This window comes from Blennius ocellaris (assembly GCF_963422515.1).
Source record: "Blennius ocellaris genome assembly, chromosome: 9".
Taxonomy (NCBI): Eukaryota; Metazoa; Chordata; class Actinopteri; order Blenniiformes; family Blenniidae; genus Blennius; species Blennius ocellaris.
The window spans coordinates 12,561,730-12,842,626 of record NC_137658.1 but is presented as its reverse complement, the minus strand read 5'-3'; the positions used below and the strand labels follow the sequence as shown (position 1 = coordinate 12,842,626).

The window sequence follows — 280,897 nt, the reverse complement described above, 5'->3', positions numbered from 1 at the left end:
TTCCACAGGCAGCAACGACACCCTACACTACTGCTTTTATGATGCGGACAACTGACAATGTGGCAGATGGCAGGAGGTGACCTCACTCTGTCCACACCCCATTCAATGATGCACTAAACCATCCATGTTACACAGACACCAGACACCCGGTCTGCAGTTTAATATAGCCCCGATCATTCTTATATAATGCAAGATGAGAAAGGTCCTGCTCACTTACCATTTTCTATCAGACGTGCAGGTCCAATGTGTCAAGACTGGTCAGGAATCAATAGCTTCAGGCCGAGAGAGAGAGAGAGAGGGGAAAATACTGAGGCATGGCAGAAAAAGAGCATTGCACAGTATCCTTGCTCTGCTGGAATTGTCATACTGTCGCACAAAAATGTAACATTAATCCTTCCTTTCCTGGGTAAATTTGTGTTCACTTTACTCCCTGCTGGATGATTACAGTAATACTGGGCATGAGGAAAGCAGTACCAAAAATGGAGAGGGAAGAGTATTTTCTATAGGGCTCAACCTCATGTTCACCTAACCTGACACACTGGGGGATGGGATTTGATTTAAGTCAGCTGGCAGTGAAACTCTGGAGTCACATTTTCCATCCTACTATATGTTTAAGTTATAATGGAGTCATTCACAAACTGAAAAACCATCCATGTCTCAACATAAGCCAAGGGTTACAATGAATGCTTTCGCCACAGCTTTTACCAAGTTAAAATCCATTGAAAGTGGGGGGAAATACTTTAAATTCTGCTTTAAAAACTGAAACCTTCAAGCTGCTTGTGAAAGAAAGCTGCAACTGTTTGCTTAAGACTGGAATGAACTTTTCCCAAAATAGCATGCAAGGTTCATGTCAGAATCAAGGTCTGTCTGTGTGTGCGTGTGTGTGTGTGTGTGTGTGTGTGTGTGTGTGTGTGTGTGTGTGTGTGTGTGTGTGTGTGTGTGTTGGGGGGGGGGGGGGGGGGGGGGGCTTTGTGCGTGCAGAGCCACACCTTCATCTATACTGCACACTGTCGATCAAACTTTAAAAGCCTTTAAAAATAGTCATATTAAAAAAAAGTGCATCTCTCTTCGCAATGAAAGGACATGTGCGTCCATTTGTATCTGTGATAATGTAAATTAAAGCGCACCAGTCTTCCAGGACAGGCTGTGACTGCAGAAAACTGCAGGCACATATGGAAAGTGACGTCTCAGCAAACTTATCCAGCGGCTTTCTGTCGCAGTCCTCCCCTCGAGGCTGGAGGCTGGAGGCTGGAGGCTGGACGTGCCCAGACCATACCACCGCAGCTTACCTTCTCGGTTCGGGAGGTGTCCGTGTCGGCTGGCGCTGGTCCTGCTGGGTCTTCTCCGTCCCCGATCACCCGGTGTGTGGCTGTGTGTGCGGGAGAGTCAAGACTCGGGCCGTCCCGTTACGTGTCCTCCGTGACGCAGCGTCTGCGGCGCTTCTCCCAAATGTGTGTGCGCTCGCGCCTCAGCGTGCCAGTGCGTGAGTGCGTGTGTGTGTGTGCGCGATTGTGCGCGTGTGTGAGAGAGATTGATTGTGTTCGAGTCACGTCTTACTGTAAAAGAAATGCTATAAATACACAGACACACGCTAAAGGACAGATGATATATCGGTTTAGTGCATGTTTGGACTTTTCTTTTTACGCATCTGGAAATGATCATTTGGAGCAGCTTCCGGGGTATCACTTATCATTCAAAATCCTGGGAAAAGTGTGCGTTAACAAAACTAAATATTCATGTTTCAGATGTGATTTTATGGTGAACTTACATAAGTCACAGGAGGTAAATTGTTAACTCAATAGTTTGCTGGCACTCGTGGAAGTCGCTCTGCTCTATTTCTGTCCTGTCGGGGGTCCATTCCTGTCAGAGGGGGGAAGAAGCTACCAGGCACATGGTCATTATATCTCAACGTCTCGACTAATGAGCCCACATGATTGCTGTTATGTTGAGATGCTTTTCACAGCCAACATTTCCGTGTTTTCCCTTTCCCAGTAATTCCCCTGTTTATGTATGTTTATGTATGAGCTTCATATATAATATTTATTTATTTATGGTGATTCTCTGTTGCTATCTCAAGATCTGGACCAAGATAGATGATGGGAAACAAGGGATGACTTCCAGGAAGCACATGCAGGACCACTGCACATACCAGACTTCATGTTTCATCCTGACTGGAAGACATGGAAATTAAGGAACTGATGTCAACACAACTGGCTGACAGACCGGTCAAAAGATCAACGACTGGAAATGCATATTTTTGAATTGGATCTCGGAATATATTGCAACTTCCACATAATAACAAGGAAATGACAACACATATAAAATAGAGATATAACTAGTGATGTACTATCAAGCTGAATGGAAACACATCTATAGTTGAAGGAAAATAGAAAACTTTATATCGATGAATCAACCGGAACCTGAATAACTAATACAGGAAAGAACATGCTTTGTAAATCATCATCAGTCTGTCACAATTCGTTCTATTCACACCAGGATTAAACACTCCCCATAACTATATTAGCCAAATGCGTTGACATATTGACCATCAAATTAAATCTAGAAATGTGACTTTCATCCATGTAGGTAACATCTAATGTTTAATGGAAAGCCTGTTCTTCATGTTTTATAGAAAACGTATTAAAACACAACACGTTTAAAAAAAAAAATGTATAGGGTATTTTAGAAATATTTTGGGACTATAAATGTGATAAACTGAAATCATAAAATAATCTTAAGACCAAAACAAAGGGTGCAACTGTTTTGAGATAATACTCAGCACCTTATTTTATAACATAACATAAAATAAAATAACATAACATAACATAACATAACATAACATAACATAACATAACATAACATAACATAACATAACACTGTCAGAGATTCATATATTGCATCCTGTTTTTCGAAGGTCGGTGTATGACGCCACAAAGTTGTTTGTTCTATTTGAATAAAGCTGTGAAATACACTAGATAATTGGATTGAAGTTATCAGGGACACTGACTTTCTTCCTACGCCTGCAAAAGGACTCATACATTGCAAAATGGACTAAATTAAAGACACATTTTCAGATATGAACTCACCTCCTCGTGCTCCCTCATCCCACACATACATACATTACCTGTGTAGAATAAGAAACTCAAGTTGCTGTACAAAAAAACAACAACAACCTTTTACCAACTCCATATGAATATTCATTATGTGAAGATTTAGTGAAAAAAACAATGCTCGGCCATTGAGATGTACCTTGACACTGTTCTACTGTTTATGTTTCTTTATGTTATGTGTTTTTCTGTGTTAATGTAAAAAAACCAACAAAAAAACCCCCAATACATTTCAAGTATTTAAAAAAGTTGTGAAATACTGAAGCATTTTATTTCATTTTCATCCCACCATTGTAACAGGAGTGAAGGGATCATCTGAGGTGACGACTGATGGAGGTGGGAGGCAGTGAAGAAGAGGCGTCTTTGTAGCACACTGACCTCTCCTGCTTTGAGAATGCACTGCACACAGATCGTGAGAACTGGAATATTATTTATGCAGACTTGGGAAAGACAGTACATGTCAAAATGTATGCAACTACTAATTATATCTAAACTCAAAATTATGGGAAAAAGCTTCCAAAATATTGTAATCTCGGAAGCTACTTATTGAATGCAGATTGTTACTTTTCTGACTGAAGCAGTGCTCTGCATGTCTAACCTGTGCATTTAATAAGTGTTCATCCAGCAAGTTTTCATATTTATTTGTTTGTTTTACAAAAGAACAAATGTTGGTAGACAGGACTCAATAGTAATCTTATTGTGGGAACACATTTTGGCATATCTTGTGAAGAATTCATCCCCAGAATGTACATTGATAATAATTTGAGTGTTTATTTGAATCTGAATATTAAAATGATAAAGAAAGAAATTATTTCAGTTAGTGTTCTATTAAAAAAAAAAAAATTATTTGTGCAGATTGAACAAATCAATTATTTATGTCTTTTTTCCCCAAATGATTCCAAAATGTATTTCTTTTTATAAGTCAGATTATTTTCTCTGGCGTTCACACGTCTGTAACACAATTAGAAACTGTGGAATAAAAATTTGTGGAAACAAAACAACAAATGAAGTGAACACAAAAGCTCATTTGTCACATTGTGAATGGGATTTGCTGTTCACTGCTCTCACTTCATGTAATAATGACCACATTATGATTCAAACGGCTCCGAGTGAGAAAGGCTACTTTGTGAGTATAATTCCACTGAGTGGGAGGGTCACACGGGCCAGTGTGGTGTGTATATATATCGCCGTCAAAAGCACTTTGCCTTCTTCACGCAAGTCGTATTCTCGGATATGTTTGTTACATTGGCCTGTTCCAGTCACCAGCTACAGTACTTCTCATGGGACTGAAGACAAGGTAAAAACAAAAAACCAACAACAACAACAACAACTAAAATGTCTCTTTTGAAAAAATAAATGAACAAGAACCAACATGAAATGGGGGTCAAACCCCTGACCTCTTCTTAGAATTAAATCAGTTAAGTTCACTGTGTTTCTAGCTGCTGTTTCCTCTGAGATGTTGCTTGGACAGTAGATGTCTATCAATAGCTGATCAGTGATCATTAACCAAACTCCTTAGCGCTATGTACAATCACGTGCAGTAGTCGCAACTGTTTTTGAGTTAAGCATGAGCCCATTCTCCGAAACAAAATGATATCTTGGCTGGCGAGATGTGCCGATAGGAAGCCCGAGCTTAAGTTTGGTCAAAGGTCCTCTGGCCTCCTACTCACCTCCTGCCTACTGAGGCAGATGCCGGGAAGGATTAGGTGAGCTGCAATCGCCTGATGGGAGATGGAAACGTAAATGCTTCCTCTCAAATAACCATGAAAGCGGCTTTGTCTTCCTCAGTTATATTAACTCACTTGGACTTTGGTCCGGCTGGATCACACCTACAGAATGAGATAGATACACGGCTCCTGTGGGGCTACCAGGAAAACAAATTTGTACAATGTTTTCTGTCACTCATTGAGAAGAGGCAATACAAATAATGAAAAAAATACAAATAACAATGTGTTAAAAACAATAATACAGAATGAAAATGTTGAAATATTAGTTTTTACATCTGTTTTTTGTTTTTGTTTTTGTTTTTGTTTTTGTTTTCATGAAAGGCCCTAATCCAGCTGAAAGAAACTATTATTTCTCACATAACATGCCACTGGTGAGGTGAGAGTATACGTAACTAGAAAATTCCAGAGGACATTTTGTGTATATGCTTCCCTCTTCCTCCTCTCCCATCTCCCTCTTTTTCGCAGTTTTTTGGGGAATTTATCTGGAAGCGGTTTGCTGAATTGTTAATAAAAGTTGTAGCAATCTATTCCCATATGTTTCACACGTTTTGATGTGCTTTTCGTGTCCGTGCTCCCAGCAGAATGGGACCAGTTACTCAGAGACAAAACTGATGAAAAATGATAAGAAAATTAAATGACCGCCGAGGATAGTAATCTTTGTGCCTTTTCCCTACTCCAGGAACAAGAACTAGAAAATTCCAGAGGAAATCTTGTGTGCGTGTCTTTCGTTTGATCTCAGTGTCTCCCTGGCAACAGACTCCGATTCCTCTGATCTCCCATCCGCTTTGTATGGGACTTTATATTTCATACAGTATTTTTTTCCTCGACTTTTTTCAGCAACAGTTAGCCGAATCATTAACAAAAGCAACCTATGTTGGAGCAACCTATTCCTGAGTATTCTACACGTACAAGACTAGTTACTCGCAGAAAAAAAAAATGGCAGAAAAATGATATTAAAATTAAACGGCCACCTGGGATAGTAATCTTTGGGCCTTGCCACTAAGGCAGGCACAAAAATAAAATGTGAAAATATGTATTTCTTCAGGTGCTGGGTTAGTCATGCTTGAGGAAGTTATTGTATAAGGAAAGGCGGACTGAGTAAAGTGCAGCGTGTTGCATTCTGTACTGGCAATGAGAACTCCAGACATCAGCACTATCATATCAGGGGGAGTGATAACGAAAGGTCATGTATAAAAAAATACAGCGATAAAGTGGAGAGACAGATGTTACTCACTGCTTCTTTCAAGCACACCTGTAAGGCAGGATATTACCCAGAAGCAGGTAAGGTCAACAGATTTCCCTTGTTTGAAATTTGCGGCAAATTATTGAGACAAGGTATTTAATAATTGATACGGTTATCCTGTAAAAACAGCCGTCTTTATAAGTTATTACAATTGTGCTTGGATTTTTAATGATTTTTGGGTCTGATGTCCATTCGCTGTCCTATTGGATATGTCCATAGGTAAATGTTTCCTTTCTGTAAAATTTGAAGCGGTTGTGTCTTTCAACACAAGGTGCTCTGTGTGGGGCTGATCTGACAATTATTCACTGACATATTTGCTGATGTTCCCTTCCTTCCCTCCTCCGCTCCTCTCCCCTCACTGCTTCTTTCACCGACTCCCTCTTTCTCAACAACATCCAACTGGACTCCCACCTGCCTCTTCATATATAATACCCCTCATCTCTCCATCCTGTTCCAAACTCCCAGAAGTATGCCGTGTGGCTGGATGAAGTCCTTCCTGGTGAGCTTGTCTCGCAGGAAGCCCGTGGAACCTGATGGGGAGCAGTCTACTTTCAACCGATGCCTGACAACCCTGGACCTGGTGGCCCTGGGTGTGGGCAGCACGCTGGGAGCTGGAGTTTACGTCCTCTCTGGAGAAGTGGCAAAAAACTCAGCGGGACCCAGCATCATCATTTCCTTCTTCATTGCAGCAGTGGCTTCAGTATTTGCCGGGCTGTGCTATGCAGAGTTTGGGTCACGGGTTCCCAAAACAGGCTCAGCATACCTGTACAGCTACGTGACCATTGGAGAGCTGCTGGCTTTTATCACTGGCTGGAATCTGCTACTCTCCTATGTCATAGGTAAGTGCAACACACTCGTTTTGTTTTCCAACACAACAGACTATTATGTTTGTAATTCAAGGATTTTTACATGTAAATTAGTGTTACTGTAGCTGGCGTTGATATTCCGCAGGACGTTTATCAGGTTAAGATAATTTCATTGTATTTACTGACTGAACTGTCATAATAGACGAGCCATCGACATGAGCTTGTTTAACATTGATCTTTCACCTGCTGTGTAAGGAGAAATTAAAAAGTCATGTCGGATATTATTTGCTATCTTTTTTTTCCTTTTGTCGACAAAGCTTGATAAGCCCCTCATAGTTGTGTCATAAAACATGACTGTGTGGTTTATAATAACAGAGTCGTAAAGTATGGAGTAAATGTCCTGATCAGTATTGACATCAGTTTATGGCTGTAGTTAAAAACTGACTAAGTGATTGTTTTATTGCAATTTTCACTTGTTATCTGCTTAGGGACATCCAGCGTTGCACTGGCATGGAGCGGGACATTTGATGATCTCATCGGAGGCGTTATTTCCAATTTCTTTAATGAAAATGCCCCAATGGGCCTCCCGGGCCTGGCGCCGTACCCAGATGTCTTTGCGGCTGGTCTCATTCTGATACTTTCAAGTAAAGTCACTTAAACTGAGGAGTTTTTTTTGTTTGTTTTTGAAGGGACAGGTGCCCAAAATATGAAAATTAAACATTTATCATGTTTTCCCTGAAGGCGTGCTGGCATTTGGAGTGAAAGAGTCAACAACCATCAACAAGATCTTCACAGCAATCAACATCCTGGTGCTGCTGTTTGTGACCATCTCTGGGTTCATCAAAGGGGACATCGCCAACTGGCAACTCAGTGAGGAGGTTCTGATAAACGCCACAGCAGAGGCAAAGTAATGTCAAAGGGCAACATGACAATCTGAGCAAAAATATCCTTTCTTACAACATTCTCGGTATCAGACTGCGACACGTTACAAGGTGAAAACTTCTCTCTCCCCGCTACAGAAACCTGAGCTCCATTGTTAATGTAACAAGTATCTATGGGCAGGGTGGATTCTTCCCTTATGGGTTTGATGGGACCCTGGCTGGAGCCGCAACATGCTTTTATGCCTTTGTCGGATTTGACTGCATTGCAACAACAGGTGAGAGGAACACTAGACTAATTTGAAGATAAGAAATAAACAGTTGTTGGTTTGTTTTTGTTTTTGGTTTGGGTTTTTTTTTAAGGGGGGGGGTGTTCTTGAATTAGAAAATAATATAAACTTTTGATTTCATAAACTGTCTAATAATAAAAGCCAAATGTTTCTCTAATCAGACACTATACAGAGTTTTACACATTAGCATTAGTGACAGTGGAAAAAAAGAGTGAATCTAAACTCACGGGTAGCGACTCTGCTTGCACTGGTAGGGTTAAGAGATCATAAAGCAAAAAAGATAGGACGAGGACAGAGAGCTGTTACTCTTCATATCTTTAAAGATTTTGCTACTCGATATTCTGACCGGAAAATTGTATCTCATCTGGGCTTTTATGTCTTCAAGACAAGTGTTTCTTGTATGACAAGATGATCTGTACAATCTGGTTTCATAAAATAATAGCTATATGTGTCATCTGCACATAGTTTGGTTCCCAACACAGAACCCTGTGGGACTCCATGCTTCACTTTAATCTGAGCTGAACTCAGAGCTATGTTTGGTACCTTTAGACATGCTGGAGTCTCTTTGGTAAAATGTGAGGAGGGGGGTCGGGGGTGTAAGACAGCATTACTGTTAAGCTTTAACGGTTCACAGAAATGTGACTTTTTTCAGCCCAGCAAGAGAGCTGAAAGGAATTCACAAGTTGTTTAGAGTTTCTTCCGTTAAGAACAAATAGCAATCAGTACGAGCTTTGAAAAAAAACCCTCTTTTTATAGGTTAACAGTTTCTTTCCATGCAACGTGAACATTTTTGAAATGAGTCAGATTCTATTTCTTCTCCGGTTTTTGATTTTGAAATTGCTGCTTTCGTAATTTCAGTTCAGCATCAAATGTTAAAGTCACATATATCATAGCTGTTTTGATGTTTGTGAAAGAGATTTCATTTAATTTCAGTGAGCTGATTCATCAACACATCTCTGACTGCTTTGTTTTCTTGTCTGTAGGTGAAGAGGTCAAGAACCCCCAGAAGTCTATACCTGTGGGCATTGTGGCTTCCCTGCTCATTTGTTTCCTGGCGTACTTCGCTGTGTCTGCCGCGCTCACCTTGATGATGCCCTACTACCTTCTCGATGACAAAAGTCCACTTCCTGTGGCCTTTGACTATGTCGGATGGGGTCCTGCCAGATACGTGGTGGCTGTGGGTTCACTGTGCGCTCTCTCCACCAGGTACAAAACCCTTGAGTGAGATGTTTGTATGTAAAACCAACCCACCATTGTGCAGCAGTTTGGATTTGAATAGCTGATCACACTTTGTTTCAATTTGTAGGTACTCATAGCTTATGTATATTTTTGCATGAGACTCAACTGAATTCGAGCAAATGCTTCACTCAACTTGTAAACACCTTCCAGCTGATTCACTATATGAGGCAAATGCATCCTTTTGTCAACTTCACATTTTGTGCGATGTCCAGTTAAATCACTGGAAGTCAACCATAAATGAACAAGTGGACATCCAAAAGTGGTTTCACATGCATTAACGAAGCTGTATCGCACATCTCATTACATAATCACCATTTACAGTCTCTCGCATCGTTCTGTCAATAAAATATTCTCCACAATGTTTACCCTGGAAAAACACTGCACAGAATCTGAAAAGCAATTTGAGGCTGTAACATGATAAAAAGCAGCACTGAAACCGAGGGTAAATGTAGCTTATCCTAATAAGATACATGTTTAATTAACTTTTTGCGAGATAAGTGAAACATTGGCACCGGGTTCCCAACCATTTGGACCAGTTGTTATCTTTACAAGTAAAACTCCTTCTCGGTGTCTTTTTGCTGTAAAAAAACGAGTAAATGCTATTAAGAAAGAACGTTTTATTTCCTCTTGTGACACAAAGTTGCAGTTTAGAGAAACTCCAGAAGACCTCATATGCCATGACTGTCTGTTTTGTTTTCTTCAGCTTGCTTGGTTCCATGTTCCCGATGCCTCGGGTGCTCTTTGCCATGGCGAGAGATGGGCTGCTATTCCAACCTTTGACTAAAGTCACTGCCAAGGGAAGTCCAGCTGTAGCTACCATAGCATCTGGAACTGTGGCAGGTACAGACGAGTCCTGCTGTTTCCCTGGATCTTCGCACATGAAGTGAAACTGAAGAGCTCGAATAAACTTAGGATTTTTTTTCCCTCAGCGATCATGGCTCTCCTGTTTGATCTGGACGCCTTGGTGGATTTGATGTCCATTGGTACTCTGTTTGCCTACACCCTGGTGGCCATATGCATCCTGATACTCAGGTATACTGATTTGTTTTAATTCACTGCTTCTTCAATTTTTGAAGATCTGGATCTTTTTGATTTTGTTTAAACTTTTCTCTCTCTTCTTCTCTTTTCTTTTCAAGGTACCAGGAGCCTCCATCTGAGTACGACACAGACCTACAGGTCAAAGCATCAAAATCTAAACTTAACTTATTGAGACCTCCATCATATCCCAACTCATGCACCTCGCGGACGGTGACAATCTTGACCGTGTTTTCTGGTATGTGGAGCAAAGTATAGTGAAGCTTTCATGGCTTGCTTATAAACAGTCACAGTGCGTTTGTTTTCTGTTCATCTTGGAGTGATTTCCCTCATCTTCTCTCCCTCTGCAGTCGTATGTGTGTTGGGTTTGTGCATCACTCTGACTTTTGGCATAAATGCCCTGGCCAATCTGGAGGCGTGGAGTGTGGCTGTTGTCTGCATCATTGCAGCCATACTTTTGATCAATATTCTCCTCATCTGGAGACACCCACAGAATCCTACCAAAGCTTCCTTTATGGTAACTGTTAAATCCGATCATTCAAGTCATTATAGTTTCAGTAATTATTATAATAAATAGCCTTACACGACATTATCCTCTCTCTTGAAAGGTGCCCTTACTGCCTGCTCTGCCTGTAGTGAGTACTCTCATCAATGTGTACTTAATGGTGCAGTTGAGTGGAGACACATGGATGCGGTACGCTATCTGGATGTTAGTGGGTAAGACCATTTATTTTTAATTCACAGGTTTAAGAGCTTTTGATCAAGTAGGCTGCTGAAAGGTAATTGATCTTCTTCACACTGCAGGTTTGGTGATCTATTTTGGTTATGGAATCCGTAACAGTGTCCAGAGGAAGCGTCTCCAAACCAGCAACATCCCAATTGAAACCATCAGCGGTAAAGCAGACAAGAACATCATCAGTGAAGAACGGTTCTGAGCTCAGATGAAGTGAGGGAGTACACACACGGACATGCTACTGTGAGTTTCACAGCATAACTACTGTTTTATGTGGCCCACTGCTGAGAGGAACAGTGAGCAAACGGCACAGAATATAATAAGTGGACGAATAATAAATACATATTCCATTGTAACATTATTTTTTACACGTTAATGGAATTTTTATGTATCTAAGTATTCTTATTTCAAACAAAATGTTTTGTTGTTAACTGTTATAGGCAGTAAAAGGCTTTATTATAGGTAGTAGCTCAATGCTAAAGTGGAAGTCAGTGATAGAGAGTGTAACTGTTTCACAAATTATACCCTGCAAACACTGAAATGCTTCCTGACCAATCTGTGAAACCTTTAATATATTCAGATACAGGGACATTATTTCTATGAAAGCCAGTTGTGTAAACAGTTTGAGAAAAGAGCCAGGACATATATGAAAATGAAACATTCCTTCTGTGTTCAACATCTTCTAAATCCATTCTGTAGTGTGTAAATACCCCCAAAATGAACTCTCTGAAATTACAAGTTTACACTTTTTAACTGTTAAATATATGGACATATATTAATTGTATGTAATTTTAACTGACTGTGAAATGCTTTTTTACATTTAAATTGAGAGCATCTGACCGAGGATGCTGCAAAATGTAGATATGGAAAAACGTGTGGTGGAATATTGTTGTTGTTTACCTGTTTAAACTTTGCTGTATTAATTGTGTCCTGCTCATGTGTGTAAATATAAAACCCTGTACAAAATTTTCTTGTAATAGTGATGTATAAGTGTTCTTTGAATAAAATTTGAATTGTTCAAACTATCACAATCGGGAGCTCTTCTTTTGTATAACAAGCAACTAGCTGATACTGCAGTTTGGTATCACATATAATCTCAACAATCAGAAATGTCCCCCTCCTCAGAAATGACAGAGAACAGAAAGGCCTTTCAAGGAAGCTTATCTCTGTTATGTTCACAACCAGAGGCTTAACTGCTCAATCAGGAGAAGAAATTTGCATTGTTCCCACTGCATACGGTGTCTTGTGATCTGAACTGTATTTTGTGCTGAGAAGAAACTTCACAATGGATATGGTGTTGATGCTGTAAAGTACTTTTATTTTCTTTCTGAGACAGCTCTGCAAACTTTCCACTAAATTGTAGTTTACAAAAATAAGTAAGTTGGAATATTTCAAAATGATATCTTTTTTTCAAAATATGAGTTTTTAAGAGTATATTGAAACACATAATCATTCAGCTTTAAATCCTTTTATCAAACGTAGATTAACTATAGGTTGCATCTGAGGACTGGAGTCCATCGCAGCCTCGGACACATTAGACAAGCTATCACAGACACACACATTCAAATCTCTAGGCAATTAGGAGTTAATTTACCACCAATGCATGTTTGTGGACTGTGGGAGAAACCAGATATACATGAAACATGTACGGGGAGAACGTGCAAACTCCACACAAAAAGTCCAAAGCCGAGACTCCAACCAAGGATATTCTTGTTGTGAGACATGAACTCAAAACCACTGTCCTGTTTTTTACTGATCTAAAATCAAAACAATGTCCTCCTTCTAATTAATAGAAAGACAGGTTCAGTAGGACACATATTTTGGTAGGGTAGCACATGCTATTAATAACGTAATTTCCCTGGCTCTTCTTTGGGCAGAGTTTGTCAGGGTCAGACTCAAACTGCGAGCACACTTCCAGTCTAGCAGCTAAGCAAACAGGCTGTGTGATCCCAGGTGGAGGGGCCTCAGTCTCTGGACCCTCATTGGTGCAGACAGGCTTGAAAGCCTCCATTGAGCCACTCTGGAGGAATTTGGGGTACGAATGCCAGTCTGAGGAGGAGGAGGAGGAGGAATTTCTGTGATTTTGGTAAACAGCTGACTGCTCACTCTGCAAGTCTTCTCTCCTCCACTTCTCTCTTCTCCCTTCTCTCATTTGACTTTTTTGCAGCGTCTACCGTGGGTCAAGCTGTATGAACTCACTGCGCTTCGATAATCCACTCAATAATGCCTTTGGTGAGCTTGTCTGGATCGAGATGGACTTTGGTGTTCGGCACTCTTCTTGTATGCGCTCTAATCTTCGAGTTAGGTGAGTGGTTGTTTTTCCCTCCTTTGCGTTATTGTGAATTCAAAACATAGAACATCCATTTCGTTTAAGGTACAGTTTAGAATCAAGTGTATGTAATCAAGTGTATGTAAAACGCTGTATCATATGCTGTGCGCATTGTATCACGCTGTTAAAAAAGATGCCCAGGAACAGAGAGGAAGATCAAGGACAACACTGAAGCAAAGCAAAACCAAACCTGCGAAAGCGACAAGTAAAGGGCCCCGAGCAGCGGCGACCAAACCAAAGACCAAAGCTGCTCTTGCGCAGGCACAGGCTGTCCTCACACAGGTCACATCATATCAAGCGCACACTGGCACGTTAACACAGGAATGTTCATGATTTGACAAAGGATTGTGTGGAACACAGGTGCTGAACAGAGGTAAGTTTAAGAAGGTGGGGGAGACCATCAGTGTGCAGACTGGAGACACTCTGGAGCTGAGGTGCCGGGGCAAACCTGTGCAGTGGGCCATCCCTCCTTACCTGGAGGAGGACGATGACGGCAGGCTTAGGTAAGCGACACTATTTATAAATCTTTTTTTTTTTTAAGTGTAACAGTATTGAAATTATATTTTTTCCTTTCTTTTTTTTCTGACCCTGCAGGATTGTCCAACATGAGCGATATGGAGCTCTGACGTTGGTCAACACGACCGGAGCAGACACAGGAGAGTATACCTGTTATCCAATGTATTGCGAAGATACAGACTGCAGGAAGGAGTACAACAAAGCTGTTAAAGTCTTTGTCTTTTTCCCAGGTATGAAGCACAAGCTTTATTAATGTTTATACAGACTTTTTTTTTTCTCCCTCCAACTGCATCGCCTTGACAGATACACTTTATCGTAATCTTATCAATAACTGTCATATCTCCTCGCTGCACCGACCAGACCCACAAGAGCTATTCGTTCCATCGTCTGACTACTATGAGGTGATTCAGTTGAGGACAAACTGGCCGACGGTCCTCCCCTGTCAGGTGACGTCGCCTGAGGCCGAGGTGACCCTGCACCGTGAGTTCCCCCCGGTGGAGGTGGCCGTGGACAGGACGGAGATCTCCTTCGATGTGAAGAAGGGCTTCACCATCCACCGACCGCGGCCTTATCACGCTGGAGCTTTGTACTGCGTCGCCAGCCTGGGAGCCCTGAGGCAGAGCTCCACCAAGTACATGCTCATCTATGTCAACTGTGAGTGACACTAAACAACGTGCAACAAGACAGGGCAAAGCAGACGCTTCAGATCTCTTTGCATTCGTTTGATGCAGGATGTCCACGTTGTTTTAGAATTTGCTTTCATTACATCTTCATATACGCCCAACAAAATTTTGCAACGCTTTAGACTCTACAGGTTTTGTATTTCTATTATCAGTTAATATAAGCTTCATATACATGGATTTGGAAAACTGAGTGACAAATATAACTGACAACAGGTATTAACAGTAATGTTTTGTTGATTTAGTAATCCTTTATCTTTTCCACCAGACCCCATGTCTCCTCCTGCTCCAGTGATCCTGGCTTCATCCAGCTCGGTGACTGTCGGGGAAAACCTGCGTGTGAGCTGTACGGTGATGGGAGAGCACAACGTGGCTGTGGACTTCACCTGGGAATATCCAGGGCAGCAGGTGAGGAGTCAGGGATGATCAACACATTTCTAGACACCAGTTTACATCTTGGAGCATAGGTTAAGACAGAAGAGGATCAAAAGCTTCAGTATCTTAAACCGTTGTTACAACAACCATTCTAATTTAGAGTTTTAAATAGACACCAAAGCGTCTCTGATCCAAAAACATGAGACACTTACCCAGTTACAGAAAGACCTTAGCGCTGGCCATTCAGTCACGCTGCTTTAACCTTGGCTTTGTTAGCCAGCTAACTATTAATCAACATAAATTCAACCTATGGACCATAAAGAGTGACTATGTCCTGTTTTGCTTTTTTGTTTTCCGAAAGAATTACCCTTGAAGGAATGTTGACCTGTGAGTAATTATTAACCACTTGTGTAAGCAGAAAGCCTGAGATCTAACTGTAAACAGGGAGCTCTTCCCTCCGCTGCTTTTTGAACCGAGTCCCCGTGCCGCTTGCAGATTGGGAGGCCTCCGTACACGCAGGAGAACGTCAGTCCGGCCAGCGGAGGAGCGGCTATGCAGCACTCTCAGTCGGTCCTCCTGGTGGATGAGGTGAGAGACGTGGACCAGGGAACTTACACCTGCACCGCCCACAACCTTCAAGGAGCCAAGTCGGTGTCCACCACCATTAAAGTCATCCCAAAGGCCAAACCAAAGAAGCCATGATGGAGATGCACAGCTGGAAGACTTCACTGAGTGGAAATTAGCACCATAGTAAGCTTGATGAGAGGATTAAATAGTATCTCATCAGTCACACATGAACACCAAATATAACTTTTTTTTTGTTGCTGCTATGAATGATGAAAGAGCACTGCACCATTGCAATAACAAAACAATGGTTGTTTAGATGAATGAATGTACATTATTTAGTCTTATAAAAGTATAATAAAACGTTTATATTCACACCACTGTATTCCTTTCCCTTTATTTAGAAATGTGGGAGAGAAAGTGGACTTCCGATGAATATTTCGAGCTATTTTCACATAATTGGACGATCAGGTTTTCGGTCAACTAGTAACAAATTCCAGGTATTTTCATTAACAAACACATTAATAGAGCGAAGTGAAAACCAAACAAATCTCAGCCTCACTCTCTTTACACAGACAAACCTTGTTGGTGTTTTTGTCTAATGTGTCTGTGGCGATGGCTTTCTAGCATGTTCACTCACCCATTGACAAATGTTTTGCTTGAAAATGTGAAATATTTCAATAGGATCAAACATATATAATTTAATAAAGTTGCAGACGTGTCCCCTTAGCTCTCTGTGCTCCACTCCGCACTTTGCTTTTGCTCTTCTTTTACTCCTTATTCGTTTACCTGCAACATACATTTACAAAAGAGCTTGTACAAGAAGTTACTTCAGTTGACAGAAATATCCTTATTGGGACTGATAAGAGGAAGAAATCTTTACTTGGGGTCATGGGACAGAAACTTTAGAAATACAACATTTCTGGACAAGACCATCCGGAGATTCTTTTGATGCAAGTCAGGAAGAGACTGAATACTTACCTCTGTGGCTGACACAGCAGTGCAGGAGCTGTCAGTGATGTTACCCACTGTTTTGTCTCCACATCCCAACGATACGAACATCGTCATTTACATAGATTCCTTCAACATGAGTTCCAAGGGTCTGACATCCTGAAAAAGAGATTTTCCCTTCTTATCGAGAAACTGAATGACTCTCATGTTTTGATTTCAGGCCTTATTCCATGCTTTTCAGAAAAGGAATTCAATCGTTCTCTCACCCTTTAGCATGGCTGACTTCAACTTGCATCTGCAGTGGGATAAAGTTCAACATGCAAATCCAAATCAAACCTGGGTCTTCTAATGGGTGGTCAAAAGGGAATCTATCCAATGCATTATTTTTTATCTGACAAAAGAAGAAGGAGAAACAAGTCCGACCCACCCTTTTCAGTGTCATTACCTGACAGCTGGAACAGCGCCACCTAGCGGTGTGACTCTTTACCGCAGCACCAGTTTAAGAAAAATACACTTGATAAACTCCAACAATACAACTCATTTCAGGATATCATTTCAGTGACAATATAGGGATTTTCCCCCTTTGCACTTTAGATTATTAGAACTGTATTTTTCTTCCAATTTAACTTATAGTTTTAATCCTTCATCAAGCACTCATGACATAAAGGAAGTTATCGAACATGGCCATTCCCCTGATAAGCAACGTTCTCAAGCCGCTGTAAAGATAGTGAATGTGACACCCAGCTCAGCCATATACTGCCTATAAGTGATCTTCAATCACAAAGCCAACAGTTGGTGTAGGTCACAATGTCTTGACAGATTATTTTAATCACTAAGAAGGGTCACTCCCATCAATTGCCCAAGGTTGAAAGCACCAAAATTACACAGACAAAATTCAAGTCAGCAATAAAACATGTCGTAAACGGCAATCAGCACTGATGCTACTACAACTGTTGGACTGTTATGGCCTGAGGAAGCATGCACAGGAGTGATCTGAGGAGCACGAGTGACGTTTACACACCAGCACTTCATTCGTCTCTCACCAACTCAGATGCTCTCTTCCTGATTCACCTGAAAGCTCCTCTCCTCATTGGCTATGTGAACCTATTATAGCTATTTATGATGGACGGAATGTATAGCAGATGCGTGTCGCTCACATAAAAAAAGTATTTGTACTTCAATTCTGTATCATTATTAAAATGTCCCTGTATCTATACTCTCCCTCAATAGTTCTGAAGGCTCAAACCATCCTCTTTATGTTTCGAAGGCAACAGTTCAAAAGGTAGTTTTAAATGGAATTCATCGTGTTTTATATGAGGCATTGGTTTTGTTTGTTTGAGAAATAATGTAGTTTCTGATTTACAACTTCAAAACATGTTGAATCATGAGTAAAAGATAACCACTGGGCTACCATGATAAACATTGAAAAGATTCAGTATGCCTCATTTAAATGAAGCATACTGAACATGAGCAAGTTTGAATAGATTATTCAATGGTTTCACATGTGAAAGTAGGAAATGGGACTTTTGTCATTTCTAAGAATGTTATTCATTGTTTTTGTTCAAATCAAAACATGAACAAATCAAAACCCACACACTCACACCCCATGGCCAACATGAAAAAAGTGAAAAGGGGTAAAAGATACATATCCTACATTCATATAATAAGGACAATACATAGTCGTTGAAAAACAAACCCAGCTTGTCATTCAATATGAGGTTATTGTGTTGAAAATGCCTTTTTAAGCACATTTGAATCAAGTGGGATTAAAATCCCTCCAAATATATTGTTTTACTGAGTTTCTTTCGATGGTAACTCAAATTCATGCAAGCGGATTGTCATTTGGAGACATGCAATTTGTCACATTTTTAATTAAAATAGCTGCAGTAATTGACATCATTATGGTAGGAATAGGATAACAAGTGTGTGGGCCCCGCAGAGTGCAATGCACCCACTAATCTGCACGGAAGATGGCGCTGTCCTCCCCCTGGATGTGAAGTGTGTTTGTGTGTGTGTGTGTGTGTGTGTGTGTGTGGGGGGGGGGGGGGGTCCGGTCAGTGAGAGAAACTCTTGAAAGCAGTGAGAGGGAAAAGCCTCGGTCCCAGTCTGCTCTGCTCGGTCTGCTCACCGCCAGCAGGCTGCTCTTAGTCCGCCTCCAGCGCACGAGACCCGGGACAATAATAACACCCGCGGCTTCTACTTCTTCTTCTTCTGTCCACCTTGCAAGAGACCAAGCTGCACCAAACTCCTCCAGAAGATGTCCCGCGTGCAAACTATGGTGAGTTTGGATTTATGGATCTGTTTATTTATTTATTTTTCTGCCCCGCATGCACTTGCGCCGCTACAGCCCGGATGAGTCGGTGCACGTGGATGATGACAGCCTGGTCGAAACTTCATGCTGAAAGAGAAGAGACTTGATGATCAGCTTGGACTGTGCAGATTAAAGTCTTTGAACTAATGAGACAGTGTCGCTCGAGACGGGGCCGCAGTTTTCAGTGGTTAAATCAGGGTTAATCCTCACAGCTCTGTGTGCGTGCGTGCGCGTGCACGCACGCAGGAGGAAGCACAATATATATATATATACATATATATATATATATATATATATATATATATATATATATATATTGGGCACACACACACACCATTTATCTCTTGTCACTTTGCAGCTCGGGTGGTCTCCAGTGCACTGAAGTGTTTGGCTGTAAACGTTTTTTGTTTTTTTTGAGGGGGGAATCAAGCTCACACTCCAGGGTCGTCAGATGCTCAGGAGTTTGAGGGGACAAAAGCTGCTTCTCTCTGAGTGTGTGTGTGGGTGTGAGTAGGGGGGTGATGGAGGTGGTGAGGGTCTCCTGTCTCAGTCTTGGGGACTGCCAGGCTGTCGTCGTGGAGACCAGAGGCCACCGGTGACCTCTGACCCGTGGGCTCACGGAGCGTTGCAGGAAGAGCCGGCTGAATGTGATTGTTATAGGCGTACGCTGACGCAAGTGGAGTGAGCAGATCTGACAACAGGGAGACAATAGATATGTGGGCTGCTGCTGGAGACTGCGTGGTAACCAGGACTGTAATTCCAGATTAAATTATAGGGGGGGGATTCAGAGAGGTGATAGCGAGGTGACGCTGCCGTCTCTGCCGATGTGAATGTGCTCATCACTGCCTGGCAATCACCATGATGGCTTAACTGTTGTTTAGGGGTGAAGTCACACACACACACACACACACACACACACACACACACACACACACACACACACACACACACACACACACACACACACACACACACACACAAAACATTTCTTTATCTCACCCATCCCACTTCATTTTCTCGAAGAGGTGGCAGAGTCCAGATTTTGCATGTCAGTCTTGCTGTGCTGGAGTTTTTGTAAACATGTTCCTTCTGGTGAGTCAGAAGGAGGTGAGGGAAGTCAAATCTGTGCTTTTAAACACACAGCGTTTAAATCAATAACACAAAAGTATCCATGTGACTTAATACCACCAGTAGTTACTTGGAGTGTGTGTTTTCTGGGGACTGAAAATGTTAGTTTTCACTGATGATAATGTCGGATTCCTACAAGTGTAATGTCTATAATTAATTGTAATGCTATGGTTATGTAATGTTCATATCTCAGGTCCACATTTTTTGAGGTTTTTTTCTTTTTTGTATCCATCTCAGTTCTTTTTTTTTTTTTTTGAAAATCTGTATTTAAATTGATGTATGTAATCTATATTTTAAAGCTACGAATAAGGAGAGTGTGGCTTTTGTAATTGTTTCATGTTATTGAGTTTAACAGCACATCCTGCTAGAGCTCAGTCAAAGGCAGAGTTTGGTTCAGTTCAGTCCACATCATGTCTTTTAATGCCTTCCAGCTCAAATATGCCCTAAATCTATGCACAGTGTCATCATGAAGCTCTGTAAAACACAAATACACACTGGGCATTGGCCGCCATGTTGGTTTGCTCCCTCACTAATAAAATGTCTTGAGTTTCAGTGTTTTCACATTAGACACCAAAACATGTGGACCGTCACAGATGAGAATTGAACCACTAATATTTCTTTGGATTGAAAAGCAACTTTTTAAATGACCAATGCCACCGTTGTCCCATACATCCTTAGCATAACCTTTTACAGCCAACCAACCATATCACTTTCTTTTTCGAGTAAAAGCAATGTGCTTTTGATCCTCTCCGCACTATTTCTTGCCACCTTGTGGAAAGTGGAATGTTTGATCAAAAGTGTAATGATGTCTATCTGCTAAGTGAGAGCTCGCTGAGACTTTTGACGACAGCGTGTGAACGCGGTCTGACTCGTTGCTGCTTTTCTTCTCGGCAGAATCATTCAGACAGCTGATGTGCCGTCTACGTTCAGCTGTTGTAAGACTCCCAGGGGGTGGACACTCCCCTATGTGAGTTTGCTTGTGTGCATTTGTGTCTTGTGTGTGCCTCCATTGCTGTCATTAACGCAATGACAGCTGATGAAACACTAATTCTGCTGACCACCCGATGTCTGCCGGCCATTTGCTTCGTGTTGCCCAACCTAAGATTAGAGGATCTGAATTGCTCCTCCAAGCACGGGAGTGTTGAATGAAGTCCGCGCCTGTGAGTTTGTTGTGCAAATACTGAAGGAGCAGCAGAAAGTTTTATTTTTAAGCAAGAACGGAAGCAATTCAAGTTCACTATTGTAATGTCGATTTCCAGTACAATAAATACAGTGACCTTTTTTTTTTTTTTTTGCGTTTCTTCGCGTGTAAGTGCGTGGCAGGTCAGTCATGCATACTACACTCCACCAGATGGTGGAGCGAGCACCGCACAGCTGTAATGGTCTTTTTTTTGACAGACATTTCCCCTTAGGCCAGCCACCTAATCAAACACTAATCAGCTCCTGTTCCACTCTGTAACTCCGGTCTTTCTTCTAAACTTTCTTTCCCTCTGGTTTTCTTTCCCTTTCAACCTATTCTCTTCCCCTATGCTCCTAATCTCGCGTTCATCCTGTTACCCCATTCTTTCTGCTCTGTCTGCGCTCATCCCCATAGACTCTTTATAGACACTGCCATGCCTGATCGCTCTGGGGAGAAAGTGTCATGCTCTTACACTTCCACCGCTCGCCCTCACTCATCTCCCCGCATGTGGCTGGTCCTGATCCGCTCTTTGAGCCGTCTGTCGCTGTGATTATAGCCTGGTCGGGTTAGAGAAATCACTGTGGGACCCGGTCAGGCGTGCAGAGCTGTCTTCCTTCATTCTGCCTCGCTTCAATGTAAGACTGTTTAGTGTTCTCACCTGAAAAGGACACAGATTTGCATGAGTTTATCTGCTGGAAATTCAGCAGGAAAGTGTCGGGAACCTCCAGCGTCATTCTGCTCCAGATAGTCATTTTGAGCTTTGATTACGGCTCAGGTGTATTTCAGTGAAAGCATTCCTGTGGTTTCCAAGCCCGAAACGAGTTCTTTTCCAAGTGTCAGGACAGAAAACACACCTGAGTTAATCATTATTGCCCAATTGACAAGTGTTTCCTTGTCGATGAAGATTGATCTCCCGAAGTTTGTAAACAATTCACGCACCTTCTCCTAATTACAATGACCCCCGTATTGCACCATAGTAGATAAAAACCAGGGTGTGTATTTATTTTGTATTTAGGGAATCTCCAAGTTGTCCTAATCAGTATTGTTTTTTATGTATCACGCTTTTATTTGTGCTACAAAAAGAAGGAGACTCATCGACTGCCTTGTATGTTTGAGTCAACTTCCTGTTTCAACAAAGTCATACAAATGAACAGATTAAGACAAAAACCTCTGCAGTTTTGTGATAATTCATATATATCACTTGCATTGGCGCAAGGAGAGCTCTCAAGGCCCAGGATAATGAAACCGTGTCTTATGTTTAGAGTATTATCTCCCTTTAAACGCCCAAGAAATGAGTTTCCATGAACAAACAACATCTTTGGCCTCTGTTTATGTGACACATTAGAGGACTATCACTTATTACACATTGTTAATATAATAATTTGGATAAGATAAAAGAGGTGAAGACACAACAGTTTAACTGCTGGAATGTATCTACTTCACAACATGTGCCAGCATGTCCATTTTGGGGTCTGAGTGTTATCTTGTTTTAATTCCCAGTGTATTTTCCAGTGAAGTGGAAACTAGTGCTGCGAGATATTACGAAAGAATGGGCTGCGCAGTAATGTTGTGTATTGCAATCTCGATAATATGACCTGCAATGAATGAACACTGAAGCATTATGGTGATGTCTGTGTGCTTTTGGATTTCCAAATGACAGTGCTCATCCTATTCTTAAACCCAATTGTAACTGCATGACTGCATTTTTCTTTCTTTTCTTTCTTTTTTTTTTTTTTAATAAAATGCATGTCTGCAGTACCACCAGTGTTCCAGAAGCACAGCAGTTGAAATTGTTGTTTTGTTTTTCATGCTTCTGACTGGCGAGACCCTATCAGGAATGAAACTATGTTTGCATAGTGAAACAAATTATTGCAATTGATAAAGAAAACCTGCAGTTCAGTCATTTTTTTTTTGGTTGCCACATTTATACTGTTGACATTGCGATAACGATAAATACACATTTTCAAAGTCAGCCTTCTTTATCTGTTGGAAACCAGAAATAACTCCACCAAGTCCCCATACTTCACACTTCAGCAGCACAGCTAATGTAAAGTACTGAACATCACAGATTTATCATGTTAAAGTGTGAGCATGCATGGGTGGATTTGGCATAAGGAGGATCTATCCATGTGGCCCACTTGCTCATTTCTGTCACTCAAAAAATCTCCCACTGCCAAATGAGCCAGATCTGGTAGATGCACTGTTTAATATTTAATTGCTCTGAAGTCTACTGTCCCGGGCATTTCCGGGGTTATTATCAACGGTATGGTTAGTTGACCTGGCACAAAACTACTGAACAATTGTGTCGTCCTCATGGGACAGGCAGGACCCTGTGACCTTCAGAGGGGAAAGGTCCGCGTGTGTTGGAGTCTGGACGGACCTCATACTGTGGCCTTTGTCTGTGAATGCCAGCGACTCAGAAGCCTGACAAAAATAACCGCTCCCTGGTGCTATCTCTGGCCTCGTCTTGTCCTGGGAGTATTGTCTGGTTAAACGAATGTAGCCTTCCTCCCTCGCGGTGTGTTCACCACATAGCTCAGCTTTATCGCTTCCTCATGTTTTTATTGATCGGGCTTATCTCCCTGTGAGGAGCACCCGCACTCACCTGTCTTCTATAGATACCAGCAGTGGTAGTTATCCTGTGTGTGTGTGTGTGTGTGTGTGTGTGTGTGTGTAAGGGATGGATCGTGTGCTATACTCAGCCCTTGCCTCTTTTATTTAGTCTGAAGAGTTGTAGTGTTGCAGAACAAAAGGCCACGAGTCAAAGCCCTCCTCTGTGAGTGGGCACTGTTGTATTTATATCTGCGCGTACAAGTTAGCAGCAGCCGCGGCTGTCTTCTTCTCCTACAGCATTTTCAATTTGCTGTCACATCCTGTGCTTTTACATAAAATCAATACGGCATATTTAAAGGTTTGAGTCCGTCAACATGTCACACAGGTTGCGAAGTGGATCCGGCTCACCGACCCTGTAATATTCCCCTTGCTCAAGCAATTATCACAAAGAAATGACTGAGTGGTGCCCGGTCTCTGTACAAGTATTTATATAAAGTGGTGTTAAGTTATAAAAACCCTCTAAATGTCATATCCTGTTTTTTCAAACAAAACTGACTCCAGGTCCTCAGACACACTGAGGTCAGGAGGCTGCCTCACACTGGATAATGTTATTACTCCAGAACCAGACAGCCAGCATTCACCCCCCCGGTTGCTGTTTCTTGTAACGTTATTGTCTTGGAGAGCTTAGGCTGAGGAAATGAGTCTAGCGTGAGTCGCTGTCGCCCCGTCTGGTTGACCGGTCGGACAGGTACAGTATCTATAAGCAGGCCTCGACTCGTCCCCCTCTGTGGTTTCTGCATTGTGTTTCCATTTATTGACTTCCACATTCCTCCTCTGTTGATCTTGTCTTCCCTCCTCCTGCTGTCACAAGCCCACCATTTTCTCATGCACTGATGAAAAAGTTTAAGCCAGTTCTTTATAGACTTCATGATGTAAATAAAATTTGTCGTGTCCTTAAACTAACTTTTTAGTATTGCAAAGTGACATTGTGCAAGTCATAGCACAACATTGACGGCAGGAACAGAGCCACAATTTGAGGTTGACTATAGTGGGAACAATAGATTAAAAATCTTTTGGTAATTTTGCGTAATATGACTTTTTTATGTTAATCATAATACCCATAATACATTTGATGGAGACATTTTAAAGTTTAGGATTCGGGCAGCACCTCAAACACTCCTCTTCCGGTCAAGTATATACAAATCCTATCCTGCCCTGCAGTCCTCTGTACATTTCCTCCCTGTGCTTCTCTCAGCCTCCTACGTTCCGAAATGCGAGAAAAACTTGTGCATGAGTAAATTCAACACTAAATTAAAACATTATATACTTTAACATGAGCTACAGAAATATGGAAAACAACTCAATGTAATAATGACACAACATATTTAACGTAGCATAACTCAGTGAAGCTGCAATAGTTACTGTCATTTCTGTGTCTGAATGCTTCTGTGCTGTGTTGATGCTTGTGAATTGTGAGTTGGTTCTGTCCCATCTCTTCACACACCTGATTTACCTTTCTTCAGGCCTCTCCAGCTTCCTCTTCTGAGCTGTTTTGTCAGCTAGCTGGGAGACTTGTACAAACTATCCGAGGAATCTGAGAATGGATATGCCTGTGGGGCCCAGACGTAATGACAGGGGTTGGGTGTCACCTGCTCATGTGTTAGACCGGCCTGCCGAGCTTTGATGATGAGAGTTATGCCCCACTTTTCATTTTTCAACATTATTTTCATCAAAGAAACAAAGAAGCAGCATAAAACATCACATTCTGGCACTAGAATGCTCTTAATAATCCCTCCAATTTGATCAGAGAGCATTTCTAGGTTGGTAAGGTGCTTTAATTAGTTGAGATTGCTGCGTGCCCGCCTGTTGGTGCCACCTTCAGGGAAGACCTCCTCCGCTGCCCTCAGCTCAGTGACCGACATCACATGGCGAAGACAGAAGAAAGCAGTCGCTCTCGTCTCAGTGAGGGGCAGGGAACAATGCCCTCTCTCTCTTCTCTCCTCAAATGTGAGCCCGGCCAGTTTGAATTGAGCAACTTGATATGACGCAGAACCCATCCAGTAACTTGGGAAAAGAGACTCACACACAGACTATTGTCCAGACGGTCCACTCTGACACACCCCCACACATGTCCTCATTTTTCCCCTCCTTCCTCATTTGCACTGTTATTTTTTCCCTACCCTCATCCTTCTTTCTCTGGTTGCTGCTGTCTTTCTGCTGGCCCAGGCCTAATCCCTCACGATTGTCTTATTATTTGTGGGCAAACAGGACACGCTGTGCTGCTGGTGTTTGTCTGATGGAGCTGTCACGGATATGTGCAGCGCAGGGTCTGAACTGAAAGCCAGTTGACATGCAGGGCTTTGTTTGACGAACTGGAGGAACAAGTCCAACCACACCAGTGCCCGAGAGGGCTCGCAGAGTGTACAAAGAGATGAGCAGAAATGCAGGCAGAGTGGAAGGTGTATGATGAATGGACAACAACTGTTAACCTTACATCCTTTCCTCTCTTGGATGACTCAAAATTGGCAGCTCTGTCATTTTCACTCGGCTCTCTGTATGAACGACAGGCCTGTCCTCCAGAGATGCTGCTGCCTGGATTTAAAACTATCAACAGCTTAGGATCAACTTAGCTGTTGAGATCTGAGCAAAGTCTTCCTGTTTAAGTCTGCAGGTCAGTGGTTTCATTACTTGCAGTTTTTTTTTTTTTTGTCCTTCTCATCCACGCACGTCCCAGCTGCCATCACAGACCGCGGAATGGGAAGTCACATGTCCTTATCATCAGGCGTGTGAAAAAGGGAAACAGCTTCAGCACAGGAGGGAAGTTCAGGTGGACACACACACACACACACAGGTAAAGAAGTGCTATATCTTACTTCTCTTCTATGTTAATAAACCAGTTTCTACGTTTATTTTATGGACACGCACTTTCATTATTTGCCTTTTTAAAATTGAAAAGGCTGCTGTGTGATACTCACCTAAAGTAAATGTGAAATATTGTTTGCTTTCCACAACTTTTTCAGGGGAAAAAAGTTGATGTATTTACATGCCACAGATCTAAATGTACTTTAAGTCTGGAGCTTAACCTGCCAGGAGAAAATCAAAACAACTCGATTGTTAATTACTTTGCCTGTGAGGAATGGTCGTTTGGATTTTTTAACTAAATCTTTTCTCCAGAGGTAATGACGTCACGCTGAGCAGCAGCCTCGACCTCTCCATTCATGCCCAGGGGCAGAGGAAAGATGCTAATTGATGGTTAATGGTGCCTAAATAATGATACACAGGGTTAATAGGTCCACAAGTGATGCATTTTCAAGTCTTCAAAACGCCGTCTCGCCCTTTCGTTTTTGTTATATGTAAATAAATCTTGCTCTGATCGTCTATTTGCGTCCCTGGAATTCCCCCTGAGGACTATTCATGACTTCCCTGTGTACACAAGATGATCATAAACTTTTCATTGAACTTCATTCACTCGCTTCCCACATTAAAGGGTAAAATTTCCCACCACAGCTTGAGGCAAATCTCAACACCAGACCATGTAAAAGTTTTTTTAATTCAGACGTTTGTGTTGTTTTTCTGGTGCTTTACTGTTTATAAACCCACGACAGGAAAGTTGTGCCCTGGTTTTGCTGCACAAGTAAGTTTCCCACCTTGCAGCTTCTCAGGCCCGGCAAACAACAAACACTCACTTTATTTACAGAGAAACACTAGTGGAGGAAAAAAGTGCTGATGCCCAGGTTGAGCATCAGCAAACGTCAGCATCGGGAATCGCTGCTCGACATTCCGGCTGCTTCGGTCTTCTTCTGGTGTTGTGGTGCAGATGAGATCAAAGAGAGCAGGCTGCGGTGTGATCAGCAAAAACATTTTAATCGCAGTCGCACTGTGCGCTGGTCGGTCCATATCTGCGTGCCTCTCTGGATCCTGATCAATTTTTAGCTACAGACCACACATTTTCCCAATTGTGCTTCTGCTGAGTGTGTGGTCTAACACTGGGGGCGTGTGCACACTCACCGCAGCTGTTAAGTGGAATTGGTTCAGGTGTGGGTCGATGTGGGAACCACTCGATTTCCATCGCAGTAATCGCAGCGCGGTGACTCCTGCATGAACCGCTCCAGGAAACAAAGAAGCCACAGAGAAAGAAGAGAAAGTCTCCGCTCACTCCCACCACCCTGCCTGTAAAGAATTTAATAAGAAGCCATCCCTCTTATGCTTTTGTCTTCGTCTGCTCAATTTAGCACTGTATTACCCCTGCACTCTGATTATGTGGCTGAATTATCTGTAACTAAACTCTTGATGTTGGTCTGCTGTTACCAGGCTGGTTCTCGTGGGAATAGAGGTGATTTGGATGAAGTTGAAAAAAAAAAAGAATCTTTCAAGGTCAACAAAGGAGGATACAGTCCACATGGACTCTGTCAGCCTTACAATCACTATATGAATGAACATTAATGATTACCCTGGGAGGAATGTGAAGAATGTGAGTTTGTTTCCTCACATTACTGGTATGTGGTGAAGGCCGCCTCTACTGATACCGGCAGTTGGCAAACACTGCATCATGTTTGCTTGTCAGCAAGGTGAGCAGAAACTAAAGAGAACATGATACCTTTCATCTGTCTGCTTTCTCACAAATTGTAATGATGCTATGTGGGAAGATATATATATAAAAAAAGAAAAACCCAAATAATCCCTTATGAGCAAGCAGAGGAGTTGGTGGAAAAGAAAAGCGACCAGGAAGCAAAGTAACTGCACCTGACTCAGAGGTGGTGGGTTTCTGCTTGCATTGGTTGGGATTAGGGCTGACGTATTGAAACTACAGCCAAGTATCCATTTTCTGCCAATTCTAAAGTTATAAATGAATGTGGAACACTTGACTTTGTAGTATTCCTGAGTTTTACTTGAACCAGTGAGCTTCTCAGCAAAATAGGGTAATTCAGCTAATTAAAGAAAAATGTTGCTGCTGGCCAACAACAGTGGCGGAATTAAATTAATGTAAGAGACGGAGTTGGCTAAAATTCACCTCTAATTTGTGGCCTGATCCTTTCACTGAATGCATTGAATTCTGTTTACCTGTCGTCGAAACCTATGGTAGTTTAACTATATCAATAATCCAGGGTGACCTGAGATATCAAATAAGATAGTTTTAAGCCCTCAAAAAAAAGCCTGATAGCTTCTGTGCTTTCCTCTTTTTTTAGAAACTCTATTGGTCTTCATAATGATATCTCAGAAACTAATGCTGTAATCCTCGTTGCGTTGCAGTGATGCTCACAATAAAGATATAAACATTTAATTTCTGTCAGCTCTCAGTGTGTCAGTCACTGTGCTCTGTGTATTAACACCTGAACACGGCGCCAAATTCATCATCCTGACGAGGTCGAGGGATCAAAAACAGAAAAATAAAAGATGGTGCCAGAATGCATCATGCCCGGTTTGCAGACGTTACACAGACAGTGTAAAGAAGCAATGCCTCAGCAAGTTCAGGATGTCGGACACTCGGAAATAAGTCTGTATATTTTGAAGGAAAATAAATGGCAGAAATTTAGTAGTGTGTTATGTACTCACTTCATAATAAAAGTATGGTGAAACTCAAATGTATTAGCCTGTTTTCATGTTGTTAGTGGGCGTTAGTGTGCGATTTTTGGGTTCAGGTTAATCTCGGGGCAAGTGTTGAGCAAGAAGTCATTCAGGTTTCGTCTGCAGGATCAAAAGTCAATGCATGAAAACGTTTGTGTGGTTAATGCTATTAGTACTGATCTCTTCTTACTACAGTCAAACACGCATACATATATTTACTCACAGCCTCACAGGGGTTAAAGTTTCGTATTGTGTAATGAGTCCAGGTCACTAAATATTGAGGATGTTAACCACGCTGTTACCACTAAACCACTGTTGGAAGGGAGCTCGAGCAGAAGTAATATAAATAATAAATACATCCAATGGTGCTCTTGGGGTAAGGTGGAGGGCCTGTGAACTCTCTCCCTTGGGTGCTGTCTTCTCCTAATGAAGCAGCTTTACGTAACATCAGTCAGATCCTGATCAATAAGGTTCCACCAGTGCAACCAGTCACTTCAGATAACCCCAACGTGGCTACTGTAGTCCGAGGCAGTAATTGAATTCTGTGCAGAAATACAATACTGTAGAGTCAACAGCAGTGGGAAAAGCCGAGGCTCCCATCAATGTCCTAACGGTTACAAAGTGAGGAAGTCCACCTCAGCCGCTCTGCCTCAAAGGAAGTCTCGATTGATTTAGTGGAGTGACTTCAGGCCACAGCCAGACAGGTATGATCGGGACTCCTGAGACCTCTAATAGAGCCTGAAAGCTCGTGAAATGAAACTAGTTTTACTGCAGCTTTCCTGAGGAAGCTGAGTTTTGTTTTTTTCTGTCTGAAGTTGTGGTAGTTCTAGTCTGCTTCGGTGAGTGATCACAGATAAAGAACCAAAGGTTTTCAGAATTTACAGCAAAAAAAAAAATAGGAAATCACATTTGGAAAAGACTGGAATGCCAAAATAATAAATATATATAAATAAATATAAATAAAGCTTCTCTGCCATCACTTTATGACAACTGATTTATCTTTATAGCAATAAATTCCCCTGGAATGCATTTTAGAGTATTAATATAAATATTTAGATATTAAATATTAGTTGATGGGGGAAGTGAAAGACTCCAAATAATGTCAATTTTACATTTTTATTGTGACATCACAATCTGCAGTTTTGAAGGTGTTTCAAGTGGCTTGCGGTCAAGAATTTAGTAAAACCAAAGAAAACATTGAGTGCAAACATGAAATCAGGAAATCCTAATAGTTCTGTTTGCATTTGTAAGCTGTTGAGTAACCCTAAATTTCCTGTAGGTTTGACCTTTTCCCCCATAAAATGTATATAAATGCAAAAGACAAGTAAAATTCTCAAGTCAGATGGACATGAAGTCTTTGCATGAGGTCCAAGTCCAGTTTGCTTGTTGCTGTGTCATTTCTTACTGCGGCTTAATGAGAACAATAAATCCAAATAAACTGATGATTGCCTAAAAAAAAAAGCTCTACATTGATGATTGTCCATTTTTCTTAAGATGGGATCACTTTCTGAACGGTATAGCATAGAATTGCAGAAGCAATAGTGTTATTTTCAATTTGAAAGATCTGGTGTTAATGACAGATTGAACTCTCCTTTATTAATTAAACATTGCATCATCATGCCTGATGGCAAAAGGAGAGCAAAGCCAATCAATGCTCTGCCTTTGAGACCTTCCCTGAGGCATCAGGCACTTCAATCCAGCATGGGGGCAATTGTAAAAGTTTATCCTTCATGAAATGTTTAAATATTCAGTATTCATCCGGAGTAGAATGGCCTATCAGTGTATAACGCCAATAGAAGCAAAGTAGCTGGATAGTATGTTCCCTATGATGTTGAATGAGCCTGATCAATGATATTTTATGGCATAAAAGCTCCTGCAGCATTTCTTTCCACGTCACAGCTGATAGTAAAAAAAAAAAAAAGCGCCTGTGTCTGCTCTGAACTGCCTGTCTGCCCAGTAGCACCCTGTATCTATGGCAGTGACCAAATATGACCTTTGACCTCTGTAAAGAGCGGGGTATTCATCATCAATAGGCACAGTGTAAGACTGAACACTGGGCTTTCAGCTTTAGCACCTCCACATCAAGCTGCCAGTAAATCATGTCTGACTGAAAATCTCACTATGACATGGGAGTCTGTCTATTATGAGCTTTCTCCTTTTCTTATTTGGGAAAACAGCAAAAATCATCTTGAGGCAGTTGAGCTTGATTTTGGTGCCCAATCATTTTATTCACATCCATATATGACTCCCGTTAAGTCCAGGATAATTTAACGACTCGTTTCGCAAAATCATTCCTCCATTAGATAGATAGATAGTAGATAGAAATCGTGTTTACCTAATTGTCTCCCATCTATAAATGAAGTTACAATTAGAGACTTTAGCACCGTGCTGCTCTGCTGTCGTGCCCTGCAGGTGGATCCACTCTCTCTCTCTCTCTCTCTCTCTCTCACTCATTACGCTCCAGCGTGTAAAAGTTAATCACAGAGTGGAGCTCTTCTTCAGTTCTCATGTTGTGAGTTTCCTTCCTGGTCCGCCTCGGGCACGACTCACCCTTCTGCTGACAACAGACGAAGACAAAGTTACGTCAGAGGAAAATCACAAGCGCATCTACATACATTCTCTTGTGTCTCTGTACATCACTGTGCGTGCGTTACATTTACTAAAAGCTAAATCTGCTCTCTCATCAACAAGGGATTTTTCTGAAACTGTACATCTCTTTCTTTGAAGACACTTGATACAAATATTCCACAAAATCTCTTTTCTTCTTTAATTTCGGAAGGAGTGTCTATCTTGCTGCTACCAATATTACACACAGTAGGTTGCTGCAGCAATTCATTGCAACTTGCACCACGGACGTGGCTTGTTTTGTTACTCCCTGCTCGGGTTCCCCACATTAAAGTTAACGTAACATGATGCACAACCAAGGTGGACAAGTTTCCCTCAAATATAAAATCTGGATTATTTGCCATTCTCGTGGTATACTTTTGTATACCATGTATCTATTGTATAGAATTATAGGATTGTATCTATTAGAGTAGATCTATAAGGCCTGTCCATCTTCCAAAAAAATTATTTAAAATCACTCGTAATTTGTTTGGATAAATCCAAAAGAAATAAAAAAAAAACAAAAAAAAACTTCTCTACTTCCTATATGATACACATGAACTACATGATATAGTTTTTCACAAATTAGTATAAATGTATAATCGAGCTATGTTTAAAAAAAATGAATCAGTAAATCAACGAAGCAGATGACAAACACGACAAAAGACTGAAAATATGGCGTTAACCCACTGGAGACATGAGAATGTCCGTGTTGTGTCCAAATGGGAGACACTTAATGTCAAATGCACATTGATTTAGAGTCAAATTCATCCAGAGTTTAATGAAGAGAAACAGAACTGGTGTAGTTTTCTTCACCAGTGTACATGGCTGCCACGTTGGGAGCAGTTTGAGGTTCTTGCCCAAGGACTTTTTAATATATGGACAGTCCAACTTTGTGAGTCAACAACAGGAATGATAAAGACAGTAAGTTTCCAACCTTCAGATATTGGTTTCATTCAGATACTCTCACATTTGTCTTTTTGGACTCTTCATACTGATTGGAGGCAGGTGAAACTGAAATCTCTGAGCCGAACTATCTCTACATAGTTTATCTCGACCTTGACTGGAAAGTTTGCTTATTTGGAATTACATAAAAAACATGTAACTGGTCAAAAAGCCAGTCAGTTTGTCAACACATTTCCATGAATACAGACTCAGCCCCAGACTTTTTTTTACAAATGAATTCATTCTCACAGTGATGACATTTTCTACATTTTGTCTTTACAGGCAAAAAAAAACCCCAAACACTTTTAGCACCACCAGCTGCACTGTGGTATACTGCTTAACACTCTCAACCGCGTCCATGAGTTTTCTCATTGTGAGCTTTCTCTGGTGTCCTCCTACATTCCAAAACATACTTGTTAAGTAATGGGTGACTCAAAATTAGTGTGATTACATGTCTCTCTGTATTATCACTGTGAGGGACTGCTGGGATGGATGGATGGAACTGCTTCAATGGCCATTCACCTTCAGTCTTACTGTCCTCTTTCAAGATGATTACCTTGTTTCTGCAGTTAAATGTGACAGAAACAGCAACACTGTGTAAAAGCTCTGACACTGTAACAAACAGCCACAGTGTGCAGTCATGGCCCCATATGCTGGTTGGAAGTGTTTCTAAAGGCGGGCAGCCTGGCTTTCAGTGTAGGTGTTAAAAACATTGCCGCAGCTCTCGGTAGACAAGATTAAATAAGGGTAGCTGCCGATTTGGTAATCGCTCAGTTGCGTTTTGCACAACTAACATCTGTGGAAAGACTAGCGAGAGCAGCTTTGATAGAGCTTATATAATGTAACAGTGTGCGGCGCTGTGTAGGAGTTTCAGATATAACCTGCAAAGTTACCCCACAAACGTAAACAAACTTTGATAATGATGAGAGAGAGGAAGAGGGCAGAGGATGTGGAGCTGCGAGCTGTTGTGTGCTGCTTTTTTTTTTTTTTTTTTCAGGTGTGTGCTGATTGACCACTGCAGACACACAGACAAGTGTGTGCGAGGGGTCCGTGGGAGTGAGCGTTTTGTGCATCAAAAAACTGACGAGCCCGAGCTTGTGTTGTGCAAAGCATCTTTGGAATTTGGCTCCTGTGTCCTCCTCGCCGCCGCCTGAGTCCCGGTGCTGAGCCGTGTGTCTGTAAGCCTATGAAAAGTGCCCCTCTTCACAGTCAGCCTTTTCATTGAAGGCTTTTTTTTTTCTACTGATGGAATATTTTAGAAGAGATCACCCTTGAGGCCCCCCCTCTTAAAAAGCCGTTTGCTTTGTTTTCTTTGAGGTTGTAGTGAAGTTGCTCTCCAAAGGACATTTGAGCATGCAGAGGAGTTTATCTAGATTATCAATATTTAGGAGATTTGCAGATAACAACAGCAAAACTCATACAGTATATAAATGGTAAACCAAAAGCAGCTCTTGATAAATGATGTTCTGACATGCTTTATTGAGGGGGCATGTAAATGACGTACGATAGACTGAAATTAGATATGTGGCATTGTCCTTCTCTGATGCCTGTCACATATTATTTTTTTATTATCTGCCCTCAATTCACTGTTTCGCCATACAGTATCTCTAAATTATGCATCCACCAGGGTCAGAGTTGGCAAACACACACTTTCTTTTTAAGTTTGCGGCCATGAATTTGACCTAATGCATCAATAATCTTCTGAAGCCTTTACTTTCACAAAGTTGAGTGGAACTATATCTTATGTGGTCGTTTTCTGTGTCTTCTCAGACTGGGCGGGATAAGAGTTTGAACGTTGACAATTTGTCTGCCGTGGCTCGCTGTGGTTGAGTTAATATCCAAACGTGAGAGTTGAATGTGGTTGCACATTGCAGTGCAGTGTTTATTATACGGCAATTATTTTTCTGACAACTCACTTGCTAAGTTTTTTTTCTTTCTTTTTTCTTCTTCATTTTCCAAATGAAAGTGCTGCCAGTCTGTATTGTTTTTATGAGACAATATCACTTTCCCAACTATTTTAACTCTCTTTTAGCTGCAGCACTGCCACTGGGAGGGGGGCTGGGGTCTCTCTCGCCCTGACAAGTGGTGGACAGCGGCATGGCGGCTGCACAGTGCTTTTATATGTATAATACACTAACCAAGTAATACTTCCTTAGCACTTAATGTCGCAGATTCAAGTAAAGATGAGTGTAAGTCGTCTTCAAAGCACTCCCTTTTATGTTTAATCAGAGTTAGCAGCTTTTGAAAAGGTTCATCTCTGCTTTGAAATTAAGCATAAATCAAGAAGCGGCTCCTTTTCAATTAGACTGAAGTTGTTTGAGCCTGCAAGGAGGCTCAAAAGGGGAGCCTGGTGCTCTTTGATGTGCGCACGCGCATTTGCGTGTGTGATTTAAAGAGGTGTGTTGTATTTCAAGGCCCCTTGGCTAGAGTCGTGGCCTGGCTGTAAATCTGGCTCTGGCTCATAAACTAGGAGGCAATTATGGAAACAACTGGATGCAAGGTTTCTTGAGTCCGACAAAATTTGTGGTGACAGGATTTTCCTCTTTTTTGGATGGATTGGAGATCACATTAGTTTTGCCCTCTCTCACCTCCGTGTTCAGATTCCCGTCAGGCATCGATTGGCCTCCAGTGTATTTGGTAGACACAAAGTGAATGAAGCACTGGTGCTAAAAATACTGCGTCAGACCTTGACCAGTGGCCATTATTGTTTGACACACTCATGGTTTATTCATCAAATGCATACAAACATACTCCCCGAGCACGACCTGCTCTGACTCACATGGTCCATGTCTTCCTCTGACCCTGGACACACTCTGAAACACTCAGAACAACTGGCTGGGCGGCACCCTGGAAATAATTCATCTACAAACTTCCATATTGGGCTTTATTACATTCATCACCATTGAGTATCGGACGCCTTTCCTCAGCCTGAGTCGTATGCTTTAATGGGAAGTTGTACATTGGGGGAAATTGTACCTCATGAATTTAAACATGAGCAGATTGTGCCGCTTTGATCTTCGCCTTGACTGAGAGCCCTGGATGGAGTGGGCTGCAACTGCTGCTACACAGCTCTCTTTGCCTATTTCAAACATTTGCATAATTGTTATAACTGTCAAGGCGAGCAGTGCAAAACACTGCATAAATGTGGATTGTATTAGAAACAAGAAGAGATGTCAGTGAGCCGTTGCGGGTGTCTCTGCTTGTACACAGATGTCTGTGTGTGTGTTTAAGGTGGTGAGCATGTACTGAGTGTAGAGCTGTCAGCCAGGCGTCAGGAAGGCCTGGTCGTTAGTTTGGGTGAGTCTGTGTTTGAATTTCCCTGCAGCCACACACAGCACCCGCCAAAGCCTTTTTGACTATGACACGACTATGACCACGTTTGAATCGTGACGTTGCAGGAAACGTATTCCTTCCAACAAAGTGCGAACCATCAACTTCTTAGTTTATTTACTATAACTGAAGCTTACATAGTGACAGTGTTAGCATGCTCGCCTCAAAACAAGAAGGCCAGGGTTCAATTATACCTCTACAGATTTTTGTGTGGGGACTTAGCGTTTTACACCTGTGCATGTGTAGGTTTTTGTCTAAGTGGCCCCAGATTCCTCCCACAGTGTTAAAAACTTGCTTGTTGGCAGAAGTTTGTCTGTCTGTCCGTCCGTTTGTCCGTCCTGGTTGCACATTGTCAATCTCCCAGTTTCAGATTTGATTGGCTCCACCTCCCTGCTACCATAAGTTGCATAAAGCAGCTTTACAACATGGAGGGAAAAAAAAAAATCGATGAGTCATTAAGTGACGAGGCTTCACTTTATTTTTCCATTTTTGTTCACAGAAATGCAGCAACCAGCAGGCAAAAAAAAAGATGGAAAACAAATCTGTGGTGCATTCAAGGACTCCATTGAGGCTCATGACTCACCACAGTGCAAAACATTATGAAACCATCACTATTCTTTGAAAGCATTTATGTTTACCTGGGGCTGTATGACAGGTAATTGTTTTGCATTCCCCGCTCAGAGATATAGAATGGTGGTTTGAGTCAGGGCCCTGGCAAAAATTTGCATGTTCGCCTCATGTCGTTGTGCTTTTACTTACATACAGCAGCTTCCACATCCAGTTTTAAGACATGCTGGTCAGATTATTTAGTTATCTGTCTTATTTTCGTTCTTTCTGATCACTCCTTGTAAATCTTATCTGATTGCATAAATAACAAAACTGTTTAAGACCAATTTGTATCGTCTTGCAGACAACTTCTCTGCAGCATGCCACCTTTTTGGGATTCTTTTTTTTTTTTAGGACAAAATGCTGTACAGACCTTTGACGTTTGTGGTGAAGATAAGACCTGACGATTGGTTGTAAGAAGACTAAAACAAATCAATTATATGCCCATACAGCCATTAAAAGTCCACCAGTTCCCCGGGTGCCACATCAGCCTGCTGAACATGAAGGGAGACTTTCCCCCCCCTCGGGTCCTGTTTATAGTCGGAAAGGACCGGAGCGTGTTCAAGTGGTTTATGGCTCCAGGAATGCTTTATGACTGCTGTGGGTGTTTATGCTCGGGAAGAGAGGGGGGTCACAGAGGTGAAATCAATAGTGATCCTTAATGAGGTTGTCTGAAAAGGAGGAAAGGAGGGGATATGTGAGTGTTTTAGAAAAAAGCTGCGGTGATGGATGAGGGGGAGTAAGTGGTTGTGGGGAGAGGATGTGCTGCGTTGGTTTGAAGAGGCTTAAAACTGAAGTCGATTCAGCATTTCATGTGGACTTTTGGGGTAATTTGGCATCTAATTTAGCTTCCAGTCAATCAAAAATGTTAATGAAATGATGTATAGATGTGATTGATAGAAAACATGGTATCACAACACACAGCCATCAGATCAGCTGAGAATCTATTGGAGCTGTGCTCGACTTATGAATACTTACTGTGCAATTTTCACGAGACACGGGGCATTCGTAAATAAGACAAGCTGCTGCAGAGCTTGTTTTCATTTTCTGATCTCAATGTGTCTCTGGTGCGCATTGTTATTCAGAGCACTTCTGTTTTTGTTTCTCCGTGTTGTTAAAGAAATGAGTTGTTGTAACCCAGTTGGATCAGGGTTACATAACAGGCTTATGATGTGACATATGCTGTCCTGCCTCAAAAAAAACCCAACAACATTATCCTCACGGAGTTCATGTTTCACTTGATCCCCTGGTCTTTTGATTTGCGTCTGGGAAAAACAACACACGCTGCTGAGAGGACAGACTGATTCTGTAAGAACAACAATTTAAAGGCATTTTCACATATTCTCTATTGTCCCATGGAGCGTTTAGCATGGTGGTCTGATTGTGTGTGCTGGTTTTATGGCGAGGTGATGTTGTGGGAAGCCGAGTTGTTTTAGCTGCACTGTGAGACAGCTGTCTGTATAGAGAGACACAGCTGATGAAACGTGTGTCAGCTCGTCCTCCAGGGACCTACAACCTGCTCACAGCAGTGACGGGACAAGAGGTGGAGTTCAATTTAAGTATGACAGTCTTGTTCAGTTTAGCACTTGTGCAACAGAAAAACATTTTTCCACTGAAAAAGGAGCTGAAGAGATTCATCGAGTTATCATTGCTTTTCCTGATCGCTTTGTGTTTTCTACTCGTGCGTCTCATACATGCATATTAAACAACTCTATACTGTTTCTTCTGCTAAAATGTGTATATTGGCAAGACGAGAGCAGCATCCTGCCCTGCACTTTGGGCATGGGCAGTGGTGTAGGGGGTATTCTCCCACAGAAATAGATGCATAGACACATTTTATTCTGTCTCAGTTGAAGGAGTTGTCTGTGGCCTTGTAGTGAAATAGAAGTTGACAGTGAAGACAAGTTGAAAGGCTGTTGCCAAAAATAACTTCATCTACACTCCCATGCATGTATAACAGAACAAAGATAGCAGTTCCATTAAATGGCTTTGGAAAGTGGGAGACGAGAAAAAAAGTTTTGCTCTGAGTTTGGTTTGCAAAAAGGGGATGTCGACAGTATCGGGTGAAAAAGAGACAGATGTTCTCCTTCTGTTGCTTCGTTGAACTACAACTCAACTGCATATGTGAAGTAGGAATTGTGGTGTGAGCATGTTCTCCCTGTACATGTGTGGGTTTTCTCCAGTTTCCTCTCAAAATCTTTATAAGCACTCTGTTCGGTTCATTGATGACAAGTTTGTACGTCTGCCTTTTACCCTTTGAAGGCTCCAGCTGGCTTAGCCATAAGATGAATGAATGCAATGCATGTCTTGCTTGAGTGAGGATTTTCTAAAGATTGAGAATACAATAGATTAACTTTTTTGGAGAATGAATCACAGAAATGACCAATGCTACCCAAAACGCTTAGTTTTTTGTCTTTTTTTTTGCTTCTTTGCCTACAGAGCAACTCACCGCCCGACCGTGTCCAATAATCAATGGCAACGTCAGTCCAGACTCTTCCTCTGACCCGCAGCCCCAACAAGAACTTCCGCAGCCCTTTCCCGGTCTCGCCTCTCTCCCCGCGTTGCAGCATGGGAAGTGTAGGGAGTCTGGTGGAAAGGCCAGATGTGTCTCCGACTAAAAACAACCGCGCAGTGCCACAGGTGAGACCCAAACAGACCAACGGCCTCCTGAAGAAGGGCTTCACTCAGAGAGAGCTGCTGAACTACCTCAACATCACCAGGTGGGCACGGCTGTAGAGAAGAGAGATACCGCCGTAACATTTCACAAGCAGAAGGATTTTGAAGGTGACGTTGCCTGCAGGGCACGTTAAAATGTGACGGACCTTGACCTCAGGTGACCTGCTGTGCTTCCAAACAGAAAAGAGCATAAAACGAGTGGTGACGGCAAGAAGGACCTTATCTCTGGCCTCAGCTCGGTCAGTGGCCGCGAGGACGACAGCGTTTTTCCCAAAGTCTACAATAAAGACGGCACCGAAGTAGATTTGACAAAGAACTCACTGCCCAGTGGGGGCAAGTATGAGAAGGTGATTTGTCTTTTTTTTTTTTTTTTTCAATATATATGTATATAATTATATATTGCAAAAAGGATAGTGGAACACAATCATTTCAGATGAGCAATAGTGCTTTCACTTCATCCAGAGCTCTTACAAGGGCATCCAAGACCCTTGATTGATTGGTACAGAGTCTCATTCACACATTCAGGCAAGGACACAGATGAATGACCTCCAATTGTCTTCTTTTTTAGATAATATATAGCCAATGAGATGCTGCAGGGCCTGTGGTAAATTGATCGGCATCACATTCATACATGTCTGGCAGCATGACGCAACACCACCGTAATCTGTTAGCAGCATAAATCAATCCCGCCTGTTTCCAGCTCACCAGCTCAGATTGAGAATCTGCCACTTGCTGTGTTCTAAATTTATTACCACAATCAAATACAACCCTTTTTTTTTTGTCTGCTCATATTGAGCAACACTAAGAACAGAGAGGGCGAAATAGCATGGATTTAATGGAAAAGTGGTGATTTATGTTCTGCAGCCCAACCTTCCTTTCACTGAATGAAGAGTTGTTGTTTTTTTTTTCCTAAAACCTCTTTGTGTCCTTTCTAAATGTTTTTGAATCTCCTCGGCTGTCCTTCTTCAGGGTCGTTTCAGGTCTTCCGCCTTCAAGCCAGTCACACCCAAGAACTTCAGCTCCATGCAAAACCTCTACCCGTCTTCCAAATCAGAAGACATGGATCATGGCCTTTCTAATGGGCTGCATAGAGCGTACGCCCATGTACCCAAAGCCGTGTCGACCTCTTCTTCCTCCTCCTCACCCTCCCGTCACGGAGGACCCACATCCAGTGGCAACAAGGTAACCTTACAACACTGCAACTTTATCTTTATTCAATTCCTGAAGACCAATGAGCAGTTACTCTGCCAAGAGGTTGTTAAATCTAATTCTTTGCTTGCTGGCCTGGTGGAAAATTGCCGCCACGTAACTACTAAATAGGCTTTGGATCTGTGACCCAGACCTTATGCTTTGATTACACATGCAGAACAGCTAGCTTATTGTGATTTTTTATTTTTTTATTTCACTTTCAACCATTGGTTTTGACTGAAAATGTAACATTTCTCAGCCCATTAGAATTAGTGATGCGTAACTGAGTAATTGTGATGTCTAAGGCCCTCTCCTCGGTGCGTGGGACGAGTCAGGAGGATGATAACCTGTCGGACTCGGGGCATAACTCCATGACCAGCTTGCCACCGTACCGGTCTCCCTTCCGCCCACACCTGGCTCATATCAGGTCTGCAGCGGCTTGATTTTCCTAACTACACTTTCTATTCTTATTCAAATTTTGGGCTGCTGTGCTTAAGTTTTCGTACTAAATGACTATGTGGGTGGCGATACGAGAGATTTTAATGGGTGTTCTTTCTTTCTTTTTCTACCCGAGTGCATCGATGGGTCACATCAACACCATTGGCTCTCTGGAACGCCCTCCTCTGGGTCTGAAGGCAGTTGGGACAGTGGGAGTGCCTATTGGGGAGATGGCCTGTCGCAGCATGGCCACTCTGAGCCGTCTGGCACCATATGGAGGGGAGGCTCCGCCTCCTTATGAATGGACGCTGTCCCTCTCTGTGGAGGAAGTGGTGAGGGCTGCATGTACTGGCGGATGGACGAGCAGGTCTGTGTGAGTTCCACGTTCTTCAGTCACGCACCATGTCTTGTCCAGGTGCGGGATCTGGAGGAGCGTCTGGTGGAGAAAGAACATGAACTCAAGCAGATGAAAAGAAACCTGGATGAGAGCGAGGGCGCGATCGCTCAGGTGGATCTCATTGTCTGCTCCTCAGTTATCGGCCAGTACACCCATCTGCTTTCGCTTTTCAGGCCTGACCCCATCTGCTCCTCCATGCAGGTTTTCGAAGGGAAACAGCGTCTGTGGGAGAAGGAGGTGGAGGAGATGAAACGGTTGTACGCTGCAAAGCTACGTCAGGTATCCCAGCATGCCCAACGTTCCCAGCGCAGCTTGCAGTTGGAGCTGTTTCGGGTTCAGCAGGAGAAGAGCCGACTGCAGGAAGAGCTGGATGGCCTGAAAAGGGAAATGAACCAAGATGCTGGAGCCATACCAAAACACACCAGTCCAACTCTTGAGGAAACGCAGTGGGAGGTAACGCCTTGGAATACAATGCATTGATCATTATGTGTAGCAATACAGACAAGTTAATTAAAAAAAATCCAGTAAAGTTGGGAGAATTTTTAACATCCCACCTCTTTCTTTTCCCGTCACTCACAGGTTTGTCAAAAGTCTGGAGAGATCTCCTTGTTGAAGCAGCAGCTGAGGGACTCCCAGGCGGAGGTAACCCAGAAGCTGAGTGAGATCTTCCAACTCAAGACGCAGCTCAGGGAAACCCGGACAGAGCTGCGCAACAGAGAGGGTCAGATCGATGCTCTGAAGCTCGTCCTGCAGGGAACTCAGCGGCGCCAATGTCTCTCTCAGACTGCACATGAGGACAGGAAAGGAGCTGACGAAAGTGCCGCACCAGGAGCGACAGGTATTTTTACATATTATTTACTGTCACTGCTCTGATTCTAAGACATTATTTTTAGTGGACCCGATGTTCCTTTGTAACACTGTAAAGCTCCTGTTTAATGTCCAAATGATATTTGATCTTATAGATTTAAGTACTTGTGTTTAAAAAAAAAAAAAAAAACTTTGGGGGAGTGCGAGTTGGTGATTGCACTGAAATTGAATTACACACATTGTCAAATAAATAACAAAGCACAAAGACAATCACAAAGATGCATATTTATTTCTTTTGAAAACAGAATTGGGAAATATCTTTGAGTGCAGAATGAGTGGTCAGATAGGTAATATTTCATAATTATTCAACTCGGTGCAGCAGGGGATCTGGAGACAATCCCGGCTATTTTGGGAAAAGGAAGGACACACACTGGACAGGTTCGTCACGGGGCAAACACAAGAAAGACAGAAATTGTGTGCCACATGCATAATGCAACGTATTGGATCCTCTATTTCTATCTGCCAGTCAATCCTTACAAAAACAGTACATACATGTTAATTACGTAATACTTGGAGAATGTTTTTTTTTTGTCTGTGATGACAAAAAGATTTCTGCAGACTTAAAATCATTGGGAAATAGTGGTAAATGGGGTACCTGTGCAAAAATACAACATAATGCATCCCTGAATAACTGAATTTATCTCTCATTAGTTTATAAATATATGTTTAATGTCAAGCCATGTGAGGTAGCACTAAATAGTTTTAACACCGCAGAAGGAGCTTTTCTGGGTTATTTTGAGTGACGTTGTTTACATGTTTAGTCCAAATATGTGACTATTTGAGTAACCAGGTCAGAAGCAAAAGTTCTCTGAGGATTTAACAGCAGCCGATGTCTTTCATCACATTTCCCCTCTGGTTCTGCTGGATCGTAGTTGAAGCCATGTGAACTCGTTGCAGGGGGGAGCGGGGGCCCTACAGAGGAGCGTCTGCGTGCGGAGCTGCTGCTGGAGCGACGCCAGAGCGAGGCCCAGGCCATGGCTTTCGAGGAGGAGCGGCGCACATGGCAGGCGGAAAAAAACAAGGTCATCCGCTACCAGAAGGAGCTGCAGGCCAGCTACCTGGACATGTACCACCGCAGCGAGGCGCTCCAGAGGGAACTGCACCAGCTGAGGGCCGGCAGAGAGCAAGGTGGAGGTGGAACAGGAGGAGAAGGAGGGACACTGGAACGGGAGGTGGCAGAGTTGAATAGTGAGCGAGCAGGTGAACAACAGGAAGGCACACATTCGCCTGGTTTGCCGTGGATAGAGAGGATCGAATCGTCTGAAATTTGAATGCGACTGGTCTGTTTGCAATGCAAAGTGTTTGCCTCCTGATGTCTGGAGTCTTAAGAGGGCTGTGTGTCTGCCAGAGAAAGAAACATAAACATAATAAAGCTTCGAAGTGGTGATCGAAACTGAGATAGTCAGTAAATATTCAAGGCTTAAAATCACTTATGTTTAAGTAAGAAATTATAAGTGTTTACCGCTGAGACAAAATGCAAGGAAAGTTTCATTATGAAGCTTCATTCAAGCAAGTCAGTGTTTTACAAAAACATGGAATTACATTGAAAGGATATTAAAATTACGTTTGATATAAAAGCTAAAGATAGTTGTTTGAATTACAATCAGAAATACATTTAATTGGTATAAATTGCATTTGAAAAGCAATTGCATTCAAATAACATTGGTGAGTTACATTTCGACTTCACTAGTAAGCTGCAGTAAACAATAATGGTTCAAGCTTTTATTTGAATGGGCTGTTTCAGTCGACTTCAGATGTTCTGCACGTTTGTTCCACAGGTGGTGACCAGAGGAACTAAAAGCTGCTTCAGCTCGCTTGGTTTTGATCCCGGAAGCTCTGAATAAACCTGTTCCAGATGATCTGAGAAGCCTGGGTGCTTGAAAACGGTCCAATAAATCAGAGACCATTTAGTGCTTTATGGACAAGATGATATTTTGACACACCATCTCAAAAAATGTTCACTAATATTATTGAATAGCTTTGATTACATGATTATTGCTGATAAATCTGATGATAATCCATTATCCTTCTTTCTCTGGTGTAAATGAACATCTATTGACTCCCGTGCTCATGCTCCACCTCTGCACCCTTGTTAACTGTTGAAGGCCTTCATCCTACAAAGACTGAACCCGTAACGCCGAGGACGTCTTCTGGGAAATCATGTCTGTGCCAGAAAAGAGTTGTGTCAAATCTGTACAGAATACAGCAAAACACCTTCACTCTCCCGCTTACAACTTCCATCCAATTATAACCTGTAAATGAGCTGGTTGTGACTATCTTGTGTTTACTGTGTAGTTACTGAGAGCTGCTGGAGAGTCTTGACGGCAACCAAAGGATTGGATCGGGTTTAGAGTGGTCCGCTGACATGTTGTGTGCAGACAGACCTGAGGATTCAGGGTTTACCTCGGAGGAAAAGCCCCGTCTCTGGGTTAAGTATGGAGGATTAAAGCTTTGTGGTGCCAAGGTAACGGATGCTACTTCTTTGCCATCAGGAAAACTGGAAAAGACACTTTTTTTTTTTCTCATTAAAGTCAGGCGATATCAACTCATTTTGTACATATCTGTAAATATTGTTTCAATTGACTTTTTGTCAATGTATATGAAGCACACCGTCTTTAAAAAGGGTTTATTTCCACAACTTTTGATGCAAACAAATGCGTTTGGTAGATTTGGGTGATGAATGTGTTTGCCCTGCTTCATTGGTGCCATTTCTTACACACACTCAACCGATAACGGCAAATGCATGAGAAGTTGTTTCCAAGTGTCGTTTATTAATATATGAGCATTCAAAAAATCAGCTCTGAGTTGACCTTTCGACATACTGTGACTCTTGTCTATGTACTGGAATTAAAATTATATAATACACATTTGTAAAGTCATTTTTTTGAAGAGCTTAAAAAAAAAGTGATTAAATGTGTGCTTTTTTTTTTTCTTCTTTTTTGAAAAAGGCTTTTCAGTTTGAAATGATCTGCTGGAAGTCTCATGTTGAAATGTTTTTGTATTCACTCAAGGGCTCAGACGCCCGCCTGCTGTAAAGGGCTTTAAACTCTCCACGGAGCGTACCAATAAAACCCAAGGACAAGGGCTTTATGACAGAATGAACAGCGCGGCGCAGGCTTTTGGGACTAATGTGGCTTTTAGAGGTTTAGCCTTGGATCCTTATCAGCCTCTCCCTGAAACCCTCCCTGGTCTACCCCGGCCCCGGCCAGCCCTCCATCCCTCCCCTCACATACCATCTCATGCAGTACCAGCAGTCAGGAGGTGGAAGGTCAGCCGAGGTGGAAACGCAGGAGGATCCCTGTTTGCTCAGGAAAAACACAACACCTCTATGGAAACCATCAAATGTGTTTTAAAAAAAAAAGAAAAAGTGACGCAAATGCCAAGAAAACATTGGCAGGAAATGAGATTTAACACTTTTTTTCATGTAAAAATGTGCTATGCTATTTGCACAGATGTGAGAGTAATATATGTATTCCTATATGTAGATTCAGTTTAAAAAAAAAAATAAAAATATGAGCACATGCAGGCCCATAATGCTGATTATTTATTTATTTATTTATTTTAAGCAGGGCGATAATCTGAATAGATACAAGCTGTGGCTGACTCATGAAGCCCTTCTTACCTTGGCATTTAAAATATTATATAAACTGGGGCTTAATATAACTGCGTAGCTCCAGAGAGGTTGAGTGATTTACTGTAGTGGGATGAGAGAAGATTCTGACTTCTCACATGTTCTTGCTCTGTGGGAGTGATGCAGCGCTGAATTCCATCAGAGCTGCTAACATGAAGGCTTCATATTAAATAAGAGTTTCCATGTACTTCTGCGAGTGTAGCCCATTTGAATTTCAACCTCTCACACTTCCAATGTCTTTTTTTTCCCTTTTGTTTTGTTTATTTAGCACTTGCGCCACCAAGTGGTAGAAGGAAAAACTAGGCAGCAATAGAAACTTGAAAAGGAAATGAGTGATAGGAATGATAGGAGCAGTCCACCATCAAACGTAAGTACAAAGCTCCAAAACTGACTGGAGTATAAACCTTTTTTTTTTTTTTATTCTTATTATTTTAATTTCAGATGCAAGTATATGAAACATGTTAGAGGATAAATATTTACAAGAAAAGTTGCATATCACACAAAAGCAGGAAATGCAAACATTCAGCAAAAAAATTAATGAGACAGAAGAAGTACAAAGCCTCAGCGGGTCTGTGTGAAGGAACGCTCAAATAAAGAAAACAAAAAAGGAAGAAATGAATGATTGTCAATCAAAGAAAGGAAACCCAGTGGGGAAAAACTCCACACAGAACATGTAGCTTAACACACGTGGGATGAAGTAAAACCTAAAACTGAGTGTAATGTTGCAACGTCAGTGTGAGCGATGCTGGTGCAGTGCTTGCTGAAAAAGTTAGCCTCACGAGACTGTGAGGTGACATCACCATTTTCAAGAGGACACCAGGAACTTGCACTATTAGTACTGACCATCTAAATATACTGTGTTGCACATTGTAGTGCCTCGGATGCTGTGACAAGCTCCACCCCCCCCCCCCACCAAGTGTTTGCAAACACATTAAAAACAGAATATTATATACAAACTCCAGAAACTCCCCCAAAACTATCAATAGTTAACTATTTGTTCGAGACTCCTTATATAAATGTACAGCTTTAATGCTAAACGCGATGTGTGGTTATGACGTGTCGCAATGAGCCCTGAGGAAATGTATGGATTTTTAATGTTTACTGCTATTCTGAGTTAAGTCTGGAATAAAAAGCCAACCCTGTGCGGCAGGGGCATCTTCTAAGTATATAATAAACAACAGCCACAATGATCGGAGAGGACTTCCCCCGTCCACGACAAGTAAAGCTCAATCACAAGCCTACAGTCACAGCAAAGTCAGACCATACGGCTACCGTCACACCGATTTTACATCTCCAAATCACATGGCGTGCAAGCTCAGGATACACAACGCGTGGCAGAGCGAGGCGATGGGCGCAACGGTGACGCGAGCCGTGGGGTCGGTACTTCGGAGAGTTGCGCAGCAGCGTCGATTACGCATGTTCAAGTCTGCTATTTTACATGAGCCACTGTGGTGGTTTGCAATGGAAAATAGGAACAAAACACATTTCACAGTAGTATATATATATTTCCGCTTGCTTTTTTTTTTTCTTCTTTCTATTTTGTTGTGTTTGTTAAATACATATAATAGAACAAGACAAATGGCTTGTCTGATGATGAAAATCTTGCTGGTGACATCGGTCCCAAAGGAAAGAAAAACAAACAAACAAACAAACAAACAAAAAAAAACTCTTCCAATATCGATAAATTCAAAATCAGCCGATATTGACCGTCAAGCTACGTGAGGCCTTAAGTACAGTAAGGTGAAGGAGTGATGGGTCGCGACGTAGAACTCCACAGATCCCTTCACCAGCAAATAATAAACCTTCGACACAGTTTGTGACTCGGTGGGTTTCTTGTGAGTTACAGAAGTTTATTTCCATCCTGAAATCAGAAACTCTTTAACCACACCATTTACCCACACTCTTCACCCATTCTTAATCATTCAACTGCTTCAGTCAAAAAAAAAAAAAAGAACGACAAAAAATAAAAATAAAACCAAAGAAGCAGTCAGCCAAACAGTCGATAAAGCCAATAAAACAAATACTAAAGAAAGTCTTACATACTTTAAAAAGATAGGCCTAATAACTCTGCAGGCATTCGCAAATGACTTTCAATGAATGATCCAATTGTGGGGTCTTTCCATGTGAAGAGCCCTCCCCCCGCTGTTGCAAATAGTTGGTGGATCCTCCCCGCTGGACTCGGTATACGTCGTAAGGTTGGAGGGTCCGAGGTGGGTGACGGGATGGACGAGGCTGTCCAGAGGAGCACTGGGGCCAGAACCTTAATGCGTACAATAACAGGCCGACACGGGCCAGGGACAGAGGGGAGAGAGCCGGAGCAAACGGTCCCGGAAACGCAAAAAGAAATAAAAAGAAAAAAGCTCCAGGTAACTTCATCCTTGTGTGGTATCAAAAGTAGATCTGCTTGGCGTGTGAGGGGTTCTGCTCCATGGGGCAGTACGGGCATTTCAACCTGAGGAGGAGGAGGAGAGCAGGATGTTAGTCTGGATACTTCCAGGTCACCCAACACATCACAATGAAGCCAGACACTAATGCTCACACACACTCCTGCTCTAGAGTCTTCTTATAGTTTTCATAGACACGCACGAATCTAATTGTGAGAAGACAGAGCAGAGCTTTTGCCGTTTTCACTCTCCAAATGCTTCGTAACTATTCCACCAAGCGTGCAGACCTGGCGCTGCTTTGCAGACTTACTTCCCAGCGTTAGTGAGTTTGTTGAGAGCGTCTCGGGAGATGACGTGGCCGCAGATGAGCTTCATGGGGGGGTTGCTTTCTGAGGTCTGCTGCCGCAGAATTGGACAGGCGAAGACAGAGTGGTACCAGCACTTCTTCCCGAGGTCGATTTCGATCTGCGGGTACAGAAATCACACGTTTCAATGATGGGAATGAGGGAAGGAGATACAGCGAGAAGTTCTTTTTGAAACGTGAAAACAGAAACTTACAGGCAGCTCGTCTTTGTGCGTCCAGACGCCGCTGCACTGTCTCTGCTCGATCACCTGTTTAATATTCATCAGCACTGGCAAGGCCATGCACCCCGACGCAAAACTGCAGAGGAATGATCGACGAGGCATTAGCACTGTTTAATATTGATTCCTATACAGGGAGTCTTGCATTGGACTTCTGACATAAATCTGCCAATGACTGACACCGACAGGATCAGAGTTTGTATCGTTGTGTCTGACCTAACGCTTAGTGGAGATTCCACCGAGAGACCCAGTAAAGCACAGGCGTCCCTGGTGAAGATGTTGCAGATCTCCGCCCACTGATTTGTCTCCAGCAGACTGCGGTACGGAGAGTTCTCAATGCCATGGCGCAGGTACACCAGACTCCCCATCAGGATCTGGATATCTGCAAGAGGTGGGGAAATGTGAAAGGAATGGAAGCGGTTTCTTGTTTGAGAACACCCAGACATGAAATACTCATGAATTGCTGCTTGGTTTTCGGACTTCCTCACAAAGTCCTTCATGAACTTCAACCGGTTTAGAAAGCAGCCACCTGTCGGATCACTCTGTTCCTACAGCAGCTCCACCGACTCCTCTTCACCCGCCAGATCTATTCGACTCATCCCCCTCATTCCTCTCTGATCCCATGAATTATTATCAATATAGCATCAAATTCCTCCTGTGCGTTGCTGTCGAATGATGTAACGAGCGCATGTTGCATACCTCTCTGGTGCTGAGAGGCAAAGGGCTGGAAGTGGCGGGCATACTGCAGAGCCTCCATTTGGTTGCCGATCCCACCACTGAGCAAGCTGATGAAGTACAAACGGTGCAACTTGAACTCTAAACTGCTGTTCAGATCCAGAAGGCGCTGCCGATTCGTCACAGCCCACCTAATGAGGCAGACGCAAACAAGCACAGTCAACACTTGGAGACGCCAACAGGCTCAACAGACTGATTCAAAGGGCCCGTGATACCGTGGGAGGAAGGATGGACGCTGTGCAGGTGGTCTTACATGCCCTTCTTCTTCTTAGTCTATTTATTTTGGCAACATTTTAAATTTGTTATTATTTTTACTGCTATAGAAGAAGCAATACCAATAAGAATCTCCAGATTGATTAAAGTACTTCTATAGTTATTTTAGATGATCTACTCTGCCTTTTTGTGCACACTACCTGCACTTTACACCAGTTTATAATCAATGGGCCACAATTCACCTTTGAGAAGACTGATAACTGGCAACAGAAGACAGATGTGCCAGTTTAAAAAAAACAAACTAAATGACATACTCCAACGCTGGCCTGAGGTCCTGCATCCTCAGAGCTTCAAGGATCCTGTTGAGCTCCAGGAAAGGCTGCTTCATACTCATATCTATAACGACACCCGACTCCTAGAAAAGAGAGAAAGACCTCAATTTAAAAAACACATTACAGCCAAATAGCATTCTGTGCACTTAGAAAAAGTGTTCACCTGACAAAGATCCTCTGCTACACTGAGCATCCCTTGTCTGTACAGATGTTCCACAATCGTCTCACTCAGGTATTTCTGTCTCTCCGGGGTGTCCCACACCGTCTCTGCCACCACTGCACTGATCTCCGCGTCAAAATTCTGCACACAAACAAGCCAGTCTTTAAACGTATGCATGTCAAGGTGTCACACCGTGAGAAAGTGGTTTATACTCACTCTGTCAATGGCTTTGCCGACTTTTGACACGCTGCCGTGGATGTCCTTATGTCGTGAGGCCAACACCTGCACTGTTTCTTTGATATTCTTACAGCACTGGGCCATAGTCTGGGATAGAACCGACAGGTCTGCATCTTGTACTCCTGTTACAGAGAAACAAATGGGTGTATCAGCGCCGTCATGTGCAAGGCGTGGAAAACGTCAAAGTGCAAGTGCAGAGACATTGTTCCTTCTCACCGAACGCCACGAGCTGTCCTCGTATCTCGCAGACGCTGCGCAGGAGTTCATCTAGCCTCTCCTCAGACTGGTGGCCGTACATTACAAAGCGATGAAGCACTTTCTCCAGCTCGCGCTCCACACACGCACACTGTTCCATGGTTCAGACTGGAACACGCACGCACGCACACACACTCTCTCTCACACACACACACACACACGGCAAAAACACCTAAATTTACGAGAAAAACAGGGCAATGGTACTTTGTCAAACATTATTGTTAGCGCATACATTTTTTAAGGCTGTTTAAACTTTGTAATGAACCAAAGATTATTGAGAAAACATTTCATTCTGAAATATTTTGTAAATCGGTAGAACTCTGAAAGAATAAAAGTAGCATTTCTATTCTTTTAATATTAAGCATCAGTAACTGACACTGCGTTCCTGTTGCGCTTTTAAAGGTGGATAGAAATAACTTGCGTATTTGTCTTACAAACTAATTTTTACGAGTCTGACGTCCACTACTATTATCATTGTCTGCATGTTTACCTTCCTCTTCAAATTGAAGCCCATCAACATTAGATCCAATGACTTATTTAATGGTGTAACTAGAACTGGCACTCACAGTCGAGGGCATACCTTTGTCAACACATTTGTTGACGACAAAGAAATGGAGGACAGACGACTGAAGGATAACCAAGAAAAATTGCTTTAGAATAATTATCTGCATTTTAGAGTACATTTCATATCCTAAAATTCAAGTTTATATTCATGCTATTTTATATAGAAAAGTGTGTGTACAACTCCACCTCTCTGCGATTAACAGCATTACTATTTGGCTGGTTGAGATGGGACTGTCTGTTACATTTGGGGTGATAAGCATTTACTTTGCAGGCCTGTGGGGACCCATTACAATTATAGATGCCTCTCATTAACCAGAAACACTACACATTTATATCATAGTAAACAAAACAAAACAAAACAAAAAAAAAAGGGGGGGGGGGCAGTTTTAGATTTAGCTTTCTGTGGGATTCTGGTTTCATGTAGACAATCCCTTGATTGTCCCACAGCTGACTCTAGAACAAGTGGGACCAGGCAATGATGAACAATACTGAGAGCGAAGAAGCCCCCATTCAGTCATAGTTTTATCAGGGGGGGGGGGGGCGACCTGGTAAAATAGATAAAAACGAGGGTGATATTGTGATAAACTCGAAGGCCTGTGTGATGTTTAAAGCTTGTGGTGTTTAAAGCCTGCACAGTGCGGCCTGGTGTTTACTGCGGTCTCAACACCGTCAAAGAGCATTTCATCGAGATGACAAAACAACACATTGATTTCGATTTACAGTCACAGCTGCTGTGCTGTAGGACCGTGTCATTACCCCGCATCACCAAAAAAGTCCCAGGTCCTTGACAGGACGAGTTTTGTTGAACACAGAAAATGTCCACCAGCCGCACAGAGCTAACCAACATTTACGCTGTCACACATCTCTAAATTAACCACGAAATGTCACCGGTCGTGTTTGGCCATCACCCCTTGACAGTTCCACAGTCACCGTGATCGAGGCAAGCAGCCACATGTGCTATGAAACAGCGATAAATAAATAAAGCCAGCTCGCGGCTAACGTAAACAAACGGAGTCAGGGTCGCAGGCTACAAAAGCTCGCCATTGCTGCTAAACTGGTTAGCTTGTTGACGTTAGCCAGCAGCTGACACACAAGGCCCGACTACTTCCACAAGACAATGACAACCCGCTTGTCCCCGTCATTTCTGCATCCCAACCGCCGGATAAACATACGCCACCGTTCAGTTGAATTTGTTGGAAATTTCACGATTAAAAAACACTCACCTGTGCCGCTAATTAGTTAGCAAACATTAGCGTTAGCAGCTTTGCCTGTTATGGCAACACTCGACCAGCAGTCGCGTAGCGGAAGTTCCGGTGTCGCGGTCTACACGTGTCAAAATAAAACGCTTTTTTTTTGACACGCTATTTTACTGCGGTGGGTAATTTGAGCTTTGAGCCACAATCAAGGTCGCTGAGTTCATAACATTGTTAATTGCGTAAGTGGACACGTTTAATGAAATCTGAAGTTTTTACAATGGTATTTAACACCAAAACAAAACAAAAAAACAAAACAAAACAAAACAAAACAAAACAAAACAAAACGTCTCTTGATGGACGTTTCAGTGTGAGAAATCTGGGGTGTGCCATGAGAACTTGTGAAGGCGATCAAATGCGTGAGTCTAGATGATCTAGTCTGCAGCCTTAATTATGCTTAACACGTTTTGTATGTATGCACTTACATCCAAAAAATAGGATAGAGTTGAAATGAGTTATATTACTAGAAAGAAAACATAAAACAAAGAGATGCAAACATAAAACATTCTTCAAAAGAAGAAGAGAGACTATAGAAATGCAAAAATAGCTCTTCATAGGTTTTTTTTTTGTGCTTGACCTCAATTTGATGAAGAAAAAACAACAACTGTGTTGTATCACTATGTAAGGCCCTGAAGTAAATAGGGTGTAAGATGGCACAACACCGAAACACTTTTGAAAACACAACCCAGAAATGATCGTCTGTCATACAGTAGCTAAGGCAAACTATTTTAATACAAAGCTAATTTTAGAAATGTTGCTTGTTGGCAAAGTTGATCCCATCCAAAAAGAGTAACTGGGTCAATTTAAGAAAGATGGGGATGAAATGTGAGCCCAAGTTTATATTTTTACTGTCATTTATACTGGCACTTAAATAACCAATCATGAGACTGAAGTTTTGTTTAGCATCATCTGTGTTAGGGTTAGCTTAACTGGTGGATATTTTCACATAGGAAGAGGTGCTGGAGCAGACTGGGTCTGACATTTGCTCAGCATGTGGACACTGAACACCACCCTCACTACTGAGCCCTTTAAAAGGTTATCAAAGTTCCTGTACAGCCAATTGTTTGCGCTCGGCTTATGTGTGTTACACTGCTGAGGGTGAGAGGTCTTTGGACTTGAGCAGGCTGGTGTGACTAATCTATCAGTGATGTAGTAAAACTAAAGCTCCCCCATTGCTGAGGTGCTCATCATTCTTTCCTTTTGAGTCCTCCAAGTCTGTTGCACGGCCATAATCAGAGGTTCAAATTTATCATCACTTCTACTTTATTACAAGCGTGCATTTTGCTTTGTGCACATTGAATTATTCTGAACAGTCATTTATTGCATATTTCTCAAGTGATATTTATCTTTACAAAAAATGTGACATTCAGTTTCCATTGTGACTGTCTGCAATAAAAGTGATCGTGGCAACCTTTGATAATGCAAGACCAATATAATGCCAGTCGTTTCATATCTTTGTTGCTTTACATTAAAAAAAAATTCAAAAAGCTTCATTCAATTTTTTTCTTTAGAGCAAGCCTATTGCAACAGTAGATATAACATAGGTATTTACTCAGCCGTTTTCCACTGGTTTGCCCTGAATGACTTAATGACTGAGAACGAATATTAATCCCATGAGGTATTAGGTGAGGGACAGAGGGCTTATATCAACTGACTGCCACCAAATATGTCTAGACAGTCTCCATGTAGCTCAGTGGGTACTGCGATTGTAGCAACAGTTCTAAATACAGTAAAACGACACGGCCCTTTTTTGTTTTGACAGTTTTAATCAAGCCCTTTTCACATAATTAACTGGCCCAAATGTGAAGTGAAGCTATCATTTGTTAGGTGAGCATGAAACTTCCAGACGTGTAAGGTTGAAAATGTGACTTAAACCGTGTGCGAGAGGACCTTACCATACAAGTGTTGCTGCCAAACCTGCAGTGCACAGGCATTCTGCATGTGACCTGTCAGAGTGGGGTGGTCTGTTTTGACCCTTGACCTGTTCTCCTGCTGACCTTTGCATTCACACGTGCAGACCAGTGCAAGTATAGATTAATTGTACTCTTAATGTTGCAAACATCATATCAAAGCACACCCTTCAGGGCTGTCACCATGTAGACAATAAGTGTACTGTACTCTGAGTTCCCCTTTTCTCTCTCCACCAGCACACCTATACAAACAGCTAATGCTATGGCTATCTTGCCCTGATAGTATGGGTCTATATATAGTGGAACCCTGTGACTGAGCCGGGTCTAAGTGTCAGATTCCTGGCGCACTCCTCTCTCCTGGCTGGATCAGCACCTGCTGCTAACTATAAACCAATCCAGCCCCCCTGCGCCATGGCCCAGCCCCACTCACACAAGAGAGCCCATGTCCAACCAGACCTCAAACTGCAGAAGGAAAAAGATCTAGGTGAGATGCAGTGAGTGCTTTCCCTGATGCCAGCTCAGAGGGGAGGGGGGAGAAATAGAGATGAGAGTATTAGGGGATGTCTTCGTGGGTGCCCCTCTTTGCTTTTTCTATTCAAGTCTGACATATGGCAGTGCTTTTTGACATGCTGAAGTAGTCCTGTCAGTGGGACACTGGCAGACTGAGGTGTATGGAGCTGCTCAACCCTGGAATTGGCCTAAAACCAGAAAGTCTTCTTCACTCGGATTGTTTTGTGGATTTAAGGAAGAGTTTGTTGGATGAGGGGCAATATTTGCAACACAGAGGAACCCAATGCCCTTTAGAAAGCTCCGTCACTGGCCAAAGGTACAGTATCCTCATGTCTGCTTGTATTTGGATATGAAGTATGGTCTTTTTACACAATTTATGGAGATTTTAGATAAAGGATTTATATTTTGTAGAGCTAATCTCAACATTGTCACTTCAGAAACCTGGTAATAATTTCACCATTATCTTTATAATTAAGAAAGAATATATCAGGTGTCACAGTAAAAGAGGCAAACAGAATTTCTGTTTTGTAGGTAAACTATAGGTTTAAATACATATTAAATGTATCCAATTTTCTTCAGCTTTTTAGGAACTAGTGATATTATTGGTGAAGTTCAGTTGAAAGTATCTTCAAAACATGTTGATATCATGTGCGATTTTTCAATAGCCAATTAAAAAAAAAAAGCATTTTAATATTAGTTTGTAGCTTTGCAAGTCATACTTTTTCTACTCAGTGATATTCTTTAAATGTAACTGTGGGTATAAATGAATGAGCTGCACACCCTCCAGATGACCATATCTTATTTCCAGTTCAGGAACAGAGCCCAACGCAGACTACACGAGCAGACTGGACTGGCCACAGTGATACTTTGGAGCTTGTGGACTAGCGATGGACAGCTGGACTCTCCAGGGGGACAGCTACTCCTTCTTGCGCAGTGCGCCACGCAACTTTTCACTGTGCCATCGTGACGGCACCCCGAATCACGTTGAACTCTTTGATATCATAAACGTCCCCACTCAGCGTAGTGCCATCTCTGAGACCACCTGCCTGTGTGACATTTTCGGAGACGACTGTGACTCACAGTCCCTCTCCAGCAGCCCTGCCGTTGTAGCCTTTGTCCCCACTCAGAGGGAGCTGGACGGGACAGCTGCTACATCACCTTCAGTGGATGATCAGAACGATTCCTCTGGGTCATACCACACTGCACCAGGCTCAAGTGAAGGAGAGGAAGGCTCCGAGGATTCAAGAGAAAGGTTTTACAGCCCCCCTTTGCAGAGCGGGTATTCAGAGAAGAGGCTATCAGAGGACAAGGTGATAGCCTCAGGACTTCCAGAAATTTCTGAGGACAGTAGCCCAAATTTAAAAAGAACAAACAAATCACCTGCGCCGCAACAAAGCGAAGCTGATACATCATCTCCAGTCATAAGCACTGATCAGCGAACACCAACTCCTGGGAACTCCAGCCCATACACCGTCAGTCCAGAGGGTAGACTTTCATCCTTGTCCTCATCCTCATTTGAAAAAAGACTTTCGGCTTCATCTCCTGATTCAAGACAAATTAACTCAGAAGCTGAACCAGGTACAATAACATTCTCCAAAGACAGACACAGCAGTGCCTCATATAAGTTTAAAACTCCAAGCCCATCCCTGGAGCCTAGAAACGGTGTCCACTCATCTTCCTCTGAATCAGCAAACACCCCGTTTTTACCAGACTCCTTAAGTCAAAACTCCAGCCCATTACCGGAGCAAATATTTGAAGATTTAACACAATTAACCGTTGAATCTAGAACCTATCGATCTCCTTTGCCCTCGCCGACTCAATCAAAGTTGTCTAACTCAAGAGAAACACCAGTCTCCCCTGGTCTTAGTGATACATTGTCGTTTCCTGATACTCAAGCATCATCTCCTTTCCCTGAGTTAAGAGGGAGGGTGTCTCTACCTGATCTCTTGAGCAGAGGCTCCACACCTGATATAGAAAATTTAACTCACACTCCTGAGCTCATATCGGCTGCAGGGAGCGACGTCACGCTTTCTTCTGAGGGCCAAACTAAGCAGCTTTCACTTGAACCAGGCAGCAACGTTTCTACTCCTGCCCCACGTCACACGCCCCCGTCACCCCTCATTTCAGTCACAACATCACCTGAGCTTGTGGAGATTACTGCTTCTCCTGAATTAAGAAACACAGCTCACTCCGCTGCCCCCTCACCTTCACTGCTCAGCGGTGCCTCTCCAACCAAAGGAAGGATAAGCACTCCCTCACGTGACCCCTCACCTAACCTAACATTTTCTGAAGGTAGGACACAGCTGCCATCCCCTGTGATAAGTTATAGCTTATCTCCATCTCCAGGAATAAGGGACAGCTGCTCACCCACAGAGTACAGATATACGTCTCCCTCACCCGAAATCCGGATTACAGCATCCTCACCTGAGTTCAGGAGAGACGAGCAATCACCATCTCTCCCCGGACCGCACACTGATTTGGCAATATCAGGAAGTTCCACTTCTTCCCCTCATATCTCAGGAATTTCTTACTCTGTTGTTCAGCCTGAAGATAGGCACTCCCCTCCATTTCCCGAACTATCTCATCTTTTGACTCCAGAGCCAGATCTGACACTTATGTCCACTGATACACCAAGAGACTCACCTCATACACCAGTCTTGGTAAAGTCCATCTCACTGTCTGAAATAAGTAAACCTGGTGATCAAACACCTTCACCTCAGCTAAATTTTCATACTCCATCTCCTGACTCAAGAACTCAAGCCCTTTCACCTGACCAGTATCAAAGTCCTTCACCACAGAATAAAAGTAGAGATTTATCACCAGTTAGTCGATTATCTGGCCACGATTATCAGCATTCACCAGCAACCTTGTCCAGAGGGTACAGCCCCCATTATACACCATCTGTTACTTCTTTAGGAAGTACACCTGAGGTTGAAAGGTACTGCTGTGAAGTTGATATTACAGATAAACAGTCCCATATATTTTTGGCCAAAGAAAATGTGTCACCCTCATTCAGTCCAGGAAGAAGAGACAATTTAGCTGATACAGAAATCAAACAACGTTCACCGGCAGCTGTATGTCAGTCCCCTGTATCTATTTCACCTGTTTCAAGTGAGAAAAGTAGAAACACATCACCAAAATATAAAGGCACAGAAAGACAAGAGAGACCAACAGACATAACTACCCAGAATCAATCAAGTATAGTATTTGTGTCTGAAGAAGAAAACCAAGGCCTTATTTCTCCCATTTTTCAGAGTGAAGAATCAAATTATTATCCTTCCACTGATCTGCCTCCTACTGAACTTATACTGTCTAAGAACAGAAGTCCTGTTCACCAGGCCACATCCAATTCACCAGTGCGGACAGTGGAAATTCTGCAACCTCAGTTAAATAATTACTCTCTTACATCTGATAACAGAAGCACATTGAAACCAACCTATCCAGCTGAGAACTCAAGCAGACAGCTGTCAACCAAAGTTAAGCAAGAAAACAGAGACAGATCTACAGAAGACATGTCCTGCCGTGTGAACAGAAGGCGAACCCCCTCTCCACCACTCACCAGATTCACACCTGTTCACATCATAGCACCAGAGAAACCTTACAGGCATTGGCAGAACAGACGCCATAGCCCCCCTCAAGTTGTAGCATCCTCACCAAGTAGTAATTTAAAGAAAGCAGTGACAAATAGGGAAAGCCCCGACGTGGCCCCTGTTGACAATATTAGCCAAGCCCCCTGGGTTAGACCAGGATGGCAACTGGAGAGGGAAATGCTGCTGGAGCAGGAGATGGAGATAGGTAGAGAAAGGCAGAGGGATAGGGGGATGAAAAAAGAGAGAAAGAGGGAGGAGCGAGTTCCTGAAAAGGGGGAGGGATGGCAGGGGGATGCCAGTTCCAGAGGGGAACAGGTTGAGCTGTCATTCAGTGCCAGGAATAGAAAAGGACCTGTGAGTCGCACTGCAGCTCCCACAAGCAGAGAGACCCGCCAGGGACTGCCAACAGTGCATTCCTATTCAGAGGGCTTGCTTGCCACTAGGCAGCTACAGCAACAACAGAATCTGCTCAGGCTTGCTTCTCAACAAGAAACCAGGGGTGGCGGTGCCAGCAGACGACAGCCTCCTGTACCTCACAACAAGATCAGTGCTCCTCGACGTGTATCTACAAACAGGCCTAGTCGGAGTTCAAGTTCTAGCATGGGAAGTGAACTTGACGAGACAGACAATGAAGTGAAGTGGTTTACAGACTTCGCATTTCGCAGCGTGTCAAGCCCTGAAGTTGATTACTTGGATATGTACAACTCCAGTCATCGATCATCCACAAACATCTCGCTACCATCAACCCAGGAGAGTCCGGCTGGAGTTAATGCTGCTTGGCCGGCGTATGCTGACTTTAGAGGTTCTGCACCCAGGCTGGACCAAGATGAACTCACTATCCAGCAACCATCTGCATACTACTCAGATGGCCTAGATCCATCAAGACGCTATGAGCTAGGCAGCTATGAATGTGTGGATGTGGCTGTGGAAAGAGAGGACTCCAGGAAGATCAGAAGAGGAGTGCCAAAGAGACAGATTCAGCTTAAAAGAAGGAATACTGCTGAAGGTAACCTGGATGAGAGCAGTGAAAATAGCAGTCCTAGTCTTCCAGTGATGGTGGAAAGCCCCTCTGAAGAAAGTCACTTTAGAGGGAACTTTGTGAGACAACACAGCACACCAGCAGCAATTCAGGAATGCTACCCAACTGAGTGCAGCTCTGATCCCCTTCAACAAAAGGATAAAAACTCCAAACTCCAGAAATCTGCTTCTGTGGATGAAACAAGCGGTAAAACTAAAATGGCTACATGTCTCATCAAGAGTGTGTTATCCAAGAAGATGCAAAGTGTTGACAAACCTGATGAGCAAGCAGGTGAAGATGCCAGACCCACTTTTGAGGAAAATCCCCCAACTGAGACTGCAACAGCACCACCTAAAGTATCCCCAAAACCTTACACTTCTAATCTGAGTCCAAGTCATCAGTCAGATCATAGCCTTTTACCTGAGGATCTTCCTCTTAGGGAGGAACCGAGCACAAAGGAGGATGCTAAGCCCCCTAAAGGCCTTGGAGTGAGATCCAGTAACAGGCCAAGTTCATCCAGCAGCAGCAGGAGTGTAAACTTTTCACTGACTGACAGTGAAGAGGCTGACTTCCAAAGCACAAATGCAAACTTATCAAGAACTGAAATGATATCTGAACTGAAAGTGCCATTTGATAGTAAACACGCTGATACTGGTGGACAACGACCCAATGACAGTAAAACATGTGAAAAGCACAGCAGTGACTCAGCAAATGCCAATGCTGGGAACACGGGAGCTTCTTCTGCCATTGGAGCCAGCAACACGCAGGTTGGGAATATAAACAGAGACCAGCAATGTGAAAACACGGAGGGCCATAAACAACTACAACCCATTGACAAGGACGCCTGCATGTCAAGACCACAAGAAATTACAATCAAGGCTGTGGAAAAGAAAAAAGCTTCACTAAATGTGTGTCTCACACCTGAGGCAGAAATCAGACCTGAGACTTCGTTCCCAAATGTGTCTTTCAAAGACAAGGACGATGTAACTGAGACAATAGTAGATGACAAAATGGAGGAACAAGGATATGAGAATACTAATGTTAAAGCTCCCATTCACAAAGTTAGAGATGTAAGAAGGCTTGTAAAAAATACATATAATCTCTCTTTTAAGGCAGCAACTGTAACACCATCAACTTTGATTGAAGAAAAGATAGGAATTTGTGAGGCGGAAATGGGCGAAGACTCTGTGATAGTGAAGGAGAGGAATATAAGACAGGGTGGAAGAAGTGAGGAGAGGAGGGAGGAAAAAGAAGAATGCTGGATAGAAACAAAAGAGGAACAAAAAGAAGAAGTAAAAAATTTCACGTTTGCTCCATCGCTTCAGGGCAAAGGAAAGTCTCTGTCCGTTCCACAGCCAATACAGATAGAATGCAAAGCTGTTTGCTGGAACGAAGACAAAAATAAGGCCTTGTGTGGCTACAAAGACTTAGAGAACCCAGGTGACAAACTTCAGCCTTCTTCTAATTCTCTCACTGAGGTAAGCAGAGAACCACAGTCCCTGAGTACACAAGATTATAAAACAGAGGACACAACAGTTGTCAAACTTTGTGAACACAATGTCAGCATTACAGAGGAAACACAAGAAACCACAACAGAAATCCATAAAGTTCCCAATGGTGAGGACAAACCTGTGGTGGTTAGAACAGACAGAAAACCTCCCATGCTTGGAAGCCTGCCAAAATTGCCCAGTAAAGAAAGAGAAGTGTCCACTGCTGTAGTTTTAATTAGAGAAGGATCAAACAAGACCAAGACATCTGCTTCACCTGGCCAGGAAGAAATTCCTAACATAATCCAAGCTCCAGCTGCATCTCTTTCACCTGAATCTATGACCCCCGGTGGTCACTCAGTTTCCATGTTTTTAAAGGAGAAAGGCTTCCAGGCTGACATTGGAGCAGTAGTGGGTGACAACCAAAATATGTCTGGAGACAAAAGAGTTCCTAAACATGTGAACTGTCTGGAGATTCCTCTTCAAACCAACACAATTTCAAATGAAATTTGCACTGATTCTTATAGAGAGAGGACATTTCCCTCCACATCCACTGCGTCTGGCCCTTCAGCAAAGACTGACAACACAGACATGCTCACAAAAACCACAGAGGATGAAGCAGGTAGTATTAAGCCAACTAAAAGAGATGTGGAAAAACAAAAAAAGAATGTACTGGACCAGACACCTGCTCTGACGAGACAGAAAGAACTTGGCGACTTTGAATCAGTGAAAAGAATGGATACAACTTTTCCACCACGGTCCCCTGCAGTAAGAAGATTCAAACCACAGCCAATTGAAGTTAAGTCATTGTCTAAAGAACCACAGAAAAAAGAGAATCCCCCAAACATAACAGGAAGCAGCAGACCTCAAACTATTGAAGTTAAATCTATAGCTAAGAATTCTCAGAAGCCAGTTGTGCCTCCAAAACCAAACTGCAAATTTAAACCTGCGGATTTTGTAGCAACACCAAATGATGCACAAAGACCCTTAAATATTAAAGGTGAAGAGAGGACTCAAACAATTGTGGTAAGCTCACCAACAATCTACAGGAAAATTTCCAGTGATTCAACATCAACAGCAAACTATTCAAGAAAATTGGCTGTGTCTGCAGTGTCCAGCCTCAAACCTCCACCTAGTAAACCAGCTTCTGCCAGCATCCCTGATCAGTCTAATCAATCAACAGCAACATCAGATACAGAGGTGTCCAATGACAGAAGGCAAACCGCTGCATCTTCTCAAAGCTCCAGCCATGCACAAACACCTGTAACCTTAGCAACAGCTCCAACATCAACTGAGGGCTCAAGTGTCAACTCGGAGCCTGGTCTGGTTTCTGACTCCAACTCCAACCAAATTTCTGGTCCTGCTTCAACTGGTGCCAGCCAGTCAAGCCAACCAGCTGTCATGGATTCAGACAACCAGCTGCGGTATCCCAGACCAGCTTATCCTCATGAACTAGCTATGCCGCCTTCAAAAAGTATCAAACAAGCCACTGCTGTTTCCACCACACAAGTGCCAAGATACTCACACCAGTCGTGCCGCCGGTCTCTGTCCAGTGAGCGTTCTCAAAGGACAGATGATCTGCGTTTTTATGCCTCAGATGACCCTCCAAGCTATGATGAAAGAGAGAGCTTTAGCCCACTCATGCTGCCAGATTTGACCCCTTTGAGGTCAAATCGCTATCAATTCTCTTCCCGCCCTCCTCCATGCTCTTGCACAGCTGGCTGCCCCTCTCACCCTGGTCTGCCCCCTCCTCACCACCACCGTAGCCCTCATAACCTCACACCGCCAGCTCCTCCGCACTCTCCAGGTCAGCCACTACCTTATCCAGTAGTTCAACCCGCACTCCGTCCCCACCAGTGCAGACCTGAACCTCAGCCAATGAGCTACCAGCCAGGTTCTCCAAAATCAAGTCCGATTGGTCCAAACCAACCACCAACTATGTACCAGCCTCTCCACCAGTCTGCTCCCTGTCCTCCACACCCCTCACTCATGCAGACCTGCTCTGTTGACCGCCAAATTCAGCCACCTCAGCATATTGATCCTCGACGACCTCCTGTCCATAGATCGCCCCACCAGCAGCCACCAGGTATGACTGCGGCTCCTTATAGCGACGCAGGTCATAGTCACTCACCCAGCCTACCTCCTATGGATCCACAGTATCTGTGTGGCCCGCAAAGCATGGGGCCTACCTATGGCTCTGAATATGGAGGCGACAGTTCCAGTTTGTACTCAGAGAGTAGCTTTGCCCAAGCACCTCGCAGAGTACTCATGGATCCTGAAACAGGAAAATATTTTTATATCGAGGTGCCTGTACAACCACTGAGAAAAATGTTGTTTGACCCGGAGACAGGTCAGTATGTGGAAGTGCTCATCCCACAGCAATCGATGTCTCATTCAGCACTGTATCCTCCTTCCGCAGCTCCCTACCCACCTCTCCCCAACCCAAACATGTATGCCCCTGCCCCACAGTACATGCCATATGTTGCCCCACCTCCCCCCTCTCATCCCCAGCCCCAGCCACCCCGATATCCTGAGGCCTCAGCCACAGTAACAATGCATCCAAGTGGGTCTGGGGTGAGCTATAGGAATCCCTCCAGCCAGGGGTCCAAGCCAGATTCCCAGACCCATCCACCACTGGACCACAGCTACCTGGAGAGCATGTATTATGTCCCAACTGGGATGAATGCAAGCCCCAATCCTACCCCACCAGACTATTACCACAAACATCCCCCTAACTTACCCCCAACAGGGGGGAAAAGGTCTTGAAATAGAGGGTAGAGGCCGCCTTCCTGGAGCCTGCTTGGTTTAAAATACGCAGTGTATAAAAGGGCTGTCTAATATTAGCTTGTAATGTTATTTGGGTTTTCACATTGCAACTCAAGATAGTAATTCTTTGCTTGTTTTCTATCTCCTTCTGCCATTTTTGTGCTGGACTGCTTTAAGTAAACATGATATATTATTATTGAAATAATGATATTTACATACAAGTGTGTAGGCCTTTTCTATCAGGTGTTTTTCAGAATATTAAATGTTCTCTCACATTTTTATAAGAACATAAATCTGAAATGTCAACACTATTGCTCAGGCACTACAAATGATAGGTTTACTGAATGTCTTGATGTGTGGTCTTTCTCAACCAAAATGTTTTTAATCTCATATTTATTTACTATTTTGCTCCTCTACTATTGTTATGAGTGGCTGTGTGTACATGATGTCTGATGATGTTATTTCTGCAACATAATACAGCAATGCAAATAAAATGTAACATATGCATTACTCTTTTTTCCTGTTTTCTCTTGTTTTCAAGATGTATTCCTACAGTATCTTGTGCCATGTTTAACACATATATTTTAAAAATCAAGGAAGAAATATTAGCGAGTGAATTAATAGATATGAATTGAGTCACACTCTAATATCTTTTGTCATATTTGGTTGTGTAGAATAAAATAACAGTCGATTATCTCTGTGACAAAATGCTAAACAGATCAGTGGGTAACATTTCCAGAGAGTACAATACCCAAAGTACCTCAAATGGCCATAATGAATCATGTGCATAAGCCCTCACCCTGATAAATCAGTTAACTGTGTGAATGTCAAGATATATAGTAAGTCAACACAAAAAAATATTATTTTGAAGCTTCCAAGCTTGTTTTGATGCAAGACATTTTATCAATGTGCCTCTAGGTGGTGCTATCAAGCAGATAATCCCAACACTGCTATTCTTTCATCAGTATGGGCATTATGTCGTAATTTGAAATCACAAGACGCAATAATGTTGGAAGTATGCAAGAGGCTCACAGTCAAGGTCAATGTCTTGAAGTTCCGATCCTGGAATATCATTCAGTATATATTTTCTGCTAAAATCAAATAAAAGTGTGATTGTCAAGTTCCCCAACAAAAACACAAACAAGCCTGTCAGAGGTTAAGAACCTCTATAACATCCAAGGTGAGATTCTTCCAGAGATAGGGACTTAACAACACTGCTTTTGATTGGTGAGCCTCTTTTTTTTTTTTTTTTTTTTTTTTTAAACACATTGTAAGGTCAATCTGTGGCCACGGGAGGGCGCTGCAGACAACTGGAGCCACACAGGAAGTCCATCCTTAAGGTACGGCAAATCAACGAACATCATCAAAGAGGTAGGTCCCAGCAATGGTGAGACACTGTTTAATGGTTTCCTCCATAAAACTTGCCCCAGTTAAGTGTATCGTGAGTATAAGTTGTTAGTTCAAAATGAAAAAAGTGACCTTTGCTTTGTTTGATGTGGGCGACTATGAAATCACCGAGAAGTATGACGAGAAGCTTTATTGTGTTTGTGGATGTTGATGCTTCACTTAAAAACAAACAAACAAACAAACAAAAAAACTCTTAAAAGGGTGCACATATAGAGGGATTATTCAGTTGACATCACCTGCTAATTATGTGGGTAATTCTCTGGAAAATGTATTCACTCACAACATATTGGATTTTTGTGATATAAACTCAGTCAGAAAAAAAAAATGCTATTATGTTCTTCTAACTTGAAAATTACTGTCTTTATCTCTTTTGTCTGTGTAGCACAGGAAGGCCTGTTAAGAAATGGTATCTGCAATAAGTGAGAAAATCATTGCTCACAGGTAATAAATCTGGACTGTCTTCTTACAGTTCCTTCATTTCAGATGATTAAATGAAATCCAATATATACGTTTATTACCGTGATACTGTTGTGTTTTGTTTTCACAACTTGGATAAAGAATAGAGACTCGCCTTAAGAACACACACACACTAATCTGTGTAAACCTCCTGACACGCCTCAGACCAAATCACTTCCAGACAGAAACACATGCTTCCACAAAACCCTGGTCTGTTCTGAAAGCTTCCCTCACTGAATTACCAAACCTAGAGAATTCCCGAATTTCAGATTATCTGCTCTGCAACATTTTCTTGAGAAACCCACAAATCCTTATATGATATAGCACAAAGAATTTGTTCATTGTCAATCAAATTCAAAACCAGAAGAGACCTCAGTCAGAATGACTGTATCTGAAAGCAGCATCTGTCTGCTATTAGAGTCATTGGGGCTGTCTAACACATTCACAATGACTTCAGTTTGATTCCATATCTGGATTATTACAACAGTTAGATTTGTATTAAATTGAAAAAAATAAAATGACCATATTAGTGAGGCGCCATCCTGCTAATCATTTAACATTACTCATCATTTTCAAGACACATCTTCCACATTGTGTTTAACTTCAGCGAATTCCAATTGTACATATACATGAAACAGACACCATGACATCAGTAACTCTTTCCAAAGCGTCTGTTATTGTTATGGTTCGGTGACCACTTTTCTACCCCACAGCGGACACACACACACACACACACACACACACACACACACACACGCACACACACACACACACACACACACACACACACACACACACACACACACACACACACACACACACACACACACACACACACACACACACACACACACACACACACACACACACACACACACACACACACACACACAGCTTCAACAGGAGTCCCATCATCCTCACCACACCCGAGAATGAGTGGGTGAGGTTGTCCCCTGGGGACACGTTTGATGTGGACTCACTGGGAGGCTGATTGGTCATTGGAAAACTCCTCTTTGCATTGTCCGGTATCAGGAATGTAGAAAAGTGTGGGTGGCATGGGCCAGGCAGTGAGATAACAGACAGAAAGTAGAGTTTTTAGAGACGATAAGTGAAGTTGTTTGGGGATAAAATGTGTAATGTGTTTCCTGACATTTTCCAGCAGGCAACCCCAGCATGTGCAGCCTGAGATTAGACGTCAATAAGTGATGTTCTGACTAATAATGACTGTATAACCACTGCAGCGAGGAGCAAAGGAGCTCTTTCAATCGCTCCATTTTCGCCGTGTGTCTGGTATATCGATCAAAGGGAGGAAACCAGATGATGAGGTTTATGCCTGATCCTTATCAGACACATATTGGTAATCTGTCTGGCTTAATTCCTCGACTATATACCAAGAAAAGTCATTGTTTTCTGAGAAAGAACAACAGAAATGCACGGTTTGATATGAATATTTCCAAGTGACCTTCAAATGGGTGAATGTCTCATATTTCAATGTCTGAAAATGTTCTTTTCTTTCTTACTCCATAAAAAAATCTGATGACTTTCTGGCAGATTTGTAATCAAACTTAAATATAATTGTGTACCTAGCTGTATGCAGTGAAAAAATGTCCAGCTTTTACTCTAAAGAAGTGACTGTAACTGAATCCTTAATTAATTATGAATGAACTTACAGAGTGAGTGCTACTGAATTATATAATATCTTTTTATTCTAGTGCCTGCAAGTGTTTTTTGAGGGCTAATTTGGCAGACCTTTAAGAGAGGAAAAACACCCTAAGAAATGTCACAACAGGAGAGAGTGAAGAAAACTCGCTTCTCTTAATCTCCAACTGTTACCTGCGCCTACAGGTTTATGCCCATATAAGGTCTTCCTGGAGGAAGTGGGTGTGGTTACAGGCATAGTGGGCATGTGCCGATTTTGACAGCCAGTGAACCAGTGAAGCAACCAGAGTGTAGATAAGAGAAAGACAGGCTATATGAGACAGTAAACACCTGAAACCAAGCCTTCGGGCAGTCACCTTGTTGCCCGGCAACGACTGTGTATAATAATGACTCAGCGTCGCAGGGTGTCCACTTGTGCCCCCCCCTCTGTGTGTCATACCAACCCGGTCCATCCACCAGGTGGTGTGCCGACCTGCTTGATTAAACAGTTTTCGCTCATCTCCTGTGATTGCTTCAGACCAAACCTCTTTTGATGCTGATCATCAGACAGAATTCATTGAGCTATACATGACTCATCTGTATCATGATTATGACCCGGTGCTAAATCACACTGAAAAAAGTGCGAGACATTACTATTATATGACATATGACAGCTTGTAATAGGGAGCAGTGAGAGTAGACGCTTTCATTTATGGTGGAAACCATTGGTCTAGACGAGGCTGCTTCCTTTATCGTCCCAGGACCCCTCATGTCTACTGAGGAAATTATTACTTGGTATGAGTCTGTTCTTTTAGACACACACACACATGCACGCACGCATGCACGCACACACACACACACACACACACACATACACTTTATCCATTGTTGGGGATGAGGTAGCCGAAAAGAATGATGTCATAGCCTGATCACTTTACCCGTCCTCCTCCTACTTGTCTTCATCCCGGGATCTGGACCTGGCAGATCAATGAGGAATGGAAGGAATGAGCATGGAGGGACTGAGTATATGTGAGTGCAAGAGGCTGGTGAGAACAAGAGAGACATGACTTATTGGCAGGGGCCAGCTCTTTGCTGCCTCCAGTCTGAATCACTCAGAGCTGATGACATGTCTAAATTCTTATTGATACCATGCCATGTCAGCTATTTACATCTTAAAGCACTACAGGTTCAAATAGATGCCCCACCTAGAATGCAGCCAACTGCAACGAGGTCTGGTAAATATTAACTAAGAAAACCTCCCGAGGATCACTCAGTTCACTGTGGCGGTCCATTATGACTTTGGTCTCTGGATTCCTGCACTATGATGTCAAACACTGAGTAAAAGTGCACATTTGGCCTCACACACTGTGGCTATCAGTATTTACTCTTCCAACTCATAGGCATTATAAGTGAACCAAACATGGTGATTTATCAGTTTTCCCAGGAAATGTAAATATTTGTGTTTTGCTCAAATTACTTGGAGAGCTCATTCACTGATTGTGTCATTAATTTATCCAGTTTGGAATAAAATATGTAGCCAGGACAATCCATGCCAGGCTTTACAGGGCTTGAGAACCATGCATCATCCTGACAGGTCAGCCGGCTCAAACAGTTGGCACAGGTAGGTGGAGGCTTCCAGGATGAATGAATGGATAGATGGATGGATGGATGGATGAATGAATGAACGAATGAATGAAAAACTAGGGAAAGCAAAGAAGTGAGTGCCACAGTTTTACTGATGATCAGGTTTAAGAGTAATTGATAGAGTAGTGCCAAGTCCAAGTTGCAGCTCCTGAATCATAATGTGTAAACTATATCAGTACCAAATATAACATGGGACAAATACAACAAGCACACGCGCGTATGAAGTCAGAAACTAATTTATAAGCATGATACCACACTTTAACTAACCTGATAGCCTGATAATAGATTGTTTGATCCTCTTCAGAGAAGGTAGATGGACCTATTCTGGAATCGATGTAATATAATGATGTGACATGCAGATATCCGAATGCATAGTGGTATACTGGTTCGCGCTCTCTGGGATTCTGGGTTTGAGTCCAAGTTGTTGACTTTGCTTCTCGGGTTTCCCCCCACAGTCTAAAAGTTTACACTCAAGGGCTAATTTTTGGTTGTATTCATTCCGAATAGATTGTGGTTTTTGTGGGTGATTTACTAAGAATACCTCAGCAATAAGAAACAATGGAAGCTTTTTCAGAGGCTGTAAATCTATTAATCTATTACTATATTCTCCTTTGAGCATTTTGCACATCGGTCAGACGCAATCCGCAGTCCTGTTAGTAGATCAGCTTCCACGGTGTGTGTGCATGCATGGTCACGCTTGAAACATTACCATAACTTTTTGTAGATCAGACCCATAATATGACTGTGTCTTTCTCTGTTACTACAGACAGTAAAGTTAATCCAAAGCAGTTTAGTGATCACCTGTCTTCACAGCATCACTTTCTTTTTGTTTCCTACTTTTCACACCTGCAGTTTCAATCGGTCGTTGATCATTTTTTTCAATCCTTTGATGTAAAAGAAATGACAAAACTGTCCTTATTTCTAGAGATTGCTTTGAAATGGAAAGTATGTAAATAATTCATGTATCCTTTGAATATACGCAAATATTTAGTGACTACTCTATGGAAATAGCAGGGTTGAGCTTATTTGACTGCATCCGAGAGTGAGTCTGATCCCTACGGTCATGGTAACCAACAAGACAAGGCAAGCTGGAAGAGTGACAAACAAGCCCGACATGCAGGAAACCTCATTTAATAGTTTGTTGACTAATAGTTTGTTGACTGCATAATTTGTCATGCTGGTCTTTGCCGAGAGATTGGTTGTGGTTAGTATCAGACAGGTGTTACTCTATGTGTTATTGTTTTTTTTCCAGCCAAAAACAAGCTGATTTTGTCAGGTAACAAGCCACACAACCTCTGATGAAAGCATCAGGTAATGATGGCTCTCACGGTGAATCACCGACTTCAAAGGAACAGTGATTCGACATAGAAACCATGTAAGGGAAGATTTGAAAGCATCCCATTTCATTGTTTAAAATCAGTTTTGTGGAAAGTTGTTTTTGTGTGGATGGGTGGAGGGACAGCACATTAACAGACAAGTGAGTTGTCTCTCATACAGCTTAACATTTTTTATGATCTGACAAGAAGAAGAGTCAGTAACACCCTGGAAAAAGAAACTTCACAAGTTAAAAAGGCATGTTTTGGAAAATGTTCTGCATGTTGCCTCAGTAATAATGGATCCTTTCTTTTTCTTTTTCTTTTTCTTTTTTTTTTAACAGGCCACATTCTTATTTTCCAAAATAGAAATACAGATAATACATTCAATAATTGAATCTCAAAATAACACCTGTGTATTTTTTTCTACTATGACAACACAAAACATCTGCTTTGATTACTATCTGTGAGGGGAATTTCTGTTGGTATAGCGACAAGGAGTTTCTACAAACATACCATACAGGTGATGAACAGCTGAAACTGAAACACATTAATGAGTTGTTTGGTTTGGGAACAAAATTGAATCACTGTGAGAATCATCATGCAACTTTTGGAACTATTGCAAACATTTTTTTATGCATGAATACAGTATATAGTGAATTAGCTTTACATGGAGAAATACTGCATCCAAGCGAGGTTAGGAATAATGAACACTGTGTTTGGAGTAGCTCCATTTGAGACATGTAGATGTTTACAAGTCTTTTTTTTAAAATCATGCATTTTGGTGAGTGGTCACAGAGAAAAAGTAGTTCATGCGAGCAATGCAAGGGAAAAACCAAAGACACGTTTGGGTGACAGCATTGCTGCATATCAGCAGGGTGGAAGCAGGCGGAGAAGGCCTTCTATTGTTGAGGAGAGAATAGAAAGTCTCACAGAGCCCAGATTCCATCCTACCAGTGCGGTCACGGTGGCAAGCGCTCCGATAAGTTTCCTCTAAACTGATCTCAATGAGTCTGTTGTCCTTCTTGTGTCAGATCAAAATGATTTCCCTCCCTTTTGAATACCTCTGCGGTTAGTTTTCAGACAACAGCTTACAGTTTTGACGCTGGCACCGAATGAATGTCTGCAGTGATCGCCGTTTCATCTGATAAAGCATTGATGTTGACAGGTCACCTGTGGGAAATGCCATTGTTCTCCTGTCTGGGCCAATCTATAAATGCACAAGGCAAGTGTGGCGGTTCTGGATTTAGCTCAACACACCTGAATGAACCCTTGAGGGCCGCGCTAACATCACAGTCTCTTGACTTGCGTCACTCCCTGTGGTCACCGCTGGCTGGCTCTCTCCGTTTCTCCACCCACAGCGTCCAACGCCACAGTATCAGTGCATTCGAACACAAAACAGGAGTTTGGATGGAAACCATGGCGATGACTTGTTACCACGGCGGTGACTCGCCACCACATCCACCACAGCGCTGGGCAGAGCTTCTGTAGGCTGCAGCAGAGCCACAGTGTTTTCCTCCACTGCCCTCTGAAAAATGCAACCTTCTGTGTTCTCAGCACTGTCAGTTTTTGCAAAGTTTAAACCTCTTTGTGTCCTGTAACAAAATGGTTCCCTTGCTACTTTTTCCTCTGTAAAATCCATGCTACAGGCAATCTAAACAACAGTTGAGAATTGAATCTGGAAGTATTTATTTTGGATGTATATTTAGCTTATGACCACCAGCCTGGAACATGCCAACCATGCTAACTAGCTGGAGCAGGGCTATATTTACAGTGGGATGGGCATCCATCATTGCAATGCAAAGGCACAGACAGCCAGAGAGCAAGGAAGGGAAAGTGTGGCCCATCAGTCACCACAGTGCAATCTCGGGGCTTGTCTATTTAAAACACCTCAGCAGTTTGACCACAACAGGGCCACAGGTCACACTCTATGAGTGGACCGACAGCGCAGCAATAAACATCTGCATCTGTATACAACACCACCGAGCATGCACATATCCATTATATATGCATCTCTGCTCTTCATGCATACTCGTATCAAGCTGTCAAGCCAATGGAGATTAATGTAGAATTAGAATTTGCTTCACAGCCTGTAATTTCCTTTTAATGCTAATCCTTCAGTAATAAAGCCAATTTAAGGATAGACGTTATGTTGTGTGTTTGTAGGGCTTCAATTACTTATATTGTTGTTGTCCAAAGGGCATATTCAGGCTAATAAAGTATTGGGAACGCAGAGCAGAACTCACATCAACGTTGCAGCTGGTGCACACACAGGCTTGGTTTGTTTTACATCGAGTTGATTTTCACAATGACAAAAGATTTCTGTAGGTCATGGTTGTCAAAGCTGTGCATTCCTTAAATGCACAATATCGTGGGCACATACATTCGTGTACCTCTAATTCTAAGATGTCAAGAGTTAACGTGAACTTTAGACTCACAATACAGACAATCATAGGAAACAGTGCCATGATAAGAAATCAGATTTCCCTTTTCAGATTTTACTTAGAGGCACAAGTTGACATTTCCAATGTTACAGGTCCTGGTTCTTCTGTGAGTATGTTGATTAAATGACCCTGAATATGGTTTAATATAAAGATCATATACCATTCTATTACACAAAATGTCACCATCACTCATCAACATATATTTGTCTGATATTGAATTTGAATTTTTAAATAATACAGGAATTTTCTTAGATGAATTTGCAAATTGAGATAAGCTAGACCATGTCGTCTGCACAATAGTGTTAACCGTGGAGAATGTCATTTCCATTGCTCCTGTACTTGATTCTGTGCTTGACACAAAAAATGGAAAACGATGCATTTTTGTTGTCGTCATAAAGATAGTGAAGAAAGTTCATATATATCTACTGTTTGGCAATAACAAGCTCAACCACAATCCTGAAAGTAGAGTGCTTCTATTAAATGCAACAGGGTCAGACCTATTACACATGCATAATCAGAAAGTCCAGACAGTGGACAGTGTCCAGTCTGTCCTGTGATTGAAGTAAGCGAGGAGGGAAATAAGCTGATGGTGACACCTGGGCTCTCTGCCCTGGCACTCTGCACCTGCATGACATCACTCAAAGGCTCACATGAAATAACCCATCAACTGTCAAGCATAAACAGGATAGACTGTCTGCTACTGCAAATAGATGACCAGACAGCAAGGCAGGCACACCGCCTGCACTAATAGTGTTAAAGCAGTCAGACAGACAGATGGGCAAGGTCAGAAAGTGGCATGACAGAGGGTGCGCTGTGTCACGATCAGGACAGATGGTCGACACTAGATTTCTGCATAAAGCGTTGAATCTTGAGTTTGTATGTGACTACAATGGAGAACTTCAATCTCTGCATGAGTGGTTGCAATGCAGGCGTTGCAAAATATCGGGATTAAAAAAAACAAAACACTACATTTCTATATGAAAACATGAAACACATTGCTGCTCAACTACAACTCAGCACTATTTATATTATATTGCTTTTATTTTCATTTATTTTGCCATGACAATAATGAATGAATAGACTTCCATGCAGTCCATTTCTGCAAACTGTCAACTACAACTGCAGTCGGCCACCTCATCATCCCCAACGGAGCACTTTGCACACAAGTACCTTGTTTATCACATGAGACACCGCTGAGGTAGATGACAGTGGTTGTCGTCCATCACACACGCAGAGATTTTCCCTGCCTCTCCAGGGATTTAAAACACATTCAGACAATCTTATGACACCTCTGTCACGAGTTGGCCCACGCATCCAACTTCTGTTCTCAGCGCCTGTCGCCCTCCGTGTGGACGTGCATGTGTGCTTGCTCAGGCAGCGGATTGTTGCACCGATTGCCCTGCAGCCCGCTCGGGGGTTTGACGGGCTGGCATCTGTAGTATGGGGGCCAAGTCGTTAGCACATCGGGGTGGAGTAGAAACCAGCCATGTAGGGACATTTGTGTATGAGCTCAGAAACACTGAAACCCAAGAAGCCTCTCAAATCCCCCGAACCGACTGCCTTCGGGTATTAATAACACGCAACCATACACACTCCTGTATTGTGATTAACAATGAAATGAAGTCAAGTGATGAATAAAAATGTTCATACATACAATCCTTTTTCATGAAAGTTTGTAAAAATGTCTAAAAAAAAAAAATTTGCGGGAAAAAGCATGCTGGAGACGGAGCATGGGGTTCATGCTAATACTGGGGTCAAGTCTGGGCTGTTATAAGTGTATGTGTGTACGGGTCCATTTTAATGACATCATGTTAACTTGTAAATTAACACGCCCAGCTACCCCGCTGTCCCCTGGCTGAGTGGATGCACGAGCCTCCTGGATGGTGAGGTCATGGTGGTCTGTAGATCCTTGTAATGTGGGGAGGCTGCTAAATTCAGAGTAAGGGTAGGGGGAATGCTGGCTATGCAAACCCAGTGTACTGTATACTAAGTTTGGTACCACCCCAACATACACATCTTTACCCCGTGCACTTGTGTATTTAACATCCATATGTGTTGTTTCTAAACTGGGGGTTGCTAAATTGCACTGCACATTGTGTTTTATTTTAGAAGCATTGAGATAAAAGTGGTGAATGTACCATAAAAGCTGGAGATTGCCATGGCAGTAAACCGGGGCCACAGCTGCTGCAGTCGGGGAGCTCTGTGTTTTATGACCCCTGGGCTATGAACGGGGACTGCAGATACAGTGGCACAGATACAGAGGTGCTATAAATCATGCATGTGTTGAGAGCTCTAATCTGTGACGTGTGTGTTCGTGTGGCATCGGGGGTGGCACATGCCCAAGAAACAAAATTACAGGGGATGGAGAAACAGCGGAGGCAAAAGCCAAACAAAACTGAAGTTATCGCCAAACAAACTGCTACACAAAAGATATTGTTGAGTCTGTTATTTAGCCCCTTGGGCTGCCTTGGAAAACTACTTAAGGTTTGCTTTGGAAAAGTACTACGGGCACCCTCCAAGAAGACGGGGAAGCCGGCTCTGCATTCCTGAGTTGTGAGGCGGACTAATCACTCACTGTGATGTCATGACAGGTTCATAGGTTGTGCTCACGTACATGTCCAGACAGAGACAGTGTCAACACTTTGTTACACACCTTCACCCCGCAGGAACAGTTTTATTACCTCTACATCCGTAGTCTCATAGGAACATTGTTTCTCAATGCAGCAAGAAAAAAAAAAAAAAAACATGAATGAAAGAAAGAAAGAAATACCGAACTGCACAGTTTAGTTTTGACTTCCTGAAGGTTAGATGTGAATTGACATTATTGATTCAGTAACTTGATAATTTGCCCAGAAATTTGATCTCGACTTAAATATGTCATCAGATAACTTTATTGTTTCAGACTTTTCTCTAATCCTTGAGTCTGTTTTTTTAAGGTGTTCACTTCACTGTGATTTACCTTCATAACTTGTGAGTGTCTGAAGTGGCATATCTGGGACTTCATGGCAAAAGTTATGTGATTTGCCAACAGATCACCACACAAGACACTGATGAAGACACCGACCATTAAGCAGAAGTCACTTTTCTCTTTTGGCAAACTATAAAACAGTTTAATGCATCATTAAAATAAGTCCTGTTGTAAGTTTACTGTGTCCCTTTTCATTATATGACAGTGGTTATTACAACGCAGCTAGTGTTATCCATCACAGTTGTTAAATTACATTTCATGCTCACTGTTGGTAAGTGTGTAAGTTATACTTTGTATTGTATTATATTTTGGCTCATGTGACGACAAAGGCTGACGTAGCTTAAATTCAGGAGGCTCGATGATAAATGAGTAGATCTGGGAGATTAAAGCAATGCTGCTGGTCTCTCCACATGTTCCCACTCAGCAGATTCATCTAAAATTTTGTGTTGTTTTGACCAGCTTACAGAATTGTACTTTTATTGGTCAATTGAGCAAAATACAAGGTGGTCTACAGCAGTGATTCACACGTTTACTTTACTTGGAGCCCACAGTGGACCTCCTCTGTAATCTTTACTTTACCTCAACAATGATTGCAGACCTGGGTGGGCACACCCACTCTCAGTAGACAGTCTCTTAGACAACAACAGGAGCCATTAAATAAATGCATTTTACTCTGGTTGCGTCTGATTTAGAGTCTAAAAAAATGTATCAAAATTTTACCAAATATTTTTTTGCCAAAAATTAATCGAAGTGAGCGTGAGCCTCCAAACCACTGAATCATCAATCACCAGAAACAACATTATGGGTTGAGGTCATTATTATATGATTTTGTAAGAGAGAACAAATCAAAAGGAGATATTCCAGCAGACAATCCCTGTTTCCTGCAGAGTTGTGCACCATAGTGATCCGGTTTCGTCCCCCTCGTGTTCAAAAACTGAAAAGGAGTGCTTCCACGTCATATCCCAATATATTTTACGACAAGTCATCCATGTCTCTGTCTCATGGCTCTTATAGGTGTGGACTGTATCACAGTATTTATGGTGTTTGAGCCAGATTGTTGTCATAGTGTCATAAAATGCCAAGTCCATAAAGTTGAAATGTTTCGAGAGTGACAAATAGGAGCGCACACATTATCTATGATCCGGGTGAACGCTGTTTTGCTGCCTCATCAAACTGCTCACCTCTTGTGTGTCAGCAACATTATCAGACTGTCTGTCTGCTCAGATTGACTTTATTCCCAGTTTCAAACTGAATATGTCTGTCTCCCACACATCCTCCACATATTTCACATAATCCGTGAGGCGCAGCTGAGGCTGTCTGCGCATTCCCACCCTGGTAGAAAAATAAACAGGGCTTTTTCATCATGGGAGGCAACACTCAGTCAGGGAAACTCGAGGCAGACAGATCTGTTGCGTGTGTGACAAATATTTTCTTTCTTCTTTTTTTTTTCTATAAATCAACCCACTTGAGTTCCATATGTCTTTTTTTTCTCTTTTCATGCTTACTGAGAAAAGAGTAAAAGTAACCGCATTGTCCAAAACAAGAGAGCCTGGAAAGCGTAGCTTGTGTTGGCAAAATGCACCATTTAATTGCTGTGCTTATTGAAAACACTATTTGTCTCAGGGATCCCCCTGTTCACACACACATATGCACAAAGAGAGGGAGAGAGCTTGCTGAGCTGCTTGACTGTGAAGACATTTGGTTTCAAAAGCAGCATTGTGTGAAGGTCAGAAGTGTCTGTGGCATGGAGCTCTGTCGTTGTGACATTCTCTATTCAGTGAGAAAGGCCGACAGTCAGATCCTATTACATGGGCACCGGACTGGAGCAGGATGAAAAGAGTGTAATACTCTGTGTGTGTGTGTGTGTGTGTGTGTGTGTGTGTGTGTGTGTGTGTGTGTGTGTGTGTGTGTGTGTGTGTGTGTGTGTGTGTGTGTGTGTGTGTGTGTGTGTGTGTGTGTGTGTGTCTGTCTGTCTGTCTGTCTGTCTGTCTGTCTGTCTGTCTGTCTGTGTCCCACTAAGCATGATTTAGACAATGACGACTCCGATTTTCATCTTATTTTGACTGCTCCAGATAACAGATAAATGAGTCAGGCTTACATGTATCAATGTTTTGGTTTTTTTCTTTTAATTCTTTATACAATGTTTTTGAAAACAGGTCCCAACATGCCAACGTACAGTTCCCGCAATACAGTTCAATTACAAAAACAAAACAAAGTGAAAGTGGGACGTTTTAACAGTTTCTCTGACTTCGTGGTGTGCAGAAACAGCGAGCTCATCCGGACGCTGCCACGACTTCTCTGAATTTATACAACATTGGATTATGTTCAGATCAGCATTTCTGTATGTGCCCTTGACCACTGTGAAGAGAAACCAGACAGAGCTGTTTTGTTTTTACTTTAGTTGTGATATGCGAGGAAATGTTGAACCTAAAAAAGGTCACATATGAGAAAATTATCCAAAACTATTCCCATGGTTGAATCTATGAAGTTATAAATGAGAAAACACCTTTAGGATTGTCTTAACTAATATCACATTGTCCAGGAACGTGAGAATGATGCTTCGCCTGTGTTGCGTAATCAAACCACATGAAGGGCGGCGGGATTACAAAGAAATAACACATTCACTATGACCTCCCTTTATTTGCCTTTACTCCCCTCTCCAGGCTCCTTTCCACAAATCTATCATTACACTGTACTTTGTTGATAGTCACCTTCTGTTGGCAGCGTGTCAACTGTAAATATTTAAAAGGGACTGCCTCAGCCGTGGTTGCAGGAATGGCATGTGCATGAGACAGCTGACGAGCTCCACAGTATCGATCTCTGTCACGGAGTCAGAGTTACGCTTTCCTTTCCAGCATGAATTGATGTCACCATACGCTCAGCGCAAAGCGTTACTACTGACATATTTTCTCCAGGGGTTCTGATTAACTTGTTTAAGACTTGTCAAAGTCTCTTGTCATCGCCATGCCAGTGCTAAAATAACACACCAACTGGCAACAATTCAGATCTTGGATGTTTTTATGAGTTTCAGAGGAAAACTGGGCGTAGCTTTCTGTGGTGTTCGGTGAACCTGACTCACTGGGTCATCCTGCTCAGGTCCCTTCAGCCCGAAACCATAAAGTGAATGCAGAGTGAAGGCGGTTTTATCAAACAACCTTCGGGGCAGAGACCAGTGTTACCTGCTATTGACTAAAAGATTTATATAGCCAAACCGTTTTCAGGTTATCTATGACAAACAGATATCTATCTATAGTGGGTGGTTGTGGCCCAGGTGGTGGAGCGGGTTATACTCCTATCTCCTGTCCAACGGTTTGATTCCTGGCGTTTCCTGTATGTGTGTCAAAGTGTCCTGAGGTGAGACATTGGACTGTAACTTACACCTTGCATGGCGGTCGTCATAAGTTTGTGTGTGTGTGTGTGTGTGTGTGTGCGTGTGCGTGTGTGTGTGTGTGTGTGTGTGTGTGTGTGTGTGTGTGTGTGTGTGTGTGTGTGTGTGTGTACCTGAACATTGGTGTATATGACAGGGTGTAAATCGCTTTGAGACTAATAAAAAAAAATGAATGTAACTGGGCAGTTTATGGAAGTGTTCACACTTATGTCACGGTTTTCTAATGTGGGCCAAAGTTGAAAGAAAAAAAATTGCTTCCCAGTCACAATGAATTTCAATATGATCCTTGATATGAGGAGAATAAACAGCGAAGAACCAAATGAAATCAGTAGAGATACAAAATAAAAATAGAATAATCAACCAACACAACCAACACCAAACAACTAAGTTTTTGATGTCAGAGTTTACAACCCCGATTCGACTCACTTTTATTTCTTTGAATTGTCCTGGCAGCTTTCTCGCTTGACTCTATATTGCATCACATCACTCTCCCAAAGTGATGCAATGACTTTGACTCACTGCTTGTCTTGCATGTGCCACTAGAACCACTGGTTAAGGTTTATCAGGTGGCCTTTGCTACTATGAGTGATCCAGTTGTAAGGAATGTCAAATACTTCTGACATGCAGTACAGAGGCCGGAGGTGGACACATACTATAGAAACAATTTGGATAATCTATGGACTGCGCTGCTAAATATTTAGAGGAATGCTGCGCAACTCTGAAACTATTTCATGCTTGTGAACCACATTCATTAACACCCTGCTCATTGTCATTGTAAATACATGCGGATATCTTCTTCATACTTAGTCAAGGTGCTGCTGTGTGGGATCAAACTTCAATGAAGCCCGTACATGACCTTTACAAGCTCTCTGCATGGTTGTTGCTACCCCAGAGAGGCTGAGCACACAGAGGTGGGTGCGTGGCGATCAAAGGATTCTTTTTCATGTCAAACAAAGGCAATTAAAGGTGGCCCCTGACTGAAAGCTGCTGAAAACATTGAGGCGGCAGTGGAACATTCCCGCAGAGCAATGTGATATGTTTGTTGTTAAGACGCTTTGAAGTTACCTGAGTGCTGCTGCCTTGTCATGTGTTTGCTCAGGTTACTACAGCTGGTTCCGAAGGTCTCCCTTTGCCTGGTCAGGGGTGAAGAGACCGTGATAGCGTGGTCCGATTGCTAAACAGTGCAACCTTTGTCAGTCAGGCATCCTTTTATAAACCAACTTCCATTCAGGTCTTACCTGTAGCGGAAGAAGGTGGCCTCAGGCTACACTTAACATACTTCTCCTGCTGTCCCTCCTTCCTCTGCCGCGCCGCCACCACACCTCATCGATCACATACTTGTCTTTTCATGACTCAACCCGCAGTTTAAGTGAAACGTTGCTTGAGTGAGTGCAAGTCTGCCTGCGTGCATTCTGCAAGACATTAAAAAACATGAAGCGATCAGAAGCAGAAGCGATCAGAAACAGAAGCAGATTTATTGCCAGGTATACTGCCGCCTATTATTAGTTTTATTCCTTCCAGCACAATTAGTGACCGGAAACACCTGCGCTGGGCCATACAGCGGTGTGGTGGTTTGCACTCTCACCATGTGGCGAGACGGTAACGCCTTTGAGTTATGACTTGGGGTCTTTTCTGTGTGGGGTTTGCATGTTCTTAATGTGCGGGCATAGGTTTTTCTCTGGATACTTCAACACTGTCCAAAAACATGAATTTGAGGGCTCACTCGTTGGTAATTTGGCTCCAGCATCCCTGACTCTAAGCTAAATGAATCATTATAGAAGAAGAAGGGATGGATGGATGGATGGATGGATGGATGGATGGCTGGATGGATGGATGGATGGATGGATGGATGGATGGATGGATACTTAACGAGAGAGCAACGACACATGCCAGCAACTCAGTATAAATGCCCACTTATGTAGGATCTTCAGAAGTAAGCACTTATAAAGCCTTTTCAAAGATAAAAGACACATTGAGATTTGAAGAAAAGTATCCTTTTCCAGCGTTTCATGTCTATTATAATTTTTTTCTCCATGGTTATATCTTAAAACTGTCAGGTTTCATGCCTGTGACTTCACAGATCACAGACATGATCCAGGGTTGGTCTCCTCTTTGTGTCGGTGTTACGGCTGACGATGTATGTAGCAAATCTGAATAATTAAAAACAATAAGTTTTGTTTGCAATAATCTATATACTTTGCTGTAGTTTCGATAATGTCTCTACTTACACAGTACAATGATGAGTGTATGCAGTTTAAAATGTGAAAAAACCTTGGTGATCTGTTTATGTGGTGATATTACATTATACATATTACATTTTTTGGGTTCGTTTTTCAGATTATCTCATCTTATCATGTAAATGCAGATTGTCAAATACCATATTATTAATCTAGATTTGAAGACTCCTGACAGATATGTTCAATAGTAATGTTGCTTTGTAATGTTTGGCACACCCACAGGGCCTTGGCTGAAGAAGGAACATACTTAAGTGTGGCCCTCATAGGATTTTCTGCACATTCCTTTGAAACAAAGCCGAAGCTCATAAAGACAATCTTTAACGGGAAGTCCTGCTTATAAACCTTTAGACATGAAATGCCTCTGTTGCAGACAATGCCAGAAACAACCAGGACGTACGTTTTTGACTCCTACGATATGTGTAAAAATATGACACACAGCTGAAAAAGAAAGTTCCCAGTGGTTGTGCCCAAACCCGAGGGAATTACGCGAAAGTTCTGCCACCTCAGAAATGCCTCCCCATTGTGGTATTGTGAGCGTGTCTGAATGTTTTGTGTATATATTTTTACTTTTTGGGGGGGGGGGTTTTCATTTGAATGTCAGGACTTCAATACTCAAGCTCAAAAAATATTTTCGATGAGACCAGTGGACGACAACAAAAAGAACCCCCCCCTGCCCTTTCATCCTCACAACAATCACACTTCCTCACATCAGACACTTTGTTATTTCAGCTTCTCAGTGTTTGCGCAGGGCACACTGAAGATCCACTGTTGTACCAGTAGTTATTGAAGCCACATCCGCCTGAGTTACGCTCTGCTATTAACTCAGAACGTCTATAAATACGACAATGTTTTGCATTTCTGGCTGAAAATGCGTGTGCGTCCAATGCTGGAGGCCACCAGCATTTCCGTGGCATCACAGGAGCAGTGATGTCACGGGGGCCACCCTCTCCTGACGTCTCCTCTTTTGTCACTGCAGCCAGTTTCAAACCCCTCGCTTCTCTTTTTCCTCCTTGCCTTGTCGGTACTGTTTTGAGACAGCACGGGAACTGGTCAGGGAGGAATGCAGTGGCACAGCAGCATGACACAGCAGGAGCACCCACACACACACACACACACACATACAGACATAACAGATTAAGAAATTAAGTGTGTGTGTTTGTGTGTAGCAGTATTATACCAGTGGGGCCCAACCCACAAACTCATTCAGGTGTATTTGAGGATGAGGATGTGGTTTCAGGCCAAGGGTTACCATTGGGCCAGGGTTAAGGCCAGACACTCACATTTTGGTGGTCATGGTGAGGATTAAAGAAAGAATCTAAAAAATGTGTTACGTCAATGGGAAAGCCCCACAAAGGTAGTCTGTGTATGCGAGTGAGACATTTGTTAGGTGTGGGGCTTTTTGATGACAATATTCAGTTGTATGAAAGAGAAAATAGAAAGCACGTTAATAGTGCTTTCTATAATTGTATTAAAGGAAGTGTAAAGTCAGTGGCTCCGATAGAGCAAGGGAGATGGTAACCTGTGGTTATCACTTCATGTAGTAATTTTCGGAAGAATTAAAAGTCAGAGTCACACGTTTAATGGATGACCGAGGAAAGCGTTGGATATTCCTGTCTACATTTTTGAGTCTGTTTATGATTTTGTTTTGTGTTTTACAGTGACTCAGAATTGCTGCGTGAGAGCTGATTAAGAAGCAAAGCCAGAAGGCATTTTTAGTCTCTGTGCAAAAAAAAAAAAAAAGAAAAAGAAAAGAAAATGTCATGCCTGGTTGATTCCTGCAACCCGCCTGTTGCTCAGGACACATGATGTCCTACGTATGTGCGAGAGAGCAAGCAATGTGTCATATCGTGACATGGCACTGACCCGGCCACCACGTGTCTTGCACTGTATCATCTCGTCACACCAAGACGTTTAATCTGGACGTTTAAACTTACATTCGGTAACTTCACATTGTCATCTCATGATCCAGTGGTGAAACAAGTCACCTGTTACACTGCACGTTGTGTTCTTTCTGTGAAGGGAGAGAAGCCACAGTTGGCCTCCATTATCATTCTTTGCAGTCCACAAACTAATTTCAAAGACCATTGACTGGATTATTGGATTATTGATTTCACAGATTCTGAAAAAACAACAACATTTGGACAACTTTTGAACCTCATTTCACTTGTACATACATGGTTTTGCACATGTGGTCAGTCGCTGTGAGGATGACCTTTTTGAGGCCCTGACAATGATCAAAGTTCACAAAGCCTGCTTTAGGGTCATAAACGGAAACTGATTAACCAGAAATAAAGTCTTTATTTGGCTTCTCCCTCGGAGTTGCTTCAGTGGTTGGCAATACATGAGAAGCTATTCAGTGGTCCCGTTCACTAAAATGTTATCACTATCTGAATTCCAGAGATGATCAATTATTGTTGTGATCATGTAAACAGCATAATGCGATAAGATTGATCAGATAACCGCAATTATGTTATTGTGACATGACGTGCTGCAGCCCTTGTTTTATGTTTTTACAGGTTATTCATGACCCTTAAGGATCCGTGTGTTTCTGTTCCCTCGTGTTTTTTGTGTTTCATTGTTTATGGCTTTAATTTAGTTACTTATGTTTTTGTTTCATGCCTGCTTTATGTTGTATGGTTTTGCGACTACATGTTTTATGTATATTTATGGAAGTCTTTGTTATAGTTCATCTCTGCTTTTAAATTGTAAATCTGTAGCGTGTTTTCAAGTGTACTCTCTCTTATCTCTCATCTCTTGTGTCCCATGAATCCACCCTGGGGTGCTCCTCCTTTCTCTGTTTGCTCCTTCAGTGCATTCATGAGTGTCTCATGAAGTCCATCCTCCTGGTGTATATATGACCATTCAGTCTCTCCGGTACACTGACTTTTTTGTACATATAACCATTTCATTGATATTATCATCAGTTTACATATTTACTTGCAGGAACTAAAAATGAAGTAAATAAAAATGTTTTATTTGAGTGTTGTGAGAGGGTTTCCTCTGTAAAAGTGCCTTGACGTGACTCTGTTGTATTTGGTGCTATATAAATAAAATTGAATTGAATTATATTGAATTGAGGTTGCATTGACTTGATGTGGCTACGTCAACAAACAGGACCAGCTCATCGTGCAGTAGTGTTTATGAAAATTGGTCAGGAAATCCATTATAACAAACTTCTTTGGAGGTGTGCATGGATGTGTTGAAAGTTCAAACAAACCAAACTTAAAACAAAGATGCTGAAACAATAAACCAAACGTGAACTCGGTTGAACTCATAAATCAGTTTGGGTTTTTTTTTTTTTAAATGGGGAAATAGATTTCTATTTTTCCATGATGGTCCTATTTGTCTTCAAGCATCCTGGGATGGGTTTTCCTTGCCACAGTGTACAGGATGTACAAGGAATCCTGCAGGTGACAAGTCATGAAACAATGATGTCGGAAGAGTTACCTCATGAAGCTTGAGTAACACAGCAGTTTTAACTTCAGCTGCAGTCTGGAAAAAGAAAAGCCAGAAACCCAAGTGCAAAAAGAGAGCAGACAGGACACTGAAACAACAAGTAATAAACAACTCATGTAAAACATTTTCTCATTCACAGCATGCTGAAACACAAAGTACAATGTTCAGACATTAGTTTCTGTTCCTCCTCTTCTCTTGGTTCTTTCTTTTGTCTATTTTTGGGCCATTTAGAAATTTGTATTTTTAGTATGTTTGCCTTACTTCACTCTACTAACACCCACTTCTGAAGAAAGCCTCTGAAAATAACAGCACTGACAGATGGAAGAAAACCCAGCCATGTCGGTGAGAGACAGGGCACTGGAAAAAATATGGAAACAAAGAACGATCTTTATGTTTATGCTGGACGAGTCTTTTCTTAGGCGGGCACGTTCAGCAGTGTGTCCTCAGTGCGTGTGTGTGTGTGTGTGTGTGTGTGTGTGTGTGTGTGTGTGTGTGTGTGTGTGTGTGTGTGTGTGTGTGTGTGTGTGTGTGTGTGTGTGTGTGTGTGTGTGTGTGTGTGTGTGTGTGTCTGTGTCTGTGTGTGTGTGTGTGTGTGAGTGGATTTGTGCCCGTGTCTGTCTGTGTTTCCGTTTATGACTCTGCAGTAATCAGCCAGGAGGAAGAGTCTGTCCGAGTGCAGACAGCGTATCTCCCCCTTGCCTCGAGGTCCACCCGTTTTTACCCACAATAAACACAATACGAGCACAAAAACACACACATATACACGTACAACATCAATCGTGACGTTGCAGGGAACAATACACAGTGTTTGGATTACAAAAGTGTGAAAACTACCAGGAAGAGGTAAAAAAAATTAAAACCCTTTAACCCAGACAAATAGCCAAGAAAGACAACAGTACCACACTGTTTACTACCGCATAAAGATACACAATGGCCTTGACAGAAGAGTTATTTATAGTAACTGTTGAGCAAACACAAGATGAAGATAAGAGGTTGGAAAACTGTGTCTGAGAGGACAAAAATGGAGAAATGTGCACCGCAAGAGTCAGGGTGGGGTGAGACAAATGTCAGCAAAACAAAAATGAAAATCCCCTCCGGGCTTGAAGGCCAAGTTTTACTAAAAGCAGGTGACTCCAGTCACTAAAACACATTTGGAAGCTTACAGGTAAGTAGTTTGGATCTGAAAATGCATGATCATCATTTTGCATATTTTACACTTTAGACTTTACTGCTTTAAATGTTGCCTGAATGTTTTCTTTGATTCTTATGATGCGCATCCATTTATCTCATAACCCATCTATTGAATTTCAGGTTGTGGGGAGTTGGAGCCAACCACAGCTACATCAGGCAGAGCACCCCTCACCCTGTTGCTCATATTTCACAGAGCAAACAGACACACACACATTTTTCAGACTGTGGAAGGAAACCCACGCTTAAGGAAAACGTGCATATTCCACAAACAAAGGTGCTGACCATTGATTTCTTTTAATCTTAAGAAATGTTTCCACCTTCAAGACAGCGGTAGGGCTTAACACTCCACGGATATTGTTCACAGTCAGAGGATCGTGCATGCACTGGTTTTTAGATATTTCTGTTTAATTTCCATGAGATTTTAGTGCCACAATTGAGTCAGCAAAAACACCAACAATCAAGTTCACCGTTGTTGTTGTAGGATGACTTACAACTTGCACAATTGCATGTATAATACTCAATTGCAGATTAAAAACCCCCAAAAGCATCTTTACTTTGCAGAAAAGTGTCACTTTTTCACAGTCCATTATATACGTTGCGTATTAAAATACACAAAACAAAGAAAAGTTTAAAAAAAAGAAAAGCCTTGGCTATCCTGTTTGTTTTTTCTTCATTTCTGTTTTTTGCGCACATTGCAATATGATTTGACTCCTACAGTGAGTCATATACAGAGGTGATGACGGAAGAAAGAAAAAGAGCAGCACAAAAACAACATTATATTTAAGCATTCTCCACTGAAATGATAAGAGACAACAACTTTTGGAAACAGGGTGTGGCAGCTCCTGTAGATGACTGACGAACCTTGACCAGGAAAAGTGTAACTCATCCTCAGCGTCTAATGTAATGCTGCAGTGACACACAGACGCACACAACATTTCTTTCACCCTCACAAAAGAAACATCTGCAATCAATTACTCCCACCCACCCAGCTATACAATCCAATAATGACTCTAAAAAGCAACAGCAATTTTCTTTTTTATGATGTTGTTTTCCCTGCTTGGCATTACTTTCGGTAACTATAGTGATGGACAGCAACGGCCTGGCACTGGCCCGAAAGACTGGTGCTCAATCATGCGGTCACAGTACAGAAAATCTGCTCACTTGACAGCATGCTGGCTCACCCTCGCCGTTTTGCTATATAAGGTGTGACAGTGAGGTCCGAGAGGCACACTAACACACGGGAGAGACAAGAATGTCACCCTGGACACCGGCCAGTACCTACACACTTCAATCCAAGCAGGAACTGAAGGGAGTCCAGGGTAATGCAAGCCCTCTATAACAAAGACTTCTGATGTGGCGGTGTCACTTCCTGACTCCGTTTGATGTGGAGGCTGTGTTGGTGGATGAGGGGGCGAGGCGATACCCCACTGTGGTGGACGTAAGTCGGAAGACAGCAGGCAGGAAAGCGGGCCGCTAATGAGCACAGGAGCAGGAGGATGTTGTGGTCGGTCATACCGCGGCTGCCTGGTTTACCCAACTCCTCTTTTTCTCAGGCTTCTGCGGCGCTGAGACATAATTGCTCAGCAGCCTCTGACCCGAAGGTTGGGTCAGAGAAGAGAATAACAGCTGAGAGATATGGAGGGAGTGCCAGAGGAGGGACAGGACCCAGTGACAATAAATATGTCAGTGTTGAGTCTATAATAGAAGCCAGGAAACTCCCACCATCCCAAACACACCTGCATTTTCGAACAATCACACCACTGTCTCTGATAAAAAGAACTGTGTGTGTGTGTGTGTGTGTGTGTGTGTGTGTGTGTGTGTGTGTGTGTGTGTGTGTGTGTGTGTGTGTGTGTGTGTGTGTGTGTGTGTGTGTGTGTGTGTGTGTGTGTGTGTGTGTGTGTGTGTGTGTGTGTGTGTGTGTGTGTGTGTGTGTGTGTGTGTGTGAGAAAAATGAACTAACTGGAAACAGGTGGGGCGAATTCTTATGAAATTCCACAGGTGACCATTCTGAAATCTGCAAACACAAATACCCCCGACACACACACACACACACACACACACACACACACGCATTCACACACACACACACTCGTATTCTCACTTGACCTGGTTTCAAGTGTGACTTGGAAGCCAAAATCAGTTTGGCGATCTGAATCAGTGAATGTCATGAGTTTAAATCCCTGACACACAAGTCGACCTCCAAGATAAAAAAAACAAAACAAAAAACAAACAATAGTTGAATCTAATACAACATGTTGCTTCTAATGACTCATCTCCTTTTAAAACAGACAAAAGAGTAGATTGTACAGCGTTTGGACCAAAATGAATCAGTTTTCCATCACAAAATAAAATCTTCAAGCAAGCGCTTTTAATGTGGTTGCTCATGTTACACAGTGCTGAATAAGAATAGTGAAAAGCAAGAGAACAGCATTACACGGGAGTAGTCACTGAAATATGATATCAGTGGAAACAATAAATTCCAAAGAAGCACATCGATCATTCCCTGCTTGTTCATGTGTGTCTGTACATGTTAACAGACACAGTAGAAGACAGATAAACATCTCTGACAAACAGCTGCCAGTTTACATGTCTTTTGAAACAATAGTTGTACTAAGAAGTCCTCCCAAAAAAAACTGTTCATAATAAGTCTCTTGGAAATTCTTGTCTTGCACAAACTTTTTATCCTTGCATAATTTCCTCTTTCCAGGACTAATAACACACCACGTGCTGTGCCACAGTGCTTTGATTAAGATTCTAGGTATCTGTTCTTTACTTGAGCAATGATTTATCTATTTGTTGTTACTTAATGCACTTAACCATCGACTAATTATTTACATGTAACTTTTTGCAGAAGGTCTGTTACTTTAGTTGTGATTTTTGCTTTTTTGTTCATTATATAAACAGAAAAGATGTGTAAATGACTGTATATTGAAGAGAAGGAGGATTGAAGGCAGTTAAAAGACACCCATCGACAAGGAGAGCTTGTCTCAACAGGGCTGAACCAAAAAACCACTGACAATGAGGCAGCTTCAGAGGCAACACATTGACCATTCATGGCCTGAGTTCAAAAAAAAGCTTTTTATGTTTGAAGTTTTTGGCACAAAGAACAGAAACAGCTGCTTTCTAATAGCTACATTAAATTTTTATACTCTCAGGACCCCTCAGCACATGCACATGTTTTACTTTTTTGAAAAGTCGACTTTTCCCATTTTTAAGCGCACCGAAGTTTAAGCGCGCCAAAGTTAGCAGACATCTGTGCACGCTGCACCGCTGCTGTTGAATCATCACTTGGCCATGCTCTTCAAAATGCTCGCTCAGCCAAATGTGATTCAACTACTTTACAGTAATTGACTTTGCCCGTAAACCGTGGAGCCTGGTCTGTCACAAATACTGAACGACACATCGCCTGACAATCAACTGCTGCCGCTTGATGAGTCCACGATCTCTGCTTTTTGACTCAAGTCTCACTCTCAGTGACAATGTCGTCAGGGCTCCTACAAAAACAACCACTTTCTCCCACAGCGATGTGTCACATTCAAATGGGGGATTACTGTCTCCCCCCCCCCCCCGACAAAGCTTTGGTGCGAAGGCACATTCCCGAAATCCACGCCAGGGGAAGGGGCTCAGGGGAAGGAGAGATATTTTTCACACCGAGGCACAAAGCCGCAGAGCGTCGGACGCTGAGTGAGTCATGCCCGGGGAGGAAAAGGGGCTGAGTAATCACAATAATAAGCACCATCATCCTGCTGTCTCGACAGTCGCTACTACCCAGCACTCCTCACCCAATCAGTTCAGCAATACCAATCAGATCACTCTTCAGGATGAGACAATATCATTGTTGAATCAGCTGTGTCAGTATGTGTGTATGTGTGTGTGTGCTCAGCATGGTAATTGCAGTGCGTTACTGCTGTAATCGACGCCATCTCTCAACCCGTAATGGAACAGATTTCAGCGGGGCTTTTCACGTGGCTAAACTCCCAAAAGTGGCCCCGATATGGACTTGTGCAAAGCTGGCCTTCACGTGGGATGTGTTGATAAAGACAGAACGGTGTGGAGTCGGAGATTAGATGTGGTGTAATGGGAAGAGTTGAAAGCAAGATGTCATGCCTCCTTCTCCCATGTGTGTGCGTGTGTGCGTCTGTGTGTGTGCGCACGCTAGCAGAGGGAGGTCAGAGGCGCGTCTGCCACGAGCTCAGCTCTCGCTCGCTCTCTCTCTCTCCCCAGCCTCTCTCTCTCTCTGAGCGCCATCACCCATGACCTCATCCAAGGAAAAATCCCCCTCTCCAGCCTCTCTCTCCTCCCTCAGCTCTCCTTCAGTGGTGAAGCAGAGTTCTTCTGCATTCCTGCTCTCTGAACAGCTCCCACACTGTCTCGAGGCTGCGGCAGCAGAGAGGGAACACACAGGAACACAGTGGGTAGACGTTTAGACGGAGAAAGGCAGAAGGGAAAGTCTTGCTGAGGTCACGGACCCCTCTAATGGTCTGTGGGCCGCTTGGCTTCCTTGGGGGGGGGGGGGGGGGGGGGTTAAATTTGTCAGGGAGTCAGAGAGATGAATTCGTATGAATGAGGAAATTCAAAGGAAGGAAAATCACTTCGTCATTTATTTCAAACGTGTGTGTTCCTGGTTCCATCGGGCAGCCAGGCACCTCGCTGTCAATGAAAGGCCCATACATTCAAAGACTCACACACAAGCACGGCCAGTCTGTCACTCCAACACGTCGAGGTCGACTAAACAGGCAGAGTGATGCTTCCCACATAAACTCAATGTGAATCTTACCAACATTTTGTGGAGCATTATTTACTAATTACTAAACAATCAATGCAAACTGGTGAGCTCTGAAACAATGTATATACATGTTATATGTATGTCTTCAGCATGTGCACTCTGATATGGAATTACTACTTTGCATGAATACAGTTTCACAAAGCTGCAGGCCACAAAGTGTGGATCATTTTTTTTAAATGCTTTCATTGCCTTTGAGCCTCCCAGTGTGGTAGCAAAGATACACTTTTGCAAATTGGAGAACTACCTTGTTATTAACTAAACTAAACACTAACTAAATGGTTAGATTTAGTTGTTGGCATCATATAAGTTAACCAGGCATTGAGAGACTCCCAAATTAGACTTAGTTTTTCACTTCACATTGAACTTCTTCTGTTTCGAGATAAAACAAAAAATCCTTTGTGGAATATTTTTGAGATTGCTGAAGCGAAACTGTTACCTGTTGATTTGGCACGTTGCAGAAAGGTGATACCCAATCTATATTTATTAGATATAACAGCCGTGTATTGCAGTAAAGCTCATTTCATTAGTTTTATTTGTTACTTTTACTGAAAACGATGGTGTTCCAAAACTGTGTATGTAGTTAAAAATGTTGATTTATTCTATCCTGCTTTTAAACTTCTTTATGAGGATCCCTGTTTCAAAAATCACAGAGTAGGTGGCATGCTGGGAAAAGCTGCTTCTTCCGATTTGATCATTTCCTCCTTTCTTACAGGCATGCAATCCTCCAAATAACTCACGCACACACACACACCTCAGTTTAATGTTTCCTCTGAGATTCTTTGGTTAAGAAGTTTTCTTCTTGAATGGGTTATGAGTAACACTCGTCAAACACTCAATTAACTTGATCCACTGAGATTGGGTGCCAATGTGCACAAGGAATTCTCGCTCCGAGCTCAGGTTGAAAGTTGTACAAAAGTAGATGAGTTTAGAAAAATGCTGACTTATATTCACTTCTCAACAAAGAGTTGGACAGTGAGGGAGCCGTGAGTTGTCCGACACACTGGAGCTTATGAGATTCATCTCAAACTGAATGACTGCTGTGATTTTGTTGAGCTATCCATTCATAGTTTCGTGATTCTGTCTGACACACAGCAGGACAGATTGGAAAGCTTGTTCTGGTTTTGGTGATTTGTTGGAAAGAGGGGAAACATTCCTGCTTTGATGTAAATCAAACACACACGGATTAGGCATGCAGAGGTATTTCCCCACGAGAGGAAAAAAAAATTAAAAATTTTTGTTGTCCTACAGATCCTTCAAGATCAATCTGTAACAGAAGATATTGCCTAAAGTGTTTGGCTTTGAGCTAAGTTGTGGCAGTGGGGGAGCGAGGTGTATTTGAGTTTCAACAGCAGCTGACCACAAAGGAAACACAGAGGAGCAGAATGACTGTTGCCCACTCCTTGCGGTAAGCAGGGCCTGCTGCCGTCCCCTCTGACATCCGTCTACCCCTCCTTTGTCTTGAGCTGCGGTGTTAGCCAGCTCAACGCACCAGCACGTGCTGGGTTGATCCTCTAAAACCACCATTAGGTTGCCTGTCTTGTGCAAACACACACATGCTTGCAGGGCGGATATGGGAGGAGGTTTTTTTTTTTCTTCTTTCTTTTCTTCTTTTCTTTTCTTCTTTAGTGAACCACGCCGTATACTGTAAGTGGCAGAGAAAACAGATGAGTCAACCATGCAGTCACCCAGTCTTCCTGTCTGTTTGCTGGCATGCCGTTGTTTGTGCAAGTTATTTTGTTCAGTGTATGCACATGTGTATGTGTTCGCTGGAAGGAGACAGGAAGCTGGAAAACCTGCTGCTTTTCTCTTCACTTCTCTTCTTTCCTTTTTTTTTTCTCCTGTTGACTTCTCAAATCTACCCCCCCCCCCTCCCCTCCTTCTCTGTCCTATACTCTCTTCTCGTCTTACCCAGTAAGTAACGTGATGCCCCCATCAGCCTCCTTGGGGCCTAAATAGACTTCGGTGAGAATTTAATAGTGTGACCATGATACATAACAAGTGTCAGCAGGGTGACATCAGCAGCAGGGAATCTGCTGGTATCCTGGCCCAGCTTCTGATGGCATCATGAGCAAGAGCCAAGGGGAGAGGAGCTGCTTTTTCAACACTACTAATGCTGAAGGGAATCTGCAAAGGCTTGAACACGACCCATTACTGGATGCAGAGCAAAACGTCAACTGCTCAATATACTTTCCACACACTGCGTTGAAACAGTTCAGATTTGTCCGATGAACAACTAAAGCGATCGCTTGGCATTTTTGTGGCGACCACTCAGTGCTATTCTGTTTATTCTGTGTCTGCCATTGTCCCACAGGATTACAAGTGTGCGCCCACACACAGTGAGCAATGCATATACATATGAGACAACATTACATCTCAATTTAGACTTTCCCCGAGTGTTTTTGAGAGGAATTCTGGGAATGGTATTTGCGAACTGCCGTTCGCAGCAGTAACCGCAGGTCTTTCCAAGGCAGCAATGACTCTGTGCTACAACATCTCATTTTTGTTCAGTCACATTTTTCTTCTTCGATGTTTCTGCCATAAAGAAATGCTGCGGTCATGTCACGATTTGGATCAGAATGGAATAAGCTGACAAACTTGTCACAGATTTCCCTACTTGTCCTCCTCTGCACTCTATCAATTACCCTGATTGCCTTGGATTGTTTCAGATCATGCGTTATTGCCTCCCCACTCCCAATGTGTATGAAAGTGCCATCAGCAAATGAGTTCATGTCAGTTTGTGTGTTTGGCTGAGCATCTCTTGATGCTCTTCAGTAAAATCTAAATCATTTTTGTGGTTGGTTGTTGGCCCTCCACTCAACCCAGTAGTATAATAACACTGCTTTGTTGCTAATGGACCTCATTGCTTCTGCTATCAATGTGAATATACCTCATAATGCACCTCATGCTAATATGCACCTCATACATTATTCACTACTCCATTTGTACTAGTGTTATGTCTGCATCAAATGCAATGCGTACAGCTATTTATTTATTCAAATAAGTCCTCTCAGACCTCTATCCTGCCATAATGCAAACACTTTTCATCTTAGTCATGCTTTATGGTTTCAATGATTCAGCTAAAACTGACAATTTCATTCCATTGCTCAAGTTTTTATTGGATGTACAGTTTGTTAAGCATTTTCCTTACTGCCAATATGTATTTAGTTTGTTATTTGCCCTAGTTTCATTCTCATGTCATTCCTTTTTCTATAGCCCAGCCTTGTGTTATTTAGTTTTTACTCTACATTGTGAATTGTCTTTTGCTGACAAATATAGCATTTTGAATTTGAATGGACTCTACTGTCTGCCACTTGGGTCCCTTTAACCCTGTAACATCCTGATCATAAATAGCACAATAAGCTTACTTTAACTTCAGAGGAACGGTTTTATTTTTGGTACGTATGTTTTGGGTGGCTACTTCTCCAGTAATTAATCAGATGTGAAGACATACCAGCTCACTCCTGGTGTTATCTCAGCTGTGACATATTTCCTTTTTTTAAAGTTCCCTTCGAGCTCTTGGTTGCAGTTGTAAGAAGAAAAGGTTTGTCACAAGACGAAGTAGCTCAGCTTGATGATGTAGTGGAGAAAATAGGCATGAGGCAAGAATGACTAGCTTTTCATTTAACAAATGGAGGGTGTTGGTCATGGAGTCAATATTTTCCACATTATTCAAAAATGAACTCTCAATATATCATATTGCTCCATTTCAGTGCCACTCTGGCTGCATGAACATGTGTGTGTGTGTGTGTGTGTGTGTGTGTGTGTGTGTGTGTGTGTGTGTGTGTGTGTGTGTGTGTGTGTGTGTGTGTGTGTGTGTGTGTGTGTGTGTGTGTGTGTGTGTGTGTGTGTGTGTGTGTGTTTGTGACATGTTAATGTTGCATGGGGAATCATGTTCTAGCTTTCAGGATAATAAAAAAAAAAAAAAAAGGAGGAGACGGATTGGGAGCCAGGAAGAGGATGAGGAAACGGAGGAGAGGATGGGGATGCATGGCCGACGGGAATGAATAAAGACGTCTTGCTCACAGGAACTGACGTGGCCAGTGAAGGAAAAGTGAGAGCCATGACAGACAGTGATACAGCGACTCTGATAGACTAATCTTTTTTATCCACTGCTGGGCAAAGACAAGTCAGCACCTCCTCATCTTGACCTATTCTCCATCCTTCTCTTCTCACCTCCATGTCTCCCCCTCTCATGTTACACTTTCAACCTTTATCTCTCGCTCCCTCTCTTCATTGCGGTCATCATCCCCCCCCCCCCCCCCCCGGCGGCCTGCACTGTGTAAATGGGGCGACACAGACTGCGTATGACACTGATCCATCACAGCTTCTTGTTGTCATGCGACAATGTCTTCATCCCTGTCATCACTTCATGAATCTGGCCTGAGTGGCACTCTCACATCGGTCTGCTTTGCTGGAGCAGCTGCGGTTAGCAGTTTGTGTTTGCATCATGCAAGCACACGTGCACACATGCAACTTTTCATTTGCTTCATCACAGAAATGTACACATCCTCTGAAAAGTGTTGATTTAGAACCTGAACCAGAGGTAAAATGAATTAAAACACCTTAAACAGATCATGACACACAAACACTGATTAATATCAGGTGATAATGACTTCCTGTTGATGATATCCGGTAAGAGATTGATTAAATTTCCAACTGTTGGCGTGCGCACTTCCATATTAGTGTGGAAACCACCCATTGTTGTGTCTCAGCAGGGCAGGAAGCACCTTTCACAACAGTCTCAACCTCCATACTCTTATTCAGTCCAAGGCAGCTGCGATTGCAAACCATTATAGAAAGAAAGCTTTTCGGTGTGGCTTGACATTTAAGATTATAATTAGTGACTCTAAGCTGCCCCGAGGTGCGAGGACTGGTGAGCTGACGTTAGCTCCTGAGCCTGGATCAATTAATATTTGAATAAATGTGTTCAGTTGGTACGTGTTTGCTCTTGCAACCCTCAAATTAAGAGATTCTATTTTATCTACGAGTTCAATGCAAAGTAAAGTCAGAAATCCTTCTGTGTTTAAGAACCACTTTATTGCAGGCACACCTCAAAGCAAAACAGCAACCTCCAAAAAAAGGATCAGAAACAATAGCCCTCCTGGTATTTCCCATAGTTTTCTGGCGCACAATGAATGTTGCCTCCTTGAGTGAATTTTGGCCAAACTGAGAGGAAATACCTTCTGAGCTGTGGAAATATTCCCTTTGCATCTTTCTAGGAACACTGACAAACACACAGAAGACTTTGACAGGCCAGACTTTGTGACTCGGAGCAGTTCTGTTACAGGCCCTACAAGGAAAATTCAGGAGCGGTGCAGGGTTGATGCTTGGTGATGGGCCACCATGCTGGACATTATTTCCTGGCTGTGGGCCACTACCGGGCTGCCGAGGAACAGAACGCAGCAAACTCCCTTCTCTTTCTGTGTTCACGCTCTTTGGTGGCCATCAGCCCCGGGAATAGCAGCTATGTGAGCATGACTGCACGGCACTATTTCTGTGTGCCGTGCGACTTGACATTGGGAGGCCAGGATTAGGTGGCTCCACTACTGTAAACGAAATGCTGCTGTCTCACACACACACACACACACACACACACACACACACACACACACACACACACACACACACACACACACACACACACACACACACACACACACACACACACACACACACACACACACACACACACACGAGTGTGTCGATACGCGCACATACACACCACACTGCAAAATGAGGATCTTGTGACCAAAAAAAACCCAAATAACCTGATAATGTCACTTTCATTTGAGAAACAATAGTTGTCAGCACCAACTTTCCCCTGAAAAACCGCAGAATGTCAGAAGCTGAAGAAGTGTCTGTTTTTCAGTTTCTCAACAAATGGTATGAGGAAAGTTACATCCGGAATCGGGGTCCACACCCTTGTGTCTCAGCTCAACATCTGCCTCTAACCATCTCCTTGTGCAAGTCGTTCAGTATTTTGTTTGTTCAATATATATAGAAATTATGAGAAACAGGCAGAGCCGAAAGCGAACACATAGCAAACATGTATGTTTTGCTGTGAATCTTTTGCCTGTAACGGTTTGGTTAACCCTGCAACCCACACAGAGTGAGCACTGAGGCATTATCTGACCACACACACACACACACACACACACACACACACACACACACACACACACACACACACACACACGCAGTCCCGGTGTAACAACATCCGTGTAGGAGGTGACTTCAAGGGGTGACTAACGTTTGGCTGGGTCTCAACCTGCCTTTGAGTCCAGCTGGGTCTTTTGACTGTCCTCACCTCCATTAAGTCTGTGTGCGGCACACATATAACAGCATTGTTGCATCCCAGTACTTTGCTGTATGTGGTCTCTCTGAACCCTGCGGCATTCAGGCCCGGCCGAGGTCTCAGATGTTATACTTGGTCGTGCGTCTTTGAACATGACATCTGTTGGCTGTGTGAGTAATGCTGCGTGGTGCTGTGGTGTGATGTGCTGTGGCTGAACATCAGGTGTTTTCTGGCTTACGCTATGCCTCACATCTGTTCCACACACACACACACAGACACACACACAGCTGTAAGTGAGTCCTGACTGTACTCGTTATGCCGTATGACTGATCTGTCAGTGAGGTTGATGAAGGGGTTGTTAGCACATTGAGCAAATAATGTCTTCATTTTCCATGTGAAGCACTCATTTCTTAATCTGTGACTAAACAATTAAGCACCTGTATCCATGGAACTGTGTGTGGCCAGCCCAGGTAATCAGAGAATTAAACCTAATGGGCTGATTTCATGTCTAAAAATATTTGCCTTTTGAGTTGTGTACATAATGGAGCTAATAGCCAGGATACAGGTGCTTTGGTTAGAAGCAGTGGCTCACACGTCAGAGTCGGGGGAGGAAATCAAAATATTATGTTTGCTATAATTGCAGATCCTGAATCGACCAGAAGAACACACTGGCATTATCATTATCCAAACAAGCATTGATGCGTGGTTTGACTCAGGAAGCAAGGAGCAAAAATTAATGTGTGCTGTGCTTAGCTTATCTTTCTGATTCAATGTGTAAAACGTTATAATAATAACATGCAAGGGCTGAAGAGTGGTTTAGTGGATAGCAGGATCCATGGTTTGAGTCCAGTGTGTGTGTGTGTGTGTGTGTGTGTGTGTGTGTGTGTGTGTGTGTGTGTGTGTGTGTGTGTGTGTGTGTGTGTGTGTGTGTGTGTGTGTGTGTGTGTGTGTGTGTGTGTGTGTGTCTGCCTTCACCTACAGTCAGCTGAGGACACAAGTATAGAAAAAGGATAGAATGAAATGCAACAATGGAGAAACTGCAAGAGTCCAAAATTATGATGATCTGTTTTTATTTTTGCTCTGAATAAAATCACAAATAAAAATCACTTCAAAACTGCAGGGCAGGATTTGAAAGGGTTGAACACTTGAATTCACATTATGTTCCATGACAGCTTAACAGTTTCTCCCCTAATGATGGTAAGACATGACAATATGACATATGTATACCCAATTCCTGCTACAGTGCATTTGATAATAAACATCCTGTAAAAAAAAAAAAAAAGGCTTATTTTTGCAGAAATGCTAAGAGCATAGGTTTTTGCCCCATGTAGAATTAGCCAGTGCACTGCATTGTAATGGGATGTGTTGATCTGTCACTAGAAAACTGAGGCACAGCCAGCGTGAAGCCTAACATGGCCAAAATCTCCCCGAACCTGCAGGATAAAGCCGGGTGGGACCAGTGAAGCAGCAGAGCTCATCCCTTCACCATTAACTAATACTGACGTGCCTTTGAGCAAGGCTGTGAACCCACTACTTGCTAAGCGGGAGCCAATAAGTGGCAGGCAGATCCAACTGGCTAGACTGGGCAGCCGCCAGCTGTGAACATTTATAACTGTGTGATCATGAGAAGGGTGTTAAAAAGCATCACTTTCATTTTAACTACCCTGAACAATTCTCAAAGAAAATCATGTCGATCCAACAATCAATGTATTCATCGCAGTGCTATTGATCATTGTCTGAGTGCCAAAATTAAAGTCAAGAATTTCCATATCGATGTATTACAGTTCTTTGCAGAAAGTACTTAATGACTCAAGGAGCTCCTGCATTTTTTGCTTTTCCATATTATAAATAAATATCATCCAATGAGAAATATAAAAACAACTGTAACATTATTTTTTTTTAAAAACTGCTGAAGGTGGTTAAAAATCTCCATAAATACAGTTAGCTTAAATAAATAAATTAAAATTATAAATATAGTGTTGACTGTACACACAAATAAACAAACAAACAAGGAAAGGACAGCAAATGGTGGCCTTGTGCAGGAAAATATAAAATGCTGTCTGTTGAGAGAGAAAGAGAAAAAAAAAATCCAGATTGAGCTCTCAATTGAAACATTTCAGTTCAGTTTGAATCTTTTCTTTTCACACAGTCAAGAAGTAGCACAGAGTCCAGACACGTTTCCCTCCTCCTCCTCCTCCTCTTCTCTCTCTTTCTCTCTTGTGCTCATCACATCTGCAGTCCTTTATCTGAGCCAATCGGTATTCCAGTTCCAGAGAGGCCGTCCTCTTCTGAGGCCATCAGGAATACGTTCAGCTGCCCATTCTCTGTCTGAACGTCTGGCAGAACGTGGAGCGGACACTCTTTGTTCCCTTCTTCACGTACGTTCATTCTTCCTCCGGGACCTCCTGTTGCGGTTCACTTCTCTTTTTCTATTTTGAGGTAGAATTTCTGCGTCTTAGCCTGGCCGTGGGGGAAAAAAATTACAGAAGTAATGAGTACAGTGCCACTTCTTTCATGCACAGAGGAACACAGATATTGGTCAGTGTGTGCGTGTATGTATGTATGTATGTATGTGTGTATGTATGTATGTGTGTGTGTGTGTGTGTGTGTGTGTGTTTGCAGCCCTGCATCTAGCTACTCACCTCTCTTTGTCTCCTCAGTGGTTGGATGCTAACCCTAGTTTGACCTTCTCCTCATTTTCTACATCATACGCTCCCCGCTTGTGAAACCTGTAATAAACGAGAGAAAAGGAGCTTGTTGAGACTCTTTCCTGCGACTGTCTATGCTTACAATGTGAGTGTGTATTGTTGTCAATGTGCAGTTTGTTTTAGTTTTTTTTGCCGTCTGTTGCCGGTTTAACTCACCTGAGCATTAGTAACAAGCCAATGATGGTGAGGCAGATGGACGACAGCACCACCGCCACCACGGCCAGAGCGGTGGTCCGGCTGTAGGCCTCGGGGGATTGCACGGGCAGCGTGATGAACTGGCACCGATCACCGGAGTAATTCGGGTGGCATCTGTACAGAGCACGGGGAGGGAAACCGGGTTGAGTAATAATCTGGATTGTGGTGTCGGTGATGCGTGGGTGGATGTCGAGCAGATACTTACACACAGGAAGGGGCGTGGATGTCCCTCAAGTACTGGCAGGTGCCGTGGATGCAGAAATCCTTGTACTTCTTCAGGCAAGGGTTCCTCTTCTTTCCCTTGCCTTTCCCCTTCTTTCTTCCCTTTCCTCTCCTTCTCTTTCCCTCCTCAGCCTCCAGGATGGCAGACGGGTCTTTGGGTTTGCTTGACATGGAAACTAAATCAGAAAAACACAACAACAAGCATGAATTACACTTTATTCTTTCAAGAGAAAAACACGGCAACGTTAATTCAATTTTCAAGAAAATGCCAGAGTGGCTGCTCCCTCACCTCTTGGCACTTCATAGTCTCCAGACAAGCCATCCTCATAATCCTCATCGTAGTAATAATATTCATCCTCCTCCTCCTCGCCGTACTCCGCTGTTGTTGCACCCACGCTCCCGCTCTCCTCCACTGCCCTCCTGCCCGCAGTCGTGTCCAACAAGTTGATAACGGACGTGTGCTGCTGCCTGTCGCTCTCATACCTGTCGACCGCAGCGCCACTCACCAGTCTGGACGCCACTGGAGGAGGAAGAAAAGGAATAAACAATGTTGTAACATCTGCATGTAGTTTTGTGGTCGCGCAGCACAGATCTTGAGAGCAAACAGGCAGAAAATCTTCCAGTATGTGACACTCAGGTTAGTGTGCCAAGGTGGGCGGACCTCTGGAGGCAAGTTGAAACATGTTGAGCACAAGGAAGCTTCAGGAGGGATTTTGGGAAGGAGTTTAGGGATTGCACTACTGCTTCCTGTCAGGAGATGCATCTGCTCTATAGTAAGCATGATTACAGGTCCACAGAGGACTTGTTAAGAAGAGTGGAAAACAGCCAAAAGCTGTGATCGAACTACAGGAAAGCAAGTGAAGAGGAAGATATATGAGGGGGCTGTCATAGACCCACTGTGTCTCACACACTCACTAAATGCATGGACAGACAGTTAGCTAATGTCAGGCAAGAATATGGGTTAAAAATAAATGTATCCAGTTACATAAAGCATGCTCTAAAATAAAGAGATGACCCCATTAGTGTCTCAGATAGCCTGGCATCATGAAAACAGTTTGCTAAAATGCACAGGACACATTACAGCCATGGCATACATTTAGAGGTTTACAAAGATGAAACGGTGCTGCACAGGTTTAAAAGAAAATCTAACAAAGAACACAAGTATCCCCAAAGAAACAAACAAAGCAAAACCACAATCATTCATTTCTCATGAAACGTACCCAAGGCGTGAACCATCAGGAGCGCAACGGGGAAAAATCTCATGATGACAAAATTCCCAGTGACTTTCAAGAGGTGGAAAAAAGTTATTTCAAACTATCTACGATAGGTTATTCCGTCCCACTTGTTCCGTTTTTAATCCTTTTCTCTTCGCTTTTTCTTTCTTTTTTTTTTTTTTTTTTTAATTTAGTGGATATAATCCGCGTGTTTGCGACCTCTCGGCGGTTCCCTGGTGCCACTGCCTGCGTGGAGCGAAAAGAGCGTCCGTTCAGAGGAGCGCTGGTATTTAAAGACGCGCGCGCGCGCACCGCGCCTTGCGCACAACGCACCACGCCTACCTACGTGAAGCTGGCCCCCCACCCCTCGCGAAAATCTGTGAAAATAATTCCAATCGTTTGTGCTGCGTTAGTTCTGGTTTGTGCCTAAAACATATCGTTTGTTCTGCTTTTGTTTTTTAGTTATTAAACAATATTTTAATGATCAATCAAAGCTCACGCAGCCCCCCCCTCCCCCGTCAATGTCCAAATTGAACAAAAATGCTATCAATCGTCAGTACTGTGTTAGTGCTTTGAGAAATATTGCTTGTGCTGCCTTCGTTTTTTAAGATGTTGAATAAATATTAGAAAGAGCATTCATACGTGCGCGCGCCCGGGCACGAGGCGGAAGGCGCGCGCACCGTGAAGCAGCAACAGAGCAATTTCCAAGTTCACAGCTCCCCCACTTTGTCCAAATTGAACAAAAATGGTCTCAATCATTAGTGCTGCGTTTTGCTGGTTTGTGCTTAAAGAATTATCGCTTGTGCCGCTTTCGTTTTTAAGATATTAAACAATATTTGAAGGTCAATCTAAGTTCATGCCAGTGAAGTGCAGTGAGGTTGATGGCTGGTGAGGCACTACAGATTTACGTAAGAACTGAAAATACTATAGAGCATCTTATTTCACTATTCACCCAACAGCATGCAACATGTCCCATCAGCATTCCTCTTTCAATTACACTTACACCAAGACAAACATATACACAGGAACATATTTGTCCAACAGTTCCTTTTATAGAAATGGATAGAGCACCCTTCTCGTGTCCAAGCAATTCATATTTACTGTGAACAAATTAAAGTATAGAGATGTGTGCAGCACAAATTTAATTTTGACCTTTAAGGTCATTTTGAGCTTTGGTTTGCAACCAAACCATTTCCTCACGTAAAACACATCCCCAACAGACAATTTAGAGCCAGATGCACATTTCTGAACATATTTTAATGAACGTAATTTTTGCATTTTTTTCCCAACATGTACAAATAATGTAAACATACTAAAAGGTAAATGACACTGTGGTGAAGTGACTCTTGCAACATAAAAACTAAACTGCATCTGGCTTTTGAGCAAGCTTTCACATCAACAGTGAAACGTGAAAAGGTTGTCGTATGGTGAGGGAGGCCTGGCAGCTCAGGTCCATCAGGTATTATTTCAGAACAAAGGACGCCCCCCAGTGGACAGAAATGGACAATAAGCTCTTAAACCCCTCATCACCTCTGTATATTTTCTCTGACTCAGAAGCTAACTTACTTCACAAAACTAGGAATCCAATTGTTAAGAACATGGATCAAGTGTGGTAGAATGGCAAAAGGTTCATGAAAGAACCAGTTACTCTGTCACAGCTGAGCCCGATATGGACAAACCAAGAATTTAAACCAGGCAGAGCAGATGCAGTGTTTAGATAATTGGCATTAAATGGTTTGGGGGGAAATTCAGGATTTAAATGCTGCAGGTTCAGATGATATGTCATTTGAAATGCCTCACCATAAAAGACAACACAAGAAGAACATGTAGCATAATTATGAACTTTAGAAACTGCATTAGGAAAAAACAAAGCAATTTTTTAAAACCACTTAAATCTAAATTAGAGGCAAAGTAACTATTTCTTAACATTTCTTCAGGTACATTTCAATGCGTACTGCCCCTGTACAATTTACAATGAAAGTATTATAAAACATGATTCACTCTTCTATGTGGGAAAACACCAAATTAATTCCAAAGTTAGTCAGAAATCCAATTGGTCAATATATACATGTATAGTTCAATTAGCTGTGTTTTCTGTTTTACAGAGGGGACTTATAAAACTAACGTCGTATTATTTTATTTTATTAATAGTTTGTACACTGATAGCTAAATTGAAATTGTGCCGGTGGGAGAATCAGATGATAAAACATTTTTTTTAAAACCCAGGCCATTTTCCCTCCCATGTGCACAATTTGCTGAAAAACTCTGCGTACTCGGCACTGAGTTTGCCTGGCGATTTTTGATGTCCAGAAACGTAGGTTTGAACTCAGCAGTGCATTTGCAGTTAACGTGAAAAACACACCAACCAACCTCCAAATGGAGCTGATTTGACTCCAGTTTAGTGACACGCTGAAGTCAAAGTATGATGCGGTGTGCGCTGCACAATTTCCACATTTCATTCCTGACACGATGCCTCAGTTCAGCACCCGAGCTGCGCAGATGCTCTCCATGTCCGGCAGCATTAATCTATGTCAGCAGCTATTCTCTTTGATGAAGATGATGAAAACATCTCAACAGGAGACATCTGACTGATGAATACCTTCGCCCGATCCTCAAGATTTCCTCAGCTCAGGGCCTGAGCCCAAACATTGAGGAACTTGCATCCAAAAGGAGATTCCAGGTGGAGGTGAGGACCCACGGAGATTATGGCTGGTGGATTGGTGACGTTCTCCTCTGGGTGTCGGTCAGGACACAAATGACGCTGTTGATTCTTGTATTATTTCTTCCTTTGTTACGGGGAATGCCGGGGTAGTACAGGCAGTCTTCAGTGGGTGTATGGTGGGTGTGAGTCTGTCTTTGGGTACGTGTGTGTATGTGGTCCTACAACAACAACAACAAATGACAATCATTAGAGTAATGGACCATAGAATCATAATTACAAACTGCTTTCAGAATATCTTAAATCAAACAGGAAAAAAAGTAAACACGTGCTGAATTCACCACAACAAATCCAAATTAAAAAGATGTATATCTCTAGTCAAGAGTGACACCTACTGGACTTAAAAAGTACAAACCCACAGATCCTCAGACGAGTGTCAATTAACAGATATTTACAGAAACTACAGTAATTTACACCTACACTTATCTTAAAGGACTGGTAGAGTATATGCTTAGCAGAGAACTCGAACCATGTGAGGAAAATATCCCAACTATGAAGGAACATCACTTATTATAAGCTAGTATCCACATGGCTATTAGTATATACAATATAGGACGAAAACATACTGCAACCACATCCAACACGTAATGAGCACTTTGTACACAACACATGGAGTAGTAATCAAAGTAAAATATACTCAAATACTTACAATGACTCACACAAGCTCATACGAGCTTAATTCTCTTCCACACCCACATGGCAGCCATGGTCAACTGAACAACGCCGCTCCAGAAAAGAGTAATGGCACTCTTCGCTGCCAGTAGGTGGCACACTAACACACAGCACCTCAACTCAATAGAATCCACACAACATCGTCAGTATAGTAAACAATAACCATTAATGATGAAACAACCATTCGGCAGTGAAGTCAGCCAGCTGCCAGAAGAAATTAAACGTTTGTTCGGCAGGACTGTTCATACTCCCAGGAGAAGATGACCCATTTCCTTCACATTGGGAGTACAGAACATGTCTAGGAGGTATTGGACAAAGATAAAAGTAGCTGATTACAGCCAAAGCAAACAAGGAAAGAAGAGTGAAGAAAGATAATATGTTTGGTTAAAAAAAAAAAAAAGTATACCTATGTCTTCAGTGGTCTTTGTCCCACTGTGTTGTCCACTAGTAGATGGCACAGATGATGACAGGTCTTCCATTCCTCTGGAGGTAACTTTTGAGAGTGCTGGGATTTATGTGAAAAGGCCAATTTGGTGTTGGAGTCCAAAGCATGAAATGCATGAGCTGTGACGAAAACTTAGCAATTCCTAATTTTCAGCTCCTGTCCCTATTTGGGCTTTTGGGTATTTTGTTGGGTTTTTTTTAATGACAGAAACCTTTTAGCCCCATCTTGCGCTCCAACCTGTATGAATACAACCTGATGGTGAAGGTACCCTCTGCCTCTCACGACCCCCCCCCCACCCACCCACCCACCCACCATTACCCCAGGGGGATACACTGTTGTGGTGCAGAAGATTTATTTCGCCAAGAAGGGAAACAAAATCGTGGTCGTGGTATGAATACAAACATGTGAATAACAGCAATAAGTCAATAAAAGTCACAAAAAGATATGACATAAACCTACCAGACTTTATATTATGTAAAGACAAATTAAGCAGAATCAGAGACAGAAAAAGAGTGAGCAAGAGTGGAGTGAGATATAAAAGAGAAAAACACAAAACATAAAAGAAAAAGGCTGGTGGGGCAAAAGCAACAGACTATGTCCAGATTACACAAAACATTTGAACAGGAGTTTTAAAAGTCAAACATAAGCCGTTATTCAATGCAGAGACAAGTCATTGTGATCAAATGTAACTACTTATACGATCCGTTTAAAAAAAAACAAAAAAAACAAAACAAAACTCTGTCGACCGTGACAGAACTCAACTTTCTTCCGGTTCGTTGTCCATAGCGTCCATAGCAACGCCCGCCGTAGCAACAAGAAAATCGTAGGATTGCAACAGTTTGATTGATCCAAGTTGGAAGAATGTAAGTCAAAGCGAATAAACTAGGGTCGTATACATAAACCATAATGCATAATATGAGAATGAAGTGCATATTTGTTGCTAAAAAGAAAAAAAAGTGATCAAAACAAAGCTAAAACCACAAACTATCTTACAATCCAGCATTTTCCCAACCGAAAATAGTTTTTCTTTCCAGCCAGGAGGAAAGTCGGCAGTCACGTGACCTGATGTTATTCCCATAGAAAAGACTGGACCAATGAAACTTAACCTTCTCGCTTTCTTCAGGGGGCTTTTTGTGAAATGACGACATATGTGTGCAGTGGACCAAAGTAGGTATTACACAATTTGGAGTGAGACTGGGTCGTCCGTTCCCAGGTAGTGCAGGGCCTTCTTACCATCATGATCCCTCTCGTTGACGCTGGCTCTGTAACCTCGCACAAGCAGCACCATGACTGCAGTGCGTCCGTGTATGGCTGCGATGTGCAGAGGTGTGTATCCCCCGTGTGCCTTGCTGTTGACGTCCACATGAATGCCTCTTCTCTGGGGAACGTCCATGAGTTTGTGTATCATCTCGCAGTTGCCGTCCTTGGCAGCCCAGTGCAGCGCTGTGAAGCCAGACATGAAGTCTTTCTTCTGGGCGAGGCGAGCATCCCGCAGCAGCAGAGCGTGAACGTGCCCCCACTGCCCAGCAGCACACTTCACCAGCCACTCATGAGCCAGCGGCTCCAATGGCACAGACTTGCAGCACTTGGCACCGTGTATGTGCTCATCCGCTGGCGTTGTGCCCTTGGCGTGGGGCCTCACCTGGGGGACAGTTGGGGGACGTGTGTCCACGCTCTGTCTGGCTTTCCAACTCTGGGACTCCCTCAGTGTCCCCTTCGTGCAGACGGATGGATTAGATGGTAAACTTGCTCGCGCAGAAACTTTGCCTCCCTGCTTGTCTGAGTTTTTACGCAGACGTGCGCCCTGGCGGGGGTCTCTCGGGGGGGATTTCACTGCGATGACAGCGAACACAGCCCCGGACTCCCCGGCTCTGCTCGCTTGATCCCCGCTGATGTTCAGCACTTTGACGGTGGTCGCGTCCGCGACGGCGCGCGCGTTTCTCGGTGACATCCTCCTCTTCTGCGCGCTCTCCACGCGCGCACCGCAGCGGTTCCCATTTGTCTGTGAAAGCGGGGAGGGGCCGCACAGGTTGTTGTTCTCCGCGTCGGGGGACATTAACTCTGATCGGCGCGGCGATGCGCACGAAAAATCGGAGTTTCGACTCGAGAAACTGTCGTCCGTCTGCGTCTTGCGCGCAACATCGCGCGGCACGTCTCTAGCGAAGTCCTGGTATCTTTTCTTCGCCACCACGAACTTCACCTCGTCGATCTGTTTCACCACAGCGACGCTGTTCACGAGCTTCTTGAAAAGCTCTCTATTGTGCTGCTTTTCCGCGGGATCGCCGCAGCTGATCGCGCTCCTGAAATGGTTGAGCAGCTCAGAGTTCTTCACTTTCCCTCCGTGCTCCAGCAGAAAACACAGAAGGTCCTCCTGCGTTAGAGGCATGTTGTCCCAATAGAAGAGGAGACAGCAGAGCTTTGTTTGAGGAGAGGCTCTGGGATAATCCCTGTCTACTCCCCCCTTCTGTTGCCCCCCTCCTCCAACCTGCTGCTTCCGGAGCTTCTCAAATAAAACCAGCCCTTCACTATAATAATAATAATAATAATAATAATAATAATAATAATAATAATAATAATAATAATAATAATAATAATAATAATAATAATAATAATAATAATAATAATAACTTGGGGGGTGTTGGCTGGAAACAAAAGACAAATCAAATACAGATTGAAAATCATCATATAATTATGCATTACGCATTTAATTATTTAATGGTGTATTTATTACTTTAAATTTTGGCACATTTAGTCCTTTAAAGGTTGTATAATGTGTTATAAAAAAATTGTGGCATTTCATTGTTTCAGGTGTTTTCTCAAAAAGAAAAGCAATTTGTAAATTTCACAAACTCTCTAAATAATATATTGTAACGATCAAATTGGAAAATGCATATCCTCTAATAATCAAATTCATTGGGATCAAATATTTGCATTTGGAAGAAATCATGATATAAAGTAGAGATGATAGTAAAATGGTCCCTGAAAAATAAACTATATAAATAAATAAACAAACAAACGAGTGCACGAAGGGAGCAAATAAATAACATGCTTCTGGAACCTTTCTGTCTAAGCATTATGAAAGAATGTCCTTCTGAAATATTAAAATGTCTAGATTTAATTCATTGGATGGTGAAGCAGGATATTGAGAGCTGTAATATCGCCCTCCAGCACCGAGGGGGTGTTGCCTCCAAGTAGCCATATTGAAAGGAGCGCGTGTGCGTGTGTGCGTGCGCGCACATAGAGAGAGCGAGAGAGAGAGACCGAGAGCGAGAGAGATGTGTGTGTGTGATGTGGAGAGCAGGTCGGGCTGAAGACACTATAATTCCCGCACACAGCCACTTGTAACGATGGCGGCCGGTGAGGTGGATGTCTTCGCAGTAAGTATGATGATTGTGTTTGTCGGCAAGGCCGATGATTCGGAGGCGCACGCAGAGATCAGGGCAGGACATCGCGCATGTCGGTCAGGTGTATTTAAAGAGAACGGCGTGATCATGATGCAGCAGGATGGCTGCGGTCGGAGGAGGGGAAGCCTGGCTTTATGTACGTGGATCCAGAGGAAACGCGGACTCGCGGCTCGGTGGGAAATAAAGCCAGCGCCCTGACGGGAGGAAAGCGCACTCCATCCTCCACATTGTCCTTCTCTCTGCGCATCATTACTGTGCTGTTGGCCGTGTCAGCACCTCTGACAGGTGCGCATTGGGCATTTGAATGAGCACGTAGGACAAGCAGGCGGTGAGCGACTCGGTTAAGAGGATAAACATAAGTAGCAGCCCCATGTTAAGTGGTAGCTGCCGCGAAACAACATCAGCAGAAAGAAAGAAAAAAAAACACCACGAGCATGCGTCAACGTGTGAATCATACTTTACGCACGCATGCAATTCAACGTGCCATCCACAGGTTGCTCTGGGAAGGATGGGACGCTGAAGTTGATGTTTGTGTAACTCTGGAGGAGGAAGGGGGTTATGGGTACCAGGGCAGCCAGCAGCTTGGATATCCTCCCACCCTGCGAAATAACACCCGGATAAAGGGCCCTTGTGTGTGTGTGTGTGTGTGTGTGTGTGTGTGTGTGTGTGTGTGTGTGTGTGTGTGTGTGTGTGTGTGTGTGTGTGTGTGTGTGTGTGTGTGTGTGTGTGTGTGTGTGTGTGTGTGTGTGTGTGTGTGTGTGTGTGTGTGTGTGTGAGTGACACAGAAACGGATGATTGTTGTATTGGACACATCCTGGTACTCATGATGAGCCTTTTGCAAGATGCCAGGGTCCCAGGATGAGGCTGGTAGGGGAACAAGCCCTTCAACTTGCCAGATTATCCAGACCAAGCGAAGCATGTTCCCATCAGATAGTGCTAAAATAGACGTAAATATTTGTATCTCATTTTCAATTAAATCTATTTAAACATGGAACGCACACACAACACCATGACTGGGAAATCTGTGTTTTTTATGTATACAAACAAAATAAATGCAAATTACAATACCAGAAGAAAATCCTGATCCGTATGCAAACAGTGGTTTAAACTATATTATTTGATTAAAACGTACATTTTCAGATCTGGATTTATAAGCATAATGAACATTGATTAAGATTTTAAAATAAGATATATATTTAAGCTTATGAGTATTACAGATTTCTTTAAAAAGAGCTGATAGATATTTCTAATTTAGATGTCTGTAAAGAGCAGTTGTGCTTTTTATTGCGTGATCCAAACTGAATTTAATAGCCTTATTATATATTCTGGAAAAAAAACCCATTATGGAGGATTATAAGGAAGTATGAGATCACCACTTCGGGTGAGAAAAAACTTGTGTGCATGAGTTTGGGATGTCGTCAAGCTTTGTTCAGGGGGGTTTATTCTCTCACACTCTACTAACTCCTGTGCTAAACTAAAGCTTTTTATTAATGACTTAAAACACTCAGCGTGAGATCAATGCTGCATAATTCAAATAATTGTCTTGAGTGGAGGAATACAGTTTGGAGCATCACAGGCCTTTTTATAGATCAGACTCTTCAGTCTGTTAACTGGAAGACGGAGAGAATGAGAGGTGACCTCATTATGAGTAATGCAGTATGATGTTTCTAATGTTGCAATATTATTGATTTTTTGTTATTATTGTTGTTATAAATGCTACAATAGACACATGATTGGATTGTGAATGATGTTTGTTATTAAACACTACTTCAGAACGAAGAAAAGCGAAACATGGAGCTCGGTGGCCATGTGGGGTTCGACAGCCTTCCCGATCAGCTGGTCAGCAAATCAGTTGCACAGGGATTCTGCTTCAACATCCTGTGTGTCGGTACGTCCCGGCACAGTGGGCGCCGCAGTACATACTTCATTCAGTGATATAAAGCCCACATTGTTGTGCAGCAATACCGCATCACCGAGTCTTTCTGTGTGCTTTGCTTTTGCTTTGCTTCCAGGTGAGACGGGGATCGGCAAGTCGACGCTGATGAACACTCTATTCAACACAACGTTTGAAAATGAGGAGGCCAGCCACTACGAGCACGAAGTACAGCTGCGCCCACAAACGTACAATCTGCAGGAGAGCAACGTCAACCTCAAGCTGACCATCGTGCACACTGTCGGGTTTGGAGACCAGATCAACAAAGAACAAAGGTACAGATTGTTGATTTCAGGACTTATTGGATAATGTCAAGTAACAAATCCAAATCAAAAGACAACAAATAAGACATTAGGATTTGATAAATACTCAATGATTGGAAAGAAATAATTCAGTCATTTTTTTGTTGCGTTAAGCAGCCTAATAGTCGAGAGACTGAATTAACAGAAAAGAAGCAAAAGACAACATAAGCATTCGTTATTGTAAGAGAAATGTTGGCTGTTTACCATCTCTCCCTCTCGTTCTCATAGTTCAGCCAACATACTGTGTGATTGTAGAATTGGGAATTAGCTATGCCCTGCTGCTGGCATGTGTGCTGCGAGGGAAGAAATTTAATAAGGGAATGGCTGGTAAGAACAAATGCAGCACCAGAGCTCCAACAGCAGGAAGTATGAAAGTCTTGACATTGTTGGCTGCGCAACTGCCAGCGTGCAGAGTTTGTTCCCAGAATACTGACGCGTCTCTCAAACAACAGGAGGGCAGCTAAGTGAAGCTTAATGTCCATGCGTGTGTGAATACTGCAGTGATGCTTCTGTTTGTGAAACCTTTGCGCAGCTTTAAGCCCATTCTTGAGTATATCGACGCCCAGTTTGAGCGTTTTCTCGAAGAGGAGCTGAAAATCAAGCGGTCCCTGTTTAACTACCACGACACGAGAATCCACATCTGCCTCTATTTCATCGCTCCCACCGGACACTCGCTCAAGTCCCTCGACCTCGTCACGATGAAGAAACTGGACAGCAAGGTGACGAGAGTCGCTCGCTCTGTGCATTTCATCCCGGGTGTGAACGCCTCCCCCCGGGCTGTCGCTCATGTCACGGCTCTCCACTCAGGTGAACATCATCCCCGTTATTGCGAAGGCCGACACCGTTTCCCGGAGCGAACTGGACAAGCTGAAGATCAAGATTATGAGCGAGCTGGTCAGCAACGGCGTGCAGATCTATCAGTTTCCAACGGAGGACGAGGCGATAGCAGAGATCAACTCCTCCATGAACGTGAGTCCAAAGGGCAAAACCTTCCCATTGTGTGGTAGAAATCCTGGGCATGATGATGCTGATGTGAATTTTATGTACGTAATTTTTTTAATAATGTCTGACACTCTGCTACAGACTCATCTTCCTTTTGCTGTGGTTGGAAGTCTTGAGGACGTTAAAGTGGGAAATAAGATGGTGAAAGCAAGACTGTACCCCTGGGGGTCAGTGCAGGGTGAGTCCACTCAATTGGTTTGACAAGACTCCAAAAACTATTTGGAGTCCCGCAAAACTATTAATAAAACCATTAATATCAATATTCTGACTTGCTAAAACATTTCCAGTGAAGGCTAAATAGCCGGTTTGTTTTTGTTTTTTTTACCCCCAGTGGAGAATGAGAGCCATTGTGATTTTGTGAAGCTGAGGGAGATGCTGCTGCGTGTGAACATGGAGGATCTCCGGGAGCAAACACACGCTCGTCACTATGAGCTGTACCGCCGCTGCAAGCTGGAGGAGATGGGCTTCAAGGACACAGGCCCTGACAGCCAGTCGTTCAGGTGAAATTAGGGATAGCAGTGATGTGATGCAGTTGGGCAATTTACTTCCACTGCAACAACGTAAAAAGCTTTTATACCAAACAATTTGAATAATTTGTACTCGATAAATTTATTTATCTTGCTTTTGACAGCCGTTTCATGTGTCACCCTAATGGAGCAAGAATTACATTTTGATTCAGTAGGCAGTGATAATTGGTGTTGTCAAATTTATGATAATAATGTGAATTGATTAGTTCATGCAACCAAAATAAGGGGGAAAAAAACAAAAATAAGAGGGCATTGACTCAAAGGGAACTTTCTCAGGATAACACATTTTCTATGATAAAAGAAGTGTTTGAGTCTTTTTAAGGAGAGAAAACTAAAGGTTTTCATGATCTGATGAAGACGAATTGTGAAAGAAAGCATAAACTGCTGTCATTTTTTAAATTCACTTCTTATTCCTTGTCTTTGGCTTCTCGGTTTTCATGGACAATGTTGTTCTTCGTTACAACCAAATGAAATTCCAAGGAAAAGTATTAGTTATTTTTAGACTACATTTCATTATTCAAGAAATGCATACATGATTGATCATTTCAGATACGTTTCAATCCATCCAAGCTTCTTGCTCAGCTCATGAATGCATTCATCTGTTTGCAACTCCCTCTCTTACATTAAAAAATTAATTAACAGTTTTATTCAGGATTATTGAGTTAAGCCAGCTTTTTATACCTCTTTTTTTTCTTTTTTCTTTTTTGCATTTGAGACATAGTATATTGTTGTTTTTCTGTTTTTTGTAAACCAATGGGTAAATTATGAATGGATGCAATTGTTATATATATACACACACACACACACACATATATATATAATATATATGTGTGTGTGAGTGTATATATATATATATGTATATATAAATCATTTTTCTCTAATGTCCAGCCTTCAAGAGACCTATGAAGCTAAACGGAGGGAGTTCCTGGTGGAGCTGCAGCGCAAAGAAGAGGAAATGAGACAGATGTTTGTCAACAAAGTCAAGGAGACCGAAGCAGAGCTGAAGGAAAAGGAAAAAGAGGTAAGATAGCTTATCTTACAATAACTCCTGACTGAGGGGGCGTTTTACATATTTCACGGTTTCATTTTTTTAACATCTTATCTAGCTTCATGACAGGTTTGAGCAGCTCAAGCGGATGCACCAGGAAGAGAAGAAAAATCTGGAGGAGAAAAGACGAGAGCTGGAGGAGGAGATGAACGCCTTCAACAGAAGAAAGGTTGCTGCTGAGACTCTGATGGGACAGGCGCTTCAAGGTTGCTCACAACAGCCATTCAAAAAGGACAAGGACAAGAAGAAGTAAGTCAGCTTCAGTCTATTTACTTACCGTGCGTCATGTTTTCTGTTCTAAGCAGTTCTTTTTATATTTCACGGTTGTTAACACGGCCAATGAAGTCACAATGAATCAACAACACTGAAAATCTCTCCTGGTTTTCAAGGTTAAAACACTCAATCTCACATTCAGGTCGTATTCGCAAGACATGGACGTGTATTACCTTAACCAGTCTATGTGGAGTTGATTTTGAAAGGTGGAGCCTGTAGGATGTGATTAATGAGATAGTATTGTCTTCCCAGAAGCGACGCTGGTCTAGAAACTGATCCAGGGACAGATTTAAACTGACACTGTGTGCCCAGACACTGTAGGAGGGGTTACAGCTTGCATGAGGCAGCCTGATGCTTATGTCTCTGCAGGCTCACCTGCCAGACTGCATCTCAGGCGGTGGTGGTGGTGGTGGTGGGGGGGGGGGGCACTTCTGTTTGTATATGACTGGGCTCACCGATGCTCACTCCACATGCGGCACAGATGATACTCAGACATCCCACATAGAACTGTAATCATTTTTACAGGTGGAAACATTAGACGTCAGGACAATTTATGCACGCTCAAAACTCACGTATGCAGTCTGTAGCCGGGATTATCTTTAAAAATCATCATACGGACAACTGTCATTGTCATTGGAGAGATAAAAACAAATGCACATTTTTGTATCCAGTTTCACTAATAATGCAAGGTGTTATAGGATTGATTCAAACAGTAAATCCACATAAGGCTGGAGTTCTGTATTTTCTTGTTTGGGTGATCCTTTTGGCTATTCTGTATAACCATTTTCTAGAGAACTCAATAAATACCTTTAAATGCTAGAACTGCTAAAGATCAGTAACATAAATGTCAAATGAGTTTTCCCAAGATATGTTGCGTTAAAAACTTCAAGATTCTGATTGTACATATGAGCCACAAGGGACCTGAAAAACACAGCTTCTAACCCTAACCCACAGACATGGACGTCATGTCTTTGAGTTGTTATTTGGACTGGATGAAATGAGTTTGACACACCTGGCCGAACTGTAAGCTTGAAGATGATGCATTTATCGGCTTTCTGATCTGACTTTCAAACATCAGGCTGCATCAATTTATCAGTTCCGTCTGCCTTTGTAACAGGATTTTTAAAACACTGTAAGAGGGATTCATTCTTTGCACCAAACAAAAGTGTGTTGAATCTGATCAAGTGTTTTAATTTTTTTGCCACAAATGCCAAACTTAGAATCTAAATCTGATGGAACTTTGAGATATTGGGGAGAAAAATGTAATAGATGGAAAGGAAAGAGGTACTTCCTGATGTCACAACACTGTCACAGTCATTTGTCAGTTGTCATGTTTCATTTCTGTCATACTTCCCTTCATTTTTTCCTTTGCCATATTTTGTCTTATTTCTTTTCCCCTTTCAGTTGATTAGTGGATCAAACGTCCAGGGACACCAGGAATGTGTGCGTCGTCAGCATGGGGGGAAAAGAGACTGTCATGTCTGACGTTACTTACTGACACTGTATGTGTGGACTGACTATGTGAGCCTGATTACTGTGAAGGCTACAAGCCTCTGTGTACTTTGGGATCACAAAGGTAGCTTTGCTCAGTGTGTTTGATTTGTCCCTAATGCTGACTATGCTCGACACATGATAACAAATCCAGGGCTTGTTTTCATAACGTGTAGCTTTTGTTTTTTTATGTTCTTGCCATGAATGCGTGTTCATCTCCAGCCGTGTATATGAGTCTCTGCTTCTCTGCGAGACATTAACACAACTTAAGCCGCGGTTCCACCGCGCAGTACGTGCCGGAGCGGGGCAAAGTGGGAGGCACATTGTCGCCCCTCCTAACAGAACCATTCCACGGTGCTAGGTACCTCAATGGAGGGGTGGAGGAAAATCGTAGCATTCTTTCCGTGCCACCCACAACCTGTTCCACCCCGCGACATCCCGGCACAGAAAGTGCGGTGGAAGCGTGGCTTTAGTAGGAAAAGGAGGCGAGCTCTGCACTGAATGTGATCAGACGTTATCTATTAATGTGAAATAACCGTTTGCATATGAAAGAACGTGCTAAATGTTTGTTCAATGTACATAAAAAGATTGGACTTTTGATCGTTGACATTTAAAAGAAATTTTGTCTGAACACTATTTTATGCAACCTTATAAAGAACATAACTGAGTATTTCTTCAGTAGGTCTGATAAGTAAGTATTTAGCATTATTTAAATTCAAAATAAGTACAAAGTTGAAAAAAGAAATAGAGGATCAGCTCATCTGTAGTGTGAACCCATTCACCTTTCAACAACCTCAGCACCCCGGTCATCCATTACATCCGCCTTTTTTTTTTTTTTTTAAACGATTCATTCATACCCACTAACGTGATGCTTTTTATCCATTAACAATTTAGCATCTAATTTTGCTTGAGTCTTCAGTCAGAGATGGTAACATTTTAAAAATTCACTAAAATCTGTACTAAATTTTTGCATGTCATGTGTTGCTGAGGTTTATGTAATGATGGTCGGACTAATGAATGGCCTGGTTTTTCTTTCCTTTTCATAGCTTCTTTAGTCTTCCATCTGCGTGCTCCTTAACCTCAGGAAGGAATTTGAATTAGAAGACTTTCTACCACATCAAACGATGACAGACTAACAATCAAGTGTATTATTTTTACATTGTTTGATAAAGATTTATAAAAATGAAGCACCCCTGGAAGTGAGGCACCTCAATCTTCCACATCTAGGTGGAAATGTGGGTGAGGAAGAGGGGTCTGGACCCACACCTTCCTCAGAGAAACAGGTAAAAGGCTGAATACATTATTTATGGATCCACAAAAATTGCCCTTGAGAAATGTTTCTGTTTATTGTTCTCCCAAAATTGACAAGGAATTTCCTCGATTGATGTCCCTCAGCAGCACTCTGTAGCATGGTCTCTGCATGACTCCTAAATGTCATCTTTCAAGTATTTAAAGATATCCTTTGCCAAAATCCTCTGTTTGCCATGTTTTGCCTGTAGTATCAGACTGATGTCAGTTCACACTGTGAGATAAAGAGTAATCTATTATATGCTGTTAAAGATTGTTAAGTGAATCATATTATGATTTAGAAGCACTTTAAATCAACCATAGTACAAATAATATATTTAATCATATATTGTGTCTTGTCATACATACATACATGTGTCTGTAAGATTTAGATAAAGGCATTTCAGAGTTTACACTGCAAAGTCTATATATTCTCTTACATGGAAATATCCGGGATGTATGTAAATTAAAGGTTAGTTCTCCTAATGTCAGTAGATCTGTGTGGACCCTTGCAGATTTGTAAATCCTAATGGAATAAAGACTTTATTGAAAATGTGCATTTTTGTCTTCGTGAATCTAGTTTTGGGAAGGAAATGGACAGAGTATTCAACAGTAAACTGGTCTGACTGTAGCTGTCGTGAGTTCCTTCTAGATTGTTCCAGAAACGTGGCTGTGTGCTTCAGTCTAAATTCGACGGGGACGAACGTCCAGTGTGATATCTTGGTAACACATTTCTCACGTACGAATCTTACCATGACTTCTTAATTTGCCTAAATAAATTCCCATAAATAAATCCTGATTTTACGGTTATTTGTTCCTATTATTTATTACTGATCGTTTTTACGGAACGACGATGTAGGAAGGCAAATGACTGTGCCACTTGATAGTAAATGTATGTATTTCATCACGGTTGATCAATAATCACTAATAATTTAGTGATTTATAATTTATCGTCTTGACACAGTTAACGCACACTATCTTCACAGTTTCCTGCCATGTCCCGCCTTCTCCTTTGTTGATTGGTCGTGCAGCATGACAGAGGCGGGACTTGTGTCCAGTTTCGAATTGGATCCAATTGAAAAGTGGATCCGAAAGCGTCATCGTGTGCGGGCCAATGAGAGATGACCATGTTTGGGCATGGGCATGGTTTTATGCCTGCTTTAATACCGTCACAGTCCTTTTCCCCGTCGCCTTACGCCAAGGGTAGGGGGTGTGCATAGGCAGCAACAAACCTATGCTTAAAACTTTCTTAAGTGAAAGTTCATACTTATACTTTTTTGTTTTAAGCCTCTTTTAACTCGGTTACTTAAAGCCAGCTGAGGTTTTCCCTCACCACTTGTATTTTTGAGAACATTCAAGACGACGATGATACCCAAGGTAAGTTAACACCGCTTTCTCTATCGTGTGAATTAAAACTCATAAATCTGTATTAACTGATGGCGTTATGTGATCCAAACTTCATAAATAGCTATGCCTGTGTCTGAGTTATTCACAAGAAACACTTTAACACGCCACCAGTCTGATGATTTGATTTGAGCTAGCGTTAGCAGCGTGAGCTAACAGTCACGTCGCGAGATGTATTAGTTTATATAAATGATAACGGCGATTATGTCACATCACGAACAGACTGTAGCTCTCTAACGTGTAGTTTATAACCCAGTTCGCCAGTATGGAGTGTGTTATCTTGTCTGGGTGTATTGTTGTCCCCAGCCTGTGATTAGCCGTGGGCTGGTTTGCGTCAATGGCAGGGACATGTCCTGACATAGTCCCGCCGAGGCCTCCACACTACAGCTCGGCGTTAATGGATTACACACGCTAACACACACACACACACGGTTAAGTGACCAACAACCTTCGGTAACCACACATTGAAATACCTACACTGACCCAGATGTGGCCACATAACTTGAATATTCACTGAGAAACTTTGTTGAACATGTCCTTGTCATGTATTGGCTCTCTCCCGTCGAGTCCAGTTGGGTCCAGTTCAGTGACAGCTGCTTAGGGAAGGCTTGTTATTGGATAACTTGCACATTTGGAAGCTCCCCAAATACCACTGAGCAATCCTCTACACTTAAACTGCTCTGTCTCCATTCGTAAACTACTATTACCTTGTGACAAACTTGTTTTAGTTACCGGTGAGTATAATATTTATATTTAAAGTTGTTGTCACGGATATTCAGAAACAGTTTCTCAATCAAAACACATTAATGTTCGACAAAAACCTGAGATGTTGTGTAGTTTTTCATACCAAAATTATTTCAAATTTTTCTGGTCACAGAGTTGAAGCAAGTCACTTGATTAGGCCATGTTTATAGTTTCCTATATTTTGATCCACCCGGGCATTTTTGTTTGAAATTTGACAACCTCACATGTTGTCCATACTGCTTCATGTGAAGACTTTTATACGTCACAATATGTGTATGAGTGATTTTATACAGTCCAACACTGAAAGTAGTTGACAGAGACTTTTCTTTCATTTGTTTTGCACATGAGCCAGAAACGAAACAGCCTCAAAATGACAAAAGGGTTCAGAGGTTAACTTCTGTGCTCCAGTCAGTCACAGATGGCTGTAGATAAGTTGCATTTTCCTGCTCTGACACCAGCTACTTTGCGTTTAGTATTTTTTTTAAGAGACATGCATATAAACAAACATGTGGGTCAGGAATTGAGCATTGTTTGGATCGTAGATGGTCTCATTTAAATCTGCTTTTCTGTGTGCACAGATGATTGATGCAGTCACAGGGCCTGCACCACAGCCCTTTGCCGTTCAGCTCAAGGCCATGACGGATGTGGAAGGCCGATATCAACCGAAGCTGGGCGGTTTGAGGCTCATTGAGAGCGCCCAGGACAACGGCCTGAGGATGACCGCCAGGCTGAGAGAGCTGGAGGTGAAGGACCTGCTGTCTCTGACCAGGTTCTTTGGTTTCAGCTCCGAGACCTTCTCACTCGCCATAAGCTTGCTGGATCGATTCCTCTCTACAATGAAGGTTTGCGAACGCGGGAGCGCCTGTCAATTGTTCAAATGTTCAAAATCACTCCCAAGCGGTGCGCTAATCCACCGTCTCCTCCAGATTCAGCCAAAGCACCTGTCCTGCGTGGGCCTGTGCTGCTTCTACATTGCCATCAAGTCCTCTGAAGAGGAGAGGAACGTGCCTTTGGCCAACGACCTGATCCGCATCAGTCAGAACCGCTTCACCGTGTCTGACATGATGAGGATGGAGAAGATCATCATGGAGAAGCTCTACTGGAAGGTGAAGGCCCCCACAGCCCTCCGCTTCCTCCGCCTCTTTCACCGCCACGTCCAGGAGCAGCTCGACGCTGAGAGGTACGGACAGACGGTCACATCAACCTGCAGGGCTGAACCATGACTCAACAAGATTACGTTTGCGCTACTAAAATGTGTCTTCTCATATTTGGCACGAAAGATAACACTAGCCAAAAATATTTTTAGCCAACAGGCACGGACCTATTTGAAGTTATGTAGGGAATACAAACACATAGCCAACACTATGATAATAATTATCTTGAGCCTTCGTTTAAAAAAGTCCTTTTGTTAGATTTTTGTCACTAAGCTGATTGAAGGACATGAATGTCGTGTCTCGTGAGCTCAGCCTCTGTATACACTTGTAATGTTGACACTAAAAGCTTTTCTCTTTACAGCAAGAAGATTCTGAGCCTTGAGAGACTGGAGGCACAGCTGAAAGCCTGTCACTGCTCATTTGTCTTCTCCAAAATAAAGGTAGTGCTCTCTGATATTTTAAATAATAGACCGTTTCTAGCAGGAAACCTATAAAAAGAATTCATATAGTCGTACTGCTGTTTTCACTCCTTGTGATCTTATTGAAATAGTAAATCAGTCCAGGCGTGAAGTTGAGGAATTGTGTATTCTTAATACTTTGCACAGTTTGATTTTCTGGTTTTGCCCACAGCCATCTTTGCTCGCCATGGCACTCCTGTGTTTCGAGGCCCAGGAACAACATGACCCGGAGCACGTGGACAAAATATCCGAGGTCCTGAAACTCCTGCAGCAGCAGCTTAACGTGAGTCGTTGATGCCAATGCATCTGCCGATATCGCTGATGAAAATGAAACGGTGGGGCCGAGTGGGACGTGTGGCTTTAACCGTGTCAACACTCCGCAGATCAAAGACGGCGACCTGGTCTGCGTGCGCGAGTTGGTCGGGAAATGCCTGCACGAGTACGCCACCACCAAGTGCTCCAAGCCGAACAGCCAGAGGCTCCGCTGGGTCATTTCGGGAAGGACGGCTCGTCAGCTGAAGCACAGCTACTACAAGATCGCTCACCTTCCCACCATACCCGAGTCGGCGAATTAAAGCCCGCGCGTAGAAAGTGTGCGACGTCGAATGTGGCGAAACGGAACACCTGTCCCCGACGTTGCGCCTTTTGCTTTCCGGCGGGGTGTAACTTTCGGGTGATTCGCTCGCATCGCTGTCGCACACGTACACGTTTTCCTTACAGATGTCCATCTGTGATGATGGATTTCTTTAAGGAAAAGCCGAAACTCGACTTCCCTAAATTGTTTTGTCATCATACATCGTTCAAGTGCACTGCATCTTTATTATCTGTCTTGTAGACGAGGGCTAATACTTTGTGGGAAAGTTTGCCCCCCCTGCTGCCATCTTGCCAAGTTTTACTTTCTTGGTTGAGTTGCTTGCCCAGGTGTACAGTGTTGTTCTCCTTTAAATCCGTGCCAAGGTGTTTGGTATTTCCTGGAACGGGTTGCTGGTTTAAAGCTAACAAGTATAGAACCACCTAGGTCCTCAGTCCACCATGTGGAAGAGGAGGGAGAAGGATTTTGTGAACAGCAAAAATGGAACCAAGAAATTAGGCCCAAAATCCTTAACTCTCACCCTAGGTTGCTAAACTGTCCTGAATGCACACTCCTACCCAAGGTGATGATTTTTTTATTTTGAATTTTTTTTTTTTTTTGTGGACGTGGCGAGGAAACTGTGGTTTGCACCACTGAGGTGAGGCTAGTGGCGATCCCGTCGTTAAAGCCTGAATGTAGACTGCGGTTACAGATGAGTTGTTTTCTTGATTTGTGGACACAGAGTGAAGCACAAGTGCTGATTTCATTTCTGCTGAGAAACACTGAAGAAGTTTGTCATTGCAGTGGAAATAAGGGTTGGGGGTTTGCCGATTTCCCTGTTTTTGTGTCTCTTTAGTGATGAAAACGTGTTCTCAGATTGCAAATGGCCAATCAAACACACCATCTGATTAACTCATGCGCTTGTACCTTTCAATAAACCTTTATTGAAAAGCCATTGCTGTGCAGCATTTTGTCATTACACATTTAAAGAATCCATACACACTGAAATTTTGTACATTTTCTCACATTACGACAACAAATGTAGATCCATTTTGAGATTGGCATAGACGATATACTGAAAATTATGTATATATATAATTTTTTGGTAAATCACATTTGGTGTGTAAGAGCATTCTTGCCCCATGACTACTTTGTAGAGCCACCTTACGTTTAGGGTACGTCTACCAGCTTTGTGCATCTAAATTCTTTTCCCCAGGGAGACCATCTGAACAGTAATTTTTAAGTCACACCAGAGACTTTCCACTTTTAACGGTCTGGACTTTGACTTCTCTACACATGAAAATACTTTGATCTAAATAGAATGGAAGTACTTTATTAATCCCAGAGAGAAATTTAATGTTAAAACCACTCCATTGTCGCTCTGACTGTGTGTATGTTTATGGTTATTGTCCTTCTGGAGCGTCTTTTGCGATCCAACAGGTTGAACTGAGGCGTTCACACAGCAGCAGATTCATCCAGACAGTACAGGTGGAATCCACTAACTAGGAAACTTCTAGAAGCACTTGGTTGCACTGGATTTAATTTCTGGGCATGGCACACTTCAGTTAGATGTAGCACATCGTGTTGGTCTAACCACATAAAATCCCAATCAAATATTGTAATGTGGCAAAATTTGGAAAAGTTCAAAGGTTATGAAGACTTTTGGAAGCCACTGTATAACCAGACAATAGTTCATATCATCCTGTGACTAAAAAAAAAAAAAAACCCAACAAATCTGTCCTTTCCTTGGCAAGTCAACACGATCCAGAACAAAGAGCTCCTTGTGTCGTGTCTTCTTTAATCCTTACAGATCAGCCAATTCTTCAATTTCCTCACGGACAGTCTTTGTCAATCCTGTAGCTTTGCACTTCGTGGACGATAAGCCGATACGATATCTCCAAGGTGTACTGCACCAGGTTTACATCTTGCCAAGAGTCTCACTTTTGCAAACTGGAAAAGTCCGGACCACCGCCTGCAAAATTCCCAGAGATCTCGGCACCACTGAAGTCAAATCCAGGATTCTGGCAAAAACATAGTGATTGACAAAACATGGAACAGCTGTTTATGTTTGAAAATGATTTCAATAATTGTTATAGTTCGACGCAACTGAAATGTTGGTATTTTAAAACTATTACCGAAGCCAAATTACTTGACTTTCCTAATCTTGACTAAATGTTTGCTCAACGGCATCTTTTAACGGACCTACATTTACAGTGAAGTGGCATGTCTGGAGGAAACAAGTGCAGTGGCAGCTGATCAACCTGTAACGCAGTCCTGGCTTCGGTTCACCCACCTCTCGCTGAAACCGCTCCAGAGTGAGCTTCCTCTGCATCTGGTCCTGGACCCAGGCGTTGGCTAAGTACTCCCCCTCCAGCAGGGACGACCAGCAGTTCCCTGCCTCTCGGTTTGTTTTCATCAGAATGATGCGGATGAGACATTTATCTTCTGAAGAGATGATCAACCCGACATGAAGTCCCGACTGTTATCCAACAAAACGTGAGAGAATTTTGTGAATATTTCAACTTACCAAGTGTCCAGGTGGCCTCGTCTGACACCGTCGCACCGAATAACCTTCCCTAACAAAATGCAAGAAAGATTGCAGACATTAAAAAAAATTATAACAACAATCCTTTGGTTGAGAAACATAAAGAAGATGCTCAAATCCTGTTTCTTCCATAAGTAATATCTAGGTTTGTAGGGTAAGAATACATAACATGTTGTACCTGAGGGTATGTAGACTTTCTCAGTTCCCCCGCCAATAATTCAAAAACATGGATTTAAGCCATAGATCGATATTATAACTGCCGGGAGGAGGAGTCATTGCTCGCTGATATAACTTGGAAGTAGTTTCCACAGTCATTCTACCTGATTTAGAGACGAGACCCCCTGCGATGTCACCCACCGCAGATCAGGTGACTTTTGATTTCCAAAGTGAAAGCCCTCGAAACTTTGAGACGTCACCATTATCACACCTGATTTAAGACTGATACAACTCGGGAATTCCCAGTTTCCACACACCCTTCTCGCTACAACCGTGTCCTCGGCTATTACCGAAAAGTTTAGGCTTTGACATGTTAAGAGGTAAAAGCAGTGTAAACACAAGCGATCTAGACTTATTCTTACTGGCTCATGTAACAGTTAAGTCTCACTACACCGTCCTACCTTGAATATTTCTTTCCCTTTGACGTGCAGCTCGACGTCTCTGCTCCCTATCCGGCACTTGACCTCTTTGGCGGAGGTCCCCTGAGGCACGTCGACTTCGATGAAGACCTCCTCCATGGTCTGGGACCAGCAGCCCCAGGGGGTCTTGCAGGGGACGACACCGCTCTTCTCGTCGAAGTGCACCGACATGCTGCGGCTCCTTATCGGCGGCTAACTGACGAGATGACGCCCAAGTTGCTCTCAGTCCCGGTTTCCGGGTCACCTGGTCAGCTATACCCACGCTGATAACTTCAAACGAGTCAAATTGAGCAGATTTACATGGACGCGTTTCACTATTTAGAGGGTTTTAATTTCTAGCATGATGTTTTGGTTCTCTCGCTCCCTGTAGCTTTTTCTTCTTCGCTATATTGCCTCCGTCCCGTGTGTGAAGAGACGAACAGCTTCAGCGCCCCCCGCTGTCTGACACTAGTAACTACAAGTGGATATTGCGCCACCCCTCCGTTCTGTCTTATGGTCTGAGGTAAAGTGGCAGAGCTGAAGAGAGTACAAGGCGAAAAAAGGTTAGGAATAGCAATGAGAATTTGAAATTATGCTTTAATTTCACTTTCAAATGTACGCCTTTATCAACATTTAAACAGATCTACCAAAAGCATGATGTTAGTATTCCAGTAATTTCATCAGGAAAAAAACATTTTACATATCATTCAAATTAATTTTATTATTCCAATTTTCACAAAATACATATCAAAGGACATTTTGTATGAGAGTGTAGTTAATGTTTTGATAATTAGATTTATAAACAGTTCTGACCCATAATTATTTTCTTTTATCCCACAGATCATTGTTTAATGTTTTAGTGTATCTTCACATTCAATAAAGAAATAGCTTCATGGATACAAGCTGACAATTATAATTTGTTTCATCAGATTTAAACTTGTTTAAAATGCCTTTTTTGTCTTACACACATAATTCAAATGAGGGAGTCATACAGAGATGTATTTTGTCTCTCTTTTCTGTTGTGATATTTGTCATATTGTAAGTTGTAAACCTATACATGATAGATGCTTTACTAAATCAGTATGAACTAAAGTTTGAAATACACATTTGAATTGTTAATCTGAAATGCTGACCAAGCCTGTACATGTATGTCATTTCCAAAGTTTATCAACACCTGAAGCATTGATAAAGCTTTTCTCTCTATTAGCACTTCATTACATTTACACGAATATGCATTGATATCTTATTTACAAGATGTAATCACCAACTACAGCATGCCTTTCTGTAACCATGAGGATTCCTGATCAATCTAAATGAACAACAGAAAACCTGACACAAATCAAATGACCCATATACTGTAAACAAATAAAACTGATGATTTATTATAACTTGACTGAATAAAAATGTTCAATTTTATCTGCTAAAGGCTCTAAAATTCTGTAAAATTGCTGCATCGCGTTTTGGAAGTTGTCTGTTTCAGGGTAATTTAGCAGTGAAGAAGTTTGTCTAAAAATGGAGTGGCTTTGCTAATCTGTTAATTAGATTACCGCTCCTGCTTCAGCGCTTCCTGTATCCTCACACATTGCTACCAGTCACTTCAGCGCCTCATAAAAAGGACTCTTCCTCTGCTTTTCATGTGTTGGAGAAGTTGACATAACAATTTCTTTTGTCTGAGATGGCTAACCACTCATTACATCTTGTCACTTTAGTCGTCTGGATAAGGTAGGTCCTCTCTCTTCACCTAAATTTGAATCTGAGTAAAGTGAGTTTATGGGTTGTTGTTTTTTTCTTGCCCCCCCCCCCCCCGTGCAGTCTAGCAAACGTGTGGGGAAATGAAAAAGTATTCTCGGACAACATTACACGTATTTTAGATCGACTCCTTGATGGTTATGACAACAGACTACGACCTGGTTCTGGAGGTAAACCAAATCCTCATTCCAAATCAATGCTTAATGGGCTACTCCATTTCTCGGCTGCAGGATGCATGCTACAGGTGTGATTAACTGTTGCAGGTGGCGTTACAGAGGTGAAAACAGACATCTTCGTCACCAGCTTTGGACCGGTTTCAGATGTTGAGATGGTAAGACACTGCTCCTCAGAGGAGATGTACAAGAGCTGACTGCGGGAGATATTAGTGCTTCAGTGACCAGCCTTATGGGCAATCTGCCATGAGACCATCTAATGAGCTTTAATCTGTTTGACCAGCCTTATAACTCCATTATTGATGGCCTCTAAATCAATATGACAACATGTCAGGCAGCGGGAATGGCTGAATAGATTGATTAATGGTTATCGAGGATGAGTGGCATCCATCATTGCCTCATCAGCTCTCCTCACCTTTCAGTGTCTGCTGAACTGCCTTCTCCAGCGTTATGCAAGCTCAGGAATGAAGTGCTTGGAGAGGACAGAGATTTAAAATTAAAGAGAGCATTTGAGATTGTAAGCTATACAGAGCAATTGTTTTTGCACCCAGTTATATCACTGATCTCATGTTCTTGCGTCAGGAGTACACCATGGACATGTTCTTCCGTCAGATGTGGGTTGATGAGCGGCTGAAGTTTGAGGGACCCACGGAAATCCTGCGGCTCAATAACCGCATGGTAGACAAGATCTGGACGCCGGACACTTTCTTCAGGAACTCCAAGAAGTCAATTTCCCATAACATGACCACACCCAACAAGCTCTTCAGGATTATGCAGAATGGGACCGTTCTCTACACCATGAGGTGATCTTCAAGCTTTTTTCAGTTTAAAGGGTCACATAGAGCCACATTTGATCTCGCCTGGTCTGGCCAGTAAACTGACACGAGTTTCTTCATAATCCTTGAATACCAACAACTCCAAAGTTCCCCCAGTTCCCATTTATTTCAGTTTTGTTGGTGCAGTTTTACACCATGTGTTTTACAACCCTGCCTCAGAGAGTAAAAGTGTTGTTTTTTTGTGGGCAGCTGCTTTGTTTGGTTTTTTTTTTTTTTGTTCTTGGCCTGGTGATTGAAATGCATTTCTGTGACTGTGACTCCTCTTGATGTTAGACTGACGATCAGCGCAGAGTGTCCAATGAGTCTGATGGATTTCCCCATGGATGGTCACGCTTGTCCTCTCAGGTTTGGAAGCTGTGAGTATGGCAGAGTCATTCAAAAACAGAATACTAATGTGCACATTTAAAAACTGTAATCAACCTCTAAGTGTTATTCTCGATTCATTTCCATTTTAGATGCATACACCAGCAGCGAAATTGTGTTCACCTGGAGGAAGGGACCAATCGCTTCTGTCGATTGTCCCAAAGAGTCAATGAGTCTGCTGCAGTACGATCTTGTGGGGCAGACTTTGTCCAGTCAGATCTTCAAAGCAAACACAGGTAACTACAATATCCCTACTTTCTTTATTAGGATGTCATAATGCTGTTAAGTTCACGCTTAGAAGTTTAATTAAAAAAAAAAAAAAAAAAATCCTCACCAGCTGATGGGTCCACAAATAGAAAGAGGTCAAACGAGTTTGATCTGACTCGTCGCTAGGCTGGAATGAATGCGGAGACTTCCCCGTGCAGCCTTCTAAGATGCTTAAGTGGTCAGGTCTAATATGTGCGGTGTGCCTTAAAAAAGAACCACACTGTTTAAAGCCCAGTGGCTGCACAGACACGCACTGTGTGCACATTTTCACTTTCAGAAGAGAGAGAAGTGCTTCCCTGCTGTGAAGCCAACACATTCCTGGAATAGAGAGGAAAGGATGAGGCAGGCTCCAAACCGTGGAGATGAAGCGCATTTAGGAAACACAGAGCGAGAGTGGGGACATCAGTGTGCGTGTGTGTGTGTGTGTGTGTGTGTGTGTGTGTGTGTGTGTGTGTGTGTGTGTGTGTGTGTGTGTGTGTGTGTGTGTGTGTGTGTGTGTGTGTGTGTGTGTGTGTGTGTGTGTGTGTGTGTGTGTGTGTGTGTCGTTGTTGGTCCGTGAACGTCTGCATGCATGTGTTTAGACAGAGCAGGGCAGTGTTACGCATAGTGGCACCGCATGCTCTCCTCCAGCCCCCGCCTCACTCGCTCCATGTTGATTTTATCCCAATTTCAAATGTCTGCTGTGCTCACTCCTCCTTCCCTCCTCCTTTTTTTTTTCTTTTTTCTTTTTTGTCCCGCTCTCCTCCCTCCTCTCTTTTCTCCTCTTGACTCTCACTGGCTATCCCACAGTTAGCAGGCTACTCGAGTACAAAATACATCAATATATCTGTGCGTTTCCATCAGCAGCTCCTCTATGTCAAGGGCACACAAGGGCATCCGTTCTGCGTTTACCCTGCTCTGTCCCTCAGGGCTGCTTCACACGTGCTGTTTATCTTGCAGGTCACTACTCTGTGCAGGTGGTCCATTTCTACCTCCAGAGGAAGCTGGGCTACTACCTCATCCAGACCTACATCCCTCTTATAATGGTGGTCGTGCTGTCACAAGTCTCATTTTGGATTAACAAGGAGTCTGTTCCTGCTCGCACAGTTGCTGGTATGCTCCCTCTTCCCAGCCACATTAATGTGCATTAATCAGTCTGATTATATCTCCATCTCCATGTGTGAGTCATGAACACTTGGCTCTCCCTCAGGCATCACCACAGTGCTGACCATGACCACCCTAAGCATTAGCGCCCGGCAGTCTCTACCCAAAGTAGCCTACGCCACCGCCATGGACTGGTTCATCGCAGTGTGTTTCGCCTTCGTGGCGTCGGCTCTCGTTGAATTTGCGGCGGTGAATTACTTGGCCACCTTGCAAGCCCACCGCCTGAAGAAGCAGAAAGCCAGACAGGACAAGCTGGAGGTGTTGGCCACAGGCAGTGACGATGAAGACACAGTTTCAGTAAGAAATCATGACAGATTAATGCCAATGTGACTTTTTTTTTTTTTTTGTGGGTGCACATTATCTCAACAATAACCAGTGTAAAATCATTGAACAGTGGCGAATAACACTTTTTCTGGTTTAAGTTTGTTTAGTGACATTGGATTTTAAATACGTTCAAATAAATGATTCTGAAAATATTTTGAGAGAATTTATATTCTAAATCACAATCAAGACATTACAGGATAAGTACTCAATAATGATGTGTTATGATATAGAGGGAACTACTTCACTGTAATGTCCAGTTCATCAAAAATAAGTAGGGTCAAAGGTCTTACATGTATGAATAAAGACAGTTTATGGTCGCAAGTTGACCCATCAAGCAAACTCATCATAGAAAGCCTCCATCTACCAGCAGTTTTGAGGCAGTAATGCTAAACACTGCACAATAGTTTCTTTCTAAATATATGATAAATATATGATAAAGCAAGTTGTTTTAAATTGAACATGTATTGTTTTGGGTTTTTTTAGGTTTTGTGCTGTATGTATTTGTAGCTGAATATATTGATCACTGTAGTTATTGTTGAGGTCATGCTCCACAGTAATGTAGTGGTTAGAAGTCTTATTAAAGTCTGCTTTTCGTCCAGGGCCTTTCTCTGTGACGTTTGCATGTTCTCCCTGTGTGCAGTTGGGCTTTCTCCAAATCCAGCATCCAGACTAACTTAAGTAATCTTACTGTTCATTTAGCATATTTTGCTGATTTACACACTCAGGGTTTGCTGCTAAAAAATGCTTGAGCACCGACTGTCCACAGATATAGGAAGTTTCTGAAGTCAGCGACTAAAAAAACCCCCAAAAAACAACCTGACGCAGCATTCTTGAATATAAACCAACCTTTGAACCACACACAACTTAAACTCAGTGTTCAGTGTGAAGTAATAGGATATGTACGGCTTGAATTTCCTGAATAAAAAAACACCCGCTCAACAGCACCAGTCATCTAACTCTTCAGATGTGTTATTGAGCTGATATCGATGAATGCAGCCGCAGAGCCTCCAAAGTGTTGCAGGCAGTTTGATGCAGTGATGTTAAGGCTGAACAGATGCCTGCAGCTTCAGATGTAGAAAATAACAAATCATGCCACAGACAGGGGTTTTTCCATGCATTTCCAAGTAGTCCCTCTGCCTCCCTCATTCTCTTCATTCAGAGCACAGCGCACATTAAATAGTAATGTGTGCTGTTGTAGTTCTCTCATCTCGAGCTATATGCTTTATGCTAATACAGTAAGCCACCACAGCGTCCTCCTGGGATCCGTCTCACGTGTTGAGCTCATGGTTGGATGCTTTAAAAATAGCTTCAGTGTGAGAACAGAGAACAACTCCAGCACTCCTCCCTGTATAATCTCCTAACCATCCTATAGGCATCCAGCAAACTACCTGCTGTGCTCTATAGAGATGTTGGCAAACCATTGAGAGAGAGGGAGATCTCCTGTGGGACCAGATATTGCTTCCAGCATTTCACATGTGGCACAGGCCTGTTGAAATAATCATATATGAAGTTGCATGGAGGGGGGGGGGGGGGGGGCTTTTCTTTTCTTAAATGACCATACTAACCCAACTTCTCCCCCTTTCCCCTCAATCCGGCTCTCAGCAGTCAGACAGCAACCCTCGGGAAGGCCTGAAGAAGAGAAATCACTCGGTGTCTCGTAGTGAACCGGACGACACTCCCCCGCTGCCCATTTTCCTTCAGCAGGGATCAGCATTTCCTCAAATCCCACAGCTAGCCGGCACCAGTCCCATAGACAAGTATGCTCGAATCCTTTTCCCACTGTCCTTCGCCCTCTTCAACTTTGTCTACTGGTACATGTACCTGGCCAAAGACACTATGGAGAAATCCAGGTATGCACTTTGAGTTATCTTGTTACAATTACCTCCACCAATCTGGTATTTCTCTGAATACACAGATAATTAAGGGAAACATGGCAGCATTGCAGGTTATTTTAATTCCCACCAAATCTAAAAAAACAAAAAGAACCAAACAAAATGTCAGATAAATTCAAGTATAAGTTGTTTAGTTGTCCATAAAACACCTGTATTAATCTGAGACTTATTTGGGGCAAAGCACAAGATGAGAGGAAAGTCAGATTGTAAAGGCAATGGGCTAGCTGTGTTGTTTTGGTACAATCATCAAATTAAATGAGAATATAGATATTAGCAGCCGTACCTTGTAAATAGTCAATAACAACATATTATGGAGATAACACAGTGTTGTTCAACTATTTTGATTTGCGGACCCTTAAAATCAAGAAGAGTCAACTCAGTTCTTCCATCAATGCAACTTGGATAAATAATAACATGGGCAATTTAGAGTCACCAATTCACCTCCAATTGTGGAGAGTCCACATATGAGGCAAGAGAAGTAACAACTAAACTACCATGCAGCCTGACAACACAACAGAACAGAGATAAATAGATTACCGGGTCAACCAAAGACGGACTGCTTCAGTAAATGTGTCCCATTTGATGATACTATCAAAATTTCAGCAAAAAAACTAAACAAACATCTGAGCCAATAATATATTTTTCCTCTTAAACCTGAAAAGATTTAGTCTTAAATCAGTTTTATGTTTGACCTTTTCAGTCATGTGCCTCAAGCAAGCGGATCTGGAGAGATTTCAGATGAAGTGCACCTCAAAAAAAAAAAAAAAAGCGGTAAAAGTATAGAAGGGTGTTCTCTAGTTCAATAATGAGATGAGAATTAGAAGAAGAAAAAAAAAGATGCAGGATTCATATTTGTACATACTCTGTATCTCCTTTCTCACTCTGCTCTTACGATAGCTTCAATGGAGCAATAACAGCCCACAGTTTTTGTCAAAGACTTTTATCTAGGCAGTAAAGACATCAATAATTTCTGATGCTGAAACAGCCCCGGGAGTTGTAGGCGAAAAAAAAATAAAAATTAAAAAAAGAGAGAGGAGAATGATGTTAGGTGGCGTTGTTGCTGCATTGACGCCAACACTGTGGCTTTTATCATCATCACAGAGTTACAATACGAAAAGGGGTTGGGCGCTCAGTTAATTTGAGAAATAAAGTACGCGCCGTCGTCTTTTATATAAGGTTTACCTGGAGGCTGGCAGAGCCCGAGTCCTTCTAATGACAACACTGTTTCTCCGTGGGGCTCCACTGGAAGAGAGAATCACACAAGCTGCAGCTTACTTTGTACATTAACCACATGAAAATGTGACTGTTCACTTTCCCGCTTATAAGTGAGCCACTTATAGAACACAAAGCTCCATGTCCAAGAAGAAAAAGAGAGATACAGTGCAGAGAGAGAGAGAGAGAGAGAGAGAGAGAGAGAGAGAGAGAGAGAGAGAGAGAGAGAGAGAGAGAGAGAGAGAGAGATGTTATGTAACGCTGGGGAGTGCAAATCTGCTCATCATGCTTCTCATGTTCCTGTCAGAGAATTTTTATGGTTGTTTTGTTTATAACGTTCTGCAGAATAATGAGAGAGACAAGATGGGGAGCATGAGAATAGCTGCATCACATCTATCCCCTTTATATTATCGCCAAGACTTTTGCTTGCTACTTTTCAAGAAGGCACAGAGGGCGCGAGGAGCACAGTAGCAGCTTTTTGGGCTGTGCAGCATGCTGCAGAGAGAGCATCTCTGAATGTGGAAACAGAGACGGCTTCGGCACGCTCCCCACACATCTCTCACTCTGCCGTATTCCGCTCTTTGCAGGGATATGGATATTCAAAACTAGGAGCACCCGCAAAAAGGGCACGTGCAGCCGGAGAGACCTTCAGCATCCATCCAGCGCCACCTCACCCTCCTCCTCTGTTTCTCTCCATGAACAAGCTCTCAGCATTCACTCTGCTCTCATCTGACAGAGGAAATGAATCAGAAACTCATTTATTCTCCTGCTGCACATCTATTCATTTCACAGGCTGTGACCACTGCCCACTTGTGTTCTGATCACTAACTGAAGAGCTGGCCTTCACAGGCCTCAATCACTTTCAACCCCACCACACACACACACACACACACACACACACACACACACACACACACACACACACACACACACACACACACACACACACACACACACACACACACAGAGCGCGCATGATGACGCCCGGACACACGCTTAGGACACACAAACCTCCTGAAACACATCAAAAAGATGTGGATGATATAATCTATGATGGCTGTAACTGGTGGTGATGCAACAGTGAACCAACGCTTTCAGAAGCTTGCCCTCTACAGAAGCACTGCTCCCACTACAAGAAGATCAAAGACAATTTAGAGGAGGCTGGCGTCCCTCCTTGCAGCTTCAAAAAATGTACTCAAACCTGAGAAAATGAATTGTGGGATTGTGTTTTCCATCCCGCCTGTCTGCTCTGGCACTCTGGTGCTCCACTTGCATTTTCAGGTGTACTGCAGGTACTTAGGGAATATTGCAGGGAAGAGTGGGATTAAACACAAACGATTGAGTGTTTGTGGTATTCATTTTGTATTTTTGTATGTGCTGTGTAATTATGTTTGCATATATGTGCCGTAAAGGATGAGACGCTGTTGTCTTTGTAGCCCCGCAACGTGTCACAAAACAGCAGGAATAAACTTGAACTTAACTTAATGTGACTGTTTTAACCCAACTGTGTATCCTGGTGTTTGACCTTGTCATAATACAGACACACACATAGGCCATGTATTACACATCAACATGCTTACAAAAAAAATAAAAAATAAAAGACACATAAAATCGCCAGCGTTGTTGTATTTTCCACTCCTGGCATCGCTGCTTGTTTCTTCATTACGCACATTCACTTGTCCCTTTAATATTTTTCTCTGCAATGGAAACTGCTCATCCGCCATCATCAGTCTCCACTCTTTGATCTTGGGCTGGTTGCACGCATGCGCCCCTCATTGGCTCCTCTGCACCGTCTGGAGTAAGTTGGATGTGCGCGTTCCTCACTCGCATCCCGAACCGCCTCAAAAACTGTTGCGATGGGGAGGATCAGGAAAAACCACATTGGGATTTTGATTTTTTCCTTTCTGATGACTTTTGCCGTGGCTCAAAGGTAATCTCGTCTGGATGATTTTTATCCCCTCCTCGTCCTCTTGTCTTTTGCATGTCATGTATCCCTCTGTTAAAGCGTGCCAAGGGTGTGATATTAATAAGCTGTTTTGCGTTGCACCACCTTTTTCTCCCCAGCGTCAAGGATATCAAAGATCCGAGCAATATGCCTCTGGTAAAAGAAACAGTGGACAGGCTGATGAAAGGATACGACATTCGGTTGAGGCCAGATTTCGGAGGTAACAAGCAAACCGAAAAACGGGAATGTCATGTTTTCACGCCCTCCTGACGCGCAATACCTGTTTAATGAATCGCAAAATCTGCTTTAATTTACATAATCATCCCTTCACAGTCAAACAGGCCTTTCCAATTAAAAGCTGGGGGGGAGACGATGCGCATATTTCATTTGATGAGAGGCTTCTTAACGTGATCGATACCGCTCATCAATGTTTGATTACTCCGCCAAATAAACGAAATTAACACCATTTAAGCTCATCTGGGTGTCCGAACGTGAAGATTTCTTGCGAGGCTTGGTGATGCATAAGCCTCCTTGTAGATCGGAGAGGGATCTGTGCTGGCGTCACGAATTTGTTAAATTCAGGCTTCATGGTGAGGGAATAATTCATATCTTCCGTGTTTAACGCAGCTTTTCCCTTCACAGGTGCGCCAGTGGCCGTGGGAATGAATATAGACATAGCCAGCATAGACATGGTCTCTGAAGTCAATATGGTAGGTGAATGATTTTAATTCCTATTTTTTATTTATTTATTTATTTTGTCTTTCCCTCTTTAATCATTGCTCCGCCTAATGTTGCCAATTGCGCCCGATGCGGCCAAACCTCTGAAGTGGGCTACTTATTGTCACGGGTCAATGTGTGAGATCGTATATGCGAGAGAGTAAATGGTCAATGCATTTCACTTGAATCGAGAGAAAAGGAGATAACGAAAAATGTAAAGGCTTCCGTTCCCCTCAAACATCATCGCCATCCTCGTCTCAGTCTCCGCATTTGCAGCTCTGGTGTGTTGCTGCATTTGAATTCAAAACACACACTCACTGGCGCACTCGGACGCACAGCCCCGGCTGCGCGCACGGAGGGCTGCTGCTTCAGTGTGTGTGTGTGTGTGTGTGTGTGTGTGTGTGTGTGTGTGTGTGTGTGTGTGTGTGTGTGTGTGTGTGTGTGTGTGTGTGTGTGTGTGTGCGTGTGCGTGTGCGTGTGTGTGTGTGTGTGACTGCTTCACGTTGTCAAGCCTCGGTGGTGTAATTTTGTTGACACGCACGCTCACACACACGCACCACCCTCCCCTTCCCCTCCAAACCTTCCTTGCAGAAATGGCTTTTTTTTTTTTTTTTAAACAACAACAAACCATCCCTGCTCCTCCAAAAGAAGCATCTTCTCGTCATTTTTTTTCCCGAAGCATCCGTGTCAGTCAGCGATCACATCATCGCCGTTTCTCATAAGAATGTGAGAGATAGGAAGATAATCAAAAATCAAGAAAAAAAAAAGAGAGATAAGGGGGGGGGGCGCTCTGGTGCGCAAACTTGAACTTAATGCACGACTTGGAGGGGACAGGGGGAAAAGTTCAGCAGCCCATGCAAGAGCACCACCTATCGATCCGTGTGACAGGCGCACCGACCGACTGCAGCCCACAAGAACCTGACAGCAGTCTCATGTAGTGCTGCTGGGAAGCCTTTCACACGTTTCTTGCGTTTAAAAATGATGGCTTTCCTCGTGGATGTTTTTTTTTTCTTTTTCTTTTTGATGGATTCACAAGAATAATAAGCTCCATCAGTGAAAGAGTTCAGAGGATGAGGAAGAATCATATCCAAAGACAGCCTCTTCATGGATCAACATAATAGAAATGTTATATAAGAGCATAAAAAAAAAAAAACAAGTTTCCCCACTAGCAGTGGAAGGGTGTGTGTTTTCTATTAATAACTCAGCCATTTGTAAAGTTGACGCTGGGTTAATTTTGCCTGTCAGATTTAAATTTGTCATGTTGTGTAAAAACCTGTGTCTGAAGGCCATTTTGAGAAGTCCCGGGTGGTGTTATTTTTTTTATTTTTTTTGAAATACTGATGTGAGTTTGCTTTGGGTGAGGAGAAGCTCTGAATGGTCTCAGCTTCTCCTTTGATTCCTTTGATGGGAATGATTTATTTTGGTGGAGGATGCTGCGAGAACGGAAGTGCCTTGGGGGTCCGGAGAGATTTGAAATAGAAACCCCTCACTGGCTTTCACCTCTCTCTCTCTCTCTCTCTCTCTCTCTGACTTTGACTCTGGGCTCAGCAGCCATGTAGCCATGTAATCCACCTCTGCCTTACTCCAAAGGGTTATCTTACTTAAGATCTCGGCATCTATGCAAGCATTCATCTGGAAAAAAAACACTGCTTCATACGTCCGTGTGTGTGTGTGTCTGTAACAAAACACAAAACTGTGCACAAACAGTGAATGGCCACTGACGTCATGCAACTCCCCGTGGCTATGAGAGAGCATTCATCTCACTCATTTCTCAGAAAAGCTCTCTCTCTGCCAGATTTGCACAGGCGTCCCTCTGACACGGCAGGCATATTTCGACAAAAAGTAAAGAAAAAAAAAAAATAAAGTAAAATAAAATAACCCCCTCATAGTTGTCGCACTTTCTTGTTACCTTGTGAGAAATCTCCCTAAAACTTACATAACAGGTTCGAATCTCCTCCTCCGTTCCCAATGTCCAGCTCCCTTTGGCGCAATACAGGATAACAGCGGTTGACGAGATTGATCTGAGCGTGATCAATAATATCACCGTGCAGCCTGATCACGAGGATGGAGTCGGTGACCTGTGCTTGGTGCAGAGCTGCTTTGATCTTCCTCATCAGGGGCAGCTGCTTTTAAGATTAAAGTGCTGAGAGGGAGAACAACACTGAGAGGCTAGATATAAACCGTTGAAGGCAGCCGGAGAGCAGGGTGGGAGAGAGAGGTGAAGGTTACCGTGATCAGTTTCACCGCGTCCTCTAATGAAACAAGCTGAGGCGAAGTTACTGCAGACCTGAGTGTTGTCACAGACGACCTGCAGTGTGTAACACCACAAAACAGCTTCACTGTGGCTTTGAATGTAGAAAAAAAACAACATTTATTTTCTATATTGACGTCTACATTTACGTGTATCGTCTTAATTGGCCTGTTAAATATCACAATTACAAAAAAAACCTAAATTATCTTTGTAGCAAAAACATCCCACCAAACCAGAACTTTCCCAATGCTTCTTATGCATTTTTATTCACATAGTCCAAAAAAAGTTAGCACAATACTTTGGATACCGCAGAAACCTGTGAAAGACACGCACAGGTATTTTAAGCAATATTGAGCTTTGACCAACACTTGAGCGACATTCCTGTACATGTTGCTTAAAATCAGTAAATCAGCAATAAAGCTGCTATTTATAAAATAGAATAGACAATGAAAGGTAAAAGAAAGGAATTTGAATCTCAAAGTAAATTAAACAGAAAGCCTCGACTTATTGTATGCTTAATTTTCTTATTTTGACCTTGAGGATCTGTATTTAGTATTGTTCTAAATATATAGTATTGTTCTAGCTTACTCGCTGAATTGAAGAAGCAGGAATTTAATAAAACATTGAAGCCAATGACGAATGTCTAACCTGATATTCATGCTGACAGGGCAAAGTAGCAATGGTATGTACATCCTCTTCACAAAAAGAGAGAATCACAAACAGAAACTGAACACTTAACACTGTCAGCCTCTGGTTTTCATCAGTCTTAGGTCACGTCCAAGCTTCAGTTATAGGACCCCAAATGTAAGCCCCTTAAATATGGACATGAGAATAAGCAGAAACAGCAGAGTAAACAACAACAGACAGCTTTTATAATTGAGTTTGGAGGCTGCAAAGACATCACCTCCACAACTACAATGAAACGTAAAGTGTCAACCTGATGAAATATGAACTAAAACGTATTCATTTCATAATTGGAATGAATTACTTGCATGTTTCTGCCAAAATAGTAGTTTTACATTGTGTAACTTTATGAAGTGTTGTTCTCAACACGATGGCGACTTTGTTGAAGTATAATGTTGGAAATTATGATCTACATATAAACATTTAACTACTCTGTAAAACAAATTACTATTACAAGTTTCCAAAATGAAATGCCACATCTACTTTCTATTATCCATTTACTTTACAAGCACATACTGTGCTTCTTATTTAATTTGGGAAACCTGTAACAGTAACTTGTTTTACAGAGTAGTAAAATATTTATATCGTATCGTATATTTAGGTCGTAATTTTCAACATTATACTTCAACAAAGTCCAGGAAATGTTGAGATCATTGTAAAGAGGTAGAATACATTGTGGACATTCTAGTGAAGCAATGGCTTTGATATGACCAGATCCCAGTCAGGACAAAACTCTTCTTCTAAAGCTAATTCTCTTCCCAATTGTTTCTTTTCTGTATGATAAAACCAATCAAGTTCGTCCCAGTTATGCCCGATGAACACAGTGTGTCAACCTGGAGGAAAATGGAGGAATCTGCTGTGTGAAGTGGAAGGAATGTGAGTGGATCTGAGCTCAGTGTTTGTGTGCAGGGCCTGCCATCACTGTGGTGTGCAGGACGGGGCTGTAGACAGCTGCTCGCTCCTCTAATTAAAGATAAAAATGCCTCTGGTGGAGAATGAACTCTGCATTTTTGGTCGAGGCTGACTGAAGCCATTGTGGCATTTTTGTTCTCCGCTCACATGAAGGGCATGACGGTTGTTAAAGTGCTGTTTGTGTATGCAAATGGGATTTGTAGTTTTCTCTCTCTCTCTCTAATGCTCATGCAGCCGTGTTCACATGTGCCATGCTGGAGTTTTTCTTTTTGTGTGTGTGATCCACCGTGTTGGCCCGTTGAGGCTCAAAGGTCAGCCATGTTGTCGGGCAATAAGATTGTGCAGGTCAGTCAGCGCTGCGGAAGCAGCTTCGCCTGCATGACATTACAAATGTGCTATTTTGAGAGGGAAGTGTCCTCCGAGTCCGAGGTGTGACCACGCTGGGTGGGCTGTGCTGACTCACTGGGGTTAGTGCAAAATATGGCACAGATATGATCCCATGGCAGAGAACCCCCCCCCCCCCCCCCCCCGAACTCCGCTGTTTGTCTGTCTGTCTGTCTGCCTGTCTGTCTGTCTGTCTGCCTGTCTGTCTGTTGAGTGCCGACATCTCGCTCCATCACTCATCTCCCTCACTTAGCAGCTGAACTCCCATTTGCATAATGCTGTTTGTTTTCGCTGAAATCACAGATCCAGGAACCGAACCTCGGTTACGGTGCATTTAAAAGTGTTCTGCACACAGCCAGTGCAGCTGATTAAATACAAGTCGAGTCTGTTGTCTCAGCGATGCATCAGTGCTGCATAATAATGTCTTCGGCATGCGATCCATATGTTTGTGTACAGCCCAGTGTGCACTGCGAGGCAGGAATGAGGAAGGATGTAAATGAATATTTTCACTCCTCTTCTTTTCTCCTTCCCGCTTGGTAATTACATGTAAAATACCTGAGGTTGGTGGTTGTTAAGAGGCGCTGTCTGTACTATAATACTCTCCTCTGAATGTTAATTAGCTGGCTGTGAATTAAAAGATTTAAACAAACCAGCTGTGGTGACTTTTGGGATGGAGGAATTAGTGGGGCGTGAGCGTTCCCTTTATTAAGATCATTATCCCGACAAGCACTGGTCTCTTTATGTGAGTGAGGGGATCCGGCCGTCAGATAATTGGGGCCGGTGACCGGGGGCTGCAGGGGGGTTGGGTGTGTGTGTGTGTGTGTCTGATGGTGAGGAGACACATCAGGCTTGGCATTGACCGTGCCTCCTCTCGGAGAACCACTGTTTCTTGTGTCTGTGAATTAGCAACCATTTTGATCTTGTTTGTCCAAACTGATCCTGTTCCATTTTATTTTCAGCTCGTGGAAAATAAGCTTGTGTTATTTTTACTCAGTGTTGCCATGACAACGCAGCCTCTTTTTTTGTGTGTGGATCTGGGGAAGTCAAGGAAAAGCAAATAAGGCCTCCCCTCAGGATAAAAAAAAAAAAAAAAAAAATCCAGGTGAAGAATTCTCAGTGTTTGTTAGTTTATGACCTTTGCTGGAATTTTTTGACGCGACCTGAAATTTCTCTGAATGTTCCTCCATATCTGCAACGTGGCTGTGCTTAGCGTTTGCTCAGCGTACCGCTCCGTGACTTCACATTGTGTATGAAATGGCAGAAAACTGTGAAAAACCTCATCTAACATCCAACCAAGGTTATATACAACAGGAATGTCTTTATGAAAGTCAACAAAGGAAAAAAAAAAATGAAAAAAGCAGCACATGTGAGAAGCTTGTTCCTGCAGATGTTACTTACATCCAGTCAGCATTTGACAAGGTCTGCCTGTCTAAGTTTTTAACTAAATCACTAATAAAAAAACACAAAACAAAACAAACAAACACTTAAATTTCCATTTATTTGAATATTTAAAGACAAGAAATAATTTCCTCTCTTGTTCATCCGCTGCTGCTTTGATTCTGCCCGCTCTGTTTGCTCTGCGAGCTTTCTCAAAAGCTTAAGACGAGGATGCAGGTTGTCCAGAACAATGTCATTAGTTATGCTGAGTGGACGCACTGAGTAACAGATTAATATGGTCAGCGGCATAATTACAGCACGAGAACAACACTTAATCCTGCAGCTTCCTTACATGCATGCTGGGCTCGGCGCTTAATATTTGGTTTATGGTGCTTTATTTTTTTATAAGATAAAAAGGCCACTTTCAATAAAATCACAATTGCTCCATGGCTGAGAGTAAAATCCTGCGAAGAAAGAGTTGGAATGTTTACAGATTTTTAAATTGCCTTGTGTGTTCCATTTAACCTTTTAAAGGGCTCTCACTCAAAGATGTTTTAATGTTTTTAACCCAAAGTCATATTTCTCTCCTTCTCAATCTACATCACAATCAAATCTCTTGCATTTGTGATTAAATATATAATTAATGAGATGTATTGGCTGTCACTTGTCACTTGTACAGTGCATAAGATGAATGCGTCAATTAGCCGAACAGACGGGGAATAGGAAATACCTTACACACGCAAAAGGGACAGCAGTGATGTTGTTTATGTTATTATATGCAAGGCTATTAGAAAAAAACTCACATTTGTGCTTTGACATATGCAACTGACCATTATAATCAATAAAATTGAATTCATTAAATTAAGATTCTCAGTTTTTCTCGTTCGGTTTGCATTTTGCTGAAATTATCAACGCGTCTCCCTGCAAAGTCTCATATCAAGAGCAATAGTTTCAGCAAGCGGTTTGTCTTCATCTTCATCATGGTCAGTGTGGGAAACAAAAATCAGCGCATCCTTCAACAGGGCGTGAGTTAGCCAGCGCCATTAAAAGCCTTTAATGTGCTGATGACTCCCTTAATGGTTCTGTCAGGCGCTTTCTCTCAGTGAGGCTAAGTAGCTGAAAAATGACCCATTTGAAAGAGAGTCATAAAGGCGTCCATGCTGCCACCTCCCTCAGGACGTGCATGGCCGACAGCTCATTCAGAATGCACTAACTCCCTCCTTGACCCCTTAATATTTAATCTGAAGCCTGTACTTAAACACGGAGAACACATCAAATGAACAAACCCAGCTCGGCCAGCCGATGATGCTGTGCATGTTCTCCGGCTTGTAGGTGGGGGAGCGGCGTGCGCGGACGAGCTCGTTACTGCCCAAATGTCGACTCGTCTCCTCGCAGCACAGAGGACTTTGTTGTTATCAGCAGATTCTTCCCTGCTTGTGGCGGAGCGCTCGGCAGCAGGGCACCGCACATGAAAGTGTTAGCAATATGGTGGATGTCTGCTCTGTCCACTAAAGCTGCAGGGAGAGGAGGCAGCAGCACACAGAGCAACACTTGATGCATCTGTTTTATTTTTTTTCTTAAACCAGTCCTCAGTGTTTTATGTGGCGCTGGGTTAATTATAGTTATGATGATCAAAATGAAAATACTACACCATATTCGTATGATAAGGTATCAGGTGATATCTGGGCTAATAGCGAAACAGTTAAACTTAAAATCAGCCTCCTGCGGTCTGTAGCATATGTCTTCACTCCACCCCTCCCTCACTGTGACTTTCATTATGATAATATTTTATCAGCAATAAGGCAGTTAGCAAGCCATCACTGCTCTATCAGCTGAGCATTGTTGCCATTTGCTGACCAGTTTTTAGCATTCAGAGATGTGTCATGTCCTCTACCAACACGACAATCCCCAGTCAACAAGTATTATTGAAAGATTTACGTTCACGTCTTTGGCATTTTTACATTTTACAAGGTCACCTCAAGGGCTGGATTGATTCACTTTTGTAAAGCAGTTTTTTCATGTTTGATCCTCCTGGTCTGATTTGATCTCAGTCCAATAAGAGTCAAATAAACTGCACATTAAATAGTAAACAGAACAGAGGCCAAAGCTCTTGGTAACTACTAACTCAGAAATAAACAAGAGAAAGTCACTAGTCAGTCAATACTTAATGCAGAAGATTCTTGAAACTAATCTGTTTGGTTTGGTTTTTCAAGTGTAATGATTTGATACACTACTACTAACCTATTTTAATATTTTATTTTAGATTTGTAGTAAAACAAACATGAAAGTGAGCGTCGGTGACGTCGGTTCATAAACATGAGAGGATAAATGTGCAGGTTTCCTTTCTGAAATAAGTAGTAATGCCAGCTGTTTTCCCGATCCCTCCTTTACAAAACAGGCAGCATGTGTTGTGTTAAAGCTTACCCATGTGCAGCTCCGTCCCGTGTCACTTGTGACAGCGGATCTATTTATAATGGAGGACTTGTAACAACTGTAGTCCAACAGATTTCACAGGGAGAACACAAATGTACTCCGTGTCATTCTGCCGGGCTCTTAATGGGGGTTTGTTAGCCCAGAAACAGATCTACAGCGCGACGCTGTCACTGTGCACCCTGTCTTCATGTTTTTTAAGTTTGCCTAGCCTCTTTTCTATCTTTCATTTATATATTCAGTGCTGTCAGGCCTTTTTTTTTTTTTTTTAATGTTGGTGTTCTCCACAAGATGTCTCCCTCACTGATGCTCACTGGGCCGTCTGTGTGATGTTAATGGAGTTTCTGAGAAGCGCTGTGACAAGGAGACTGAAGGTCGCTTTGGAGACCGGCACTCCAGCATGGGACGTTCTGACTCGCAGTTTTCTGCAGCATTTTTTTCCCCCCCAAACATTTATTTTTGGATGCTGAATGCAGCAAAATCCAGCTCACCTGCTTTCTTGTGTCGTTTTGTGTCCTCCCTGTGAGGACTGTGAGGCTCAGCTGGAGTTGCTTCCAGGAACCTTCAGTGTAATTTAATCTTACTCACATATGCAGATTCTCAGTGTCAAAGGAGTTGTCCTCTGCTCCCTATCTATTAAAATAACCTGGTTGTCATGCCTGCACCTCAGCGTAGTGCCTTTACCAACCCCCCTCATTATAAAACATTGTGTGGTTTTCTTTGAAAAAGGGAAAGTAGCTGTAGTTTGTGTCGCTCTCTCGGCTCAAGTGATGTCCAATCCAAGGTAAACGGTGCCATCTGTGAAGCCATAATTGTGGTGCCATTTTGCAGCACCACCAGGAGGCAGCATGCAGGCCCAGGTGTTCTCTGGGCATATATGTGCTGTTAAGCCCGCCACAATGAGGCAACGTGCATATGTAAAAGCCATAACACCAAAATGTTTTGTGTTCAGACATTTTGAGAGAAACCCACTGAGAGAAACTCACCTCACCACTTCCTGGGTCCCGGTTCTCTGTCATGCTGCAAGAAGGAATTATAATCACTGTGGGTGTTTTTATTTTGACAATTTGCTTGACACAAAAGGTTAACTGTCAATCCTTTTAACCTGAAAACTTCAGGGGAAAATAGTAACATCCACACACATACGTGCATATATTAGATACAAAAAGCTTGATGACAGAGACCAGCGGTTTATAATGATCTTAAATCAGTGAATTGATGCACAGGGAAAAGTAAGAGTGTAATTTTGGACACAGCTTCCAGCTTGTTTTAGATTTTTTTTTGCCAGTGTGAAAGTCATCTGTCATTAAATCAATTTTACAGGACTAAAAGAAATGTAATCTTCTGACAGCTTTAATATTTAATTAATGTGAGAATTTGCAGATCCCCCCCTCTGTGATATGACTGTGAGTGATTTACCTCTACTTATTGATTTGTTTCTTGGATATTTAAAGTCACTTTTGGCTTAATTGCGATGGCGATTTTTCCAATTTTTCTCACAATGTGAATGACTCCCATAATGAGCGTATGATATACTCAAACTCAATCAGTCCCCACGACCTTGTTATTGTATCAGCCAAAATGTCAAAGGATGTTCCACTCCTAGAGTCTGTGACAAAACATCAAGGGATTATTTCTGCCGCGAAACAGTCTCACGCTGGCACCACAGGGCTCTAATTCACATTACTTTCTTCATTTTGCTTATTTTGCCTTTGATGCGTTGCTAGCCCCTTGTGTTTCTGTGCTCCGTCAATATGGCGAAGGATGCTGCTAAAGACAGCGATGTAGCGCCAGATGTACGCCGAGCCTGCAGCAGGCAGCGACTAACGATCCCAGAGGCGATAGAGATATCCAATCGACAGGCTGATAATGAGACGGAGAGGGAGTGAGTGCAAGAGGAGACTTCAGTGGGAACTCTTGAAAAATGGGATAAAAATACTGCTGTCCTCGCTTGACTTTTCATTCTTGAAAAAAGAAATAAAAAATCAACATGGCAGCAGCTCGTGTATTTTTAGATGCCCTTTTTATACGCAATGTTTTGGTCGCATACACTGCATGCAAAGAAAGATACGAGTGTAGCAGTAAATGTGGCTATTGCTTTGCAGTGTCACGCCAATGTGTAATGGGGGGGAAGGAGGGGCCGGAAACATAGAAACATAGTGATAAGTAATGATGGCTGCTTGGAGTAAAAGCTCAAGGGCCTTGTTTCACAGACCGTATTTTTCTAATTTGTTTTCCCACTCACTGATTGCACTGCAATACACTGTAACCAAGCAGATCCGACTGCAGTGCTGTGTTACTGTGGCTGTGTGGGTGTAAGTCTTTTGTTAAGAGTGAGAAGTAGAGAAAAGACACAGGGAGAGTGAGAGGAGGGGAGGTACAGTTTACCGCCACATTCCCGAGCATGTGTAAAAACAAACTGTACAGTATAAATACTGTTCTGAACCCCCCGCTAAGGTTAAATCTGGAAGACTCTCCTGAAACTCCGTAGGTCTACTTGTTTATTATGCAAAAACCAGACAGCGAAAGAGACAGGGAGGAAGCCCCAGCTGCACAAATCTACTGGCATGTTGCATTAGAGCGAGTATCCTCTCCCGCAAAGCAGAAAGAGGCTCCGTTCGCTCAAGTGAAAGCAGATATTTTTAGCAAGAGACAATAGCCAGCCAGCAGAGAAAGCTCCCCTCTGGTCATGGTCACCAAATTAAGTGGGGATAGTTGAATATTAACCCCCACAACCTCGGCTATTGTGGCCCCGAGTACTGGCTGTGGCCTTTCTGACCACAGACAACCTTTTGGCTGACCTTCTCACAATGCAGGAGTCCATACAACATGCTGTGACAGAGACACATGTTCAGATATGAGTGGGACGTGACATGCAGTGATGCTCCATTTGCCATAAGCCGCTTGACACAACAGAGGACAAAGATCCTCTAAAGATGCAGCCTGCAGACTTTGTGGGAAGGCGTTAAACATTATTGACCCTCAGCCAATGTTTGGCTTTTATGTCCTGCTCTAAATGACCAACTCCCCTTCCTCTGTCCTTCAGGACTACACCTTGACGATGTACTTCCAACAAGCATGGCGGGACAAGCGTCTGTCCTACTCCGAGATCGCCTACAACCTGACTTTGGATAACCGAGTGGCCGACCAGCTGTGGGTCCCCGACACCTACTTCCTCAACGACAAGAAGTCCTTCGTTCACGGCGTCACGGTCAAAAACAGGATGATCCGTCTCCACCCGGATGGGACTGTGCTTTATGGACTCAGGTAAGCCTTTTACTGCTGCCCTTCTTATCGTGTCATGATTAGAGGATTGATCACGACGCATAATGGCGTAATGTGATTGTTTCTGGCCCATGGTTTGTGACTAAGTCTCCTTTAATGAAGTCTGAGGAGAATTGAAACTTTTGTGACGTGTCATTTTTTGTGCTCAGCGTGACACAGCTCGGTGCTTGGGTCTCTTCTTCTGAGCTTATACGACCGCTCTAAGGAGCAACAGTAACGTCGTTCTTAAATTATCTGCTGAGGTCTGTGAGCACAGGAGCCTTCCCTAAGTAATGGAGGGAAGAAATGTGACAGAAAACCTCCATGTTAGCCAAACCTCTCGCAAAGTTATCACCCACAGCCACGTGGCTGTTTTTCTCATTTACCTGGGACCTTTTTTATGCACGGTGATGGATTATTATGGAGCTCAGAATTAAGGAGGTGACACACAAAAGCCTGAGCGTAAAGATATATTAATATGAAAGAAGGGAAAACAAGAGTGTTTTACAGACATCCATCAAGATCAAATATACAAAAAAATATATTTTGTTGTTTTAAAGACTTATGAGAAAGGAGGATTTATTCCTTTCACCATAGTTTATTATTAATTTAACCAGTGTACTCATATGTTGGCAGACAGGTGATGAGAGCAAGAGAAATGAATGCCCCTTGATAAATACCTTTGAGATAATAAAAACATCATCCGTCCAACTTCCATGATACTTTACCAAACATAGGGTTGCAAGGGGCTTCATTATGCATCAACAAACAGACAAATCACACACATTCACAACTATCAAACACCCACCCATGCTCAGGAGGAACATGCAGACTGTACGGAAAGGACTCCAAGCTCACATTTTTTTTTTAAAAACATGATTTATACATTAATCTTATTACCATAAACTCTTCACAAGTGTTCTGTGTGATCAGGAATACACATCTGATATTCCATATTCATAAAGGCAAATGTGTTAAGTGGTTAACGTGTGTTATTTTGCCCGTCTGTCAGATGCGATCCTCAGTGAGTCCCGTTCGCAGATCAGCCTCCACATATGTGCTCAATATCAAGTTTGCATTCATTTCTATATGGGCACATTTTTAGCAGAGCCGGTCCTTGGTGTCACCGATTAACCTGAGTTGTGTGATTGTCAAGACTGGGCGTAGTACCAGCAGAAACCCCACATGTGCACAGGGAGAACATGTAAACTCCAAACAAAGGCCCCTGAAGTCCAGTCTGAAACACTCGATATTCTCATGACAAGCACTTTTTATTTCCTATTATTTATCATTGCCTTTTGCAAAAAAACAAAAAAAGTGACAGAGTGTATTTTTTGTCTTTTCAAAAGTCGTTGATATCCTTGGAATGTGTTTACCTTGGAGGATTAGTTTGCCTCAGAAGGGGCACAGACTAGGTAATGCGACGACAATGCTGACTCACTCACAACTATTGTTTGTCTGACTCCACATTCCCTCTTCGAAGGCATGCTGCCATGTTTTCAGGTGTCAGTAAGAAGTGTGTGCACCCAGTGTTATAATAACTGCAGGCAATGATGGTCACAACCCTGAATTTGCGGCCAGAACAAGTAGAATCATCGTTTACCAGATGTTTATACTGTAAGAGGCACTGCGTGCCTCCATAGTGTGCCTCCCTTGTATATCTCCTGAAGATAATCAATTTCAATTATTAATTATTGGTTGGGATCAATAATAAAACAGTATGGCACAACCAGTCGGACTGAGTCTCCAAGAGTTCGGCCCATCTATACAGCATCTCTTTGTGGCGCTGGACTGTGATTCCTCTGAGGCTGCTGCCATCCATATTTGATAAGTCAAAATCAATAATGTAGCAGTTCAATACAAACACTGAATCTGTATTTGCACTGATGCTGCATATTTGACTGTGCAGGCACAACCCGTCCGTCACCGTGCTGCTGCCTCCTCTGATTTGTCAGCCTCCTTTTCCGATGTGTGTGTGTGTGTGTGTGTGTGTGTGTGTGTGTGTGTGTGTGTGTGTGTGTGTGTGTGTGTGTGTGTGTGTGTGTGTGTGTGTGTGTGTGTGTGTGTGTGTGTGTGTGTGTGTGTTAAAAAGCCGAGGTTATTGTTGCTAATTCAAGATGTTGCAGTGTTCAGTCACTCTCTCTAGACTGAAATGCCCTTCTTGCGCAAAGACTGCTTAAAAAATTAAGTATCTGCACTGCACCAGATTATTCATTGCTATATTTTGTTTCAACAGCTGACAAAATGCAATTTATATCACTCCGCCTCACTCATATGAGCCTCCCACATATTTTTGCTTAACGATCAAAAAACTACGAAGGCTTGCCGAGTGGCAAAAATGTAAATATCCAAGGTGTGCGTGCGCCACGGAGGAGGGTTTGTTACCTCGGATGCGTTGTCCTTGTCAGTGCCGCTGCCTCCCGGCTGCTCCATTATTTGGTTCGTGGGTTTGGTCCAGGTTTTATTTGATGCTAGCAAGTCCAGACACAAGCTGCTGTCAGAGTCAGCCCGGCCAGATGCCTGTGCGCTCTGAGCACGCTGACACATACCTGTAGAGACGGGCCGGCTGGTTGCAGCAGCAGGGCTTTAGTGGATGTGCAGGAGACGGCTATCTGAGAGGAGACGCCGAGCCTTCAACAGCCTCGATGGATGTATGTGAACATACATGCTGTCAGAGCATCTGAGTTTACGTCTGGCTGGTAATCTGCCCGCAAAGTATTTCCAGTGCCGTGTGTTTGTGTGAGTGTATAGATCACCAGTGGGACTCTGGCAGGTTTGAGTTCCTGAATTTAAAATCTGACCTGCACAGATGTTTTCATAATATTCATGATGTGAAAAATGTATTATTGATGGATGCAAGTAGCTTTTTTTGGCACAGTAGTGTACAGTAATGCAGGTGAAGTGGTTTTTGGCTCACAGTGACACTGTCCCTCTTTTCAGTCTGTGGGAGTCTTTCCCATTGTACTTCAACTGCGGAGGGAAACTGGAGTACCTCTGGGTACTCTGGGAAACACGCAAACTCCACATTAAAAAGCATGGGCTTTATTCAAACCCACAACCGTATCGCTGTGAGGTCAGAGAGCCTACCACCCAAAACAAACACATATATGCACAGTAATAAACATTTAAGCTCAAGGAAGAATGTGAGAGGAACTTCATAATTATAATACAATGTGATTCTATAGTACCTGATTAACGAAGCAGTGGTGAGGAATAATAACGTGCAAGTAAAATGTCAAAATTTTAACATGTTGAATACCTGTAGAAAATGTCCTTTATAAAGCCGGATGCAATATGTTTATATGACTATAAAATACATATATTGAGTAATACATTAATTGTGGTCTGCATGTGGGGCCAGGTCAAACATTGCAGTATGCGGCTATGGTGGGGAAAAACCCCCAAAACAAATCGAGGGAGGGAGCAAAATATTGAATGTATAACAGTGCATCACATTTGAGGATTTCCTCATGGGAAACATTATGTTTTACATTAAGTTTCACCATATCCAAGGAGAACTGATCAACAAACCAGTGATTAGATGAGTGATTGATCCAGATTTTTCTGCTCTGAGGTTGGCCAAATTAATATTGCACATGTCAAAAAAGAAAACTAAAGGAATAGCAACTTTATGAAGTCTGGATCAGACCTGTATAACAGCGTACTGAGATGGTGTGTCCAGCAGCGTTTTGCTTCCCTTTAATGTTGTGGCACATCAGACATCAGAGAGGGGGCTTGCATCCTTTCCTCCGGGGGAATCCCTACTTTGGAGGAATGATTGTCAACTTTCCCATTGTCTTTTGCTGAGAGACTTCACATTGTGACAAACTAAAAGGAGGCAGTTTGAAAATATTGTATTTCACTAAATAAATACGTGTAACCAAATAAGTGCACTTCACTAGAAAAGATTAAGAAATCATTCTTGTGGAGACACGTTTTGACAGTATTTCTGTAATAAAAGAGGCACAATAAGCGAGTCAGGAAGCTAAAATTTAGCAAATAATTACCAATACATTCTCATTCACTTCATAACAAACCTCAACCAATCAAATGATCTGTTCACAATCCAGAAACAGCTGGTGTCCCAACTGTAAAATTAAACACATTCACGACATACTTTTCCACATTATTTCATTCCTGGTTTACCTTTGTTTAAACGTCTCACAAATAAGTCACGCCGTCCAACATCTTGTTGTCTCACCAAATCCTTGAATAATGAGCGGCAAAAGCAAACATATTACCAGCCTCGAAGGTGAACGTGGATTTGTGCTGATCTAACTGAAATTAGCTAACGCTGTACCAGGGGAGCACCAGTAGATGAGCCTGTTGTTTAGTTTGCAGGAGGCTTTAAACGCTTGTGAGTGCAAGATCGGTGTATGTGGGTGGCTGAGTGTGAGTGGGCGAGTGTTATTTTTGGGGTTGAGCACGGAGGAGGAAGAGGAGCAGGAGGACCAAGGGTGAGGGTGCTGTTTACTCCTTATTCTCTGGATATATAGTGCATCCCAATCCTGGCCAAATCCCGGTCTTCAATTACCAGGAGGAGCAGAAAATTACAACAGTGCTCCCAACTGTCACTTTAGAGCTCGGTTTGACTCTGTGGGAGAGGCAGTCTGATCTAATTACCCGGCCCCTGAAAAGGCTCAGCCAATAACACGGATACCACCCAGGCTGAGAGAGAGAGAGACACACACACAGACACACACACACACGAAGAAGGAAAAAAATAACAACAGAAGCATTCAGTGCATGACTCCAGATACATGTCTCTCCAAATTCACAGAGAGAGACGGAAAAATGTAGGAAGAGACAAAAATAAAGGAAGAGAAGTGAAGGTCAGACTTTATTCAAAATGGAGAAATTATTAGGACACCCCCCCCCCCCCCCCCCCCCCCATCGCTCCATCCCTCCGTGTCATCACCCTCTCCAGCCTCTCTCCTCCTCCTGCTGTGAATATTGTAACTCCACACATCCTTGGTCTATAGAGACTGACACTGTCGCCTTCTGCGGCTCAGTAGATGAGCCTCCAGGAGGAGGAAGCCCCTCCACCTCCCCACCCCCCCTTTTTTTTTTCCTCTTCTGTCAATCCAGCTGTGGGATCACCTTCAAAGTTCCCCTTCTCTTCCTGAAGTTACTGATCAGGCAGGACGGCGTCTGGAGCCGCGTGTGTCTTCGGATGAGCCTTTTATTCTGAAACGAAGAAACCTCTCATTTGATTGGACAAGCTCTGGCACACATAGGAGCCTTTTCTGGAGTGACTGCAGACATTTTATTTTCGAATCTGGCAACAATGTCTGAGCCGAGAGAGACAATCCTACGTGCATGTCTTCAGCTCAACATGGGCTCTCTCTCCAAAATGGAGGAAGCCTCTCCATCTTAATCTAACTTCTGAAGGGATCATCTTTTTTTCTTTTTTCTTTTTTCTTTTTTTTTAAACTATCATTAGAAGGCCCATGTAATAACACGTCAGTTTAATTAAAGGCTGTACGGGGCTTCGCAAACCTGTGAAAATCTCCTTCTGTGTCCAGTCTCTCTGCTGTGATGCACCCTGGAAATGAGATTCTGTCTGGTCGGTTGTGTTATGTCCGTAAACAAGGTCATTTGGAATAAAGGTGCACAGGCTGCCTTAGGGGGGGTCCACACAAAGAGAGAGAGAGAGAGAGAGAGAGAGAGAGAGAGAGAGAGAGAGAGAGAGCCCGTTCTGAACTGTGAGTGAACGGGCATGACAAAAAAAAAAAAAGAGTTTTTTTTTTGAGAACTCAGTGTCCTATTAGCTCCGACGCAGAGCAAATGTAGCGTGTTCGAATCTGCGTGATCTGCTACAGCCCGGCCTCTCTTCGCCAGCAGGTTTGGGATGAAAGAACGAGGCTGGCCCTCAATGATGATGAAGAGCAAACAAGCTTCATGAGCACTGCTGCTGATGCTGCTGCAGAGCTCCATGGCAGACTCTCGCTGCAGTGGAGATGACGAAGAAGAGGAGGAGGAGGAGGAGGAGGAGGAGGAGAGGCAGCGATGGGGAGGGAATCCTGCAGAGAAACCCTCATCTTTTTCTCCTCCTCGCTTATTATCAGCGTTTTATCATTTGTTGGCGTGTGTAATGGACATGCTAGCCCAGACTCGGCGTGCGGGAGCAGCTCCTGATCAGCGATGCAGAATCTTAGACGGAAAAAGCTGCGAGACTTCTGCTGATGATGATGTAGGTGGGCTATAAATAGGCTGTTATTTTTACCCCTGCCATTTTGGCCTCATTTTGCTTTTCCCCTGTGTTTCCTCTGTGCCACCATGATGATTTAGTGGTGGCGATGGTGATGATGGTGAGTGATGAGCGGCCTGCCCGCCGAGCACAAAATCCCAGTAAGTTGTAGCCATGGAAAAAGGGGTAAACTAGGACAGAAATGAGACTCCTGTGTTAATCCCCCAGTGCACCACGGCCCTGCTAACTGGCTCTTACATAAGAGCCCAGAGAGCAAGAAAAAGGAGGCAGATAGACTCAGAAAGACAGAAAGAGAAAGAGAGAGAGAGCGCGCGCGAGAGAGAGAGAGAGACTAAGAGTGTAAGAGAAAGACTGAGTCTCTGCATCTTGAAAAAAAAAAAATGAAATCCCAAACTTGCCAGGCGAGGCCCAGGGGAGCTGCACATCTTCTGTAGAAACATTTCAAATAAACTTTTGCTCTTAATAATTAAAGACAAATCACTCTTCAAGATGCATATGCAGATATGATGAAGTTCAGTAAAAAGAAAGACATTGTGATGTAGTTTTTTACTGCCACCACGTCCCTCTGCTCCAGCAGTTTATTTCTATTTGCAGAGCAGGAAAGAGATTTAAAATGACACGGAAAAGTTTTTTTTTGTTTTGTTTTTTTTAACACTTCAATTTGCTTCCAAAGCAAACGTGACACTAAAACACGACATGTAAATTGATCAGCCTTGGCTGTATTTTCATTTTTCATTTTATGATTTCACCATATATTATACATACAATTTACATTGTATGAACACTTCCGTGTGTGTGTGTGTGTGTGTGTGTGTGTGTGTGTGTGTGTGTGTGTGTGTGTGTGTGTGTGTGTGTGTGTGTGTGTGTGTGTGTGTGTGTGTGTGTGTGTGTGTGTGTGTAAACAAAATAAATAAAAACAAAAGTATTATCATTTCATCGGGTATTAGAGAGACTGAAAATTGGAAAGTATTTTAACATTATACCAAAAACAATACAAAGCAAAAACTTGGTAAAATAATTTTTTTTATGGTCCATCCTGATCAGATTGGTCATGTTCCATTGTACATTGTCATGTTTGAATGAATGACTAAAGCGATAAGTTGATGTGGTGATCATAACCAGCCATGACACGGGAAACCCGCAGTTACAGCAAATGCTTCAACTCGTACTGGGAATTCTCCCACAGGCTGCCATTATTAATAATGGTTGCATGATGTTATCATATTTTATATCAATCAGTAGTGTGTGTGTGTGTGTGTGTGTGTGTGTGTGTGTGTGTGTGTGTGTGTGTGTGTGTGTGTGTGTGTGTGTGCGTGTGTGTGTCCACTCTCAGACAGCCTGGGGGGAGGATGACCCGGCCGGGTGCCAGCCCGTCTCAATTCTGGCCAACTTGTCATGTGTAACAGGAAGTGCATCGCTCTGAGTGAACCTGTCCCACACGCGACGGCTCTTTAGTGTATGGTTGTGTGACAAGTGGATGAACTTTTTTTGCATTGTTATGAAAATAAAAGCAGTGCAGCATCCCGCCGCCGTATATCCCAACATATTTGTGCAGCGCATGTCTGGTATAAACAAAGTTTCTGTTTTTATATGTAAAATTCCCCAAAATTGTGCAAAATTTTCTAAATGTTTTTAGAAAATACATTTGCTGGATTTTTTATTTGATTTATAGCCACAATTTGTTTGAAATTATTTAAACTTGGTAGATAGAAACCAATAAGCGAGTACTTAAACATGATGAGAAAACGCTGGGACGTCTGCGGATGTTTACACTAACAAGAAGAAACACAAGGTTTTGAATTATTTCAGTCTTTATTCATAGTTACTTGTCTGATTAAAAAAACTGAAATCCAACATTTATATTAACAAAAAGTGGTGAGGACAACAAGACAGAATAAGTTGAAAAGTTCCAAAATGGAATTTGTGCTTCAAGGTGAAATTATAGCCTGAGAGGAAATTCTTTTGTAGTTTGTATTTCAGGGGAACAGAAAGTGGAAATGTGAAATATTATATAACATTTAAAAATCAGACATTTTATCAAAAAAACACAGCAGTAAATTTTCCTATTTGATAAAAGTTCTACATGTAGTTTTTATATACTTAATTAGGAGTTTCATTTCTGAATGATCTAAATGTTTCAATGTTCCTTTTGCCAGACATGTTTTTCTACACTCCATGCTCATAGTTGTTAGGATTTTTCCTTTTGGGTCCATTATTTTCGGGGAATGGGTCCAGGTGCTCCTTCAGGTTTGTCATCATCCTGCTGTGATGTGTACACGGTGCTCCGTAGTGAAGGTCAAATGAAATGAGCCGCTCGCCGCTGCCTCGTCCTGCTTTGTGATGAATCTTCTATTTCATCCCTCTGTGTTCCAGGATCACCACCACGGCAGCCTGCATGATGGACCTGCGCCGCTACCCTCTAGACGAGCAGAACTGCACCCTGGAGATCGAAAGCTGTAAGTACCGTTGTCCCTGACAACCGGCTCTCACGCCCACGCACGGACGTGGATACGAACGGATCCCGCGTATGCGTGCAAGCTCGGGAAGCGGGTTTGAAAACGGTCCGCCGGCCCAGTGGCACTAAGGTAGCGGGGAGGCTTGATAAGCCGGGATGTAAAATGCTGAGAAAGGCTGATGAGATATCAAGAGATATGCATCGAGAAGAGGAACATCACTAATGGCTCCGCGGCTGATAACATCCAGCCTAATTAATTCAACTTCAACTGCAGTGGCTTCCCAAGGCGTGGAGGAGCCTGATTAGGTCCAGTGTTTTCAGGGGCGTGCTGATTGTGACGGTTCTGTGCGGCGTCCTTCCCGAAACCACGTCCATGTTTGTACTGTACAAAGAACTCGTTTCTGATGGAGTTTGTAATTGTACGCGATCCTGTGCGCTCAAGTCGGGGGAGTTAGGGAGAGTGGAGGAACATGAGAGAGAAAGACGAGGTTCTCCACATGTTTTATCTGGGTCCCTGGAGAAAAGGATTATGGGGCTGGGATGTGGTGTCGGGCTCGGTCTTTCCGGGTTTGATCCCACTATTGCCGGCAGCATTAAAGCTGCAGAAGAAGCGGCGCGGGTCAGAACCGCCTCTCGCCACCCCTCTCCCATTATGCTCGCCATCTTTCTCGCCATCGCTCCCTTTTTTCCGTTTCTCATCTCCTTTCTTTGCACAGTCTCATTCTTTCCATTTTTTTCCCCCTCCCAGCCTTTTTATCTCTCTCTCCATCACTCATACGCGCTTTTTTTCTCCTCTCCTTTCCTCTCTTCCTCTCTCAGGCTGCCTGACACACACACACACACACACACACACACACACACACACACACACACACACACACACACACACACACACACACACACACACACACACACACACACACACACACACACACACACACACACACACACACACACACACAGCTCCAGTTTTGATCACCATGCAGTATCTGCTCTCATATGGATTAACTGGCAACGGTTTTAACGTTGGAATCGCTTCATGCCAGAGCATGCTATTTTATTCAGACTAATGAGCCCAGAGAACTCTCACTTCCCTTGATAAACTTGATGCATTTTTAACAGACACTAGTCTTAAAACCCCAGATTCCCCGATACGTCAGCCGCTCACTGCTTGTGGCTCAGGCCACTGGTCTCACTGAGCCATCCTCATTTTCAAACCCGCCACGGCTAAAGATCTGCCGCGCGCATGAAAATGCAAACACACGGCGACGCACCTGTGCATATCTTTGCTCCTGCTGCATTTTCTCTCCTCGTGTCGTTCCTGGGGGACTCTCGTGACAGCCGAGGGTGAGGTTGGTGATGTAACGCACTGACATCTTTTCCAAAACCTACAGAGACAATGGTGCGGAACAAATGGAGCTACAAACTGACCGGCCAGTTATGTACAGGCCATAAACTGCTCACTTACAATGCTCTTCGTGCCAAATCCCCCCCCCCCTTTACAGCAAATACTTCAACACCCTGTTGATCTCGGCCAATCGTGGCTGATCAGAACTGAACCCAGCCTCAGATCAAAACGGCAGCTCGGTCTGCTTGGCCTCTAATTGGGGTAACGCAGGCTCCTAAAGGGCTGCTGGCATGATGAGGCAGATATAGAGTGAGAACTAACTGTACCGGCTGGTAAACACTTCAGCACCAACCACAGTGAGCTCTGCAGCTGCGTTCGTATTCACTTTCTGTGTTTTGATTCATTCTTGCATGAAATGCAACAATGGAGCAGTAAGACACCACTCAACCAACGCTATGAAAAGACGGAATCGAGACAGAGCAGATTCTACCCAAAGCTTGTGCTTTTGTAGCCGTGTTCTGCTCCTTGTAGCCAAGAGCCCCTTTACTGTTGCAGGGTGGCACGTTTCTTCATTGCCATGAATACACGCTGTAATTTATTTGACTCGATTGCACAGCCTCCTTCCTGCTGATGTGAGTACTCACCAGCACCAAATGTGTATTAACCCCTACGGAACCTCAACGGGACCACTAAAGTCATTAGATTTGAGTGATTTGGGCGATGGGCTGCAGGGCTCGACTTGTTTAAAGAATTCATTCTATTTATCTTTCAAGATTTATAGCAGCTGACCAAGAGCTGAGGCTTGAACCATGTATATTTCATAGGAGAACCAAAAGATTAGGAAAATATATTTTTTTTAAAGAACGTCACTCAGAAAGCAATGAAATTTTCTATGACAATCAATCTGCAGCCACAACCACTTTAGATGTCTAGAGGACTTTTTTTTTTTTTTTTTCGAAAGTGCCAAGCTGCAGTCGACTGAGACAATGAACTGCCCATGATCTACGATCCTTTGAGGGATTGAATCACTAAAACTAACATTGTTTAGAGTTAATTAACTTCGGTTTTTAAAAAGAAACGAGGACGTACTTCTCACTGGAAGATTTGCAGGCATCAACCAAAAATGTGTTGACCTTTCCAAACTGCTTCATCAAATTCTAAGCCGATAGCTGGACAGGTCGCCCATGTTACACAAAAATCACGAGTTACGTTACATTTTAAGGCTTATCTGAATCTTAAAACAGAAATGCACCATTTCAAGTCATCACCAAGGCTGTTTTATAATTTAACTACCAAAACTGAAACACCATCTTGTCACGGTTGCTGTGGACTTTCTCAATAGATCTTTTCTCTGTTACCCATGATGCACTGCTTCAAAGGGCGTGATTTAAAAAAACAAAACAGAATCTTGAAGATTTACTATGGTTAAAGTGTGCCATGCTTACAACACAGACTCATCAAAACACCCCCAAAATAACAGTTTGTGAATTGTTGCTGAATATTAATGCTAACTGATGAAATCACATGTTAGCTGCGATAATGTAGCAAAGTAGACTCATTTACAAATCAATGGTTACGTGTTTTATTTTGTGATTTAAAAAAAAAAAAAAAAAGAGCTCTAATTTCGTAGAGCTGTGAATGGCAGACTTGTGTCTGCAGACAAAACACACAAACCAGCCTCGTGAACAATGGCTGTGCGAGTCGCCTGTCCCGACATTGCAGATGCAGGTTCATGCAGAGCAAAGCTCTTCCTGATATTATTAGTAACACCTGTGCTTCTCCTTACTATGACAAATCAAAATGTCTGCTGTGAAAAAGGCCTGTGGGTGAAGCTCGCTGCCCGTCCAACCAATAACAACCCAACATGAGCACCATGACTAACTTCACCTTGAATGTCAGCGCCATAGCAACAAAGAATTTTGTGTTAATTTTTAAAATCAAAGCCTCGGAGTTTAATTATTCATCACAGCTGAATAGGTCACTGCCTCTATTTTGAGTGTGATGGCAGACAAAGTAGAACTCGGAGCGGGAGATGGCTGCTCCCTGTTTGCGTGTGTTGGTGTCAGAGACAGACGGCCTGCGACTCAACAGTCCACTGGCTGCAGCTGCAGCAGGAAAAGCCCACGTTTCACACAAATGAGATGCAAATACCACATTTTTGTCAATCCTTTTTTTTAAATTTTTGTAAATTTTTACATCAACAGTAAAGTTGCATTCCATATACAGTTATACAGAATTTAAGATTTCCCCTACACACACACACAAATTGGACAATACGCTGGATTTCTGTCAAAGATTGCCTTCGCATTATTGAGTGTCAATTTCTTACTTTATAATGTATTTTCTCCATCATTTTGTGACTGGAAAATTGGACGAAAGACAAATCACTTTAGATTTTTACCGAATACATATGGTAAATCACGTCACCATATATACTTTTTTAATGCACTGCTTTGAAGGACCATCCATGGCGTTATTGCTTTCTATTCTTGAGAGAAGTAAACCAGTTTAATTCCTGGAGGCACAAGTTGATGTAAGTAGGTTATGAAAACAAACCTTCCCGGGACTTTGATCTATCAATGTGTAGCCACCGTTCTATTGTGTGGAAGTTACTGCTCAATAAAACCTCCTCCTTCCTTCCAGCACGGAGGATTTGAAAGTTTGCTGAACACCGTTGAATATTTGTTTTTGTCTGATCATGCTTTTACAGTTTTGATGTTGTGGATATTATAATTGGCTGGCTGGGTTTCGCTCAAATGTGTGTTTGCAGCAGCTTGTGGCACTTAAAGTAAAATTGCAACACCTGTTTAAATTTTAAATATTTCTTCTCGACTTCACCCCGTGTAGGCAAAAAGTGGCTAAATATTTCAGAGACCTGAAATGCTAAAGTTGTCCTCCTTCCTTTCCAAAAAAACAAATCATAAATATTTTCTTTTTCTCTCTCTCTCTCTCTCTCTCTCGTGAATCATCGGATGTCACGTCAGAGTTGAGGGCTACGCCAGAATGTAGGGAATGATATCCGTAATGAATGAACTGATAACGACAAACCTATTGACAGAGACGCGTCACGATATGCAGTGAAATTGTGTTTTTTATTCTTCTATCCTGTAGTAGGACTCAGCAGGGACATTTTTGGAAATAATTGTTTGTCTTTTGAGAAAATATCATCATGATTTTTTTATAAGTTGAAAATAAAACTATAAATTATATTATATTATAAATTATATATATATATATATATATATATATATATATATATATATATATATATATATATATATATATATATATATATATATATATATATATATATATATATATATAATTTATGCCACACACACACACGACTGCACAATATATATAACGAATGCATTTATAATTAATTTTGTTGTAAGTTTAATAGACATGTAAAAAGACTATAATGACAGCCAAGTCTTTATTCAGATAGGGCCTTTAAAAACAATATAACTTAAGTGACAGCATGCATGAATGCCATTTGGGTACAACAACATCAGCAACTATCAATGATAATGATAAAATAACAGGAATAACCAGAGTAACTGAGACACTAAGGAGAGTAGTGTGTTCTCACAGCGCAAAACAGATTCAATAAGCTACTAAAACGCAGACACAACAACTTGAAATACACACAGGTCTTTAAAAGTGTGTCTTAAGTAGTGACCTAAAAGTCGATTCTCATTCTATGGACCTTATCTTATGGGTCCTAATAGAAAAAGCTTGAGAGAAAGAAAAAATATTTAGTCTCAACCTGAAGGGTCCCACCTGAGGATAATTGGTTCTTAATAAGTCATTTAAATCAGTCCAATATGGAAAACAAAAAAATGTTATTTGAGCAAACCAGTAAGAAGTTTAGTGGCTGATTTGTTTTATTTACTTCTGTCAAAATGGAGTCACAATCATCCAGTTCTGAGAAAGTGAGTGTCCAGATTATTTTTCTTTACTTTAAGTTGAGTGTTTGAAGGTCCCATTTTGAAGACTGTTGGTATCGCGGTGAAGTTACTCTGAGTGCTCTGGCCTCCTCCTCTGCAGATGGATACACCACTGACGACATTGAGTTTTACTGGCGGGGTGGAGATGGCGCCGTGTCCGGCGTGGACAGAATAGAGCTGCCGCAGTTCTCCATCGTGGACTACAAACTCATCTCCAAGAACGTGGTCTTCTCCACAGGTACACAGCAGTCACCTCCGGTCTTTTGTCTTTGTCACAGCCAAAGGTTTGTGTAACTAAAATCTAAAATCACGATATTTTTTTATGGTCTCGACTGCAGTTTGTTGGGAATATCACATCACAGCTACAGTTAAACAGTTTTGAGGTTACTTGCGTGTTGCTTTGGTGCGCTTCAGAAAGTGAAAGTCAAACATTTTTTACCTGCTTATATATAATGCCCACTTGCAGAATAAATGATTACATTTCATGCAGCATACTTCAAACTGTAAAAGATGTCTCACAAGTGATTGCTGGAACCCTGCTACTTGACAGCCTGATGAAGACCACCATTCATTTTGTCTATAGTTCACTTATATATACACACACATATCTATGATTCTATGTATATTCCATATAATCAGAACCATAAAATTAAACCTGGAAACAAATGGATGACTCACAAAGTTAATCATATGTTACTTTATTAAGAATTAATATAGTAATTTTCATTAAGAATATTATTAAGAATTATTTAAGAAAATGTGTTAAATGAAAACTGTGGAAATGACAATCCTAGGTATTTCCACAGAACACAATCAAACATGATTATGTATAACTATATAAAAATAAAAACTAAGAAAAAGAAGGATATACTGAAAATGTAATGGACAGTTGAGAAATTACTTTAGCAAGACGTCATATGTGTAGGTAGCAGGTGGAGATTCCCCCCAAAATTTTGTGTGTATTGAAAAAAATAAAGCTGAAAAAACAGTGTTAGAAATATGAGCTTTAGTGTTTCTGAATCTGTTTATTATTTGGACATTTCAATGGCAAGGTTTTTTTTTTTTCCGGATTTCAGCCTGTCTGTTTAATGTCTTTAAATGATGACATAAAAGAAAGATCTGGCTGAAAGTTTTATTACTAGAGGAGGGATTTGTGGGGGTGTTTGGCCGTATTTAACTCTCCCTTTAATTGTTGCTGGCTGGTATTCAATAATGCTTCCCAGAGAAATAGAAAATGTAATATACACAAATAGTATATATAATCATTACAAATACCTATCTAGCTCAGTGAAGACATCCAGCATTCTATGTGATAAACAACTTTTTGACTGATGAGCCTAACACAGGTACTAGTGGCTTTTTAATGTTTACAAAAAAAAGTATTTTTAAAATGCAGTCTCCCTCATATTGCAGAAAATGTAGTTGGCATCACGGAGAAAAATTCTATTTCTATCCCACTTCCTCTCTCCCTGCGCCTCCTTCAGGTTCCTACCCCCGCCTGTCCCTCAGCTTCAAACTGAAGAGGAACATTGGTTACTTCATCCTGCAGACATACATGCCTTCCATCCTGATTACCATCCTCTCCTGGGTCTCCTTCTGGATCAACTACGATGCATCGGCTGCCAGAGTGGCCCTGGGTAGGATCGCCTCGCCTCGCCTCTGCACAATAGTGACCCTGAGAAACAACCCAAAGCCAAATGATAACAGAGCATGAAAGGAGCCATTTAACACACACTGAGCACTCCACATTCCGACGTGCTTTAGATCCATGCATCCTTGTGTCTATAATGAGCCTGATGTTTTGACTCTTTATTATCCCGGCGTTTTATTTTTTTTTCTCATTAGCTCTAAGCATGTGTGTGATAGCGGTGTGTGATAGGCTGCCCGGCTAAATGTCTGTTGTTCGGAGATGACTATATGCATGAGTCATGCAGAGCGAGAAGCGCTGCAGCTCGACCTTGAAGCGTGCTGTCTTCCTCTCTGCCCGTCTGTCTCCCGGAGCCTCTCGCCGGCCAAAGATCCCGGCTTATCAGGGCCAGATCGCGAGCTAAATTCCTGCAGGAAGAAAGGTGGCAACATTTGCTCAAATGTACCCCCCCCCCCCACCACCACCATTAGAGTCGATGCTTCTCTCAGCAATGTCAAAGCAGCACAGCGGCTGCGGAGGAAGTGCCTTTGAGCTTTATGTGTGTCGTTCTCGTCACACACCATTTGTTTTCTGAGGTGGGACACAAGCAGGTCGGAGCCCCAGACAGTGCGTTGGGGAGGGTAACGTGATTTAAAGATGTGTGCCCGCTCGCAGCGTCCTCAGAATGTGCGGGAAGCGAGCGCAGCCAATGAGGGACGAGACTCCGTGCCACAGTGACAAAGCTGGCTGCTGGGTTATTTATAATACGTGTGAATCTGACCAAATGCAGATTGTGCAGGCAGATGACTAATGTATCAAACACAATGCGAGTATGTCAAAAAAACAGGTGAATCGTGCTGTGACTAATAGCAGATGTTTACAGTGGCTTTTTTTATTTAGCCTACAGTTAGTTTTGCATCCAGTTGGATAAAAACTATCTGACTAACCCACACACACACACACAGTTAAACGTAGTCTCGGGAGGTTTTCGGTGGCCTTCATCCGTATGGCCTCGTGTTCTTTCGGGCTCTGTGTTTGCTATAGATAAACGTACTGATGGATGTAATGTATGTGAAAAAAAACACACACAAAAAACACGGAGGCATTTGTTCACCAGCACATTCTTCATATCCTTTGAAGATAAACACCTGATCTCAGCTTTTTTGATGCAGGGCAAATTACAGCAGCGTGAGGCACCTGTGCTCACTCATTCACCACGCTGGCAACATCAAATGCTCAATATCCTACACAGAATTGACAAATGTTTGGGATTTTAACCCTGAGAGCTGGCGGCCGCGCGACGCTACCGCCTACTAACAGCATGGTGCTTTAGCAGAGTGATGACATGATTAAATAATGTTTCCCTAATCTTAGTTTCGTGTGTTCCTTTTCTAAACCGTGCGAATGAGCTCTCAACACAAAGTGCAGGATGATGAGAAATGTCCTGCTTTGTGTTTGTTTTATTTTTCACCACATATTTGAGCTGACACTGCTAGAAAACAACAAAAACTATTGATGAAATCTTTTAAATCAGTATTAATCAGCGTGAGGGGAAGGTCAGTGTTTGAACCACGATCTAATGCAACCAACAAGACCACCAGCTAAAATGCTGGTTGTCAGAGATCACTAGGTCACACGAGGCTCTTCCTACTCCGAGATCGCTACCGTAATACGACCAGAGATGTAAAGTTGGGAAACTTCCTGCTGCTTTTTTATGTGATGGTTCCTTTTTCTGTCTCTTGTTGAAAGTGGGGGCGTTGCTGATATTTGGCTTCACTGTAATCTTTCAGCGGATCATAGAGCTCAGAAAGGGTTTGCAATCTTTCTTAAAGGCAACCTCAGGAGCCTCAGAGGGATTATTAATTTAAAATGTGTTTTTTTTCCCTCCTCCATTAAGATTATGAAAGTCTGCATAATTGTTTTTTTTTTTTTCTTGCCCGTTCTGTTATGTTCCTGGGTTAAAATGACTTTTAGTCATTTATTCAGTCACACTGTGGGTTTATTGTAATTTCATTTGTTCTCCTCTTTCTCTGTTGAATGTTTGTGTAATATGAACACATACAGGAGTGACAAATGTTTTGCATTTGTGTTTTTCTCTGCTTGGTCAATAAACTAGATAGCAGTTAAAGAAAAAAAAAACTTGTTTCAGTTCATAGGGAGGTTGATCTTTGTTTGAGAGCTGTTGTCTTAATTCAACATGCACCGAAACTGTATTGATAGAGCTGTGATGTTCACCTTGTCGAAGGTCTTAACAAACCTTTTATCCCAAATGAATTTGCTTCCACAGTGCACATGATGGCAGCAGTGATGGATTTGTCTCTCTAAACATGTGACTCCACTGATCTCCAGGAATCACTACCGTGCTGACCATGACCACCATCAACACCCACTTGCGGGAGACGCTGCCTAAGATCCCCTACGTGAAGGCAATTGACATGTACCTGATGGGCTGCTTTGTGTTTGTGTTCCTGGCCCTGCTGGAGTACGCCTTCGTCAACTACATCTTCTTCGGCCAGGGCCCTCAGCGGCAGAAGAAGGCGGCCGAGAAAGCGGCCACGGCCAATAACGAGAAGCTGAGACATGACCCCAACAAGGTGCGTGTGCGCGGAGAAACCTGCCCCAGAGCTACTCGTGCTGTCTGTTGATATGTGTGTTCTTTTTCTGTGCGAGCAAATTACTTCTTCTTCTCTCAAGGTCAATGTGATGCTGTGTTCAATGCTTGATGTCCTTTACCAGCACTCTGTACTCCTGCTCTAGCTCTCCATTTCTCACTGGTTTAGCCTTGTGTTTTCAACTTTATTACTCAGACTAGGCTCTGACAGAGTGAATGCAGAAGCAATAACTGGCTTATACTTTATCTCCATATTTCTGTGTGTCTCCCAAAGGGCAGGGCACCTCAGAAAAAAAAGAAAAAAAAATCACTGGCTGTGGTGCCAAAGCCTTCTCTTTAGAGTTTATTCAGCTGCTAAAGTTAGCAGGAACAACAGCAACATAAAAAAAATAAAACACCCTTTCCTTCTGAATGTGGCAAGCTACGATTTCCCCTAAGTAACAGTGCTGATTTTGTATGCTTGCAGTGGCTGGTGGGAAATGTAGTTCAGAGAGATGATGCTCTGTATGCCAGAATGAAACAGAGGGAAATTGACGCATATGACTCGATGTGGGATCCCATCTTTGTGGACGATGCCGCATTAGGACTAGGCGAGCAAAGAAATAAGGTACTGGAGGTTTTGAAAGTCAAAACTAACAATGTCATCAATCTGAATCAATCCAGATCAGAGGAAAATGCTGTAGTTTTTGTGTATTTCTTTGATTTTTTATAGATTTTTAAGGCAACCTTGATCATCACTCCCACCATTGTGTTTTTTCCCTCTCTTGGTTTGCTCTTCATGCATTTTCCTGACAAACATGGCTTAGCAGTTTGATTTCTGCAGGCATTTATTTAATCTTAATCTGGGCTGCACATCTGAATTACTGGGAAATGACGAATACGGCAAGAGAAAAGAAAACATCTGGAGTTTCTCTCAAGATCACATCATCTAAATATGAATGCTGTAAAATCTCTAAGGCAATTGATTAATCTCCTAAAACCAAGTGAAGCACCTAAAAAAAAAAAAAAGAAAAAAAAAAAGAATCGTGCGAGAACAGACAGAAATCATTTGCTGTTTGATGAATAGCACCAACTAAGTGGCTTCGCTTTAAAGTGAGTTACACAAAAAAACAAGAAAATACATCAAGTTGACATTTACAGCAGGGCGGGATTGGATTATAGGGATGTTTTTCCTTAGAAGTCAGGCTATGGATGAAGAAATGTTGATCCGAATTCACTTCCCACAACGTCCTTCCTGACCTGCCCCTGAACCTTTGAGCCTCTCCTCCATCTTTGCAAAGTCCTTACTATTTCTCTCAACCTTCTCCTGTCACATTTTGTTTCCTTTGCTTTCTCTTTTTTTTTTTGTTTTGTTTTGTTTTTTTTCTTTTCGTTTTTTTAATTCAGTTTGTCTTGTGAATCGACAGAATTTTAACCTCTCCGGTTGAAATTCTGAGATGACAATGAAGATTTCTCCATGAGAGTTAGTTTGTCGAGTGCGTTGTGCTTTTTGCAGGAATGTTATCTCATAGTCTTGTGGCTGTATTATCACTTAGACATTGATTGACAGATGACCAAATCATTTATTTAGTTTTGTTTTTTTTAAGCGATTTTAAAGATTTTCTTCACTGTAAGTAACACAAGTTTTAACTCATTTGCATTACCCATTCTAGCACCTCATCAGTATTTGTACACAGTAAATACCCTAATGATCATCATAGCTCAGTTTTTTTTGTGCACAGTAGTGTTGTTAGACTTAGTTTGAACCTGAAATCACAAATATCTCCTCTTGGCAGTAACTTCTCATGGCTCCACCTGTTTTCTTGCACCTCCACACAGATGACCCCTGACGACAACATCTTGTTTAGCACCCTGGAGATGAAGAATGAGATGGGTGGAGCTGGGGATCTGTCCCGGGGCCTGGGAGCTCCCGGAGACCCCCGCAACACCATGCTGGCCTACGATAGCTCCACGCTGCAGTACCGCAGGGCGGCCATGGCCCGCCAGAACTATGGCCACAGCGCCTTGGAGCGCCACGCCCAGAAGAAGTCGCGCCTACGGAGACGGGCCTCCCAGCTCAAGGTGAACATCCCGGACCTGTCCGACGTGAACTCAATCGACAAGTGGTCCAGGATGATCTTCCCCACTGTCTTCTCCTTCTTCAACGTGGTCTACTGGCTCTATTACGTCCATTAAGCCCGGTGGAGTGTGGCGGCCAGCTTGCGGCAGGCATATAAAGAAGCAGGGGGTGGGGTGGGGTGGGGAGGGTACCGGGGGTTTTAGGGGAGAGATGATGTGAGAGGGAGAGAGAAAGAGAGAGAGAGAGAGAGAGTGAGAGAGAGAGAGAGTGAGAGCGAGGGAGGGAGAGAATGAGAGATGAACCGTACACCGACTTTTTTTCGCTGGTTCGTTTGAGAAAAAGTGAGGAGAATACAAAGACTTTTAGATGGACTGCAGCAGCACCCAACACTTCAGTCAGCAGTGACTCTTTTAGGATTTGGGAAACACCTCAAAGCGACTGACAAGCACTCAAAAAAAAAAAGAGTGAGATTTAAAAAGACAGAAATGGTGCCTGTTCCAGAATTTCAATATATCACTAATATTTGTCATTCGTAGCTTACTCTCTGTGGATCAAATATTTATGCTTGTGTTTGCATATACTTTAAGAATTTCTTTTGTTTAGTATCTATTTACTTCGTAGCTGAGCTGTCTGCATCCAGGAAAGCTTTATAAATGATTTTAAAGGAGTCATCCTTGATAGTCTATTTTCCTATAATTACTGTATATCAAAAACATCCTTTAAAAGCATGCTTATGTTTGATTTCATTTGCATCTCAGTCACGATGACGATGGAGCGCAAAAGCATTTTACTTTCACTCGTTGAGGTTACTGTGTCAGATTTGCACCTTCAGCTTGGCACGGCCCCTCCTGGGCGGACAGCTCGAGCACCGCTGGATGACAACAGGAGGACAGCGGGGGCGCGCTCTTCCCTGGACTTCTGCGCAGGGATTTTAAATGTGCCAGTGCTGAACAGGAAAAAAACACAAAAAAAACAAACAAACAAACAAAAAAAAAAACAAGCTTCCTCAGTTGTTAAAGGTCCTGCATCATCTGGTGAAAGAGCAGAACTGTGGACTCTGGCGCTTCGGGCAAGTTTATGTTTCGCTTTTTGCTGTGCTGACAGAATCGTGTCCATTTCACACCGTGTATTTATTTAATTATTTATTTATTTATTTTCGTTCAAAGAAAAACATTTAACTTTGTACTTTCTGCCATTGCATAAGGAGCTTCAGAGGCAGAGAATGGCTTTAACACAATGTGAGCTGGTGTAAGAATCTTTGTTATGAGCGAAAGTTTCATCGCGACCAGAGTTGCTGCATAAATATGGCAATCCACAATCATCATTATCAGTAGAATTGAATGATAGAAGTATGACGCGTTCCATTGTGATTAGGTTTCTGTTCTGAAAAACTGTAGATAAACATAAATCATGTTTAAAGAAAAAGATGATTCATTTTTATAAATCAATAATCACATTATTGTGTAAATATTATGGATTTATTCTATTTAAATGGGTCTTTGTTGTTGTTTTTGCAGTTGAATTGCAGATCAAATGCTCCATTCAGTCAAGAAAAAAAAAAGAAAACAGCAATTAACTTAGAAAAAAAAAGAAAAAAAGAAAACACCAATCACAACTTTGCTGACTCTGTACTTATAGCTCTTTTCTCTTTTTTTCTTTTTAATGGACTCTAAAAGCATCTATTTGCTGAAACTAAAGCACTTCCAGACACCGGTGACTCTTGGGTCAATGTTTTGCTCTCCAGAAACGACTTAACAAGGACCCCACTATATCCAGGCATTGAAGTCAGGCATATTTTGTACAAAGTTTCTGTAAATTCCAATTGTAATATTTCATAATGACTGTAAATATCTTGTGTAATGATTGTCAGCAATTATGAAGATGTATCTAAATTCAATTAAAACTTATTAAGTCTATCACTTCAATAACAGAGTACGCGGGTGGCAGTTTTCTGTGTCCTGTGTGAATGCGCGGCTGATTGCTGACTGTCGGGCTCATGGCTGATTGAGTGTCTGAATGAGCGAGTGAACAACTGAAGTTGACACAGGGAATGAGTAGGCAAGCAAGAGGAGCAAATGAAGGGGTGAAGAGGGAGATCTGAGCACTGCAGCTGGGTACTATTGGCTGCATAATGGATGGAGAGGCAAAGGAGCTGGAGCGAGAGGCCGCGGTGGTGGTCTTGGCTCACTGTGATGGGCTCGGCTGGCGGTTTGAGCAGGGCTGAGCTCAACCTCAGCCTCGGGGGACATTAACGCAGAGAGCCGTAGATATGGAGGCACTCTATGGACTCAACTGTGGCCCTCTGGCTGCTGGGGCTACAGCGCCTGCTACAAAAAAAAAAAAAAAAGATGAGAAGAGAAAGAAAATAAAGGGCAAGAAAGGGAATCATCCATGCATCCATCCATGCAGCGACCTCGAACTGCATCCTTCCCTCGCACAGAACGCCAGCTACATTCTGCACGGCACTCTGTTCCTGACCTGACCACTTAAATGGATGCTAGTGAATATTTGATGGTGTAAAACACTGAATATTTAATATTTAAAAAGGGATTTTGTTCTCGCAGCGACTAATGTGCAGCTAATGTTTGATTTTCAACTTGGACAACCAGTAGAACATATTGTCAGCTGTGGAAATAAATGATGAACATTACAATCCAAAATGATGTTTACAAGTTTGACATTTTTGATTTTGGGGGGTTTATGTGATGAAAAAATCTAATTTCTCTTTCCTTATTGCACTCAGGAAAACAATCTTGCAGCAGAGACTTTGTTCATGTTGAAGTGTTTGATAGAAGCCGCCTGTTTTTTTTTTTTTGGAAAAAGTTTAACTCGAGTGTATGTATGAGTTTGCTTCTGTGACACTGCGGAGGGTGAAAAACACTCTTAAGTGCAAAACCACCCCTCAAAAAAAATGGTACACTGGTGTAAAAACTGATGTGATGTGACATGACATTGTTCCAGGTTCCTCCATGCAATGGTAAAACTCAGCAATATTGTTGCCCCACAATATAACAGATGTATTACCTCACTACAGTAGACAGATGGTTTGTGCTAAATGAACCCCCCCCCCCCCCCCCCCCCCCCAACCACCCCCTTTTTGTTTTGCCTCTTTTCAAAAAGTGGCATTAGTGTTGTCATGTAAGGAGGTTATGGGAGGCAGATGCTTTCTACTTTGTAGTGTTTCCATGTCACTGGCATAATTAGCAATGTACAGACCTCTGCTGGGCGTGTGTGTGTGTGTGTGTGTGTGTGTGTGTGTGTGTGTGTGTGTGTGTGTGTGTGTGTGTGTGTGTGTGTGTGTGTGTGTGTGTGCGTGTGCGTGTGTGTGTGTGCACGTGCGCATTAACAGCTGCGCTCTAGTGAAATGAGCATGCAAGCCTAGCTAGAATCAGGCAGAGTTGACCGGGGGCAGGTGAGGAAGTGACCGTGCACCAGTCCCCTGCTGTGTTTGATGGAAAATATTTCAAAGATATCGTACATCGCATTGTTGTGTCAAGGTATTGAAATGCAACTCATGAGGCTCACTTCCCTTACTAACATCAAGTCTTCTATAACCGAAAGACAAAACTGTGCTTTTTCACATGTATGTAAAACTGTTTCAACCAACATTTCACCACACTGTGCAAAAACAAGTGTCAAACATCTAAGGATCAGCTCAGACTGAGCTCACCTCTGGCATCAACCATTGTACTAATTTTTAAATGCAAAAAAATCATCCATTTCCTGTCCAAAAGGTGTTTTTCTTCTTGGTGAGATGATAATGTCACTACTGCAAAGAAATTCTAATTGAAAGGTTTTTTTTTTTCCTTTTAAAATGACTATTTTGCCCTTTTATTCTTTTTTTTATACAGTTTTATCAGTTTTAGATAGAGATGTTTATGCTTTTTAAGGTGGTTTTTTTTTTTTTTTTTTTTGCCTTTTAAGTTTCTTCCCACCTATTAAACAAACAAGCAATCCAAAATCATTGGCGGTAAAAGTAAATAAGTGTGATCCTCTGTTTATTCAATTCACCATCCATCACCTGCAGCGAAAGGCAGCGGGCAGGTGGCACATATGTTAACCGGAAAACTATTGAACGACTGTATCTAATTTTGGTGTCACATTTGTCTCCCCCAGCTGTGAGATAAGAGTCCTTTTGACAGACTCTCTGCTGTGTAACAAAATGACAATGAGATCTTTTTTTTTGTTAAAGTTAATTTACACTTTGTTTAATGGAAGAAGCAGAGAGCCACTACCAAAGTGCTCAAGAGTCATATGGGGCTCCAGAGGTTGTAGACTTTACACAGACAAAACAGGAAATGATTCAGGTTTTTGTCCAATAAGGAATCACTTGTCATGCATCGTGTTTGTTATTCAGACAGATGATAAGAGATCATGTATCTTTGTTTATGTGCTTCTGGTCAAATCTTCACCACGCGCGTATCTTGTGCCAGTGCATGTGTGGATTTTAAATTTAGGCACAATAAATGACGAAACTGGTGCAAATCAGGGCTCTTGAAACAGGTTTGGCAGCCTGCTCTGGAAAAGACAACATATGTCATCATGAGGAAGTAGAAAGCATCCTACATGCATGCCATCTGTGCAAGAGACTGTTTAGTTGTAGTCCATCAAACGTAACAGTGTTGAACGCATGTAAACAGATTCACAAAACCAGTTTTACATAACTGGCAAAAAAAAAACCCCAAAGCAAGTCTGCTCTCCAAAAACTTTTTTTTTTTTTTTAAAGCTATGTTGGAGGGAAGGAATTCACCCAGGTCACCTGCCAAGACTGGCTGACCTCCGACCTTTCTTCACAGTGTCAGCATGGAGGATTTTCTTGCATGAGAGCCCAACTATTTCCTTTTCTCAGAATCACTAACAACATCTCATTAGCTCAAACTGCGTGACCTGTATTCTCCATCTGTACGCTCACTCCTGGATCTGGTGTGCTAAGTTCTCGCTCATGCAGACACTTCATGTATGTTTGCCCCGAGCCAGTCTGCTTGCTGTGGTGTTGTCAGTTCAAATCTCCTTATGACCCACTGCACCAATTTTCTGCCCTGCAAATATTAGATCGTCAGCTCATATGTGGGCTCTGCCTTGTACGTGTGGCCACGGTAGAGCTTTTTTGCTTTGTGAAGGAGTTTGAGTCAAAAACATGTTACTGGCTGAGCGGTTCTGCCAAAATTTGATTATTGGCAGTAACATTAAAATCAGCTGAGTCACTGAAGCGCCCTCAGTCATGTTTCTGGGTGTAATCAGCTGCCGTATTTATCGCCTAAGCTCCGGGGCAAGGCATGCAAGCAAACACACCTTTCAATGAAAGGGGGGCGGGCCCAGGAGAGGAAAAGGTGTGCTGTCACTCATTCTAACGCAGGCCTCACTCGGTGAACCGCTGACAGGGAGAATGGCGCCGGAGGAGAGTCACTCGCGCTGAGGAGCAATGAGCCACCACAGGATGGTAGGGAAAAGAAGGTGAGAGAAGGAAACAAGAAAAGCAAACAGACTCACAGCCATGCCGTGGAGGAGCCTCGTGACCCTGGTGAGGGATGCTCTGCGGGGTCAGAGGGCGCGGGACAAGGACCTTCGCAACCTGGTTTCCAATCTGCCGTACGAAGGGCTGGGGAGATCGAAGCAACCCAACCGCTACTTCCAGTCCAACGCCATCAAAACCACCAAGTACACTCTGCTCACCTTCATCCCAATGAACCTTTATGAGCAGTTCCACCGCCTGGCAAACATCTACTTTGTGGGCCTGGTTACTCTGAACTTCTTTCCCGTGGTGAATGCTTTCCAGCCTGAAGTGGCTCTGATCCCCATCTGTGTCATCTTGGCACTGACGGCCCTGAAGGACGCTTGGGAGGACTTCAGGAGGTACCAGTCGGACAGGAAGCTCAACAACACGCCGTGCCTCATCTACAGCAGGTAATTGAGTAGAAGACCATCACGTCCTGATTATCAAAACACTGTGCTCCTCATGCATGAAATAGCAAGAGGAAACTCTCATGGTTACAAGCACCTCCACATCTGTGTTTATGATTCTTATCTTCCCGCTGTGTGAGTGTGTGTAGATCTGTGTAACCGTGTGTGTGTGTGTGTGCGTGTGTGTGTGTTTTACCTCCTCTGTGTCTCAGTACCCCGTGGGAATTTCTGACTTAGAAATAGAAAATGTGTGGGAGATTATTCCTCTTTTGAAGAGGCTCACAACAATATGTCTCACCATCACATCGCACACATTTCATGAAATCCTCATCTGGGCCTGGCGTCAGCAAAATGCAGAAAGGTTAGCGGTTATCTATTTTTGAGCTACGGGTTGAAAAACAAAAGAAAGAAAAATAATTCGCAAAGGAGGATCAATATTGTCACTCATTTGCTGCGGTGATTTAGGAGGGATGAGAGATGAGGAGGAGGAGGAGGGGATGTGGAGATCCGGTGGATCGTCAACCTCTGGAAGGACTCGTCATTAACCAGCAGCTGGTTGCTTTCACATTTCCCTGGAAGAGTCAGCAGGGGTGTCAGGAAGCCTCAGCTGGGGAAAAGCCTGCAGTGTGTGTGTGTGTGTGTGTGTGTGTGTGTGTGTGTGTGTGTGGGGGGGGGGGGGGGGGGGGGGGGTGATAGGGTCCAGGTGGTCTGAAGAGTGGACTCCAGACGCTGCGTTTCAAACACTTCAGAGACCAGGTTGGTCCCTCCAGGCCAGTTAGCGGACACTGGCAGCCTCACAGTCACACATACACACACACACACACACACACACACACTCACACATGCACACACACGCACACACACACGTTATCGGGGGCGAGTTCTCATGGAGGTCCCGTGGCTCGCTGGGTGGGAATGCTGAATCTTCAGTGTAGGCTTGTGAAGATTAACACCAAATTGATTAGTTTGGGTTTCTTTGAAGTAGACAAATGTTTCTTGAGGAAGCCCAAGAATACATTTTAGGCTTCGACACCTTATCTCTTCCCCTCTGTTTTGGATGAGCGAACCCATCTGACAACAGAAACGTGTTCCGTCATATAGAAGTCTTAAATCTGTCATCGACACTTTGCGTCGTGTTCAGATGTCTTGACAACATCTCGGACACTTCATTTCCAATCCCCTGCATTTTCCTTTCACAGAGGTGTAAAGTGAGATATGTTATCTGCTCTGTCACCCTCTCTATCTCATCTGTATCCAACAAGTGTCATTCCACCTGCTCTTAAACACGTCAAACATGAAAGTTGATCTCTCCGTTTGAAAGCTCTGATAATGTTCGACGTCTCTTGTTTTTGTAGTTGAGTCACCACTCCTCACTGGCTGTTCCTCTTAATTTTTTTAGGACATTTCATTTAATATGCACATGAATTGATATGATAGTTGCAGAGGTGGAGAGAATGCATTGCATCATATAAAAATAACATGTATTTGATCCAATTTACCTATGTATAATATCTCTATCATACAATTAAGTGAATAAAATTACACACTGGGAAACAAATCTCCATTGAAAAAATTAACTTGCATGTTAAAATGTTTGAATATCAATGGCAAGATTTACTCAGCTTGATTTTAGCAGTGACGTAGTGATGTAGATTACATTTTTAGAATAAATTAGAATAAAGTTTGAGTAAAACGTCCTACATATTTGAAATAAAATACACAAATTACAACTTCCTACATACAGTAATGAGTATTATTTTATTTTCACGTGTGGCGAAATCACACCAATCGCTAATCCAACTCATTATCTATTAACAGTAGTATTATTATCTTTACAGAAAAAAAAATCGCATCTATTCTCTATGAGAATTGATCACAGACACTCCAGGAACATGCTATACACATTTTATAATAATTCTTCAAAACATTTTGATTCAGATTTATTTCATTCCTGTATTTAATCTTTTGCTGTCCTTACTTGTTTTCATTACTTTGTCACTAATCTGTTCAACACGGATTGATATTGACTTTTAAAACGGCATTAAATATGCTATATAAATAAAGTTTGATGACTCCATTGGCAGCTACAACAAAAGTGTTGACAGACGTGTACAAGTCATCTGCATTAATAAGATTGAACTTACAAGTGTAGGTGCGTTAGATGGGTGATGACAGTCGAGTTGCAGTTTTTGTTTTTGTTCTGTGGATTATGTGGGGGTGGGGTGGGGGGGTGGGGGGGGGGGGGGGGGGGGGGGGGGGGGCCTTGTTGTCTGTCTCTTGTTGTGTGAACTTTTCCACCAGGCAACTTTCTGTTATCACAAGCACACGAACATACTATAACAACAATTTTGTATGACGTGCACCTTAAAAAACATCCTCCATGTGACATACCTTATGAAAAGTAATGACACGCACATGCATTTACTGGAGACTCGAACCATCTTTGATGGGAACAAGGCTTCTTGGAATGCAAAAAATTAAAACATGCACAACATGGCAGAGACCACTTGAGCAGCATGTTGCATCTTCTCCTAACATGATGCACTAAAACACACCTTTCACCATTCGGCTTTGTTTGTAGAGAGGTGTGGCGTTAAAGTAGCAGCTTCCCAATCAGGTCCTACATGCATGGCAGCATACCTGCAGCTCTCTGTCACCGGCGCTCAGCCAGCCTGACGTACAGGTTTAAACCAGAACCACGGGACACTCTGAGAAGTCTGGGGATGTGGGATCTGCCCCTGTGCAGAGTGCACAAGGCTTACTCTCTGAACATCTCCTCTAAAAGTTTTCTCATTGTAAAACACCCCCGGGACACTCTCCAAAGACAAAAGCATTGATTTTTTTTTTTTCTTTTGGAGGGAGGGGGTTTGAGTTGTTTACTCTCTAACTTAAGCAGGTGGCTGATTTTTTTTTTCTTCCTATAAGGGAATCAATATTTCATTTGATTGCATAAACATAGATAAAATATAGTTTTGATGTGAATATTGAAGCTAATAAATGCAACACAAATCAATATAAAAATCTGGGGAAAATAATCTGCAATGATTGGCCGGTGTTTTCAGGCAGGAGAAGCAGTTTCTGGAGAGACGCTGGAAGGATGTGAAGGTGGGAGACTTTGTGAAGGTGGTTTGCAATGAGATCATCCCTGCAGACCTGCTTCTCCTTCACACATCCGACCCCAACGGCGTGTGTCTCTTAGAGACCGCCAACCTGGACGGAGAGACCAACCTGAAGCAGAGGAGGGCAGTGCACGGGGTCTGTGTCACGGTGAGGATGTTTCTCTGCTCCCGTCTTCCTCCTGCAGTTCCTCACCTCTCACCTCCTCCTCTTAGTGACAATTGGAGGCACGTCTGCAGCCCTGACAATACTGACGCTAATCAAAGGTCAATGTGTCGAAGTAAACAATGACAGATATAGGCAACATACCAGTCGGGGAATGCATTTTATGAGATGTACTTTTATGGAGCTGCCTTCCAGGAGTAACATATCAACAGTGTTGCTGCACGCATTCGTTTGCGTTTGAAAAGTTTCCATTCATAACCATTTTAGGACTCTTCTCATTTCCCAGGATCCTGTGTTTGACCCTGAAAGCTTCACCAGCATTGTGGTGTGTGAAACGCCCAACAACAATCTGAATCACTTCAAGTGTTATGTGTGAGTATCAGATTTACACATCACATCAGTTTACCCAAACAGTTTCTTTGAGGCTTTCAGGGAGCCGTGCAAAACTAATTCCAAACCACGTGCTGGACCTTCTGAAGCTACCAGAGGCATTATTGGGGCGGTAATAGACTACAATCGATTTCCTCAGGCACCACAGCTCTTATGGATGGTCTGCTCATGCTGTCCAACTCTGGCCATAAAGCAGGAGAAATGCTAATGGGGGGAATGAATATCTAACAAGATCTGACAGTACAAAGGAGCTTTCTCACTTTCTCCTCATGCAGAGAGAAACCTGATAAGGAGAAGGTGGGCGCCGGCATCGAGAGTTTGCTGCTGCGAGGCTGCACAGTCAGAAACACCGACCATGCTGCTGGCTTTGTGGTGTATGCAGGTAGATTCTCCAATTCAGCATTAAGTTGTTAATTATCATTCTCAAGAAGTCAGCCAAAAAAAGTCATAAAACACCTGAAACATGAAGTCACGCTTCTTAAACAAGTCTAACATTTTCAGTATTTCTTTCATAGCAATACAAATGACACATAACATTGCCAGCAGATTCTATAAATGAACTTGTGTTTCTTTCAGTTGTTTTTATATTGGCTGCATTGTGGCTTACTGTAAGGAAAAACAAATGCTTTTTTTAATTTGTTCATCAGCATCAGAAACAGTAATATAGAACTCTTTCAGCAGGAGATTGACAGTTGGCCTTCATACTTTTTTTTCTTTATATTTCTTCTTCTTAGATTTTTTTGTTTCAACTATTTAATATGTTTAACACTTTCAACCTTAAAGAAAACAAACCTCTACACATCGAAAATACACAGTAAAAATGCCTGTGTTAATTTAACACAGATATTGTTCATTTTAACACCACAAAACTGTCTATATGTGTCCACACTAGTTGGTGTAAAACAAACATTTCCGAAAGTGTTAAAAGATTGACACCCATGGCTTATTTTGACACCAGCTAATCAATACTCGAGTTTGACAACATGAAAATGCTAAAAAAAAAAAAAAAAAAAAAAAAAAATGACACCAGCAGTGTTATTTGATAGCTGTGTGGTGTTTAAGTAACACCAACACTGTTTATTTAACACTTACACCAAACTTTTACCACTGTCATTGTTGCTGTGTTCTCTGTTGTTACCTTCTCTGGTGAACAATGTGAAATGATACTCAATTAAGTTTATTGTATTACTTTCAGAAAGGACTACTGATAGCAACAGGCAAGACTAAATGAGCATAAACCTGATAAAAAGTTGGAACCATGAAAGAACTTAAAATACAATTTTAAAAGTATGTCACTGAAAAGGTGGGCTTTCCAAATCAGCACGTTCTCTTTCTCCCTCTAAGGCCATGAAACCAAGTCCATGTTGAACAACAATGGGCCGAGATACAAGCGCAGCAAACTAGAGCGGAAGCTAAACATAGACGTCATCTTCTGCATCATTCTTCTCTTCGCCATGTGTCTCATCGGATCACTAGGTCAGTAATGACTTACAAAATCACAGCACACAAGGATTCACAACTGATGCATTTACATCTACAAGGGGACATTGAATGTCCAATAAAGAATTTAAAAAAAAAAAGAAGAAAAAAAAAAGAAGATTTTGGCCACAGGCCCAAACACATACACCGGGAGGAGGGAGGGGACGGGGAAAGGTGTGGCGCCAAAAATAGCTTACCTCTTCGGTCACAGTCAGTGTGATTAATCCTGCTGTCCTCATACATGCAGGTCACTACTTATGGCAGCTTTCGTTGCCCGATGTGGCCCCATACCTGGTCCCCGACAGCAACGGTAACCTGGCCAGTCCCGGTCTGTCCAGTTTCTACATGTTCTTCACAATGATCATCCTGCTGCAGGTCAGACGGCGGAAGAGCATCCATGGCTGCTTGAAAGAGTGTTTTCATTCACTCTGAAGCCATTCATCTAATTTGCTCTTGTCTCGTCTCCTTTTACTCCAATTTCTTACTCTTGAGGTGTAACCTTTCACCTTTTCTTCCTTTTTTCCCTCTTCTCATTTGTCCTCATTCTTTGTTTTTATCACCATCTGTTCATTTTTCCCCCCACTTCTGTTATCTCCTGTAATTACACCGTTGCCATTTCTTGCCTTCTTTCTGCTTAACTGCTTTCTTCTCTCTGGTTTATGTCCCCTTCCCTTTATCTCGCTTCTCCCCTCCTTCTCTTTGTCCCACTTCTCCTCTATTATCATATTAACTTTGTCTCCCTTCTCTTCTCTTGAACCAACAAAATTCTCTCTCCCTTTTGCATTCAATTACTTCCCTCTTGCTGTTCCGTCTCTCTTCTATTTCCTTCTCATGTCGTCACTGCAGATCCTGATTCCCATCTCTCTCTACGTGTCCATCGAGCTGGTCAAGATGGGTCAGATCTTTTTCATCACCAATGACATTGACCTGTACGACGAGGAGACGGACAGCTCCGTGCAGTGCAAAGCTCTGAACATCACAGAGGACCTGGGGCAGGTTGAATATATCTTCTCAGACAAGACGGGCACCCTCACGGAGAACAAGATGCTTTTCCGGCGATGCTCCATCATGGGCACTGAGTACCCGCACAAAGAAAACGGTACATTTTCACATGGCCATTCTGAGAAGATGGAGCACTTTTAATCATGCATAGGTCCTTAGAACATTAATGATAACAAACTGAGCAGTGTATGAGTGAATCACATCTTCGTCCTCCATAGACATAGTTGAGCAACACGTTTGGATTCCATGTTGATTTTTACTTCATGCACTTCCTTCTTGGCTCCGAATGTGAATTTGTCTTAGTCTCAGTTTCTTTTAAGGTTGGTTGATCTGTGTTCGAGCCTCTAACCTTTATTTTAAAAAAAATTATGCTTCATCATTTAGAATTGAGACATAAATGAGGTAAGGGACTCACTCTGGATTCTTCTAGATATATTCCCCCCTCACATTGTGCTGACTCTTGATCACAGACACAAACACTTGAGCTTCCGCCCAACAGTCCACTTCACTATATGCTCTTATTTCATTTACTGATAAATTCACCCTGTAGAGTATCTTCTTATATGATTCTTCCCAACAGTCATTTATTTTGGCTCACTGAAGTAGAGTCCTTTCTTCCACCTGAGTGGAGCAGTCTAATCAGAGGCTTTAAAGTCCCTCAGCTCTGTGGTTGTTGTTGAGGGATTCACATCTGAACAGGATTTGATTTGATGCAGAATAAGTACAACTCTTCTGTTTTTTTTTTGTTTGTTGTTGTTGTTGGTATTCTGCAGCCATCTGTCTGGCTGACCTTGATGAGCTGGACTCCGAGGAGGAGATCATCTTCAACCAGCGTCAAAGTCCCCTGCAGACGAGCCGGGCCCTGTATTGCGAGGACGGTAACTCTAGAGACACTCAACGCCAAGACAGGGGCCGTCGGAGAAGGGTCGCAGCAACCGCCCAGAGCAACGTGGCCTTCAGCAGCCCACTGGTACGATGACTGCTGTGGGAGTGTGGGTCAGACTTTTACTTGCTTTTGAAGATGTCATGAGGAACAATATCAACAACATTAACCATCACAGTGCATTTCGATAGCAAACCCTTCTTTTTTTTTTTCTCTAAATCTGGTTTGACTTGAAGATCCTGGTTCATGGTAGCTGCCGTCTGTCCCCTTGCCAAGGCTCACACACACACACACACACACACACACACACACACACACACACACACACACACACACACACACACACACACACACACACACACACACACACACACGTATTTGTTAAGAATTCATGCCCCATGGAACAAATTCACACATCCAATACCAAGTCCCACTTCCTGGGGATTTGTCCATCATACATCAATCCTTCAAATTGGAGCCTCTGGAGGTTTTTTTTTTTTTCTTAAACTACTCCAGGCCTATCAAGAGGCTGTTTTCTATTGATTTCAATGCTGTGGTGCCTGTGGTGAAAAGTATTCCCAACAGCGTGAGTCATAACTCAGTATTGTGACAACAAAAAAGCAGAAGTCCATTGAGAGAAACCTCACATAGGCACAGGGAATAACATGCAAACTCCACATAGAAAAGCCATTCCAGTCAGCAGCCTCAAAGCCATGATTCTGTAAGACAACAGATACAGCCATCCTACAGCGCTACCCTTCCCTTCCATACTTTCCCGAACCTGTGATGATATATTTATATTTTACGCCAGGTATAGATCCATTATGTGAGCCTGGGAGAATCTGTAAGTCTAAACTTGATCTGCTCTTCCGTTGTCTATCCATAAAACTTAACTTTGTTAGAGTCACAGGAAATTGAAACATATACCAGCATGCACTGATCCCGGTAATACTTCCAAGTTTTTGGCTACTTCATCACAGAACTCCCAACATTAGATGAATATCACACTGATATAAAGTTCAGACCCAGGAAGCACTGTGCTCCATCCTCTTCTAATTCGAAATTCAACTGAAATTTGATTTTATCATCTTGTAGTGGACACATTTTTAGGGTTCACGTTTCAAAAAATGTTTAACCTTTCATCGGATTTAATTGAATATAAATTTCATCAAGTGTATTTCACATCATAATTTACTATTAAAGGATTTGGAGCTGCCATTTGTTTACCCAAATCTTCCCCATCCTTATGTCAAAAGGCCACATGGTCCCAGTCCCGGTCGCAGATGGCCAAGCTGCTAGGTGTCATTGATGAGCACATCCATTTTGGCTCAAAGTTGCTATTATGTCTGTGATGGGACATATGGTCATGCTGGGCAACATTTGGCACGAACCTCCAATGTCACAAAAACTGTAAACGTGCACTATAGATTAGTCATTGTCATGTTGTCATACAGTAGAGTATCTCTGGGCCTATTTTTGTCTCTCAGGGCAAAGAGCAGAAACCCAGAGATTCAGGCTGAGACAGAAAAAAACCTTGTGTTTATTCCGGGGAGGGAGCATGGAGCCACTTTAAATGTTCCGTATGCTGTGAACAGGGTACCGTTTTCGCATGCAGGATCTTTTTTAACTTCACACACACACACACACACACACACACACACACACACACACACACACACACACACACACACACACACACACTGTTAAGTCCTGGCGTTGTTTGTGCACGCCTCTCACACTCCTGGAGGTTTTCTGCTGGGATTCACTCCCAAATGATGAGGCTTTTAATTTCTTTTCCTCATTTATTTGTGCAGGTGAAAAACCTTAAACAAGCAAACACCAGTGTAACTATACAAAATACAATAAACACTTCAATCAACAATATTTCAGAAATATGGCATAACAACTATAGTAAATTCAACAAGTACCCAATATATTAAATACATTTACTTTAAAATAAACTATTTCAGTCAAGTTATCACCAATTTCTCAATTAATCATTTAACCCAAATAATCATGATATTTAATTCATTAAGCAGTATAAAATATAATTATGAGATTTGAAGTAATATAAATATACAAGACATTCTTTAAAGTGCATTTCAGCGGCTCAAGTGCAATTCATCACAATAATTCATTTTCTTTAACAATAGATTACACATATTGTATATACACATTGATGTAGCAGCTCTTTACAACCCAAACAACAACAACACCGCGGTGAGATAAATAACATTTAGGCTGGATCAGCCACTGTCCACACCTAAAGTGAAACGAGCGCGTTGGTTAAAAAGTTCATATTTCTGAGCGCCCACGAACGCAACATGCAGCGTCGGCACCAAATGTCCGTGTGGAAAGCCAGGGTATCGGCTTCTTACCGGCAGTCGTCTCCAGTCTTATTTGGTGAGTGATCCTCCGTGCAGCTCACCAGTTCGATCCCTTGATCGCGGCAGTCAACTTTGTTTTTCCGCTCTTCACGCTCCCAACAGCTGATCACTTTCTACCCGGAAGCTGCTTCCACCTTAAATTAACACCTGGTGCGCACTGTGGGCTGACCACGGGGCCAGATGTGGGCTGGCTTAACGTCACTCGACGCAACACCTCCCACTCAACCTTCCTGTATTCATACAGGCAGGTTGCAGAACTTCGAGGCGAACTTATTTTTATTGAAAGGAGTCACTGCTCCTCTATAGGCAGAAGGACGACGAGCCGCCTGACATCTCTTCGCAGCACAACACAAATAGAACTCCCCTTTTGGTCAGGGGGTGTTGACCTTTGTTGCTGCACTGGAACACATTGGCCAGGTGCGACACGGACTTCGGCATCTCTTACAACACCCTTTGAGTCCGAGGCCACTGTGACAACTCTTCCAAGCCTGAACTGGCCTCGCAGAGCATTCTGGTCACAAAGCCAAACCACATCCCCCACAGCAACGTTCCTTTCAGTGGTATGCCACTTAGGTCTGATGAACAGGTTTGGTCCAGCAAGTTGGCACCACGCTTTCCAGAAGCTGTTGACCTGGATTTGGATTTCTTGAAGGCGCTTGAAAGGATAGTTGACAAAGTCAAACGACTTGAAATCACCATCTTGTGATGCTCGTCCGAGGAGGAGTGTATTTGGTGTAACATACTGAATTCGGCCTTCACGACTCTGGACTCTTGCATCAATAGGCCGCTCATTTGCCAGATTTGCAGCCAGATGCAGTGCTGTGAGAAATTCCGTGAAGCTAAGATTTTTGGACATGCCCAAACTTTGAAGGGCCCTCTTGGTCATCCGTACCGCAGCTTCAGCGGCTCCATTCCGATGTGGAGAATCGGCAGGTAGCACCTTCCATGTCCACTTTGTCCCATTACCTGCAGCATACTCCTCCAGACTTGTTGTGTTCTGGTCTCGCAGGAAGGCATACAAGTCCTCCAGTACCGACCTTGCACCAATAAAGTTCGTCCCTGGGTCTGACCAAACTTTGAGTGGGTGACCCCTGATGGAAACAAATCTTTGGTAGGCCATGAGGAAACTTTCTGTGGACATACTGCTGGTCAGTTCTATATGAAGGGCTCTGCTCACCATACAGCAGAATACAACTCCCCAGGCCTTTGTGGACACTCTCTTTTTGATGTCATCTCTCACCATATATGGTCCGAACAGGTCAACGGAGGTGAACTGGAATGGAGGGGCAGGTCTTGATCTTTCCACAGGTAGATCGCCCATTACTTGCTGACAGACTTGAGCATTTGCCTTTCTGCAGTGGACACACTGGTTGACCACTCTTTGAGCCAACCTTCTCCCTTGCACAACCCAGGCTTTCTGCCGCATCCTGAGCAAAGTTCCAGCGACCCCTTCATGCCCTTTCTGATGACTGTGGCGAGCCAGTAGAGTCCCAAGCCAGGCATCGAAAGGTATTAGTGGGACAACGGAGCAGTCTTCTTTGTAGTGCTGAATCCTGCCTCCACACATCATCAATCCACTGGCTGCATCTTTGTATACAACCAGCCTATTTGTTGTGGTGCTGGGGAAGGCTACCCCATCTTGTGCTGCCAGGCAGAGGTCTCGGAAGGCATCTTCCCTCTCGTTTACAGTAACAACGCCAACTGACGGAACTGCCTCCCACTTTGACCTCCCTTCGGCTTTGACACGAAGAAGCTTCTTTGCTGCCCTCCAGACCATTGCGACTGACTTTATTAGGCAAGTGAGATTGCTGAACCGTTTGATGTCCAACAGTCTCGTGGCGGTGGGCCCGGCAGGTGTTCTTTGCAAATCCGTCTGGATTGATGATGAAATCTGCTTGAGTTCCTTCTTTGTTTGGGCCCGAGTCACTGCAGCAACGAAGGTCTTCTTCTGGATACGTGCAATATTTTCTCTTGCTTCGGCAGCAACATCTTTGGCAGACTTAATCGGCCATTCTTTTTCAGGGCGGCTTAAGAACATGGGACCCATCTGCCACTCTGAACCTTCATCCAAATCTTTGGGCCGTGCCCCCCTTGAGATTATGTCAGCCATATTGAGCATCCCAGGGATCCACCACCAATCTTGGATGTTTGTGCTGCTTTGAATTTCTCCAATTCTATTGGCGAAAAATGTTTGATAGCCATAGCTCTCTCGTTGTATTGCTCCCAGAACAGTCTGGCTATCAACCAAATGGTACCATTTCTCCACGCAAATCCTGCAGTGTTTCAGGAAATACTTCTTGAGCCGGGCCGCGTAAACTGCTCCGCAGACCTCAGCTTTAACTGCATCGCCTTTATGATCCAATGGTGTCAACTTGGCTTTAGACTCAACCAGTCGTACAGTCACACCTTGAAGGCACTCCCATCGCAGATATACCATTGCGCCATAAGAATTTTCACTGCCGTCAGAGAAGGTGATGCCATAGGGCTTGCCGCTCGGGTCAGGTGGTGTCAGGGATCTGGTGAATCTCAACTGGCTGAGCTCAGCGTAATCTTCAAGCAGACTCATGGCGTCTTCTCGCAGGCCGTCAGATAGAGGTATGTCCCACGTATCCTGTGATGGGCTGTACTTGCTCTTCACCTCTTGAAAGGATCTCCTCACTAGGATGGCTCCCTTCTGTTTAACTGGAGTCACAAGACCAAGGGGATCATACAGTCCAGAGACTTGACTTAGAAGCACCCTTCGAGTGAGCGGATTTGGTGTCTGTGCCCTTACTTCATCTTTTGTAAGGTTTTCTCCCAACCTCATCTTCTTTTTCTTTTTAGAAAAGTTCACAGCTACCATCAAGTGAAGCTTGTCGTCTTCAGGGTGATAACCAAGACCCAGGGCTTTATTGTCCTCCTTAGAGAGTTGGTTTGGAAGGACCATCATCGAGGGCTCATTCTTCTCCTCCTTTCCGCTTGTTGACCTCCCACTTTGGCCTGAGTATATCCATGGCTTCAGGTGAAAACCTCCGGCCTTTAGTATTTCCTCAATATTGGATGTTATCCGCTCAAGTTGGCTCTGGTTGTTGTGAGAGGTAAGAATGTCATCCACATATGCATCCTGCTCCAGTACTCTGCGCTCTTCTTCAAAGTGATCAAACATTGGCAAGTTGGCAGTCTCCCGCATGGCAACCTGAGCAATACAGCCTGCCGGTTTGTCGCCAATGTTGACCCTCGTGATTGCATATTCCTGAATGTCTTCGTCCTCAGAATCTCTCCAGAGGAACCGGTGAAGATGCACTTCTTGGTCTTCGAGCCAAACTGAATTATACATCTTTTTGATGTCCCCGAGTGCGGCAAAGACACCTTCCCGGAACCGTAGGAGGACAGCACGGATGTTGTTGAGGACATCTGGGCCCTTGATGAGGAAATCATTTAGGCTGTGGCCCCTGAATTTTTGACTGCTATTCCACACAAGGCGGACTGGCGTGGTCACCGAGTGGGGATTTGGTGCGATGAGGTGACTGATGTACCACACGGGTCCAGTCCAACTCTTCAGTTCTTCTTTTGAGAGCTTAGTCGCAGCCTTTCGCTCAACCATGTCGTGAACTTGACCTTTGTAAGCAATCTTCCATTCCTGTTCTCTTCCCAACTGCTTTTCGGTCCTTAGGAATGTTGCTTCAACTGCTCTTCTGTTATTTGGCAATGTCGATGGATCCAGCGACCAGGGGTACTTTGCATGCCAGTGGGGCTCTTCACTGTGGTGATCTCCTGTAACATACGTTAATCCACTTCTTATTTGCTCCAGCTCACGCTCCTCAGAAAGGGTCATTTCCTTCCCCCCGGGTTGACAGTTTCCGCATCGACAACCACCACACCGGGGTTCACAGGCGGCTCCAATGCTGTCCCACCTCCACCAATCCATGAAGTCTCGGCTGGCAGCTGACGTGGTGGTTAGAATGATTTGGGGGGAAAGACCTTGGCTTCTACCGATGATTTCTCTGTAATCGGTAGCCGCTGTCCGCATTGAGCGTGCGAAATGCGTCCTGGAGTCATGAGCTGTGACGGTTACTTCTTCAAGAAGATCTGGATGGGAGCCGCCCACTGTTTTTCCAAGGGGACCGTCCCACAGGACAAGATCTCCAACAGATCGCACTTTTTGAGGGACAAGTTGGCCTTCCCTGTGACTGATGAGGAGCTTAATTTGTGTGGGGCGGACCAGATCGTGGAGGGGAACATCAGGAAATATCTTTTGCAGTTTCTTGGGTGGCACGCAGTGATTCACCTCAGCAATACTGTCAAGCCCATAACAGACCAGCTGGTGGGATCTCAAGGTTCCCTTTGGGGTTGTGACTCGGATCTTGAGTAGATAGCGCCTTGTCTCCACTGCGGCTTGCATCCCTCCGACACCATGAATTATGAGAGTCACATCTTCGCTCCGCAGGTTTAACTCACGTGCAGCCTCATGAGTAATATAATTAGTGTCGGATGCCAAATCTATCAAGGTCCCGATCTTTTGTCCAGCATTTGCGATTACCTCCAGGATCATCATTATAACTGGGAATTCATGGAGGCCATTTTCTGCCAGCAGACTGTGCTCAGGTGCAGCTGAGCTGAATGTCTTCGACACAGAGTTGGAAAAGGCGTTCCGACACTGCAGAGCTAACTCGGGTGGCAACCTGGTCAGGAATTCTTCTTGGGCCTCCGTGTACTTTTTCCCTCCACCTTTTGCTGGATTAGGCTTTAATCCCCACTTCTGCTCACCTCCTTTGCGCTCAGACTTGAAACAGAGGTAGAAGTGATGACCTGGGATTTGAGCGTCCTTGCAGCCCTCATTTGTGCACAAGAAGGTGGTTTTGCACTCTTCATCGTCAGTGTGGACTTCCAAACACCTCCCACATGCACCAAGTCTTCTTACTGCTTCTTTCTTTTCTGCCACTTTGAGTGTTTTGAATTTTTTGCAGAAGTACAACTTTTTCCTGTGACCACTCTCTCCACAAACAACGCAAGCTTGGGGGGTTGATGATTTGGTGGTCTTTGTGCGGGCATGCTTTTGCGGGATCTTTGGTTCTCGCCTGCCAGGATCATCATCCTGTAACTGCTCCAGCTGTTCATAAATCTTCTCCTGACTTTTCAGAAACTTTAGGAGCTTGTCAAACCTGTCAACTGGTGATGCTGTCTCCTCCTCTTCAGAGGCATAAACCAGCCATTCTTTCTTTAGGCCTTCTGGCAGCTTGCACTCCAGTGCTTTTGTGATGAGTGGGTTCTTCAGGGCACCTGTATTCCCCAACTCGCTCAGGTCCTGCAAAGCCTTCTCCACTACCTGTATCAGGTCAATGATCCTCCTCGACTGGTAACTTTTCACTGGTGGTAGCATCTGTAGTTCTTCAACTATTTCCAAGGCAATGGCAGCTTTGTTTCCAAACCGGTTCCCGAGGACACGGAAGATCTCATCTGCTGTTCCATATGTTGACAGGCGAAGGTCCCTCGTCACCTTTTCTTCAAGACTGTCCAACAGCTGGAACTTCCTCACTTCCTTAGAGCCGGTACGTTCTCCTTGTATTTGGAGTGCTTCCCAATCCTTTTTCCAGGAGTAGTAGTTCCGTTTATTCCCATCAAATTTTGGGAGCGCCGTCGGTCTCAATTTGATGCCAGGTGCCTGGAAGTGGGGAGCTGCTTCAGCTAGCTCTTCTTGTTCCATCTTTGCCTGCATTAGAACAGCCTTCTCCGACACCAATGCAGGTAGGTGAGCTTCCAATTCTCTTAACCGCTGCTGCGTGTCCATCCGGTCTGCATCTGGGGTCCAGCGGTTCCATTTGCGGAGGGATTCTTTTGCTGCCTTAACAAGCCCTTCAAAGTTCTTGAGCATAAGGTCGTACACCTCCAACTTCAAACTCGGTTGTGTTGCTGAGAGGCGCTTGTTTTCCCTTTCAGCTGCCTCTAATGCCAGGAAAAGCTCGGAGCAGCCAAAATTGTTCCACAGGACTTTCTGTATGATTGACTCGACTTCCTCGCGTCTCGCCTCACACTCATTCACTGTCCTTTCAATGTCCGCACATATTTCTATTTCTTCTTTGGAGGCGGTTACATCTTCGGACTCCATTTCAGCATAAGTTGTTTCCAACTCATCATTTGCTTCCATTACCTTTTCAGCTTCTTGTGTAACTCTGCTGAAGGCTTCTATAAGGTCTTCCGCTGACATTTTCTGACATGACTTCACGATTGAGTTTGCCAATCGAGAAAATCTTTGTTTGGCAGTTGTCCGCTCCCTTTTCACCTGCTGCAGAGACTTTAACTCAGCCATTTTGGAAGTGTAGGTAGTTTTTTATTTTATTTATTTCTTTATGTTGGGTTGGAGCATTGGTAGGATGGTGTTTTGATGAGCTGTGATTTTAGAGTTTAGCGGAAGTTTCTGTACTTTGTCTTGGGAGTAGCTTTTCAACCAGCTTGATGCGGTTTTTCACTGTTAAGTCCTGGCGTTGTTTGTGCACGCCTCTCACACTCCTGGAGGTTTTCTGCTGGGATTCACTCCCAAATGATGAGGCTTTTAATTTCTTTTCCTCATTTATTTGTGCAGGTGAAAAACCTTAAACAAGCAAACACCAGTGTAACTATACAAAATACAATAAACACTTCAATCAACAATATTCCAGAAATATGGCATAACAACTATAGTAAATTCAACAAGTACCCAATATATTAAATACATTTACTTTAAAATAAACTATTTCAGTCAAGTTATCACCAATTTCTCAATTAATCATTTAACCCAAATAATCATGATATTTAATTCATTAAGCAGTATAAAATATAATTATGAGATTTGAAGTAATATAAATATACAAGACATTCTTTAAAGTGCATTTCAGCGGCTCAAGTGCAATTCATCACAATAATTCATTTTCTTTAACAATAGATTACACATATTGTATATACACATTGATGTAGCAGCTCTTTACAACCCAAACAACAACAACACCGCGGTGAGATAAATAACATTTAGGCTGGATCAGCCACTGTCCACACCTAAAGTGAAACGAGCGCGTTGGTTAAAAAGTTCATATTTCTGAGCGCCCACGAACGCAACATGCAGCGTCGGCACCAAATGTCCGTGTGGAAAGCCAGGGTATCGGCTTCTTACCGGCAGTCGTCTCCAGTCTTATTTGGTGAGTGATCCTCCGTGCAGCTCACCAGTTCGATCCCTTGATCGCGGCAGTCAACTTTGTTTTTCCGCTCTTCACGCTCCCAACAGCTGATCACTTTCTACCCGGAAGCTGCTTCCACCTTAAATTAACACCTGGTGCGCACTGTGGGCTGACCACGGGGCCAGATGTGGGCTGGCTTAACGTCACTCGACGCAACACACACACACACACACACACACACACACACACACACACACACACACACACACACACACACACACACACACACACACACACACACACACACACGCAAGCACACACAAGCAACCAGTCTTAACTTTTTATTTTCTTCAAAATAAATGTATTTAATGATCTTATTTGACAGGAAAGTGAGGTGATTCCAGACCGGAAGCTGCTTCAGCAGATTAGCAAGATAGAAAGCAGCAGCAGGAAGACAGATCCCTACCTGGATTTTTTTCTGGCTCTCGCTATTTGCAACACTGTGGTGGTTTCCATGGCAACAGCTCGGAGACAGAGGGTGAGCGCTTGATTTACTGCGACTGTGGATGAGGAGTGGAGATGGAGGGCACAGTCAGGAGAGAAAAGATGGATGAAAGATTTGTCCTCTGCAGAAACACTGACGAGCTCATAACTTTAAAGTTTCCAAATCTCTGAAAGCTTTGTTTGGTGAAAAGTAATTCTTGTCATATGTTTCAATAATGCAATGAGTTCTGCAGCTCTGTAATATTGCATGACAGCTTTTTTTTTATAAACTGCAGCACAAAAGCTATATGAAACAATCTGGCGCAGACCATATATCTTCTTTTCCAGTAGTTATTAATACTTCTCTGACAGTCTGCGTTAATTCTCTTTCATTTTTAAAACCAAAGTTGTAGAGATTCACAGTCTTCACAGTGTTAGCCAAATACTAGACGGATACTTCTCGGGGCAGCCTGGGTTGACTCTATTAATATGAGCATTTGTTGCAGCCGACTGTGGCATTCAGGGCTCTGGCAGATGGGAGGGACGTATGTGTTTCTCCCCTTGGGTTCGTAGTTAAGAGTAAATGCACAAAAAGAACTAGAGTGGAAAGAGATGACAAAGTTGGATCTGAGAGGTTTGGTATGTCATCATGCGCATAATGTTGCAAGAATGTCTTCATAAAAACATTACATCAAGTCCCTGCTTTCTTTCTTTGATTTTTTTTTTTTAGGCAAGTGCTTCTCTGCACTCCAGCCAGAGCAGCAGTGTGTTGGACACGTTGACTAATCTGGTGAAAAAAAGTAGCTCTTTACGCTGCATCTTTACCTCGTGTCAGCGCAAGCCCAAGAAAAGCAGTTCCCTCTCAGAAGACTCGGTTATTGAGGAGGATCAATTTTACTCCTCTGATAAAATGGAGAGCACAGAAGACATCAGCGGGCACCGCAAATGCTCCCTCCATGCGTTGCCCCAGAGTGACGTCCCAGCAGCATCCCCAGCTGATCTGAGCTATGAGGCGGAGAGTCCAGACGAGGCCGCCTTGGTGTATGCAGCCAAGGCGTATGGCTTCATCCTGCTGGCGCGGACCCCCAACAGCGTGACGGTCAGGCTGCCGTCTGGAGAGGAGCTAGTGTTTGAGGTGCTGGACACCTTGACCTTTGACTCCAATAGAAAGAGAATGTCTGTTTTAGTGAAACACCCCATCACCAAAGAGTATGTGCTGTACACCAAAGGTGCAGATTATGCCATCATGGAGCTACTTGGTACACCGTACGCAGGTACTGTACGCCCATGGGAAAAGGATATTCTCACGCCTTCACTATCTATTCCTACAATTATTTACTGGTCAATATCACATTTCTTTCAGAACATCTCAGTGTCAAGCAGAAGAAAGTAGCAACTGACACTCAGCATCATGTTGACTGCTATGCAAAGGATGGCCTGCGGACGCTATGCTTTGCAAAGAAGGTGCCCAAATCTCATGCGTTGGTACAAACCAGCATCACGTTGTCATTTGAGAAGCCCTCTGTTTGATCTCTTGTCTCTACATGTTGTAGATTGTGAGTGAAAAGATGTATGAGAGCTGGTTGGTGGAGAGACAGAGAGCGCTGGCTACTATAGACAACAGAGAGGAGCTCATCATGGAGACTGCTGGGGGGCTTGAGACAAACCTCTCTCTGCTCGGTAACACACATCTTTCACAACACGTAAAAAAAAATCATGATCAGTGCATGAATGACACCTGACATTGTATGTATAGATGGATATATAGACACAGAGATTATATTTGTATGTCCTCCTGCAGGAGCTACAGGCATCGAGGACCGTCTGCAGGAGAGCGTCCCAGACACCATCATGGCGTTGCGGGAGGCGGGGATCCAGGTGTGGGTGCTGACTGGTGACAAGACAGAGACAGCTGTCAACATCGGCTATGCCTGCAGGCTAGTGGAAGAGGAAGACCTGCTGATTAACATGAGCTGCAAAAACAAGGTGAAGAGGGTGCTGTGTGCCTCGCTGAAGGTTTTACTTTGGGAAAGTCCGAAAAGTGAGTCAGAGCAGGGTCAGCTACGTCAAGTCTTTATGAAGCTAATAGGCTCTTGACAGTATATGCAGAGCAGCTGGACAGTTCACCAGAGATCGACGAGGAGGACTTGAATTTGTCAAAGTTTGTACATGTTAATTCAATTTAATTCAATTTAATTCAATTTAATTCAATTTAATTCAATTTAATTCAATTTAATTCAATTTAATTCAATTTAATTTAATTTAATTTAATTTAATTTAATTTAATTTAATTTAATTTAATTTAATTTAATTTAATTTAATTTAATTTAATTTAATTTAATTTAATTTACAAATAGGACACATTGTCAAATATGGAGGAATCTTCTTATTTCGCTTAATCCTAAGCATTTGTTTGGTTATGCTTTGTTGTTTTGGAAAATCTTCATAGAGACTCTGTAGCCTTCGGTCTTGGGAGGGCTTCAAAGAAATAACAGTTGTGTGTCTCTGCTTTATGGGAGAATATTTCTCACATAGTTGTAACACTAGGTTTTGCTTATTTTAGTGTTAATCAGTGATGTCAAAATAGCAACTACTGGTTTGGATTTTTTTTTTTTCTGATTAAAGATGTACTTACCTCCATGTAAATAAAATGTTAGTTGTAATAGTTTGTCAAAGGTTCGTAAATCATTAAAAAAAAAATTTCCAATTGGACTTAAAAGTCAGATATTGCATAGGAGAGAGGGAAACCATTTCTAACAATATAAGTACCTCTTCCATTAAAGCTTTTGGTCTCTTTAGGTCCCAACTTCTATTCAGGGCAAACTGTGTTTTCTAACCACTAACTCAGGCAAGTTTCTGCTATGAGCTTGCCTCCCTCCAATTTAAATGTCTCAACCTTTTTGACCACTTTTACATTTTACCCAAAGGTCAAACACTAACATATCCACCCGAGAAAGATAAGCTGTCAGGTGTGGGTTGTCTCCAAGGTCATTAAAGTTCCAGCAACACAGGGATAAAGCCTTCATAATGTCCTGACCAAGTCTAATCCTCCACAGCCTCAAATGGACTGAAATTAGCTGTAGGCGCTAACTGATACAAGCAGTGCTTCCTGAAACAAAGGGCTGCTGCTCTCCCTGCAGACAGACGAGTCACTGATGATGAATGGAGTGATAGCCCCAACACAATAACTAACGCTTTCATATCTAATTACTAGTCTACTATGCAACCCTCAGAGGAAATACCCTTCCTCTCATAACTCAGAGAGGAGGCATGTTAGTAATGAACTATTTCGTACTGGTGTAACTTGATGACCACCTGAGAGACACACTCCCACGTCCACCATCTTTCTAATCCCAGGGAAACATGTCCTGTATTAAATAATAGAACACAAAGACACAAAAGAGGCACCTTTTTGGCAAATAGAAAGTTTATTTACACACAAATATGTCTTAAGAGAGGCAGTTTTCATAACTGATGGAATTATTCTCATCTCTCTGTAGCAGAGTAATGTGTTTTATCCACAACACACTGTAATGTGGTCATTCAGTTCTATTATTTGTACTTTGAGTTGTTAAAGTAGTAAATAAATGTCAGGCACATGATTACACCAGTAATCACTTTTTGTTTTCCAGCTCACCTGCACATCCATACTGGATTGCACTCTCGCGGAGGTGAAGAGATACAAAGAAGATCCCCGTAACGTGGACACCACCCAGAACATCTCGGTGGTGATCGACGGACACACTTTGGCTATTGCCCTGTCACCAGACCTGCGGGACAGCTTCATCGAGCTGGCGAGGCGCTGCCGCTCTGTGCTCTGCTGTCGAGTCACACCCTTACAGAAGAGGATGGTGGTCAAGTTGGTCAGGGACAAACTCAAGGTCATGACACTCGCCGTTGGTAAGAACAATGTGAAAACACAGGATTACATATTTGTTTGACATGGGGTCACATCACAACTGTTGGAGAACCAGACCAGGCCAGACGGGTAGTTTATATCCACAGATTGACCTCAAACATATTGGACGGTTGGAGGAAACTAAAGTACTCAAGAGAAAAGTGACACACATGAAAAACACGCAAACTCTACACAGAAATGTCCACAAATCTATCCTCAAACTGTAGACATTCTTGTGAGGTAATAGTGGGGGAAACCTCAAAAAACATCCATCCATCAAAGAGGGACATTCACACACCCAACGTCAAACAGACCAGATATATAGAGACACCAGTGACTCTCAAATTTATGCTTTTTGGACTGTTTCTCTGGAAATACTCACATGTGCACACAGAAAGGCCTGGCCCATATTCAAAGCCATAACCTGCTGTAACTATGGATGTCACGAACCACTACTGTTTATTCTACAAGAGTGCGCAATTCTTGAAGTGATATAGAAGAAAATATCCACAAATCTTGAATAATTTTATCCTTTTGCACTTCCGGATGCTGAAATTATTCTGAAAATGATGATGTAATGGCTATTGATTTAATTATTCATGCTTAGGAGGTCTTTTAATATTTTAAACAGTGTGAAAATGTTAAAATGCTCTTATTTTTTTAATGATGAACTTGTAGATAATTGTCTTCAATGAGCAGTTATCTGCCGATTTTTAAAGTGAGGTTCAGCTAATTATTTTGCAGTCCCACAAATATTTCAACCTTTTTTTTCAAACTGTTATTGCTGTCAACAGAGCTGTATTCAGCTATTAAGATATGCCAAAACTTGTGTCTTCTTGGTACCACAACACATTAATCAATGGACAAGCAACAGAGGGGAGTTACGTATTAAAAAAAAAAAGTAGCAAACACTGAATCAAGTTTCTGCACCTCTTTATGAAGCTGCTTGTGATGCTGTGGTTTCAGGTGATGGTGCAAATGATGTCAACATGATCCAAGCAGCTGATGTTGGCATTGGGATATCTGGTCAGGAGGGCATGCAGGTTCAAACAGATTTCTCCCGAACCTCAAGGATGCAATTTCATTCACCGGTCTCAAAAACTTGCATAAAACACTTTGTGGCTCCTCTTTGTCCTTTCTCAGGCAGTCATGGCGAGTGATTTCGCCATATCTCGCTTCAAACACCTGAGGAAGCTCCTCCTGGTCCACGGACACTGGTGCTACACTCGACTGGCCAACATGATCATTTATTTCTTCTATAAGAATGTGGTGAGTCTCTACAACGGAGTGAATTTCTTCCCGCATTTACCTTCCAGCCTTTCGCATCACCCTGAATAGCTGACACGTGTCTCTCAGGCCTACGTCAACCTGCTGTTCTGGTACCAGTTCTTCTGCGGCTTCTCTGGCACGGCCATGATCGACTACTGGCTCATGATTTTCTTCAACCTGTTCTTCACCTCTGTGCCGCCCATCATGTTTGGGATCATGGACAGAGATGTGTCTGCAGAGGTGCTGCTCGGTGTGCCTGAACTGTACAGGACTGGACAGGGGAAAGGGGTCAGTGACCTCTCGAAAGACTTTTGTTAAATTTTTTATTCTGGAAAAAAAAAATAAATAAAATAAATATATATGTGTATATATATATATATATATATATATATATATATATATATATATATATATATATATATATATATACATATATATATATGTGTGTGTGTGTGTGTGTGTGTGTGTGTGTGTGTGTGTGTGTGTGTGAACAGTTGCTACAGATAGACAGGAGATATGTGAAGAGTATTCGTGAGCGTTTGTGCTGTTTATTTACACTTAAACTTCTGTGTGTGTTTGTATAGGAATATAATTTTCTAACTTTCTGGATCTCCATCCTCGATGCTTTCTACCAGAGTCTGGTGTGCTTCTTTGTTCCATATTTGGTGAGAATTTACCTGTTTTTCTCTATCTATACAGGCTGTACAGTGACACTGATTCTGTGTTAATATTCACAATGAATGTCCTTTTCCTTCAGGTTTACCAAGGTTCAGATGTTGATATTTTCACCTTTGGCACTCCTTTGAACACAGCGTCTTTATTCATCATCCTGCTCCATCTGTCGATAGAGATCAAAGCCTGGGTAACGGCTGAACTGATGCATATCACACTTTATCTTCAGATAATCACCATACGTTTCCAATCAGTCAACTGTCAGTATTTGCTTACCTTTGTGCGATTGTCTTGTAGACGGTGGTTCACTGGGTTGTGATGCTGGGCAGCGTGCTGTTGTACTTTGTGGTGACGTTGGCCTTCAGTGCCATCTGTGTCACCTGTAACCCTCCGTCCAATCCGTACTGGATCCTGCAGAGCCAGATGGCTGACCCCGTCTTCTACCTGATCTGCATCCTCACCACAGTGGTGGCCCTGCTGCCCAGGTACCGGCACTGTTATCCTTAGTGTTGCCATTCAGCAGCCATGATTCTATATGGTTCAACAAAACATACTGACGTGATTAATTATGATTTAGTATGCCTGGAGGATTGATGTTCATTTATAGTACGCAGGCTCCTGTGTATCATATGCTTAGTGCAAAGTATTCTGCCAGGACGAATATACACAGTAAGATGATAATTACACAACACTTTGAGAATTTCTAGTTGCAATTAAACTGAAACAAATAAGTGCAGATAACAGAATTGGGATTGATTTCCTTCCAAAATAGTTGTAATCTATTAGCATAATGAGTATCTATTCAAAAACCCAATATCAAGCATCCCAGAATAACGATAAATGAACATCTGGAGAGTCTAAACTGGTGCATATATATATAGTTCATAGCTATTTTTAGATAGTTGATTTTCACATCTTAGCTTTTTTTTGCCTTTGACTGCAGAGCTGAAACTTATCAGGATAACACTTGACAAAGATTTTAATTCTGTTACAATAATGTGTCCAGGATAGATCATTCACAGTGGGGAAATCAAATAAAATGAAATAAAATGAAATAAAATGAAATAAAATGAAATAAAATGAAATAAAATGAAATGAAATAAAATAAAAAATAAAAATAAATAAATAAAATAAAATAAAATAAAATAAAATAAAATAAAATAAAATAAAATAAAATAAAATAAAATAAAATAAAATAAAATAAAACAAAACAAAATAAAATACAATTTTAAAAGGTCATTTTATATTTTCAAAGAATTCCAGTTTTATTTATGTATTAGAACATTTTTGGCTGAAGCTATGACATTTTGAAATGTTTTTTATTACATTACAGGAAAAATATTATTACAATAGGATAGCTCAATAATTGTATTACGCTATTGTCAAGTTATTCAATTGTGGCCTTTATTATATTGAAACAATGTTTTTAAAATGTTACATCGTAGGATGATATAGCATCGTTATATTTAATTGGTTGTTACATCCACCCAAAAAATAAGCGAACCTTCAATAAATTGAGGTATTTCATGGTTTTTCTGTGGTTTAAGAAGCATAAACAGAAAGATACCCACGATGAAAGATGAAGTCGAAGTGTTCTCCTCACAAGTTACAACTCTTTCGAGCAATCATAATGTTTATATTCTGCAGATTCCTCAAACCAGTGCAGAACATGAACTGCTGTGAAACTATGAGCTTGCTAAAGTGCATTGGATATTCACTCTCTTTGTGACTAAACAATGTTAATTGTGAAGGTCAGGAACAACTGCACCATGGCTCGCTCTTCCTCTCGGTTGCTGATGTCTCACAAAGTGCTGATATTTAGAGGGAATGCTCTGATTTACATCAAAGGGCCGCATATTTTTCACTGGCCTACTTTCTCACCAACACACTCTCTCCCCCAGGTGCACGTTTCACGTGCTGAAGAACTCTATCGCCCCCTCCCCGATCATACACGCTCGGCATCTGGACCAGAAGGAAGCCTCCATCAGGGACCAGTGGATCAAGGAGTGGAGGAGCATGAGGGGCGGAGGGCAAGTCAGACGCTCCAGGCTGTCCACCCCACCATCGCACACCCAGGAGACACCCGTGGACATTTTCTCGGACACCGTCGGTGATATGACGGGAGATGATTTCACACTGAATGTCATCAGTGAAAACTATGGCAGACCTGTACACACATGAGAAACAGAGCCAGCATGACGATAAAGGGCACTGAGATGATTATTTATTCTGAACTCTGTAAATATCTGATCTGGCTCACAAGTGAATGCATCCCAGTGTGTAAAGAAATGTTTCACTTTTGCAACTCAGCCGAGAAGGTGGTGGTGGGGGGCGGGGGGTGGGGGCAGTCTCCCTCTGGCTGGAGTTTATTTTTGCAATAAACTACTTGACAAAAGCATGCAGGTCTTCTTCCTCTTCCACCCCCTCATAACAAAGTAACACATAAGCCTGTTACTTTCCTGATGGGTTTTTACTGCACAGTCGTAACCCAATTAGTCATGCCACCCACTCCTCCAAAAAGTGGCACTTTTCCAAAACAAAATGCTTAGCTGGTTTAATATATTCCCCTCACCGAGATACCCTTTAACCGCCACAAAGACAAAAAAAACAAAAACAAACGTGTGGCAATTTTCTATTTGATATACTTTTTGCTATTTGTTCTGTGAGGACTGGCTGATGAGTGATTTTCATGCTTATTCCAATGCATATCTGTACAAATGAAACTATATTTGAATCAATTTGATTTTGTGAATCCGTGCGTCTGTCAGATGAAGCATCGACTTCAAACAAGCCAAAAGGTAAATTTAGCAGACTCAGAAGAAAAGGCTGCGAAGCCACAACGCCTGATGCTTTTTTTTTTTTTTTTAATGGAAATTGAGTGCGCACAAGCGAATCTACTTGTAAAAAGGGCTGAGTTATCATTGGCATACTTCATTATACAGTAGCAGTTCTGCTTATATAACAACCCACTACCTCCAATTAGACCACTACTGCCTCCTTGTGCTCATAGTGAGGAACTGCTGAAAGGTCAAATGGGACAATGTCAGGAAAACATCTACATCAATCAGACTTCCAGCCACAGGAACATGCAACATTAAAGTCACATCGACAATTTTTTTCCTTTTAATTAAATAGCTGCATACATCATAATTTATTTATTTTTTTTAATCAATTTTAAAGAGTTTATCTAAAGCTGAACTGGCTTATTACTACTGCACCTACCACTCAAACATGTTTGACAAATGATTAAAATGTAATTAACAAAAGAGCAAATCAATTATTTACTTTAGAATCTAGAATGTGGGCCTGTTATGCTTTATGCTATGTCTTGAATGAAACAAACGCGTATAACAAAATAAAATGAGACTTAATCTGCACAAGAGAATTATTTCAAACACAACAAAGAAATCCAGAGTGAAAATATTTGTTTTTAATTCATGCTTAGATAAGGATAGCGATTCCCAACAACATTTTAACATTTTCTTCCATCTTATAAAAAAATAATAACACAGCGTCTTCAATCATTAACTTTAGATGCCATTGTACTTCTATATTCAATGTTGAACAACCTTAAAATTCTGTACAATCTGTGATCGCACTTGGCAGTGTTTCTTTTCACACTGATGCTAGTTTCAAACAGGCTTTCCGCTTCTCTGGCAGGTCCTTGACAGTATTTGCCAGCTAAAGAAATTTGGCTGGAAAAAAATGTATGCTAACCTAACACTGGATCAATTTGCTGTTGAGGTCTGAGTGTTAGTGTTATGGTTATCTTATTAAAACATGGGAGTTATACAATTAACAGGCATGGCAGTTAGTTTTCTTGAATCGTACACTGTGTAGGCTCATATTGAGGCCACACTGGAGCTTTAAGTGGCCTGCATGGGTCTGCAGGTCAAAAGTTTGAAACCCCTGTATGTAGGCAACTATTCCAAGATTCAAATATGCAACATTTTACATCACTTACGAAGAAAGAAAGCCTGAGACAAACGGACCTCTGACGTGTTTACAAGAAGGCAAAACATTTTACACAAGTCCCACATGACACCATCACAAGTGACTCATGTTCCAGTAAAGACAGCCAAACACGGATTATTCAACACTTCACCGGTAAAACATGTGACTGTGCTGTAGCTTCATTTAACCCTGGCATCGCGTCAGCCTACCAGGTGGGCATCATATCGGGGAACCACATGCGGCCGAGGTGCTTCGACACCTCGCTGTGGATCTGCTCCATGTTGTAGCTGCTGTCTGGGATCAGCACCTCCTCCATGATTGACAGCTGAGTCAGCCTGCCCCCGCACATTTTCACAAACTCCACAAAGCCGCTGCAGGTCACTTCGCACTCGCCCAGGCCGATGGCCGTCAAACTCTTGCAGCGCTCCGCTATTCGGATCAGCTCCTCGTCCAGTGGCTCCAGGCCGTTGGCGCACACGACCAGCTCCACCAGGCGGGGGCAGTTCAGTCCGATGCGTCCCAACATGTCTTTGCTCACTGCCCGGCCAAAGTACAGGTGGGTGACCGGGGTCTCTTCGCAGAAGAAGGGCTCAAACTCCTCCTCATATAGAAAGAAGTACATGACGATGTTGACCTTTGGGGAGTGTCGGCTCAAGGCCTCCCAGCTGCTCCTCTTGATGGTGTGAAAGTGCGTCTGGCCCGGGTTTTCGCTCACCACGTCGATGCGCAGGTGCTCCAGGTGGACGTGTTTTTCTGACGACAATGCGAGCAGGAGCTCGTCGCTGAGGAGATGGTAGTTTAACGCCAGCTCCCTGAGGCCGTGGCACTGGTCTGCCACACACAAAATACCTGAGGAGAGGAAGAGGAGAGAGGACTTCAGCGCGCCATCGCAAATGATATGACACATTGTGTTGTTCTGGCGTAGTGTAACACGGGAGTCAACAGCCAACAGTAGTATATAGTAGTAGTAGTAGTTTACCAGTAGTAAATAGTAAATAGTAATGTAAGTCCTCCCTTTTGAGGCACTTGTTCCCAAGTGGATGTATGAAAGGTTGAATTTCGTACTGTTGAATAGCAGTTGTATGTTCATTTTTATCTATATTATGTTGTCTTATCTGCTCATATATTTTTTTTTATCTTATTGCTTTATAGCAAGTCATCAGCTTGTGACAACATATACACCAACCACCATATTCATACACTCTCGAATAAAAAGCCAAAAACCAAAGAAAAAAAAATGCATTTTCACGTTTGCCTGCACCCAGATTCAAACCGGTGACATTCTGGTTATGAGGCAAGTGTGCTTAATATTACATCTCCATGCAGCCTTAGGACAGTATTATCCTTATTTGATTAATTACTAACAGACATCGCAGTAAATGTTTTGAGTCAATCACATGGTTAATTTAAAGCCGAAAGCTTAATGTGAAATCCAGTTTTCGGTTGAGTAATGACGTCAGTGTGCGAAGAGATTCACTCTCCAGTGTACTGACCAGCTGGCGAGACGTGAGGACAGCTGCTCATCTTAAGCAACTTAAGGGTGTCACTATTGTTGGCAACCAGGACCTTCAGGGACGGATCATCCACCGGGGTGTCATCGATCTTGATAGAGGACAGGGACTTGGAGTTCACAAACACCACCGTCAGCGCCGAAACAAAGTGGGACTGGGGAGGAACAAACGTTGTTGGTTAAACCTGAGCATTGTCTTCTATACTTGTTTTTTTTTTTTTTTTGCTTGTCTGGAAAAAAAAAATACAATTCATTTTAGCCTGGAGAACAGAAATCAGGATACACGCTTTCACACAAGCAATGAATGCCTGAAGAGAAACTGAAACAAAAGCCAGTCCATACCTGAGACACATCCATGAAGCTGGGCCGAGCTGTAGAGATCAGCCCCAGGGTCTTAATGGTGCAGTTCACCAGCTGGGAGAGAATGTCACAGGCCGCCTCTGCAGATTCTGTGCAGCTGTCCACCTGATTTACCCAAAGCCATTCGGGTAAAAAAATAAAAATAAAAAATTAGAAAATAAACAGAAAAAAACTCACAGGAATGAGAGCTGGAAAAAAAAATTGTCATGTGAAGATCATGGGAGCCTATTGCCAAAGCGAATGTGCGGTGATCGGTTCTGCGGCAGATGGTTTGAATTAAAGAGATCACACATTGTTTTTAACACAGCTGTGTTGTGAAAGTGAGGAGGTGAATGAGGGGAGGGGGGGGATGTGAGAATCAGTGGGGATGGCTCTTACTTTGAAGCTGACATACTGCAGGTGTTGGGCATGTTTCTTGATGATCTGCTGAATGAGGTCAGGGTGGGTGGAGCGCAGGTAGGACGTGGCCGGCTGGTTGAGTTCAAACTCAAACCTCCTCCACAGGTCAGGCATGTGAAACACCTCGTTCCAGCGGCGGCACACGGAGGAGACTCGGGCCCGGTCCACCAGGGACAGATGCTGGAAGATCTGCAGGACGACGTGGTGGGGAAGGTTCCCCCAGTCCTGCGCGGAAGCAAACATGAAGCTGGACGCCGCCCGCTTCTTTCTCTTAGCCCGCTCCTCGTGTCGTGGGAAGGTGGGGCTCTTAGTGGAGAGACCTGTTCTTCCTCGTTTCATCGTGATCGGAAATCTCTGTGAAAGGATGACAGTTCGGAATGAATTATGAAGGCGCTGCCACTGATCGAGCTTGGCCTTGAGTTTACAGACAGAAGTTTGAATCCCAGTTGCAGCAGGAAGGGTAAAAATATCCATGCAACCCCAAATGATCACTTTTTTCTGCACCACAACTCTTGTCCAGCAATCCTCATCAGTGTTCATATAATAACATAGATAATACATAAGTACATGAATGTCACTGTGGTAATAACTTCAACAGAAGAATACATAGTAAAAACATGTGCCTGTGAGATTACTAGTTTTAAGACAATTATAATCTATTATAAACTCAACAACAACTTTCTAAAAACTTTTGGTTTGTTTTTTTCTTTTGCAGAAAACTGATTGTGTTACTCATTATGAATCCATCTTAATAAAGGATACTTGTAAATTCTTTGTATGAAATCCAAGGCATCTATCTAAATGTTTCCCATTCTTAATTATTATATGTTTGATATACTGGCACCAAATGTAATGTCTTTCTAGAAAAAAAAATGTTTTAAGGTCATGTTTGATTTAGTATATCAATACTGATGATCAACTCCTGTTCATGAAACAAAATGCTATGTTCTGCACTGATGTGATCTACATTTAATGTATATATACCACCTACTTAAACCTTTAAATCCAGATAAAGGTGCAAACTTTCTTGTCACAGCTATTGCATTTTGAATACCATTGTCACAGTACTTTTTTTTGTTTTGCTGTTGACTGTCTCTTCAAAACAAACAACCTGTTCGTGATTTTTATAACAAACCAAACCTGCTCTGAGACCTCAGCAGCAGAATCCGACTACAAATCCCGAGCTTGAGGATTCAGCCTAAAAATAACATTTTACAACAACTCGTGAAACCTGTTCCCGCCGTCTCTTTAGGAGTTTGGCTATAATTAAAAGCAATTAAACTCGCATGAACTATTTCCTTACTTTCACTACTAGATTGCAGAAAATCGGAATAATGTCTATGGCTGAACATGAACAGATAAGCTCCAGGTAAACACACTGAAATGCGTCCATGCACGTCACACCCATATGATGACACCCGATCACCCAATCATTCATCGATCACCGCAGACGCTGGATAGATCGCCAGGATACTTACAAGAAGCACTTTTAAAAACAACTGTTCCCTCCGGGTTTTGTCCTCTGTCGGCTGAGAAGACCGCGTTCACTCGGAGCCATGGCTGGAGATGACTGGAGAAACGCTGGCTGCTGCAGATATAGGACAGCAGGAGCGGCGCTCATAATAAGCCCTCCACGCTTTAGCGACAGCTTGGCGCGCGCGCTGCAGAGCAGCCGGCGACACGTGAGCGGAGGAAAACATGGACCCGCTTGGCTGCGTCTCCCACCGCCGCCATGCCTGCAAAAAAGATAGATTGTTACGTCCACACCAGCGGGCAACAAGAGTGTCTTTACAAAACACTGTTTTAAAAACAAACAAAACAAAACAATAACGGTTTGATTTCACTTTGAAGCGCGTGCCCACATAGTGATCGGTTTATTTGTGTGTGCGCACGTGCCTAGAGCTCTGCTATGTTGTGCGCAACTACTCAGAAAGTAGGTCAGTGTGTCAGATGGTGTACGTGCGTATGTGGTCATTAAGACTCGAACAACACTTTAGCACGACCTCCATGTGTCCTCACTGAGGCAGTAAACTTTACCAAAGTGAAGCTTGAAGACATTCATCAGGCCTTTCTGTGTGGAGTTTGCATGTTTTCATGGGCGTGATTGTTTATCTTTCATTTACAAACTTTTAAAAAGGTATGCACTGAAAATATAACATGAATATAATATAATATGAATATATTCATAGTAATCCAATTTGTATTAAAAAAAATCTCTGATTTGAAAAACATCAACCCTTTTCTCGATTGTGTCACTGATGTAAGTTTAGAAAGCTGCTCAGTGAATTTGTAGTCTGTCAGTTTCTTAGTTAATGTTTGTCAGATGTGTTGTTACTGAACACTATCAACAAGAGTTCAACTGTACTTCCAGTAGCGGAACACAGCATATTCAATATCTTATTCTACAGCTTCATCATCTGAACTTTTGCCCTTTAATTGACAGCCTTTGTTTTTGTGATTTTGTTCCCACTTGAAGTACTTGAGTATGAGGACAAACAGCTGACGATTGGAGTTTTAGTTTGAGATTAACCTGAACAGTTTTCTTTCAAATGCATGTTTTTTTTCAAACCATGGTGTTTCTTATGAGGACAAACAGCTGATGATTGGAGTTTTAGTTTGAGATTAACCTGAGCAGTTTTCTTTCAAATGCATGTTTTTCAAACTATGGTGTTTTTTTTTTTATGTTAACCTTTTTTTTCCGCAGCTGCCCAGCAAGCCAGCACCTTCACAGTCCTGTACAGTTTCAAATTAAATATCGCAAGTTCAAGAAAACCAACAAAATTACACTCTATAATAGATCATCTTTAATATTAAAATGACATCAAGTCATAATAGACGAGTCATGATAGAGCTCCCCCATAGCACCAGCAAAAAGAAATATCGGGCACCGCCACTGTCTAAGTGGATTTTATATGAGCAACTTTTTACTTTTATTTGAGTAACTTTTTTATCAAAGTAATTATACTTTAACTTGAGTAGAATATTTCAGGACTATTTCTACCTCTGCCATGACGAGGGCATTTCGACCCCCCTCTTTTACCCCCTCTGCGTAGCCCCGCCCCTCTTCGCTGCGGAAACACTAATCCCTCCCCTCCATGCTGAGAAGCCCCGCCCCTTTGTGTTACGTAGCCCCGCCCCTTGACACGGACGCACCAGAGTGCATCAGAGGCGGTCACGTCGGAATGAAGAGGAGAGACAAAAACAGGTCCGCGTAACTGAATTTGGTGACAAGGGCAGGAGCCACATTCTTCGTTCCGCTCCGTCTTTCGGTCTCCGGATTCCTGCATCATGAAGCGACGCGTCTGTTTCCTCAGAAGCAGAATTAAGGGAAGACGCTAGCAAGCTAGCATGCTAGCTTGACGCTGCGCTCCAGTCTGACGTTTCGCTCCCTTTAAACTCCAACAGTAAGTTCAGTTTTAGTCCCTTTTTTCTATCTTTTGCTCCACACGTACTTCAACACGCAATGTGGAATGTCTTGGAAATGAGTTAAAGGCAGACGTTTTAGGAAAATCATAGTTGTTTGTCTGTTTATTAAACGTGTGCTTATTCAGTAAGTCAACAAGCAGGCAGAAGCTAAGAAAGAAAGTATTTACTTGAAGCGATAAGGTTTTGCTGCGACTCTGCTTCAGTTCACTGCCTACAGAAACACTAAATTAAGCGTTTACTCGTTTTGTTCCTATTTAGTAATACATGTTTTATAAGTGGCCTTTCTTTAATAAGAAAAGAAAATCAAAAATGTGAACAGTGAATTCCTTATGTCAACCCCTAATTGGTGAATTAACTTTAATTGTGTTAGTTGGCTTTGTTGCGTGGATCCCTCATATATCAATCAGTCTCACGATCCAAATCGGCGATAAAACGAGTCAAGAAATCTATTATAAGCATTGAATTGATTGTATGGTCAATACTAACATCCTCCCTCTGCCCTTATTTCCTTCAGTAATTCTGTTATTTGTCAGTGGTTCACTGAAATTAAGTGGATTTGAGGTTTGATGTAATGCCAGCTTCCGATTTCAAGCTGTAATCTTGAAAAACAAGAAAGTCCAGAAATCATAGGCACCCTCTGTAATGTTACAACTATTTTCACATCTTTGTAGTGGTGCACACCAAAGCCCTGTGTATGGAATTTCTTTCCTTAAATGAAAGTTGTCATTCAGCCTTAGCTGCTTTTGTTTATTGTTCATAGTGTTCCCGGTAGTGCATTTCTCAAAAGACATTTGTCGTCTTCCTGCTTCTCCTTTTTTTCCCCGCTGGTCTTTGTCAATTATGAAACTAAGCACTTTTGGAGCTGATACAGCTGTGACCTGTATCCCTTTATGATAACATGTGACATTTATATGCTCTTCCTCTTTTCTGCCGGACACAACTTGATTTTATCTTCTCCCATATGGAGTTCTGCTAGTCATTATGTATTTCAGTGGTCAAAGGTTTGAAAGAAAGAGCTGGTCACAGCTTTCCACGGCTTATGAGTAGATATGAAAATAGCATGGAAAATGTGATGGGTCAACATAAAAAAGGCAGTTAAAGCTATCTATCTATCTATCTATCTATCTATCTATCTATCTATCTATCTATCTATCTATCTATCTATCTATCTATCTATCTATCTATCTCTTAACTGTTGTACTCTTTGTATTACATGAATATAAATAGATTGTCTTCTAGGATCTTAGGTTTCGTCTAAGGCTGGACAGTATAGCACTACTTGTTATTGTGACATCAACGTGCACAATATACAGAGTACATATTGCAAAAGACTGAACTCCAATAGACTATGTTTCCTTGCGTTATGCGTTAAGGCTGTACAAGCTCAAAATGACCGAATTTTAAATTATGGAAGAAAGGTGTGATTTCAAAAGCAATTGTATGATGAACTGATTGAGTAGAAGGGATTGATCACCAACTCAAATTATTTAATACTTGGGGTCCACAGGGAGGAAGCTAGAAGCACCAAAACCCAAAGAAAAATGACGACAAGCTGCTCCACCATTGAAACGCTGCTGGTGGAAACTGCAGAAGCAACTAATGAAAGGAACTAAATAAACATGGCCCAGTTAGAGCTTGAGTGTGAGTTAGTCCAGAGAAAGAGAGAGTACTGTTATTTGGAACAACAGACTTTAAATCACAAAGGCATTAACATCATCGATTGAAGTGTTTCTATTTATCCTGAATCAGATTGTCATCGTAATACTCATTATAGCATGTTAACTGACATTGTGCCGCTCTACTTTCGTGTTCTTGTTTTGTGGCCGAATGGCTGCAGCGGGGTGCCGGACAATAACATTTCTCTCCGTTTTTGTGTTTCCTAGGCAAAGCCATCATGATACAGAAGGTCAACGTGTGTTCAGTTTCCATAGGAGTGGAGGGGATGACTTGTGGCTCTTGTGTGCAGTCCATAGAGAAGCGCATCGGGTCTCTCCAAGGAGTGATACATATCAAGGTGAATGCAGTCTTTAGGAAGATATAAAATACTCTCGTGCCACGTTATTCCTCAATGCTGATTTGCTCTTTTTATACTGCTTACTTAAAATGTTTTGCGTGATGTGTCAATAACGGGAACAAGAGTGACTACCATAGATGTTGTAAGAGTGTAGTCTGTGATTTGAACTTAGAAATCTACAGAAAGGGCTAAAATGTGTAATTTCAATTAAAAACATTTTTTTATTTAAAGAGCCAAGATGTCCTGTCTATCATATACCATTAACCCTGTTGTCCTATTGCTCCAGGACTAGCTGGTCTGGTTTACAACATCAGCGTAGCATTTAGACGTCACTGTGTGTGTGTGTCTGTGTGTGTCTGTGTGTTTACCCCTCAGGCTGAGGTTAAATGAGGAGATAATGTAATATTGTGTTTTAGATGGAGCTCTGCCCTTTGCGGGACTGTGACATTGGCTCGATATATTCTCCTTGCCCATAGGAAATGACATTTATTCCTTAACACAATTTAATGGATGGATTATTTTAGCTAATCTTTAAAGACATTATCTACACGGAGTGAACTGGTGTCTTTGCTTGGGCGAGTGGCTGGTGTTTGATTCTTGATCTTTTCATTCTGAGAAAAAACAAAAGGTTAATCGCACAAGCAGCTGCACTTACTGATTGATGAAACCCCCACTGTGCCTTTTAAGTTATAGCGAAGTCAAGTGATCCATTCAGAGTGTCACATGCTTCTTTCTGGCTGACGAGGGAAAGCTGAGGTTCATCGTGCTGTGAACTCAAGGCTGCGGACTCAGTTTACCCCTTTTGTATTGGGGAAGTTTCGTAATTGGCAAACGGAAACAAGTTAAATCAGCTGCTCTGTTGTACAAATTTACTCTTTAAAAAACTATTTCATGCTTATTGTGCTCAAGAATTATTTATGTTGTTGAAAAAGTAAACAATGGAATTACATGAAATCAATATACTACTGCAAAGCAGTGGTCTAATTGCTTCAGTTTAAGCAGAGACAGATCCGACAGGTTTTCTTTTTTGTATTACATTAACACAAGTTGTAGATCACAGGGTATTTTGCCGTTGCATTGCCTTGTTTGAAAACTAAAGACTGTATTCAGAATCATTTAGAGTCTATGTGCTGATGATAAATAAAGAAGAGGCCAGAGGCTTTTACTCGGAAGTAGAATTGACTAATTTTGTCCACTCTATCACTGTGTCCATTCATGTAGAAGTTGTTTATTGCATTACATTAAAAAAAAAACTAAAAACTGCTTTCTCTTTCTTAAGTGTTTGACTCAAGTAGTAAAATGTTTTTAGTTAACATTACTGTCGTGTTTTATTTGTTTAGCCATTTAACATTTTTTGTACATTTTCTTCAGCCTCCACTGTTACAGGGCAAGGTAGTATGACTCTGGTCTCCTTATCAGTGGTCGCTTTCCTAAGCGCTCTGCTCACTATTTGCACACCGGGAAAAAACTGAACAGGCAGTTGGACAATGGTCTTTTATACGTGCTGAGGTCCTATCCTCAGCATAACCTGCTTGGGAGGATAAGTAGCTATGTAACCCCTTGAAAAGTCGACCACCATCTTAGTATCAAACCCCAGACTTGCCCTTGCTATGTCAAATTTCCTGAATTTCTCTGCTATATCAGCAGCTTTCAATTTTGGACAGGTGTTGCAATTTTCTGCAGAAACGTGACATGGAAATTCGTTCGTCCCCGCACCGCGCTTTCTGCCCAAACGTGGAAGCCAAGGCAGTCACCCCCAACCTCCACGCCTGGGCAGAAAGCGCAGACGTGATGCGAAGATGGACCCCAGCGCTTGGAGCGTCTGCGAGTCGCGACCAACACAAAAGTTGTGCAGCAAAAAAAAACAAAAAAAAACAACGGGTGCAAAGCGGAATACGCTAACAGCAGAGGATTTCTAGCCAACATATTAAAATATTGAGGGCATGTAGTAAATCACTGACCAATCAGCAAACGGCTCCTCAAACTCCGACCCGCTCCATGGTCCCAAGTACGTCAATGGAGGGGTAGCGGAAAAACGACCGCCTTTGGATCGGTTGTTTCTGGAGAATCCCAAATTCTTGCGGTGGAAACCCAAACCGTAACGGACTATACCTGTCCATACCCGCACTTTTTGTGCAGTGGAAACGGGGCTTAAATCAGCACTTTACCAAAGTAAACAAGACTGTATTGTGCTCTTTCTCTGATTAAAATTTTTACCTTTGTGGGTCATTAATATGCTTTACGTGTTTCCCCACTTGTGATTTTTTATCACGGCAGGTATCATTAGAGCAGAAGGATGCCTCCATCATATTTGATGAAAGTCGACAGACCCCAGAGTCTCTGTCGGAGGCCATCGAGGACATGGGCTTTGATGCACGTGTAGCAGAGGGCAGCGCAGCCACGCCGGTCTCCACAGACGCCCAGCTGATCGCCACCTCAGGCCTGACGCCTGCAGCTCAGCTGGAAGCTCTGGACAGACTCTCGAAGGTTCAAGGAGTGCTGGATGTGAGAGAAGACCCGGCCCACCAGGGTCTCACAGTCTCCTTTGTTCCCTCCCTGACTTCCACACAACAGCTGAACGAAGTGGTGGCCAGTGTGACTCCTCCGGAGGCCCCCACTCCCTGCAGCACTATGCCAAAAGGCCCTGCCTTGTTGCCGCCGAACACAACAGGGAGTGGGGTGACACTCCTGAAGTTGTGCATTGAAGGAATGACCTGTCATTCCTGCACGACAACTATCGAAGGGAAAGTTGGGAAACTAAAAGGAATCGAAAAGATCAAAGGTAAATGATCCCCTTGCGACCTTGCAGTCCTCTGTAACGTCTCTGTCTGCGGTAACACAGTTGCAAGAGTCTGGCTTTCTGTAGGTTCTCTCTTGAGCGATGGCTTAGTTAGGATTTGACTCTGACTCAGGAAATCCTTGCCCCGGTGTTGTTGGGAGGGGTGACATGCAAGCAGAACGGATTATCTGCACTGAGTTGAGAACACAATTGTCATTGTGTTCAGTGTTACTCTGTTCTCCAGCACGGTTCTCTTTATTCTAGATACACTCTTGCAAATAGACTCACCCAAACCTCGATGACACAGCTTATGACTACAATAGGGACACATGCAGTCTTGGCATAAAAATATATTTTGGCTCATCAGATTGAAATCAGATAGCTTGTCTTAAGGGGGATTACAGGTGTGAAATCAAACAAAATGGATGGGGATTAGAATGAATTATGTCTGATAGGTGAGATTACTGTTGTAGACGTGAACACAAACCATCCCACATCCAGCAATGGTCAATGTCATCTTTAAATATGAGATTGATTCCCTCTAATTTAAATGCTTTTCCCCCAAATAGCTCAAAATAACTTGCGTGAGTTTAATTGTCTTTCTTTGTTTTCTTTGCTTTGTGCTTCAACTTTCTAATCTCTTTATTCTTCACAGTTGTTTTAGATTCTCAGGAAGCCACAGTTGTCTACCTGCCTTACCTCATCTCTGTCCAAACCATCATCGACCAGATTACTGTGGCTGGCTTCAAAGCCTCTGTCAAGTCCAAGCCCCGTCCTTTACAGCTGTCCCCCAGTGAAATCGAACGTTTTGCTCACTCTCAGAAGTCGACCGTTTCTTCACCGTCTGAGACTTCGGAGGAGACGGAAATCTTCATAGACACGACTCTCGTCATGCTCAGGGTGAAAGGCATGCACTGCCGTTCCTGCGTGGTCAATATTCAGGACAATATCTCAGTGATTCCCGGAGTTTCCTCTGTGGAGGTCTCTCTGGAGAAAGAGAGCGCCTCCATCTGCTATGATCCACTCAAGGTCACAGTCACTGAGCTGCAGCAGGCAATCGACGCGCTGCCTCCTGGAAACTTCAAGACTCAACCCTGGGACTCCTCCGACACCCTCAGTCCTGTATCCCTATCGCCACTGCCTGCCTTATCATCGCTGCGGCCTGCAGGAGCAACAAAGGCCAAACCTGCAGCATCCCAGCCTTGTTTCATTCAACCTCTGGCATCTGTTGCTAATATTCACATCGAGGGAATGACATGCAACTCTTGTGTCCAGTCCATCGAAGGCATGATCTCCCAACGGAAAGGAGTGATGTCGGCTCAGGTCTCTCTGGCTGACAACCAGGGTATCTTTGAGTATGATCCCCTGCAGACCACACCTGAAGAGCTGAGGGGGGCCATAGAGGACATGGGTTTTGACGCCTATCTGCCTGGTAAGAGATGAGATTCTGTTGTGGTTATGATTAAGCTAAATATCCATATTGAGGAAAGGCAAAAGCACTTCTACTGTAATGAGTTAAGAGATGTTTCCTGTGTTACTTGTAGGTATTTCTTTTTCTTTTTTTTCCTCAAGTACGTTGGATTGCTTAGAAGTGGGATGTTTGAACTGGATGTTTTCAGGTTGACTGTAAATTTGATGTCCTTTTGACAAAGATCATTTCTTCTCGAGCAGAGACCAATTCACTGTTGCCTGCACCAGATCCCATTTTGTCAAAGTCTTCAAGCACGGCCCTTCTCAAGAATAAGGAGCTGGACAGTGACTTGCACAGAGAAGCTCCCCAGGGACGCAGTGGAGAGACACACTCAAAATGCTATATTCAGATTGGGGGGATGACCTGTGCCTCGTGTGTATCCAACATCGAGCGGAACCTCAAAAACGAACCAGGTCTGTCAAGTATTTAGATTGTATTTCATGGAGGATCTGATTGTTGATCAAGTGCTGAAGGAAAAGGTTATAATTGACTCTGGTATCCACGCAGGTATTCACTCTGTTCTGGTTGCACTAATGGCAAGTAAAGCAGAGGTCCGTTATAACCCTGAAGTCATGGACCCTGTGAAGATAGCCGAGTGTGTGAAAGAGCTCGGCTTCACCGCCTCTGTGATGGAGAACTATGAAGGTTCAGATGGAAATCTGGAACTAGTGGTGAGTCTTTAAACGAAAATCCTCTCTTATTCCGTTTCAGTTGTGCTAATAAACCAAGATAGTAATATCTGCAATGTGCAAGTCTTACGCATTTATATTACAAGCTGATGATGTACCAGTGGAAGTAAACACTTCACACGGTTGTTGATGTATTTTTGTCCCTTCACCTTCTTGACTGCTCCTCTTCACCTTCTGTTAGGTCAGGGGAATGACGTGTGCTTCTTGTGTTCACAAAATTGAATCCAGCCTTATGAGAGAGAAGGGGGTTATATATGCCTCTGTTGCCTTGGCAACAAACAAAGCCCACATCAAGTACGACGCTGAAATTATAGGGCCACGAGACATCATCAAGCTGATTGAGGTATTCCTTCTTTTTCTGTGTGTTTTTGCTGCATCTGCTCAGTTCTCTCACACATGCTATTTAAATGTAAGATACCCAACATATTCTTTTAGCAGTGGTTTCACTCTTGTTTGTAGAACTTGGGATTTGAAGCATCTTTAGTCAGGAGGGATCGCACTGCCAGCCATCTGGACCACAGCAAAGAGATACGACAGTAAGCAATATTTTTTTTTAGTTGGGTCTTTCTTTGCCTCTTTGAACTCGACTACGGAACTCCAACCTGAACTTCTTCGTTCCAATTGTCACTCAACAAGTCCCCCACATCATTAAAACGGCTCGTGAATGAGTTGGAAACATTCCCACACTACTAAATCATTTCTGTTCTTGCGCTTTATGTTGAATGGAATGAGTCATTCATGTGTCTGAACAGAGATGTAAAAACTACAACATTGATAGAGGGAGCCGAATATGAAATAATCAATAGCTTTGCTCAGGAATACTGGATGTTGAAGGGAACTGTTTTTATTCAGAGTTTGCGCTTCATAATAATAAAAATAATAATAATCGTAAGAATAGATTTTATTTCCTTTCCACAGTCGCAATAAATCTGCTGCTCATGTGGATTCGTTGGGTTTTTCTCTGTTAAAAGCACCTTGAAATGGCTGTGTTGTATTTGGTGCTATATAAATAATGTTGAATTGAATTTGTATACGCACTATACATTTGAACAGTCTCAAAGTGCCACATAAAACAGCTTACTGTTTACCTTCCATCAATCACAAATGACACATCTTTTCAGTTCACTTGAACGATAATGATGGTCAAACCTCAACAAAACAGCCAAATATATACATTTTTAACTCATTCCAAATGTAGTCATTAGAGTGACTCGTGCACATGAGAGGCAGCAGAGTGGTACATGTTTTATTTAGTAGCTATATTTATTTATCCATCATGATGCTTTATGTGTAATAAGTGATGTCCAAATACATTTGATTTCATGGCATAAAAGGAAGATTCTAGACATTTCTGACCCGCCAAACATCTTGACTGTCTCAGGTGGAGGAAGTCGTTCCTGGTAAGCTTGATTTTCTGCGTGCCTGTAATGGGGATGATGATCTACATGATTATCATGGACCACCAGATGAATGTTTCCCATCACCACAACGCTACAATAGAGGACCGCAACCATTACCACGCCACCATGTTCCTGGAGAGACAGCTGCTTCCGGGCCTTTCCATTATGAACCTGCTCTCGTTCCTCTTTTGTGTGCCTGTACAGGTAAATCACGGATTAACTGCATGTACAAGAAGCGCGAACGCTGCATAATAAAATCGTGAAACATAACTCGTTTTGCCAGAATTTTGGCTTCATTGAAGTGTCTTCTGTCCTCAGTTTATTGGAGGTCGTTACTTCTACGTTCAAGCCTTCAAAGCAGTGAAACACAAATCTGCCAACATGGACGTGCTGATAGTTTTGGCCACTTCCATCGCTTTCAGCTACTCGCTGGTCGTCCTCATAGTTGCCATGGTGGAGAAGGCAAAAGTCAACCCCATCACGTTCTTCGACACGCCGCCGATGCTTTTTGTCTTCATATCGCTGGGACGCTGGCTGGAACAGATAGCGAAGGTTTCACTCGCTGTGGATTTTAAGGACAATTCAAGCTCTTCAAAGAGGATTTGCTTGTGAAAATTTAATCGTTTTCTCATCATCTTCCAGAGCAAGACGTCTGAGGCTTTGTCCAAACTGATGTCTTTACAAGCGACTGAGGCCACGGTGGTCACTCTGGGCAGCGATCACTCTATTCTCAGGTACTCTTTTTCATCCCACTTCTGGAAAACTGAATTTGTAGTAAACCTTGTTGACATTGATGGATGCTAATATTTGTTCCAGTGAGGAGCAAGTGGATGTGGAGCTGGTGCAGAGGGGGGATGTGGTGAAAGTCGTTCCTGGAGGGAAGTTTCCAGTGGATGGTCGAGTGATCGAGGGACACTCCATGGCCGACGAGTCTCTCATCACAGGTCGGCATCCCAGCGGGCCTGAAATATACATCCATGGATACAAACAGCATTTATGTCTCTCTTCTCTTTTTATTCATTTTTTTGTCACTACAACGGCCTCGTGCAGAAATAGAATTCTTCTTCACTCAGATTAAAGAACGTGGGGAAAAACAACACTGTATTAACTGTCAGGCACACTGTTGGAGACGCCAAGCAGAAATATTCATATCAATATTAAAGTTTTATCTGAACGCATCAATAATAAAGTTGTTCACATGAGTGCTTCTTCCTTTTGGCCCACGGTGAGAAAATTGCTGCATTTAGCAGACAATTGTGTGATTTAAAGTAAGAATATCAACACAATTAATTGAAAGGGATAACCATTATATTTTGTGGTGTTACTAGCTGTATTAAATATTGAGTGTCAGTGTATCTGTGTTAATGTTTCTCTGACCAGCTGTTGTTTTGTGTCTCCAGGTGAGGCCATGCCTGTGACAAAGAAGCCCGGGAGCTCGGTAATCGCTGGCTCCATTAACCAGAACGGCTCCCTCCTCATCAGCGCTACACATGTCGGCATGGACACCACGCTGTCTCAGATCGTCAAGCTGGTGGAAGAGGCTCAGACATCCAAGGTGAGCCACGTGCCGTGAAATCTTCTCATTTGCACAGCCGGCTCTGTGTGAAACACTCCGGGATTGTTTCATTCATGACATTACATTTTTCAGGCTCCCATCCAGCAGTATGCAGATAAGATCAGTGGCTACTTTGTTCCCTTCATTGTTGGCATCTCTCTACTCACGCTGATAGCCTGGATTTTCATCGGGTTTTTGGACTTCACGATTGTGGAGATGTACTTTCCTGTGAGTTGTTTTCTATTGTGAGCATAATCAGTCGTATTTGGAAAATGGAAAAAAAACAAAAACAAAACGGCATCATCTTTCTTTCCCATCCTACAGGGTTACGACAAGAGCATTTCCAAAGCGGAGGCAGTGGTTCGCTTCGCCTTCCAGGCTTCCATAACCGTATTATGCATCGCCTGTCCCTGTTCCCTTGGTTTGGCGACTCCAACAGCTGTGATGGTTGGCACAGGGGTGGGAGCCCAAAACGGCATCTTGATCAAAGGAGGAGAGCCACTGGAGATGGCGCATAAGGTGTGTAGTTATGTAGTTATTGCGAAAGGACTGTGTGGCTTTGTTAGCAAAGTCATATTAAGGTTATGAACCATAAAACATTTATATATTACCCGTCTTCCTTTTACAATTGTTTGTATTCTTAAAAAAAAATGTTTTTTTAATTCACAGGTCCAGTCAGTGGTGTTTGACAAGACTGGGACCATCACGTATGGCGCTCCGAAGGTTATTCAAGTCAAGATAGCGGTGGAAGGAAATAAGATGCCTCGGTCCCGCCTGCTGGCCATTGTGGGTACAGCCGAGAACAACAGTGAACACCCTCTGGGAGCAGCCATCACCAAATACTGCAAACAGGTTCGTTCCATCAGATTCAACCTCCCAACATGGAAATGATTGTTTCAAATTACACCTCTATTGAAGCAGTGCACTTGTGTTTGCGAGCAGGAGCTCGGCACCGAGTCTCTGGGCGCGTGCACAGACTTCCAGGCAGTGCCGGGCTGCGGCGTCCGATGTCAGGTCAGCAACACGGAGACGCTGCTCAAGCAGGCAGACAGCGACAGCGAGGACAACAACCAGCGCAACAGCATTCTCGTCCAGATAAGCGACAGCCGGGTGTCCCCCGGCTCCCACCCACTCATCATGGATCCACAACCGCTCAGTATGTTGGGAATTGTGGTCCGGATACGCCATGTCAAGTGCAAAAGGTTGTTTTATTGACTTGTTTTCTCACTGTTGTCTTGCAGGCCCGGTGCAGACGGCCACCTACACCGTTCTCATTGGGAACAGGGAGTGGATGAGGAGAAACTGCCTGCAAGTCAGACCCGACATTGATGAGGCCATGGTGGAGCACGAACGAAGAGGACGCACTGCCGTCCTCGTAGCCGTGGACAGTAAGTAGTCGAGTTGAAAAAATAAAACGTGTTTCTAATTTGTGCCCGTTCTTAAAACAATACAAAATATACATTTCCTTGATGTGTGCGCAGACCTGCTTTGTGCGATGATAGCCATAGCAGACACGGTGAAGCCAGAGGCTGAGCTGGCAGTCCACACCTTGACCAACATGGGGCTGGAAGTCGTGCTGATGACGGGAGACAACAGCAAGACGGCTCGAGCGATTGCTGCTCAGGTGAGCAAGATCGCATTTGTTCCTGGATGTTGGTGTGTTCTTTATACAAACATTATTGTATAACCTAAGAAGGAGAGGAGACTGGCACAGTGCTGTAGTTGTTTGCACTCTTCCCTCACACAAGAATATCCCCCAGTTTCAAGTCAGTGTAGTCCGGTGGGTCTTTCTCTTTGCACTTATAACTTTATAAACGCCTGTTCTCTTTTACAGTAAAAAAAAAAAAAAAAAGAATCTGAGATATATGAATACGTGTGGTCTCTTGTTTGCCCGGCGATGGACTGATTTAATGAGTTGATATGATAACCCTCATATTACCAAACTATAGAATTAGAGCTGTGAAAATAAACCCACCAGCGTTTGTGTTGTGTTCACCAGGTGGGCATCAGGAAAGTGTTCGCCGAAGTGCTGCCCTCCCACAAGGTGGCCAAAGTGGAGCAGCTTCAGCAGGCTGGGAAGAGAGTGGCCATGGTGGGCGACGGCGTCAACGACTCGCCCGCGCTGGCCATGGCCGACGTGGGCATCGCCATAGGAACTGGGACAGATGTTGCAATAGAGGCGGCAGATGTGGTGTTGATCAGAGTAAGAGTTTCAACTTCTAAAACCCATCAAAAAAGATCTCTTGATTCTTGCGGCAACATGCTGAACATTCTTGCCAGTTTTAGGAAATCACTGCACACTGTTCTACTTCAAGCTTAAGATCGTTCTTGACCATATGTTTGGGGTGGAGAATGAATTCAAAGAGTCTCTAATCGCATTACTTCATGGGATGTTTACCCACACCGAGTGATGAGTTTACGCAACACTGTATATCTGCCAAAACGATCCTTGTTTATACTGAAATACATTTCATTCACCAATAATCTGATAATGTTACTCTCGTCATGATCCCATGTTGTTGCGTTCTCTGCAGAACGACCTGCTGGATGTGGTGGGAAGTATTGACTTGTCGAAGAAGACGGTCAGGAGGATTAGGATCAACTTCGTCTTCGCTCTCATTTATAACCTGGTTGGAATTCCTATCGCAGCAGGTCTGGGCTGAAAATACACCGGTTACACTCGCATGTCATAAAGGATCTAATCTGTGCCCTCACACAAAGTGTGTCTACTAGTGTCAGATCACCTTAGTTATCTTATTTCTATTTAGTTCCCATGGTGTTTAAATAGCAGTGCACTTGTAGGCGTTTCATTACTTCCAGTAGTTAGTAGGTAATTTTACATGAAGTTTATTAAATAGCTACTGTGAGATTTCCTTCTGCAAACGCTCCCTCACAAAGTCAATGCAGCAGATATGTAAGAACAGCTGTTGTCAAACCCCAAATACATACTCAAGTGCTTCAGATTACTAATAACCGACCCGACAGTATTTAGTAACATGACCCTCCTCCATTCCCAGGTGTGTTCCTTCCCATCGGTTTGGTCCTGCAGCCTTGGATGGGCTCGGCCGCGATGGCGCTCTCGTCCGTCTCCGTGGTTTTGTCCTCCCTTCTTCTCAAATGGTAATGAGATGATTTCATGTTTAGTGGACACCTGTTGTGTGCCCCATCTACTTTTCTTTTACATGCGGCACTTCACTTGTCTGCCTCTCTTGTCTTTGTGTAGTTACTCTAAACCCACCGCTGAAAAGCTGGAGGCCAAACTGGGTAACGGCCGGCGACCGGGCAGCCTGTCCGACGTCAGCGTCCACATCGGCATGGGCGACGCGCGTCGTCCCTCCCCCAAGCTGAGCCTGCTGGACCGCATCGTGAACTACAGCCGAGCCTCCATCAACTCCCTGCGCTCCGACAAGCATTCGCTCAACAGCCTGGTGCTCAGCGAGCCCGACAAGCACTCGCTGCTGGTGGGGGAGGCGCTCTGCGAGGAGGAGTTTTGCTGAGTACGCAGGGCTCACGTGGCCGGCGCAGACTTTTGTAAGCCGACGTCGATGGTAACCACATTTATTCCGGGCCCAGGCCGCGTCACGCTGAAAGGGTTACGTCGAATGATGTCCCATCCGTCTGCTGTAGGAGCCCTCGGGGCAGCACTGTTTACTTGAAGGAGAGCTCACAAGCCCCGTGTTTCCTTTTAGCTCAGCCAACTGACCACACGCACTTCAGAGCCCGCTGGGGGTGATTTCAGACCGTCTCTCCTTGCGGCAACTGCTCTGAGACGTAAACCCTTTGTTCCACAAACACTCATGAAGCTGAAGTTTTCATCCAGGAAGCAGTCGTCTCATCACCTCTGCCACTATGGTCATTTGCAATTACAATCTTTTTTTTATCTATCCAAAGATGTTTTAACCGTGGTTTTCTCTTGTGGGCGCCATAGAAATGTATTTTATATAATTTTCCTTGTATGGGGAATTGCAACTGTTGTATGATTCCAGACTATTTATATTATCATTATTTATCTATTTTTTTTTTCATTGCATTCTATGAAAAATGAAGGTGTTCAATCCAAATACCAATTTTCACCTCCCGTCTCCCAAACTGTAATAACTGAGTGAGGTAAGGCCTGAAAGATTCATCCCGGAGGCCTTGTCAAGAGCTGCAAACTGATTGTTGTACAAAAACACTAATCAAGTGGCTTTAATTGTCAGTGTTACCCAAGTGCCAATTGAAATGCCACCCTGGCAAAGTCCAACACATTCCAAAGATGGCGGCAGACGCACGTCATCTTGGACATAATGTGCCTGAAGCGCAATCAGAGATGAGGTCAACGAGATCTGCTCAAGGTCACAGAGGTCTGGTTTCCATTGTTTAGACCTCTGCACCTCCAGTCAGCGACACGGGATGTCAGTCAAGAAATGTGACCGTTATTCGTCGTCATATTTCATCAGAAGTTGTTACACGGTAGTGCTTGGATTACTGTTGCAAAAAAAAAAAAAAAAAGGTTTTGCTGTGAAAATCCCTGCTTGTCATTACAGCTGGTGAAGTGGAGGTATAGTTCTGGAGAATTACTCAGAGATGCAAATGTGTCAAGTTGTAGCAGATTATCAAAGAAACATGTTTAAACCCCCGGTGGAGCAGGAGACACAGCAGTGCCGCCAAACACGTTACTGACAGAGGAACCCCCTTGATTTAAGTACGGTAGATCGTTTCACAAATTCACGCCAATAGCAATTTAGGTCATTCCTTGTTACTTCACATCTGTAGACGGCTCGTTGAAGCTGAAATCATGACTTGCATTATTTTTTTGTAAAAAAAAAAAAAAATCAGCAGTGAACTCATGCAAGTCCAGTTATTCCTTGATTTTATTCGTGACGTTTGTTGGAGGAACAAGCCGTTCTGTGTATGTAGCCGTCACCGCTTGATAAGCACTGGTTTTCCCAATCAGTTTTTGTGCAATGCTTCGTAAAGACGTCAGCGTGGCTTCACATCTGTCCATGTTCGCTCTCTTCCACTTTCTCTGAACGTTGTGTGCCTTAGAATAAAACTGCTTTTGTAACTGTCCCCTCTTGCCGTTTCTGCCTTTTAACCAGGAGATGGCGCCACAGAGCAATTTGGTCATGAACAACACACACAAGCCACATTTTATCCACTTTTATTTCATCCAGTTAGTCTAAACATTTTACATCAGCCCAGTGTACTGCAACACAATCAACAATCTTTTTTTTTTTTTCACAATATTTCAAAAATATTCATCTCAAATCAATGCAGGCTATAAATCGTTTATTCCTCTTAAGTCCATTTGTGTCACTTTGGCCACGATAATACTTGATTTGGTTGATTGAAGCTTATGAATGTTATCAACAGGGAGTCAGTTCTTATATCTTAACACATTTAAGAAGAATAAGTTATTTATGATATGCATTTAAATATTAAGGGACACATAAATACTGTATATCTGTCAGAGGGCAAGTTAATCTTTTTTCTTTTCTTCCTTGCACCCTTTCAGATTGTGGATGTACTGAAGCTCATCGTGATGAGGAAACTGAACAGATTTTCAACTAGTTTTTAAAATGTGCAGCATCAGCAACCTTTTACAACATTGTGCTTTTCTAGACTAACACACCTCAAAACGGCTGGAAACTGGAAAATGCTACATTCAGTTTACCTTGAACACGAGAATAACAAACTTCACTTTATATTGGCTAAGAACAGCTCCAACACGTCTCTCTGGAAACACAACCTAAAGTAAAGTTCCTTATACAGCGTTATATATGCAAGGAGATTACAGCATGTCAAACATTGAAACTTGATCAGAAAATTACACACCGCGATGACGAAGGGATGTAATAAAATGTTCACGAGCATTTGATGCATTTCAATTTTAGATGTAAACATTTGCATTAAACGATTTTACACTGGGCAATTATTTTTTTTTTTTTCTTAAATGAAAATCATGAAGAGCTTCTAAAGGTTGGTCCAACACTTTTAAAAACACTACTTGTTAGTTATGTGGCGTCGAGTCCATCTTTGTCACTCTCATCCCTGATTTTAAAAATATGCATTGGTGAATCTCAACCCGTCACTGTGAAGGTTAATCGGATGTGAAGTTTCTGTAGCTGTGAATGTGACGTAAAGGGGAAAAAAAAAAGAAAAAAAAGTGCAAGACAAAGATGGAAAACTTTTGAATGGCTTCAATCAGCATTTGCTTTGCTTGTATCCTGATGCAGCCAAGGCTGACTGGACTCCGATCCTTTATCTTTGTGCAACTGTGAGGTCCAAACACCCCGAAACACACCGACACATATATGTGGGAAGGAGCTCATGCAACAATACATTTCAATTGTTAAAAGTCCAAAAAAGCTGGTTGAAATCCTGGCACAAAGTCAGTATTAGTTTCGCCATTGGTCCTAATATAAGACAGGTTTTGATTTTCCTGGAAACGGATGTCTGGTGACCATGAGAAACCAGCTACAGGTGTGACACGCTGTACAAAGATAAAACCAGTCGCTTTATGCATTTGTGATCAACTAACTGGTATCACGGATGTCCGAGTGGTCAAATTCACCGTCATTACAAAGTTGTGCATTACATATAGGAGATTATAGAAGTGAGTTGTGCTGCAGTGATCTGTAATACCAGCTTCAGTTTGGTTGAAGTTTGTCTTATGAGAAACACCGAAAAAAGTTCTTGTCAGAAAACCCCATATGAGGAGTGGTTTGCTTAATGAACAGTATGATAATTGTTGAGTATAAGACATCATATAGCACCATGTTGGCCCGTCAGTGGTTGCCAATAGGATCACATCTTATAGGGAGAACTTCTGAAACATGATAAACAAAGTTTGTTTAAACGCAAGTAGTTTTTTTTTGTTTGTTTTGAATCTGTGAGCCACTTAAAAAAGTAAACTCTCTGCCAACCTTAGCCAGATGAGTATGACTGTTTTCAGGGCGATGTGTGATCAACTTAAATAAAATTACTGCACAGGGGCAAAAAATAAAAAAAGTTCACTTGAAACAATCTTACACAGGCCACGATACATCTGTCATGATGAACATCGAACTTCTTACCCAGCACAATTGCACTACTTTTTTTTTTTCCTCCCTCCCAAGGAGTTTCAGTAAAATCAACAATCACACTGACAGAAGCAAACATGTCATTACGAGGAGTCTGGCTGAGAGAGGGGAGTCCTCACAGATCCGTCTGAACGGTGGAAATTACGAGACAAGAACTTAACTTTGGCACAGTGAATGAGGAGAGCTGGCAGAGAGGCGAGGACCGAGCCTGCAGCTGTGTTATGGCAGTGTTTGGATGAGGAGGTGGGGGGGGAGGGGTGGGGTGGGGAGCACAAACTCATAGCCCTTTGTTGAAGTAGACTCTCTCCAGTCCGGGGTGGCTGGCCCGGATTTTCTCCTGCAGCTCCGGCTCCAAGCGGCTGACCGATATGGAGCTGGATCAGAGGCAGAAACGCAGCCGAGTTAACAGGTCAAGCACAAACACCGTTCGCACGTTACGCAACTTTTCAGGCGACAAAGGATCCTGCACACTCTGCAAATAACCAGCTGAGGGATGATAATGTCCAGTGGCTGTATGGGACTCCCCCCCCCCCCCCCCCCCCACCGTTTCAGAAACGGGAAGTGAAAATGCGTCACAACTGCACTTAAGTAACATTTTTCATCTGACTAAATACATGCTTTTGGTGAAATATCAACTTTTTGCATAAAAAAAAAAAATAAGACTTTACATTGGAGACAAATATTTTCTTTAATTTTTCAAACATGACAAGTTTAAACCAGATTAAATAAAATGTTGTGTGTGATAATCTCAGGAGACGTACTTGATGAGGACAGATGATGAGAAGAGAAGAGCCAATCATGTGGTTATCTACTTTATCGTGTTGGGAAGATTTGCATGCTATAATCACCCAGAAGTTTTTGCTGTGCGGATATTTATGCTGTTGGTAGGTTGATACATGGGTGACGGTTAACAAGAAGATACCCAATACCCCTTCTTAGGGCAGATCACAGTACTTTTCACTGACTCTTTCATGATAACAGAAGATAAATCCATCTTTTTTTTTTCTTTTTCAATCCGTGTCTACATATGCTTTTACTGAAGTAAAGCCCATGTTCACTTACCTCTTCTGAGGGAACAATGCGCAGCACAGCGGGGTGGCAAACACCAGGCTGAAAAACAAAGGAAAGCATGAAACACTAAAGCAAACATCTATTGATTTTCATTAAAACAAAACTTTTTTTTTTTTCTTCACGAGTGCAAACTTTAAAATCACTGAATAAAAAAAGTCGCAATGAAGCTGCGTGAGATTTGTGTTTCTGTTTACATTTCAATATGTGTAAATGAGCAACAATGTCAAGGTGATCTATTGAACGGTTATTGAAATCCGTGTGTAACGCAGAGGTGTGAACAACACAGCAACACCGCCGCCCACCGGGCTGTGAGGCAAAGTGACACCAACCAGCAGCTGGAGTGAAGCAATGCTACACGTTTATTGGTCAAATATGAGTCAGGAAAAGGAAGGAAAAAAATTGCGTAATGCAGCTTTATGTGAAGAATTATTTAGAGGGAGGAAGAGTCTAAAAAAAAAAAAAAGGGTGACACTGTTTTACTTCACGTAATGAGAAATATATGAAAGGAAACTCTTTGAGGACCACAATAACTAAACCTTGAAATCTAGTTTCTTCTCTGACATAGGGGAGTTGTTTATGAGGGACATCAAAGTCCTCTTGAAAATTAATGTAAGCCAATGTGCAAGTCTCTACATGTATAAATATATGTGCATATCAGTGTTGTTCTATACGCCACCCTGATAGCACACAATGAGTATTTATGTCCAGGAAACCCAAAAGTTTTCGGTGAAACCACATTGAAAGTCCTGGAAGTAAACAGGGTTTGAATTGTACAGTAATCGCACATGATGACTTATCAGGTGAACCATCTGTGACGACTCACCAGAATCCCACCAGGCCAACTTGAATAGGTGCACTCATCCATGGGAATCTCTGAAAAGACCAGGCAGAAAAGGAAAAAAAGGAAAGAAAAAAAGGCTGTATGAGAGGCACAAAAGCAGCGGTGAATTCCTGCACTGGAGCGGCCTCATGCCATCAGAGCTTTTCATCCCTCTGGTGTGCGACGACCGAAAGGAGCCAACTTGCATCTCGCTATTTACATTCGTAGTACTTCAATGAAAAATAAAATGTGCAGGCGTGTTTAATCAGTATTGCGCCTACCTTCAGGAAGGCCTTCTTCTCCAAATGGTTCATTAAAAATGGAGGGATAGCTGCAAAAACAAAGACACACAAACATCAATTCAACTGCACCGATGCGGCGAAGCTTCTGGTTTGTTGTGATGCAGCAGTGAAAGCGACATCATTTAATACTGGCTGAATTTCCATTAATATACAAAACATATTTGGAGGGCGAGTTCATGGAAACTGCAGTTTCAGAAATCTGATAAACACTGTGGCAGACAGAATTTCTGATTGTACTTATTTTTCTAAAAAGAAATTTCAGGTTGTTCATCCATCAATTAACTGTAAATGCATGTTTTTGGACACACACAGGGAGAACATGTAAACCCTACACAGAAAGGCCTCCCCAAGCTCAACATGGATTCAAACAGCGACGTTCATACCAACGACCACATGGCGTCGTGTTCAGATTACGTTAGAAATGACAATATTTCAAAAATGTGCATTATTGCACTGAAACAGATGCAATAAATTGTAACGCCACTGGTTTGAACCTAAATGTCCTTTTTTGATTAAACAATATCGGGCTCTTCAAGCAACAACAAAAAAAACCTGAATCTCACAGGAGGAGTCGAATAGAGCTGATAAAAAAAGAAAGAAAGAAAGCTGTCCGTACCCATTCCCGGAGAAGCCATGAGGATCCTGGACACCACAACCTGAGAGATGGCCTGCTGCGCAGCTTTTGTCGACTCCCCTAACCTGTTGTCGTTTTCATCCGTCACGGGGATACCGTGCTGAAGTTCTCTGGAGACAAGAAGACAAAGGATCAATAGGAATAATCCCAAGGTCATGTGACCAGAGGGAATATTTATGAACTTATTGAAGTAATGAGAGATGGTTCATAATAGCATCATTGTCCGATTAGAAGTTAAAAATGGAAAATACTAAAGAATGCACGTCTACTGGATTGAAGTCTTGTGACGCTTAATTCGCACAAATTACCCTGAAATCTTCGGCTCTGTCGTCTTGTGATCTCAAAGTCGGTGCCATGAGTGTACCGCGTGCAGACAACCAATCACACGCTGTGCGTCCTCCTTACCTTTGTCTCATCAGCGGGATGTTGATACAGTTAGCAGCAGCGACGGCAGCGAACGGGACGAACCGTCCAATCAGAGGTGAAACGTGCTGCAGCAGGAGAGAGAGGAGGCATGAGGAAGCGTTTTCAAAACGTAGCGCCTCCGCCGAGCATCATGGAAGTTCAGATGTTGGACATAAAGGTCAAAGTCATCACTTCTAATCTGGAAACTGACGCACGACGCCTGTGATTAATACGACTGGTCGAAAAAAGAAAAAAAAAAAAGCATTCCATGCGTGTGAAGCCAATACATTTAAATGAGCTGTGGTGTGGGGGGGTTACATGAATTTATACCTTTGTTAGTGCATTTAGTCCTAGAGCGGTGACAACTGCCCCTGTGGTGGCAGACACATAAGCTGTGCCAAGCTGACTGCAAACAGAAGAGTCACCAGTCATGACATCACGCAGAATCTGTCCACACAGCCACTGCTGAATTAAAAGGGTTAATATTGTCGGCGCCCAACAAGCCTCTTTTTCGTTACCCGACTGTGATCGGAGCGTCGCCGCTCCGGTTGGTGTAGTTGACTATTGCGTTGAAAGACTGGTTGATCCACTGCCAGAACAACACAGCTGGAGTCGTCCTGCGAAAATCGATGAGAGAACGCTCATGAACACGAATGAAGTTCATCATCTGCATGCTGAAGACCGGCGTTGGATATATAACAAGTAATATGTGTACATTTACAAAAAAACATACAACAGTGCAGCTCCGATCGTGTTCTGTACAACTAACTAACTGTAACACTGAATGTATCCAAGAGAGGGTTGTAGGTTTTCTGTAAGAGGTTACAATTACTTTTTACTTTTAGTGACCACAATTGAAACGACTGCAATGATGCATCAAGTGTTGGATAACAAAATGTATGTCATCAGTGGAACTGATGAAATTCAAGGTGAAATTATGTTTTGAAAAGTCATATTTATCAAAATTCCCTTTAAGGTTTCCAACAGTAATATGCGTCCCCCCATAATTGGGAATGACACCCCAGAAGTGGAAAACATCTGCCCTCTCTCTCCCCGGCTTATTTCAATTTTTAAAAAGTGTGTTGCTCCAACCAGCCAATCAGAAATTAAACCCCATATAGTGTCATCGGGGGTTCAGCCAATCCCAATGAAGATGGGGCTTCCCTTTGACCCTCCCACAATTAGGCAGCTCTGCATGAGAGGAAGTACTTCCTCCTCTTCCCAAGATGAGTATATGTGGGCGGAGCCAGTCCAGCTCACACAGACACAGCAGATTCTCAATGCAGCTCCTATGATCCAATATTCTAAAGGAGGAAAATCAAGGAAAAGCTGGATTTGGGGTAATAAACTTTGAATACAACATTTTTGGACCAACAAGACCAGTGTGAAAGTGTTAAAAAAAACGACAACTGTATAATAAGAGACCTTAAGGCTTGATTTACAGCCATTCAGAAAGCCTTTGTTTTAAATTGCCTCCAATTGTCACACATCAATAAAATGCACATTTGTGACTATGAGCGTTAACCAGAGTACCACAGTGTGAACAGGCAAAATTACCACTGACATTCAAGGGTCCCTGTTCACCAATTCAATGCGACACTGAACATAATGCCAACATCAAACTACGACTGGAGAACAAAAAGACCTTTGAGTTCCCATCACGGGCTGTGAAAAGCAGCAGCATCGGCAGCAGGGCGGCTTTAACGGCTGCCGTCAGCAGGAGCATGGGCGTGGCGGCCACAGTTTGACAGCGGAATCCTGCAAGTTCCTACCTGTAAAATGTCATCATGCATCCAGTGATCGTCATGTTCATCGGGACCTGTGCGGACATGCGACCAATCAGGATCATCTTCTCCCCCGTGTCAGGATGGAAGGCCGAGTCAAAGACATATTTGGCTCTCCACAGCTCGTCCTCCGTCAGACCCGGGGAGACCACGCCTTGCCTGCAGGCAGATTGAAGTTAATATGAGACAAACCTGTCACTGATTAAACTTATTCAATCGGGACAAGTTAGTTGTACCTGTAATCGGTGATGATTTTGTGTGCATGTGCGAGTTGTTCGTTGGTGAGCAGGACGTTCCTGGGATCTGTGACGGTGAAGAAATGTTTGGCCCGGCCTACAAATGTGCTCTGGTCCCACCGGGGCTCCTTGATGTTAATGGAAGTGGAAAGCTCTGCCGCCATATTTATCTGGAGAAAGATGAAGTGAGACTTTGTAAGGTTCAAAAGGTTTTCAGGAAAATTCTACTGGAGGAGAAATACATGGCAATAACAAAGTCCCACGGAGAAGCCCAGCGACCGACACTGATCCAGGAATCCAGCACCCTGCCCTGGCACTCACCCAAGGACCTCCAGCTCTTTAGTCCTCGTTTTCCTTTTTTCAGACACAAGTCAGGGAAGGAGGACGCGTGAAACACAAAGCGCCTTTCTCGACTGCCATGCCACTAATTCAGCATAACGTTGCTATGGTGACAGCTGACCTGACACAAGGGTTGTGAAGCGCTAAATTGCAAAGCCCTGTTATGGGCACACACCAACCCCCAAACTGGGAGTGAAAAACAGTTCTGGGAAATTTTACTCTGATGGGATAAAAAAAAAAAAAAAAGTCACTAATCTTTTAACCATAAACTACTAAATAAACAGGAATAAAACTGCACGTGGCTTCTGGTTCCACACATAGGTTATTTCCTTAAAATTACATCTCTAATTCAACAGTCTAAATCCAGATTAGACAGGCTCGGACTAACTGGATGTTACAGATTATACATTTCAAATTGGTCATTACAAAGACTAAGTGAACAACAATAACTGATGTGTTTCCAAATGCACTGTGTAGTCATCATGTCAGCATATTTAGCAAACCGGATTTGTACTATATTATTTGCACATTTCACCATACCGGGTGCAAATAAGACAGAACTCAGAGAACAAAAGCGCACAACTCGAGGACAAATGATTAGAAATAAGTCAACAATAGTTTTGCCAATACTGCTGGTAGGAAAAAATGCAGATGCACATGTGATCAAAAATACAAGGGAAGCAGAAAAACAAGAGAAAGGACACTGTTCATGTTCATTTAGTTGACAGTATCACACTAAAATCATGCAAGCCTACTGGTGATTGCACAATCAAAAACATCAGTTGTGTCACTGTGCATACAGCTGGCTGCATGTGGATCCCTGTAACCCAGTCTGGTCTGGTTTTATTTTAACCATTTGTTCCTTGCTCTTGGGGAAGTGCTGCCGAGCAGGCAGGGACACCAGGACTCGGGGCAGGCCTATGCAAGGATGAACAGGAGCAGCATGAACAACTCCACCTGAAGCTGCAGCAAAGATGGCTGCTTCTTTTAACAAGGGAGGGGGGGGGGGGGGGGGGGGGGGGGGCAAAGAAGTCACTTCTTGAGCTGCTGAATGATCTGCATCAGAGACGTGCTGTCTCTTTAAATTGATTTAAAGTCAAAGGGTCTCTCACGAGATGGCAACAGAACACCCCTTTCTCTGAGCTGATCAGATCAGGCAATAAAATCAAGAGCGTGTGTATGTTGGTGTGTGCAGAGGACACATGAGGCCGTTTCCTTTCTGGATGGCTCAGGCTTTGCATTAATGTGCAGGTAGATGACTAATGATAGTGATATCAGGGGACTGAACTTTGGACTGACACGGCCTTTGATCTCGAAACCCCGAGCAGCTTCTGCCCTCACTCTCCACCAATCAACGGCGGCCTGCGTGGCTACACATTAACCTCCACTTCCACAGCAACTCCCTCCAATCAAAGACACAATTCCAATGATATTTCACGTGCGCGATGGCAGCTATTTAAAGCATCGTTTGTCTTCCCGTCGAGTGTAGAAAACGCTGCTTTCTGTCAGCGTAAACACGCTGTGTGAATGGATCCCATTGCATTGTCTAACCCGACTTAGACCAGTCAAATCTGGACCGTGACTGGAGGTCTTGCTGGGTTGGATTTAAGGAATAAGAAGAAGAAAAAGAAGGGGGGGGGGGGGGGGGGGGACACGAAACCACCATCAAAACAATGAAAAATCAAGTGTCATAATTTCAACACCATTAATTTATCCTCGACATCGAAGAGTGTCCAGCTGTGCGCCCCAGATTCAACTAGTATCAGCCTGCCTGCCACATCCACACATCCAGCAGGCTCCTCCAGGTGTCTGGTCACTACCCCCCCTCCTCAACTCTGCACATCTTCGATCGAATCCAAGACAGCGTGTGCACAAGTTACTTACTGCACTGAGGGCTCCGGCAGTCCGCGAGATGTCCCTGAAAGGCTGCAGCCAGCTAATTTCTTCATGCAGCGGCGTCAGCAGAGCCAGAGAGCGCACAGCCAGAGCGCACAGAGGCACATCCCCCAGTGGTGGAGGAGGAGGAGGAGGAGGAGGAACCTCACCAAGACAGTAAAAGCCCTGCCTCCAGCCACTGTGCCAAACACCAACCCCAAAGATTACCACACAGCCTCACACTGTGAATTCAGGTGGTCTGTGAAAAACTGCAAAATGTCAGGTGCGTTTCTGAGCTGAGACAAATCACTTCACCACTTCGGTTGGGTTCTTTGAATCATGCTTTTATTTTCTGCAGCGATCTGTGCACCGCATCCGTCAATGCCCCCCATCATGCATTATCGCTGCTTTGACTTACAGGCGGTAAATCATTAATGTCTGTTAAAACTTTGCAGGATTTACGCACACACACGCACACGCACACACACACACACACGCACGCACACTCATGTGCAACTAAAGGACATTCATAGATCATAGAGGACACTAAACTTTCACCAAAGGAAATGTCTCATATATATATATATATATATATATATATATAAAATTAAATAAACAATCAGAAAATAATCTGGAAAAGAATATTCCAGCTTGGAAATGGCATGCTACATACCAACAGTAATAACAATCTCAAGCTCATTTTTGAAAAATAATATACAAAGTTCTTAATATAAAACAAAACAAAAAGTAAATACATTTTCCTGCACACATTCACAATAAAAGGCTGAACGCCCTTCTGTCGATTATCCTATCAGAGCTGATCGTCAGCACAGATTCCAGGTGTCTGTTTCCATCTAGTGGTGACTGATGAGAACTGTGGGAAATAACTCCACAAATTGTGATCGGGGGAAATAAATGACAAGCATCTTCTGTCTTTATTCTGTAGAGCTGTGACTGCAAAACACAGAGTTAGTATTATTTGTTTACCTTACACTTGGTGCGGTTTGTATCAATATTGCCAACTTAAATGAAGTATGTAAACTCCCCATAGCAGACAGCAGGAAGAAACCTGCTTACACTGTATCAGGGTCCAAAAAGAATAAAGTCTTGTCAGTGCAATGTGATAAAAATTAAATACAAAAGTGCTAAGAGAAGATAGATATTTCTGACGTTGAACCTAATTGTCTCACTTCACAAAATAAAAAGCTGTGCTTCAGTTACAAAAACAAAACAAAACAAGAAGATAGTTCACATTACATGTACTGTAACCTTTGATTTGAGGCCATGCCGAGTAAAATATGCAGCTTACATACTCTATATGGCAACACACTCTGGTCATCGATAACACCCTAGCACAAAGATTACAAACACTTACTTGTTACTCTCAGCATTTTTTTTTTTTCCCCATTCATTTCTCCTGACAATCCAGCAGGTATTATGACAGTAAAGTTCATGGTTGCAATAATTTCTAGCAATTAAAACATCATGCACAGAGAGGAAATAGTTGAGAGGATGGTAGTGTTTGATTAGATACGACAGTTTCCATTTTTGTTGTAATTATGGCACACAATTTCGGTGGTTTTGAAAGCTTCTTGTCCCTCTGCAGCCCGTCACCACTTCGACCGTGGCGCCTCACAGGAAATAGTCCGGCGTGCGCCGTGTCACATGCGGCTCTCCTCTGCGTGGTGCTGGGTCAAACTGTAAGCTACAACACAACAGGGAAGGTCGTCTCAACAACTCACATTTTGACCAAAGAACACATAGTTGTAGTCTTATTTACATGAAGGAGGGAAGACTTACAAGGAGTATTTCAGTGTGTCATCAAGCTCCATGATCGCTGCCTGGTTTCCACAGCGATAGCAATAGTTCGGAGCACTGAAGATTGTCACTACATTGCGGTCATGGCACCAGTTATAGCCCTACGATCAGCAGATCATTTACATGTTATCTTCCATGTCACATGTCAAAAAAAGAGGTAATTTCATCGAATCGATAAAGAATGGGTACCTCCATCACCAGTTGGTGGGCTCTCGAAACCAAAGTCAGACCGTTTGCATGATTGAACGTTTCTGAAATGTCCTGCCCAAACGTGTAGCCGGCTCCACGGGGTGATATGCCCCAGCCCCCGCGGTCATCTGGGTCTGACCATAGCAAGTCACACATTGGACCCTAAAGGATGAGGGGGCGAAACATTGTGTGTACTTGTTAGAGTTTGTAGATTGTGTGTCCTCCCAGTTTGCACACAGTAACTTGTTTTTCTTAAATGTGCATGACGGATAGAATAAATCAGCATAAAGCAGCTGGTTTGTACTGTATCCCCTGAATACATTCCTAAAATTACCCTCTGAACATACATATACAAAAACAGTGAAATGTGGAGAATTGTCAATATACAGTTGAAAATAGACCGTTAATACCTCATGAGGAACCTCTTGCAAGCGATCCAGCGCTCTGATGTGTTCCAGTGTGTCTATTGAGGGGGACAATCCTCCATGGAGGCAGAATATCTTAATAAAGAAAGAAGATCAAATAAATAAATAACAGTCCCTGTGACTGTGCCACATGCCACATGTGAACACACGATCCTACCTGGTTGTCTACCAGTGCAGTGAGTGGCAGATAGTCGAACAGATCTGTGAAGTACTTCCAGACATTTGCATTTCCGTATTTTCTTAAGCACTCATCGTAAAAGCCGTAAACTTGTGTGATCTGTCTACTTTCGTGGTTCCCTCTCAGGATTGTGATTCGTTCGCGAAACCGTACCTGTGAACAATAAAAATGAATCAAGAGACAAACAATAATCACTGAGCAATATCAATATGCCCCCTTCACAAAGTCCCAGCTCAGTTGCAGCCGACTGGCTCCAGTTATGATGTTTGTATGTATGATGTTTACCTTAAGAGAAACCAAGAGTGTAACTGTCTCCACAGAGTAATAACCTCTGTCAACGTAGTCTCCCATGAAGAGGTAGTTTGTGTCTGGAGACCTCCCCCCAATCTTAAACAGCTCCATCAGGTCATGAAACTGTCCATGAACGTCTCCGCAGACCGTCACTGGGCATCTCACCTCCTGCACGTTTGACTCTTTTGTCAAGATCTCTTTGGCCTGTCAAGCAAAACCAGAAGAGAGGAAGAGGATGGTTAACAGGTAACACCAGTATGGTGCTGGGTGGGCGTGCACAGTGCGTGTGAGTGTGAGTGTGTGCGCACGTTGTAAACAAGAGCTCATACAGGCAAACAACAACAACAACCAAAAAAAAAAAACCCAAAAGGATCTTTTTCAGATTGTCAGATATGCAGCAGATTATTGTGGCGTTTGCTGCTGCCAGTGCTCTCCAGTGGTGGAAAAAGCACCAACCGTGGGCGTAGCTAGGGAAAACATATTTGCAGGCACCCCCCTCCATCTTCTTGGCCAGCGCTTTCCTTTAGAAATGTGCTGCATGCAGCTGCAGCCAAATGGTGCTGTGCTCCAAGCGCAAGGCCACACGCAAAAAAAAAAAAAAAAAAAGACAGGCGTCAGCGCCGGAGATATACAACAACAAAATCAACCTCGATGGAAGAGCATTTACAGGCAGCATGATAATCACTCGCCTCCCTCCCTGCGCAAACCCCATACCTTTTCGCAGAGGACTTTGACCTGATTCTCTGTGAGCTGTTTGCACTCGTTCAGCTGCTCGATCCATCCGTCCAGCTCCTTGGTGAAAGACTTGTCGTCCATGGCTGGTTCGCAGCAGTCAGCTCGTGAGCCCGACCAGCTTCAAAAATCCTCCGGAAGGCTTCTCGCCGTCGGTGTCCCGGCTCCGTTACGTCTTCCAGCTCCAAAGCTCCCTGCTCGTTCGCCTCTCCGTGCGTGCGCGCGTCGGTGCGTGCGTCTTTGCGCGCGTGCATCTGTCGTGCGCTCCGCGAAAATGAATGCGCCAGCACCGCTGCCCAGCGCGTCCATGCAGTTTATTACGGTTTGCTAAAGAGTTGAGCTCACATGAGACGCAGACGATGCGCCTCTCCTTGCGCTACGGCCAAGGTCACACAGCGATCACCATGGCGGAGACGGTGGGAGCGTGTGAAGGCTGTATCTTATTAAACAAAGACGTCACCGCGCCGACATTACACCTAACACCTTGTTCTTCTGCAACACATTTTTTTTTTGTTGCTTTGTTTTGTTTTGGTTTTTGCATCTCAAAAGCTGGTTTGAGGCTTGGGCCCTTTCAGAGCAAAGTTTGCATGTTCTCCCCATGCATGGGTTATTCCAGATTCTCCATCTAAAAGCCCAAAAACATGCAATCAAATGTAAATTTATCTAAACTGCATCTATATTTGTTTGTTCTGTGATGAAGTGGTGACCTATACCGGATGCCACCTGCTGTCCAGTCAGGCGGGATCAAATCTCGACCTGCCAGCAACCCGACATATAGAACATAGAGGGCTCCAGAGAGCTCCAAGGCGACATCAGCAGGCGATAAACTTAGTCTCTTCTTGCAATACTGTAATAAACTTCTCTTAAACTTTCAAATCGCTCTCAGTCTGATTCCTGTGTATTCTGTCTCCCTGGGGTTTTGTTACTAGGGAAATTCTCCTGACAGGAACCATCGTTATAAATATTGAGACGTTGTCAAGTTTTGTGGTTTATTGACGGTGGAACTGACCTGAAGAATCATCATGTAAAGTTTTATTGGCTACTGTGGAGCAACTTTAATCTTTTACAATGTTCATTATAAAAACAGCAGTTCCAATGAAAGGCTTATCAAACGTAAATAATTAAAAGCAGAGTCGATGCATCAATATATTTAATTTGTAGATTAAACACTACCATGCTACTCAACTTACTTTACATTATACAAAACATTTAAGAATAGAGAAGAGAAAGATCCGCACAACAATGGGGATAAATAGCCAAAGCTCCAAGAAAAATGTCTCAGTAAGTGGTTCTCAAAGTCGGGGAGGGGGGGGGGGGGGTTGCCTTCCCTGGGGTGGGGGACCATTGCACACCAGCAGGAGGTGTTTCAGGGTGGGAGAGAAATGCCTTTTTGCAGCATTAACTATTTTCTTGTATGGCTTTTAAAATGATTAAAAGGAAAAGAGTAGGTCAAATTCAAAAATTGCTTTGCTGAAACAATCTCTAACTGAATTTAATAGGTCATGAAATTTTAAAAACAGAAAACAAGTTGTAGTCTAGAACCAGTGGCATCCTCCTCCACTTTGAGACCCCCTGAATTAGTCGTAGGACCTGTGTGCAGACCTGCAAGGTCGGGCAGCTTCCCTGATCGTGGTGATCGCCCCGTTAAAGAGGTACAGGCACAAATCCACAGGCAGCATAGAGCTGAGTCAGCCCCCCCCTCATCATCAGTGGGCAACCAGCTCTTCACATCAGGCAATTCTCAGGAGAGAGAGAGAGAAAAAAAAGCCAAAAATGCTGAGCTGGAGTCATGAGAACAACACAATCAATGTACAGATGGATCGAACATAAAGTGCAAACACTGAAGCATTGGAATGTCACGGAATGGAGTTAGAGAAGCAGGCACTCAGAAATTCCCAACAATAAATAATATGGATATTATACTTAATATAATTAGGAAGATATGCAGCATTCCATACAGGAAAATAAGTTTTCTGTTGCTGTTTTGGTATGAATCATGTTGATAAGTTGTTGAAATCAAAAATAAAGGATATGGCATTTCACCACACAGCTTGCTCAACACTTCAAATGAGTGTTTTCTGTTTTGATTGATATATTTTCAGTGAAGACAATGCACTGCACAATAAAGGTATCAATAAAGGTTTTTCTTTGATGAAAGTTTAAGCAGCATCACATCTAAAAAAAAAAAAAAACCCCACCACTGGTCCCATCCACACTCCCTGAACATCCTTCAGTACAGACAGGTTTTCTTCATGATGCGCAGGAACTCCTGCTGGTTGACTTCACCGTCTCCGTCCCTGTCCGCCTCATCGATCATCTCCTGCAGAAACACAATAGAGGAAGAAAAGAAATGAGTCTCATCGCGTTCCTCAGCCAAATATTTGGTTATATAATTTAGCAAACAAACAATACGCCTTTAGCCTTGACAGCAATAGGTTGTATGTGTCTCAATATTGTTTAATCACATGTTATTACGTCTCACCTGCAGTTCTTCATCTGTCAGATTCTCTCCCAGCTCTTTGGCGACTCGCTTTAGATTCCTGAATGAGATCTTTCCCGTCTCGTCGTCATCAAACAGGCGGAAGGCTTTCAGGATCTCCTCTTTAGAGTCCTTCTCGGCCTACAACCAGAGAAGACGGTGAAAACTATTTTAATGTTTAGTACTGTTATATTTCAAATACAAGAATAAATGAAAACAGCTGTCATTATGAACACTCACTGGTAGTCAAACTACTCTAAGATAAAATGTAAAACTGCATGCGGGTTTAAACACTTTACTATAGTTATACACACAGGTACCATTTTCTGAGTCATGATGGCGAGGAAGTCAGCGAAGGAGATCTTTCCCGTGCCATCCTTATCCACTTCTCCGATCATCTTCTTGATCTCCTCTTTCTTGGGTTCAAAGCCCAGAGCTCTCATGGCCACCTGCACAGCCCCAGACAGGAGGAGAGCACGTGGACAACGGTCTACCTGTTCAGGTATAGATGCAGGTGAGGCGAGCCCTCTTTACTTACCTTCAGCTCCTTCACATCAATAAATCCAGCTCCGTCCGTGTCAAACAGCTCGAACGCCTCCCGGATCTCCTGCTTCTGCTCCTCGGTCAGCTCCGGTTTGGGGGTGGTCTTCTTCCGAGGAGGGGGCACCGGGCCCTGCAGAGATGGCCTCTTGGCACTGGTCGCCTGGTGGCGAGAACAGATAACGTCACAGGTTTGTGTGGGAACCATCAAAATATTAAAATTACATTGATAATACTCTGACATGCAGCACGGATCTATTTCATTAATCAGGTTATAAAACATTTGCGCTCACCATTAGGAGCTGCTCGTAGGACTGGAATGAAGGAATTGTTTATCTTCTGGGTTATGATGCTTCTTTCTCATTCATGGAGGAGGAGAACACCAAACAGCTTTCCATCAGCCGCTCACATAAACCGTTAGTTAAATCAAAGTGAGTGAGTTAAATAAAACCACCTGTTTATTGTAGAAACGTGAGGAGAAAATAACGAAGCTAACAGCACCCACATCAGCCGCTGTTAACAGCGCGGAGGAGTTCGATTCATTCACCGTCTCCGCCCGCCGAGCAAGTCCGTCGCTTCAGCCCGGCAGAGGAGTTGACGTGCGGCACACAGAGGGATGAATATCAAGCGTACCAGCCGAGCAAAAAGATGATTGGTGCTTGAAATCACGAGGGCGACCTAATTTATGGTGGTCAGAATAAATTCCAAAAAAACTACAAAACTGCGAAAAAAAAATACCAACCCAAAACGTCCCATTCAACTCCTTTCATTTTATTTCAACTCCTCACACTGTAAGTATGCACTCTACCAAGTGCCCGTCCTAATTTATTTATTTATTTAACTTTTTAGCCTTTATTTTTAAAACTATAAGCCCGAAACATCATAAAATAACAAACACAGAAAGAAGATACATACAGAGGTTGGTTGGTGTAACATTAGAGGAGTCAGGGCAGATGGAGGCTGATGGTCTGCTGTGGTGACCCCCGAAGGTGGCCCAATTTTCTATATTGCCTATATAACTATATAAATACTCTCTATGATCTGCCCCAACAAACACTCCCAGTGTTGAACACAAAACACAAATACACTGTGTTTTTATTAGGTATGAATGTAGACTTATGTAAACAAAGATCTTTTTTTAAAAGGAAAAAGTTACATTGAGCAATATGACAACCTTTCTCTATTCTATTCTATTCTATTCTATTCTATTCTATTCTATTCTATTCTATTCTATTCTATTCTAAATACGTGAACAGGTAAGTAAATAAGCCAGGAATTAAACAAGGAAATAAATAAGTAAAATTAATTAGCACATTTAGCAAATAAAGATCACAAAGCAGGTTACATCAATCAAAGTAGAAATAAAATCAGTAAAAATATAAGTGTGCCTCATTATAAACACAGGGCAATAACAGCTACGATACAGAGTGGTAAAAACATATATGAACGAAACAATTCATAAAATAAAGCAAATTTATCAGCTACAGATAAACCAAGTGTTGGAAAGGGGGAAAAAACAATACTCGACGTGACTGGCCCCATTTGAATTACGTAAAAATCATAGTCCAAGATGTCTCTGTGTTAAAGCGAACCAGAAATAACATTTCATATGAAATGCAGAGTAAAAACAAATCATTAGAGCTCATTGACATTTTGCTCCTCCCCTATATTATTTAGGAAACCGCTCCAAGTTTTATCTTCCTGCTTGACATTGTTTTAGTCGATCTGTGTGAAATTATTGAACAAATTTAATGCAGGACGATCCGTTATCTCCTTATTGATGGATCATTCATTTACATGCGCATGTGATAGGAGGCGTGGTGTTTAAACACTGGGGGCGGGTTGAACCCGGCTCTTGGCACCTCATTGGCCTACATTGTCACGTTCTTTGACGTCTCCAAACGCTCATTGGCTACCAGTGGACGAGCAGAGCTTCGGCTCGACCAATCACAGAGCCGTTCTCTCTCTGCCGATTCAGACTGTTCGGCGAGAGTCTTGAAGTTTCAGGTAAGTCCAACACAATTTACTGAAATGTTCCCACACTGCTGACTTTAATACTCACGGAGCTCAGGTGTTTGCTGAGGGCGCACACGGTATCCACGTTAGAAGAAGTATTAAAGTGATTTCCACTGCTTCTTACAGATGCAAGTCTAACCTGGCGACTTTTTGTGATGGCGACACGTGTCCGACCGGTGAGCCAAACCTTCGTATCACCTTCAATAGATGTAGATTAAGTTATATGAGAGTGTGAATAATAGTAATATCTATGTGTTGATGTTGTAGGGTAATAAGCGGTGTGCGGTCATCGGGGGCTCTGGCTTCCTGGGCAGACACCTGGTGGAGAAGCTGCTGGATCGAGGCTATTCCGTGTCTGTGTTTGATATCCGTCAGAGCTACGAGCTGCCTGGTGTCGTGTTTCATCAGGGAGACCTCTGCGACAAACAGGTAAGGAGATTCATCCCACACGCACTCTGTGACTTCAAAACAACAATTATTACCCAATTTCTGCCACATCTCATGAAAACAAACCTGTTTTCCTCACTCCAGGCTCTGCTGGCAGCTCTGAAGGACGTGTCCCTGGTTTTCCACTGTGCCTCCCCGTCCCCTGCAAGCGATGACCGGGCACTGTTCGAGAGGGTCAACATTCAGGGCACACAGACTGTTATTCTGGCCTGCATCGAGGCAGGAGTACAGGTGAGGAAGTGAACTGTTTGATGCCTGAAATGTACTGTTCATCAACGACCGAAAACATCCCAAGCGCTTTGCTGTTGAATGTGTCCAGAAACTGGTATTGACGAGCAGTGCCAGTGTGGTGTTTGAGGGGACAGACATCAAGAATGGGAGAGAGGATCTGCCTTACGCCAAGAAGCCCATCGACTACTACACGGCAACCAAGATTCAACAGGAAAAGGTCTGTCAGTCATGGAATTGAGAATGCTTCTGCATTCCTTTCACATTCAGATGCATACACCTCCGCGATGATGCATTAAGCAAACGTTTTACCGTTCCCTCTATTTCAGTTGGTGCTCGAAGCATGTGACGAACAGAAGGGTTTCCTCACAGTGGCCATTCGGCCTCATGGAATCTTTGGTCCTCGAGACCCGCAGCTGGTTCCCATCCTGGTGGACACAGCTCGCCAGGGAAAGATGAAGTTCATCATTGGGTGAGTTAGACAAGTATTTTCAAGCAATAGCTAACACGCTTTTTATGAGCTTGACGCAGCTAACTCTCACAAGGCATCGCGGGGCAAACGCGTTCACATCAACAGCCAAATGAACAATCAACCTCGCATGCATGGTTTTTTTGGGGGGACTGTGTGAAGAGTTCAGCGTACCCAGCTACACCACAGTCAAATGCTCTTTCCAAACTGTCCAAAGTGAGCCGCCGCTGTTCCACTCTCCTGCTTCCCATTCAAAAGCATATACTCGGCTTCACTCAAGCTATCCTCCATACATCTAATATACATCCAAATTCTCCGTACTGTCGCTGCAGATCATTAAAAATCTTGCTTGACATTTAAAAAACCCAGCAATACACTTACTCCCTGCTTTCCCATCTTTTTAGTGCATTAATTCACTGAGCGGCCTCTCCCCTGCTGTTTTTTAAAAGGTTAATGAATTCACAGGAGAGTGAGAGTTTGTACTTTTGTGTTGTGATGTACTGAGAGACCATCCTTCCATCTTCTATTCTGCTTCATCAAACTTAGAATTGCAGCCAGGGGACGAGTTTTGTTTTGGGTTTTTGTTTTTGTTTTTGTTTTTTTTTTGTTTTTTTCAATCACTGGTTCTTGTTGTCGGTTTTCTTATCTTTATTTCCTTCAGTGATGGGACCAACCTGGTGGATTTCACTTTTGTGGAGAATGTAGTTCACGGACACATCCTGGCTGCCGAAACCCTCAAACCAAACTCTCCCATGTGCGGCAAAGTGAGTAGAATACAAATCTGTAATGGGGCAATTTGGAGACATTCCTCATTCATAAATCTCTTTTCGTCAGACTTTTGAAACTGATGATGGCTTTTGCTGACTTTATACTTAAATTGGTGCCATTTGTAATCCTGTAACCTCTACTTGACTTCCAGCCATATCACATCACCAACGATGAGCCGGTTCGGTTTTGGGACTTCATGTCTGAAGTGCTGGTGGGTCTGGGTTACGCTGCTCCACGCTATCACCTCCCCTACATGCTTGTGTATGGACTGGCCCTGCTGCTGTGGCTGCTCACGCTCATCCTGCGCCCTTTAGTGTCTTTCAAGCCAACGTTTACACCTATGAGAGTGGCTTTGGCTGGAACCCACCATTACTACAGCTGTGAACGAGCCAAAGAGGACATGGGCTATAAACCGGTCGTAAATCTGAAGGAGGGGATTGCACGCACAGTGCAGAGCTACCCCCACCTCAGACGTGGGGCTTGATGAGGCGAATGGAGAAAGACGCCCAAAACATATAAGGGAATTGAGTTTAATAGATAGCGGTGACCAGGTTGCACAAAGGGACATTTAACATGACAAGTGTGTTATGCTTCATCCGAGCTTCCGGTATTATGAAATTGTGCATTTTGCAGTTGTCATGCACTATTTCCACCATCAGATGGCAGCAAATTGTCTTACTTATTCAATTGCAGTTTGATACAATATAGATTCCACCTTTACTGACTGATAAAGGAACATTTTTGGAATGCTTGTCATGATAGAGATGGACCAGATGTGCTTTTGTTTTTGTTTTTGTTTTTCATTCATATGCTGTTCACCCATTTGTCACACAGCGATAATGACATCAAAATGACTGAACACAATAACAGTCCTGAATAACATTAAAGGAAAACCACTGTTTATGAACCAGTAGAAATGAATGAAAACTTGTATAAGTTTGTGCGTTTGGCATTAAACCCTCAAGAGCAAGCTGAGTAAAATGGTAAGCGATGGGAAATTCCTCCAACTTTGTTCTGTTGGCATAAAAAAAAAAAAAAATCCCATTACTGATTCCACATAGTGGGCTCATGCATAAAGCCAGATTCATCAAGAAATGGTTGTCAGAATTCGGAGTCAAAACGCTTTAACAGCCTTCACAGAGCCCTGACCTCATCCCCATCAAATACCTTTGGGACAGATTAAAATGCCGATTGTGAGCCAGGCCTTATCGCCAAACATCAGTTGCTGACCTCACTAAAGCTGCTGTGGATGAACAAGGGCAAATCCCTTCAGCCATGTCCCCAAATCATGTGGAAAACGTTCTGAAAACTGGGAGGCTTCTGACTGTAGCAACACCATTCTTCCCCACTGTCTACTGTCCTAAAACTGGGCTCACATGCAAATATAGTTATTAAAACATTTTTGGCTGTCTCGTTTCTCTTATCAGTATTACTGTTGAAGAAAGTCCCTTCTGAGATTTCAAGTTAATATGTGGCTTTAGCAATCTGTCATAACTAAATCATTAGACACCCAATTAAACCAAGGTATAGACGCCATCTGATAAACAAAGTTTAATTTCATTTACAAGCATTGATAAGCCTAAACCAGTCTAATGTTTTACATAAACTCAGACTGACTCTAATGCCTGGAGTGAGTTGAGCTTCTTTGTTATTCTGCAGTAGATTAATTACTTTAGCTAAAAAAAATTAATAAATAAAAGGCTCCACATATTTGACCCTGTGTTGTTCTTCTTATTAACACAAGTTTAACTCCAAGAAAAGAAAGTTGATTGTCAGTGCTTTCAACTTATCTAAACAGAAAAGTGTATGATTATGAGTCGGGGTTCTATAATAGGCAAAATGTCTTATTTTATTAAATGTAATATTTTCAGAATGTTTTTTATGGTTTGTGAGATGAAATGGTGAAGAATAAATTGTATTTAAAACTTCTAAATACTTTTATAGTGTTCCACGTAAGCTAATATTTCAACATTAGAATTAAATTGGGGGGGGGGTTCCCATTGTATTCTAATAATTTAGAGGTACCTGTATGTTTCATACCCTTTAAGCTGCAGTATATCAGACAATGGTATTAGTCACCAGGTTGTCACGAATTTCAATGAATTCTAGAAGCTGCTGGAAAGGTATTTAGTGACGTCATTAAAAATACTAATGGGATTGGCACTGATCACACTCCTCGCCTTTCCATTTGTCATTTCAGACTTATTCAAGACATACACTGTGGTAAAACCGAAGAGTACCTTTCATACACTTTATGCTGAAGGTATCCATTGTCAACATTTTTCTCCTTTAGAGTTGTAACATTTTTGTCGTTCCACGTTTTGGTGTGGTGACAACAAGGTGGGAGTCACACTCGGATACTTTGCATTCTCATTTAATTCTGTGCCAGCAGCGCCCTAATGATTCACTGCTGCAGTCTGAGCGGCTGAGCGAAGCCGTCCGACTGGTTTTTCCGTTGAAGGGAAAGAGAGTGAGAGGGATCCATGTCGATTATAGACCTGTGCGTTTACGTTCAGCAGAGTGTGCTCACCCGAAGAAAACCTTGGCTCTCAAGCTTGCAGGTTTCCTCTTCCACATTCCTTCTTACTGTGACACATTAAAAAAAATGTCTTCACACCCTTTCTCTCATGTGAGACGACCCTGCAACATCCCTACAGTTTGTGTGAGATTGCTTATGAGCTCAGTTTTTCCTGACCGGTTCTGTGTTTTACAAATGTGAACTGTTGAAACATCTTCAAGAACACTGAGCACACATGTTTACAACAACCTTTCCTCTGGTCTTCTATCTGGAATATGGGTTATTGTGGGTGTGGTAATTCACCTTTACCCGACTGATTATGAAGGAAAGTTGACCCGAAGGCAGTGCAGTTTTGTTAAAAGTCACAGAAAATGACATTGGGGAAAAAAAGAAAAATTAGAACACAGACTTTTAAGATTGGCCTTTATGTTTTGGGTTTTTTGTACTTTTTTTGAACACAACTGTGGACCATGTTTCTATTTATTAGCTGAGTGGAGCTCTGTCTGCTGTTGTTAATCTTATTTTAATGATGTGTGTGCTTCCTGGGTTTTCCTAACCAGTGAGCGTGAGATGAGCGTTCCCACAGGAGATTGTTGCTGCCAGTGTATATATGCTATGCTGTGCATCTCGTTGTTGTCGCCTTCTTCCCTTTGCTGTGCTCGGGTTGAAGGTTTGATTGTCAGCCACCTGTACGACAGGTATGTGCTTGCTGGCTCCTCATTAAAAAAAAGAAAAAAGAAGAGAGGCACACATGTAGTCAACAAAAACGAGTTCTTAGCAACTTCCATCACACACACACACACACACACACACACACATAGACAAACACAAGCTGCTCCACCCCATATCAACCTCCCTTGACTGGCTGGGCTTGTTAGTGATCACGCCCGTACCTGTTCGCTGGCACAGAGGCTGAGACACCTGTCAGACAGAAAAAGGCTCTGCCTGTGTTCACACCTGCCACACTCAGTGGGACACACTGTCACAGACCTTCCGCCACCAGGACATTGCTCTTCTGAATATAAAGGGATAACAGGTAGGCCATGTTAATTCAGCAAATAACTTTTCATGCACTTGAGATGTTTAAAACTGATCCCTGTAGTTGTATGACCTGTTTGTGCCGAGCGGCGATTATCACTGTTTGCCTTCACATTTGTCTGGGTGTTTCTGTCATCGTTGCTTGTCGGGATGGTTGACTGACGTCCCCAGAGTTTGGCGTAAACGGCATCGCCTCACATTAATCATTTATCTCATGTAGACTGTTGTGCCAAACCCTGGATAAGTATGCTTCCTGTGCCCTCAGTGAGTTTGTTCTGTCACTAATATTGAAGACAATATCACCCCAGAGATATAATGCTCCACTAGCTCTGGTAACAGTGAATTCTCAGTCCCATGAGTGGTTGAACTTCTATTTGCATTCTGACTTTTGGCAGCCCTCCGCTGTTTTGCGTAACCTGTAATCCGTGCTTTTTTTCAGATAAGGGAACTGCCGTCACTTTGTCATTAATGTTTCCCTTTTATTCCCATGATCCCTGGAGGAAGTGGGCTTGCCTGTGAGCGGTTCATTATTTACCATAAGTAACAGAGGTTGTCACCTCATTTGGAAAAGCGAAAAAAAAAGGGAGTTTTTATTTCATGGCAAGCGATACAGTGCGTCATTGTATCCACACCAACTGTGTCAAGTGTGTGTACATTCATATTGAGGCAAAAGCAGTATTTTTTGGAAAGTGGTCAGACAGGATGATCTGCATTTTTAAAGGATGAGAATGAGGAATGCTTGACAAAGCACATGTTCCTTTTTTTGGGAGGGGACGATGTGCGGGAAAGAAAAACCTTTCGAGAGTTCAGCAAAAATTCCAAATTGCCTTTAGGATTGTGCAATTTCTTTTAACAAGTTGTGGCTCTTCGATATATTTTTCAGGCGACTCTGTGACGGGAAGCTGAGCAGAAACAGGGCAGAAGACTCATCACGGCCATGTCGAAGCCAATTGGTGAGCAGTGTGACTGATCTCTTCTGAATATGCAATGACGTATTTCCTCTTAATAAAAGCCGAGGTGGTATCACGCCTCTGCGCCTGGGTGATGACTCTAAATTGTCACTGGCATGATTAAATGCCAAATACAAGAGGTGGATTATATAGCGTGCGGCAGCCCAAAGGGGATTGTATATCTTGCATGCTATCAAGCAGACACTGATTAGGTTGCCATTATGATGCAGCCTACTGAGTGTATTATAACCCCAATGCCGTGTGGGTATGTTGAGATGCATGTGTTTGCGCTTTAGTGGCAGACAGAGAAACTGTGGTTCGTTCCACCCAAGTCCGGACCAAGCTGAAAGGAGATGGCAGCTGGTGCAAGACTGCCAGAGACACTGAGGACGATCCCCAGGAGGAGAAACCATGGTAAACCCCCTCTTACAGCCAGGTCATGATCAAATGATTCATTGTGCTTCACATGAAGGGACGAAAACCAAGTCTTGACTGCGTTTGCACAGGTTGGCAGAAATGAGAGCCCGTCGTTTGAATGGAGCCCCTGTTGGGACCAGTCCTGTTACTTCACCCGTTAAATCCACCCCACCAGCCATACCCACAAAGCCTGGAACTGAAAGGTAAACACAGGTTTTTATTTATTTCATTTATTTGAATGTGAATCTCACACATCTAACCACTTCCACACACATTCTGTGCTGCTAATGAGTCTCTGTCTTGCATATAGAGCGCCAACAACAGGATACAGGACCAGGTGAGACACAGCAGAAGTGATTAACACGGCTTCAAGATCACAGCAATAGTTTTGATCTAACCCCTTCTCACGTGTTCTGGTTTAATCCTCTTTTGTGATCTAAAATGCTGACCAATATGAAAAATTTGAGCATTGGATTTACTGTCATCACTAATTCAATGACCAATAAATGTTTCTTTTCTGTGGTAACTCTCTAACCTGTCACTGTAACTGTACTGAACTGAAGTATCTCTGTAACAATTAACTTTTTTTGTTCCATTTGCTCTTCTGAGAAGTTGAAGGGTTGTCCATCCTAATTGCAGTTACTTACAGTGAAAATCTGATATAAAATATGTTTCAATGAACTTTTGTTGACATTGCTTACTGAATAATGTATTGTAAGATCATGTTCAGAATTATGATCTGCCTACTTCTTTCTATACTGTATTTCTTTATCTCTCACTCTGTCATTGTGCATACATACCTGAAGGTTTATTCTACTCCAACAAATATTGCTGCAGTACAACAGTAACCTTTATAACTAATTATATTAAACGTTTTATCATCTGGTTAAAGCTTACAAAAGCACATGTGTATGGGTGAGCACTGTAAAATGTCCCTGCATGTAAACTAGACTGAAATACACAAGTGAAGAAAACTTGCTCATAATTGTCTATTTCTTTCCAGAGGTGTCTTCACTCAACCAGACAAGTCTGTTACATCTTCTACTTCTAATGGCTTCAGGTAGCGTCTCTCTCCTGAATAAGTTGATGACAAGATGACTGATCTTTCTCGGGCACATTAATCTAATCTTGTCTCATTACAGCCAAACAACACAATTCACCAAAAAGCCTTCAGACAGCTACAAAAGAATGTGAGCGCGCACAAATCAGGTTTGCCCGTTAACTGCTGGCAGTCGAGTGCGAATGTATTTTCACGAGGTGTATGTTTGTGCTTCTGTTTCTCAGAGCGCCGCACACTGTGAGGCCCACTTCAGAGAACCAGGGGAGCCAGCTGAGCTCCGAGGAGCAGGAGAAACGGTAAGATTTCCCCTCGCAATCTCAACTCGCACATCCAGTAAAGAGATTACATTAACATCATAGTGAATCATTCTGCAGGACGGAGGCCGCCAGTAATGTTCTGAAGAAATCCTCGGCGAGGCCGAGCTCTTATGTGCTTTCTGCGGCTAAGAAGTTTGAGTACGTATGTCTTGATGTCGCTCTTCTAATGCCGATCACATCTTTCAACCCGTCTCTGTGAAGTGAGCCACGTGTTTCGTAAACCTCCCTCACGTTACAAAGATGTGCTTTTTGCCATCATAAATTTGAGAATTCATGGAGACACTTCTCTGTGCTGAATATCTTCAGATCTCAACCACCTGACACAACAGTGGTCAACAACACTGTGTCATTTGTGGCTACAAGGTGAGTGCTTCTTGTAACCCTGAAGCAAAAACAAGACTAACCCCGTGTGTGTGTGTGTGTGTGTGTGTGTATGTGAATATTTATGTGTCTGTTTCATTCACACCTGTGCTCATGCATGTCTATATGCTCATGTGCAGGGTGGATATTACTGATGAAGATGAGAAACCTGTCAGCGCCGTGCAACCATCCCCCGTTGTCCCCGTCAAATCTGTTGCCTCCGTGCCTGAGCCCAGCCCGTGGAAAACGTTAGTTCCGTGCCATGTTAATGTTATTTTTTCCCATGAAACATTTCTGTCCCTTCAGTTTGGTTCATTATGTTTGTGTCGTTTACAGAGTCAACACCAGTGTCAAGACAGTTGTCGACATGACTGCAAATGAGCCGATCGCGCCCAAGGTATCCGCGGTCACGCCAGTCCCCGCTCATGAAGCCCCTCCCCCAGCAACCGTGAGCAATAAGGACCTATTTGAAGACATGAAACCTGGGTGTACGAAAGTCGCCACCCCCCTCCCTGAACTGATCACTGAGTGTATTCAAGCAGCTTCTTCAAAGCCAGAATCTGAGATTTCAGACATTTCTACGGAAGCTGATAAATTACTGACTGACCGTAACATACTGCCATCAAAATTGCGAAAATGGCCTCCTCCAAAACCCACTCCCGATGATTCAGATGATTTGGAACCACCAGCGCCAGTGCTCCGGCCAACAGTGACTCCCACCGCAGCATCTCTGCCCCCTGTGGCACCCGCCCCAGTGGCACCTACCCCAATATCACCGACCCCGGTGGCACCTACCCCAGTGGCACGCAGCCCAATATCACCTACGCCAGTGGCACCGACCCCAATATCACCGACCCCGGTGGCACCTATGCCAGTGGCACCTACCCCAATATCATCGACCCCGGTGGCACGCAGCCCAATATCACGTACGCCAGTGGCACATACCCCAATATCACCGACCCCGGTGGCACCTACCCCAGTGGCACGCAGCCCAATATCACCTACGCCAGTGGCACCTACCCCAATATCACCGACCCCGGTGGCACCTACCCCAATATCACCTACCCCAGTGGGACGCACCCCAATGTCACCGACCCCATTATCATCTACACCGGTGGCACGCACCCCAATGTCACCGACCCCATTATCACCTACCCCAGTGGCACGCACGCCATTGTCGACCACAACTGCAATCACAGTGAACACAGAGTCTAAATATGAGCCTAAACCTGCAGCTGAATGGAATCCATCTCCAAAACCAAGGTCAGATTCCTATTTTATTTCACTGATAAGATTAGATATTTCTTCTTCTTTTCAATTTAAAAACACTTTCCTCTTTTAGTTTTATGAGAAAATTTTCAAAAAGTTTAAAATGGTTCAATGCGATTTCCTTTGTGCATGTCTGTGGTATGTTTGCTCTCATTCTTTCACTTGAGCGACTGAAAGCTGACCTGGAATTTCACGTTTGTCATCCATCTCTCTCTCTTTTTTTTTCACAGCTCCAGTAGTGACACACTCACTGCCTTGTCCGACACCCTTATTTCTTTTGACACAAAATCCTCCAGGTATTTTCACGTGAAAAATTAATGCAGCATGAACTAATTAAAAAACAAAACAAAAACAAGACAAATCCTGGCACGAATATATGTTGTTCTTAACAATGTGGCATCTGATAACAAAGTTTATTTTCCCTCCAGCATTAGGAATGATGAGTCAGCTCTCTCAAAGGAAGAAGTAGGCTCAAAGGACACCACGGAGGACAGGTACGAAACCCACAGCTTCCTCATTCATGTCATAACAAGGCAAACGGCACCCAGCTGCCATTGTCTTCTCTTCAAAAATGATCACAAAGTAGTTCACATCTCCATTTCCTGTGCGTTGAATCATTTGCTAGTTTTACAATAGTTGTGCTTTGCTTGTTGCTGTGGTCTTTGACAGGCTTCTCTTAAAACTGAAAAGAAATCTTTGATGATATAGACTCTCCCTCCTCATTTTCTTTCTCAAGGGCTGAAGAGGACGATGATGAAGATTCAGATGACGCTGAGGAGCATTACAAATACGATGACAAAGACACAGACACCGACTCAGTCAGATCTGAAGACAACTCAGTAAACGGCGAATGTGAAGGGGTGTCTGAAGATTCCGACACTGATCCCGCCGGGTTTGTTTAAAATTAATTATTTCTCACTTTTATAGATAAGAAGCCCTCAAATTAGGAATTTCTTGAATGTCAATCCACGAGGTGGCACTGTTGGCCTTCCAGTGATCTGGCCAGCTCCACGCCTGAAAGCAGCCCTGAGAGTCTCTGCTTTGCTCACCAACTTCTCTTCCTCCTTTCCTCCTCTGCAGTCTTGAAGAGGAGAAGGAGGAGCCGGCAGTGCCTGTTCCCACCAGCCCGGGACGCTGGAGTCAGGAGCTGCTTAGTGAGCTGCACAGGTACAGGAGCAGCTCTTTCCCACCCAAACTTATAAAACACAGTTATATGGAGGATTATTCCTTCTCAAGTGGCTGGAAAAAATCAATAGTTCTCTTGTCAGTGGAAAGACAGAATATCACCTTAAATTACCTTACCTGAGTCATACAGTTTCAAGAGAGCTTGCCTCGGAAAACTGTTCTGTATTTGACTTTTATGTGTTTGATGTCTTTAGTGAGTCAACCCCACAAAAGACCAGCGGCACACTGGATCTCCTGGCTGATAAAATCACTGTGGTCAACTCAGAGGCTCGCAGGTGAGACCGCGACCGACTTGTGGATGACCTCTGCTCGAATGTCTGTCTTGGTTGCCATTCATTTTTGAACGAAGGGGCCAGAATTGTAAGGTTCCCAAAAATCCCCATCCACGTCACTTTGATCCACACATCGGGGCTCCTCTTCTCCCAGATTTCTATTCCAACCCATGCTCCCATGCTCACGGAAACAAAGTCTTAGATTGGTGATGAGAGGGAAAGCCACGTTTCATCTGCAGCGCGACTAGAAATAGAAGAGAATGTTCTGTGCTGATTAGTATTGCGGCTTTGTTTTGTCTCCACCAGCCTCAGCATGCAGCGTGAGGACGAGAAGCAGACAGATGAGACAGCCAAGGAAACACAAAGGTAGAGGGAGATGACAAGCTGCTCTTAAACAATTATCTATCTGTGCAGAGCTGTTCCTTCTAAGAAACGGGCTGTATTCAGATATGCCTTATAATGATTTATACTAAGTCTGCATGTGACTACGCTGCCCTCCAGCCCTGCGGAGACAGTCACTATAACGACCGACACTGTGATCATTACTGACAATAAGTGTGACTACACACACACACACATACACACACACACACACACACACACACACACACACACACACACACACACACACACACACACACACACACACACACACACACACACACACACACACACACATGCAGATTTTATACTATATTCAGATGGTTTTCATGCTCGTTAAATAGCTCAGTGGATTTCAAGCTTTCCTAATGGACCGTCTTTGTAAATAGTGTATGAGAACAACCACTCTAACCTTTACTTGCCCTCTTTTCTCTTCCTGCCATTCACCCGTACCGTATAACAATCTTTACTTTTCTATCTGCCACTTGGCAGCCAAGAGGACAATGCAGATCCCTGGAGTTCACGTGTGAGAACCACAGTCACTGAGTGGAGGTACAGTATTTACTGCCATCTGCCTCACAGATGAAAGTGTTTATAAGTGAAGATATATCTTGCATCCTCTCTCCACATTACTACATTAGGACGAGTGAATAATGTAGATTGTGATCAGGGTTCATTTGAGGTGATAAGAGAACGTAATATGTACACATTTCGGCTTTATGGCAGTAGAAAAGTCTGTTCCTTTGTGGAAGACATCCAGATTCTGATTTTGATTGAGTTTGGCCCCGGGTCCCTCTGTGTTTCTGTTTACCATTCAAACTGCATTAAATCTTTCCATTATGAGTCAATGTGATCAGAATTCCTCCGACACAAGATGGGCCATGCTGACAATTGAGAGTGAAATCAGTGTGAAATTGTTTTTCAGCTCGGCTGATCCGTTTGATCCATATCCGATAGGGACCACATCCCCTAACAGGTAATCATATTGGTTTGGAGCTGTGACTGTTTTCCAGCCAGCCAGATAGAATCTCAGCATGCATAATGCAACAGTCTCTGATTATGAGCCACTTTCCTCTATTGCAGCTCCTCTGACCTGCTCCAGCCCCTCTCCAGTATTTCCATCAACAGGTAGAGGAATGCTAATGCAATTTTTTTTTTTCATACACGGTAACCTGTTTGTCGTACTGATGTTACTATGTTAGTGGATAATGTCTTCATTACTATACCACTTTACTCATGAGCTAATACAATGAATATACTTATTCCTAAATGCTTATTATGCAAGATGTACATCACTGTGGCTGCAGTCCATCCCACTGATATGCAAATTTTTTTTAATGGGGTTTTTTGTGTGTTTTTTTTAGAGAATCTTCTACAGAGTACCAGAAACCAAGGTGGGGAAAACACGGCTGTTAGGATTCGGCCTGCACACTTCTAAACTGTAGCACTCGGATAATCTATGATATTTAGAAAATTCAAAAACTACCAGAAATCAGAAAAAAAGAGCTTTACGCCCCCAGTATGTCTTCTATTCAAAGAGAAGATTCATTTAGGTGTCTTGCATATGTACGTAGTCCAAAGCAAGAATTAACAGATTTTGAAAGTTATCTTTAAAAAAGAGCAGAAACACCTACCCACTGCACATTTTTTTTGACAGTTCTACAGCCTTAAAATCTGAACAAATATAAAAGTTATTGGAAATTATTTTGACACTTGATCAAGGTAAAGAATATATGAGTAATGAAACAAAAAAGCTGAAAAATTTAATTTAATAATAATGCATCATTTTTCATGTTGTTTTCGTGGTTATATTTTATTTTATTTTATTTCATTTATATTAAATATCTGAGGGTTATCTCTATTGCATATCATCCAGAATTGGCACACATGGTGCCAGTGGGCCAAAACCAGCCTGCAAGAGAGTTCAATCCGGTCTGCAGATTGACCTTGAAAAGTGTAAAAAAATTACAAAGAAATAAATTGCCATGTAAAAGTAATTCCTCATTTGTGCATGGGGCCACTGTTTCCACAGGAGTAGAGAACATAATGCAACACTTGCCGCATTCAGATGATTACTATTCTGTCAGTATGACTGAATTCCTTCTCAGGCTTCTTCACATAAATAATGAATAAAATGATCACACTGATGTGTTGGTTTATATGTGTCACGGGTATCGTCCAATCAGCCGATCTGATCAAATAGACGTGTTTATATAGCATGGTTTTACTCATCTTGGCTTTTAATCTGTGTATATATCCACATCTACTGGCACCCACAACGGAACATCAAATAGTGACACTGTTTGTCATCGGTTGATCAGAGATGCAGCAGAGAAAACCAGCTGTTCATTTCCAGGCAAAATAGCAGCTCAACACTTCAGAAATCTGACATGCGACAGGTTTTTGCTATAACCTTTTCACTGGTTCGGTCAAAATGATGGTCACATTGGTCAATATATGGCCTCTGAACTGAAGTGAGTTCGACTCCCTGATCTAATCGGAGTCAGTCACTGCATGAAATATAGTGGAGAAGACGTTGGCTCTTTTTTCATTGCAATGTTGTGTTTTTCCTTCTCGTGTCTTATTTGTTTTGTATGTTTAACAGGATGAGCGGTAATGCATTGGAATCCCTCGCAGACGACATCATCCCCATCGACACTGGCACAACACGGTATGAAACAGTCTGGAGTGCAACAGTATGATGAGTCTGTGAATAGGAGGAACCAAAGGCGCGGCACTGCAGATATCGGCTTCTTAAACCTGCAGGCGTAACTTTTGTCTCATGCGCTTGATCTGACTGACCTCTCATCCTCCACGTCGGCTCTCTCAGCATCAGCACTCACCGGTCATGGACACGCACGTTGGAGACCAGCACACCTCTGCAGGGCAGCACAGGCGAGAGGTGATGACACACTTCTTCTTCTTTTTTTTTTCACGCTTACACTTCGACACATTAAGCCGCACTGTGCTCTATTCACCCACAGCTGTGTGCATCCATGTCCATTACGTGCTAAAAGCCTTTCACTGTATGTCCCCTTTCAGCCAAGAGGAAAAAGGCCAAGTTGAGAATTCTCAGACAATGATCAAGTTCGAGAGAAAGTAAGCCATCTCTTTTTTTATTCAAATCTCTGGGTGCACGTTGGCTCCTTTTATTCCAACAGCCTCTTTCCCTTTCACTACTATGAAGGCTTCTTCCAGTATCTACCCACTCAGCCAGAAGGCATTGTGCAGTGGTGCTGATGAAAATAGGCCAGATATATATTCGTTACAACTTTCTGTTTCAACCGTGGTAAACAGACCACCCTCAAGCCTTTTTTTTTTTTAAACCACAATTTACAGACTGGATTTGTCACTGTTTCATGCTATTTATGTATGTTGTGTTCAAGGTCCTCTGAGAATGACTCCCCATGGGACAGATGGACATCACCTACCGTCTATACATCTACTACAGAAGAGGATGAGCAGAAAGTCGATAAGAGGTATATTCAAACCTCATGAAATGCACAAAAAAGCACATTTTTCAAAGCTACTTTTGTTGGCTGTGACTATAGTGCCGTAAAATTCGGTGGCTGTCAACCATTTAATTAAAAGGGAACTATATATCATCTAAAAAATCCTCACGACCCAGTGTGAGAATAATCAACTTTCTGAGCTTGTTCTTTATTTATTTATTTTTGACTCCAATATTGTCATTTATTCGCGTTCTGCTTGACTCATTGTAATGCAGGGCTGTATTCTGTTTTGCAGCCTCGGGGAGTCACACACAGTCACCACAATCACCACTATCAGGTTGGAAAAATCTTTTGAAATTCTTAAAACTCCCATCTTACAGTGTGATCAGAAAGTGGGGAGATTAGAGAGATTTACAGAGAAAGCACACGAGGAATGCAGGTGGTGTTTGCTTTTACAATGCATGTGGGAGGGCTTGGCGTGAGCCAATGCTCAATGACAATAGAAAACAGACCACACCTGGTCAATAAAAGTCAACCCTGGTGGAGCTGTGAGTCAGAAAGATCAGCTTCATACACTTATACAAGCAGCAGAATTTTGCTGGACTGGGTCCAGCTTATTGACTGCTGTTGTCTACAATAAAACTCTAATACAGTTTTCTTTGCTTTCCAGGGAGATGCACAGCGAGCCAGAGCCGGTTATGGATCGGTAAGTTTATGATCTTATTTACGTCAAACAGCATAATGCAAGAATTCGTTCTCCAGAGTGTTATTTTCTCTTCTTTGGTCTGTTGATTTTCTAGCTTTTCTAAAAAAAAAAAAAAAAAAAAAAAAAAACTTCTTCGCTGAAGATTTTATTCTTTAAGAGTGCAGAAGCTTTCATCCAGATGTCATCTGGAGCAATGGTTTTCAATGTGTGGGCTGGGCCTCCTCTGGGGGGCGCCAGAGAGCTTCAGAGGGGTTGCAGCAGGTCAACTCTGAGGATGAGTGACATCTTTTCACAGCATGATTATTGTTTTTCATTTTTTTGAGATCAGGATTCTCAAAACAGTTCAAACTCTGGGAGGGCTCATCCTCACCAAACTTTGTATACCCTTCGTCATAATTATATGATGCAAATATTTGTGTTAGTGGATTTACAATAGTAAAACATATTAATAAAGTCATCTACATGAGAAACTTTAATTATTGAGGGTTAATATATGCTGATAACATGGTTATTGCAGAGTTGTTTCAATTGATATTTGCTTCAAATGTGGTTTCAATCACCTGTCACCTGTAAAAATAATAATTAAATGATTCCTGAAAACTGGTGATGTAGGTGTGAGTTGCTCACACGTGGCCTGTAGCATTAGATACACAACAAAGCTGACCTTCCTTTATACAAGTACTTAAATCATACATTGATAGCAGGTGGCAAAACACGACAATATCCTTTTGTGTGTGTGTGATATTGTGATATTCCTGTACCAGTCCCTGGAAAGGATTTTTATGCAATTCATAAAGTGAAATGTATGTCTTGAAAATCAAATACACACAACCTAATATATAGTTCAAGCGGGTTTGTTTGATATTTTCACCGACAAGATCAGCTTTTGTTCCTTCGTACCACACTGCCAAAGTAAGACGGCGAGAGATTTGGGGCAGACCAGGAGGGAACGCAGCCATATCTGTTTAACGCTCATCTCCAGATGTGAAGTTACCTGCCAATTCCCATACGACGCTCAGTTACACAAAGTCCTGATCCAACTCTGTCGCTGAAGTTAAATGACAAAATCTTCTCTCCCATTGTCTTTCAATTTGCCCTCATTTCCTTCTCTCTAATTATCAGCCTCCAGATGCCAAATTAACGACGTGTATTAGAAATGTCCTTTTGTCAAATCACAGCCCGTTAAACAGCATGCCATTAACAAGCAATGGCAGGAAGTGATTATCTCCTGAGTTACATTTGACAGATGCAGCGTCCGTCTGTATAACCCATCAAACTGCTGTCGTCAGGGACTGAGAGATGAGGCTAACGCCGCTGTGCTCTATCTCCAGATATGAAAGATATTCCAGGACTGTGATACAGGAGGAGCCGCGCGCCCCAACACCAGAGCCCGAAACCAAGAAGTGAGTGACTTTACGAATTGGAAAAATAGATGAAAGTGTCAGCGAATACCTTATTTAATCATGCATGTTAACTCACTGTCTACTTGGCCTTGTTTATCTGCTTTAGGGGGTTCGTGTATGTGAAAGAGTACGTCAACACAACAGAGATGTCTTCGCTTAACTCGAGGGACGGACTCGATAGGTAGGAAGAAAAAAAATAAGTGAATATAAACAAACAGAAGCTGCTAACCATCCCTTCCCAACTTTGATCTCATTGATGCTCTTGTTTCCCCCAGTGAATCAGATTATCTGACTTCGAGCTCCCTCAATTACGGGTACAGCAGCCCTTCCTACTCCAGGTAATTCCACAACCTCTAATACTGTTTCACCCCAGCCTCTTTCTCTTTCACCCGCTTTCATGTCTTTCTTTTTCTAATGCTATTCCAGCTACTTCCAACGCAGAAATGTCAAATGTGTTCTGATATTATTCTGAACTCCCCTTCATGCTTTTAATGACACTTGAAACCTTTCAAACGATTAAGTTCAACATCTGAGCCATTGTTCCTACACAAATTGCTGCCGCTGATTTCAGCTTTTACAGTTCAAATGTGTCACACGACATCTCTCGGTTTATAAACCTGAATATCTTTGCACCATTGACACTTCCAGCCCGATTTACCACTTATACTCTGAGTGACATTTCAATCAGTTTGTGCATTTTTCTTTTCTTTTTCTCTTTCGCTACCGATTCTTCACTTAGTGTTCGCACGTGGCTTGACATTTCAGCTGCTTAAATTTCAACCCTTTTCTGCACGGCCACTTTACCTGTCACCTTATCTTCTGTCAACGTTTCCCACTTGCTTTTCACATACCGTATTTGACTATTTTGAATAGCTCTTGATGCATTCTACCATCCACACATCCTCTATACTGCTTTACCTAACTTCACGGAGGACTGGAGCCGATCACACTAGACAGAGGCAGTCACACACACACATGCACAAGAACAACAGACAAACTGCACACAGAAAGGCCCCCCCCCAACCTGGACACAAACCTGAGACCTCGAGGTGGCGGTGCTCACCATTTCACCACCTGCACCTCCTCTCAGTCCAGGCAACAACACAATTTCCCCGACCTGTTTTAAAGCTGCCGCGCGCCCTTTCTGCCCCGTCCTCGTTTCCCCTCATCCTGACCAAATATGTATAAGCGGCAGAGCACAACGTCTACCGAGCTTACTGATTACGAAAACTAAGCATGGAGACATCAAACGGATTACTCACACTTGTTAACAGTCCCTCATGTGGGACTGAAAAGATCACAGGCCATTATTAACCAGCGAGAGCTGCAGCTGAACCAGGGCTGCTCCCGAGTCAGCGGTCAGACTAACTCCTTTGAATGGCTGCGTCTCCTCAGGGCCCCGCTGTCATCCACCTGTACGTACTGTGGACAGCAGGTGGGCGACGACTCCAAGCTCACCATTGAGCACCTCGGTGTCAACTGCCACCCCGCCTGCTTCAAGGTAATCCTTTTGTCAGTGGAGATTTTTCTCAGGAAAGAAACACTGCTCATCTTAGGCTTTCACTGCATTTTTTTTTTGTTTGTTTTTTTGCATTGGGTTGTATGAGCAGGTTGATATTACTCCTCACATTTATTTTGATATTAACAAAGAGAGCAAACCCACTCCAGTATTCAACTCTGTTATCAGCTCTGCAGCCTAATGATACAAATATTAAACACATTACGTCTCACTTTGTTTGTGCAGCCAATAGGAAACTTCCCCGCGTCTCTCGCTGTCGCCTGGTAATGTGTTAATTAGTGAGCTCTGGGAGTTTCTGGCTCATTTTTCTTGCCTGTGGATGAAGCCAGATTTCCAACTTACGAGTTGCATCTTCAGACATAGATGATAAAAGAGGGGTGTCTGTCTTTTTAGCCAACTCTCCGCGAACACAGTCACCGAGCACAATTCTCAAAATACCAAATGATTCATTTAATATTTATAATAACTTCAAAGAAATGTTTGGCTGTTGCACATTGCCAGTCCAAGCATAGAAACTTTAGCCAGTTAATTGTGTTTTCAAAGCACCAGCCGATTTCTATACTACACTCTGGATTTATGAAAAAAGATTAAAAAAATATTGCAGAATTTAAAGGAGTGAAAGTCTTGACTGTAATTTTTTTTCCCTCCCTCTGCTTATAATTGCATTTCCTGATGACATTTTTGCTGTTTTTCAGTGCGGCGTGTGTAGTAAGCCTATGGGAGACCTTCTCCACAGCATGTTCATACATGGCGGGAAAGTCCACTGCGAGAGCTGCTACTCCAAAGTCTGATTGCGGGAGCTCTTCAGCAGCCTCTTATCCTCATTCTCTTTCCTTTGTGCTTATTAGCATATAAAGTGAGAACTGGTCCATCACAAAGTTTGGACTGTATGTGATTTGAACGTAGGAGTAATATAGTTAAAGATGATCAAAGAGACCATTATAGTGAATGTGATTACTTTATGTTGATGCTTGCGTTGGGTTTCATCTCTAATGTTTTAACTTGTTGTACAAGCCTATGTTGTTTTTATTTCTTGGTTTACTATGAAGGACATGTCTAACATGCTGTGTTATGCACAGAAGTGTGATCGGACTATTACTGGCAAGTGGGGTACATTATTATAATCATCGCAGCAACAAGAAAATGACTTTGTTACAAAATGTTTACTTCTTGTGTTATTCTCGTTACAAAATAGCGTTGGCACGTGCAATGCTTTAACAGTATAAAAAGTAACTTACATTATCTTGCAATAAAAATGTCCAATACAAAATTGATGTTCTTGTGGGTACAATATTATCATGGAGTCCCAAGTAATTAAATGTTCTTAAAAAACATGATTGAAAGTTATTGCACATACTACTATGAAATGAAGGGGTGAGCTGTTCCTGAGAACTACTTTACAAAAGCAGTGACAATTTCTCTCTGGGAAGTAAAGCTTCACTTTATATTTGCCTCTTCGTTCCTGAATGAAATACTATTTTTTGGGATGTTCTTTTTTTTTTTTGCATAGTCACTTATAAAAAGGTTTGGTACATGAATTGGAGTTTGGCTAATGGTCATCAACTACCTGCCGAGTAGCTGTGAGGAAGCTAATGCAGTTCACTGGCCATTGTTTCGATGGTCTTCACACACAGTTAGGCAGAGCTCCGTCAGTGCAGAGGACAAGCCTTTTGGCTCTTCCCCAGTCCAATGAAAGTCCGCCTCCCACGAGAGAGTGCCGCTCCGGAACAACGGTTCTGTATGCAGTTAACGCCAACAATGCAAGGTAGAGTAAAAGTAATGATGGCACTTCAGTTATGGTAATAAAAGGTGAAAATATTAGCATATAACACTATAAAACATTATTTCCATCCCATAGCTGAACTTGAGATAAAGACAAAAGCGTCACGTCAGCTGAACAGAAGACTAAAATCTGCTAAACTGAACTACTTAAAAGGCTAAAAGGGGTTTTGGCTCAGGTGCAAAAATATGAAAAAGTCTGCTTCATTTTTTCATTTAAAGAGAGGCGGGGGACACAGTTGGGACACCCCCTCTAATCCTGGACGCACTCCATCTTCTCCGGCAAGGCCTGTGTCAGTGTTTTCCTCGAGCTCTGCTCACAGCAATGTTTTGCATGTGCTTCCACAGCAGTGAAGGGTCTGACTCGTTACGTCTTATCAGAGACTCCAGGCCCTCTGCTTGGTCGAGGCTCTGCCAGTAATCCTGAGGCCATATTTGCAACCATCTGTGGACAGATATACAAACAAATTAGGCTCGTCAGTGAGGATACTTAATTAGACTATTAAAAGAGACTGATTTCCCTCCCCTCGGGACATTGTTACTCGCATTAAAAAGTACAGACAAATGATGGCTTTTTACACCTGACAGAGCGGATCAACACTTAACTCACCCATCATCTGCAGCCAGGCCTTGAACATCTCCGTACCCTGGACTGGGCAGGGGGCATCCCATGTGAGAGTTAGTGGCTATTTTAGGCTGAGGTGGCGGGCTCTTCTCTGGGGATTTCTTATATGCACGTTCTGCTGCTAATCGCGCATTCTCACGGTCGCACACGTAACATTCAAATCCATTCAAGTAGTTGGGTTTACTCATGTCATTGACCCCCCACTCACGAGTCTCCAGCGCCTCCAACAATTGAGTGTTGGTTATGTGCCTGTGGTTTTTAAACTCTAAATATTTCACGTATTCGTCGTCATTTTCATCCAGATGTTTGAGAAAGTTGGCGAGGGCTTTCGGGGAGGGGAAGTCATCGATGACGATTGCAGTGTGATCATTGGGCATCCAGTCTGTCACCACCGGGGAGCCCCGATAAACAGGCACACAGCCCTGATGGAGCGGCCGCCACAGCTTCTCTGTCATGTAGTCTGGACACAGGCCATTCTCCAGTGCCAGGTGGAACTTGTAGCGGGCAACGAAATTCATGAATTTGGGTTCCTCGCCAGTGGCGGTGGCCGTGTCCTGGAGATGCTCGGGCAGAGGTTTGTTGTTCAAGCATTTCCCGTAAGAGTCCACCTATGGAGAGAAGAATTGTGTGTCAGAGGGGGAAATGATTATGAGACAAAGGTGAAGACTGTTACGGTCTTCATAAATGAAAGAAAACAAATCCCGACTGAATTCTTACACTTCAAATTCACTGCAGTTTTATAGAGGGTTATATTCACAGGGAGCTACTGGATGTATTGGGACAATTGCAACTATAAACTAATTGTGTTAACATACTATGTAATGTGTGAGTGGAGATGTAAAAGAGAATGTAAAAGCTGAAGTGCAGCTCAAAACTATTCTTGGTCTGAGGGAGATTGCTGAAGGGAGAGGACATGGTGGCTGTGCTGAACTGACAAGATTCAAAATGACACATTTTAACGTGCTCTAATACAAGACAAACTCTCTGAGGCCAGAAAATGGGGATACAATTAATTGCATGCCACCAAATTTAATACTACTCTTGTCAAAGGTGACAACATGACAAAAGAGCATTTGCAAATTAGGAAAAACAGAAACTTGTGCAAAGTATAATGAGTGTACTGATTTGACCAAGAGGAATACATTCTGTTCTCCAAATATTTCTAAAGTACGACTATAAATGAAGTTTTTCCTTAAACTGATATAAATATATATATATATATATGATTTATCTTCTATACAACTTTTAATTGGAGCTCATTACAGCTCTCAAAAACCAGGGTACACCCATGATAACTGGGTTTTCTGTCATGGGGCAGGGTTGTGACCCCCACCAACACAGTAATCATCTCTCATCTTTTCTTCACTGCTGCAACTTGAAATGTTTGTGGACTCAGTCGTAGTATTGCACTTTGGGCAAAATGAAGGATTGTTTGTTGCTCGAAGAACTGGTGTATTGCCATTCATTGAACAACAAAAAGGTTATGGGTTCAAATGCCGGCCACGGCCTTTCTGCATGGAGTTTGCATGTTCTCCTCGCTTCTGCATAGGTTTCCTTCCACAGTCTTCAAACATGCATGTGAGGTTAATGGAGACACAAAAACTGCACCTAAGTTCTGTGAATGTATATGAGTGAGATTGTCCGTCTCCATGTTTGATCTGTCATGGACAAGCGATCGGTCCAGGGCGTTTCCAGTTAGCTGGGATCGTCTCCAGCATGATCGATGCAAGATAGAAGCGATATATACAGGATGGACGAAAAGACGATTCTGTATCAGCACTAGTTTGTTTGGTTAAGCAGAATATTGTCACAAACAAAAAACCCTGTTCACGATAGTTAATGATCTGAGAAATAAACCTTCTTTACAGTACCTGGATGTACTTCATGAGTTCCCGGACATATCGGTCTCTGTCTGATGGCACATCACAGTGAGACTGCATGTAGAGAACAGGAGCCATTCCCTCGCCCCTCAGCTGGTTCTTCTCCTTCAGGGACACAGCCACAGGATGGAGCAGGTACTCCAGGGTGGGCAGCCACTGCAGGGTCAGGGGATAGTCCGACTCCCTGCGAAATGTGGCAGTATAATTGAACAGTCGGATTCCTGGCCCGTGAGACAGGACGTAGTTATTCATGGGTGACTCTTCGTGGAACAGAGCCCAGGTCTGGTGCTGAAGACGAGGGAGCGGTGCCTCATATGCCCGGAAGTCTGTCCCATAAAAGATGATGGATGCTGTGCGTTTGTACAGCTGGACCTTTCAAGATCAAACTCAGGATTAGTGGAAGAAGAAAAAAAACTTCACAGGGCAATCATTATTAATATGCCAATACATCCTCATGCTATTCATTCCAAAAGACTTTCAGGACAGAACTTTAGGCGTATTTGTGGTACCTTGCGGTTGCTGGTGACCAGGCAGGAAGACGTGGCGCAGTCAATGCGCTCACTGTCCCCGGGGAAGTGAGGGAAGAGCCCCGCACTCCACCACAGCAGGATGGGCAGCTCCTTGTTGCTGCGGCGGTCAGTGTTCCCGGGTCCTCGGTATGAAGAGATCACCGAGCCGAACTCCATGTCCGACAGGGCACTCTGCGGCTGGAAGGCTGCTCGGTCCATCGCGTCCAGGGCCTCCGAGTACAGCTGGTCATCGGGAAAGGAGGCGAAGGAGACCCAGACCCAACACAGGACCGCGAAGAGACCGAGACACACACATGGCAGCAGCCTGCTTCTACCTGCCATCTGCACGGAGGACACAGACACAGACATACTGAAGTAAACAGTCTCATACATTGTAGTTGCTCACTGACTAACATGCAATCGTCAAACTCGTCAGCATATTGAAGATCATGCAGCTTCCCCAGCACAGTTTCCTACCATGTTATCTGCAGCAAACACATGAAGGCGCCTTTTTTTAAGCTTAAAGTTTAGCATAAATGTCAAAACATCTTGGAAACGAGACAAGTTGACAACGGGATGAAAACAGCTGAGCTCTTCTTCTACTGCGCCACTTCTCTTCTTATTGCTCTGAGGTCTGTGCGCCAGCGCCCCTGCAGGCAAAGAAGAGAACCTCACACTGCGTCTGCAAACAGCTTCACAACAGTGCTCATGTTTGACATTTTCACCTCTACTTTCAAAGGGCCTGTCAACTAATGAGCAATTATTATTTTAAAAGAAACAATACATTTCCTGTAGGACATGACGATTAAACAAAATATGCTTCCAGAGCTGATATTTTGGGAAAGTTTGTTTGCTGTCATGCTTGTTCTTTTTACTGCATACCCTACTTAAAGTTGTCGTGGCTCCCTTGTATGTATATTTATAGATTTTTTCATTATAGTTATAGTTCAATTAGATTTTTTTGTCTTATTCATATACTTGTACTTTGCACCACAGGCTTGGAGGACGTTTTCCCTTAAAAAAGTATAGAATATTTCTAAATAGTAACTCACACATACGAAACAATGACATGCAATGGTAGACTGGAGCAATACTATTATAAATCCATGAAATAGTTTTTATCCTTGTTGGTTCACTTTGCTGTTTAATCTTGGCTGTGGAGAATGATGCATGTGGTTGTCTTCAGATTAATCTGCCCATAGGGGAACATTTACCATCTTCACAAAAATATGAAATATACCATAGATTGCTGTAAAGTGCTTTTTGAAAATGAGATTTCTTTTCCTGAAAAGTATGATGAACAAAAAGCAGAATATTTATTTAAAGAAAAGAATGCTTGTTTTTACACAAATAAAACTTTTCCTCAACTTGGTTTTGACAAGGTGTTAAACTGGTGATATTGATACAGTTAAACTAGTTTTCTAAATAGTTTAAATCTGTTAATATAGAAAGTCTTGTTCATCCAATGGTTGTATTCATCGAAAAGGTTGTTGACGACTATGGAAATGGATGCAGGTAAAAAAATAAAATAATAGTTAAAAAAAACAAAACATTGAGAAGTTTTCACAAGTATTTCTTAAAAGTACATTTACATGATTGAACACACATTTTCAGAGTTCCTTCCACATTTTTTCAACATTCTTTTTTCATTCTGAATGACGTAGATGCCAAATAAATGGTTGCTATGGACTCCATAGCAACTTTGTCAGCCAACCAAAAGTCTTTTTTTCTTCTTCTTTTTTTTTTTAGCTCGCTTTAAGACGTATACGTATGTGTAAATATTTGAGGCATCGTTGTTCTGAAACCATATTTCAACCTTTAGAAAATAAATGTACTCAAATGTATTTGGAACACTTTCAGTTGTCATGTGATCAATGACCACACCTGACCCGTTAATGGCGGGCTTTAGGACCGCGCGCGCGGCACTCCGCGCTGTGAGCTGCACGTCACTATACTCAATCTCAGTCAAATGTAGGGGAGCAGGGCAGACCGCGTAATATCAACTGCCAGGAGCAGGGTGAGCTGAAATACACATTTATAACACATGCATCCAGTTGTAGAGGGCCCATACTTCTGTCATGGCGGCTCCTGTTACTTACAGCGCTGTTGGGGCGTTATTTTAAGTCGCTCAGAGACTGAGGCTAACAGGTTAGCCTGCGCAGCACTGAATGTCAACAAGCCGCCACAGTAGCCGGCTAGCTTTGGCTACTTCTCTATCAAGCTTGCTTACCTACACTAATTACTTTTTAAAGAGCTGTTACTGGTCTCGTTTACTGGCCCACTTGAGCTCCGAAACACTTCCTCTCGTGTTCATGATAAACCAGAGTTTAGTCAGACTTTTTTTCTTTCTTCTGATGACAAGCATGTTTGTGGTTTGCGCAAGTGCAATGGTCGCTTCCAGAGTCGGCTTATGGTCTTTACTCCCATGTTGTAGAGGCGTGGTATTTATCAAAACAAACTCCCTAAATATTCATCTCTCAGGGAAATATTATGCTGTGGTTGGCGCATGTTCAATTCAGCATGATTCATGTCCCGAGTATTACTGTGTCATGCACTAAACCTGTAAACAGATACCTTTGGCAGGCATGTCAGCCCTTTACCCCCTTCTATCTGTCCCTGACCTTAGTCAACCATTACCCGCCTGTTATACTAGTTTCCCTTCCTCATTTTCAATTGAACGCAGATGTCATTTTCTTATTATTAGCAGCAGGGGATCCCCATAAAACGCAGATGTGGTTATTTTTCGAGAAGTCGGTCTCTCTCATTTCCTTTTGTTCACTCCTGGTGTGTTTGATTCTCTTGTAAGTATCCACTTTTCCATGTTTTTTCCTTTTTATAGGTTAAGTAGACCCTGGTCTTCCCTCTGCGGCCTGCAACCCAGCCAAGAAGGCCTAGCTGGGTGGGAGGAAGCACGATGAGTGGTAAGAGCCTGCTGCTGAAAGTTATCCTGCTGGGAGATGGTGGAGTGGGCAAGTCCTCCTTGATGAATCGCTATGTCACAGACCGTTTTGACTCCCAGTCCTTCCACACCATCGGAGTGGAGTTCCTCAATCGGGACCTGGAGGTGGACGGGCGTCTGGTCACCCTTCAGATCTGGGATACGGCGGGTCAGGAGCGCTTTAAGTCATTGCGCACACCTTTCTACCGAGGCGCCGACTGCTGCTTGCTCACGTTTGCCGTGAACGACCTGCAGAGTTTTCAGAACCTTTGCTGCTGGAAGAAGGAGTTCATGTTTTACTCCGATGTCAAAGACCCTGAGCGATTTCCTTTCGTAGTGCTCGGGAACAAGGTAGACATGGAGCAGAGGGCGGTAGGAGAGGATGAAGCGCGGGCCTGGTGCGAAGAGAACGGCTGCTGTCCTTACTTTGAGACCAGTGCTAAAGATGACACTAATGTCACAGCAGCATTTGAGGCGGCTGTCAGGGAGGTTCTAGCTGGAGAGGACCAGATCGACCATGCACTGCTGAGTAGTACCATAGATCTGCATGGCAACCGCAAAACCTCTCGTGTGTCTTGCTGCTGATCGCACGTGTGTGAATCCATGTTTCCCTAATATTGCCGGCTGGAGCCTATCTTCGGTAGCTTCAGAAGCCGCTCAGCGATCGTTATGGTACATGTACTGTACGTACAAGGTACTGACTGAAGTGTCCCCTGAAGATAATGTGGATAAGAAACAGCTGTAATAAGATGGGTGTTATCAAGACTTCAGCTGATGTCTGGATTGTTGGATTATTGCTATCACCAGAGTATAGGCATACTGTAACAGACACATTCATCTCTTGTGCTCGATCTGCTTTCAGAACTATTGCACAAAGCATTTTTACTCAGCTTAAACCTTGTCTTTGCCTATGCAGAAGATGCATCACACAATGCATTTACAAAGTGTTTGCTTTAATCCAAATATGTCAATTTAAAATCTATAATGGATGAGGAGATCAAACTAGTGCTTTCCTAAAGAGCACACTACCTTTCATACAGTGATCAGCTTTCTGTCAGGTTGATTTTCCAGAGTTTTAGAGGAACTGACTACGACATGAAACCATCTTTTTAGCTGATATATTAGCAGTTGTTGGAGAGCTAATGTAGTTTCTTGAAACAGACTGTGTCTGTAATAAGTGCTCCTGTTCCAGGCAAATATTACATGGAATAACTAACATCAGTTAGATTTGAGGTACAAGGGAATTTAAGTCATTGCTGCACTAAAAGGACGACTGTCATGTTTGTCTTCGACAGTAAGGGAATTTTGAGCTTTAATCCTACAGCTCTGACTGTGAGTATTCGGTACGAGGTATTATGGCACGCATTGTTTACCACTGAGTGTGTTAGTGAGTCTGGCATTATTCTTTATTTCCTCTGATGTATTACATAAAACAAGCAAGATACAGTCAGATTTTCTTCATTCAGGAACGGTACTGGTTGTACTAATGTTGATAATATATTGTGTGAAGCACATCTCCTTCCTTCAAGGTGTTAATTTTTCTAGTAGATTTTTAACTTTTTTTGTGTGTACTATTCACATTGAGTGTTTTCATCAGGTACCAATTAAAATGTCATTTCTTGATAACTCCTTGGAGGTTATGAATAATAAGGTCATCCCTGTAAATGTGCGATTGCCTTGTGGGTTACATTGTGGGCCTTAACATTCCAGTCCTTTACATTTGGCTAACCTGGGGGTCTCCTGTGCTTTACTGATACATGACACACACGTCATGCTGTCAGGCTGGTCGTTACAAATCCCAGCTGAATGTGAAAAAGCTTCAGCGCACCCATTAAGGCGTTGATTGTGTATCAACTCCCCGATCCATTCCTGCAGAATTGAGTGAAACGAACAGCTGAGTGTTCTGACAAGTTAATGGGGTTTTACTTGTTGTTCAGCTGGGCAGGTACTTCATTCTGTATTTGATTTATACTCATCGGTTTACTTCCACGGGTACATTTTATCGTTGTTCCTTTGGGTTTTAACGGTATTAAATGTCAGTTTACCAGTGGTCAAATCTAGTTCTTATTTTGATTATTTTTTGTTACATCTACTTAAGTGACCAGTCTTGTCTCATAAATAATGTTTTATTTTGGGGAATTCATGATATTGTCTTATCATTCTGTTATGGCATTTTAGCATGCATTATAACAGACCAACATCAAATTGTTTGCAAAGTAAAATTAAAAGAATGGTCAACACAAGAAGCTGTCAAAATGAAGCAAATCCAATCAGATACTGTCATTGACGTATGACACGTTCCTCTGATTGTCCACTCTAACCGTCCACTATAACCGTGACTGTCTTGTTTGTATGATTGTTTTCTAAAATTTCACATGTTCTCACAATTGACTAAATTTACCTTAACTATGAATTTACATGTATTATATCATTTTTTTGTAATGAACCAGGAAAGTAGCACACAGTAGTTCAAAGTAAAAGAACAAGGGATGTCACTTTATCAGTATTCTTTTCTTTCATGTCATTTCAGCTCCGACAATGTAGCCTTCCACAGTGTTTACCCGAGAATCTGGGATTTATAAGCTGGTAGCATAACACACAGTATATTGCTCACACGACGATGTCCGTAATTTCACTCAAATCATGTCTAATGTTCTAATGTCTGTGGGTTTTTTTTTCTTTCAATATTTCTGTAATATTTATGAATGTAAAAACTAATTTCTGTGGGCTGTCTATATTAATGGCTTATGTAAATGGCTAAGGGCATTTGTTCTGTAATAATGTACAAAGTGACACCGAACGTCTGTTTCACTCAGCGCTCTACCCAGGAGTGTGATTTAAGCTCTGTAAAAGTTTGACTGTTCATCTCGATTATGCGTTGCTCCACTGAACAACTTCCTTTGCTCCTCTTCTTTCCTTACGGAGGATGAGTGCAGTGAATACTCTCCTGTGCTTTCCTACAAATAAACCTTGCAACATACCAAATGACGACTAACTTCTTGTGATTTTTTTTATTTTTTGTGCCAAATACCTGGGAAGCCCAAATTTGTGTTCCTTTTTAGATTTAAATGAGCGTTTAAACATTAGTTGTTGGAAAAAAAGTTGCTTTTGATAGAATTACCATATAGGTTTCTTCATACTACACTTAGAAATACTTGCTGTATTGAGACTAAAAGAAGAATAATAACCTGATTTGCAAATCTTGAGCCAAGCTGCGTCCCACCACACTCCAGACCTTGAATGTCATTGAATGACCAAGTATGTGTGCGAACCCGAGAGACGGCGAGCGCTGTTCATCTTCATTAAAACAAAAAGAATATCAAACATGTTCTGCATTTTTATTTTCCCTTCATTAGGCAAGGATATTGAGCATGCGCCGCATACTGTGAAATCAGACCTGGGTGGAGAGCGAGGAGGAAAAATCAAGTCTCCCAGGTCCATGTTTCTCAGTGTCTGATTTGAATGAAAAACCCAAATGTACAAAATCAATGCGCACTGGTCACATGCAACAAATAAAATTGAGCCGTGACGCTCGGTTTGAAAAGGAACAAAATTTCTATCTGCAATTTTGATGAAAACCAAAAAAAAAATCATGAAGGGAAATGTCACTAGTTAGATTCGTTTAACTGAAATATTGCCAGAGAGAATAGTGTTGCTGAGACACTGGGATGTGCACATCCCAGTGCACACCACATTGGAAATGCCATCAGGGGGAGTCGGCCATGTTTGCAGGGTACGGAGAGCACAGTAGCCCCCCTCTGTCCCTCTGCAGCCTCCTGTACAGGTCAAAGCCCCTCCTCTCCTCTTTCGCCCTGTGCCTGAGCTTCCTCAGGTGCACCTGGTAAACGGCCAAGTGAAGGGAGCAGTGCACCTGTGGACACCAGAGGAGAGAGTACAAAACACCTTACAAAACACCTTGGCCTCTCGATGTGGCAGCAAGCCAAGAATGGCACAGTAGCAAAACACTCAGACACTGTTGGTCCAAGCTCTCGCAGCACAATCACTTCCTGAAATGGTTTTCTTTTATTATGAAATATTACAAAGAAAGGGAAGGGAGAGAAAAAAAAATCAGCCAGCTGCTGGCCCACAGATCTGACAGCAGGGTAAAGCTTCCTTTGAAAAAATAAAAATCTACCTCCATCAGTAGTTTTCTAAGTGTAAGGTCTGCCTCCCTGTGGGGGGCGCCATAGAGTTTAGAGAGGAGATAGCACAGAAAATGTGTGTGTGTGGGGGGGGGGGGTGCCTTTTCCAAATGTGCTTCAATGAGTTTAAAAAAAAAAAAGAACATGATAAAAAAAGAAATGTGACGGATTAAAACACATTCAAAAGTGAATTTATTGTAAGTAAATTGGAGACAAATCAAAATATAAAATAAGCTTTTGTGTAAAACCACAAGTGTAACAGTCACGAATTTCAGACTATTGACTTAACAAATATTTCAAATAAAATGCAACTAATTAGCACAAGCAAAGTTATGTTTCTTACCGACTAAGGAACAAATACTAATACTTTCTTATCACGTGAAAACCATGACAAAGTTTGGCAATCAATAAAAAACAAGTCTCATCCTTACACACTTCGAGAACCCCTGGTCTACTCCACAAGTTGCAAATGTTTGCATTAGTAATCACACAGTTAAACATATTTAGTAAAATCAGCTACAATAAGTAAAAAAAGTGTGCTATATAATTTCTATAACAAATGTTCCTATGGAATTACAGACAAAACAAAACTGTTCTGTTTCTATAAATGTACCTCAGTCATGCATCAATGGGGGGGGGGGGCAACAACAATATGTTTTACATCTAATATTGCAGTAAGCGGTTACTTGATAAGTTAGCACCTAGTGCTTTTTGTCATCTCAAAGTTATGAGAAACAATTTCAGACCTTACTAGATCTAAACAAGACTGTTTCTTTCTCAATAAGAAACTATTTGAAAATCATCTAAACTTCCTTGAGTCCTCACTCCGAGGCCATCATTTTCATTGTATGGGGTGGGGTGGGTGGGTCATGCAGCAGCATGTGGATGTGTCGAGTGTGGCTGCTGTCCCAGAGGAGTTGCATTGAGCCTTTGGAGGGGTCTAACCCCCTCTTTGTCCAGCGAGCCCTCTCCACTGACATGTAATAGAACCCGTTTCAGAGACTTGTCGCCCAGGTGGCCCCCACAAGGCTCCTTATTGGCCGGCTTCATAAATGGGCATGACTCCATTGTGGAAGCTTTTCTCCGGCCCGTGAGAAAAGTCCTGAGGTCAGCGTGAGACGGCAAGTGCATGGTTCTCTGCCACCATGGCAACCAGATGTGAGGGGTGGTGGTTGCCATGGTAACCACTCCTAATCCCTATTCTCAGCAACAGCTGCATTTTATCTGCACAGGTTGCAAATTGGTGCTGATGTTTTTTTTTTGTTTGTTTTTCCTTTTGCTTATGTTAATTCATTAGCTGTGTATTAGTGTTTTCAGTGCAGTTGGAGGCACAGGTGAATTTTAGACACCAGCAAGCAACAACAGCAGTAACTTACATATTTTGGCAATGGGGCAATGAAAAAAAAAAAAGACTGTAACTCAAAGCAGCAAATACACCCATAAAAACAGAGAAATGAAAACAATCACATTCTTATAACAAGAAAAGTACAAATATAAAACGTAGGGTTTTTAAGAAGTCCATGATCACAGGTGGCTGTGTGACATTCCTTTAGTTCCCCTTGGTGGTGGTAAAGTAGACAGGAGGATGGGTGCCTAGCACCGTGCACCTATGCCCTTTCTCCCCAGATACCGCAGCACCGCAAAGTTATAGGTGGTTGACACAGTATAGGTCAGCTATGAACAGACAAACAGAGATAGGAGGAATTAGAAAGAGGGTGCAGAGTCAGAAAATCCACAACATCATGCAACGCCGGAAATGAGAACTGAATATAATTGCTCCGATGACTTCAATTTTATGGCAGATGCCATCCATAAAGCTGCTTCCGTAATGGGGAACGCAAGTGTAATGAGTGCACCATTTGCCTGCGTGTTTGGAGCCCAACCAGACATTACAGCATTATTATGATGTTTGTGTCAGCTGAGTGAGAGGAACAGAGAGCGATGGTACAAAAGTCATCAGTCATGGAGGCCTGAGATGCCTGGCCACCCACACTTTGAACGTCATCAAGTCACATGAGCCCGGATACTATTGTTGCCCACCGTAAAAGTGCAGTCAAAATGACCATGGCCGAGCTTAATCACTCACCAGAGCCAAGAGGGTGATGCCCGCGCCGGCAAAGGCAGCAATATAAAGGTCGTAGGTCATTCGGTACTGGTGGGAAGAGATTTGGATTAGTCATAATAGCATGTGCTCATTTTATTTCGGGCAAATTACATAACACGGCAGCACAACTTGAGTTATTTTGTTTAGTTTTTTCACCTCTCTGGTCTTGCAAACATTGGACAAGGTCATGCCACAAGCTTTCCCGGGCACTGCATTCCAAGGCAAGAGTCCTGTTAAAAAAACCAAAAACAAAACAATTCATTCATCTGAAGATGCAGATGCAATAACTATTTATTATCCTAGTTGTGCACGATAGGGATGAGAATTCTTTAAAAAAAAAAAAAAAAATCATTTTCAGAACGTTATGACTTTGCTGCACTGTTTGCAACTTCCAGCTCACACCATAAATCTTAGTTAACCAATAAAAAAACTAAACAGAATAATAAAAAAAACAGCTGAGCTCTGTCTTTGGCAAAATTTGTTCAAAAGGGAGTAAATAGTGCGTGTGTTAGGGGACTATTTTCAGCTACAGATTAATACACATTTGATGTGCTAGGGAGTGAATACACCCTGAAGACAGTGTATGTAGGGCTGACAGGAAAAAAAAAAGAAAGAAAAAAAAAAAAATCACACAGAGCCCATATTCATGGAAATGAAGAAACAGGCTATCTGTTGCAACAGCGTGGTTCATTGTCAGATGCATTGAATTTTTTTACATTATGTATTTTTACCCACATTCCAGGGATATGATGTTGGTCCATGGGTCTATTAGCTCTGTCAGTCCGAACACTGCTCACTTCCAACCGTTGTGAACACAGCCACCAGAAATTCATGATTAACTTGATGGGGTGCCTATGTTGGCATACACAGTCTGATCATCAGGTTTAATTGTCTCGAGATGTTTTGCCGCGCAATAAGGTTGAAAAACTGTCTGACATGTTGACAAGGATGATATGAAGTCTTGACTTGAATCGTTTAAAGCTGTAAAAAAATGCCTAATAATTTTGACTCTACTTTCCCTGCACTGATGATTTCATCTATTCAAGGTGCAATTTATATTGAAACCAGGGAGGGGGTGTTTCTGATGAGAAACATGAAGAAATCATGATGAAACTATGATAAGTGGAATCTAAAAAGCACATTTATTTCAATGGAAATTTTTTTATGGAATATGAAAACAGTATCGCAAGGTGATCTCGCTTATAAAACCATAGGTTCTATGTTTGAAAGATTTCATATGAAGACTTTTGATTGAGAAACAGTACAAACCTTTATCAATTCCTTTATTATTCCTGATGGTTCCCAACTTTTAATGTTTTATTCTGACCAATATTCCGACTTCTTTCTCTCACAATACACATACTTGTGCACTCCCAGTGTTATTTCTTTTTCTGTTCTTTCAATTCAGACACCACAAGGCAATGCATTATGAAACCTATGAATTATAATGGCAATAAAAACCCTGGAAAAGGTGCAAAAAACAAAAAAATGAGACCAACTCTACAAACCCTATTTATGCATGCATACTGAGTTTTACAGGTTAAATTATTAATGAAGATTTAACAATTTAAAAAGCAAACTAATATCACAAAATTGAATTCAGCCATTGTTTTATGCGAGTTTTATTTCATGTTAAATCATTTGCCAGTGATGTTGGCCTTTTTATGTTTTTTTACCTCCGTGTTGTGACCAACCACAAGACGCACAATGGATGGCTTTCACGTTCACCCTCCCAAGCCTGCAGCATAACCCGGATACATTTATCTTCTCACCGTACTGTCGTGCATCCACACAGAGCTGGTTGATACTTGCTGGGGTCTCCGTCAGAACATCGATGGTGTGGCAGGTTGCATCCATGTTGTAGAAGAAGTAGACGGGCAAGGCCGAGAAAGCGAACACCAGCAGCCAAAGCACAGCAAGTACGTACGTCACCACTATGAACTGCACAGGAGAGGAGAATAAACATTATGATGCTTCATCAATGATGGACATAAGGAATCAAGCAGACATTTTATGAGTGCGGACTCGCTTACTGACCACCAAAAAAAATTCTGATGAGTATCACTTATCTCACTTTTTCCACGCTCCTCCTCATCTTTCAAGCACTCAAATCTTTCCCCAGCCACTCAAACACTTGCTGTATGCTTATCTTTGCATGTACCCAAAAGGTTGTTTTTTTTTTGTTTTTTTTTTCCCCAGAGCCTGAAGATTTTCAGCTCAGCACCCACCATTGAGTGATAAGTGTATTAATCCCATCCAATCTCTCCAATCTTCCATACTTGCTCTACTCTGGGCCATCTCACCGAGGAACTGAGGCAGCGGCCGCACATGGTGCTCCGGAACTCTCCAAAGGTTTGCTTGGCAGCACTTGTGGTGTAGAAACCCTCAGCCAGAAGCATGATGCAGTAGAGGAAGAAAAACGAGGCCAAGCCGTAGATAACATACTGGAAATATTGGATGCTAAAGGGTAAAAAAAAAAGAAAAAAAAAAGTATAAATTCAAATTAGAAATTACATGCTGAGAAATGCCGGGATAAGGTTAAACAAGTATTGCTCAAATTTCAGCCAACTTACATGTAAGCGAGGGTGATGTAATCCTGAAGGTTACGAGCAAAGTAATTCTCAATGAGTCTCTCTGTTTCTGTGAGCGCTTGGTGCCCACAACCGCAGAAGAGGGCGATGCCAGAGAAGCAAAGCAGCGTGGCGACAAGGGAGCAGTAGGGTACCCCACCCAAACAGCGCATACAGCAATCATAGCAACCTGTTGATCAAAATGCAGCACGATGAGAGTCAGGGAAAAATGTCCCACACTATCAAAATGAATGTGGAGCAGAATTTATGGTGATGTCATCATGCCACAACTTTAAATTATGGGTGACTTCACAATGAAATAAACACTTTTGCTTAACTTTTTCAATCAAAAAAGAGAAAACAAGTCGCATCCGAGTTACTTGTATTTCTGCACTCTTCAGGATATACAACACCAGAATTGACTGAAAACCTCTGGAAATTATGATAGCTGTCCACAACAACGGTCAAGTTGAGGTGATGAAAAGCACAACAGAATTAATATTAGGGGGGGAAAAAACAAAAAACGTTTAGGCTATGACTACTTTATCATGACAGACTGAAGCTCCAAACTCCCAAGCACACACTTGGTAAAGCTTTGCATTTTCCCCCACAGTCATGTGTTGTTTGAATGGATGCCAAGGGCCAAAAGCACTGGGATGTGTCTGCACTGACCCCATCTCACACCCTGACTCCATTCACCACCCAGCATGGAGAGTGTGAGAAAAAAAGGACGACAAGGAGGAGAGACAAAGTGAAACAGAGAGAGAGGCTGCTTTTGTGACTGGAGAGACAACAGTCTTTGTCCCACTGCATCATGGGGGTACAAGGGCCACCAATGTCAAGCAAACAAAGCCCAGAGGCACCTCAATGCTTGACACACACATGCGCACACTCACAGACTTCCTTCTGAGAAGACACGGGAACAAGAAGGTTGATAGTCTGGAGCTGCCAGTGGCTGGAAGGGGATGGGGAAAGCAAATTTATAAAACAAACAATGCAACTGTGTGCATGGGAGCAGTTGAACACTTGCATGCATGCACCCACAATGAAAGCAGACAGACTGTGGTTGGTACCATTACAGTAAACACAGATGGTAGGGGGGGTGGGGGGGAGCAAATAGATGGCCTTTTAATTGAACACATCTACATGACTGTAGACTGTTTGTGTGTGGGCCCAACATGTGAGCTGGGAACATTAAAAAAAAATCTACAGTGAAAAAGATGCATTGTGAGAAAACACGTAAATAACTATACTAATTATAGTCACGTCATTAAATATCCATTTATGACATCCAGGAGTGCAAGTAGGCAAGTGGCCCACAACAGCCACATTGTGCAGAAGTTTAAGCACCATTAACATTAACCAAGCCGCGCGCATTCAGACCCACCAAAGCGCACCAATCAACTAATTAAGACGTGAACAGGCGGATCACACCGCGCAGGCAGTGAACCGCCGTGACCCGCACTGCCACCTCAATGAAAACAACAACACCGGCCATCGGGGGAAAATGCAAGGTTGAGACCAAGTTCGCCTCTTCGAAAATTGAGAATGATTGCCAACGAAAGCAGAAGCGACAAGGCTCCTCTGAAAGTAGCGCTGCCACCTCAAGCATGAAATAAATCTCGTAATATCAGCGGAGCATCAGCCGGTCCAACCCCTCTCCAAAACTGACAAAAAATAATAATAAAATTAGAGGGAAAACCAAAGCTTAACAAATACTCCCGTCTCATCCACCCCAACTTATATCAGCCTACAATAAATGAAGGATCTATAAATGAGAGTGAGCAAAGTGTTGGGAAGAAGTTTGATCCCAGTGGTTGCAGTTTCTTACCCATGTCTGCGCTCAGGTCCTGTTGGCCGCCCGCACCGCAGCTGCTCTGCTGATGATATGCGCAAAAAGACTGCGGCCCCCGTATATCAATCTCAACTAGAGTCCTGTTCACCCCCACCTAACAATGGACAGAGTCGCTGATGGCTGCAAGTGCAATCTTAAAGAAACAATGTGGCTTTTCAATGAACTTCAAGGCGGGGAATAATGAGGAGGTCAGACTGCTGCTCACACTTGCGCACATTTACCGAGGCCATTTGCATGCAGAGGAAAACGTGCCAATCCCCATCAAATGCAAAATAGGGAACTTTTCTCTCCTCACAAGAAGAATAAAATCCTTTATTTTTGTGGAACTTTGTGATACAAAACTTTATGATTATACAATGTGCGTCATATGAGTTGGAATAGCCCATATCAGCTCGCCCGATCTAGAAATTAACTACAGAATGATGAAACCCATGTGAGATTGTCCGAGATTACAAGATATCACCTTTGAAGGCTGACTACTGTCAGGTGACTCTCCAGTCTTGGGGAATTGTTAGATACTATCTGTTTGACTGCAGTATTTGAGATACAGCGCTTAACACGAAAGATCTAAAGTTTAATCCTTATTCTTCTGAATGGGTCTATTTAGCCTTGAACACTCGCCTTAAAAACTAATTTAAAGTGCTGTTCACAAACTGTGAACATGTATGATGATGAAACCAGATAGTGTCTTTAAGGCTGAGTAGTTGAAATAAGGGCTATTTTACAGCATCTCCACGCGAGGCTTCTCTGATAAGAAGAAGTAGAAGAAAAAAAGCAGTGGCATTTTAATTACACTCGATTGTTATGTAATGCCTGATCATAAAAGCTCCAATGTGTATCTGACAAATAATCCACTGGGTATTTGGGTCGATGCCAGCTCGATTCTTTGTCCATGTGAGCTCATGTAACCTCTTAACCCACTATATAAAATGTTCAGCTTAACAAGAGGAAAAACGACTGTGATTTAAATGAGATGCACTGTGAGGGGAGCAGAGCAGCATGCAGCAGGGAAACATCACTGATCTCAGGCGACCTGACTGTGGCGGAGTGAGAGACTGTCCTCTGATTCATCTCTCCACCCTCTGGCCAAATACCAGAAATAAAGAGCCAGACTTGGCTTGATTCATGACCAGTAGATGGCAGACTTCCTCTTGCCACAGCGCTTTATGTAGTGGTATCATTTCAACCCAGGTACTCCCATCCATCCATCTTCAATAGTGCTTTTATCCCACATAGGGTCGCACAGTAATGGGGCCAATTCCAGCTGACTGAAGGTGGAGGCATGCTACACCCTGGACGGGGCACTTGGCCACCACAGAGCAAACACAGACGATAGACGAGATAGACAGACGACTATGGGCTGTTTAGAATCACCATTTAACCTCAATAGCATGTTTTGGGCTGTGAATGGGAACTATGAAAGCCCCACATGCACGGGAAAAATACGCAAACTCTCACAGAAAGGCCCTCAAGTCCAACTCAAACTCATATTATCACTGTGAGACATGGGTGCCAACCACCACACCACTATATAGATCAAATATATAGGCTCCACAATGCAGTTGATGTTATAGAAAGATGTCATTTGCGGAATAATTTTGAAACGTTTTCTCAAGAAAAACTGCAATATGACTGCAGATACAGATTGTTGTGCATGTTTGAATGCAGTAAAATCTGTCAAGCTAACAATTCCACATGTAAATTTGGTACTTGTGTCTAATTGTGTTATGCTGCTCTTCATTTCTTCTCATTTAATTTGGCTCGTCTCACAGTACAACAATATTAGATTATTTATTTTTGAGCTGGCAGCTCGGAATCCCTCAGAGAGACGCTTCTCATGTTATACAAGCCCTGTTCTCTCCTAACCAGGTTGTTGTACACAGTGTTTTACAGGCCGCAAGTCTTGGCTTGGCTTCTCCCCTCTAACATGGGTGCATTTTGAAAGGATCGCTTAATAGTTTGTACTTCAAAGATTTGTTTTTTTTAACAATGGTTCCCGATCCGTTAAAGCGATAACAATCAGAGAACCCTCTTTAGGCAAATGTGTGTTCAGAGATTTGTTAACTCCAACTTAAATTGGGCTCATTCATAATTTATGCATCGCTTAACCTGGTTTGATATCTCAATTGTTTCCCGGCAAACAAATGGATCAGTAAAACACAAGAGCCTTTTGTAAAAGACTCGTTTGAACACAGTGTGATTCCTCTCCCAACATCTGCTATCAAAACAACATGCCTGTTGTTGGCTTGCTGGTTGCTGTACATTAGGTTTACTGCGTGTAATGCAGTGCCGAGGGTGAGAGGTAGGCTTATCAAGTAACAGGTGTGAGGCGGTGACTTGAGATGTTGGTGTGCCTTCCCTCTGCCGCCTCTCACCTGTCCACAGCCACCCTCTGTCTCCTGAGCCCATGTCAGAGTTACTTCTTTAGAGAATTTCATCACTTCCCCACCAGAGGAACATTAAGCCCTTTTGTGCGTCTAAATACTTTAGACTCCCCATCAGTCAGAGTCAGAAATCTGAGAAAGGCTCAATCCACTTAAGAGACCATTACCTCAATGCGATTGCCTGCAGGGGGTCATAGATATCAATGTTTAAGGTTAGTGACTGTGATACTGGAATTTTACAAGTGACCTGCTGTGATATATTCTGAGTAGAAGCAACACTATACACATTTCCTGTTTCACATTGAACATCTGTGAGTATTTGCTCACTATACATATCAGATCACTTTATTTGCTATGGAGGAATCTCAGGGATCGTAATCAAAAAATGAACTTTATTTCCACAGAAATATTTCTTGAATGCACTGTGCATCACACTGATTCACGAACATATTGAAATGCAAGAAGCCTTTGACACATATTCTGAATATATATTGATTTCACCCATGAAACTGTGAATAAGATTACACGTTGCTTGCTTGCTTTTTTTCTGTTATTCCTCACAATAATATTTGTCTTTGAGCCTCAGTGGAATCTCATTCTCCTCTGTGTATTTTTTCTTTTTCTCTTGTAGACTTTTTCTCCGCTGTTTCAGGTAAAACACAGCTGTCCCAATAAGAATACATGTGGATACCAGTATCATCCCCAGGCCTATTAACATTGTCACTTGTGCAGATCGAGTTGTCTCCACCTCACAGATGGATGACTTTGAGGGGCTTTGAACTACGTCTGGTGTCCCCGTCCAGGTGGGCGTCCTGTCCAAGTGGCAGGGCTCCATGCTGTCGTTGACCAGCAGGTTTACCCATACAGTGGTGTAAAGTGGAGCTGGCTTCCCGCCGTCTCTGACCACGATGAACAAGTGGTGCATTCCAAGGTCTTTACCTTGAAGTTGCTGACTTAACGTGATGTTTCCTGACCTAGAATCTATCTGGAATGGACTGTTGTATTGTGATGGCTTTGGTGCCACAACAGAGTATGTAATCTCTGAATTCAGTCCCGAGTCTTCATCGATGGCATAGATCTTTGTTACCATAGTACCTGCCAGGGTACCCGGAGAGATGGTCAAGCATGAAGAGTTACTGCTGGGAAGGATCACTTTTGGCTGGTTGTCATTGATGTCCTCCACAAAAATAGTCACTCTGGCAGTGGATGTTAGAGCGACCGGCTGCCCGTGATCACTGGCCAACAGGTAGAGTTCATAGCGGTCTTCTGTTTCCCGGTCCAAGTTGTCGGTGGTGCGTAGCATCCCCAGAGCGTTATCCACAACAAAAGGTCCACTGCTGTTTACAACATGCAATTCTGTGTTCCCGTTCTCCCCTTCATCTGGGTCTTTCACCTCTACCCTGCCCACCTGGGCAAATGGTGGTACATTCTCTGGGATGAAAAAGATGAAGTGAGTTGTTAAAAAAACAGGTGCATTGTCATTCTTGTCCAGAACACGAATGAATATTGTAGCCACGGACTCCAAAGGAGGAGAGCCACTATCTCGAGCTAACACACTGAGCTTGTGTACGCCAGCTTGTTCCCTGTCCAGAGGAGCTGACACAGACAGCTGACCTGTCACAGAGTCGATGTTAAAAATGGTAGATATGTATTTGTCCAGGCTGTAGGTCACTCGGCCATTGTATCCACTGTCTGCATCGGAAGCCAAGACCTGGAACAATGACAATCCTGGCTGGTTGTTTTCGTCCACCTCCAGCTGGTATTCAGACTGGGGGAATTGCGGCGCATTATCATTGACGTCTTCCACCTCCACCCTGATCACGTGCCGAGAAGATTCTTCAGCTGTTTTCCCATTCACTACTACAGTGATATGATGTTCCCTTTTCATCTCATAGTCAAGGGGCTTTGATGTGGAAAGCAGATATTTGCCATTCTGCAGGCTCAAAGTGAAAGGCACTTCATCCTCAATGGCAAGAGATGAGCCTTTAAAGCTGCTGTCACCCTCAAGTTCTAAAACAGCTAAGACGGTGGGGGGCTGGTTCTCTGGTAACACCACGGTCTGGTTTTGATGCTCCACTATGAACCTGATCTTGATCGTCAGCTCTTGGTTCACCTTGGGGAGCATGGATACGGTTACCTGAGTGTCTGCTGGGGGGCAGTGATGGCTGCTGGCTAACACTTTCAACACCAGCTCCTCGGAGTTGTCACTCTGGAGGTCTTGTGTTAGTCTGATGTGCCCAGTGAGGCTGTCGAGGCTAAAGAGTGCCTTGGCCCGCTCAGAGACTTTGGGACTGAGAGAGTAAACGATGGCAGCATTCGGGCCTGTATCTAGATCTACGGCTCTGACTTGAGTGATCACCATGTTCTTCGGGGAGTCTCCCGGGATGGTGACGTTATGAGGACTGTCAGAGCTGAAGCTGGGACAGTTGTCATTGACGTCTGTCACTGTGATTATTAAAGTTGCTGTTGCACTTAAAGGGTCAGCACCGCTGTCAGTGGCCACCAGCTCCATGTGATACCGGTCCTGAGTTTCCCTGTCCAGAGCACTTTTTACCACTAGCGTAATTAAAAGACTGTCCTTGTCAACTTCTAAACTGAAGACTTCAGCAGAACTGTTTAGTTGATACTGCAGCTCTCCATTATGACCTGCATCCCAATCCTGAGCCTGGTCATCTAATAAAAAGCTGGTCCCCACTGTCACATCCTCAGACACCCTCAGGTGAATCTCACTATTTTCAAAATGGGGTGCATTGTCATTGATGTCCTCTATGATCACAGGAAACTGTATAAGGTCCCCTGAGGCTCCCACAATGGCATTCAGTAGAATAATACATTCCTCCGCTTTTGTTTCCTTGGGGCAGAGGGCCTCGCGATCCATCCTTTGCTCAGTAGTGTAGAAATTCCCAGTGTTTTTGTCCACCCACAGATACTCTTCGGTCAGGAGCTGGTAAGGAGGCAGAAAATGTTTACTAAGTGATCCAACCAGAACGCCTGGCTCCAGTTCTTCTGGGACAGAAAACAGAGCGGAACCACATAAGGTCTGCCTGATGTGGACCACAAGCAACAGATTCTGGCAAAAGAGAGAAAAGTGTGTGTGAGAAAAAGAAAATGCAATGTGTGACGCAACAGTATTTTTGATTTGGTGTATTGTTACACTTCAAACCAGCACAGGCTCGACAGCAGTGTTTACAGGTAGTGATAATGTTCAAACTTCATGCCTCAGTGAGCTTTTTAAAAGCGGAATGCTGTTCACTGAAGGTAATATGATGCCTCTCACAAGCCTTCAATCAGTTTTTCTTGTATGCAAATACAGCTCGTGAAAACTAAAAGAAATGGTGAATATATCTTTCCATTTTTATTGTATGAGATTCTTTCACTGAAATCGTATACAAGCGCCTAATCAAGAACAATTTCGATCAATATCTGACACATTATGCAAAATAGGGAAATTACATTCACCTTTTACAATCGGAAACACTGAGATAGTAATCAGACACCACCACACTGGACAGTCTTCCTTGACTCACTGACCTGCAGTAGTCCAGCCCAGTTCATAGTGTCAGGAGTCCCATGGCCCATCGTCCTCGCACATGTTAC

At 42.7% G+C, this 280,897-nt stretch overlaps 25 protein-coding genes across 34 annotated transcripts in view; 13 read left to right on the top strand and 12 right to left on the bottom strand.

Moving 5' to 3' along the window:
- The window catches only part of anxa6 (annexin A6), an 11,693-nt gene extending 10,234 nt beyond the window's left edge, over positions 1-1,459 (bottom strand). For both annotated transcript variants that reach the window (XM_080502082.1, XM_080502083.1), the window contains exons 1-2: positions 1,290-1,459; positions 218-272 (exon numbers count right to left, since the gene is read on the bottom strand). In XM_080502082.1, the coding sequence (XP_080358208.1) occupies positions 218-220 (3 nt within the window). In that variant the 5' untranslated portion in view covers positions 221-272; positions 1,290-1,459. The remainder of the gene's footprint in view (positions 1-217; positions 273-1,289) is intronic.
- A 5,087-nt stretch (positions 1,460-6,546) lies between these two features.
- On the top strand, positions 6,547-11,279 carry LOC308134943 (cationic amino acid transporter 2; the record flags this gene model as incomplete). The annotated part of the gene is made up of 11 exons (XM_080502794.1): positions 6,547-6,916; positions 7,372-7,527; positions 7,625-7,790; positions 7,903-8,039; positions 9,035-9,257; positions 9,994-10,130; positions 10,220-10,322; positions 10,427-10,563; positions 10,676-10,842; positions 10,934-11,042; positions 11,130-11,279. The coding sequence occupies 11 exons, from the start codon at positions 6,547-6,549 to the stop codon at positions 11,258-11,260; spliced, it is 1,836 nt and encodes a 611-aa protein (XP_080358920.1). The 3' UTR covers positions 11,261-11,279.
- A 1,840-nt stretch (positions 11,280-13,119) lies between these two features.
- Positions 13,120-16,076, top strand: LOC308134927 (platelet-derived growth factor receptor-like protein). Of its 2 annotated transcripts, XM_080502775.1 has the most exons (8): positions 13,120-13,144; positions 13,226-13,363; positions 13,521-13,669; positions 13,748-13,890; positions 13,982-14,133; positions 14,264-14,557; positions 14,852-14,991; positions 15,454-16,076. In XM_080502775.1, the coding sequence occupies exons 2-8, from the start codon at positions 13,282-13,284 to the stop codon at positions 15,658-15,660; spliced, it is 1,167 nt and encodes a 388-aa protein (XP_080358901.1). In that variant the 5' UTR covers positions 13,120-13,144; positions 13,226-13,281; the 3' UTR covers positions 15,661-16,076. The 2 variants fall into 2 exon arrangements, with proteins under 2 accessions (XP_080358901.1, XP_080358902.1); XM_080502776.1 differs by lacking the exon at positions 13,120-13,144 and having other exon boundaries at positions 13,198-13,363.
- A 2,612-nt stretch (positions 16,077-18,688) lies between these two features.
- On the top strand, positions 18,689-43,835 carry n4bp3 (NEDD4 binding protein 3). Its single transcript, XM_080502532.1, has 10 exons — positions 18,689-18,751; positions 39,135-39,415; positions 39,553-39,718; positions 40,341-40,553; positions 40,865-40,986; positions 41,134-41,329; positions 41,413-41,505; positions 41,596-41,847; positions 41,974-42,232; positions 43,159-43,835. Exons 2-10 carry the CDS (start codon positions 39,168-39,170, stop codon positions 43,530-43,532), a joined length of 1,923 nt encoding a protein of 640 aa, XP_080358658.1. The 5' UTR covers positions 18,689-18,751; positions 39,135-39,167; the 3' UTR covers positions 43,533-43,835.
- A 2,505-nt stretch (positions 43,836-46,340) lies between these two features.
- rmnd5b (required for meiotic nuclear division 5 homolog B) lies at positions 46,341-52,644 on the bottom strand. Of its 3 annotated transcripts, none has more exons than XM_080501799.1 (10): positions 52,578-52,644; positions 50,752-50,930; positions 50,515-50,657; positions 50,302-50,439; positions 50,121-50,221; positions 49,558-49,724; positions 49,075-49,240; positions 48,835-48,937; positions 48,587-48,741; positions 46,341-48,344 (listed from the first exon to the last, which is right to left on the bottom strand). In XM_080501799.1, the coding sequence occupies exons 2-10, from the start codon at positions 50,888-50,890 to the stop codon at positions 48,281-48,283; spliced, it is 1,176 nt and encodes a 391-aa protein (XP_080357925.1). In that variant the 5' UTR covers positions 50,891-50,930; positions 52,578-52,644; the 3' UTR covers positions 46,341-48,280. The 3 variants fall into 3 exon arrangements, with proteins under 3 accessions (XP_080357925.1, XP_080357924.1, XP_080357926.1); XM_080501798.1 differs by having other exon boundaries at positions 50,752-50,962; positions 52,578-52,633; XM_080501800.1 differs by having other exon boundaries at positions 50,752-50,926; positions 52,578-52,609.
- Positions 52,645-54,977: 2,333 nt separating this feature from the next.
- LOC308134464 (uncharacterized protein) lies at positions 54,978-64,379 on the top strand. Its single transcript, XM_080502208.1, has 2 exons — positions 54,978-55,343; positions 55,836-64,379. The coding sequence occupies exon 2, from the start codon at positions 55,915-55,917 to the stop codon at positions 63,886-63,888; it is 7,974 nt and encodes a 2,657-aa protein (XP_080358334.1). The 5' UTR covers positions 54,978-55,343; positions 55,836-55,914; the 3' UTR covers positions 63,889-64,379.
- Positions 64,380-65,185: 806 nt separating this feature from the next.
- On the top strand, positions 65,186-116,961 carry septin8b (septin 8b; the record flags this gene model as incomplete). Of its 3 annotated transcripts, none has more annotated exons than XM_080501720.1 (10): positions 108,523-108,663; positions 110,464-110,578; positions 110,703-110,898; positions 111,458-111,644; positions 111,733-111,894; positions 112,009-112,105; positions 112,259-112,427; positions 113,343-113,475; positions 113,561-113,751; positions 115,180-116,391. In XM_080501720.1, the coding sequence occupies exons 1-10, from the start codon at positions 108,634-108,636 to the stop codon at positions 115,181-115,183; spliced, it is 1,284 nt and encodes a 427-aa protein (XP_080357846.1). In that variant the 5' UTR covers positions 108,523-108,633. The 3 variants fall into 3 exon arrangements, with proteins under 3 accessions (XP_080357847.1, XP_080357846.1, XP_080357848.1); XM_080501722.1 differs by having other exon boundaries at positions 108,631-108,663; positions 116,313-116,961; XM_080501721.1 differs by lacking the exons at positions 108,523-108,663; positions 115,180-116,391 and adding an exon at positions 65,186-65,259 and having other exon boundaries at positions 113,561-113,755.
- On the bottom strand, positions 98,174-101,699 carry hbegfa (heparin-binding EGF-like growth factor a). Of its 2 annotated transcripts, XM_080501868.1 has the most exons (6): positions 101,457-101,699; positions 100,526-100,756; positions 100,220-100,412; positions 99,976-100,128; positions 99,754-99,840; positions 98,174-99,571 (listed from the first exon to the last, which is right to left on the bottom strand). In XM_080501868.1, exons 1-5 carry the CDS (start codon positions 101,497-101,499, stop codon positions 99,768-99,770), a joined length of 693 nt encoding a protein of 230 aa, XP_080357994.1. In that variant the 5' UTR covers positions 101,500-101,699; the 3' UTR covers positions 98,174-99,571; positions 99,754-99,767. The 2 variants fall into 2 exon arrangements, with proteins under 2 accessions (XP_080357994.1, XP_080357995.1); XM_080501869.1 differs by lacking the exon at positions 99,754-99,840.
- On the bottom strand, positions 106,461-107,672 carry sowahab (sosondowah ankyrin repeat domain family member Ab; the record flags this gene model as incomplete). The annotated part of the gene is made up of 1 exon (XM_080501751.1): positions 106,461-107,672. One exon carries the CDS (start codon positions 107,670-107,672, stop codon positions 106,461-106,463), a length of 1,212 nt encoding a protein of 403 aa, XP_080357877.1.
- A 783-nt stretch (positions 116,962-117,744) lies between the features above and the next one.
- Positions 117,745-121,839, top strand: ccng1 (cyclin G1). The gene is made up of 6 exons (XM_080502518.1): positions 117,745-117,930; positions 119,280-119,543; positions 119,628-119,881; positions 120,217-120,295; positions 120,486-120,596; positions 120,697-121,839. The coding sequence occupies exons 1-6, from the start codon at positions 117,919-117,921 to the stop codon at positions 120,886-120,888; spliced, it is 912 nt and encodes a 303-aa protein (XP_080358644.1). The 5' UTR covers positions 117,745-117,918; the 3' UTR covers positions 120,889-121,839.
- A 27-nt stretch (positions 121,840-121,866) lies between these two features.
- Positions 121,867-124,416, bottom strand: nudcd2 (NudC domain containing 2). The gene is made up of 4 exons (XM_080502519.1): positions 124,047-124,416; positions 123,412-123,460; positions 123,178-123,329; positions 121,867-122,905 (listed from the first exon to the last, which is right to left on the bottom strand). Exons 1-4 carry the CDS (start codon positions 124,233-124,235, stop codon positions 122,822-122,824), a joined length of 474 nt encoding a protein of 157 aa, XP_080358645.1. The 5' UTR covers positions 124,236-124,416; the 3' UTR covers positions 121,867-122,821.
- A 1,302-nt stretch (positions 124,417-125,718) lies between these two features.
- On the top strand, positions 125,719-132,611 carry gabra6a (gamma-aminobutyric acid type A receptor subunit alpha6a; the record flags this gene model as incomplete). Its single annotated transcript, XM_080501750.1, has 10 exons — positions 125,719-125,765; positions 125,856-125,962; positions 126,056-126,123; positions 126,548-126,768; positions 127,075-127,157; positions 127,257-127,400; positions 128,371-128,523; positions 128,621-128,871; positions 130,501-130,748; positions 132,590-132,611. 10 exons carry the CDS (start codon positions 125,719-125,721, stop codon positions 132,609-132,611), a joined length of 1,344 nt encoding a protein of 447 aa, XP_080357876.1.
- Positions 132,612-133,852: 1,241 nt separating this feature from the next.
- gabrb2a (gamma-aminobutyric acid type A receptor subunit beta2a) lies at positions 133,853-166,343 on the top strand (the record flags this gene model as incomplete). The annotated part of the gene is made up of 10 exons (XM_080501841.1): positions 133,853-133,932; positions 134,067-134,167; positions 134,590-134,657; positions 145,749-145,969; positions 154,551-154,633; positions 160,031-160,168; positions 161,415-161,567; positions 163,907-164,151; positions 164,635-164,775; positions 165,987-166,343. Exons 1-10 carry the CDS (start codon positions 133,859-133,861, stop codon positions 166,341-166,343), a joined length of 1,581 nt encoding a protein of 526 aa, XP_080357967.1. The 5' UTR covers positions 133,853-133,858.
- Positions 166,344-171,620: 5,277 nt separating this feature from the next.
- On the top strand, positions 171,621-197,309 carry atp10b (ATPase phospholipid transporting 10B). Its single transcript, XM_080502353.1, has 21 exons — positions 171,621-172,131; positions 175,191-175,395; positions 175,697-175,782; positions 176,076-176,182; positions 177,145-177,276; positions 177,527-177,654; positions 178,126-178,378; positions 179,055-179,251; positions 189,064-189,216; positions 189,892-190,435; positions 190,525-190,625; positions 190,715-190,841; positions 190,963-191,147; positions 192,794-193,061; positions 194,026-194,102; positions 194,203-194,328; positions 194,416-194,616; positions 194,913-194,993; positions 195,086-195,190; positions 195,298-195,485; positions 196,902-197,309. Exons 1-21 carry the CDS (start codon positions 171,722-171,724, stop codon positions 197,179-197,181), a joined length of 3,954 nt encoding a protein of 1,317 aa, XP_080358479.1. The 5' UTR covers positions 171,621-171,721; the 3' UTR covers positions 197,182-197,309.
- A 1,099-nt stretch (positions 197,310-198,408) lies between these two features.
- On the bottom strand, positions 198,409-202,816 carry fbxl3l (F-box and leucine-rich repeat protein 3, like). The gene is made up of 5 exons (XM_080502091.1): positions 202,702-202,816; positions 201,203-201,577; positions 200,807-200,929; positions 200,448-200,619; positions 198,409-199,803 (listed from the first exon to the last, which is right to left on the bottom strand). Exons 2-5 carry the CDS (start codon positions 201,560-201,562, stop codon positions 199,160-199,162), a joined length of 1,299 nt encoding a protein of 432 aa, XP_080358217.1. The 5' UTR covers positions 201,563-201,577; positions 202,702-202,816; the 3' UTR covers positions 198,409-199,159.
- A 1,575-nt stretch (positions 202,817-204,391) lies between these two features.
- On the top strand, positions 204,392-219,116 carry atp7a (ATPase copper transporting alpha). Its single transcript, XM_080502698.1, has 23 exons — positions 204,392-204,627; positions 206,533-206,663; positions 208,941-209,445; positions 210,098-210,874; positions 211,114-211,326; positions 211,421-211,584; positions 211,784-211,945; positions 212,062-212,138; positions 212,984-213,206; positions 213,321-213,554; positions 213,645-213,736; positions 213,819-213,946; positions 214,403-214,557; positions 214,651-214,785; positions 214,882-215,076; positions 215,227-215,409; positions 215,500-215,713; positions 215,799-215,945; positions 216,039-216,181; positions 216,557-216,760; positions 217,092-217,209; positions 217,575-217,677; positions 217,781-219,116. Exons 2-23 carry the CDS (start codon positions 206,544-206,546, stop codon positions 218,052-218,054), a joined length of 4,566 nt encoding a protein of 1,521 aa, XP_080358824.1. The 5' UTR covers positions 204,392-204,627; positions 206,533-206,543; the 3' UTR covers positions 218,055-219,116.
- Positions 219,117-219,717: 601 nt separating this feature from the next.
- Positions 219,718-229,206, bottom strand: sfxn1 (sideroflexin 1). Its single transcript, XM_080502742.1, has 11 exons — positions 229,097-229,206; positions 226,874-227,043; positions 226,626-226,796; positions 225,372-225,470; positions 225,184-225,259; positions 224,854-224,939; positions 224,431-224,558; positions 223,794-223,843; positions 223,516-223,565; positions 222,684-222,731; positions 219,718-221,995 (listed from the first exon to the last, which is right to left on the bottom strand). The coding sequence occupies exons 2-11, from the start codon at positions 227,035-227,037 to the stop codon at positions 221,899-221,901; spliced, it is 969 nt and encodes a 322-aa protein (XP_080358868.1). The 5' UTR covers positions 227,038-227,043; positions 229,097-229,206; the 3' UTR covers positions 219,718-221,898.
- A 1,420-nt stretch (positions 229,207-230,626) lies between these two features.
- LOC308134556 (serine/threonine-protein phosphatase 2A catalytic subunit alpha isoform-like) lies at positions 230,627-232,804 on the bottom strand (the record flags this gene model as incomplete). The annotated part of the gene is made up of 7 exons (XM_080502326.1): positions 230,627-230,792; positions 230,888-231,006; positions 231,095-231,256; positions 231,505-231,594; positions 231,677-231,850; positions 231,983-232,192; positions 232,703-232,804. The coding sequence occupies 7 exons, from the start codon at positions 232,802-232,804 to the stop codon at positions 230,720-230,722; spliced, it is 930 nt and encodes a 309-aa protein (XP_080358452.1). The 3' UTR covers positions 230,627-230,719.
- A 1,103-nt stretch (positions 232,805-233,907) lies between these two features.
- cetn2 (centrin, EF-hand protein, 2) lies at positions 233,908-236,234 on the bottom strand. The gene is made up of 5 exons (XM_080501854.1): positions 236,033-236,234; positions 235,738-235,902; positions 235,520-235,648; positions 235,203-235,340; positions 233,908-235,040 (listed from the first exon to the last, which is right to left on the bottom strand). Exons 1-5 carry the CDS (start codon positions 236,033-236,035, stop codon positions 234,951-234,953), a joined length of 525 nt encoding a protein of 174 aa, XP_080357980.1. The 5' UTR covers positions 236,036-236,234; the 3' UTR covers positions 233,908-234,950.
- A 1,483-nt stretch (positions 236,235-237,717) lies between these two features.
- Positions 237,718-240,375, top strand: nsdhl (NAD(P) dependent 3-beta-hydroxysteroid dehydrogenase NSDHL). The gene is made up of 8 exons (XM_080501940.1): positions 237,718-237,746; positions 237,882-237,931; positions 238,023-238,184; positions 238,287-238,433; positions 238,522-238,650; positions 238,760-238,902; positions 239,561-239,663; positions 239,819-240,375. Exons 2-8 carry the CDS (start codon positions 237,911-237,913, stop codon positions 240,149-240,151), a joined length of 1,038 nt encoding a protein of 345 aa, XP_080358066.1. The 5' UTR covers positions 237,718-237,746; positions 237,882-237,910; the 3' UTR covers positions 240,152-240,375.
- Positions 240,376-243,116: 2,741 nt separating this feature from the next.
- On the top strand, positions 243,117-258,568 carry znf185 (zinc finger protein 185 with LIM domain). Of its 3 annotated transcripts, XM_080502201.1 has the most exons (33): positions 243,117-243,221; positions 244,107-244,176; positions 244,470-244,587; positions 244,680-244,793; positions 244,901-244,927; positions 245,594-245,650; positions 245,733-245,780; positions 245,875-245,946; positions 246,025-246,105; positions 246,274-246,330; positions 246,468-246,575; positions 246,664-247,590; positions 247,827-247,892; positions 248,025-248,090; positions 248,333-248,488; positions 248,677-248,763; positions 248,976-249,056; positions 249,360-249,419; positions 249,927-249,986; positions 250,360-250,410; positions 250,518-250,562; positions 250,799-250,828; positions 252,040-252,105; positions 252,265-252,336; positions 252,477-252,533; positions 252,821-252,913; positions 253,182-253,223; positions 253,557-253,592; positions 254,924-254,995; positions 255,102-255,176; positions 255,271-255,333; positions 256,391-256,496; positions 257,210-258,568. In XM_080502201.1, the coding sequence occupies exons 2-33, from the start codon at positions 244,161-244,163 to the stop codon at positions 257,303-257,305; spliced, it is 3,105 nt and encodes a 1,034-aa protein (XP_080358327.1). In that variant the 5' UTR covers positions 243,117-243,221; positions 244,107-244,160; the 3' UTR covers positions 257,306-258,568. The 3 variants fall into 3 exon arrangements, with proteins under 3 accessions (XP_080358327.1, XP_080358329.1, XP_080358328.1); XM_080502203.1 differs by lacking the exon at positions 246,274-246,330 and having other exon boundaries at positions 257,210-258,567; XM_080502202.1 differs by lacking the exon at positions 244,901-244,927 and having other exon boundaries at positions 257,210-258,566.
- A 16-nt stretch (positions 258,569-258,584) lies between these two features.
- pofut4 (protein O-fucosyltransferase 4) lies at positions 258,585-261,918 on the bottom strand. The gene is made up of 5 exons (XM_080502205.1): positions 261,785-261,918; positions 261,308-261,649; positions 260,790-261,170; positions 258,904-259,526; positions 258,585-258,738 (listed from the first exon to the last, which is right to left on the bottom strand). The coding sequence occupies exons 1-5, from the start codon at positions 261,839-261,841 to the stop codon at positions 258,588-258,590; spliced, it is 1,554 nt and encodes a 517-aa protein (XP_080358331.1). The 5' UTR covers positions 261,842-261,918; the 3' UTR covers positions 258,585-258,587.
- A 1,362-nt stretch (positions 261,919-263,280) lies between these two features.
- Positions 263,281-264,830, top strand: rab9b (RAB9B, member RAS oncogene family; the record flags this gene model as incomplete). Its single annotated transcript, XM_080502568.1, has 2 exons — positions 263,281-263,324; positions 264,147-264,830. The coding sequence occupies exon 2, from the start codon at positions 264,222-264,224 to the stop codon at positions 264,828-264,830; it is 609 nt and encodes a 202-aa protein (XP_080358694.1). The 5' UTR covers positions 263,281-263,324; positions 264,147-264,221.
- A 3,726-nt stretch (positions 264,831-268,556) lies between these two features.
- plp1a (proteolipid protein 1a) lies at positions 268,557-275,030 on the bottom strand. Its single transcript, XM_080502618.1, has 7 exons — positions 274,893-275,030; positions 273,065-273,251; positions 272,795-272,951; positions 272,264-272,432; positions 270,648-270,721; positions 270,474-270,539; positions 268,557-270,061 (listed from the first exon to the last, which is right to left on the bottom strand). Exons 1-7 carry the CDS (start codon positions 274,894-274,896, stop codon positions 269,981-269,983), a joined length of 738 nt encoding a protein of 245 aa, XP_080358744.1. The 5' UTR covers positions 274,897-275,030; the 3' UTR covers positions 268,557-269,980.
- Positions 275,031-277,850: 2,820 nt separating this feature from the next.
- pcdh20l (protocadherin 20-like) lies at positions 277,851-280,879 on the bottom strand (the record flags this gene model as incomplete). Its single annotated transcript, XM_080501994.1, has 2 exons — positions 277,851-280,370; positions 280,832-280,879. 2 exons carry the CDS (start codon positions 280,877-280,879, stop codon positions 277,851-277,853), a joined length of 2,568 nt encoding a protein of 855 aa, XP_080358120.1.
- Positions 280,880-280,897: the final 18 nt, after the last annotated feature.

What these genes read in the sequence shown, in the direction of transcription:
- LOC308134927 (XM_080502775.1), top strand. Translation starts at nt 13,282, where the DNA reads ATGCCTTTGGTGAGCTTGTCTGGATCGAGATGGACTTTGGTGTTCGGC. An exon ending in CGCTCTAATCTTCGAGTTAG is followed by an intron (nt 13,364 to 13,520) that starts GTGAGTGGTTGT and finishes CTGTTAAAAAAG; the next exon opens with ATGCCCAGGAACAGAGAGGA. An exon ending in GGGAATATCCAGGGCAGCAG is followed by an intron (nt 14,992 to 15,453) that starts GTGAGGAGTCAG and finishes TGCCGCTTGCAG; the next exon opens with ATTGGGAGGCCTCCGTACAC.
- n4bp3 (XM_080502532.1), top strand. Translation starts at nt 39,168, where the DNA reads ATGGCAACGTCAGTCCAGACTCTTCCTCTGACCCGCAGCCCCAACAAG. An exon ending in AACTACCTCAACATCACCAG is followed by an intron (nt 39,416 to 39,552) that starts GTGGGCACGGCT and finishes GCTTCCAAACAG; the next exon opens with AAAAGAGCATAAAACGAGTG. An exon ending in CCACACCTGGCTCATATCAG is followed by an intron (nt 40,987 to 41,133) that starts GTCTGCAGCGGC and finishes TTTCTACCCGAG; the next exon opens with TGCATCGATGGGTCACATCA.
- rmnd5b (XM_080501799.1), bottom strand. Translation starts at nt 50,890, where the DNA reads ATGGAACAGTGTGCGTGTGTGGAGCGCGAGCTGGAGAAAGTGCTTCAT. An exon ending in AGGACAGCTCGTGGCGTTCG is followed by an intron (nt 50,658 to 50,751) that starts GTGAGAAGGAAC and finishes TCTCTGTAACAG; the next exon opens with GAGTACAAGATGCAGACCTG. An exon ending in CGCACAAAGACGAGCTGCCT is followed by an intron (nt 48,742 to 48,834) that starts GTAAGTTTCTGT and finishes CTGTACCCGCAG; the next exon opens with ATCGAAATCGACCTCGGGAA.
- LOC308134464 (XM_080502208.1), top strand. Translation starts at nt 55,915, where the DNA reads ATGGACAGCTGGACTCTCCAGGGGGACAGCTACTCCTTCTTGCGCAGT.
- hbegfa (XM_080501868.1), bottom strand. Translation starts at nt 101,499, where the DNA reads ATGAGATTTTTCCCCGTTGCGCTCCTGATGGTTCACGCCTTGG. An exon ending in CCTGATGGTTCACGCCTTGG is followed by an intron (nt 100,757 to 101,456) that starts GTACGTTTCATG and finishes TTCCTCCTCCAG; the next exon opens with TGGCGTCCAGACTGGTGAGT. An exon ending in AGACTATGAAGTGCCAAGAG is followed by an intron (nt 100,413 to 100,525) that starts GTGAGGGAGCAG and finishes TTTCTGATTTAG; the next exon opens with TTTCCATGTCAAGCAAACCC.
- ccng1 (XM_080502518.1), top strand. An exon ending in GATTCCTCTCTACAATGAAG is followed by an intron (nt 119,544 to 119,627) that starts GTTTGCGAACGC and finishes CGTCTCCTCCAG; the next exon opens with ATTCAGCCAAAGCACCTGTC. An exon ending in GAGCAGCTCGACGCTGAGAG is followed by an intron (nt 119,882 to 120,216) that starts GTACGGACAGAC and finishes TTCTCTTTACAG; the next exon opens with CAAGAAGATTCTGAGCCTTG.
- nudcd2 (XM_080502519.1), bottom strand. Translation starts at nt 124,235, where the DNA reads ATGTCGGTGCACTTCGACGAGAAGAGCGGTGTCGTCCCCTGCAAGACC. An exon ending in CGAGGCCACCTGGACACTTG is followed by an intron (nt 123,330 to 123,411) that starts GTAAGTTGAAAT and finishes TCATCTCTTCAG; the next exon opens with AAGATAAATGTCTCATCCGC. An exon ending in TGGAGCGGTTTCAGCGAGAG is followed by an intron (nt 122,906 to 123,177) that starts GTGGGTGAACCG and finishes TGTTTTTGCCAG; the next exon opens with AATCCTGGATTTGACTTCAG.
- atp10b (XM_080502353.1), top strand. Translation starts at nt 171,722, where the DNA reads ATGCCGTGGAGGAGCCTCGTGACCCTGGTGAGGGATGCTCTGCGGGGT. An exon ending in CAACAGCTCGGAGACAGAGG is followed by an intron (nt 189,217 to 189,891) that starts GTGAGCGCTTGA and finishes TTTTTTTTTTAG; the next exon opens with GCAAGTGCTTCTCTGCACTC. An exon ending in GGACTGGACAGGGGAAAGGG is followed by an intron (nt 194,617 to 194,912) that starts GTCAGTGACCTC and finishes GTGTTTGTATAG; the next exon opens with GAATATAATTTTCTAACTTT.
- fbxl3l (XM_080502091.1), bottom strand. Translation starts at nt 201,562, where the DNA reads ATGAAACGAGGAAGAACAGGTCTCTCCACTAAGAGCCCCACCTTCCCA. An exon ending in GCTTCATGGATGTGTCTCAG is followed by an intron (nt 200,620 to 200,806) that starts GTATGGACTGGC and finishes GTTCCTCCCCAG; the next exon opens with TCCCACTTTGTTTCGGCGCT. An exon ending in TCCTCACGTCTCGCCAGCTG is followed by an intron (nt 199,804 to 200,447) that starts GTCAGTACACTG and finishes TCCTCTCCTCAG; the next exon opens with GTATTTTGTGTGTGGCAGAC.
- atp7a (XM_080502698.1), top strand. Translation starts at nt 206,544, where the DNA reads ATGATACAGAAGGTCAACGTGTGTTCAGTTTCCATAGGAGTGGAGGGG. An exon ending in TCTTTTGTGTGCCTGTACAG is followed by an intron (nt 213,207 to 213,320) that starts GTAAATCACGGA and finishes TTCTGTCCTCAG; the next exon opens with TTTATTGGAGGTCGTTACTT. An exon ending in GGCTGGAACAGATAGCGAAG is followed by an intron (nt 213,555 to 213,644) that starts GTTTCACTCGCT and finishes ATCATCTTCCAG; the next exon opens with AGCAAGACGTCTGAGGCTTT.
- sfxn1 (XM_080502742.1), bottom strand. Translation starts at nt 227,037, where the DNA reads ATGGCGGCAGAGCTTTCCACTTCCATTAACATCAAGGAGCCCCGGTGG. An exon ending in ATCCCGCTGATGAGACAAAG is followed by an intron (nt 224,559 to 224,853) that starts GTAAGGAGGACG and finishes TCTTGTCTCCAG; the next exon opens with AGAACTTCAGCACGGTATCC. An exon ending in CATGGCTTCTCCGGGAATGG is followed by an intron (nt 223,844 to 224,430) that starts GTACGGACAGCT and finishes TTGTTTTTGCAG; the next exon opens with CTATCCCTCCATTTTTAATG.
- cetn2 (XM_080501854.1), bottom strand. An exon ending in TTGATGTGAAGGAGCTGAAG is followed by an intron (nt 235,649 to 235,737) that starts GTAAGTAAAGAG and finishes GGGGCTGTGCAG; the next exon opens with GTGGCCATGAGAGCTCTGGG. An exon ending in TGACAGATGAAGAACTGCAG is followed by an intron (nt 235,041 to 235,202) that starts GTGAGACGTAAT and finishes GTGTTTCTGCAG; the next exon opens with GAGATGATCGATGAGGCGGA.
- nsdhl (XM_080501940.1), top strand. Translation starts at nt 237,911, where the DNA reads ATGGCGACACGTGTCCGACCG. An exon ending in TGGCGACACGTGTCCGACCG is followed by an intron (nt 237,932 to 238,022) that starts GTGAGCCAAACC and finishes TTGATGTTGTAG; the next exon opens with GGTAATAAGCGGTGTGCGGT. An exon ending in AAGATGAAGTTCATCATTGG is followed by an intron (nt 238,903 to 239,560) that starts GTGAGTTAGACA and finishes TATTTCCTTCAG; the next exon opens with TGATGGGACCAACCTGGTGG.
- znf185 (XM_080502201.1), top strand. An exon ending in TCTACTTCTAATGGCTTCAG is followed by an intron (nt 245,651 to 245,732) that starts GTAGCGTCTCTC and finishes GTCTCATTACAG; the next exon opens with CCAAACAACACAATTCACCA. An exon ending in CAGGGCAGCACAGGCGAGAG is followed by an intron (nt 252,337 to 252,476) that starts GTGATGACACAC and finishes GTCCCCTTTCAG; the next exon opens with CCAAGAGGAAAAAGGCCAAG.
- pofut4 (XM_080502205.1), bottom strand. Translation starts at nt 261,841, where the DNA reads ATGCTAAACTTTAAGCTTAAAAAAAGGCGCCTTCATGTGTTTGCTGCA. An exon ending in TGGTCACCAGCAACCGCAAG is followed by an intron (nt 261,171 to 261,307) that starts GTACCACAAATA and finishes TGATCTTGAAAG; the next exon opens with GTCCAGCTGTACAAACGCAC. An exon ending in GGCCTGGCTGCAGATGATGG is followed by an intron (nt 258,739 to 258,903) that starts GTGAGTTAAGTG and finishes ATCTGTCCACAG; the next exon opens with ATGGTTGCAAATATGGCCTC.
- plp1a (XM_080502618.1), bottom strand. An exon ending in TACATCACCCTCGCTTACAT is followed by an intron (nt 272,952 to 273,064) that starts GTAAGTTGGCTG and finishes TTTACCCTTTAG; the next exon opens with CATCCAATATTTCCAGTATG. An exon ending in TGTGGATGCACGACAGTACG is followed by an intron (nt 270,722 to 272,263) that starts GTGAGAAGATAA and finishes TTTTTTTAACAG; the next exon opens with GACTCTTGCCTTGGAATGCA.